The sequence below is a fragment of the Brassica napus genome, chromosome A1 (assembly GCF_020379485.1).
Source record: "Brassica napus cultivar Da-Ae chromosome A1, Da-Ae, whole genome shotgun sequence".
NCBI classification, from domain to species: domain Eukaryota; kingdom Viridiplantae; phylum Streptophyta; class Magnoliopsida; order Brassicales; family Brassicaceae; genus Brassica; species Brassica napus.
In genome coordinates this window covers 24,830,936-25,068,914 of record NC_063434.1, presented here as the reverse complement: position 1 = coordinate 25,068,914, position 237,979 = coordinate 24,830,936, and the positions used below count along the sequence as shown (strand labels likewise).

The 237,979-nt window shown below is 34.8% G+C and overlaps 37 protein-coding genes, 3 long non-coding RNA genes and 1 pseudogene across 55 annotated transcripts; 22 read left to right on the top strand and 19 right to left on the bottom strand.

Moving 5' to 3' along the window:
* The first annotated feature begins 13,375 nt into the window (after positions 1 to 13,375).
* On the top strand, positions 13,376 to 16,161 carry LOC106347387 (probable inactive receptor kinase RLK902). Its single transcript, XM_013786919.3, has 2 exons — positions 13,376 to 14,994; positions 15,320 to 16,161. The coding sequence occupies exons 1-2, from the start codon at positions 13,689 to 13,691 to the stop codon at positions 15,910 to 15,912; spliced, it is 1,899 nt and encodes a 632-aa protein (XP_013642373.2). The 5' UTR covers positions 13,376 to 13,688; the 3' UTR covers positions 15,913 to 16,161.
* Positions 16,162 to 16,746: 585 nt separating this feature from the next.
* Positions 16,747 to 23,067, bottom strand: LOC106347377 (probable serine/threonine protein kinase IREH1). Its single transcript, XM_013786908.3, has 17 exons — positions 22,334 to 23,067; positions 21,805 to 21,866; positions 21,532 to 21,714; positions 20,082 to 21,449; positions 19,818 to 19,990; positions 19,473 to 19,701; positions 19,281 to 19,373; positions 19,066 to 19,206; positions 18,895 to 18,987; positions 18,596 to 18,791; positions 18,285 to 18,370; positions 17,983 to 18,071; positions 17,698 to 17,749; positions 17,561 to 17,617; positions 17,282 to 17,458; positions 17,081 to 17,158; positions 16,747 to 16,983 (listed from the first exon to the last, which is right to left on the bottom strand). Exons 1-17 carry the CDS (start codon positions 22,896 to 22,898, stop codon positions 16,897 to 16,899), a joined length of 3,729 nt encoding a protein of 1,242 aa, XP_013642362.2. The 5' UTR covers positions 22,899 to 23,067; the 3' UTR covers positions 16,747 to 16,896.
* A 1,121-nt stretch (positions 23,068 to 24,188) lies between these two features.
* LOC125578101 (potassium channel KOR1-like) lies at positions 24,189 to 26,759 on the bottom strand. The gene is made up of 11 exons (XM_048740405.1): positions 26,668 to 26,759; positions 26,502 to 26,583; positions 26,021 to 26,333; positions 25,642 to 25,934; positions 25,513 to 25,581; positions 25,313 to 25,393; positions 25,113 to 25,211; positions 24,902 to 25,015; positions 24,478 to 24,666; positions 24,309 to 24,384; positions 24,189 to 24,214 (listed from the first exon to the last, which is right to left on the bottom strand). The coding sequence occupies exons 1-11, from the start codon at positions 26,757 to 26,759 to the stop codon at positions 24,189 to 24,191; spliced, it is 1,434 nt and encodes a 477-aa protein (XP_048596362.1).
* A 4,440-nt stretch (positions 26,760 to 31,199) lies between these two features.
* On the bottom strand, positions 31,200 to 31,642 carry LOC125578075 (uncharacterized protein At4g04775-like). Its single transcript, XM_048740369.1, has 2 exons — positions 31,514 to 31,642; positions 31,200 to 31,424 (listed from the first exon to the last, which is right to left on the bottom strand). The coding sequence occupies exons 1-2, from the start codon at positions 31,640 to 31,642 to the stop codon at positions 31,200 to 31,202; spliced, it is 354 nt and encodes a 117-aa protein (XP_048596326.1).
* Positions 31,643 to 32,235: 593 nt separating this feature from the next.
* On the bottom strand, positions 32,236 to 33,566 carry LOC125578036. The gene is made up of 4 exons (XM_048740324.1): positions 33,543 to 33,566; positions 33,133 to 33,473; positions 32,985 to 33,066; positions 32,236 to 32,919 (listed from the first exon to the last, which is right to left on the bottom strand). Exons 1-4 carry the CDS (start codon positions 33,564 to 33,566, stop codon positions 32,236 to 32,238), a joined length of 1,131 nt encoding a protein of 376 aa, XP_048596281.1.
* Positions 33,512 to 36,204, bottom strand: LOC125577262. 2 transcript variants are annotated; one of them, XM_048738526.1, is made up of 3 exons: positions 35,631 to 36,204; positions 34,506 to 35,356; positions 33,512 to 34,428 (listed from the first exon to the last, which is right to left on the bottom strand). In XM_048738526.1, exons 2-3 carry the CDS (start codon positions 35,352 to 35,354, stop codon positions 33,709 to 33,711), a joined length of 1,569 nt encoding a protein of 522 aa, XP_048594483.1. In that variant the 5' UTR covers positions 35,355 to 35,356; positions 35,631 to 36,204; the 3' UTR covers positions 33,512 to 33,708. The 2 variants fall into 2 exon arrangements, with proteins under 2 accessions (XP_048594483.1, XP_048594477.1); XM_048738520.1 differs by having other exon boundaries at positions 34,506 to 36,204.
* Positions 36,205 to 65,479: 29,275 nt separating this feature from the next.
* On the top strand, positions 65,480 to 68,552 carry LOC106347345 (protein TIFY 6B-like). 2 transcript variants are annotated; one of them, XM_013786878.3, is made up of 7 exons: positions 65,480 to 65,770; positions 66,787 to 66,992; positions 67,196 to 67,407; positions 67,510 to 67,603; positions 67,674 to 67,974; positions 68,086 to 68,146; positions 68,211 to 68,552. In XM_013786878.3, exons 1-7 carry the CDS (start codon positions 65,686 to 65,688, stop codon positions 68,311 to 68,313), a joined length of 1,062 nt encoding a protein of 353 aa, XP_013642332.2. In that variant the 5' UTR covers positions 65,480 to 65,685; the 3' UTR covers positions 68,314 to 68,552. The 2 variants fall into 2 exon arrangements, with proteins under 2 accessions (XP_013642332.2, XP_013642323.2); XM_013786869.3 differs by having other exon boundaries at positions 67,674 to 67,983.
* Positions 68,553 to 70,991: 2,439 nt separating this feature from the next.
* BNAA01G27160D lies at positions 70,992 to 75,131 on the top strand. Its single transcript, XM_013786843.3, has 11 exons — positions 70,992 to 71,226; positions 71,391 to 71,671; positions 71,756 to 71,833; positions 71,910 to 72,385; positions 72,465 to 73,064; positions 73,138 to 73,292; positions 73,362 to 73,552; positions 73,666 to 73,799; positions 73,967 to 74,322; positions 74,410 to 74,513; positions 74,823 to 75,131. Exons 2-11 carry the CDS (start codon positions 71,401 to 71,403, stop codon positions 74,891 to 74,893), a joined length of 2,436 nt encoding a protein of 811 aa, XP_013642297.1. The 5' UTR covers positions 70,992 to 71,226; positions 71,391 to 71,400; the 3' UTR covers positions 74,894 to 75,131.
* Positions 75,132 to 75,180: 49 nt separating this feature from the next.
* LOC106347301 (surfeit locus protein 1-like) lies at positions 75,181 to 77,461 on the top strand. Of its 2 annotated transcripts, none has more exons than XM_022687568.2 (6): positions 75,181 to 75,478; positions 75,553 to 75,659; positions 76,168 to 76,406; positions 76,495 to 76,669; positions 76,775 to 77,058; positions 77,159 to 77,461. In XM_022687568.2, exons 1-6 carry the CDS (start codon positions 75,229 to 75,231, stop codon positions 77,226 to 77,228), a joined length of 1,125 nt encoding a protein of 374 aa, XP_022543289.1. In that variant the 5' UTR covers positions 75,181 to 75,228; the 3' UTR covers positions 77,229 to 77,461. The 2 variants fall into 2 exon arrangements, with proteins under 2 accessions (XP_022543289.1, XP_013642275.1); XM_013786821.3 differs by having other exon boundaries at positions 75,187 to 75,478; positions 75,559 to 75,659.
* LOC106347310 (B3 domain-containing protein At5g25470) lies at positions 77,399 to 79,192 on the bottom strand. 2 transcript variants are annotated; one of them, XM_013786832.3, is made up of 5 exons: positions 79,076 to 79,192; positions 78,852 to 78,968; positions 78,188 to 78,512; positions 77,945 to 78,069; positions 77,399 to 77,849 (listed from the first exon to the last, which is right to left on the bottom strand). In XM_013786832.3, the coding sequence occupies exons 2-5, from the start codon at positions 78,942 to 78,944 to the stop codon at positions 77,598 to 77,600; spliced, it is 795 nt and encodes a 264-aa protein (XP_013642286.1). In that variant the 5' UTR covers positions 78,945 to 78,968; positions 79,076 to 79,192; the 3' UTR covers positions 77,399 to 77,597. The 2 variants fall into 2 exon arrangements, with proteins under 2 accessions (XP_013642286.1, XP_022543302.1); XM_022687581.2 differs by lacking the exon at positions 79,076 to 79,192 and having other exon boundaries at positions 78,852 to 79,020.
* Positions 79,193 to 82,751: 3,559 nt separating this feature from the next.
* On the bottom strand, positions 82,752 to 84,810 carry LOC106347294 (galactose mutarotase-like). Its single transcript, XM_013786813.3, has 5 exons — positions 84,551 to 84,810; positions 84,397 to 84,446; positions 83,914 to 84,040; positions 83,655 to 83,762; positions 82,752 to 83,579 (listed from the first exon to the last, which is right to left on the bottom strand). Exons 1-5 carry the CDS (start codon positions 84,669 to 84,671, stop codon positions 82,957 to 82,959), a joined length of 1,029 nt encoding a protein of 342 aa, XP_013642267.1. The 5' UTR covers positions 84,672 to 84,810; the 3' UTR covers positions 82,752 to 82,956.
* A 2,818-nt stretch (positions 84,811 to 87,628) lies between these two features.
* On the top strand, positions 87,629 to 94,915 carry LOC106347284 (uncharacterized protein At3g17950). Of its 2 annotated transcripts, XM_048738480.1 has the most exons (3): positions 87,719 to 88,226; positions 88,405 to 88,432; positions 94,282 to 94,915. In XM_048738480.1, the coding sequence occupies exons 1-3, from the start codon at positions 88,152 to 88,154 to the stop codon at positions 94,812 to 94,814; spliced, it is 636 nt and encodes a 211-aa protein (XP_048594437.1). In that variant the 5' UTR covers positions 87,719 to 88,151; the 3' UTR covers positions 94,815 to 94,915. The 2 variants fall into 2 exon arrangements, with proteins under 2 accessions (XP_048594439.1, XP_048594437.1); XM_048738482.1 differs by lacking the exon at positions 88,405 to 88,432 and having other exon boundaries at positions 87,629 to 88,226; positions 90,004 to 94,915.
* A 422-nt stretch (positions 94,916 to 95,337) lies between these two features.
* On the top strand, positions 95,338 to 97,348 carry LOC125577253. Of its 2 annotated transcripts, XR_007315610.1 has the most exons (5): positions 95,344 to 95,545; positions 95,631 to 95,815; positions 95,948 to 96,036; positions 96,174 to 96,345; positions 96,797 to 97,348. It is a non-coding gene; the product is annotated as an uncharacterized LOC125577253 (long non-coding RNA). The 2 variants fall into 2 exon arrangements; XR_007315609.1 differs by having other exon boundaries at positions 95,338 to 95,815.
* Positions 97,349 to 99,884: 2,536 nt separating this feature from the next.
* Positions 99,885 to 100,528, bottom strand: LOC125578014 (annotated as a pseudogene).
* Positions 100,529 to 100,605: 77 nt separating this feature from the next.
* Positions 100,606 to 102,854, bottom strand: LOC106389057 (protein SUPPRESSOR OF NIM1 1-like). Its single transcript, XM_048738478.1, has one exon. It carries the CDS (start codon positions 102,821 to 102,823, stop codon positions 101,741 to 101,743), a length of 1,083 nt encoding a protein of 360 aa, XP_048594435.1. The 5' UTR covers positions 102,824 to 102,854; the 3' UTR covers positions 100,606 to 101,740.
* Positions 102,855 to 103,194: 340 nt separating this feature from the next.
* On the top strand, positions 103,195 to 103,939 carry LOC125577252 (phosphoethanolamine N-methyltransferase 1-like). 2 transcript variants are annotated; one of them, XM_048738493.1, is made up of 3 exons: positions 103,195 to 103,387; positions 103,489 to 103,611; positions 103,709 to 103,939. In XM_048738493.1, exons 1-3 carry the CDS (start codon positions 103,240 to 103,242, stop codon positions 103,717 to 103,719), a joined length of 282 nt encoding a protein of 93 aa, XP_048594450.1. In that variant the 5' UTR covers positions 103,195 to 103,239; the 3' UTR covers positions 103,720 to 103,939. The 2 variants fall into 2 exon arrangements, with proteins under 2 accessions (XP_048594450.1, XP_048594448.1); XM_048738491.1 differs by lacking the exon at positions 103,709 to 103,939 and having other exon boundaries at positions 103,489 to 103,694.
* LOC111198652 (phosphopantothenoylcysteine decarboxylase-like) lies at positions 103,801 to 104,749 on the bottom strand. The gene is made up of 2 exons (XM_022687542.2): positions 104,301 to 104,749; positions 103,801 to 104,220 (listed from the first exon to the last, which is right to left on the bottom strand). The coding sequence occupies exons 1-2, from the start codon at positions 104,634 to 104,636 to the stop codon at positions 103,939 to 103,941; spliced, it is 618 nt and encodes a 205-aa protein (XP_022543263.1). The 5' UTR covers positions 104,637 to 104,749; the 3' UTR covers positions 103,801 to 103,938.
* A 555-nt stretch (positions 104,750 to 105,304) lies between these two features.
* Positions 105,305 to 107,851, bottom strand: LOC106389056 (histone H1). The gene is made up of 4 exons (XM_013829240.3): positions 107,440 to 107,851; positions 106,484 to 107,341; positions 105,940 to 106,017; positions 105,305 to 105,855 (listed from the first exon to the last, which is right to left on the bottom strand). The coding sequence occupies exons 1-4, from the start codon at positions 107,638 to 107,640 to the stop codon at positions 105,562 to 105,564; spliced, it is 1,431 nt and encodes a 476-aa protein (XP_013684694.2). The 5' UTR covers positions 107,641 to 107,851; the 3' UTR covers positions 105,305 to 105,561.
* Positions 107,852 to 112,420: 4,569 nt separating this feature from the next.
* On the top strand, positions 112,421 to 116,233 carry LOC106389054 (beta-glucosidase 43). 2 transcript variants are annotated; one of them, XR_002652767.2, is made up of 12 exons: positions 112,421 to 113,828; positions 113,919 to 113,977; positions 114,085 to 114,160; positions 114,234 to 114,305; positions 114,385 to 114,472; positions 114,555 to 114,807; positions 114,878 to 114,993; positions 115,079 to 115,299; positions 115,387 to 115,452; positions 115,538 to 115,640; positions 115,735 to 115,915; positions 116,006 to 116,233. XR_002652767.2 is itself a non-coding variant. In XM_013829239.3 (12 exons), exons 1-12 carry the CDS (start codon positions 113,627 to 113,629, stop codon positions 116,097 to 116,099), a joined length of 1,497 nt encoding a protein of 498 aa, XP_013684693.2. In that variant the 5' UTR covers positions 112,485 to 113,626; the 3' UTR covers positions 116,100 to 116,233. The 2 variants fall into 2 exon arrangements, 1 of the variants encoding a protein (XP_013684693.2); XM_013829239.3 differs by having other exon boundaries at positions 112,485 to 113,828; positions 115,421 to 115,452.
* A 4,057-nt stretch (positions 116,234 to 120,290) lies between these two features.
* On the top strand, positions 120,291 to 123,181 carry LOC106389053 (beta-glucosidase 44). The gene is made up of 12 exons (XM_013829237.3): positions 120,291 to 120,593; positions 120,721 to 120,779; positions 120,886 to 120,961; positions 121,035 to 121,106; positions 121,217 to 121,304; positions 121,411 to 121,663; positions 121,776 to 121,891; positions 122,000 to 122,220; positions 122,307 to 122,338; positions 122,422 to 122,524; positions 122,634 to 122,814; positions 122,912 to 123,181. The coding sequence occupies exons 1-12, from the start codon at positions 120,347 to 120,349 to the stop codon at positions 123,006 to 123,008; spliced, it is 1,545 nt and encodes a 514-aa protein (XP_013684691.2). The 5' UTR covers positions 120,291 to 120,346; the 3' UTR covers positions 123,009 to 123,181.
* A 2,321-nt stretch (positions 123,182 to 125,502) lies between these two features.
* On the bottom strand, positions 125,503 to 126,853 carry LOC106389051 (receptor for activated C kinase 1C). Its single transcript, XM_013829235.3, has 2 exons — positions 125,924 to 126,853; positions 125,503 to 125,766 (listed from the first exon to the last, which is right to left on the bottom strand). Exons 1-2 carry the CDS (start codon positions 126,800 to 126,802, stop codon positions 125,665 to 125,667), a joined length of 981 nt encoding a protein of 326 aa, XP_013684689.1. The 5' UTR covers positions 126,803 to 126,853; the 3' UTR covers positions 125,503 to 125,664.
* Positions 126,854 to 135,828: 8,975 nt separating this feature from the next.
* LOC106389048 (protein NRT1/ PTR FAMILY 2.3-like) lies at positions 135,829 to 138,198 on the top strand. The gene is made up of 4 exons (XM_022687519.2): positions 135,829 to 136,204; positions 136,275 to 136,492; positions 136,569 to 137,107; positions 137,184 to 138,198. The coding sequence occupies exons 1-4, from the start codon at positions 136,111 to 136,113 to the stop codon at positions 138,004 to 138,006; spliced, it is 1,674 nt and encodes a 557-aa protein (XP_022543240.2). The 5' UTR covers positions 135,829 to 136,110; the 3' UTR covers positions 138,007 to 138,198.
* Positions 138,199 to 141,363: 3,165 nt separating this feature from the next.
* Positions 141,364 to 143,961, top strand: LOC106389047 (peroxisome biogenesis protein 3-1-like). Of its 2 annotated transcripts, none has more exons than XM_048738450.1 (7): positions 141,364 to 141,589; positions 141,701 to 141,862; positions 141,951 to 142,123; positions 142,227 to 142,357; positions 142,930 to 143,057; positions 143,180 to 143,386; positions 143,508 to 143,961. In XM_048738450.1, exons 1-7 carry the CDS (start codon positions 141,576 to 141,578, stop codon positions 143,746 to 143,748), a joined length of 1,056 nt encoding a protein of 351 aa, XP_048594407.1. In that variant the 5' UTR covers positions 141,364 to 141,575; the 3' UTR covers positions 143,749 to 143,961. The 2 variants fall into 2 exon arrangements, with proteins under 2 accessions (XP_048594407.1, XP_048594403.1); XM_048738446.1 differs by having other exon boundaries at positions 141,951 to 142,141.
* A 191-nt stretch (positions 143,962 to 144,152) lies between these two features.
* On the top strand, positions 144,153 to 146,109 carry LOC106389046 (pre-mRNA-splicing factor SPF27 homolog). The gene is made up of 6 exons (XM_013829228.3): positions 144,153 to 144,432; positions 144,824 to 145,002; positions 145,093 to 145,176; positions 145,428 to 145,497; positions 145,602 to 145,735; positions 145,824 to 146,109. The coding sequence occupies exons 1-6, from the start codon at positions 144,193 to 144,195 to the stop codon at positions 145,876 to 145,878; spliced, it is 762 nt and encodes a 253-aa protein (XP_013684682.2). The 5' UTR covers positions 144,153 to 144,192; the 3' UTR covers positions 145,879 to 146,109.
* A 661-nt stretch (positions 146,110 to 146,770) lies between these two features.
* Positions 146,771 to 147,889, top strand: LOC111201734 (defensin-like protein 229). Its single transcript, XM_022694025.2, has 2 exons — positions 146,771 to 146,843; positions 146,986 to 147,889. Exons 1-2 carry the CDS (start codon positions 146,774 to 146,776, stop codon positions 147,207 to 147,209), a joined length of 294 nt encoding a protein of 97 aa, XP_022549746.2. The 5' UTR covers positions 146,771 to 146,773; the 3' UTR covers positions 147,210 to 147,889.
* A 1,160-nt stretch (positions 147,890 to 149,049) lies between these two features.
* On the top strand, positions 149,050 to 151,169 carry LOC106385695 (beta-1,2-xylosyltransferase XYXT1-like). Its single transcript, XM_048738420.1, has 3 exons — positions 149,050 to 149,437; positions 149,507 to 149,797; positions 149,894 to 151,169. The coding sequence occupies exons 1-3, from the start codon at positions 149,281 to 149,283 to the stop codon at positions 151,075 to 151,077; spliced, it is 1,632 nt and encodes a 543-aa protein (XP_048594377.1). The 5' UTR covers positions 149,050 to 149,280; the 3' UTR covers positions 151,078 to 151,169.
* A 4,862-nt stretch (positions 151,170 to 156,031) lies between these two features.
* On the top strand, positions 156,032 to 157,585 carry LOC106389043 (F-box protein At1g11270-like). The gene is made up of 2 exons (XM_013829226.3): positions 156,032 to 156,239; positions 156,366 to 157,585. The coding sequence occupies exons 1-2, from the start codon at positions 156,210 to 156,212 to the stop codon at positions 157,470 to 157,472; spliced, it is 1,137 nt and encodes a 378-aa protein (XP_013684680.1). The 5' UTR covers positions 156,032 to 156,209; the 3' UTR covers positions 157,473 to 157,585.
* An 819-nt stretch (positions 157,586 to 158,404) lies between these two features.
* LOC106389044 (non-specific lipid-transfer protein 2-like) lies at positions 158,405 to 159,041 on the bottom strand. Its single transcript, XM_013829227.3, has one exon. The coding sequence runs from the start codon at positions 159,024 to 159,026 to the stop codon at positions 158,646 to 158,648; it is 381 nt and encodes a 126-aa protein (XP_013684681.2). The 5' UTR covers positions 159,027 to 159,041; the 3' UTR covers positions 158,405 to 158,645.
* Positions 159,042 to 170,262: 11,221 nt separating this feature from the next.
* On the top strand, positions 170,263 to 172,195 carry LOC111198646 (T-complex protein 1 subunit delta). Its single transcript, XM_022687498.2, has one exon. The coding sequence runs from the start codon at positions 170,401 to 170,403 to the stop codon at positions 171,994 to 171,996; it is 1,596 nt and encodes a 531-aa protein (XP_022543219.2). The 5' UTR covers positions 170,263 to 170,400; the 3' UTR covers positions 171,997 to 172,195.
* A 218-nt stretch (positions 172,196 to 172,413) lies between these two features.
* On the bottom strand, positions 172,414 to 174,938 carry LOC111198647 (WAT1-related protein At3g18200-like). Its single transcript, XM_022687506.2, has 6 exons — positions 173,938 to 174,938; positions 173,762 to 173,824; positions 173,549 to 173,665; positions 173,081 to 173,474; positions 172,839 to 172,990; positions 172,414 to 172,763 (listed from the first exon to the last, which is right to left on the bottom strand). The coding sequence occupies exons 1-6, from the start codon at positions 174,171 to 174,173 to the stop codon at positions 172,595 to 172,597; spliced, it is 1,131 nt and encodes a 376-aa protein (XP_022543227.2). The 5' UTR covers positions 174,174 to 174,938; the 3' UTR covers positions 172,414 to 172,594.
* Positions 174,939 to 176,241: 1,303 nt separating this feature from the next.
* On the top strand, positions 176,242 to 178,021 carry LOC111198645. Its single transcript, XM_048738432.1, has 2 exons — positions 176,242 to 176,570; positions 177,230 to 178,021. The coding sequence occupies exons 1-2, from the start codon at positions 176,406 to 176,408 to the stop codon at positions 177,797 to 177,799; spliced, it is 735 nt and encodes a 244-aa protein (XP_048594389.1). The 5' UTR covers positions 176,242 to 176,405; the 3' UTR covers positions 177,800 to 178,021.
* An 8,832-nt stretch (positions 178,022 to 186,853) lies between these two features.
* On the top strand, positions 186,854 to 188,715 carry LOC106347129 (polyubiquitin-like). Its single transcript, NM_001319858.1, is given in 3 exon segments — positions 186,854 to 186,868; positions 187,263 to 188,619; positions 188,694 to 188,715. A coding segment is annotated over 1 exon segment (1,146 nt). The 5' UTR covers positions 186,854 to 186,868; the 3' UTR covers positions 188,409 to 188,619; positions 188,694 to 188,715.
* A 712-nt stretch (positions 188,716 to 189,427) lies between these two features.
* LOC125577233 lies at positions 189,428 to 192,652 on the bottom strand. 2 transcript variants are annotated; one of them, XR_007315585.1, is made up of 2 exons: positions 190,979 to 192,652; positions 189,428 to 190,105 (listed from the first exon to the last, which is right to left on the bottom strand). It is a non-coding gene; the product is annotated as an uncharacterized LOC125577233 (long non-coding RNA). The 2 variants fall into 2 exon arrangements; XR_007315584.1 differs by having other exon boundaries at positions 191,348 to 192,652.
* An 11,324-nt stretch (positions 192,653 to 203,976) lies between these two features.
* Positions 203,977 to 205,564, top strand: LOC106353254. Of its 2 annotated transcripts, none has more exons than XR_007315583.1 (4): positions 203,977 to 204,566; positions 204,677 to 204,786; positions 204,869 to 204,959; positions 205,042 to 205,564. It is a non-coding gene; the product is annotated as an uncharacterized LOC106353254 (long non-coding RNA). The 2 variants fall into 2 exon arrangements; XR_007315582.1 differs by having other exon boundaries at positions 204,861 to 204,959.
* A 481-nt stretch (positions 205,565 to 206,045) lies between these two features.
* On the top strand, positions 206,046 to 210,282 carry LOC106347107. The gene is made up of 2 exons (XM_022687473.2): positions 206,046 to 208,847; positions 209,342 to 210,282. Exons 1-2 carry the CDS (start codon positions 207,676 to 207,678, stop codon positions 210,099 to 210,101), a joined length of 1,932 nt encoding a protein of 643 aa, XP_022543194.1. The 5' UTR covers positions 206,046 to 207,675; the 3' UTR covers positions 210,102 to 210,282.
* A 171-nt stretch (positions 210,283 to 210,453) lies between these two features.
* LOC125577230 lies at positions 210,454 to 213,327 on the bottom strand. The gene has a single exon (XM_048738417.1). The coding sequence runs from the start codon at positions 211,588 to 211,590 to the stop codon at positions 211,366 to 211,368; it is 225 nt and encodes a 74-aa protein (XP_048594374.1). The 5' UTR covers positions 211,591 to 213,327; the 3' UTR covers positions 210,454 to 211,365.
* Positions 213,328 to 213,540: 213 nt separating this feature from the next.
* Positions 213,541 to 218,963, bottom strand: LOC106380014 (reticulon-like protein B9). Of its 5 annotated transcripts, XM_048738405.1 has the most exons (7): positions 218,455 to 218,959; positions 218,318 to 218,380; positions 214,692 to 215,319; positions 214,312 to 214,492; positions 214,069 to 214,210; positions 213,919 to 213,988; positions 213,541 to 213,833 (listed from the first exon to the last, which is right to left on the bottom strand). In XM_048738405.1, the coding sequence occupies exons 3-7, from the start codon at positions 214,801 to 214,803 to the stop codon at positions 213,664 to 213,666; spliced, it is 675 nt and encodes a 224-aa protein (XP_048594362.1). In that variant the 5' UTR covers positions 214,804 to 215,319; positions 218,318 to 218,380; positions 218,455 to 218,959; the 3' UTR covers positions 213,541 to 213,663. The 5 variants fall into 5 exon arrangements, with proteins under 5 accessions (XP_048594362.1, XP_048594351.1, XP_048594345.1 ...); XM_048738394.1 differs by having other exon boundaries at positions 214,692 to 214,824; positions 215,057 to 218,963; XM_048738388.1 differs by having other exon boundaries at positions 214,692 to 217,116; positions 217,182 to 218,959.
* A 1,487-nt stretch (positions 218,964 to 220,450) lies between these two features.
* LOC106380003 (non-specific lipid-transfer protein 2-like) lies at positions 220,451 to 221,068 on the top strand. Its single transcript, XM_013819840.3, has one exon. The coding sequence runs from the start codon at positions 220,532 to 220,534 to the stop codon at positions 220,823 to 220,825; it is 294 nt and encodes a 97-aa protein (XP_013675294.1). The 5' UTR covers positions 220,451 to 220,531; the 3' UTR covers positions 220,826 to 221,068.
* Positions 221,069 to 225,364: 4,296 nt separating this feature from the next.
* On the bottom strand, positions 225,365 to 226,978 carry LOC106347096 (F-box protein At1g11270). The gene is made up of 2 exons (XM_013786590.3): positions 226,729 to 226,978; positions 225,365 to 226,588 (listed from the first exon to the last, which is right to left on the bottom strand). Exons 1-2 carry the CDS (start codon positions 226,759 to 226,761, stop codon positions 225,482 to 225,484), a joined length of 1,140 nt encoding a protein of 379 aa, XP_013642044.2. The 5' UTR covers positions 226,762 to 226,978; the 3' UTR covers positions 225,365 to 225,481.
* Positions 226,979 to 227,226: 248 nt separating this feature from the next.
* Positions 227,227 to 227,691, bottom strand: LOC125577969. Its single transcript, XM_048740205.1, has one exon. The coding sequence runs from the start codon at positions 227,689 to 227,691 to the stop codon at positions 227,227 to 227,229; it is 465 nt and encodes a 154-aa protein (XP_048596162.1).
* A 3,303-nt stretch (positions 227,692 to 230,994) lies between these two features.
* Positions 230,995 to 236,891, top strand: BNAA01G26820D (zinc finger protein BRUTUS). The gene is made up of 14 exons (XM_013786581.3): positions 230,995 to 231,494; positions 231,592 to 231,801; positions 231,904 to 232,098; positions 232,185 to 232,549; positions 232,778 to 233,006; positions 233,153 to 233,321; positions 233,422 to 234,651; positions 234,816 to 234,987; positions 235,327 to 235,545; positions 235,640 to 235,777; positions 235,865 to 236,099; positions 236,193 to 236,252; positions 236,330 to 236,401; positions 236,476 to 236,891. Exons 1-14 carry the CDS (start codon positions 231,186 to 231,188, stop codon positions 236,614 to 236,616), a joined length of 3,744 nt encoding a protein of 1,247 aa, XP_013642035.1. The 5' UTR covers positions 230,995 to 231,185; the 3' UTR covers positions 236,617 to 236,891.
* Positions 236,892 to 237,979: the final 1,088 nt, after the last annotated feature.

Below are 237,979 nucleotides of genomic sequence, written 5' to 3'. Positions count from 1 at the left end.
AGAGTGCGACCTGAAATTTCATTTCAAGATTTTCGCACAATGATTCGGCATAATGACTTAACAGATGTAAGATCAGTGGGAAACAGATTCTCATGGGTTGGGCAGAGAGGTCAACATCAAGTTCAATGCTGCTTGGATCGTGTCATGGCTAACTCTGCATGGAACACGCTCTTCCCAGCTTCAGAGAATGAGTATTTGGAGATTGGTGAGTCTGACCATCGACCTATGATAACATACATTGGAGTTGAAAAAGAACAGCCCAGAAGAACATTTCGCTATGATAGTAGAATGAGTATGAAAGAAGGATTCAAAGACTCAGTACAAAGGGGCTGGAATGGTATGGGACAGGCGCAGTTTATACAGTTGCCGTTAGCTCAGAGGATCAGTAGATGTCGGCACCATATTGCAAGATGGAAAAGAAATAACAGAAGCAATGCTCAAGAATGTATCTCGATCCTTCGAGCCAAGCTAGATAAAGCTGTCAGTGATAATAATGCAACCCAACAAGAGAAAACGCATTTAAAGGAGGAATTAGATCAAGCTTACATAGATGAAGAAGTTTTCTGGAAACAAAAAAGCAGAATCCAATGGCTTAGAGCAGGGGATAGAAATACTTCCTTTTTTCATGCCATTACTAAAGGAAAGAGATCCAGAAATACGATCACATCGATCCAAGATGAACATGGAGTAATACATAGAGGCCAACAGAGTATTGGAAGAGTTGCTCAGGATTACTTTACCTCCCTCTTCTCCTCCTCACCAACAGATCCAAGCGTCTATGATAAAGTTTTCTCTGGATTCACAAAGAAGGTTACCGCTGAGATAAATATGGATCTTACATGAGAGGTAACAATAGAAGAAATTCAGGAAGCTATATTTGCTATAGGTCCACATCGTGCTCCTGGTCCAGATGGTTTTTCTGCAGTTTTCTATCACCAGTTTTGGGATGAGCTAAAGATAGATATTATTTAAGAAGTCAAGCAGTTCTTTGATACTGGAGAAATAGACCCAGCATTGAATCACACCAATAACTGTCTTATCCCAAAGGTCTACCCCCCCACTGGAATGGCTGAGTTCCGTCCCATTGCTCTATGTAATGTTGCCTACAAAGTTATATCAAAGATTCTGGTCAACCGCATGAAGAAACACTTGGCTGGTTTAATAACAGAGAACCAACAAGCGTTTATACCAGGGAGAATTATTACAGACAACATCATTGTAGCTCATGAAGTGTTCCACAGTCTCAAAGTAAGGAAGAGGCAAGCTTCATCCTATATGGCAGTTAAAACAGATATAGCAAAAGCTTATGATAGATTGGAGTGGAGATTCCTTGAGGAAACAATGATCAGAATGGGTTTTGATACACGGTGGATCAAGTGGATAATGGCATGTGTGAGTAGTGTCAGCTTCTCTGTTTTGATTAATGGAGCGCCAGAAGGTCATATTGTACCAGAGAGAGGAATCAGGCAGGGTGATCCACTCTCTCCATATATATTTATACTTTGCGCAGAAGTTCTTTCCCACATGATGAACAGAGCTATGGAGGATCGATCTATATTAGGCGTGAAAGTAGCCCTACAAGCACCACCGGTTAATCATCTGTTATTTGCAGATGATTCCTTATTTTTCTCACTGGCTAATCCAAGAGCAGCAACTAAGCTTAAGAAAATTTTATCTGAGTATGAGGCTGCTTCAGGGCAATCAGTTAACCTCAGTAAGTCTTCTATCACGTTTGGCAGTAAAGTATCAGAGATAGTTAAATCTCGCATGAGGAATATTTTGGGGATACATAACGCTGGTGGAATTGGAAAGTATTTAGGAATGCCAGAACAATTTGGAAGAAGTAAAAGTGATATGTTTGCCTACATAGTGGATAGAGTTAAGTCAGTAACTCAGGGGTGGAGTAAAAAATATCTTTCTCATGGTGGCAAGAAAGTGTTACTTAAATCAATAGCATTAGCCATGCCAATCTTCTCGATGAATGTATTCAGATTACCAAAGGAGGTGTGTGAAGAGATCAATGGTGTGCTTGCGAAATTTGGGTGGGGTAATACAGATAAGAAGGGTATGCATTGGTATGCATGGAAACGAGTTAGTGTACCTAAACGAGAAGGAGGACTTGGATTCAGAGATCTACAAAACTTCAACCAAGCATTATTGGGTAAACAGGTCTGGCGTATTTTGCAGCATCCAGACTGTCTTATGGCTCGAGTTATACGAGCTCGTTACTTCGCAGATGGCAATATCCTCGATGCAGTTCAGAAACGGAAAGCTTCTTATGCATGGAAATCAATTTTATATGGGAAAGAGCTTGTAAAGCAGGGGCTAAGATATGTTATAGGAGATGGCACTCTGACTAATCTGTGGACTGATCCATGGCTACCAGTTCACCCTCCAAGGCCACCAAGAGCTAGAGATGGAGTTCCTTTGGTAGGAAAGGTGAAAGACCTGATACGATCTGATGGGAGAGGATGGAATGAACAAAAACTACACGACGTGGTTGTGGAAGAGGATATAGATAAAATACTTGGAGTCAAGATCTTCTCCAAAGCTCAGTGGGATCTACTTGGCTGGCATTATAATGAGGATGGGATCTATTCAGTTAAATCCGGATATTGGCTATCTACTCATCTACCAACAAATGAACTCATACAACCAGTTTATGGTGATGTGAATCTCAAGAAGAAGATTTGGGCAACGAAAATGCCTCCGAAAATACATCATTTTCTTTGGAAAACTTTATCACGAAGCCTGGCAACAGGGAGCAATTTAAAGAGAAGACATGTTACTAATATGGATCAGTGTCTGCGATGCTGCCAAGGTGAAGAATCAGAAAAGCATATATTATTTGATTGTATATATGCTCAATCTATTTGGAGGGCGTCAGGTATTTCTAACTCGATAATAATGGATCCAAATGCTACTCTGGAAGCGAAAATGGAAGCGTGTCTACAGTGTTGTTCTTCCTCTACACTGTCTCATTTACAGAACCTACCTTTGTGGGTCTTGTGGCGTATATGGAAGAGTAGAAATATTCTTCTCTTTCAGCATAAGCATATAAATTGGAGAATTATATTGATGCAAGCCCATAAAGATGCACAGGAATGGATGAACAACCAAGCTACGGTTGATAGTAGAGCAGGAGTAAGCTCGGCCAGAGGGACATACAGAAATAGAAGGAATGAATGGAGAAGACCAGATACAGGATGGATAAAGTGTAATGTTGATGGTTCTTTCACCAATTCAAACATCCCAAGCCGTGCTGGATGGGTGATTAGAGATTCAAGAGGAGTTTATCAAGGGGCGGGACAAGGTATTGGTCAGGTAGTTAGAAATCCGTTGGAAAGCGAACTGCAGGCGATCATTATGGCAATGCAAAATTGCTGGAGTCATGGATATAAGAAGATTATCATAGAAGGGGATTGTCAAAAAGCTATTCACCTCCTTAACAGAATTGGTCTATGCTTTCACTCATATAATTGGATACGAGAAGCATTATGGTGGAAACAGAAATTTGAATCAGTGGAGTTTCAGTGGATAAACCGAGAAGGAAATAGGGTTGCAGACAAACTGGCGAAAAGTGATATATTTAATCATAGTACATTTTGCTTTCATCATTATGTCCCAAACTCAATTACTATGCTTTTGCATAATGACTATGTAATTTCCAATTGAAATAATAAATCAGACGTTATAAAAAAAAAAAAAAAAGAGACATATTTTTTGGTGTTTGTCATTAATTTTATGATTTTCGGTTGAGTATAGAATAAACAGATGAGAAGTATATATACTTGAAAATAAAATCTAGGTTCGAAAAGATGATATTGTTTCTTCAAAGATTAATTAGGAGGTAATGGTGGAAGCCCACTTAGTCCAGCGGTTTGATCAAAAGTTCATTAATACTTCTATATTATAGGTTTGAGGTTCAAACCACATAAAACATAAATTATGCAGATTATAAAATAAAAGGGTTACAACAGATTTTCATCATGGTGTTGGACGTATCATCGGACATGAATCTCATAGGATAGTTCAGAGTGGCACATTCAAACATGCATTCTCGTATAGTGATAGAATTGTCAACTATCAATTGTGTATGTAATATTTCTCATTGATGTAATGCATAATTAATCAGACGTTAAAAATATAATATACCATTTAAAAAAAAATTACAAGTATATATATGATAATCAATCCTATTATTTGCTTACATCTCAAGAGGAGTGAAATATGGTAACTACTTTTAAATTAGTTAAAAAAATTCATAGAAATAATTTGATTTTAAAATATCAATTGGATAGTGTTATTTTAGTTATGATTTTTAATTGATTGGATAACAATTGAGAAATATTTTGTTTAGTTATAAGAGATTATGATGTATCTTAGACATTTAGACTATCTATACTATTATTTGCGAAGTAAATTTTTGGAATCGAGCTCTCACATTAAAAGTTAGAGCGGTTAATATCATTTATACCCTTAATGAATAATTATATAAATTAGTCAAAAATAAATACGAATTTCAAATCAATCTGATTTAAAAAGTGATTAAAATTAATAATAAATCGTTTATACCCTTAATGAATAAATAATAAATTAGTCGAAAATAAAAACAAATTTAAAATATATTTGATTAAATAAGTGATTAAAATTAATAATAATAAGAATTATCTAAAATATAAATAATTAAAAACGAATTTCTATTAATACTATTATATTTATATATTTATATTAGATAATTGACTATAAATAAATATAATAAAATTTTCAAAAATAAAAATATGTTTTAAAACATAAGATAATTCTTAGATATATTCTGTTATTATCTGAAAATAATATTTTATTATAAAATTTATAGTTAGATATAAAAAAATATAATTAAATGCTAATCAAATAAATATATTTCTAAAATATATGTGAATGTTTTTAAAATTTAACACAGCAATAAGCATATATATTTTGATAAAAACTAATGAATATATATTAATAATATTTTATTTATATGTTTTATTTGATAATTAACTATACGTAAATATAATAAAACTCTCATAAATAAATTATATTTTTAAAACATAAGATAATACTTAAATATGTTGTGTTTTTATATGAAATCATATTTTTTACTATAAAATACAAAGTTTAATGTTTGATTATCTTTTTAAAAACATAATTAATAATTTATTATGTTGGTTTTGATTTAATAATTATAAACAGATAAATATCTATAAGAACACTATGCCCGTATATGCGGGCAGAGCACCTAGTGTAACATATATGTAGGGATGCAAGCCTAGAGAATAAGTCTACCGAAATACAGTAATAATATTTACCTTAATAAGCTATTGTCGATTTTAGAGTCTTTTGGTAAGATAATTTATGTTCGTTTATTTTCGAATGATTACCAATAAATTAATTTTCGGAATTGGTAATGGCAACTATATTGGTGGTTCATATTTGAAAAAAAAATCAATTACTAATTAGAACAAACCTAACACGTGATCTTAGCTAAGTAGAGTCTCATAATAGGTTGTAATTAAATTAACTAAACACCTATAATCAAGGAAGCAAAAATCCATTCAAACTCAATGGCAATCTCTTGTAAATATTAAGAAAAATTCAGGGTTAATTACTAAATGTACTTCTATTTTAATAGATTAGATAGATAATAACATGTATGTAGGAATTTACCTCTATAGCTATTAGTAGTTTATTTATAATATTAAGTTACATAAATTTAACTATTAATGGTGTATTGTCCAAGGACAATCATCAGATGGCAAAGAGGTATTTATTTACTAAATAAATTATTTTAATTAACTGATTATATAGTTTAATTGACTAACCGGTATAAATGTTTTAGCTTTATGCAATATGGACATGTTGTTTACATATGCATATATAGGTACTAGGGTCGGCCCGCCCTACGGGCGGGATATTAGTTAATTTGATATTCACTAAATGCTCGAGTTGAAATTTGTTTTAAGATTCAAGAATTTGGTTATCTCTTATGTCTTACTTATTAGTATGCGGTGGTATAGTTGTTTTTCGATTATTCTTGTTTTGGTATTGTATCAAATTAACTAATTGTCCAACTCATAATTATAGATGTACAAATGTGGATTTGTGATAAAGTTTGATGACAATACTGTTTTTTTTTTTAATTTTTATTCATAGTGGAGTGTGCATGTATCAGAAAGAGGCCTATAGCAACTTTTATGTTTTTGTGTATGGATTTTAAATATATATTATTTTGTATAATGCATACTTGCTCTACAACATTTGCTTGTAGACTAAAAAAATTGTTTTCAATATTTTTAAAAGAGAAAATATTTAGTCTAGAATATAACATGGACATATGTATTGACTATATATAGAAGTTGAGTGTTATTTTAAAATGACATATGTATAGAGATTTTTCAACCATTACTTCACTGGCACAAAACATTTATAACTGTAAATACCTTCATTTAAAAGGAAAACTAATAAAAGCGTGTACAACAAATGTATTTTGATATATATTATATGCATCAAGTTATAAAGGTTGAAAACATTGCAAAACTGTTTGAAGCAAAGTTTTTAACTTCACGATCTTCATCTTGACGTCAGTTCAGTGTCGGCCCTGGCCACAAGCAGAAGAAGCATGAGCTTCCAGCTGACACGATAATAAGTATTTTCGCGGCCACATACTTATAAAAAGTGACTTTAGCCTAGTGGTTCTAAGAGAAATTACCAGTGCTAGAGGTGCTGGGTTCAATTACCCTTAACTGCATTTATTTATTTTGGCCCTAAATATAAAATGGGACACATGTCACTCCCAGAACGCACGAATTGATGACGTGGCTTCACGGGAGAGAGGCGAACATTTCTTTATATATATAGATTCCGAGATCAGCTCATGATGCAAAAGTTTTAGCACTAGCAATGGAGGAGTCTCATCAATTTCCAACTGCACCTTTTGGAAAGTATTATTTAGGAGATTCTGGTTATCCTGGATTTTTTATTCCGTATAGAGGGGAAAGATATCATCCTAGCCAATATGATGGAGCTAGTCCGCCCAGTAGTTATAAAGAAATGTTTAACAAACAACATTCTTCGCTACGATCTGTTATTGAAATGACTTTTGGTGTGTGGAAAGGAAAATGGAGGGTATTAAGAGAGAAGCCAAGATACAACATACATGTTCAAAGAAGAGTTGTTGCACTACAATGGCTCTATATAATTTTACCATGCTATCAAATTTAGGAGATGTTGATTTTGATTCAGACTATCCAACTGGTAATGTACCAACTGAAGACTTTGATTAAGATGAAGACGAAGAACATAATAACACTCATGTGCACTATATGGAAGGCATTCGAGATCAAATTTCTGCATCTTTATGGGATTCAAGATAATTTTTATTTTATATTTGAATTTTTTGTTTTAAAATTGTTTTAAAAAATTGTTTTACTATTCATAATATTTAAAATTTATTATTTTTAAAAGCAAAAACCAGAAACTAAAAACCAAAATCAAAAACCACCAATCAAGTTTTTCAAAAAAACTAAAATCTACTGCAGAATCAAAAACTAAAAACTAAAAACCAAAAATCAAAAACCAAAAGCCAAAAACCAAAATCTAGAATCTAACAAAACAATCACCACCTATATATATCTGAGTAATTGAGTCAAGATTTCTAATGTATCTTTTTGATTAAAAATTGTATCTTGTGATTACTTTTCTAAATATTAGATGTTTTAAAGTTTTATTGTTCTTAGTTTGTTAATAAACTATCTCTTAAACTAATTTATATAGTATAGTATCATACTGATAAATGCATATTCATTATTTGTTTACATTCTTTTATGCTATCTCTTAAACTAATTTGTTTTAGGTGTTATTTATATATAATATTAGAAATGTTGACTAACATATAGACATACCTCTTTATATCTTTATTTTATCTATATTATAAATATTCTTCTCTAAATATCTTTATTTTCTATAACTCGTTAACTCATTTGAGATCATTTTAATTTTTTAAATTTCTTAAAATCTATAACTTTATTTGTGAACCATATTAAAAATCTAAGAGAAATCATCATGTAATTTGCTTAAATGACTTTTTGTATATTACACTCATATTATGTTTGTTTTCTTATGCCATATTTGATTATTTTTTATGAAAGTTGTAATGTAACTGACTAAAAGAATTTGTGTCAAAACATAAGATACTAATAGATTAAAATTTTGATTTTTAATATCAAAATAAATTCGTTATTTTTTTGTTTATAAAATAATTTGAAACTCACATATAAACGTTTTTTAATAATAGTATGTGTTTTACACAAGAGGCTTACTCCTCCCTGTCACTTTTTTTTTTTTTTTTGTAAATTCGTGGAAAATCAAAGAATGAGGTGACTCAATAGAAAGAATAAGCCATAAGTAGTAAACAATGACATAAAATATTTTAGATATTTTCATAAAAATATAAGTCATGCAATTGCACTATATTTTAGTAAATTTTAATTTTACTACTAATATTAAACTAAAATTTTAATATAAACTTGCGCGTAGTGTGAAGTAAAAATCTAGTATTATGTGTTTAAAATAGATTCTCAAACCAAGATGTATCTACAAATTGTAAAAACAAAACGGGAATTCAATATCTGGTGTAAGCTAAGATTGCCATTGACAATATGAAAAATTAGTTACTTTAATGAATAGAAGATTGTTGTTTTGATGACTAAAACACCTAAGTTAACAAAAATCAATTGATATATTTACTTACTTAAGAAATTAACAATGTGACTTTCTAACAAATTCTCCAAAACAGGTAAAACTACTTCTACTATAAGAATCATCTTCACCAATCCATATTCTCACAAAATCTCTCGTTTCACACTACAATAAACAGACAAAAAAGAAATAAACAATTCAAATTTTGCGTTGTGATAGTACTTACATTATGGCAGTTCAAACGTCAAAGAAAATTTACCGTGCTTTCATTATTGTAAATTTACTTACAATTCTGTTTTCTGCACAAGTATCTGATTCTATCAAGATGAAAGCATGTATGAAAAATTGTATCATAAATCAATGCATGAGAGGATCAGAAAAAGCGACTCCAGCCAAATGTTACACACCTTGCAAGATAATGTGTGATCCAAAGAAGGATGGGAAGGAAATTGCTGATCCAAACATTTATCATAATCCCGTAGTGAGATTCTGCATAAACTTTGGTTGGATATTCAGTAGTAGTTGCAACAAAGCTTGAAAACAATATTTTTTCACTGCATAAGTTTTCTATCTTTATTTTATATTTTTGGTCAGTTAATATTTATTGTATCTCATTTTCTGTACAAAAAATATTACAGTATAACTCAAGAAAGATATCCCAAATCCATGTGTGTTATAGTTTTTGACATAGTTCTTACATTTTTCAAAGTGTATCCTTTTTATATACAGTAATAAGTATTTTATTCTTTTGCTTTTATATCAATGATAATATTACGATATATATTTAATGTAATATTTTTATTTCTTATATACTAAATTTACTTATTATTTATTTATTTTTATATTTTATATTTACTTATTATAATATTACGATAAATGTTTAATATAATATTTATATTTCTTATATTGTGTAATTGTATATTTACTCATTCTAATTTTTTTGCTTTTATACCAAATGATAATATTATGATAGATTTTTAATGTAATGTTTTTGTTTCTTAGATTGTATATTTACTTATTATTTATTTTTCTTATTGTATATTTACATTTTATTGTTTAATGTAATATTTCTATTTTTATATTTTATATTTACTTATTATTTATTTTTCTTTATATTGTATATTTACTTATTATTTTATTTTTATTTTTAGTAACAATATCACGTGTCATCTATGGGAAGAAGTATTTTTTTTGTTGATATAGACGCTCTATAGAGCCTCAAAATGTCCATTTTATTTGTATAAATTACCCTCGACAACATCTCCTTCCTAAAATAATTAAAAATCAAATATTTCCATGAACTTCTCCTTCCTCAGACAACATAGGTGGATACAAACATCCTTTAAAGTTTAAACATAACCTCTTACTGAAAAAAGTAAAATCACTATGAAATCTTAGATCTATACAGAGAATAATCAATTGAAAGACAATTAAGAGTGAGAGATGAGTGTATAAAGCCATGGAGTGTTACAGAGATGATCACATTGTGAGATCTACGGAGCTTTGATGGGAAATTATACATGAAGGTTTCGCTCTGCCTCGTGCTACGAAACTCCGATGAGCTCTCCACCATCCGGTGATAAATAGAATAACACCGTTATGAGGAATTTACACCTTCGTCATTGTCTCCGGCGTTCATCAATCGTTATCTTTATCGCCAAGAAGGTTAAAGTTAAATCAATTAAATAAGAAAAATTAGGTTATGTAAGCAAAAGACTAAAACAACCTTAATGAGTTATAACTTTAGATTTAACGTTAATTCCGGTGGTACAACTTAGTAAATATTAGGGAAAAGTTAGGATTAATTTAAATTTTTATTTTTGTTTTAATAGATTAGATTTGATATCTATTTAGTATTTATTGAGTGGGCTTATCCACTATGAAAATGTTTTGTCTTCTTTGACGTACATATTAATGGACGTGCTAACTAGAAGAAAAGAACTGTGATCCCTGTAATGAGTGCTCTTATCAGATAACATTATTTTAGAAGGCCTTATGTTCTCATACAATTCTAGTTTCTAGGTTGAAGTTGTTTGTCAGAGAAATGTATGATCTTGTATGTATGTTTTATCTTTAGTACTTTTATATGATGTAAGAATTGTATAAAACAAATGCTGGTACTTGACTGATGGTTGGTTATACATGTTAAACCGGCATAAACCGATGAGCGAACTATATTTCAACTTCACACTGTTTATTTACATGTGCGGTCTTCGAACGAGAAAATAATTATTAAATCTCTGGAAAAATACATCCGTATATGAACATTATACTACTGAAATGATACTCTTTCAGCTATCTTCTAAGTTTTTTATTCATGTGAATCATGATTATATGAAATGAATAACTTCGAGTTAACTATAGAGAAATATTTTTGTTCTCTTTTCTGGCACATAACATGTTATTGTAGGCTTGTAGCCGTTGCTTCCCGAAGTGTAACGCTCAATTACATAAGACTGTGAACCGTGGTGACAAATTTCATATGGGACCCCTTGTGATTGACATTACAGACTGGATCATATCCAAAAAACACATCTGTTTATTGTACAACTGAAATGGTATATTTCTTTTAGATTTTTTCTAAGAATTTTTTATTCATGGGAATCATGAATATATGATACGGATAACTTAACTAATTTTTACCTTTTTATGGCAGATAACATAATGTATTATATTTGATCTTTTATTCTTGTCAGCCTGTAATATCTGATCTTTATAAATGATATATATTCCCGACTAATGCATCTACAAGAGTATAACTATAAAATAATTAGAGCTTCACTTAATGGCGAGAGACTTTGAATTTGGTGTAAGTAAAGGATCCCAGTTTAAGTTTATTGTAGCCGTTGCTTCCCCAGTTGTAACGCTCAGTTACATAACACTGTGACCATCGTGACAAGTTAATGTGGGCCCCTTGTGATTGATATTACAGATTGGTTCATATCGAAAAGAACACATCGATACAGAGAGGAGACAGTTACAAAATAAAAGAGAATGTGTTTTCTTTTTTTTTTTTTTTTTTTTTGGCTCAACATCAACATTCATTTCACCAATTTTGTGGATACAAAGATTTGACCACTAGAAATTTAAACCACTAGTACTTTGAGATGATCTAGTAACACCCTGAATCACTTGATTGGATCCAACGCTACCTAATTTAAATCTCAAAGTACTTTGAACCACAATGAGAAAGAGATCAATCCACGACCCGGACTGATCCTTCTCTTCAACCTCCTAATTCGACCTCATGGTACAACAACGCCTACTAACACAACAGGACTAAGAACTATACCCGAGACCAATTAAAACTAGCTAAAGGACCCTAATAATCGGCATCAAAGTTCATGATCCAATAGCTTCAACACCGTAGATGCGTAGTCGAGATAGCCTCATCTTGTTGGTCTTCAACCGCTGTGACCCTCAGCCTAAAAACGGACACAGTATCCGAATGAAAGTCGGGTTCCAGCTGCACAAAACGCGGGTCGATACACCATATCCGAATTTCAGAGAAGCGGAGCTCGTACCATAAGTTAGAAACCTTCAGAGCTAGGGTATAAGCCACCGCCACGAACCACCGCTAGAGTGTATCTTCTTCTTTGCCCATTAGTCTGCGGGAGCCATTGTTCGTGTGTTCCCGGAGATCCCGGAAGACCAAACTCTGTCTGTTCGCCGTCTACTTTTCCTTCGTTTGTCTCACCGTCACGTATGGACGTAGATCCGAGGTGAAGGAAGTGTATTTCGTAGCCACGCGCCGTCGCCGAGTCGGAGTTGCCGTGAATCTGAAAAGGGGAAAAACCAGATCCAGTAACTCTGAAAACCCTAAAAGCCGACTTTCGTCCTCCCACGTCATCTCGTTAGCCTCGCCGCAGCTCCAGATCGTCAGATCTTGCCACCGTCTGCGTCAAAGAGGAGCATCAAGTGGAGATCCCACCAGAGTAACGAGCATATCGACTAAGGACAAAGGGGAAGAGAAAGCAAAAGGAAAAAGAGGGAGAGGAAAAGAGAGGCGCCTCCGGCACCGGATTAACCAGGCCGGAGCTAGGGTTCCGTTGGGTGTTTAGGAGAGAAACGAGAGCTGTGTTTTTCTGTGTTTTGTGTTTTTCTGTGTTTTGGTTATCTTTGGTTAAAGTGTTTTCTTTTGTTATGTAAAGCTTTAATGCTGTAAATTATTGTTGTTGGCTTTTTTACATGTTATGGTCCTCCTACCAGTCCTTTAACCCACCACCCATGTTCTTCGTTTTTGCCTTTACAACCATGCACCATTGATTACTCTACAGGAAAAATCAAGTTTACATGAGAAAAAATAAAAATAATCAAGTGTATTTACGAATAAAGAACATAGAAGTAAGTGTATAATCTAGAGAAGAGGGCTCCACTTTACTCAAATGCAGAGAATAATTAACATGATCGTAATTCTTAGCACAGTTTTTTTTTTAATTAACCCTCTGGATTCCATTAATCCGATATTAAATTGATATTTAGTCTCCAACTAAACTCATCCACTTGCTAAATTCTTCAATTTTTTTACTTCATCTACAGCATTTTGATACCAGTGGCAAGATCTTAGTCTAATCGATAATTAAGATTATATTGATAAAGAATCTTTAGCAGTTAAAGAGACAAGGCAGGTTAGATTAGATAAGACAATAACAGAGCTAAAGCCTTAAAGGTCCCTCACATTCACAATCACACAGCGATACCAAACCATGATGGCATAACTAAAACATAACCAATCACATTAATTTGTCCGAAGGATAGACAAGATAGATGACGTCACTCTTGTAATAGAAATATCGTTTTTGTCGCATTAAAAAGTTTTTTTATTAAAATTAAATATTCAAAACCCTAAGAAAAAAGAGGAGAGAGATTGACTCTTTAAGTGTTTGACTACTAGCTTCACCTCACTCCTCTCTGTAATAACCACCACACCTTTCTTATTCAGACCTCTCTCTAGGGTTTCGTTCTTCCTCATGACTCCGTCAATGGCGAGTAGTCTCTCCACATTCCTCTCGATTCTCCTCCTCCTCTCTCTCCCTATTCCCTCAACACAAGACCTCGCCGCCGACAAATCCGCCCTCCTCTCCCTCCGCTCCGCCGTCGGAGGCCGCACATTCCTCTGGAACACCGAACAAACCACACCATGCAACTGGACCGGCGTCGCTTGCGACGGCGCCAACCGCGTAACCGCCCTCCGCCTCCCCGGCTTCGCCCTCTCCGGCAACATCCCCGAGGGTATTTTCGGAAACTTAACAAATCTCCGCACCCTCAGCCTCCGCCTCAACGCGCTCACCGGAAGCCTCCCCTTAGATCTCGGCGCCTGCGCCGACCTCCGGCGACTCTACCTCCAAGGAAACAGATTCTCCGGCGAGATTCCACCACTCTTGTTCGGTCTCAGCAACCTCGTGAGGCTGGATCTTGGGGAGAACGAGTTCACGGGAGAGATCTCCTCAGGGTTCAAGAACCTCACGAGGCTTAAGACTCTCTACTTGGAGAACAACAAGCTCTCCGGCTCTCTTCTCGATTTGGGCTTGGGCTTGGGCTTGGGCTTGGGCCTGGATCAGTTCAACGTCTCTAACAACTCCTTGAACGGATCTATACCGAAGAGTCTTCAGAAGTTTGATTCTGATTCTTTTCTCGGGACTTCGCTCTGTGGAAAGCCGCTTGGTGCTTGTAGTGATGAAGGAACTGTGCCGAGTCAGCCTATTTCCGTCGGAAACATTCCCGGGAAGAGAAAGAGCAAACTCTCCGGCGGAGCTATTGCCGGAATAGTGATTGGTTGCGTGGTCGGCTTCCTTCTGATCATTCTTGTTTTGATGGTTCTCTTCCGGAGAAAGGGAGACGAGAGAACAAGAGCCGTCGACGTTGAAACCATCAAGCAGCTTGAGATCGAAGTTCCCGGCGAGAAAACAGCGGTGGAAGCAAACGAGCCATCCACGGCGGCTGTGAACAGCTCAGGGGCGAGGAAGTTAGTCTTCTTTGGGAACGCGACGAAGGTTTTCGAGCTGGAGGATCTGCTGAGAGCTTCTGCGGAGGTTCTTGGGAAGGGGACGTTCGGGACGGCGTACAAGGCGGTGCTTGACGCGGCGACGATGGTGGCGGTGAAGAGGCTGAAGGATGTGACGATGGCGGATAGAGAGTTCAAGGAGAAGATTGAGGTTGTTGGGGCGATGGATCATGAGAACTTGGTGCCGCTGAGAGCTTATTATTGCAGTGGAGACGAGAAGCTGCTTGTGTATGACTTCATGCCTATGGGAAGCTTGTCTGCTCTCTTACACGGTTAGAGACTTTTCTAAATGATCTCTCTCTCTGCTAAATAACTGTGATTAATATTGTTAATATTTTATATAGTTTCTAATTTGGCTTATTTGCGACACATTTAGTATTCAGAGGCTGTAGAACACTATATTGAATAAGTTTTGTAGAATAATAGTTATTTCATGTCTGATTTACTTATAACAAAATACTATATATTATTATACACAGTAAGTGTTTTGTTAATTAATTAGGACAGTAGTTAAGCTTTTTTTTTGTTCTGTTTTTTTTAGTTAAGCTTTTTTTGTGTGTGTGTGTGTTATGATTAATGTAATTGCTAATGTTACAGGAAACAAAGGCGCAGGACGGAGTCCACTAGACTGGGAAGTCCGAGCACGTATCGCTCTTGGAGCAGCTCGTGGACTAGACTATCTACACTCGCAAGATCCATTGAGCTCTCACGGAAACGTCAAGTCTTCCAACATCCTCTTAACAAACTCACACGACGCACGGGTCTCTGATTTCGGCCTGGCTCAGCTCGTCGGCTCATCATCCGCGACTCCAAACCGGGTTACCGGGTACCGTGCCCCGGAAGTAACTGACCCTAGTCGTGTCTCGCAGAAGGCGGATGTGTATAGTTTTGGTGTGGTGCTGTTGGAACTGCTCACGGGGAAGGCGCCGTCTAACTCGGTGATGAATGAGGAAGGGATGGACTTGGCGAGGTGGGTGCACTCGGTGGAGAGGGAAGAGTGGAGGAGTGAGGTTTTTGACTCGGAGCTGATGAGTTTGGAGAGGGTGGACTCGGTGGAAGGAGAGATGGAGGAAATGCTGCAGCTGGGGATTGACTGTACGGAGCAGCACCCTGACAAGAGGCCGGTGATGGTGGAGGTGGTGAGGAGGATCCAGGAGTTGCGCCAGCCGGGTTCGGATCTGGTGGACTAGACCAATGGATAGAGGATTGAGAGTTTCACTAGTTGGAATGATGATATGAAACGCCAACGTTTTTGGCGTTTGATGATGGATGTCTTTGTGGAATCTTTGTTGTTTAAATGTTAGTTTAAGAGTTGAGGTTAGATGTCCTTAATTTTGTTTTTTTTTTCCTTAATTTTAATCTCATGTGTGGGCACTGATGATAATGAGTTCGTTGTGGTTGTAATTATTATTGCTTTTAATCTTAACTTTATTTCAGTATTGTTTCAGCCTTTTGTTTCTTTAAACCAATAGTCTGCTATATGCACTGCAGACTAAATAGAAGAAGAATAAGTACAGTAAGCTGGCAACTATAACTTTATAATATTACCAACTGTAAAATACGTGGAAGTTGTAACACAATAATGTCTTTTATCTTCGTACTTCATAGATGCGACTTACTCTTGCGTGGTTTAATTTTCCTTTCCAAAATCATGTAAAGAATGAAAAGATTGGGTGCAGTGAACGTGTAGCTAACATCGTGGCAGACAAGTTAATAAATATGAAATTATTGAGGTTATGTAGGGTTGCGACCTAAATGGCGTTCTGAAATCAATAAAAGGTGTAATAGGTTGCGACTTGTGAGCTCTTTCTCGTTATCTAATTCATGTTACTAATGGTTTAACGCAAACGCTACCTCACAAACTCTCATGTCCTTGGTGATTTATGAAAACATGGGTGGGGGAGGAAAAATACCAATATATCATTCCCATGATGTTTTAATATCCCTTGTCCCCTCTTTTTTCTTCTCGTCTTTGTAGACGTGATAAATTAAGCACAGATTCAAGTTCACAGCAACAGAAAAAGAATGGTTGCATCTCTTGATTTTTCATCAAAATAATACTGATTTTCAAATGTTTCTGTGATTTAATAATATATATGTACTTTTGCATTCTCATTTTCATTTTCCATGAACATTGGCTTGGCTAAAGAAAAACTTGTAATAAAGTATTAGTATCACTTTTGACGAGAGTTTGGTTGTGGCTCATCTTTCCAGCCTTTAGATAGAAGATCGTAGTTGATTGATGCCAACTGCGATAGGTTCTGCAAACCGTGAAAATAAACAAAGTTAGAGCGCTAAGTAAGCAACCGTATACTTGCACAGAGCTGGCTCTTAACAGGGAAGTCATGTGATCAGTACCTTAAACGAGAAATTACTGAAAGAGTAATCAACAGGTACGCCAGACTCAAACTCTGCTTGTCCGTCGCTTTCTTCAACCTGTGTACCACCATTTTGATCCATTTTAGTGAAATTATTTACCTTTTAAGAACAATAATTAAAGAATTTTTCAACTATTTTTTTAAGGAGTTTGAATTCAAAGAGTGGATCAGCGAATATTACCTCTCCTTCCTCATGCCGATTGCTAGAGCAACCACTGCTGCCACTCAAGCTATCAGCATCACTATAGTCTTCAACCTCACCGGATGGGAAAAATTGCTCATCCGATGTGTTCCACGAGTAGCGACTTCTGAAGTAACTAGTGTCAATTGCACTCTCTGAAGCTGGAACAAATGCAGCCTAAAGAAAAGTAGCGTTAACCTTTATATATGCCATGAGGGTCTGCTTCTGCAAAGCTTATATCTTTGAAAAAATAAAACAAATGAACAGAACAAACCGCACCTTTTGCCTCGCTAACGTATCCCAGTTGATGTCTTTAAAGAAGCTGTGCTGCTTGACCTGCGTCATCGAATTTGTTTCACTGATACTTTACAACAAACTGGAACAACATCAAAGAAAAAAGGACATCCATTTTTTACCTCAGCAGCCCCTCTAGCTCCAAGTCTGAGATGAGGATCTTCTGTTAAAAATCTATAAAAAGAAGATGACAGGATATGTTACATATGATCTGTCTTTTCCTTTATGGACAATAAAACAGAATTTGAAATCGAACGTCCTTGGCATGTTCATAGCAAAACAGATAATTTTACTCAAGAACATGAGCAGAAAAGAGTTGTTCATCAATGTTTTTTATCGCACAACTGATAATTTTGGAAACAACACTAGTGTGGAGCATATGATTATAGAGAGAGAAGATCTCTTACCGGTCTATAATATCATGTGCTTCAGCACTCATTTCTTCAGGGACATGAGGCCATGGTATGTTACGATTGAGAATATTGTCAAATATTTGCTAGAACAAAAACAAATGCAAATCAAATGTTGAAAATCGAAACTAGATGCAAAGTGCAAGTTATAGAAGTTTAAGTAACTATTTCAAATCAAAGCCAACAGAAAACGGCACATAAGATCAGCCCAAGTACGAATTTTAGTTTTTAAAACCTTGAGAAACATATGCTCCTTATCAAAGCATGAACAGGAAAGAACGCAGTGATTAGTCTCTTACCTGAGGATGTTCTGCATTAAAGGGTGGAATTCCCACAATGAGTTCAAACAGAATAATGCCAACAGACCACCAATCCGCAGTTGCACCTGAAAAGTATTGCACCTATATTATAATTTCTCGCAGCTTGGCATGTGATAAACGGAACAGAACTATCTGAAACTCAGTAGTTAAGCGTACTAAGCATATATGCAATATGGAAAAATAGATTTGTAAAGCCTGACTCAATAACCAATCCCAGCCGAATACCGATCACACTCTACTACAAGAACATACTGAACAAAAGATAAGCATACATCAAGATTAGAACGAACCATGTCCTGTCCCTAAAAGGATTTCTGGCGCCAAGTAGTCAGGAGTACCCACAGCAGACCGTTTCTTGCGCCTTTCAAGCTGATGCTCGGACGTCGGTAATCGTGATTCCTCCTCATCAAGCAGAGATGTCCCAGGACCAGATAGATCATCAGTGCTGTTGATTAGACCAACTTTTGACAGTCCAAAATCTGTCAACTGCTCAATAAAACGAAAGAAACCATAAAGTTGCAGTGATCCTCCAATAGCAAGACAACAAAAGAAGGCCAAACAGTTGTAACAATGAAAAAAAAAAGAAAACCTTAATATGACCATCATGCGCAATCAACAAATTATCAGGCTTCACATCACGGTGAACAACACCCTCAGAATGCAAATATTCCAAAGCAAGAACCTGAAAAGTAAATTGGATCATGGAATCACTTTCTAAAGCTTTCATGGCATGACTTTAAAATAAACATGCAGAACTTACAACTTCGGCAATATATACACGGACGATATCTTCCTCTAAGCAACCTAAATTTCTCAACAACGAATACAGATCCCCTCCATTCAAATACTCCATCACCAGATACAGATTGTCACGATCTGTGAAAGAATAGAAGAAACGAACCTGCTCAAAACAAATTTATGTTAAAAGAAGCCAATCTATCCAGATAATATGCTTAAATGGTCAGACGTGCTCACCACAAAGGGATTGCGGACATTAATCAAAATGTCACGTTCGGCAAGTATACTTTCAACAGCATTCTTGCGGATCATATCTGCCTTTTTCAAAACCTGATGAGTATGACAAACATTATAACACAAGATTAGAGAAAATCCCTGCTACATAAAACAAAAAGAACTAAAAAGAGAATAAAGCAAAATATATTTTACCTTGATTGCAAATAGATCTCCTGTCGTTCTCTTTTTAGCCAAAAACACTCTCCCAAAAGCTCCCCGACTTATTGGTTTTATGATCTCAAAATCATCTATGGATGTGCGATCCCGTGGATGCACGTTTCGAGCAACATCATCTTCTAAAGGAGCATCTTCATCAATTACAGTGCTTGATAGGTCAACTTTTTCATCATCCATAAGCTCACAGATCTGCAAATATTTCTCCCTATATAATCAAGAATAAGTATACTTTCAACAGATAATACTTCTGGAAATCATAATGAAGAGTGAGGGAGGGACTCGAGAGAATCTCTCATACAATAATAACACCAAGAAACTTACCGGATCAACTTTTCTATGCGAGTTCCAAACGTTTCTACTGTAAGTGCTTCAAACTTACTGCGGTCTATGACCACCCTCAGATCTTCAAGACAAGAAAGTAAAAAGGGAATTGATTGCTCATCACCAGGAATAGCATCTGCTGCACATTTTGCAATGTCAGCGAGTTCACTCATCTGCGTTAGGTTGTCAAGAGTTTTTTATCAGGGGAATAATTAATAACAAAGACAGGAAAACTTATGAAGATGGAGCACAACCATCACAAACCTGTGGAATGTCATCGTGATCATGGAATGTACCCTTGCCTCCTAGAATCATTTCAATTGGATCAGGTCTGGGGGTTGGAATCGGGGATCTAGGAGTCATGCTGCTGGCAGATGAAGTTGCCATGCCTCCTAGATCAGACTTGGAACCAAAACGGGTTTTACAAGACATTAAGGGTAGACCTCTCATATCATCCATAAAAACTGAATTATCAGTCTCTGGGAGACAGTCAAGCATGTCTTCTGACCCTCTCCGTGACCAATCACTCAACCTTGGCGAGAGAACATTACATTCTTCAGTCAAATTTGAATTGGATACTTTCATGGCATCTGGGCTTTCAGCAGCTGCTAGGCTATCCTTATACCTGAAGGTCTCTGCTATCTTGTCAAGAGTTCCAGCAATTGCCATCAGCCGCTCATCAACACTCAGTCCTTTCTGGTCATATTTATCAGCTAATGTACAAATTCTGGAGTGATCTTCAACATGGGTAGTGGGAACTTCCTCCTCACAGATACGGCACATTATTGAACTTTCCTCCGAGATAAGTGGCTGTTCCCCCCAGTAACCCCAAGAAATATTGTGACGATGCTTGGGCGACTGTTCATGAGAATCTTTTGCTGGCGGGCAGTTTAGAACAGAAACACCAGTATCATCACTAGGTTGTCGATTTCTAACCATATTTGGAGGTTCAAGTTTGATATCATTCTGCTCTTCTGATGCTGGCGCTTCTTTCATAGTTTTCAGTGCTGGAGATGGAAGTTTCTTCCAGGAAGACATTCTATCGATGTTTGCAGGAGATTCAGATTCCTTAAGAACATAATTTTCGGGAAGGGAGATAGGAGGAACTGAGCGTACAACAGCGTCCTCCTTCCACTCCAAACCACGCTGTTCCTGACTAAAAGCTTTCTTGGTGGATGATGGTATCTTTAAGATTTTTGCAGCACTTGAACTCCTTCCCGCTCCAGTAGGAGGTAGTTTTTCTAACGAATGCAAAACTCTCGACTGACGTAGTTGTACAGCTTGTTCCTCTTCTCCCCAACTTTCCTTATGAAACTGAAGCAATCTCGTACATCTGGTAAGTATAAAAAGCATCCGAGTATGAAGCTGCTTGAGAACTCCCGGAGGGAGCTCTTGACGTCTATCATCTAAGTCCTGAACTATACCTTCACACTGAAGCCAGAAATCTCCAGGAGAAGTCATAGCACAACTGCGAGCCAATATTAACAAGTCTTCAAACGTTTCCTCCCATTCAGGATGACTTTCTGCATTTTTCTCAAGAACTCCCACCAGGTCCGCAGCAAATACCGCAAGGTCAGAGTTTACTTCTTCCTTTGCTTTATCAAACTTTGCCCGAATCAGAACCAATATCTCCTGGAAAAGACAGACTATTAAACTCTGTATGCAGCAACACTCACAAGGGATTAAAAGAAACAGGAGAGTCTAGAATACCTACCTCCACATTGTTCGACCTCCGAGGCTTCCACAATGGAAATGGACGTACACCTTTCGAGTTCAGTTCATGAGAAAAGCTTTTAATGTCACCAGGAAACCTCTTCCGCGGAGCACTAGTCATACGAAGTAAGGCTTGATAACGCGGTGATTCTGACTCTTTTGGATTTTCCAATTCATACGAATTCTAAGAAAGAAGTCACAAAAATCACTTAAAACTTATAGCATAACATAACATAAACTACTTCAAAACTATATGTGATAGAGAATGAAGTACCTCCGGGGTGCAGAAGTCTGAATTTCTTAGAGGACCAGAGCGTCCAGACGCCACAGAGCGACCTACGTAGTGCCACCATAAGAAACTTAAGAATCAACAGAACATACACAATATCAAGAAACAGTTCAGAATAAGATGTGCGGTGATTCTTAAAACTAGCATTATTATAATATCTTACAAGCGAATATGCTCATAACAGGTGCATACAAGTTCAATGCATTCTTAGACCATCTCCAATGGTTTACTCTATTTTTTCCTCTAAAATAGAGTAACTCTATAATAGAGTTGGTTGTTTCTCCAATAGTACTCTATTTTAGAGTGAAAAATAAAGTGATGAACAAAAAATAAAAAAGTTACTCTATATATAGAGTAAAAAATAGGTTTAGACTATTATAGAGTAGAAAATATAGTACCATTGAAGCATTTTTACTCTAAACTATATTTTAAAGAGAAAATAGAGTGGAGTTGGAGATGCTCTTAAATCAACGGAATCCCATTTTAAGATGTTGTTAGTAATCTGTGGACATACCAGTTCCGGATGAGGATGCTACATTATGCAATCGAGATCCTGATGCCGGCGGCAACTTAGGGCTGAGGCTCCTCATTGGGCCAGTATCAGGAGACAAGCCATCACGATCCTTGTTCTCCTCAAACCCTAGCTTGGTACTCCCAGCTTCCTTCTTTTTACTGCCGCCACCATCAGTAACCACCTTCGAGAGTTTGCTGGTACTTAACAGAGGCGGAGTTTCTCCATCGTTCCGAAAATTGAAAACACTTTCCCGCGGCAAAGGTCCGGATCTCGTCTTGATCCGGTTCAAGCCCAGAGAGGAAGCCATGATCGGAGAAACGAAAGCAGGTCCTTCGGAGCTAGGAGACAAGTTCGATTTGCCGATAGAGTGGGGAGATGGAAGTTGCTTTCCCTTGCTCTTCTTCGATCCGTCTTTAATCTCTTCGTCGTTGGAGGCGGATTTGGGCTTCTTCTTGTCGGATCGTATGGGAGAGTTGGAGCCGACGGATCTGGGGCTGTTGGAGCTATCGGGGCTCGACGATCCGGATTTCTTCGAGGAGAAGAAGAGCTTGTTCTTGAACACCATTTTCGATTAACCTAATCACGATTACTCCAACTTTTGATCCGATTCAATCTCTCTGCAGATGATAGAGGTTCAGAGTATTCGAGGTGCTGAAGACGAGGAAGAAAAGAAAGCGTGAGTGTAGTAGACACCGTAGATTTAGTCCCAACAAAAAGTCAACAAAAATGTTTGAACTTTGAAGACTTAAGACTAGATTTTGACTTTTGATTAAGATTTTAAACAGATAAAAGCTTTCGTTACCTATCAAATTGTTTTCCAACAGACCTCAATTTCATACTTGCAGTCTTTCACTAATTTTTATTATTATTTTGATCAACGAGTCTTTCACTAATTATACATCTTTGACAACTGAATGCGAAATTATCTATATTGATTTCATTTTACTGGCAAGAAAATCTATCATTTGGGCTGTTATCTAACTTGCATTATTTTTGGTCATCATTGATTTTATGAATTACAAAACCTTGTTCATGGACAATTAATTTCTTGAGTTACGTTTATCATTTTCTTGTGTCGAATTTCAAATATTATTTTAGGGGAAAAAAGAAACAATCCAAACTTATGATGTGTATTCGTTAGTTTATGGTTTCCATAGAAATTGTATACAATAATATAAAACTGGTATTTTGACAAAACGGTTTTGATAATATGTCGATGGTTTAGTTCTCCATGGATCGATCGTTTTCGTGGCCTAACAACGTAAACAAAACTTGTGATAAAAAATATCTTTTTAGGGCATTTCTACTCTATTTTCCTCTATAAAATAGAGTTTAAAGTAAAAATGATTTAATAGTACTTTATTTTTTATTCTATAATAGTGTAAACCTATTTTTTTATTCTATATATAGAATAATTTTTTTAATTTTTTGTTCATCACTCTATTTTTCATTCTATAATAGAATACCATTAGAACAACATCCAACTCTATTATAAAAAAAAAAAATAGAGTAAACCATATGGTCATAGACTTAACCACTTTAATGTTTAAACTTCAGTTTGTTGGCAATGAAAAAGATTACAACATAAAACTCCTCCGAAAAATGTACTAAAACCAAAACCTGAGAAAGTGATAATAGTTGTGCAATTCTCATTAAAGACAACGATCAAGAAATAAAAAAAAAGTTTGTGATAGAAGGGAAGATGCTGAAACTCCAAAAGTAGTAGCTCGATGTGGAAATCCTGTTGAAACATTGTTTGTCAGATTAAGCAATTTACCATGTAGAATTTCTAGAAACATTTGAATTTTTAATGTAGTAATATACCTGATAACATGTCGTATGTTCTTCACATAGCTTAATCAGCATGTTCTTGATCTATCCCTGAAAGCATAAGAATCATATTCTAATTAATGATTTCCATTGATAGCCTCCTGCATGCAAAATGATGAAAACAAAATATAAACTATTGAAGTACCTGTAGTGTTCGTTTCTGCTACTACACTCATGAGGAATTTGATGATCTCTGTATTTCCTGTATTGATTGCAAAATCCTGAAAAAAAAATTTTAAGAACAATAATGTTTCAGTTTTTCTTACGTAGTTAGTGTATGCTTAGACAACATAAATTTATAAAAATAAACTTACCAATGGTTTTATGTTGTTATAATCGACAGAATCCACGCTTACTCCCCAGTGGATCAACTTTTTAACCTTCTCAAGATCATCAAAAAATATTGCATGGTTGAGCAAAGATGCCTTCCTGATCACATCATTTTGCATTTGAATACCAAATACCGACTGCAATAGCCTCTCAACAAAAGCAGGATCTCTCCCCTGAAATACAGTAGAGAAAATTTTCCTAAATATATATATATATATATATATATATATATATATATATATATATATATATATATATATATATATATATTATAAAGCTAAGTTACTGAAATCACTCATGAGAGACTCTTACATTTGATAAATTTCTCATCACACTCGCTCCATCTTCGAGATAGTTGTGAAGACACTCCATGAAATATTTTTTGCTTATGATGAGAAACTTGCTTGCCTTGTAGGTTCGGATAGTATGTGGAAGAGGTTCATTCAAGACAAATGATTCTAATCCGAATACTGTAGTAGGCCTTCTAAGAGGTGGATGTACAGTTTCTCCTTGCAATAGTTCCTGCAGTAAACATAAAGAGTGTAAAACAAAATGATAATATATGTTTACATCATGTCTAGCTTGGCAAAAAAGTCATATGTAGCAGAAAAATCATTACCAAGCCTCCTTTGTATAAGATGTGTAGTTGGCTCACAATATTTCCTTCTTTTAAGACTGTGCATCCTGGGGGATGAAAATCTTGTTGAGCCCCACTAGCCTAATAGGACAGACATAAACCAATTGATGTGAAATTGTATTTAACCATATAAATAGACTGAAGTTGTAAAAAGAAATAAGAAGTCTCTTTTATAAGTTTACCAGATGCTTAAAAAATTCAGGTGAACATCCGTTGAATAGAGAGACACTCCTGATAATGCTTTCATTGAAATTTTTATTTATCTGCAAATAATAAAAATTGAGATACCATTAAGAAGCAATAGTTTCAGAAACTAAATAACTCTTGATGATCAATTCGCAGAAGCACAAGAACCGATGCATAACGGCTGTGTAATAATTACCGTGAAACGTGATGTGTAATGATTACTGTGTACGTGCAAGAATGGGCTAGTAAATGATGAATTATGCGGCTAAATTTAAGTTATCAAAAACAAAAAGAAAACTAGAAACTCAAGTCTCATAAATAGTACCTTGGCTATGAGACAAGCTGGAACATCTTCAAGAATTTTCCTATCGTAATCATCACTGTATTTCATCTGCATATGACCTCTGATGTCTTCAGCTAAATTCTCAGCAATTTTGGCTTCTTTCAGATACTTCTCCAGATTATCCATCTTCTCTCCAACTATTTGCTTCTTCGATCTTCTCCCAAAGAGGTTTGCTAGTTGGACACCTAAGTAGGTCCACACAGTTAAGCTAACGATGATTAGACATGCCAAAGCTACCATCTCAGTCAGATTAGTTGCGTGAATGTCTCCATAGCCTGTCAAAATAATAATACTGCTAATTTAATAATCCACAAAAGAATTTCGACTGTAAAATTTTAAAATATCAAAATTGAATATTTACCAACGGTGGACAGTGTGACAGTGGCAAAATAGGTCGATGCAATGTATTTCTGCACATTCCCGAGTCCTGAGAGATTTTGGTTGCCAATTTGGATATCTGACATCCAAGTTTGATATATTTGAGGAAGACCTTCAAAATCTGTGGCAAGTTGATAAAACATGCATCCAGTTGTGTGTATGCAGTATAACTGGATAGCCATGATCTTTATGAACATGATGAAAGCATAGTTGAAGCTTTCAACTTTTTCAAGTTTCTCTAATAGCTCCTTTCCTCTCATAGCCCGAACAATATTAATCCACCTTAAATACTCCCACTACATAAATATAATGTAAAACATACATTAGTGAGCTAAATTAATACAGTATATTGATCTGAAAAATAAGTTGGTTTTAAGGAATAGATTATGGAATATTAAAGTATTTATTCATATCTGACTCTTGCACATACAAGAATTGAAAAAGGTTTAATTTTCAGAATGTACCTGGATAATATTAGCCAATGGGACAGCAGCCACAGCTACAAGTTCCAACTTCCTAGGATTAAGTAACCAGATCCTGTAACACCTACAAAGAAACATAGATATTTATTATTAACTATATAAAAAATATTGATCAAAATGTAAAAATGCTTCAGCTAAGGAGACATACCAATGGAGAAACCTATCATTAGCGATGGGCTGATTATCATGATAGGCGTATATCCATCCACGTAAAATGTCAACTATGAAAGCAAATTCCATTACTATGGCTCCGAATGGTAACAGCGGGTTGAGCGGGGCGGGACAAGCGGATTAGCTAGTGCGGTGCGGTTTGTGTGCGGTTTGTGTTAGAAAAACGTATATTGCGGGACAAGTGCGGTTCGTCTAAAAGAAGCGGTTTAAAACAAAATGTGAATGGCGACTTGTGTAATGAATAGTGTAACTGCGGGATACATAATATATTTATATTTTATAAACAACAAAATGAGTAATACTAATATAATTTTTAATATATATATATATATATTATTTTTAAAAAATAGTTTATATATCTAAAATATAAATATGTTATTTCTGAGTTTTATAGCCAATAATTTATTGTATTTTAATTTCTTAAGAGAGATTTTTAAGATATAAATTATAAAAAGTTATAAACTAAAACACACATAGAAATATACATCTATAATCCGTAATGAATTATTTTATTCTTAAACATTAAACTGGTGAAGTTGCAAAACACAATCATTTATTAACTTTTTAAATATTGTCTAAAAGGTGAAATAGAAAATAAGAAAGGTTTATTGCATATATTTTCTTTACATTTTTAATTAACTAATAACAATAAACAATAATTTTAATATACTGGTTGACAACAGTATCACAAACCACACGTTATTACTCAAGTTTTGTCTCAACGTGCGGTACAGACATAAAACAATCCCGCTACAGTCACATTTCTTATTTTAATTATTTTTATATGCAACAATTAATATCAAACAAAACAAGGTGAATGGTGACATAATTTTTGACCGTAGGGTGCGTCTTGTTTACCCGCAGTTCTCATTCAAGGCCTATGAGTTGATATGGCAAATACTCTTCGGCGTTGAAGGCACATGTGAGAGGAGCCATAACGGAAGAGTATGTTGCAAATATCCCAAGCAAATAGAACCAGATTAAGTTCCTAGCAAAAAGCATAAAAATATTAATATTATAATCATAATATATAACAAAAATTAAAATATTAAATATTTTAATCATAATACATAACATCATTTAGAATTAGCGTAGATATGTAATATTCTCATTGTTACCTGTTGTTGACATTGGTGTTATCGTTGACTCTATTCTTTTTCTTCTTCTTTTTCTTTCTCCCGTTACCCGTATCTTCTCCGCCTTTTGTGATGTCTTCGTCCCTCTTTTGGGCTTCTTCTTGGATGATTCTCATGATGTCCAGATTTGCATCGCCAGGTGTGTAAGTGCCACCAGCACGAGGTATGTTGTTGTTGCCACCACGACCACCACCAATTGCTCCTCTTGCTGCACGACCACCACGAGTTGCTCCTCCCGCCGCACGACCACCTCCTTGGGTGAAATTTTCGGGATCCGAGTTCTTACGTTGACGTAAACGGGCCATTACATGCAAACCCTGGAGATGTAAAAGTAATGTGTCCGTCAAAACCCAACAAATGTAAAAGTAATTAATCATAAAATCCTAATATACTAAACCTTAAATCTTAACGGCCAAGTATAAAACATTTTGTGATTACCAAAAAGTATAAAACATTTTGTTATTTAATTAAGATCAATTTTTGTTTATACCACAATTCATGGAATCATAAGTAGCAAAAAAATTAAGGGAAAATTGGGAATATAGAACAAGTAAAGTAAAGTATTGTCCCCTTAGAACAAAATCATTTTTTGTCACTTTTGGACATTCACTACCCTTTTTGTATATAAAAATTCATATCAATTTTTTTAGAAAGCAAAAAATTCTGGAAAATTGTATATTTGATGTAGATAAGCAACTGCATAGAAGAAAAATAAATTTGTATTCAAAAAATGTTTGAATAATAATTTCAAAAATGGGGTAAATGGGTTAGAAATGCAGATCTACCATCTACGGAGGTTTAGAATATATAATCTAACAAAGACATAGTGATCTACCTGTCGTAGCATGCGCAATACACCGAAAACATAAATAACTACTAGGGAAGAATATAAATTCCTCGTTTCCTTTATGCTCTACGTAACTGGTAGATTTGATGCACTACAAAAACAAATTAACCTACTAAGGTAGGAAATGCATTATTCGGATTGTATTTTTGTCTACACCGGTGGTATACAATATTCTACCGGGCCTTCTAATTTCTAAGTAGACAGAATGCAAATTCTACCTAATAAAATTACAAAATCCGAAAATCTAGCCAAAAACGGTTAGGAAATATACAGAAAATCTTTTAAATGTTTTTAATTTCCTTTTTTAATTTTTTTTCCTAAAATCTTGTCATCTTCTTCAACATACCACGATTTCTAAAATTCAACGTGGAAGTTTTCTTCATTTTTTAGTTCTTTCAAACTTTTGTCATTCTAAAATATGAAGATTAACGTATATGCTTCATGTGGGTTGTGGAAATCGTCTCTGAACAATGGATGGGGATTTCTTGTCGATGAAGCAAAAGGAGGCAGGTTACTTACTTTGGACACAAGTTCAAGCTTTGAAAACCTAAAGGTTATGGTGTGTGAAGACTTTGGAATTGATATTAACATGGTCAATATCGAGCTGAGTTATTTACCTTCCGATTTGATCAATAGCATCTACTCACCCCCTGTTATCATCACCAGTGAAAGACAAGTTCAAAATTTTCTGACATATGTAAAGAACAAAGCTTCGACGCAGTTGTGTGTGAGTACTCAAGCCTCTAACATAGCGGAAGGAGGTACGGAGTCGCATAATAGAGAGGAAGCGCCAATGGAGTCCGACGATTCAAGTGATATGGATTCAGAAGAAGATGTTGAGGTACCTGACACTGAAGATGACAAAGAGTGTGACAAAGAGAAGATCAATGAAGATGGTGTTCGCTTTTCTTTGGTGGATGTTGTGAAGAAGGGTCAATCTTTTACTTCCAAAACACTTTTGAAGGCAACATTCGAAATATGTGCAATGAAAAATAATTTCGACTACGTGGTTGTCAGATCGGATAAAAAAGTGTGGTATATTCGTTGCTCAGATGATGATTGCACCTGGCGTGTTCGTGCAGAGGGTTTAACAGGCTCATCGTATTTTATCATCAAAAAGTATGTACCTGATCATTCATGTGCTGCATCCAATAGGAAGGGTTCTGTTTGAAGAGCAAATTCAAAGGAGTCTTACTAGTTGCTACTGCATTAGATGGAAACTCGAGTTTATATCCTATTGCCTTTGGAATTGTTGACTCAGAGAATGACCTCGCGTGGAACTGGTTTATGAGACAACTTAATATGGTCATTGCTGACGACCATTCTTTAGCTTTTGTGTCTGATAGGAATTCCTCAATTGCTAAAGCTATTGCGAGAGTGTATCCGCAAGCTCATCATGGAATTTGCATTCACCACTTGCTGAATAATGTTGTAACATATTTCAGCGGAAAAGGTGTGGCTGGTTTGGTTGCAAAGGCTTCTAAAGCTTATCGAGCCGCTGATTTTCGTAAGGTCTTCACTGCTATTTTTGCTATTAGTCCTGAAATTGGTCAGTATCTCATAGATGCCGATGTGAGGAAGTGGGCTCGTTGTCAGTTTCCGGGTTACAGATATGATATGAGGACTACTAACCCTGCGGAGTCGATAAATGCAGCTTTGCGTACGCCTAGAGAGTTTCCAGTGATACCTTTGTTGGACAGCATTAGGGAAATGATGACTCGATGGTTTTTCAAGCGTAGAACTTTAAGTTCTAAGCATTCGAAGCCACTGACCATTGCCGTGGAGAAGAAGATTGACAGAAGGATTGAGAAGGGTAAAACATTTAAGGTGTTTCCAGTTAGCGATCATCGGTTTTTAGTTCAAGGTGACACTTTCGACTGCTCGGTAGACTTGGTCAGACGCACGTGTTCTTGTGGGAAATTCGATCTGATGAAAATCCCATGCAGGCACGCCATAAAAGCAGGTTTCAGTGTTGGAATAAGACCACACACACTCACAGACGACATGTACACTACTGCCTCATGGCGCTCGGCTTATGAAGAAAGCATAAATCCTATTAGCGTCCCTGAAGATACATGGAAAGTTCCATCTCATGTGGAGAAGTCGAAAATGCTTCCTCCAGAGAGTAGACGAGCTGCGGGTAGGAGAAAGAAACGCAGATACGAGACAGCCGAAGACAAGATCCGTTCGTCACAAGGAACTCAACGCTCTACAGTTCGGAAATGCAGTCGATGTGGGATTGAAGGTCACAATAGGAGAACATGTGATAGAGCAATATAGGATTCTCAATTCGTTCAATGCAAGTTATGTTTCAGAGACTGTGTTTTTCCTTTTATCTCGTTTTATGCAAGTTATGTTTCAGTATTTTCATGTTGAATTTTATGTTTAATAGACTATGCGTTTTCTTCTTCAGATGATGATTGGAAGTTGTGTTTCAGTTTGTTCATGTCAAATGATCCAATAGGTTTTGCCATTAGAATTCAATAGAAGTTTTATTTTAAAATGAAACAGAGAACCATTACATTATCAATCACGTTTGGACCAGAGACATAAAATAGTGAGAATGGATCCTAAACAACCTACATCGATCGAATTCTTATGTTTCATAACTTCCTCCTCAACTGTCTTCTTCATGGAACTTCTCAGATCTTCAATTTCCTCGCTAATTCTCGTCTGATGCTCATCCATCCTCTGAATCTCATCTAACAGAGCCTCGTCTACCCACTTAAAAATATGGTTTTCGTTCTTTCTCTGTTCGAAAACACAAAAACAAGTCAATCTCACATCTGTTTATTCTTCGATCATATTGAATAATGATGAATAACTAATTAAAGATTTACCTGTATACCAATCTCGCATCTGAAGAACCGTCTGTATGGGTTCTCTTTGGTTTTTGAAACATATGTGACAATCCCCTTCCCACACCAGCATCTGGAAGGGATTCCTTCACTGTGATTCATGTTCGTCATTCTTTGTTCAGAAGGAACGAGAAGTTTTTTTTTGAGATGTAGGAGAAACAAACGATGGAGTATGTAGGGTTTCAGGCCATTTGATGGTCTTATATAAGATTTTTTTAGGTCAAACGTTCTTACACTCTGGTTTGATTTTAGGGTAAACGTAAAACGTGTTTTGAGTAATAAGATTTCTCGTGATTATTAAGAATTATTTGTGATTTATAAGGTTTGTGTGGATTCATTGGGTTACCTTCGTTTGTCATACTTTAGTAGCATTTAGGGCATAGATAGGGGTTCAAATGGTTTGTGATTCTTTAGTGGCATTTAGGGCATCGATAAGGTTTCAAATAAGATTTGTCTTGATTATTAGATTTTTTTGTGATTTATAAGGTTTGTGTGGATTCATTGGGTTATGCTCGTTTGTCATACTTTAGTAACATTTAGGGCATAGATAGGGGTTCAAATGGTTTGTCACAACAGTTAAATCAAGCAACTAAATATTTCAAATAAAGTAAAAACTAAAGAGTAACTACAAGAATCAAAGTCAAGAGTCAAATAAGAGAGCCAATACCAATCTATTCCTTAACAAGTAATAAACGAAAGCTACTTCAATCAAGTTCCACTAGAGGATTTGTGATCAACTTCGGTGGAATGTATTGTGCCATTCTCAAAATAAGTTCAGGATCATTGGCAGCTTCCCATAGGTCGTAAACAATCTTTTGGCGCGCTTCTCGAATGTTGCTGTCATTCACCAGAGAGAAGTCCAAGCCTAGAAGATGACATTCAATGTGCTTCAAGGCATATACTCCACAATCACTGCTACTCTTGTTTAGTAAGTAGGGCATTGGGGCGTAACTGACAGTATACTGCTTGACCGTGAGTTGCTGCCGACTCTTTGAAGAGTGAACACATTTGACAATTCTAGGGATGAGAATGGCAAATGGCTCTACTTCCTTGTTGTATTTCAATCCCTCACAGTCAAAGACCTCTATCGACCGAGAAACAAAGTTGACACACATAGAGATCCAGTGTTTACCGACATTAAGAGGCACATACATGCGTGTGACGTCAAGATCCCACATCAGTCCTGTTCGTCCGTGTGGTGGAAGTTCACCAATGCCGTACCGGTGAAGCAATTCTGATACTTTGAATTTCTTCTTGTCCTTCCGAAACTCTTCGAAAGAGGTCTTCATTTGATTACTGAACATGCAGCTCATGAATGCTACTTTTGTTGGTTCCCATCGTCGCAAAGTAGTCCTCTCAGTGAATAAGTACATCATAGCATCAATTTCCTGAAAATTTTATAATAGATTGTAAGTCGTGTACTGAAAATATTAAGGAACAAATTTAGACTCACGTGATTCAAAAGCCATTCTGTAGGTCCCATGACGCGTGCTGCTAACACACTTGTTAACATAGAAGGTCCAATTTTCAGTTCCCTGCAATGCAAAAGTCAGTTCAAAATGATACAGTATCTAACGTTTTGAGAAACAATATAAACTTACTTGGAAGTTGAGGACCACTCAATTATTTTGGCCCATGCATCCTCAGGGACAAACACTAGTGAGTGATCAATGTCATGCACCCGGTCCTCAAGTAATTCCTCATCTTTCAGAGTTGGTGGTTTCCAATTCGGAGGCTTAAATGAAGACAGTGGAGTAATCCATTCTGCTGGTTCGTCGTCCTTGATTTTTTGTGAGGGATCAAAGCCTTTAACATGTGATGCTTGAGAAAGGTTTCCCACGGCGTCTTGTAAAGATTCTTGCGTCCCCTTATCTACATAGTTCGATGATTGTGACAAATTCTTCAAAAAATCAAACATGTCATCGTCATCAGTTTTAAATTCCTGTAAATAAAGCCAAGCATAACAACATTAATAGCAAATAGAGTCAACATAGTGACAAAATTACATTACAAAATAGCCAAGCCAACATGTCATAGTTATCAGTTCACTTCATAGCAAACAACAAGATACATTACAAGCCGATATGCAACATAGCACAATACAAGGATATTACAAAATAGTCAAACCACAGAAACACTTACAACCGAAGATGATTCGTCCTACCTAATTCAAAGCTTCATGTTTTGGTTACCTTTCTTACTGGCCGAGGGCTACGACGAAGCGGAGGAGGATCAACACTCACAGATGCCTTGCCTTTGCCTTTTCCCTTTGCTCCTGAAGGACCCGGACTCTGTGATGATTTCTCTTGCTCTTTCCCAAGTGTTGCAGAAGGACAGGGAATCTCAGAGGCTAGGTCTCGTCCCACAAAAACTGAAGGACCCGTAATCTGCGACACTGTTGCCTTCAGTTGAGCCATCTCATTGTCGACCTTGTCAAAACGCTCTTGTATATCCTTCTGCAGCAGCTCCTTAAAAGAATCTAAAGAAGAATTGAACAAACCTTCAATGAAGGTCTTCATATCACCGGAGACAACACTGTTATGTTCAGCCGCCCTTTTACAAAGAAGTTGTTTCTTTCGAGACTCGACACCAGGATCAATAAGCTTACGCTTGCCCCTTTTTGTAACAACACCCGGTTCCTCTTCAACAACAGTCGGTTCCTCCACAGGTGTTTCTGTGACATTTTCAACTTCAACATCCTCTTCTGCGTCAGATAACTCTATATTTGGAGGCAGAGTCGCAACTTCCCAAGTGAATTGCTTCCAGTCTTGTTTGGCACTGATCAGAGCAACAATGCGATTGACTCTTTCGTCATTCTTCTCATCTTCCCTAAAGAACTCAGCATTATCAGTTGCATCCAAGCTCCCAGTAGATGATATAAACGGGAACAACTCTCCCTGGGAATAAAAAACGAAACAGTAAGCTTCAGTTGTTCGATTATTGAACTCAACATTAATATAAGAAATATAACTACCTTATCAAAGTTGGACTCTAGGCTGGTGATATCTTGATATGATACTTTTCCACTTCCTTTCCAATTCCTACATCTCACTTTCGTCACATTGTTTTTGATCTTTTTACCCACCATAGAACCGATGTCTGGGATTGCCTCCATAATCCATATCTGAAACGCATATGAGAATCCATCCAACACATAGCTGTTCTTCAGATGCACATCTTCCCTTGCCTTGAATATTGATGCAAGCAGCTCATCATACGCGCGAAGACCCCAAGGATACATCCTCATTTTCTCAAAATCCATCACCAAACGGATGAACTCGTGAGGGATAAACACTCTCAAATCCTTAGCAATGAGGAATCCATGTATAATACACAGATACACTAGTCGCACCCTGTCCACATACGTCCACTCCTTACAGACTTTAAGGAGCTCATCCCTTATAACCAACAAGTTGATCTTCTTATTTTCCTTCAGCACAGTGCTCCAGAACCCTTTATCACTCTTCCAGTTATTGAAGTCTACGTCGGGTTCTTCTTTGAACTTCAATCCAGTCACAGCATAAAACTCTTGCATAGAAAACCTGAGAGGCCTCTTTGCAAATAGAAACCACAATTCGTGAAGCTTGGAAACCTTGAGCTGCTTGCATATGAAGCTGTGAATAACCTTCCCTGAGTAAATAAGCTTGTTCTCTACTATTGCCAGAATCGGACCAAAGACAGGGTCTTTCAAAACTTCTTGATACTCATCCCTGAGAACCACCTTCAGCGTCCCCAGAATCGTGCGTCTACAGGTGTTGTTAATCTTATCAATCTTGGTCTCAGCTCCTTCTTCAATAATGCGTTTTGGAAACTGGTAATCCATTCCTATAAAACATGAAACAGAAAACATCAACTCATTAGCCTTTTAAGTCCATTACGAATTCAAAACACAAAGCAAAGTCAATACCAAACAAAAAAAGAGTTCAGAATCGTATAAAACAAGAACTACAATGACCTCACAATCAACTCAACCCACAAACGAAAATCAAAACCATAAACGCGAATCGATTTGTATTTTTAAACAATTCAACCTCTTTATACTACATACACGTAAACGAAAACGAAAAAAAAAACAGAAAGGGGATTTCCAAACCCTAACCTTCAATTCCTTGTAATCGATGGTTCAAAAGAGTACAGACGACAGAAGGAGGAGGACGGAGAGATGTGACGACGCGTTCGTCGTCTCCGACGAACTTAAACGGACACAATAGAGAGAGAGAGTCGACGGTGGAATCGCCTCTGAGTTTTAGAAAAGGGGAGTCGGAGACAAAGAAAGTGATGCGTCTTTTTTACTGAATCCAGGGATTTTTAACTTATTACTTTTAACCTATTTTATTAAAAAGGACAAAACAGGTTTTTCATTTTTTTTTGTTCTAAAGGGACAAAGATTGAGTTTTTTATTGTAAGGGGACAAAGATATGCTTCTTTTGTTCTATATCGGCAAAATTCCCAAAAATTAATTAATGGAAGTGAGAAATAAATATTAACTGTTTTGAGAGAGAAAATAAAACAAAATATTTACTTTTCAGTAAATTTGGATTTTCTTATTTAAAATTATATTTAGTCAACTCTCTTCTGTCCAAAGATTACAACTCTCCTCTTCTTGGTCTTATGTCCAAAGGATAAACCAATTCCTCAAATTTAATCGTTTTTTTTAATGTAAGACTTCGATATCCCCCCCCCCCCCCCCCCCCCCTTATATATGTACGTGTCACATGCCACCCAAACGTCTACATATATGGAAGAAAGTACGTACGTTTTTCATGTTCAACGTTCCATTTTATGACTACATATAGACTCACTGTGTGTAAGAAAGTGTCTGGGAATCCCATGCATGTTTAAACGGATGCAAGTTAACTAGATGCTAAACCGAAACTAATGAGAAACTGAAAACCAAACCGACTGTGTTAAATCAAACTGAATCACAAGCTGTTGGATTTGGTCTCAGATTTATAAAAATCAATGATTATATATGTAACTGGTTATAACCAAATACATTTCCTTTCAGATATCAAGGATACATTTTCTAGGGAAAAGCAGGAAACTCTTTCAGACAAGAATAAGTAGTTAGTTAGTTTATCGGGTGATCAAACAAATACTTAATCTCATAAGACATATATCCACAGTTCAAGGAATCACAGAATAACAGAACATATAAACTTTTTCTGCTAGTTTTTTAAAGGAAATCCGACAAAAAGAACCATTCCCAAGTTGCTAATTTTAAACCAAACAATCCACATATTTATCTAGATATTGGAAGAAAAAAAGAAACATCTATGATTATATAACTGTTTATAACGAAATGCCTTTGCTTTCAGATATCAAGGATACCTTTTCTAAAGAGAAGCAGTAAACTCTTTAAGACAAGACTTTAAGTAGGTTATTGAGCTAGCAAACAATTACTTAATCTCATAACACATCCACAATTCAAGGAATCACACAATAACCGAAAATATAAATGATTCTGCTAGTATTTTTATAGGAAATCCAATTACACCTATGATTATATAACTGGTTATCACCAAATACTTTTGCTTTCAGATATCAAGGTTACATTTTCTAAAGAGGAGAAGAAAACTCTTTCAGACAAGACTAAGTAGTTTATTGAGCGAGCAAACAATTACTTAATTTCATAACACATATCCACAGTTCAAGGAATCATACAATAACCGAAAATATAAACTTTTCCTGCTAGTTTTATAAAGGAAACCCGATAAAAAAAAAGCATTCCCGAGTTCCGAATTTTTAAACAAAACAAATCAACATATTTATCTACATATTGGCAGAAAAAAAAAGGAACAACAAAGGCTTTTACTTTGAAATTACTAGCTAAGAAAAGACAGACACACGTCCATGACTACGAAAAACATTTCACCTCTCTTAAACGATGACTTTTTGTAAAACCGGAAGATTCGGTTGAAACCTCACCATCAACAGACTTATCCAATTATATTATCAATCATCTTGTAAACAAAGTTCATTAAATAGATTAAATAATACCCATTCTAACAAGGGGAAAAGGTAAATGCAAGGGAAAAGGATAAACAATTTTTTATAAAAATTGTAGGTAACGTTGAATTTTTTTAGTCGAGATATATCATTCAAACTTTCTTATGTCCATGGTTGCAAAAATGCTAGGGAAAATGATGAAACAATATGAGTGATAAGGAAAGGTCTTACCTTTGCTTAGAGTATGCCTGATTCTTGATTGATCCTAGTGTTCTGAGGAGTATGAAAAAGAGAGGACAAACACAACAAAAGGTCTTAGTTTGAGATTCATAACTATAAGGAACTTGAATAAACAACTAAGATAAATACAAGCTTTTCGATTCATAGCTAAGGAAGAAAAATAAACTGTGTGTGATAAATACTAAGAAAACGTTTTACCTTTGTCTAAGGAAGAGTTTTCCGGAACCTCTCTATCAACGAACGATTACCTTTTATATACTCATGAATGATCTAAAATCCCTAGTTTTCTCAAGGATTGATGGACAGCTGTTATTATCAAATCATTTTGTCGTATCTGTAGGACGAGCAGTACGAGTGTCCCTTTCATGCATAACGTTCTGATTATGCACTGTTGGCTCTGTCCGCTATTTGAACAGGCAGGCTTTGTTTGTAACAACCGGAGCCCATTTGGGCTTTACTTTGATGCCAGACCGAAACGTAATCTGAGACCTGTAGACTATAGTTACATTGAGTTTTTATTAATCAACAAATACTTGGTTTTTATTGAACGTGTAATTCCTAAATTATAACCTGCCAGGAAAATTAATTTAATTGTATCTAAGAGTTTACATAGAGAATGAATGACAAAAGATATTCAACTGGGGATATACTAGTTTTTAAGTAAGATATCATTTCAGGGAAAAATGATCAAAACTTGTAGCCTATTGGTACACTTCAATGTGAGTTAGACTAGCATGGTTTACTTCTCATATCCAATCTTAAACTATTAAAACAAGAGTACAAATAGTAATTAACCCTGAACTTTATTCAATAATTACAAAAGAATGCCATAGATCAAATTTCTTTTTTTCTTTGTTAAAAATTTAAAGTTAGATATTTAGGGATTTTATTGCCTAAAACGAAGGCCCTTAAATATTCTATTTTGTGAAAGCTATAATCTCGGCAATTTATTTTTGTTACTATAGTGTTGGGCTTAATCGAATGAAAGTTGTCAATAGGGCCCAACTGATCTGATTACATGTTCTAATGACACATTTAATTGTCAATATTTTTCAATCAAAGCATTATATATCATTAAATTATTTTGAAAAAGCGTTTTACCATTTAATATATTCTATTAAAACATATATATATATATATATATATATATATTATTGTAAAAAATAAAATATTCCGTTTATAATATATATAACAACAAATTTAATATTTTCATTTAAGGTCACTTTGTGACTTTTTATTACATCACAAATCACTTATTGCTATCCTAAGGTTCTTTTGATTAACTCTTAGTTATGTTTCCCTAACGAAAGGTAACTACAAAAAAATTCTAGTTTCCTTTTCCTTTTGTGTTTGATTATTTTATTTAAAAATATTTGGGAAAACTGTTTTTTTAGAGCAAAAAATGGTAACTATGTCCCTTTAGAATAATTTATATTTTGTGTCATATTTTCCTATAACACCCTTTAATATTTTTGAAAATAAATTTAATAAATAGTTTTACAAACAAAAAAAAATTGGAAAATAGTAACTTTTGATAAAATACCTATATGAACTTAGTGATATTTTTTCCAGTTATAAAAAAGTTAAAATTATAAATTTCATATTATGTTCTAAATAAAGTAGAAATGACATTCTACGAAGTAGAAAACGAAATCCACTTTTTTCATTGAATCTACAATGTTTAGAATACATGATCTACGTAAATAGGAGTATTCTAAAAATATTTAGAATACACATTCCGCGCTTAACCTATCTTTCTAAAATCTTTAGAAATCAAAATCTACACATTAATATAAATCTAAAACACGTAGAAACCGACTTCTACAGATTTACTATAAATCTAAAACATGTAGAAATCAAAATCTAAACATTACTATAATTCTAAAAAACTGTAGAAACCGATTTCTACATATTAGTTGTATTCTATGGATAAGAAATCAGTTCCTAAAAATATGGAAACAAAATATTTGTGAATATTCACTTTTATATTTTGAAAAAAAAATCGATTTTTTTTTAAAAAAATAAAAAAACGAAAAAGGAACAAAAAAATAAAAAAAAACGAAAAAGGAATAAAAAAATCACAATTTTAAGGGCATTACTGCCATTTTGAAAAAAATTAGTCTAATGGGACATAAAGTAGTATAGATTAGTATAAAGGGACATAGTTACCATTTTTTCGCTCTAAAAAAAACAATTTTCCCAAAATATTTTAACTTTTTCCTTTTTTTTTTCATTCACCGTAAATTCCAAGTCTCTTCTACGTCTTGTCTCCTCCACAAACCACAGCTCCGTCAAGCTCCAGCATTGAGTTGCGTCGAGCTCCCACAGCGAGAACTTCCACCATGGGATGTCCTTGTTTCTGCTGCATTTGTGTCGAAATATTACCTCCGCATCACTCCGCGAAATGACCCTAATCAAAGATAAACTCGGGTTTCTCGAATTCTTTTTGTAATTGTTTCGTTCTATCTTAAAAACATGTGTATTTTACTAGGATCTGTAGAAATATGATAGGATTGAGTTATAAAATGATGAAATCGTGTTTAAATGGGTGAAAAATCTTGAAACAAGTGGAGGCGTCGTTGTTACAGAGATTAGGTGAGGAGGAAGATGACTTGCTACAATTACTATTATGCCTCTCGTTAAAATAAAATTAAAAAAAAAGAAGGAAAAACCCAAAAGCACGTGGAGAGAAGGATTGAACCTGAGTAACTTTGGACTGCCTGCGCATAGTTAGTATTTCTTATGTATATACACGCTACGCCTCTAATATTTCTTATATGCATGTTGATGTACGTTGTTGTAATAATATTCACTAGGTGATAATCCGCGCCCTGCGCGGAGCGAGAAAATTATTAATGTATTATAAATTTTAATATGTAGGCATAATTAAAATTATAGGCATAGTAAGAAAAAAATATATGTAAGAAAGTACGGTTTATACCTAGGAATTTTAGTATGTGAATATAATTTTACATTCGATGTTCATGAGCATTAAATTGTATATTTGTTTGCATGCGGGTAAATTATAAATATAATATTAAATGAAAAATCCTCAGTAGTCTAATAAAATATTAAAAGAACAATGTATAAAAAACAAAAGAAAATTAAAAATTCAGACAAAATAACTGCTGCCAAACTGCAACCTTCAGAAGTCTTCGTTTGCAATCCTATTATGAGCAATAGAAAAGAGATCATGTAGAAATTTTAAAAATATTATTTAACAAAATCTGTAAATGCATGTATTACCTCAATCGTAAAGCATCAATTTCTGGAACACCAATGGGGTCGAAAACAATTTTGGAAATCCCATCAATGTTAGTAACCCTCTTACGTCGGCCTTATTAGCAAATTCAGAAAAATATTAGGAAAATATACATATAATATCAGCTCCTATTAACCTATTATATATACAATAAATACAATAGATTACCTTGTCCCCAATTAATTTGCCAAAACTGTAAAACACATAATATTATGTCTGCATCTATAGAATTCCATAAATCATTGAAAACATGAGCAAGTGCTCATATATTACACTTACCTTATTTGGTTAGACGATCACAATATTAATGCTACTCTTTAATCCCATATATTACACTTACCTTATTTGGTTATTGCGTGATTCTAATTGGCGTGAAATATGTACTATCAGATGCGTGTTGGTCAAGCGTAAATAAATCAGGAATATTCTTATTTTGATTAAGGTAATGATTTCGATTATTTGTAATTTTGTTTCCTTTTATATGCATTACATTATTATTGTGTTTCCTTTGAACTTTGACCAATTAAGCGATTTGAAATGTTGCATAGAAATGATCATCAAAAGAAGTAGTTGAAATTTCGAAAGATGTTACATAGAAATGTTCATAATTCCAAGTTTCTTATTAAAAAAGTATGATTATAATACTCATTGATATTAGTTAAAAAATGTTGGATTCAAAAAATGTTCTAAAAAATAGGATAACAATCCGTTTTAAAAAATGTTGAAGAACCACTCTCACCCTTTTAAAATTCATTGGATAGATGTCGAGATATATTTGTTGCCTTTTTCAACCGTAAATAATTCAGATTCTATGCCTGTCATAAAGTCCCGGTTTGTGATTAAAGCGGATTTTAATGCAGCGGTAACAAAACCGATCGAGTTGTAAATAAAGCATATTGTATAATGTATATGTCCAATGGCATTTGGTTGTAAATATTCTAGTTTTCAAAGGGATATTTTAAAAAGCTTGTGAGAGTGGCTTAGGTGATGACACCTAGGAAATGACACTCATGTAATAAACACATGAGGCCAAGGTTTATTTCTAATGATGTTTCTCCTTTAATAAGAAAGAGATATGTAGTCATATTTATAATATCCATGTGTACACTTGTGTGTATGTACAATTTATAATATCTATATGTACACTTGTGTATATGTCAGTGGCGGAGCCATAAATTTTTCCTAGCGGGGTCAAACTTTTTTTACACAATTATAATTTAAATTACATTTTATATTTATTCATATTTAGATATTTTAGCATCAATTTGAATTTAATTTAAGGTTATTTAATGAAATAAATAATATATTTAATTTTTTATTATAGAAATTGAGGCAATATCTAAATAATACAGTGATTTAAATTTCTAACTTTTTTTTTCTCGTAAAGAAAATTCCTAAAAAAAAAAAAATATAGAAAACTTCCAACTAATTTTTTACGTTTTAAACCCTCAACTTTTAAACCGTTAATATCATTAATCCTACATTGATAAAGTCTTATTTTCTTTACGAGACCTGTTAAATTGAAACACCGCGTTTCAGTTTAACGGGTATCTGTTTAGAAAAACGATTTTGTTAACGGAGGGTTAACAACATTAACGGTTTAATAGTTGAGTGTTTAATAACATAAAATTTTAGTTGAAGATTTTCCATCCGATCTAAAAATAATTGAAAGTTTAAATCACTAAAAATCCAAAATTAAACTATAAATATAAACAATAAATTTACCTGTGAATTTACATTATGTTATGTACATTAATATATATATGATCTATATGGATTAAGGTGTATTGAGAACCTTTTTTAGTTTCACTAAAAATGAATAACCCATGTTATGTCTTCAGAATGAGGAGAGGAAGTATGTTAAATATGGTGGCGTACATGTGTATATCAATAAAGACTTTTGCTAGAAGTGGGCCGGTGTTCCCCTGGTATGTACGACTTGGTGGTGTACACTATCTGAGTTGTACATGTGTACACATATGTGAATGAAAAATAATAGTGGCTGTAGATGAGAAATGAAAAACATATGTTATGTTTTCAAAGTGACGGGAAGGGGTATATTAAAGTCTTCGTCAATGATATCAACAAATGGTAGTGTACATGTGTACAATAACCAAAGATTAGTCTACACTAACTTAAAATGAAGCTAACATGAAAACACACACTAATCATTCTTGTTGCATGTAGCAATGGGTAAAGTGCATATTTGAAAGTTTGGAGTCAATTAAAAAATATGTGCATTCCATAATTTGGGGGTCAAATTAAAAACCTAGCTAAACATAAATGACCTAAAGTGCAAATAAAAGAAAGATGATTTGGTGGAGATCAATCATAATCATCTTCTTCTTCTTTCTAACTTAGCAGTCAACATAAGGAGACGAGTAGTCCCGTCTGATCTTGTTTGTTATTCACCACGGCGGCAACAAAGCATCACCACCGGAGTCATCACTCTTACCGGAGGTAGATAAAGTCGGATATCCTTGCCGCACCGGAGTCATCACAAAATCAGGTTATTAGCTGCAGTAATCCGATGGAGATGGAGACATAATCCGATGGAGATGGAGGCAGAAAATGATTAAGTTTATGTTTTTACGTAAAATCAAAAGAAGAAAATAAGTGTGGGAGATGAAGATATCTTATTGTGCTTAAATGAATCTGGGCCATTAAAATGTAAAGCAAAATACAAATCTAAAGGCTGAGAAAGAAAACAAATAAATGTCTTGTCACATATATCAGAGCAAATCTGGACCATCGATTGTAAAAATGGATGAGTGGTGTGGGTTAATTCCCGATAAAACAGTCTTTTTAGTTAGTCAGCTTTTTAGTTGCAAGATAACTAATTAGTTTAGAAAAAGAGAAGTTGTTTGAAGAAAGTGTCCTGATAGTATAAACTGTCATATTATGTAATAATAAACTTAAAACTGTCTTTGGGTGTAATTGTTTCTTTTTTTAAGCTTCTCTTTCTCATCTCTTCTCTCTCATCTCCTAAGCATCTTCTTTGTCACTTCTTTTCTTCATTTTTTTCTTCATTTTTACAGAACAAAGGTGAATAAAAGTTAGAAATTGTCCTTGATTCTCCGAGGTGGGTCATGGTCTCTCTGTCGTCGATTCACTGGAGAGTTCTCTGATTCCGCGACTATCTAGCTATGGCGAGCTTTTTCTCCATCGTTAATGTAACTGAGTCACGATCTCAATCCGCGTTCGTAGCCCTAACCATGGCGCGTCTTTGTCTTTGGTGACTAGCCGTGACACCACCTTCTTTAGTCGTTACCCTCGTCGTCACCGTCAAGCTCTAGTAGCAGAGTGAAAATTCGAGCAACAAGCTTTAGTCCTTTAGTTTTTACATTCCAAAGTCCAAACCATAGTAAAATCATATAATATGATATACATGGGCAGGAATCGTGATAAAACAAGTTGAAAAATTGCAAGAATCGCGAAAAGGTAATGGGGGTGCATATTAGGGTTTTCAGTCGAAAGAAACTGAAGAAGAAGATGAGGATACTTTTGTAATTTCGTATTCATTAATGAAAATAGGAAAACCCAAATAAACATCATTTTGACAGCTCGAACCCTCTACCTTTTGTGATTGATAAGGCACAAACCAATGAACTACCATGTAAGCGCGTGTATAGTGTACAAAACATATTATTATAATATTTATACTATATTTCATCTTTGGTGTTATTGATATTTGGGAAATTGCACCCTATATACATCAAAAAAAACTTAAATACACTAACTAACCAAAATTCCCCCCTCTCTCCTACTTTCTCTTCTTATCTCTCTCTACTCTCTCTCCCAAAATCTAATTTTCATTTTTTTTTGGTTATTTGGCAAATAAGCCCTTGATATTTTGTGCTGGGTTTTATACGTCTCTATTGATACAGTCATGTCACATTTATACATTCTAAACGACTAAACCATATCTATCAAATTGTATTTTAGGTGATATGACACCAACTCTCAAAACACAGTCCCCTAATTAGTATTTTCATAATTTTGCAAATATGTATTTCAACTTTCAAGTGTGTGTAGCAAATGTGTTCACTTTATTCACATGTACATTACGCCACAAAAAATATATGTAATCTTTTTTTTATCGAAAATATGTTATCTCTGTACATATGTACACATAACATATGTAATCTCTGTACATATGTACACATGTATGCATGTACATATTAACATGTATGACCAATAGTAAATTTTGATTATTATATTATAATAATTACTTTTAAAATTATAAAAATAATGTATTACAATTTTTATGATACAATTTGACGGTTTTATTGATATATGTACATATACACAAATGTACACAAGGATATTATAAATTGTACAAACACACGAGTGTACACATGAATATTATAAATATGACTACACACAAGTGTACACATGGATATTATAAATATATGTACATATAGTCATATACACAAGTGTACATATAGATATTATAAATTGTACATACACACAAGTGTACACATGGATATTATAAATATGACTAAATATGAATATTATTACAACAACGTACATCAACATGCATATTAGAAATATTAGAGGCGTAGCGTGTATATACATAAGAAATACTAACTATGCGCAGGTAGTCCAAAGATCTTCTCTAGCTCCGATGGTTATTGCCTCACCAGTCTTGTTAAAGTTACTCAGGTTCAATTCTTCCCTCTACGTGCTTTTGGGTTTTTCCTTCTTCTTTTTTTAATTTTATTTTAACGAGGGGCATAATAGTAATTGTAGCAAGTCATCTTCCTCCTAATCTAATCTCTGTAACAACGACGCCTCCACTTGTTTCAAGATTTTTTCACCCATTTAAACACGATTTCATCATTTTATAACTCAATCCTATCATATTTCTACTGATCCAATTAAAATACACATGTTTTTAAGATAGAACAAAATAATTACAAAAAAAATTCGAGAAATCCGAGTTTATCTCTGATTAGGGTCATTTCGCAGAGTGATGCGGAGGTAATATTTCGACACGAATGCAGCAGAAACAAAGACATCCCGTGGTGGAAGTTCTCGCTGTGGGAGCTCGACGCAACTCAATGCTGGAGCTGACGGAGCTGTGGTTCGTGGAGGAGACAAGACGCAGAAGAGATTTGGAACTTACTATGAATGGAAAAAAAAAAGAAGGAAAAAGTTAAAAATATTTTTAAATAAAATAATTAAACACAAAAGGAAAAGGAAACTAAATTTTTTTGTAGTTACCTTTCGTTAGGGAAACATAACTAAAACTCTTAAAGTTTTTTTTTTCCATCAATAATTTTATTTAGAATATGGGGCAAGCCCAACTATTACAAGGCCCAACCAGAAAAGGGCAACCCTACTCCACACAAACATGGACCCATAAGCCCAAAAAACTCTTAAAGTTAATCAAAAGTAATTTAAGAGCAATATGTGATTTGTGATGTAATAAAAAGTTACAAAGTGATCCTGAATGAAAATAACTCTAAAAATACAGAGGAGAGGAAAAGTTTTACGGTAATGTGATATTGATTGCATCGGTTTAGAGAGTAACGGTTAATCATTAGAGAGGAGACTCAGTTTGACTTTGACCTAATCGGCTCTATATTTAATGGTGAGAGTAAGCGACAGAGTAAGATAAACGTTTGAGATAGACGTAGACGCAGAGGCTACGCTTAGCAGGCCTCTTGTGAAAGATTCTTAAATACACTTCCACTTTCGATAAATAATATGGATAGATTTAGGGGTAGGCGTTCGGGTACCTATTCGGGTTCAGTTCGGATCTAATCGGGTTTTCGGGTTTAAAGATTTCAGTCCCATTCGGATATTTCTAAATTTCGGTTCGGGTTCGGTTCGGATCTCTGCGGGTTCGGTTCGGGTTCTGATAACCCATTTAAATTATTAGGAGTGTTCAATCCGGATATCGGTTCGGTTTAGGTTCGATTTTTTTTGGTTTTTGGTATTTCGGTTAGTAAAATATAACTACCACTCTAAATTTATATTTACTTCGATTCGGTTCGGTTTATATACTGTCGGTTTTCGGTTTATTCGGTTTTATACAAAAAAGCATAATTATTTAATTTGAGATCATATTATATGAATTTTAGAGTCATATTGTCAACAGTCATTTATCTCTATAATATTATATAAGAAGTCAGTTTCCTATGTGTCGCACTCATGTTAACTTTCACAGTGGTTGATTACGATGATACCCTTAATGAATTAAATATATCTAATAATCATTATTAATTTTTTTCCTTTTTTATTTAGTTTTCCTTTTTTCTCAAATAACCTGTGTATTAAAGAAAATTTAGAAATTTAAAAAACGAACATATCTTTTATACATAGTGTAATTCATAAAAATGAAAGTTTACAAAATAATCTTGATTTTAAAGTAAAGAAATAATTTTCCCTCTTAAAAGATAATCTTAAACAACATAATATATATTTTAAGGGTATTAAGCATTTTATTTAAATCAATCTATTTTTCAAATTATTACAATACAATTTAAATAACATAAACTAAGATATCTTTAATGAATAAATTTCTTATTATTTAAGCTTCCTTTTATATTTTCAAATAATATAAATATTTATAAATTTTAAAACGAAAATATTATATATATGATGCGATTTCATAAAAAGGAAAACTTAGAACAATAGATTTGATATTAAAGTAAAGAAATAATCTTTCTTTTTAAAATATATCGGTTATATTTTTATGCAACTGTGTACATATCATCACTTTATTTTTATAATTTTATTATGAAAATTAAAATATACCAAAGTAATGAAAAATTAAAAATATATTTACACATTTATAATGAAAAACCAAACTAATACAATGAATATAGTTAATACTATTTGATTAAATTAGATTAAAAATAGTTATATTATAATTTGACAGAATATATGTAACACAATATACCCACAATATGAGTAACTAGACCAATATAAATTTTATATACAAATACTATATTTTTATACATATATATTATAGAATGACTTAACATATTACTAAATAAATATGAAATTCTCAGCTAATAATATAAATATACTTACCAAATATTGCAATTAAGTATTTTGTATAACTTTTATATATATGCATAAGGTTTAAATACTATCATTGTTATATTTATTTATGTAATATTGAATCGATCAACACTTTAGTTTACATTTACTATTTGATTTTCAAAACAACATATATTAAATTATACATAATTTTAATAAAATACATTTACAAATTTAAGACCAGAATCAAACTACATGAAAATAAAAAAAAAATCAAAATTTAAATATGTATAACTAAAATATTATAGTTGAATCGAAAAAGTAAATGTTATCTAACATATCCAAATAATAACCAAACAGTCAAGATATTTTATATCCAAAATTATACGTCTAATTAAAATAACAGAATGATATTTAAATAAACTATGCATATTAATTACAATATAAATAACATAATAACTAAAATTAAAAACATAATATTAATAAATTATTATAATGTATTTATTTTCTAAATATTATATCCGTGCATGAGCACGGGAAAATCACCTAGTTAAAAATATATTACATGTTCAAATAAATGAACAAAAAAATAAAAATGCTTCTACCATCAAATAAAATAATCAAATCTATAACTAAAATCAAATCTTGAAATTTTGAAAATAAAAATATGAAACAAAACAAAAACATGAAAGAAAAGTTTTTCCACTCTTCCATATTTAGTGTTCATTAAAGTCATGTTTTTTTAATTGAAAAATTTTCATTAATTATTGTCCATCAAATTTATAATCTTCATATTAATTTAGTGAAGACTAAAATAAAGCAAAAAGATCAAAAGAAGACTTAGAAAATAAGATGTCTGAATTGCGATGTACTGTTATTTAATTATAGTTCAAGTGTTTACAAATTAAGATTCTTTAATACTATAAAATTATGGTAATAGTTATTAACACAAATTTAACTTATGTAACATATAGATTTGCATGTATTGTTATAAAATAGATACATATTTACATGTTTCTACTTTTAATCGGTTTTGTTCGGTTTATTCAGTTTAATCGGTTATATACCAAACCATATCCAAATCTTACAGTTTTTATAAAATTATATCCATTCGAGTTTATATGGTATAAACCAAAACCAAACCATAACCAAACCATATTGTCTATTTTGGTTCGGTTCGGTTTTACCATATTGAACAGCCCTATAAATTATTTTTAAAATTTTAATATTCCTTATATGCTTAAAATTTCTCAAAATCTATAAGAAAAGATAATATATTACCTATAAGTTTGTATAATATATGTCAAAATACCTAAAATTAACATATAAATTGGTTTGATTTGAATATCTGGATAGAAAATCAATAGATATTTCAAGCATTTTGGTGTTTTGAATATATTTTAGCTATTTTAAACATTTACTTTTGACTATTTATGATTTTCAAGTATTTTAGACAACTTAAAAGTATATTATATATTTTTTATGTTTTTAATATATATTAAAACTAAAAATAAGTAATATATTTAGGTATATAAATCTATTTCGGTTACATTCGGGTACCCGAGATACTTTGGTTCGGGTCGGGTTCGATTTTGGTTTCTTAGATACCAAAATTTTGAATCCGTTAAGATATTTAATCAATTTCGGTTCGTGAAGAACCCTAAGATAGGGAGGATCATTTTAGTTGAGTGTTGGATATGATCCGAGAAGGCAAACGACACTTCTGGAACTGAGATGGATTGAAAGGATCGTCAAGAGATGCGGAATGACTCTTGACATACCAACAATCTAAAGCTAACCACCAAAGAAAGAATGAATGTGTTGGCTAACCACCAAACAACACACAAAGATGAACTGGCTGACCACCAAATCAACAAGCCGGTTTACACCAATGAATTAGCTAAAGAACTCTCTCTCTCTCTCTCACTCAGAGAAGAAACAAAATAAACAACCAAAACTGAACTAATTTTATTCATCAAAGGGACTACATATTTATAGTATTTTGTAGTCAAAGACAATTAAAGAAAATGTGGGAAAACAATGCATAGAAAATACAAATTTGACTAGATCTAGTCAAGGCACGAAAAATAGAGAAGACTAGATCTGGTCAAGGCACGAAAAATGGAGAAGACTAGTCAAGATGTCCATGTTCATCCGAACCAGATGGATGCACGGGGTAAAGATAAGGACGCTTGCGGGACTGTCCGGATGGTCCGCCAGATGAGAATGCATGTCCGTCTTCTGTTTCTTCACCACCCAAGTCAAGTCTGGCTTGATCTAAGTCAAGTCTGGCATGATCCAAGTCAAGTCTGGAATGATCCTTGTCAAGTCTGGCATGATCCAAGTCAAGTCTGGCTCGACCGTGGGTCTTAGAATGTCGAGTTGGTCAGGAAGACGAGCTTCAGTACGGGGAAATCGGTCGTCTGGTCGTGGTTCCAGCCGAAGCTCCAATCGGGACATACACGGGATTGCTCGGTCAGTGTGTCTGGTACGGTCGAATGAACGAATCTCGGTCAAATTGTTCAGAACGTCTTGATCTCCATGCTGGTTGGCTCCAATGGAGTGATCCACGAACCGGGGCACATCATTCCATTCCTCTTCAAAAAGATTTGTCCTCAAATCTGAAACATTAAAAGGAAAAGGATTGTAAGCAAAAGAACCATAATCAGAACGTTGCTCACCTTGAGTTCGGTCCGGTTGGTGAATGGAAGAAGATCCTTCTTGATGACCATAGTTTTGCTCTCCACCTGACCCTTCGTTCGGTTCATGTGCGTAGTCATTGAAAGTTGGCAAAGGGTTTTCCTTTTCTGGTTCGGTTTCAACTTTCTCCAAAGTCACCAACGATTTCTGTTTTTGGCACTTGTTGGCATAATGACCGACCCTATAGCATTTGAAGCACCTGGTAGAAAGAGCCTTGTTTTTATCAGAAGACAACACATTAGTTTTTAAATCAGAATTTGAAAGAGAAGAAGAATTACTTTGTTGTTTTGGTGCAAAAGAAGTGTTGTTGTTTCTCTTCTTTTTGAGTTGCCGGACAACATGAATCGCCTTATGCAACATCTTTTCCAAGCTGGCATAAGTCTGAAGCTCGTTCTGATCAGGCACATCACGGTTGCTTCTCTTGGCTTTGGTAAAGGGACGATCACCAGTTCTGACCCACTTCTCACCATCGCACCTGTTTTGTCTCTTCTTTTGTTTCTGCACAAAGTCAAACCCATTAGAAGCAAACTGTTTCTTATCAAAAATCAATTGCTCCTTTTCAAAAACAGTTTTAAAAGGAAAGTAGACGTCTTGTTGTGGTTATGATTTCTTGAGAAGTCCAAACATCCTGAAAACACTTAACAAAGTTAGCAAATAAAAATCCTAACACTCTTAAGTGTTTAGCTCACGATTTTTAGATGGTCACTCAGAGTTCTTTCACTGGTTCAAAGGATGATAGGCAGTCAAATATCAGCAGTCAAAACCCAAAACAAACTTTGTGGGAAAAAGAAAAGAGAAAGAACAATGAAGAGATTTTTGTGTGGATCCGTCTTTAACTGTCCTAAGGCTGGGTTTCTCTTCAGCCAGCAGGGTTTCTCTTCCACCACTTCCCCTGGATTTCTCTTCAGAAGTAATTCAAACCAAAACTTTTTTTTAAAATCAAATCGTAGATCTCTTTTTTTTATATAAGTTATCGATTTTTTTTTAAATGGCGGTCACAAGGGAGTAAAGGAACAGCACGGATCCAAAAAGAAATAAGAAAAGAAAATGATGAAGATATGAGAAGATGAAAAGAAGAATGAAAACAAAGCAGCCAAAGTGGCTCTGATATCAACTGAAGAACCCTAAGATAGGGAGGATCACTTTAGTTGGGTGTTGGATATGATCCGAGAAGGCAAACAACACTTCTGGAACTGAGATGGATTGAAAGGATCGTCAAGAGATGCGGAATGACTCTTGATATACTCAAAATCTAAGACTAACCACCAAAGAAAGAATGAATGTGTTGGCTAACCACCAAACAACACACAAAGATGAATTGGCTGACCACCAAATCAATGAGCCGGTTCACACCAATGAACTAGCTAAAGAACTCTCTCTCTCACTCCGAGAAGAAACAAAATAAACAACCAAAACTGAACTAATTTTATTCATCAAAGGGACTACATATTTATATTATTTTGTAGTCAAAGACAATTAAAGAAAGTGTGGGAAAACAATGCATAGAAAATACAAATTTGACTAGATCTAGTCAAGGCACGAAAAATAGAGAAGACTAGATCTTGTCAAGGCACGAAAAATGGAAAGGACTAGTCAAGATGTCCAGGTTCATCTGAACCAGATGGATGCATGGGGTAAAGATAAGGACGCTTGCGAGACTGTCCGGATGGTCCGCCAGATGAGAATGCATGTCCGTCTTCGGTTTCTTCACCACCCAAGTCAAGTCTGGCTTGATCTAAGTCAAGTCTGGCATGATCCAAGTCAAGTCTGGCATGATCCTTGTCAAGTCTGGTATGATCCAAGTCAAGTCTGGCTCGACCGTGGGTCTTAGAATGTCGAGTTGGTCGGAGAAGACGAGCTTCAGTACGGGGAAATCGGTCGTCTGGTCGTGGTTCCAGCCGAAGCTCCAATCGGGACATACGCAGGATGGCTCGGTCAGTGTGTCTTGTACGGTCGAATGAACGAATCTCGGTCAAATTATTCAGAACGTCCTGATCTCCATGCTGGTTGGCTCCAAGAGTGATCCACGAACCGGGGCACATCAGTTCGGGTTTAGTATTACTTTTTTGGATCGGGTTCGGTTCGGTTCTTCGGATCCGGGTTTTTTGTCAGCCCTAAATAGATTTGGTTAAGAAGCTGATTTAACTAAAGTATAAAGTAAACTTTTTAATGGACTATTGAGTTTATTAAAAATGGCCCAATAACAAATACAGAAATGGCTCAACACGCGATTAATAAAGATTATTGTCCGATGATATTGTGAGTTTTATTTTAGTTGTGTGGGTTCTACTTTAATGAGGGAGGTGCCGACGTAGATAGACTGAATGGAGAGAGAACTCCCTCATTATATACATGATTTCTAAAATGCAAATGAAGATGTAGAAATTGGAAAACCAAAAGAGAAGAAGATAGAACTGAAACAAAGTCATGAATCATAACATGCATATATATATAATTAAACTCTCAGGTAGTTGTTACGGCAAGAGAACGGCATATAGGACAACACACATACTTAAAAGGCCATTTATCGATGCAATAGGTGAAATTTGTGCGTGCAATTTCTAAGCTTAGTATAACCAAAACCTATGTTGAGATGCTTTACTTGTCATATGAAGGCGTGATGTTTTTGGGGTTTCTCTCCGAATGTTACTGATATGCAGGTTTTATCCCGAGCAGATCCTCCACATCATGTTCTTATTGGGAGGCTGCTTTCCAACTTTGGGTTTTATAAAGCTTCTTAACGTATGCAGGTCGTTATCCCGTGCAGATCCTTATTACGATAATCATCGTATATTTAGGATTACATTATACTTTGTGATAAATACAACTAGTTAGAGATAATGTTTTTCGGTTTGTTAGGCTGACCTATGTAATGTATATATAATCTTCTTTGTACACGTTAATATATAAATCAAGTCTCAAAATTATTTTTAGTTTTTTAAATACAACGATGTTTAGTTTAAAATTTATTTTTAGTTTTTTTAATATCTCTTAAAAATAAGCAGTAAATAAAATTGTGATTGTATTTGAAAATAATATTATATAAATAAAATATAATTTATCGATATTTTTTGCTGTAACTGAAAGATATTATAGTCCACTAAATATATGAAAAATAAATGAAAAATTTCAATAATATTAATTATAAACAATTTTTAGTCAACTAAACATATACCAGTTTATGTTACTTAATTATTTTATGTAATCATCTAAGAAAATTGATAGATATATAAAAATATTTCTATTACTTTGGATTTTTTCTTATTGTTTAAAATAAATAATATTTATTTTTTCTAATATCAAGATTATCTGTATAAATTGTTTTTAATATAATCACATTATATACACATTTATAGTTTTCATCTAAGAAAATATAGATATAAATAAAGTATTTTATGACTTCAAAATTATATTTTATGCTATTAAAAAATATTTTTTAAATGTAATATTAATATTTTGTGAACTTTCCTTTTCTTATGAAATCATATTATATATACATATATTTTCGTTTTTGATTTCGTTTTTTTACTTTATAAATATTTTCCTTTTTTTATTGTATGTATATGTTTTTTGAAAAATTTTAAAATGGAAACTAAATAAAAAATAGATAATCATATTTTAAATGAAATATTTTTAATTCATTAAGGATCTCTATAATATTATTTGATAAGTCAGTTTACTATGTGTCGCTCTCACGTTAACTCTCACGACGGTTGATTACCCTTAATGAATTAACTTACATTTAAAATATTATTATTTATTATTTTATTTAGTTTTCTTTTTAAAAAATTTCAAAAATGTACACATATAATAAAAAGGAAATTTTTTATTAAGTTAAAAAAAAAAGAAGAATTGAAAACGAAAATATATGTATATATAATATGTTTTCATAAAAAATGAAAAGTTCACAAAATAGTAATATTACATTTAAAAAATATTTTTAAATAACATAAAATATTATTTTGAACTAATAAAATACTTTCTTTATATCTATATTTTCTTAGATGAAAATTATAAATTTCTATATAACATTATTTCATTAAAAACAATTTTCACATATAATCTTGATATTAGAAACAGAAATATTATTTCTTCTAAAACATAATTTAAACAGTACAAAAAGTTAAAATTAATAAAAATATTTTTAGATGATTACATAAAATAATTAAGTAACATAAACTAATATATGTTTAGTTATCTAAAAATATTTTATAATTAGTAATATTGAAAATTTTTATTTATTTTTCATAAATTTAGTTCACTATAATATCTTTCAATTACAGCAAAAAAATATCGGTAAATTATATTTTACTTATATAATATTATTTTAAATACAATCACAATTTTTTTACTGCTTATTTTTAAGAGTTTCATAAATTTAGTTGACTATAATATCTTTCAATTACAGCAAAAAATATCGATAAATTATATTTTACTTATATAATATTAGTTTAAATACAATCACAATATTTTACTGCTTATTTTTAAGAGATATTAAAAAAAACTAAAAAGAAAATTCTAAAATAAACATCGTTTGATCAAATAGTTGCAAAATAGTTTAATGAGGTAGATATATTATATTTTATCATTATTAAAGTTATTTTTTCTTAATATTAAATATGCTTTTAAATTTTATGTTTTTGTATTTGTGGATACCAAAGCAAATCTGAATTCTCATTTTCAAGATTATTCAAATAAATTTTAGTTTCCATTCAATAAATCAAAGGCATAAAGTTATTTAGAATTTTTAAAATATTTTAATTATTGTAAATACTGATATGTGCACATGAGCTTTCAAAAATGTATCAGCTACTTACGCATGTAACTTCATATTGATCATCCTTTATTTTCTAATATATTTTTAGAAAACATCAACATATAATTTGATAAATGCTATGAAAATACATGCACATTTGACTTAATTATAATAAAAAATAACTATACTTCATTTTTAATTTGAAAGAATATATGTAACTCAATATACTCACAACATGAATGATTCGACTAATCCAACTTATATCTAAAATCATAGATTTAACTACGATAAATTATATAATTTTATAAGAATAGTAATTTATTTTATAAATATAACTCAAAAAATATTAAAAATGAAAATAAAATATTAACCAACTGTTACAATTTAGTTCTTTTGTAAAATTTATATATATATAAATGAGACTTCAGAATATTATCGTTTCGTTATATTAATTTATGTAATTTGGAATCATACACTTTAGTTTTTTTTTTTCATTCTAAGCACAATATATCTTAAGTTATACATAATCTTCATAAAATATATTTACATATCTAAGATAACAACCACCTAAATGTAAATAAGAAATTAATCAAAATTTTAATATATAGAATAAAAAATATTACAGTTTAATTCATATATGCAATCTAATTTACCCAAATGATGACTAAATCGACTAAAAAACAACAAAACCGATTAGATATAACATATATAAAAATTAAAGTAATATAATATTATTAATATAAATTATGCATATAATATTATTAATATAAATTATGCATATAAATTATAACTTAATTTAATATTAAATGTAAGTAGTAATCAATTATTATAATATATTTACTTTAAAAATATTTATACCCGTGCATGAGCACGGAAAAATCACCTAGTATCAGTGTAATCAACCATCATGAGAGTTAACGTGAGAGTGACACATAAGAATCTGAGTTCTCAAATAATATTATAGAGATAACGGTTTAGACTAAAATACCGATTTAGACTAACTAATAAAACCTGATTTTTTTAACTTGTTTATGTTATAGTTTATTTGTCCTATAGGTAGCGAAAAAGAGTCAATAAAAGCCATAAAAAAAGAAAAAACTAATATAAAATCAAGTATGAATTAAAGATAAAACAAAACATAAGCAATAGAATAATAAATCCTTCCGGAACACAATATAATTAAAAAAAAGTAAATTAAAATTGAGAAAAACATCTCCGATGAATAATATCTTCAAAACTCCTCATTTGCAATCTTATTATGAGCATTAAAAAAGTTAAAACCTTAAGGCATATTAATCACATGACTTAAGTGAATTGTAAAAGAAATGCATTACCTCATTCTGACAATATCCACCATCACTCTCCACGTGGTCTTAAAGGGCTTCAAGTCGGCAACCGAGTTAAACAATGCCATGATTTTTTGATAGATTGAATGTAGTGGTATAATAGTTTTGAAAATGAGACAATTGTGAGTACATGTAGCTATGATGAACTCCTATTTATATATGCAAACATAATTAATCTACAATTAATGTTAAATTTCAATCACTTTGAAATCGAATTTATGGTGATGGAATTATAATCCTAAATTGCTCTTATAATTCCAATCAGTTTAAAATCGTGAATAAATCATGTAGTCAATTATTAAAAAAATTATGATGATTGGAACTATGATTCAAAACCATAAGCAATTATTAAAAAAATTATGATGATTGGAAATCATGTAGTAAATTCAGTCAATGTAGTAAAATCGAATTATTGCGAAATTTAATTGCATTTATAGCTAGTATGTCAATTATTATAAAATTTATGATGATTGGAATTATTATTCAAAATCGTAAGCAATTATTATAAAATTTATGATGATTGAAAATCATGTAGTAAATTTAGTCAATGTAGTAAAATCGAATTTTAAAAGAAATTTAATTGCATTTATAGCTATTATTGTATTTTATGCTAATATTACCATGCAACGTAAAATCGAAGAAGAAGATACCTAATTTGACAGCGACTTCATGTAAAACATGTTTAAAAGGGTGTAATTTACAAAACCGTAAGCAATTATTGTAGATCTATTTTCGGTCAATTATATGCATCATATCTATGCGACTTAATGTAAACATTTCTCTTTTCATTTTCATGCAATAAACTACTATATGGTCCGAGCTTATGCATTATATTAAGCTAAACATATAAATTTTTATTTATTTATTTTTGATTAACATTGAGGTATTTCAAACATATGCAAAGTTTATCTCCGAATCACAAAATATGCATATAACTTCATATATATATTAGCGTTCCAAGTATATATAATTGACCGAATATGATAGAATGCAACAATAATATCGAACATGAAATATGAAATGCATTAGTATGAAGACATTTTTATAAAATATGCTATCATGGTGCATATAAAGAGTTATCGATGAGTCCATGAGTTATTTATAAAGCTATGATATATATATATATATATATATATATATATATAAAGGTAAAGCTTATAAAATGACCAATGGCACTTGTTGTAAATTGTCTAGTTGATTAAGGATTTTTAAAATTTTGTTGTGAGAGAGCTCGTGAAAATGACACCTAAGAAATGACACTCATGTAAATCACACATGAACTCAAGGTTAATTAATTATAGTACTCCTTAAATAATATATAGGGGATTAGCTATGTATCTATAATCAAACTTACAAGTAGCAGTTACGGCATGCAAGAGAACGACATATAGGACACTGTGAACGCTTAAAGCCTTAAAACCCCATTTATCTTTGTGCATGCAATTTCTAACTTCTAATTAAGCCTAATATAACAAAAAGCCTACGTCGAGATGTTCAAGGCAGATAGGGCAGTCTTCTTCATCTTCACCTTTCCTTGACTCCTCCATCTTTTTCCAAACCCTAGGCGCGCAAAAACACTTTTGCCCATGAATCTTCTCTGCTTCTTTCTTTTACGTTTTGGTAAATCTCTTCCCGACCTCTTACGTTCAAGGATATAAATGTCTACGGCGCAATAACCGAAAAAGAGGCCCAGGGTTAGAGAGAAGAGCCCCCGAAGTAACAGATGTGGAGGATTCTATCACGGAATAACAACTTCCATATAAGAAACATCGCAGAGAAACCCCGAAAACATCCACCCTCATATGACAATCGAAGCATCTTAAACTCTTTCTTTTCTTTCTCTATACGAGAAAGGCGACGAGCCATCCCAGAACGTCGAGCCATCCAAGGATCTGATCAAGCACCAACCTTATAATGTCACATTTTTCAATTTAGGTTTTAAATAGTGTTCATATCTAACATGTTAGATGATGATTCCGTATAATATCCTTTTATTTTCTCTTGACCGGTTCCGAGGATATAAGTTTTGTACAAATATAATAATAAACTTATCAAACCGACTAGTGTACTCCGATGTAAAATGAGTGATTTTTGGATACTGTTTGGGAAAAAATAATCAAAATGAAAACTAAACTTCTGCTTCGTTTTTGTATGGTTTGTTTTTATATATGTAGCTCTGATTTGACTTGTTTTAGTTTTGATTGATTTTAGTTTGTTTCTTAGAAAACTGTAAACGTATGTAAAACCACATTTAATTTAGTAATTCCGAAGTGAAATTAGATAACAACGACCTCTTTGGTTGTTGGTCTTCGGTTTTAAGACACCTAAAAATATTAGTATAAGAAACATTTATATAGATATATGATTATGGACAATATATAGTGCTAACTACTTGAAATATTTAGATGTTTAAAGTAGGTATATGATTATGCTTTACTCTTGAATGTGAATTAGACCCAGCATGGTGTTATTCTCATATCCAATAATTTAAATAAAAAAATATATATCGAACTCAAATATAGTTGTTGTCAACTGCGAAATGATACGAAATCGACCCCTTTAAATCTCAAAATCTCGCTCCCTCATTCTTGTTTATCACTCGTATATTGGTTCAAACATGACAGCGTAAAACTCAAAGAGCATACCAATGTTCTAAAAATCAGTAACTAGGCGCTTTATAGAAGAGTATTGATTAGACGGATTATTCGGGGCCTAGGCGTTAGCAAAGTGTTGATTTATTTTATATATTTATACGTTATATAACATATTTTAGTTTTTCAGTTTAGTTATAAAATTATTGTGATGAATTATCAAAATTAAATACACAAAAAAAATTAGACAAATTTATAGATTTATAATAATATTTTTTTCTTAATTTAACATATTTAGATAAATTTAGATCGATTTAAACCGATTTAGAACATTTTAAACCAATTTAAATCATATAAATCAGAATTTAAAAAAAAAAATCGGATATAAATGAGTTGCCGTCTAGGCCGGGAGGCCCGGCCTAGGCGGCACCTAGACCGATTTTTAGAACCTTGGAAGATACATATATATCATCAACCCAGTTCTACTTGTGGGAGTGATACATAAATCCATAATGGAAACTACCTACAAAGTCATAGTCATATTTGAGTAAAACTGAATAGTAACACATTTAAAGATCCTTTGACATATATATGAACACGGTTGAGATAAATAAAGTTTAATAAATTCTCTGAAATATCTCTCGTACTTAACAAATTCCTAGAATACGAATGAAGATATGGAAATTGGAAAACCAAAAGAGAAGAAGATAAATAAAATAAAACAGTCATTAATCGTAAGCCATAACATTAGCCAACAAGCATATATAAACAAACTCATAGGTAGTTGTTACGGCATGCAAGAGAACGACATAGAGGACAGCGAGCACACTTAAAAAGCCATTTATCGATGCAACGAGAGTGAAATTTGTGCATGCAATTTCTAAGCCTAATATAACCTAAACCTCCGTTGAGATGTTCGAGACAAATAGGGCAGTCTTCTTCATCTTCAGCTTTACCTTTCCTTGAATCCTCCATCCTTTTCCAAATTTCAAAGTGCGCAAAATCACTTTGGCCCATGAGTTTTCTCAGCTTCTTTCGTTTACGTTTTGGTAAATCCCTTCCCCACCTCTTACGTTGAAGGATACAAATGTCTACGGCTGTCTCAACGGTGCAGTAGCCGAAAAAGAGTCCCATGGTTAGCAAGAAAAGCCTCCGAAAGATAACTAAATGTGGAGGATCTGTCACAGTCACTAGATAACAACCCGCATATAAGAAACATCCGCAGAAAAACCCCGAAAACATCACTTCCGCATATGACAATAGAAGCATCTCAAGCTCTTTCTTTTCTTTCCTTATACGAGAAAGGCGACGAGCCATCCTAGAACATCGCGCCATCCAAGGATCGATCTGTTCAAGCACCAACCTCAAAATGTCACATTTTTCAGTTTAGGTTTTAAATATTGTTCATATCTAACATTCGTTAGATGATTCCGTATAATATCCCTTTATTTTCTCTGGACCCGTTCAGAAAATAAAAGTTTTTAAAGAAATATAATAATAGTAATAGACTTATCAAAACGACAAAATAAAACATATTGGCCGTGGTGGACTTTAACCAGTAAACACTTTGGATCTATATATATGGGAAATAAATCGTTTTGTATGGTTTGGTTTATATATCTAGCACTGATTTCACTATTTTGTTTTAGTTTAGATTGATTTTAAGTTGTTTTTCAAAAAAAAACTGTAAACGTGTGGAAAACTAAATTTAGATAACAACGACCTCGTTGGTTGTTGGTCAATTACGTTTTGAGATACCTAAAAATATTAGTCTAAGAAACATTTATATAGACATATGATTCTTGACAATATATAGTACTAACTACTTGAAATATTTACCTCCAATATTTTGATGTTTCAAGTAGGTATATGTTCTAAAAATGGTAGATATTTTGGCGACAAACTAGAACCAGCTATATACTTCTTGAGTTTGGTGCTTGAATGGATCCTTGGATGGCTACATATCGTCGAGCCAAATCCAGTAAGATAATAGTATACATTTCCTACGATTCCATCGATAACTATTTTTTTGTTGTACTTTCACTGAACAAAAATTTATACTTCTCAAGGGTTTTTAGAAGGTTGCCAACCTCCCTCGAAGATCTTAATGTAGGTTAGCTAAGAGACTGCATGCACAATATATTCCAAGGCAATTGTATTGATCAGTGATCACTTGAACACCTTTTTCAATTCTCAGCAATTATATCCGAGTTCGATTATTATGATATAAAGAACTAATGGATATATGCAGGGCCGTCTAACAGCACGCGCAAGTAGAACGGTCAAACAGGGCCCGAAATATAAAAATAAAAAGTTTAATTTAAAAAAAAAATAAATAGATAAATTATGGTAAAAAACTTTAAAATTTTAGATATAATACTAAATTTAGAACTTATAATTAAAAAAAAATTAGACAAAATTATTAAAATTTTAAATTACTTGATAAAATGTACGATTAATAATTTTTTGAACAGGATCTAAAATTAATTTGAGACGGCCCTGGATATATGTTTGAAAGAGTTAGCAATATCTGAGTTTACTAAAATGAAAAGCTCGTAAAGCTAGAAACCTAATGAAATTTACTCTCATGTTAAAAATCAACCATTTCAAACAAAAACAAGCTAAAAACTAGTCCAACAAAAGGAATATTCATGCAATTCAAGATATCGGAAACAACTCTTTATTAGTAATTCCTCTCTATCATTGGACTTGGATGTTCAACGTGGAGCAAACCGTGAAAGATACGTTTGTAGCATCTTTTGATATCATCTTCTCTATGTAGGTCCACTTTTGATCTGATCTTATTATCTATATTATATGGAATGTTGTGTTTTTAAAAAACTGCATCGTGGTTACTTTCATATCGATGAATATTTTATATATCGAGAAAATATATGATTAAAGGCTGGAGAAAATGACGTGTGCTATATTTTCCCCAAGACTCGAAAGAACGATATTATCGTGCTGAGAGATCGGCAAGTTGTGGTGTACTGCTTGACTGCTTTTCAATTTTCTATTTTTTTTTAAAGCTTCTTCCTATATTAAAACATTTCAAAACGTTAACTATTGTATAATTTTACTAACAAAATAACTGGTGTTTTGCAACAATTATTAAAACTGCTCTAAACCGCTTAAAACTGTTTTAAATCTTTTAAATTCAAAAGTTGATTGAAGTTTGTGCGGAAGAGTAATTTTTTTTTTTTTTAAAAACAATAGAAAAACAAAAACAAAAATTAAAATTAAAATTTTTAGATTGAAATAATAGAAATACTAAAATATATCTATTATATTTTAATTTATATTATAAATTTTGAAAATAAAAATATAATATATAAATATAATTTTAGAGTTATTATAATATTATGATGTTTAATATTTTTATAATTATATAAAATATAAATATTATTAATTTATTATTTAACTGTTGTTGTATTTGGTAATTAACTAGTCATAAGTATTCCGCAAACGCACCAATTTTTAACTGCAATATCAATCATGCAAAATTTTTTAAAACAATTTAAAATTGCAACCATTCGCATCTGCTACCGTTGTGCATTGGTTATACGTCCTAAGGCTCTGAATAGTGACTGCGGGTTGAGCGGTGCGGGACAAGCAGTTTAATTGCGGTGATGTTCTAACAGTTATAAAAATGTATAGATATAAGATATATATAAAGATTTTTGTTACTGTTAACTGCGGGTCGAGAAACTGATTACCATTCGGAGCCTAAATCAACATGAACGTGACGCACGAAATGACGCACGAAATGGCGTAATAACCGGGGCTTCTAGCTCTAGTGGTAAAGGGCTTACAGCTGTAAGTACCGCCACCTGGGTTCGAATCCCGGCCACTGGGGAATTAACATTTCGGCATCGCCAGGGACAGAGGACCGACACGTGGTAACACGTGACTAGTCTGGATCACTTCTGTGAGGCCAGAATACCTCTGTATAATTCAAAAAAAAAAAAAGAAATGGCGTAATTTCCTCAACAGGACCACATGCATCAAATATAAAATATTCAACAAAACGATGTCAACGACTCGTTTAAGTAAATTACCTATATTTTAAAAACATTTCGTTTGGTGCCAATAATTTCACTAATACGACTATAGTAGTATAGTTTAAGCAACATATATGTTACTAACTAGTCCAAAAGAATTTATAACTTTTATATTACTGAAGTACATAAACAAAAGTTGTAAGAAAAGTACACTGACAATAATAACAATTTTTAGAGTTATCGAATATTAGAGTAGTGACATAATCACATGGTGTATTAAACTAGAAAAAGTGTCAATTTTGACCCCAACCATTTCAATCATGCCAAATACGACCCGAACAAATGGTCAGTACAAAATACGATCTTAATTCAATTATAATTCAAAAATACTATATGAACTTATTAAAACGTGCCTAAATATACATTGGCTTTACTAGAAGTTAGTCAACCGTTAACAAAATAAAACGACGTCGTTTTGATATACGAGGAAAAATACCAATTTCGACCCCAACAATTTTAGTCGTGTCAAATACGACTCAAACAAATGGTCAATGCCAAATACGACTTCAACTCAATTATAATTAAAAGAAAAATTACCCGAACTTCTTAAAACGTGCCTAAATCTATATTGACTCTAACAAAAATTAGTCAACTGTTGACAAGATAAAACATGTATTATGATACATTTTTAAAGAGACACACTAACAACTAAACTAAAGTAACTTTTTGAAATATTATTGCAGATTTGAAATTATATAAACTACTATTCTCCTTTATCTTATCAAATTTAAAACTTTGGTGATAATTGTTTCTGATTTATATAAATACATTAACATGGTTTTTGCTTATCATATATTTAATAAACTTAACTAAAATATAAATAATAAAATATTTATAATTATATAATATTAAATATACTTAAATCTTTGAAGCTATTTAAGAAAATCTTATATAATTTTTTTCTAACTATTAAACTTAAGTGGATTTTATTTATTTATCAAAGTTAATATTATATATTTGTGATATTTTGTTCAAAAATGTTAAGAGGCATTTTAGCATGGTTGCTAGTGTGCTCCTTTAAAGGGTATCATGGCATGGCTCTGAGTTTCGGAATGAACCTTTTTTTGTTTAAATATATCAAAACGACGTCGTTTTATCTTGTTAAGAGTTGACTAACTTCTGTTAGAGTCAATGTAGATTTATGTACGTTTTAAAAAGTTCATATAGTTTTTTAATTATAACTGAGTTGAGGTCATATTTGGCAGTAACCATTTGTTCGAGTCGTATTTAGCAGTAGCACGACTAAAATTGTTGGGGTCGAAATTGATATTTTTTCTTTTATACCAAAAACGAAGTTGTTTTATCTTGTTAATAGTTGACTAACTTCAGTTAGAATCAATGTAGATTTAAGCATGTTTTAAAAAATTTAGATAATTTTTTGAATTATAGTTGAGTTGATGTCGTATTTAGCATTGACTTTTGGTTCCGGTCGTATTTGGCACGACCGTAATTGACACTTTCCCCCTATTAAACTATTAGTACTATATCCGGTGATTTGAGGATTAAACTATACATTTATAAAATACACAGAATATGTAACTTTTTCTCTTTTTTTTTTGTTTGCAGAAAATGATTAAACGTGCAAATGTTTTTTCTTGGTCAAGACAACGTGCAAGGAAGTAATAATAGTAATTACTAATACTTTTAAAAATTAATGAAAATCAGTAAAACAAACGCATGCGACACACGCGCTCCATTCGCGAGTCAGCCGACAATTTCGCATGTTGTTACGAATAAAGTTAAAAAAGTAAATTAATTAAATTGGCGCTTCGCATCTCGTGATTCATTCACGTTAAAAATTTGACTGGAGCTCGTAAAATAACCCACGTGACTCAACACGTGTCGGACAACTAAAATAAATGCCACACGCATAAATCGCACTTCACGACGACGCACGTGCTTTAAGACCGTCTATATCCAGTGACGGAACCGGACAAACCTGTAGTGGTCTTTTGCGCCAATGGTAAAGGAGAAAAAGGAATCTTTTTCGTTTATTTTTAAATTTTAAAAATTTATATAAATAAATAAAATCGTGGTGTTCACATGCCTCATGCGATGCTTTAAAAGAGAAAACTCGGTGTGTGTGTTTAACTTCATCCCACGTTTTTCATTTTCCTCCGTCATTCTCATTTCTTCCTTTTTTCCGGTGACCCTTTAAGCTTTTTCTTCGTGCCGATATTTGTTTGATTCCGGCGTTTTCTAATCGCTCGAGGTTTGAGATCGAATCATTGTGGTTGCTCCGCGGCTTTGTATAACATGGAGAGAGATTTTCTCGGGCTGGGTTCAAAAAATTCACCGATCACTGTGAAGGAGGAAACCAGTGAAAGCTCCAGAGATTCAGGTTAATTTTAAATCTCTCTGTTGGACTAAATTCTTCAACCTTATTAGTCGATTTGTTGTGGATCCTGGATTAATTATTTGTAAGGAGTTACTACTAGATTGAGAATATGTTTTTTTTTAACCTGACTTTGTTGTTTGGTCGGGGATTGGATTGTCAGTTTGTCTCTTGGAGGAGAACATTGTCCTTAGCTTTCTCGGGAAACGAACTGTGGAATTTTATGAAATTAGTATTACTCCTACTTTGTTTAGGAACCGGTGAAAACACATGTTTTAGGTCGTACATATCTTAAGCTTGTTTTTTTTAGGTCGACACAATCAAAACTCTAGGGAGAAATTTTGTTTTCATGAGTCTGATACTAACCGAGAAAAGTATTAGTTTATTTTAGAAACGAATACGTAAAATGCTGGAAAAGAAAGATTGAGTAGAGACAAAAACATAGAGAACAGAGACGGTTGGTAGTAGATTAGTATACAGATAATTTTCACTTTTTTTTTGAAAAAGTTTTAAGATTATTTATATTCGATGATTAAATATTTGATTGTGTGTTGATTAAGTGAAAGTGGTGTTGGGTATTATAATCAATAATATATAACTGAATGTACAATGAGAATTAATAGTTTTCTCACCACGATGAATAAACAAATTACGTCCACTTTGTTTTCTTATTAGCCAAAACGTGGCATTCCATAAAAGTAGTGCATCGACCATGTGCTGTGTTATGTATAAAGTTGAATCTCTCTTTAATTTTAAATTAAATAAATAGTAATAGTAATAAAATATAATGATTTTGAATAATTGTCTATTTATTTATTTATTTGGGACATGGTTTCTAAAGGTGGTTTTGTTGCCTCGTTGAATTTGTAAACAGTATCGGTTTCTTTATCACATAGTTGGTGACATCTTTATCATAAGAGAAAATTTATTTGTATGATCTCGAGACTTTATGGTTTAACGGTAACCACTTCATGTCTGACTTTTAAACTGATGTAGTTCGTTTGTTTCGTTTCCTTTTGCAGCCCCGAGTAGAGGAATGAAGTGGTCATTCCCAAACAAAGCCTCTGCTACTTCTTCTCCTCAGTTTCTAACTTTCAGGCCATCCCAAGAAAACAGACATAGAAACCTTGGAAACTATCATCTGCCACACTCTGGTTCCTTCATGCCATCATCCGTAGCTGATGTTTATGATTCCTCCTACCGGAGCACTCCTTACAGTTCTGTTCAGGTATTTTCCATATCAATACCTATGTATACCAATTATCAGATTGATTGGAGTTTATAGACCCATGTGGCATTAGGTCAAGTTTGGAACAAGTTTCTTTTGTGATTCCTGATTGATCAACACTTAGTGATTTGTTTGGAGTGTAAGATAAGCTTCAGTCTAAACAGTTTCCTTACAATTATATTATGTTTTTTTTTTGGTTTCAGGGAGTTAGGATGTTCCCTAGTTCCAAACAACATGAAGAAGCTATCTCAGTTTCCATGTCTAGGCCGAGTCTCCAGTCTCATTATGCATCAGGAGGAACAAGCTTCATCAACAATAGCGTAAACTCGCAACCTTTGGTAGGAGTTCCTATCATGGCACCTCCAGTATCAGTCCTTCCTCCTCCAGGTTCCATTGTTGGGACAACTGATATTAGGTACGTACCCACTGCTTCTATCATTTCTTTGTTATTCATCATATCATGAATTGAAGTAACATAATCTATTTCATGGCTGACTCAACTTTCTTCTTTTGTCAGATGTTCTTCCAAGCCATCAGGATCATCACCTGCTCAGTTGACCATCTTTTATGCCGGTTCAGTTTGTGTTTATAATGACATATCTCCTGAAAAGGTAACTCAAATCACTTTCTCCCATATGTGCTTTAATCATTTGCTTTACTAATATCATTCCTCCATCACAGGCCAAGGCGATAATGTTACTTGCTGGAAACGGTTCCCCTATGCCACAAGTCTTTTCACCACCACAAACTCATCAACAAGTGGTCCATCATGCTCGTGCCTCCGTTGATTCTTCAGCTATGCCTCCTAGCTTCATGCCCACAGTCTCTTATCTCAGCCCTGAAGCTGGAAGTAGCTCAAATGGGTTCGGAGCAGCTAAAGCAGCAAGAGACTTTACAACAACATACCTCAGCAACCAAACTAACGCATCCAATATCAACTCTTCAGTGGCAGCTTCTTGTTCTGCCAATGTACCTCAAACAGGTAAAATAGGTAAACCAAAGTCTTTTTTATACCTAATGCTAACTAAACTCGCCTAGCTTTACTGCTATTTGTATGGGATGTAGCTTCATTCTGGTTATGTTTCTTATGCAGTGGCTTTACCTCAGGCTCGGAAAGCATCTATAGCTAGATTCTTAGAGAAACGCAAAGAAAGGTACACACAGCAATTCTTCATAGACGAAACCAATTAACGATCTCTCACACTTTTGGTTTTGCAGGGTCACAAGCCTATCGCCATATTGCTTAGACAAGAAGTCATCAACAGATTGTCGCACACCAATGTCTGAATGCATAAGTTCTTCTCTCAGCTCTGCAACCTAATCTCATATGCAGTGATACTCTGGTGGTTTTTAGGTTATTGTATTTTTTGTTACAGAATTTTCCTTTTTCTCCTTTCCTCTGGTTACGCTGAGTTTATTCTTAGCTTATACATGTGTAACTTTTTTTTCTTATATCGCTACATACACTGAGTTTCTCAATAGTTGTATTACTTCGATCATCTTATTTTGGCCGAATGCAACAACTACTTGGAAAATTTGTAGAAAATGTTGGTTTCTTTATTTTTTGTACATATCATTCTTCGATCAGTTCAGTTGGGTTGTCTCAATATGGAAAAGCCGTTTAGGAATGCGATATTAAATTATTACACCAGTTTTGCTAATTCATAGTATGTCAGAGGTGAACGAGGCCAGACAAAGGAATGGACAGGGCAGCTTCTCAACTATGGACGTCAATGAATCAAATATGATAATATGAAACCATGTCAAGGAAATGGCACCAACATCAGAGGACATGATAAGTTTACGACTGGGTCATTTTTAAAGAAATATCTGCAATAATTAGAACACATAGATTGAATGAGGTTTTCTTCTCTCTAAAAAACCGATTAAACACATATTTTCAGGTATTTATCATAACTAGGTTTCCTTTGTTTCTCTAAAAATAGAGGTGAGGAGGAAGAGGCTAATGTGGGAGCAACAGAGTTCATAAGCCGAGGGAAGACGGCAAACGAAAGCATTAGTGCTCCCGTCTATTTTGGCAGCTAAAAGGACTGAAGCACCACTTTCTCAAGCGCCCAGTGACGTACTGCCTTGTATCAACTCGATAAAATAAAATTCATAGACGCAGAGACTTTTACAGAGACTAACTAAACTAACTATCGATGACACATTCTTGATATGGGCGTGTACTATATATTGACAGCTACATCTTGAAAACCCTAATTGTGCTTCGTGAACCCTGATGCTAATGAGCTTATTTTCCCCTTATTGGGCCTTTCAGATTTTTTTGGCTAGGTAGCTAAACTCATTTGTTTGATCCAGTAGTACTAGATTGGTAGTGGTGATTGCTACTCGTTAACTTCAATGCATTTAATAATGAGAAATTCTTGGGTTCACCCACTAGGGTGAACCTCTAGATTTACCAACCAATAGTGTTTGAGTATTTAATATTTGATATCTTTTAAAAAAGGAAACAAAATTGAATTTCCAAATAAGATTATATTTTTCAAATAAAACAATAAAAATACATAAAAATAGTTACAAAATAAAAATAAATAAATATTGTTAAACCTTTAGCAAAATACTAAATCCTATACCCTAAATCCTAAACTCCAAACCCTAAATTATAAACCTTAAATCTTGGATAAACCGTAAACCATTAGAAAATTTTAAACCCTAAATCATACATTAAAAACTAAATTTTAATTACACTAAACCCTAATCACTAAACCCTAAACCGTTGGATAAACCCTGAACCCTTGGATGAACCCTGAACCCTTGGATAAATCATAAAATCTAAATCAAAAATATTTAAAATTAAACCCTAGAGTTTATGATTTATCCAAGGGTTTAGAGTTTACCCAAGGGTTTAGGGTTTAGTGATTAGGATTTAGGGTTTAATGTTATTAAAATTTAGTTTTTAATGTATGATTTAGGGTTTAAGATTTTTCAACGTTTAGAGTTTATCCAAAGTTTAAGGTTTAACGTTTAGGGTTTAGGGTTTAGGATTTAGAGTATAGAGTTTAAGATTTAGGGTATAAGATTTAGTATTTTGCTGAAAACTTAACAATATTAATTTATTTATTTTTTGTAACTATTTTTATGTATTTTTATTATTTTATTTTAAAAATATAATCTAATTTGGAAATTCAAGTTTGTTTCCTTTTTTAAAAGATATCAAATATCAAATACTCAAACACTATTGGTTGGTGAACCTAGAGGTTCACCCTAGGGGGTGAACCCAAGTATTTCTCTTTAATAATGCCTTTATAATTACAAGTGTCGTTAGCTTAATTATTTTTCTTAATAACCCGGAGTATCATGGCCTCTATCGAAATAAGTCCAGACTAGCGGTGAGTATCCGTATCTAACCATGCTATCGGCCAGAATACGTCTCGGTCACCGGACGCTAAAGGAATCCGGGGCCGAGTGATAAATTTTTGCTCCCAATGACCAACAGGATTCGAACCCGAATCTGTATTAAAGCCGAAACTTCCTTAAAACTACTAAGGCGACCTTCTTTGGTTTAACTTAACTCCTCTTGAAACTACTAGGTTGTCCTCCTTTGGTTTAACTTAACTCCTCTTAATGTATCTATTTTCGTTTACTCATGTGTTTTTCCCATGAGCATGCTTAAATTTTACTAACATTTAGGATTTGTTTGATTCAAAGTCCAAAGATGTTACCTTAGGCTACAAGGTTTGTTTATGGAAACCTGATGACAAACCGTAATACCAGCGATAAAAAAATACTCGGTTTGCCGCCATAAGAGGAGTCTCAAAATCAATCAAATCTTATCTTTAAAAGTGAGTTGGTGTTCATTACTGAATTACATTTACAGACTTGGTTATCTCTAATCCAATCTTCAAAATTTATTTTATTATTTCCATCTCATTAAGTTATTAACTCCTAATCATTACAGTTTTTAGTTAAAGCAAAACACTTGAAATGTTTTTTTTTTCTCTTTTTAAAATGATTTGAGGTGAAATAAAATGCTTTCTTTTTCCTTTCTGTTTAGGGGGTTTTGTCATAAAATAAAACTGACCAGTGGTTCAAGTTTAAGGAATAGAGCTGTGTTTCGCTTAATTAACTCCTTGTGTCGGAGTCGGACACTCTCTCTCGAAGATCTCAGGGGCAAACCACAGATCGAATTGAGGAGGATCTCCATCAGTTATCCTCTCGAAGCTGCATTTTTTTTACCGTTGCTGAAGCTCTCCAATTTCTGAGTCTTCATGTAAGTTTGATCTGGATCGATTTCGTCTATTTACTCTCTCGGATTCAACTTTTTTTTTTTTTTAATTCTCCGTAAAGATTCAAAATTTTGTTTTTTTTTTTGGAATTTTGACGACAAATGAATTTACAAAAAAATTGACTAACTTTGGCTCTTCTGTGATGCAGTTTCTGAGGAATGAATTTCTTGCTCCGATCTGCTTCCTCCGCTACTCATCGTCCCCCGGTGAGCGAACCACCACCACCTACACCGCTTCCTCAACCTCCGCCTGAAGCAACTTTGGAAAGAGCCGAAGAGCCTTTCCCACAGTATCCATCCCTAGAGGATCATTTAGATAGATCTGGAGACGACCATGGAAATGGAGAGTCAAATGCAAACACAGATGTCTCTGGTATCGACAGATTCTCAGATGTATCTGAGGAAGAAGGATGGATCTCAATTCCATATAGTAAGTACAAGTTTTGATTTTTTTAAAAGTAACTGTCTTCTCTACTTGTCCTAATGTGGTGTGGTTGGTGATCTCTTATTACAGAGGAGATCCCTGACAACTGGTCGGAATCAGTTGATATTCAGTCACTACGGTCCCTGGATCGCTCCTTTGTGTTTCCTGGTATGGCACTGTCTCTCAACCCCATCTCATCATTTTAGCTATTTTGTAACTTCAGTGACATTTTTTTCTATTTTAGGGGAACAGATTCAAATCTTTGCATGCTTATCCGACAGTAAAGCAGACACAGAGATCATCACTCCTTTCAAAGTGGCCGAGGTGATGAGCAGAACTGTAAACAGAAAAGCCTCTCACAAACAAAACGGAGATATCTCTGATGGGGAGAGTTACGAGAGTATACCATTAGACGGCCATTTCGCAGCTCAGAATGGGCACAAAGATGGTGAATCGATCTTGAGGATGGAAGATCACAAGAGACGGACGGAAGACTTGCTTTCCAGGTTTCAGGAGTCTCATTTCTTCGTTAGGATTGCTGAGTCTGGCGAGCCTCTTTGGTCAAAGAAAAGCTCTATGGCTGTAGATACGGAGGAGGGAGATGAAAAGAGACCTTGTGTTAGTGCTTTTGTAGATAGAGGGGAGTTTGATCCTGATGTTGCTGGAGGTGTAGCTAGGAGTAGAGCTAAATGCTGCGCCTTACCCAATGGAGACATAGTGGTATGTGATAGTACTTTTTGTTACAGTTGTTGATTAAGTTACTGATTCTCACACAAGACCTTTGTTTGGAAGGGTGCAGGTCTCTTTACAAGTTTACATCGTTGACTGTCCCAAAGAACCAGTCATTGAGATACTGCAGTTTGAGAAGCATCAGGACAGGGACCCACTTTCTGACTCGGATCATGAACACAAGGATCCATATGGGAATCTTCTAAAGTGGTTGATACCGTTGGACAACGTTATTTCTCAGCAACCACGTTCGTTACCACCTCCTATAAGCTCTAGCCCAGGTCTCAGCAACAGTGCACACAAGCCAGCGATCTCTTCCGCCTCAGGCTCTCAGCTCTTCTCGTTCGGCCATTTTAGAAGCTACTCCATGTCTTCTCTGCCGCCAAACACTGCACCGGTTACCGGACCGGTGAAAACACAGAGCTCTAAACCATCGTTTGACATTGAAGATTGGGACAGTTACTCAGCTCAGAAGCGTGGGGCTGAAGAGCTCTTATCTTTCCGGGGTGTTCCCTTGGAGCGTGATAGGTTCTCTGTTCGGTGTGGACTCGAAGGTATATGCGTTCCCGGCAGGAGGTGGAGGAGGAAACTCGAAATCATTCAGCCTATTGAGATCAATTCCTTTACAGCTGACTGTAATACAGATGATCTTCTCTGCGTTCAGATTAAGGTGCGTCTCTGCAACGCGTTAAATTGGTGTTACTGTGGGATGCATCTTAAGTTTGCCTTTTTTTGATTGGCAGAATGTTGCTCCTACACACACTCCAGATATTGTAATATACGTTGACGCAATAACGATTGTTTTTGAAGAGGCGGGGAAAAGTGCTTCTCCTTCTTCAGTACCAATTGCATGCATTGAAGCTGGAAACGAGCATAGTTTGCCGAATTTAACTCTCAGGTTTGTTTAAACGACCAGTAGGTTTCAGAAGTCTTCAGTAATTTAACTCACAGTTTGCTAACGTTTCAGGAAAGGTGAGGAGCACTCATTCATCGTGAGACCTGCCTTTTCTGTTGGGAGTAATGTGAAGCCCTCTGCTGCAAGAAAAGAACTCAAATCATCGAGTTTGTCTCTTCCATCTGTAAATTTTGAGAGAAAAGGGAGCGGTTTAAGTGGTGATCAGTATGCGGTTATGGTGTCGTGTCGATGCAACTACACAGGTAGATCCCCGTTGCTGTGGTTTGTAGCCATGTTTATGTCTTTTTTTTTTGTTTTCAGATCTATTTTTGTTTCTTAAATGCTTTTTTTTTTTAAATTTCTTGGTTGGATTCAGAATCAAGGCTGTTTTTCAAACAGCGGACAAAGTGGAGACCACGAGTTTCGAAGGATCTGATGATCTCTGTTGCTTCTGAAATGTCAGGAGAGCCTTGTGGCCCTCATGGGAGAGCCTCCCAGCTACCTGTTCAGGTCATTCTCTCTCTAACTAACTCTAGAAGTTAAATATAACTAACTACAGTGTAGTTCTAATCTTCATATTAAATCAATTACTCGCCATGTTCAAAGATTACCCAACTTAAACTCCAATGGAGTCTTTTGTATTTGTAGCTCATACTTATATTCTCTACTGCTTTCAGATATTAACTCTTCAGGCATCAAACTTGACACCTGAAGATCTGTCATTAACGGTTCTCGCTCCAGCATCCTTCACATCACCTCCATCTGTGGTGTCCCTAAATTCCACGCCTACCTCTCCTGTAAGCCCATTCCTAGGGTTCTCGGAGTTCACAGAGAGGGTACAAAGCGAGAAACGCAACACAACAGCAAGGCGTAAAGTGCAATCGTTACCAACAATGCCACTGGAGACGACAAGGACAGAGACAACAACAAATGATGAAATGAACTCTGCTTCTTCCAACAACCCTTCAGATGTTGTTCCGAAGAGCGGCTTAGGGTGTACACATCTCTGGCTACAAAGTCGAGTTCCCTTGGGGTAAAAACCTATAATACCAACATGATTTAGTTCAGGTTGTTACCATTGTAAATTGATAACCTTGGTTTTACTTTGTAAATGTGTCAGATGCGTTCCTTCAAAATCTACAGCGACGATCAAGCTAGAGCTTCTCCCTTTGACTGACGGCATAATCACTCTTGACACTCTCCAAGTCCACGTCAAGGAGAAAGGTAAACACAAACACTTCTCCCTTTCCATGAAAACATCCATATCAACAAGTAAAGTTTCGAAAATAAATAATGATCTGCTCATTGTAGATTTTTCAAAATGATTTTTTTATTTGCTGATAAAGAATCTTCAATATGGGTTTGATGTGAGTCCTAATCATAAAGTGTTAGATGCTCCTGTTTAATGACTCAACACCAATTGCTCATTGTAGAATCTTCAAAATGTTTCGTCTTCTTTTTCTTTCTTTGATAAAGAATCTTCAAAACGTTAGATGCTCCTGTTTGAAACACTAAATGGGCTTGTGGTGGCAGGTCGTAGGTACATAACGGATCAGTCACTGAAGATAAACGCAACGTCAAGCATTTCCTCTGGAATGTTTTAGTGTCTTTTTTATTCAAGATAAACCCAATACCACTTTTTATTCAAACACTGAGCAGTGACATTTAACAGGTCCATGTTCATTTCAATAGGGCTTCGATTGTGCGTGTTTAAAACATCCAAAAGATGTTTCAGGTTTGAAAGAAAAGTTATATGATGTAAAACCACTTTTGTCTCCTATTTATTTCAAAATGTATTTGCTAAACACTTCTACATTAATGAAATAAGATAAGTTTATTTTACATCATCATATGGTCACAATCACAGATATTAGGAAAAAATTGGACATGAAATCTAAAAATAGAAAGCATATGGAATGTGGTGAGCACCGGAACTTAGATGCACCCGAAGGCAGAGGATCATAACTCTGCAAATCTAGCAAAAACCCTTAACTCTCTCCGGCGATCAAAAATCTTGGGGGAGACGGCGACGAAGATGGCGACATCGTTGTCTAAACTCCTAACGAAATCGAAAGCTCACAGCCACGTGTGCTCCACCTCCCATTCCCTTCACAGACAATTCCGGCTACGCCACTTCTCCGCCGTCGCCGCGCTTGAAACCCAGACGAGTTCCCCCGCTCCACCGCAAGGTTTGCCATCAGCCATACTATCTCTCCCAATGCTTGAGGTTGGGATATAGCGAATTGAGAGCTTTTTTTTTAAGTTTCAGATAAGAAACGAGGGTCGAATTGGTCACGCTTGCTGTTGTTCTTGCCTGGTGTGATTACCTTCGGCCTCGGATCATGGCAAATCGTTAGAAGGGATGAAAAGGTTGGTCTTTTTTTCTTCTTGAGCTCTTTAGAATCAGTAAAGGTTTCACCTTTGTCCTCTCCTTGGTGTTTTTAGCTTGATTGGAGTTTGTTTTAGCTGGAATTTTTTGTATATTTTTTATACGTGTCGAGCTTCAGACCAATACTTGTGGTTTTTTTGTAATGGGGGGAAACTAGTGAGATCTGTGTTCTGTCATCTGTAATCCTGCTAACACTCTCTTGTGGACATTCTGATTAGACACACACTGATCTATGTATAAGCAAATGTGTTGTGTGCCCCGCCATGTACATTAGTTTCAAGGAGTGGCACTCTTATAGATTGCAAATGCTTGAGCCCTTATAATGCATCTACTGCTCCCATGTCTTGATTGCATTTTTCTTTTCTGTTCTGTTCTGTTTCCTGATGTCTTTCCTATTTGTTATCTTCTGAATTGTTGCTGAAGCTGGTGCATTTGTCATTATTTGGCTGAGTAAAACCTTCAACCTTGATTCGCTCTTTGTTAACGTAGATCAAAACGCTGGAGTACCAACAACAGCGTTTGAAAATGGAGCCTATAAAGCTAAATACAGAACATCCTCCTGATAATAATCTGGATGCCTTGGAGTTTAGACGGGTTAGTTGCAAGGGTGTGTTTGACGAGAAAAAGTCTATCTATCTGGGTCCACGGTCTAGGTCCATATCCGGAGTGACTGAAAATGGATTCTCTGTTATCACGCCTCTGATGCCAATCCCTGGTGACGTGGATAGGTGAGGGTAATGATCCTTTCTCCTTGCTTTTAAGTCTTTCTATAACCATTCGTCCATGTTGTTGAAAAATCAACTTTTTGTCAACTAGCATGCAGTCGCCTATTCTGGTGAATCGCGGATGGGTTCCTCGGAGTTGGAGGGAGAAGTCAACAGAATCTACTGAGGCGGACTTCGTTACAAATGAGTCTACAAAAGCTAAACCACTCTCCCATGAACAAAGTTCCTGGTGGAAGTTTTGGTCTAAGACGCCAGTGATTACTAAGGTTGGTCTTGTTAGTTAACCCTCTTGTTCAGAAACTTCTTTCATTTTGCGTCTTTATCAAATCTTGTTACACACGTTATGACTTGTGAAAACTGAAACCTTGCAGGAGGATGTGCCAACGGTTAAGCCTGTAGAAGTTATTGGTGTGATTAGGGGCGGGGAGAACCCGAGCATATTTGTTCCAGCCAATGATCCAAGCACCGGGCAGTGGTTCTATGTAGACGTTCCCGCAATGGCTCGAGCCATAGGTCTTCCTGAAAACACAATCTACGTTGAGGACGTTCATGAAAACATAGATCGAAGTAGACCGTATCCTGTCCCCAGGGACATGAACACTTTGATCCGCAGTAAAGTCATGCCACAGGACCATCTCAATTACTCAATAACATGGTAACTACATACAGTGATACAGATACATGAATCGTTCTTAAATTGTGCTATGGTTTAACGAAAGAGATATGTGCTTGTGTCCGTGTCTGATGATGAACAGGTACTCGCTCTCGGCGGCTGTCACTTTCATGGCTTACAAGAGGCTCAAGCCAAAGTCTGCCCGCAGATAAGCTTTATCCGGTCAAGTAAAATCTCATTCTTTTCGTCACTTGTCTACTGAAGTAATAATCGCAGTAGATGATGGAGTTTTAGGTTTAAACTTTCATAATCTAAAGTGGCACACTAGAATACAAATGATATTACATTTCTTTCGATTACTATCTTAATATTCCACTGTCAATAGGATCTATGCCGCAATGTCCTCGACTTTTACTTCTTATATTGATATGGTCTGTTTGTTTAACCAACATAAGGATCACATTTTTTAGTGTTACAAATTGGTTAAACCAACATAGAGATTACATCTAACATTACAATAATAAGTTGGGTTAAAACTAATGTTCAGAGACCTGACTAACAAGGAGAGTAGAGTTGACTTGTCATTCATCGAGTAAATGCACTCTAACAGCTACAACCACACGTCCTGAGAGTTCAAGTTCACAAACCACAGTGTCTCCTGTTCTCAAGTTGCACCTTTCACATACAGCTGCCCAGCCAAGGAAACTATGTGAACCGCCGTAATCCTTGGTGTAGCCATCGAGTGTTTCTCCATCGGGAAGAAGGAAGTGCATGTGGGTATTAGGAGGACTAAACTCCAAGTCATACTCCTCAATCACCCACGTATTCACATACTACTTGTTCAAACATTAAAACGGACAAGTCTGAATTAGAAGCAAATAGACATAAGCCAAGTCTGCAAAGAAACTTAACATGCTACAACTATTACCAGAACTGTGTTCGTCTTCGTTAGCGTCTTCTCGAAGTAAGGGTTTCTCGGATTTAAGAGGTATCGCTTAGGGTTTTCGACATGAGCATAACCCTTTCTTGCTCGGCTACTTGTTCCTCCGTTTGCTGAAAATTCAGACGAGAAATACAATTAAAAAAAAAAGAGTCAGTTCTTAGCCGTAAAATGACAATAATAGGTTTGAGTTTGAAGAGCATGAGTATGATTTGTTTCAATGGTCTTTACCAGAGGCAAAGGCAGGGGTTGTCTCCTGGTGAAATGGTTGAGTCTCAGGTTCACCTTCAAGAGGTACTGAAGTGATCTCGCTCCCATCTTTCTTGAAGATTCTCACTTGAAAATAGATTGTGTCTTGGTGTGTGAAAAGCAAGATATCATCTGTATCTAAAAGGTTGTCATCCACAAACTCATCCCAATCTTCTTCGACCATAAACAGACCATTCTTGTCTTGCTGGAGCCAACATTGCCAGGAATTGTTCCAGAGAACACTAAGCACTACCCTGTGTACAAACGCCTCACCAGCGCTTCTCACAAACTCTTCCGGAAAAATCCTCTTAAGAGAGCCACAAATCAGATGTTATTAATACTGATATTAGACGAGAAAACATGAGACTGAAAGCTATAACTTTCCAGTGCAAAGCATAAGCAGCAAAACATGAATTTAAAAGCTTGGTTTGTAGGTCAAGCAATGCAGAGAAAAAGGTATAAAAATAACTAAAATCAACACCAGCAGAAAAATGAGCCAAGAGCTAATGAAACCATCAACTAGAGTCTGATCAAAGTCTAGCTTCTTACATTTTCAGAAACAACATCGAGAGAAAAGAGAAGAATCAACTGGAAAGACGACTTGTTACAAAGCACTTTCGAGCAGAACAGAGAGAGAGAGAGTTACCATGGATTTAGATTTCCAGTTTTGTCCTAGAGACAAAGACTTAATGAAGCTAGGGCTGCTGAGATTTTCTCGGTTCTCACTCTCGGGCAACATTGTCTCTTGAAAGCTAGATCGGTTCTGCAAATTAGGGTTTGTGAGGATAAATTGCATCTGATATAATAAAAAAAAACAAAGCGACAGTACTGGAAACAGATAAACATTTACTTTCGCCTCTTTCTTCTTACCTCTTGTCCGATAGACAAAGCAGAGGACTCTATAATGAAATAGCTTTTATGGATTATTCAAGCCTTGTTCAAAAAAATAAAATGGATTATTTTCAACCCTGTGTGACAGTCAGCGTGCGTACGAAGCTTTTGAGTTAAATTGACCAAAGTACGCCTAAGTCATAGGGTCGTAGTCTCGTGGAGCGGATTTAGCATAGAGCTTTTTTTTCTCTGTGGTAAAATTTAGCATAGAGCTTTGAAAGATCTGGACCATATAAAATTGAAATTAACAATATAAAATCTAATTTATTAATTTAGGGTCATATTTTTATCCACCATTACAAATCATAGTAAGACCACTTAAAAAAATTAGTTAATAAGATATATTTGATTATTTACATTAATAATAAATCAGCTATAAATTTGAATTTTATTTTGTTTTTAATTATAACAAAATCTTTTGAGAAACAGTTTAATAATTTTTATTTAAAATTTTAAATATTTTTATAAAATAACCTATTAATTAATTTTGTAATTGATAATATAATATTATTATAAATCAATGTTAACTAAAATTGTATTATAAAACACGGAAATGAAAATTATATACTATTTTTTTATAAATTCTATATCTATATTTATATTATGTATCATATAAAAATAGAAGTGCTATATAAATTAAATATGGCAAAATTATATTAATTAGGTAAATAAACAAAAAAAATTAAATTGTTTCATTTAATAAAATTATCACTCATCATTAAAATAGGTTTAAATTCATAAAATATATAATATTTTATAACAAAATAAATTTATGAACATATGTTAAACTTTTATATCTATAACTATATATTATATTTTTATTTATTTTGAAACTATCAACAATATATTTTTTAAAATTTTTATATACAAAATTATAATAGTATATGATAACTTTTAGTTCATATATTATTTGAAAAGTATGTTATTAGAAAACTATGAAATTTTAGTAGTTCATTTAAAACATTAATGACAAATCAAATTTTAATTATATTTATAATGAAATCTGTTGAGAAAAATTTAGAAAATCTAATCTATTAATTTAGGGTCCTATTTTTATCTACCATTAACAAGTCATAGTAGAACCATTTAAAGAATTAGTTAATAAGACATATTTAATTAGTTACATTAATAATAAATTAGCTATAAATTTGAATTTTATTTTATTTTTTAATTATAAAAAATCTGTTGATAAAAAATTAAGCAGAAACTTACTTAAAATTTTAAATATTTTTATAAAATAACATATTAATTAATTTCATAATTAGTAATATAATATTGTTATAAATCAATGTTGACTAAACTTTTATTATAAAACACGAAATAAAAATTATATACTATTTTTTATAAATTATATATTTATATTATGTATTATATAAACATATAAGTGCAATATGAATTAAATATGACAAAATTATATTAAATAGGTAAATAAACAAAAAAAAACTGTTTCATTTAATAATATTATTTTCTTAAATTATATAATATTTTTATACAAAATAAATTTATTTACATATGTTAAACTTTTATATCTTCAAGTATATATTATCTTTTTTTTTTTTTGAAACTATCAGCAATATATCGTTTAAAATGTTTATATAAAAATATATAAAAATATAAAAATATATAATAACTTTTAGTTCATATATTATTTAAAAAGTATGTTATTAGAAAACTATGAAATTTTAGTAGTTCATTTAAAATATTAATGACAAATCAAATTTTAATTATAATTTTTTTTAATTGTAACAAAATCTGTTGAAAATTTTTAGAAAATATCATCCAAAATTCAAATATTTTTAATAAAATAAATTTATTATAAAATAAATTTATTAATGTAGTAACAAAAACAAAATTCAAAATTCATGCCGAATAAAAAATATATTAAACAAATTACTATATATTAGTAACAAAGTAAAATGTATTAAACAAATCACTATATATTAATAATTTCGAATAAAAAATATAAACAAAAAATATATATATAAACAATAATATTAGACAGTTACATAATACAAAATACTAAAATAGAAATTATATATTTAAAACATTTTTAATAATATCAAATACATTAATAAAATGAAAAAATATATGCACGAACGTGCGAGTTAAAATCTAGTTTCAATTAAACTTCAAACGTATCCACGAGAATATTGAGTAAACTAGGATAAAGACATGCGCTTTGCGCATGGTGAGTATTTGTATATTTTTACGATAATTTTTTTATATATTTGATCATTTTATTTATACATATACAATGTTTTTATTGTTATTATATAATTTCTTTCCAATGGACCGGATCAATTTTTATTAAAAATTGTGGAACTAAACTATAATTATTATATCACGGATTTATCGGATTGAACAATAAACACATGACACAACATCTTTATTTTTTTTCACCGAACATATTCTTGAAAAAAAGTGAACAGTACTGTTTCCACGGTTGAATTATTTTGACATTTATCTTTCATATGATTTTGAAAAGTTTTAGATCAACCATCGAATTGGTTCATGTAATTTTATCTTAGTCATATGTTTAAGGAAAATTTACATTTTTGTAATTTAAAGTCGTTTAAAAAAATTAAAAATATAACATATAAAAAATCTAACATATAAGAAAAATATAACATATAAGATTTCTTCATTCTTGTAATTTAAAGTCATTTAAAATTTTTTAAAATATAACATATAAGAAAAAATCAAATTTTTTATTATATGGTTAATGTGATTGTTTAATTTTTTTTATAATATAAAATTAAACAAAAATGAAGAAAGATTCAAATATTGTTATCAAATCTTTATTATTCATAGTCACTAATTTCCATATATATGTTAATCATATTACATAATTTCGTAGCTTTTATTTATGGAAGGAATAGACACTTCTTATATTTTGAGTTAATATAATGTTTTATAATAATTGAATTTGGACCAGAATTTTTTCAATTGATTTTTAAATTGTCACGTAAGCTAAATTGACATCCTAATTAAGTGACACCTAAACATAATCTCTTTTTAATTAGTACATACTTAAGTTACAACTTTTTAAATAATCCTCAATTGATATATATGGGATTAGATTATCCAAAAACAATAAAATCTACACAAACACTAGCTATGGACAAAATATTGGACCTCTGACGAAGTAAACCAAAACCCAAAAAAATAGTATTGAATTCGAAATTGAATGGATCCAAAAAATTAATATTTGAGGAACTGTAATAAAACCAACTCATTCTAGAATATTCAGACTATTTAAAAATACTGAATCATAATTATATACTTGAATATTAATTATCCTAAAATATTTATAATATCAAGATATTTAGAATTATCCAAAATAGCTGAAAACATTAAAAATAGTCGAAATACATATATGAAAATAATAAAACTACTCAAAATTTCTAAAAGATACATATTGGTTCTCTATTCAATTATCTAAAGCGAATTAATTTTCATATTAATTTTTATTTGTTATATACTACTTCAATTTTTGTTGTTTATTTTTTGTTTTAAAAAGTTAAGATATATTCAAAATTTTCAGCTTTGCATATAATTTATAAATGGATTCACGAACCCAAATCCTGCAAAACTTCGAATTTGAACCAAAATTTATGAGTATCTGAATGAATGAGGTTTAATCGTTAACCGCAAAAATCTGAAAATGCCCACCCCTAATTCAAAGCCAGAGTACTTTTTGTAAGACATTTGGTTTAGTTTGGTTTACTGTTACTTGCCCACAACCAGAACAAGATAAAATTAAAATCACCCTTTCCGGTTCTACGGACCAATCAAACCGGCCCTTTATTCCAATCATCTATAACACCTGAAACATCCAATCTAAACCCCACCAGTTTCACTCAAACTGAAAACTCAAACAGCATCGTGTGCTTGTACTTCTCACCAGCCTTAACCACAACAGACGGGAAATTCAGCTGGTTAATCGCGTTCGGGAAGCCTTGCGTCTCAAGGCAAACACCTGCATGCTTCCCATAAACCGCATTCCCTTTCCCAACCACTCCATTCACATAGTTCCCCGTATAAAACTGCATTCCCGGAGCATTGGTCCACAAGTCAAGTATCCTCGAGCTCGCACCGTCTCTCAGCTTCGCCGCGTGTTTCAGCCCGTCCTTCTCTTGATCAGGACAGTCCAACACGTAGTTGTGGTCGTATCCTAAACCCACCTCTCCAATAGACTCGCCTATACGTTTCTCCTCGGTGAAATCGAAAGGAGTTCCCTTAACCGGTAAAATCTCCCCTGTAGGAACTGTGAACTGATCCACAGGAGTGACATGAGACCCCCAAATCTGGATCCTGTGGTCAAGAATGTTTCCTGAGTCGTGACCCGCTAAGTTCCAGTATGTATGCTGAGCTAAGCTGATGGGAGTGTCTTTGTTCTCAGGAACAGCCTCCATGTCAAGTCTCATGGTCGTTGCTGACGTGAGAGTGTATGTCGCCGTGACAGCAACCGCACCGGGGTAACCTGTGAAAGGGGTCAATACACATTGATTATATATTTAGCTTATGGAATCGCATAGATATAACAATGAGATGTAACCTTCTTCTCCATCGGCGCTGTAATATTTGAAAATGATGAAAGGTTTATCACCGTCTTTCTTGTGTCCAGCAACGTCCCATATCTTCTTATCGAAACCTTTGCTACCACCTACATATAGAGAGAGTAGCATTTACGTTTTTTTTTTTTTTTTTTGAACTGAGGCTTTCTATTAAAAAGTAGCATTTATGTTGCACACATCTGATTAACTTTGAGAAAATGCTATAGAAGCGTACAGAAGAAGAGAGAATGGTTTCTATACCGTGGAGGCTGTTGGGAGGCTTGTTGATGGGAAGAGTGTAGTCGACTCCATTGAGACTAAACTTGCCCTCTTTGATCCGATTGGCTACACGACCAACTATGCAACCAAAGTAGGGTGCAAGCCCTTTCTGTAACAATCATATAATACACATTACCATTGTCATAGCATCCAGATATTTTTATCATAAACAAAAATATTCACTACAAAACCTGAACATATATATATATATTTCTTAACAAAATGATTCAGACACTATGCATGCTAAGAATTCCAGACACATCTGTTGTTGTTCCTGATAAATTCTTCTTCTTCTTTTTTTTTGTAACACTTCCTTATAAATACTTTATTCACAAATTCAGACCATAGAAATCACATGGGTGGAGTTTGAAACCAGATACATCCAAAGCCATTAATAAGAACTCCTTTGTTTATTAGATCCACTGAAACCTTGTCAAGATCAATAAAAGAGTTAGGTGAATTTACCACGTACGGATCCACGGAGTCGAATCCGAGAACTACATCAGCCGATTTCCCTTTTCAATTGTTCAAAAAATCAAACTCGACCATCAGATGATTGATTCGGATGTGGAGAAAAGGAAAACATATAAAACGGATGAATATAGAGATGAGAACGAACCGTTCTTGTCCGGGACAAACAAGGAGGTGATGGTGGCACCATAATTTGAGATCTTGACATGCATTGATCCATTGTTGAGCTCGAAGATCTCAGGAGTGTTGTTCTTGCTCTGATCTGCCATTACCGATAGTTTCAAAGGTCAAATTAGGGTTGAGGATTAGAAGGAGGAGATGCCAAGTGATTAGGTTCTGTTGGTATGCAAAGAGAGAAACGAGGGGGAAGTGATCAGTTTTGTTATCTTAATGTATCAGTGCTGACGTCATCTTAGTCCCAAACTCCTCTGTTGTTTTCTTTGATTTGGCCCTTTTCTGTAGATTTTTTTACCATACTATGATGCAAAAATCAGACTTTTTACCTTACTACAAGATTTTTATTAGCGTTTTGAAAGCGCGAGATTAATTTTTTGACAATAACCTTTCTTATTTATCTAAATTTTTAATTTTATATATAACTAATGTTTACATGAACTATTTTTTAGTTGGTATATTAGATGATTACAATTTTAGGCGAGAATTTTTACCCGCACAAAACATAATATTATTTTAATTTAAATAGAATTATCATTTTCAGTTTTATTTCTCGTTTTAACATTTTTTTAATTTTTATATCTATTAATAGAAGGCGAGAATATATTTTATGTTATCAAATATAATCAAAGTTTAATCCGATTATATATAATTTTCAATACTCATAACATTTAGTTTTTGATCTGTTAATTTCACATGTACAGTTATTTTAAATTTAATATGATATATTTTTTTACTAAATAACCTATGTTCTTTTAAATAAATCTGAAATCTTTAAGAAGGATCAAAAATATCGTATTACTATATTTATATCGAAGTAGGATAATACATTTATTTAAGTCATCTCGCCTAATTTTATTTTTATGTTTAAAGTTATAAAATTTAAATAAGATAGTTTTGTTTTATTTGCTCTTATTATTAGTAAAAACTTTAGCCAAAACTGAAATAGGATCATTTTTATTGAAAATATATCTACCATTAGTTTTTGTTAGGTATTAAATTACAATATCAAAACTGACATTTATATGAATTCCGATTTATCAAAGGTTGATAGTTAGTAACAAATTGGGTGGTTAGTTATTAAGTTTTTGAACTATGAAAACAAACAATTTTTTTGGTTAAATAAAAAATTATGAATATTTCTATGAATTGGTTGATTTAATTTATAACAAAACCCACCTTTTGATGCATATATGATTTTTCTTATACACGAAAAATATATATTTTAGAAATGTTCTATGTATGTGTCACAAAAAAAGAAAAGAAATGTTCTATGTATATAAATATGAGAAAAGACCAAAATAGCACTAAATCAAGTTTTTGTTCCCAAACTAGCACTCAATGCCAAAAGTCACAAAAATAGCACTCAAGGGGTGGGGTTTAGGGTTTAGAGTTTAGGGTTTAGGGTTTAGAGTTTAGGTTTTAGGGTTTAGAGTTGAGAAGTGGGGTTTTGGGGATAAGATTTCAAATTTTGAAAAATAAAAAAATTTAAATTTTTCAAAAGATAAAATGCTATTTTGGTCATTTTAGTTTTTGAGTGCTATTTTTGTGTGATATAAACTTAGAAATGTGCTATTTTGGAGATTTGCCCTATAAATATTACTCAGTTTGAAATTATTATATAATACTTAAATTATATTATGTTTTTATGTTTAGAATATATTCTATTAAAATATCAAATATATTTGATTAGATATTATTTGGAGTAATGTAAATGAAACAAATATATTGAAAAAAAAAATTTAAGATTAATATTTGATGTATTAGGCATACTTGATTTTTTATATTAGTTTAATATGGTAAAAGAATTTGTTTCTATATTTGTTTATATATCCAAATTTATTTATTTGTTGTATTGAATATTTCAGATTGTAATTTTAGAACTTAAAATATTAATCAAAACCCGTTCGAATGACTTTTGTTATTTAGACCACATTTTCAAAAGTCTCACAAAACCAACAGTTAGTCTGTATATAAAAATTTGAAGACGATATACTTATGGGTAATAGGAGGTAGACCTTATATTATAACATTTCAGTTCTAATAATAATCTATGAAAATTTAAGCCCTCTGTAAAAAAAAAACAAAATACCAAAACCTCTCAAGTGTTCACAATGTCTGGTATAGTTTGCTTTTAAACAGTTTCTGGTATAGGGTTAGTGAGTTACAGTTATATTATTTTCTTAAAAGTAATATGTATGTCCACTTATATAAAGATATGGCTTCTTAAATAAAAGAAATAAATAATTGAACACAACATTTATCAATGTTCCTATTTTAATAGAATAGAAGATCCAAAAATCAAATCGGACCGAGCGGTCAAACCGGTCCGACCATAACTTATTGAAAAAGCCGAGCTAGATTTGGTTTAGAATCGGAGTTTAAAAAAAACCTAGTAAAACCAACTTAAAATCGGTAGAACCAGTTATTCGGATCAAATTTAAAATCCGACTGCGAAAAATCAACATATAATAAATATATTTTCAGTTGTTATAAAATTTATATTTCATAATCAATGTTTGATTATCACAATTTAATTGTTTTTCTAATTAATTCTATTTTCTTAAGAAAGAATGTAAAAAAAAAACTTTTTTATCTTTCATATACTATTCTTATTTTACCATATTGATTGAGACTTTAATTGTATAAATAAATAAATATAGCAATTTGAACGGTCAATCATTTAGTTTTATATATTTTGAATTTACATTGTATTCACTTGTTTTTTGTGTATATAGTTATATTTATACTTATATTTTATTTTCTAATTAATTGAAAAAAAAATAAAGAACGTGTTATACGTGGAGATACTTTTTAGGTCTACTAGTGTTAATATATGATTATATATATTTAAACTTTGAAAAATGATTCGACTTGTTGAACCAGTATCCTGTCCGGTTTTCAAAACATTGTCTCAAACTATAAAATAAAATAAAAACAGATAATTTCCTATTTTTACAGAAAATATAAATATTTAATCACCCTGCAATATAAATTTAGACTAATATCCATATACTTTCTGTAAAAAGATGGAATTTGTATTAGTTTGATTATATTGTGAGAAAGTGAATGAAAAAGATATTTATCCGTGTTTTGGAAAATAAAAAGAAGGAACAACAATAATAATAGTATGTACGATCAGAGCTGCTTCTTCGCGTGAAATTAGATCTAGCGGTAAGCTTTTTCAATTTTCAGGTATCCTATGAATAAAACGACACAAACTATAAAAGTTCATCTAATTTTTTTGCAATTTCTTTGTTTTCGTAAAATTTGAATTTATTCTCACCAAACAAATAACAGCAGCTTTCATGCAAAGTTTACCAAAACAAAATGTTCCCATATAGCATTGGTTTTCCCACAAAAAATATAAAGATATCAAAAGCTCAAGCATAGAGAGAAATAGAGTAAAGAAGAACAATCATTTCAAAAGCAAAGCATTTGTCACTTTCTCCTGCTTCCTCACCTATCATCCAAACCAAAAGCAAACACTACTTTCCTTTCCCCCGATCCGACGTCGTTTAATATCTCAGTGAGACATATCTCCAAACATCATCGACCAGCGATTACACAGGAAAATGCAAGATCCGCGCAACCAGGTTCCACCTTCTCCCACAATCTCCTCCGTCTCTTCCTCCGATCTTGATACAGAGGTCAGTTTTCTATAAATCTTAAATCAAATAATTAAGCTTTATTTCCATAAATCCCTTGAAAATATCATATTTTTTATTACAAAACTAAATTAACTTGTGTTTTTTTAATACATACTGAATTTAACTTTGATTAATTCGAAGTCTTGATTGAGTTTTGTATTGGCGATGTTGATATTAGTCGACAGGATCCTTCTTCCATGACAGAAGTGTAACGGCCCGGTTCATGGCCCAAAAATTCTCATAAAAGATTGGGCTTCTCTACGGCCCATTTGACAAAAACCTAGGGTTCCCTTCACCCTTTCCTATAAAAAGAGATGCAGCCCCTTCTTTTCTCTCATTTCTGAAACTTGAGCGAAGCTCTGCAGAGATTTAGAGAGACTAGGAAACCCTAGCCGTCAAGCTTCTCTTTTCCTTTTCTCTCTTCTTCTCTCACGCCTCTCTTTCTCTCTCTCTCTCCGTGATCTCTCTTCTCTCTCCTTGCCGCGAGCCCCCCCAAGAGCAAGCCGAGCCGCCAGTGGTGGTGGTGGTGGTGGACGTCCAAGGGGTGGTGGGGTGATCGTCCGAGTGTGGTGATGGTGGTGGCTGTGTGGTGTTGTGGTGGTGACCAGATCTCGTCTCTCTCTTGTTTACTTGTTCCAGATCTGTTCAGATCTCCTCTCCCTTGTCTCTTGTCTCCAGATCCAGATCCGGATCTAGGCTAAGGTGGAGTGTTTCGAACCCAACCTTCTTTCATGGTTCTGTATACTCCTATATGTTGGGGTTAGGTTTGATTAGACCCTGTTTGGGAGTTAGGTTGATAGTACATGGTATTGCTAGGATGATAGATGAATGGATCATGATGCATAAGAACCCTCATATTGATAAATGGGACTTGATGAACTGAATTGAATTGTTGTGGTAATGGCTGTTTGGTAGTTGATACTTGTATGTTTGGTTGTGTTGTCCCATGTGTGGTTGTGATTGAAGTTAGGATGCTAGAGAGAAATAAATGCTAGGATTATAGATGAGTAATGATTGTTAATGTTATTGAAGTAGAACTTGAATGCGATGTGTATTGTGTGACACCGAAAACGGGTGGCGTCTAGTGATTGAGTCCAAGTACAAGTAGGAATGAAAAGGGAAGTAATTGGGAATGGGAAGGGTTAGGTGAAAACGATAAGGAAGTGAAAGGATAAGTAAAAGGATGAAAGAATGTTGTTAAGGTTAAGCATGGGTGGGAAAGCATATAGAGAGTCTAAGGAAAGTAGGTGGGGTAAGTGGTCCACGCTAGGTATCCATAGGAGATGTGGCGAATCCACATGAATATGGAAGCACCCATAGGAGATGTGGCCAATCCACATGAATATGGGGTAGAAGCCTAGTGGGGGGCTACCCACTGAGGAAAAGAGGAAAAGAGGAAAAGAGGAAAAGATGAAAAGATGAAAAGGATATGCATTGTAGGGTTTTAGCTCATGGTCGGGTACAGGAAGTTAAAGAAGTCATAGGATCGAGTCGGACTGGTAAGATGAGTCGGTTAAGTCTAGGGATGGCGTGTGTGGCAATGAGTGAGATCATTGTATTGATTGATTACTAGGTTGTTAGAAATGAATGGAAGTGTGTGTGGAAATTACAGATGGTGATAGGAAATGATAAAATGCATTAACTGATTGTAGTGGCTAGTCAGTCCTAGTTCCCGCATAGAGTAGTATAGAGTGTCATGCGGGCAGGCTGGTCTAGAGTCACTTCACTGAGTAACTTGTTGCTCACCCCCTCCATTTCCATTTTTCCCTGTGCGCAGGACTGTAAGTAGAAGTATATGGATGTGGGTGTGACGATATTTCAAAGAAGGTTATGCGCTCGTCTCTCGGGACCAGTAACGGGACACGTAGGGTTGTCTAAATGAGTAGACACGTGTCCATAACGCCCCTTCGATAACCCCGGTCGGACGCCGGGGGATCGGGCTGTTACAATTGGTATCAGAGCGGGTTAAGATCCCTTAGTTCCGTCCTAAGGGATCAGCATTTCCGACGTTTAAAAAAAAAAAAAAAAAAAACTTGTTTTCATTAAAAAGAAAAGAGTTTGTGAAAGTTTTGATTCTCCTAAAAGATCTGAAAACGATTTCAAAACCACCCACTATATTTATACTTCTAGTATGGTTCTGATCGGATGTCTACTTGAAAGATGTCTTCGACAATCAGTAACGACCAGAGAGACATGAATGTAAGAGAATACAATAAGGATGTAATCCCCCGAGGAGATTTGTCGGGCACCCTCTAAGGGAGAGAGAACTGATTCACCGCTTCCTGAAGGAAATGAAAACCGATTTGAAGAATAGTTGTGACGTGCAAGATTACTGGGATCATGAGCTAATCAAGATTACGTGCAGAGTTATAGTTTTGGTTGTAAGAAGATCATAGGCTAACCAAGCATCACATACTCAGAGCCCAAGGGGAACTTGCGACATCGCCATTACCACAAGGCGGTTTCGTTGTGACAAGAACGGAAGTGCGAGAAGAACCACACTAGGATATAATGGATGGGAGCATACTACTAGTACAACCAGTAGGACTATGATAGGAGGTTCGTTCATCAAGGAAAACATGGTCAGACCGAAGGACTCAAGGATGAGGATATGTTCGGTGCGGAGTAGCTAAACACCAAGTCAGGACCTGCTGCGGTTGGAGTTTGGAATGATATGAAGTGACAGAATTTTGGGATGCGTATTTAGAGGTGTACCAGTGTTCGGGGATGTTGCAGTATGTTAGGGATAGCATCGGGGCTTAGCGAGAATCTATACGGAGGTCAAAGATTAATGAATAGGAAGAGAGCTAGGAAAGCAGACCGTGACCAAGCACATGGAGTTAATGTATTGTATTGGCATGTACTCATAATCCTCGATAGGAGAGGAGAGTAGTCCGTAATGGAATAAAGATTAGGATATGGATATAAGCTATCTTGATGTTGTAAGCTTAAGAGTTAAGTGTAAAGGAGAATGATTTGTATTTGGAAGTGAAAGCTCTAAGTATTGGATACCATTGCTGCAGTCGCCGGGTATGCAAACGCTTTTGAGCATTTTTTTAAGGACCCATGGAACTGAAATAGTGCATACACCATAGAGCGGAAATACAGAACATTGTCTAGTCAAAGGAACCATATCGGTTAGCACCATATAGTTCGTTGAGTTGTTGGAACCTACAGCAAGTAGCTTTGGAGTTCACTAAGAGCGATTTGACATTACGGTATTGCCAGATTCTGATATCAAAGAAAAACATCCAGGAGACAACATTATGAGTTGGTAATGGACATTACCAGTTGTAGAAGTGTGTCTTTAGATCAACTGATGCGCAACATGTTCATGTGAAGTGGATGTACGATGCCGCAAGCGTATTAAGATAAGCACGCGATAGTGATGATCGAAGATACAATATTCTATTCCACCGAAGAGTGTGACGGTATTTGGGAGTAGCTTGTTAAGTTTCATGAGATGAAGTGCTCGCTAAGTTAATCAACGGAGATGTGGTTGGGTACCACGCAACGGTGAAGGAAGAGACCATGGGACAAGTTATTGGTCGCAATGGGCATTATAGTGGGCAGCAGACATATTTATCAGAATTCGAAGAGGAACTGCCATGGGTAAAGATAAAGAGGGTTTTAATGGAGCTTTGCAGTTGAGATTTGTTAGTTGAGAACAGTGGGGTGTAAGGCCGTATATGATTGATGCAAGAGTTGTATGTGTCAAATGGAAATGGAACATGATAACAATATATTTTTGTTGTTGGGTCGCCAAGGATATCGCAATCAACCTATGTGGTGTACATGTGTGTTGAGCTTAGAGAGGAAGTAGGTTAATGGAGCTGATATTAGTTGAATCCATGCAAGACATTAGCTACGAGTCGAGCAAATGGATATCCCCTATGAGAATTGTATTAACAACCATGTTGAATCCCTTATGTCGGACCAAAGTGGGGGAGATCTGAATCTCGAGCCTGAGATGATCCAGGAAACCGCTTAGCAGATATAATTGTTGATGATGAGCTGCTTTATGAAAGGATAGAAGAGGTACATGACCATTAGAGAATTACGTCGACAAGAGTGGTGGTGATATGGAAATGCATATGAGATGAAAGCAATCTAGGGATGAGAACGCGGTTGGAGAATCGATGGGGATTTAAGAAGACGTTGGATCTCCGTGAGGAATATGGAACCTGGCCTGTTGCATGAACCATTAGATTTCAAAGGACGAGTTGTTTACCCATTTGGGTTCGGGATGCTAAGTTGGATTACCGACACACAGAATTCGGGGACGAATTCCATTCAAGTGGGGGAGAATTGTAACGGCCCGGTTCATGGCCCAAAAATTCTCATAAAAGATTGGGCTTCTCTACGGCCCATTTGACAAAAACCTAGGGTTCCCTTCACCCTTTCCTATAAAAAGAGATGCAGCCCCTTCTTTTCTCTCATTTCTGAAACTTGAGCGAAGCTCTGCAGAGATTTAGAGAGACTAGGAAACCCTAGCCGTCAAGCTTCTCTTTTCCTTTTCTCTCTTCTTCTCTCACGCCTCTCTTTCTCTCTCTCCCTCCGTGATCTCTCTTCTCTCTCCTTGCCGCGAGCCCCCCCCAAGAGCAAGCCGAGCCGCCAGTGGTGGTGGTGGTGGTGGACGTCCAAGGGGTGGTGGGGTGATCGTCCGAGTGTGGTGATGGTGGTGGCTGTGTGGTGTTGTGGTGGTGACCAGATCTCGTCTCTCTCTTGTTTACTTGTTCCAGATCTGTTCAGATCTCCTCTCCCTTGTCTCTTGTCTCCAGATCCAGATCCGGATCTAGGCTAAGGTGGAGTGTTTCGAACCCAACCTTCTTTCATGGTTCTGTATACTCCTATATGTTGGGGTTAGGTTTGATTAGACCCTGTTTGGGAGTTAGGTTGATAGTACATGGTATTGCTAGGATGATAGATGAATGGATCATGATGCATAAGAACCCTCATATTGATAAATGGGACTTGATGAACTGAATTGAATTGTTGTGGTAATGGCTGTTTGGTAGTTGATACTTGTATGTTTGGTTGTGTTGTCCCATGTGTGGTTGTGATTGAAGTTAGGATGCTAGAGAGAAATAAATGCTAGGATTATAGATGAGTAATGATTGTTAATGTTATTGAAGTAGAACTTGAATGCGATGTGTATTGTGTGACACCGAAAACGGGTGGCGTCTAGTGATTGAGTCCAAGTACAAGTAGGAATGAAAAGGGAAGTAATTGGGAATGGGAAGGGTTAGGTGAAAACGATAAGGAAGTGAAAGGATAAGTAAAAGGATGAAAGAATGTTGTTAAGGTTAAGCATGGGTGGGAAAGCATATAGAGAGTCTAAGGAAAGTAGGTGGGGTAAGTGGTCCACGCTAGGTATCCATAGGAGATGTGGCGAATCCACATGAATATGGAAGCACCCATAGGAGATGTGGCCAATCCACATGAATATGGGGTAGAAGCCTAGTGGGGGGCTACCCACTGAGGAAAAGAGGAAAAGAGGAAAAGAGGAAAAGATGAAAAGATGAAAAGGATATGCATTGTAGGGTTTTAGCTCATGGTCGGGTACAGGAAGTTAAAGAAGTCATAGGATCGAGTCGGACTGGTAAGATGAGTCGGTTAAGTCTAGGGATGGCGTGTGTGGCAATGAGTGAGATCATTGTATTGATTGATTACTAGGTTGTTAGAAATGAATGGAAGTGTGTGTGGAAATTACAGATGGTGATAGGAAATGATAAAATGCATTAACTGATTGTAGTGGCTAGTCAGTCCTAGTTCCCGCATAGAGTAGTATAGAGTGTCATGCGGGCAGGCTGGTCTAGAGTCACTTCACTGAGTAACTTGTTGCTCACCCCCTCCATTTCCATTTTTCCCTGTGCGCAGGACTGTAAGTAGAAGTATATGGATGTGGGTGTGACGATATTTCAAAGAAGGTTATGCGCTCGTCTCTCGGGACCAGTAACGGGACACGTAGGGTTGTCTAAATGAGTAGACACGTGTCCATAACGCCCCTTCGATAACCCCGGTCGGACGCCGGGGGATCGGGCTGTTACAAGAAGCATCACACTCGGAACACTCATGGGGTTTAGTTTCACAGCAACCATGCCGATGATGCCATTCAGAGCTTCTTCTCAACGCCACGTGTCTCCCTCCATCTCAATCTCACGTGCCTCCAGCTCCAACCCTACAAGACGCAACCAGAGGAAGCGTCCTCCTCCGAACTCGTCTGAGCGGCATCGCCGTCGCAAGTGGTGGCGCTTTTGCCGAGACGACGACGACAACGCCGGAAACGGGATGCACCGTGGGTCCGGAGAATGCAGACGGTCATCGCTCGGAGAGTATTTGGAGGTGGAACGGAGGTCTGGAGACGAAGCTGTATTTGGCTCAGCCGAGGCGGAGCTAGAGGGTGCGGTGGCGCGTTATAAGGAACAGCAGCCGGCGGCGGTGGCGGAAAGAGCGTTGTTTGCTGACGGGAGGGTTCTTCCTCCGGCTTCAGCTGAGGTTGTTAGCGGAGAAGGTACGGAGGCGGTTACGGCACTTTGTAGATTCCCGGTTTCCTTAACCGGTATATGCAGCGGAGGCGGAGGATAGATCCGTCGGTTGTATTTTAATATTTGTGTGTTCAATATTCAATATTTTTTAGAATGTGTAATCATAGTCTGTGGAAAAAAATGGGACGCAGTTCAATAACAGCAACAAAGAGCCGAATGATTATTCAGAAATAATGATTGATAAGGGAGAAAATTAAAGTAATTTGTGGTAAACTGAGATTGTGTAGTTGATGAAAATTGGAGGCGAGACAATGTTACCGGCGAAGCCGACCCTTGTTCTTTTAATGTGTGTGAAATTTGTCCTTTATCCACTTCTTCCATCTTGTTGCAACAAGACTTTTGTTGCATGATGTTTGTATCAACTTGAGACGTAAACATTCAAATCACTCTAAGTTAAACTAAAATAAAAAAAACATTCAGAATCAGTTCAAAATCTTTATATATAAAAGAGGGTTGTATCCCTCCTCCTTGTGCCACATGGGATGCCACATAGATAACTCGTGAGCTCTCGCGACGACACGTGGCAACGCAGCGTTTCATTAAACTTGAAATCTGGGCTTAATTCATTCGTCGTGTATTGGGCTATAGGTTTGTTGTTCCCGGCCCGATAGACGTTGCCAGCCTCGGTGACTTCTGATCTTCTTCACGTCTTCTGGAACGGAATGTGTTATGGCTTTTTTCCGTGATAAATCTCATTAATTCAGATGCCCACTACAAGTTCTTCAATGTGTTATTGCGTCGGCGAGGCTGTGGGATTTCGGGTATAAATATGTCAGTATTTCTCTTCTGGAAATCATCCTCTCTTCATCTCCCTTCTACTCATCTCTCTTATATAGTGTTCTTCTCCGATTTGAAGTCCCGCAAGTGTTCATCCGTTGAATAGCCAGAGAGAAGATTAAAAGTGAAGAGAGTAATAAGGATTCTGCTCTGATCGATGATAAGCCTCCTACTGCAGCCTCTGTGAACGTTTTTCTCAGACAGGCATTGCATGCTGATGTTCGGTCTCTTCTGCTTGATTGATTGTACAACCGAGATGAACAGGTTCCGAAAATAGCCTTCTACCTGTGTTTCTGTTTACGTTTTGTTTAATGGCTTATTCATCGATTTTTCTTACTGATTTGAAGGCTGGCAGCTATTCTCTCTCTTTCTCTTATGGGTTTTTGTTGTTCGCAGGAATCCAGATCGTAGCTCTATAGGTTCACATGATCCATCAAGACCCAAAATGTTCATATTCATCTGTACATCCAATTGTTCCCATAAAGGTTGGGTCTATCTAATTCTCTCCATCAGATTTCTGGAACAGATGATTCTGTTTTTTCTATTAATATAGATGATTTTTTCAGTCTGATTGAGATGTTAACTAGATGTATATATACTCTGGGAACAATTGCTTTTGCAGGAATATAATGAAATCATCTAAGCTGTTCGTCGGTCAGACTATCTTGGAAGACCACTGAATATCGAGAGTAGTTTCCACTGGCTGTGCTCATGGCTTTGGTTTCTTTTTCTTTGCTGGTCCCAGTGTTGGTGTGATAGCCATATTGCTCATTCACATCACTGATGTTAAAACTGTAAGTTTTCATCACATCCCTTTTGAGCGATTACTTCATTGCTTCAGTACAATCAATCTACTTCCTACAATATTTAGTTGTTTGGAACAGAGGTTACTACTACTGCTCTTCCAAGTAAAGCTATTCTTTTTATTCATTCTTTTTTTCCCCATGTCTTCTATATTGTCGCAAAAAGCATAAGCGATAGTCTCTTGAAAAATATTTCTCTTGATCTTGGTCAAAAGTTTTTGTCTTCCGGACAGAAATAATAAAGAGAATATTATAAGTTTTTGTCTTACTCTAACTCAGCTGCTTTCTTGAATTCATTGGTCTGATTTTATTCACAAGTATGACTATGCCTTTATCATACTCAAATAAATTGGTTGACATGATAACAAAATTCCAAACATATGAAACATCTGGAGTTTATTATGTATTAACAAAATACACTTTGGCCAATGATATTGTGCAGATAGTTTTACTCGCTAAAAAGTTAAATGTGGAATGGTTTGTCGACCAGTGACATGGAGACGATGGATCTGGGACTATTCTAAGGATCACCGCTATTCTATTTAACTAGAGCATGTGTCATTCAAGTTCATGGAACCTTGGTAACATTCGGAGTTGGTCATGTGCTCAAACTCTGGTATCCAAAAACAAAGTAGCGATGGACATTGCAGGTAGTGTGACGTGAGAGCACAGATTCCAATCTTATATTGCAAGGTTTGGCCCAAGTTGGATACAATAACATCTGCTAACTGAAGCTCTTGACTAGCATGGTCTGAAGGGATTAAGGGTGAATTTCCATTTTCATGTCCCTTATGCCATTGCCTAATTCGTTTTTTCTTTATATTTTTTTTGTATGGAAACAGTTGAATTTATCAAAAGGAATCATTCAGTGTAAAAAAAAGAGCATGCGTCATTGGTATCAACAAATTTCAGGATTTGATTTTCGTATTTTTTATCATAGTTGTAAGAATATTTGTATCCGTTTGAGATTTAAGATTTCACATTTTGGTTTCAACCTTAAAAATCTCTGACCACAAACTCATACCAAAACATGGAGGACTTTTTTTACCAAATGACACTCTTTTTTTCCTACAAAAATATGCTTTGTTTTCTATACGTGCAGTGACTACAATTTCATTTTTGAGGTGTTTTACCTTTGTATTGGTTTGTTGATACTCCATTGATGGTAAACAGAATGCTCCGGAACGGAAAAGTAAATCTATACTAATACCAAAATATTTTGCGCACTAATATATTTTTGTTTACGATGGAATAATATTATAAGAAATAAGAGAATAAGTCATGAGAATAACAACATAAAAAGTATACACTAAACTAGGGATTAGAAAAATATCCAAAATCCCACCTAAAAATATCTACCAAACTCGAACGAAAATGGTAAAATATTGGAATGGTTTCGGAATTTTTATTCGAAGAACTGAAACTGAATCTCACACGAATCAAAATATTTTAGGTACCCAATTTTTTAAAATTATAATTATATATTTAAATATAATAATTAATTTAAAATATTATATCCAAAATATTTAAAATACTCAAAAATACTCGGAGATGTATAAACATTTTAAAATGTTTAAAATGTTTGACGCAGTAAAAAAAATCAAAACACTAAAATATTTAATGGTTTCCCACTCAATTACTCTAACGAACCATTTTTCATGATAGTTTTATGCATTTAGTTATACATAATTATAATATATATATATATATATATATTACTTTTATTGTGTAATTTGAATATCTTAAAATATATTTGGGTTTCAATAAAATAAACATAATTTAAATGGGTAGCCAAGCCCGTTGAACCGAACCCGAACCAAAACTAATAAATATCAAAATAAATTTTAAATCTCTAGATCCTAAAACCTATAATCTGAAAAGACATGATCGGATACCTGAGTATCTACCCATGCATAAAATTAAATTTTAAAAATATCAGAACAATAATTACATTGTTTAACTGCACTTAAAAATAAATCAACAACATATCATTCTTATAGTCACAACCATTAAGATATCTCAAACAATATTATAATTTTTTTTTAAAAAATAAGAATTTAATAGTAAAAATTATGAAAACAATGGCGTTTCACGTCACTAATTCGAGTCTTAAGAAGCCGGCACGTATCCGCATCTAAAACATGGCGTTTCATTAACTTGGAGTTGGAGTTGGAGATTGTGTGGGCTTTTGGTGTAACTCATAAACATGCGGGAATATTGTTGTGTGGGTCTTAGATCAAATTAAAAATAATACTTTTAACATTATACTTTTATATTTTAGTAAACAAATAATGTCGTGTTCTTCGTTTTATGAATACGCCATAAAAAAGCTCTCATGTGATTGTTGATATTCAATCCGATCATACCGGTATGACAAATTAATGTAAATCAACAGAACCGAGTACGATGATTTTAATTGGATTTACATGTGTCGAAAATACAATAAAATTTTTTTATTTATTTGAATGTGTAAAATAGCCTGTAAAAACCAAAAAAAAAAAAACTAAATGAACTAATAGGTTTATAGTATATTAGTGAAAGTACATATAAAATGTATAATTTTATGTAGTGAATGCAAAATTGAATTTACTAATTTGATATACATATACTGAGCATTTAACATATGAATAATGTTTTAGCAAAATAAAAACATAGGAATAATTATTTGCTTTATCCATTTACATCAATTTATTTTTTAAGGTCCATGATTTCACGATAAATAGTGTTCCTAACTTCTTCTTTTTTCATACAATAGCGCAAACATATTATTATATATTACTCCTACTTAGCTATTTGAATAAACGAACACTCTGATATTTGAAAATTTTGAACGATTACTTTTGTACGGTAAACGGTTTTATTTCAAAGTATTAATACACCAATGCAAAAATATATTTTGCAAATAATTACACGCATCTGCAGCATAAGCTCTTTATTACATACGAGCATAGATTCTATAAAAATACGTATATGCAATATTATCATTTAATTTAAATATATTGTTAATTTATAACGCAAGTTTCCACAGTATTAATAACTTCTTAATTAATAGTAAAACATCTCTAATAAATTCTAAACTTATTTAATAACGATAGACCGTATTCAATTTAAAGAGTGGCAGAGAAGTTGAAGTATGACTTTCATTAATAGAAAACTATCACATTTTAATTAAAACATGCACAGACCAAGGTACTCACAGTAACAAAAGGTTGTTTTGGCTTAGATAATATAATATTTTCCTTAACATATTTCTGGCATGATCATTGCATAACGGTATGTGGACATTATTGATTTTATTTTATTAGTTCTTTCTTCATAGAATAATGAAAGTTACTATCATTTTAATTTAGTCTAAAAATATTTATTAAAAATAACAACATGATATCCAAATTCTATTTTTTATTGTTTATAATATCATTTTCAATCTACAATTTTTTTAAAAAAAATGCTTTATAAAATTAATGTAAATTCATATAAAATAGTTTTTTTTCTAACTTCCCGCCCGTAGGGCGGGCCGACCCTAGTTTCAAATAAAACAAAAGACATAAAAGAAAAACTGATACTACTAGACTTGCAACAATTTACTCAAATCTGAAATTCTAAAGGAACCGAGGTCAAATTAGGAACATACGCACAGTGAAGGAGACAAACCGACCTTGCCAAGTTGCCATACCCTATCTGAATCTTATTGCACATGTCTCCCTTCACTATATAGATGCAAGGATGCCCATATTCATCGTCGCCACAACACATGAATAGGGTTTTATCATAGACGAAGTAACTAACGCCATACATCTTGGGAAACAACTTATGGCAAGTTAGTTGCTGTCGAGGTCATCAAGTTTATCCACGCCATTTCTTCTTTATCATCAATCTTATTTTCCATTACCCAAATTTCAATCTTCCTTGATAAATAGCATTGCTTTAACAACGAAAACCGATTTCCTTTACAAACCGCAAGTAGAAGTTCATCTAAACAAGGATTTTCTTGTAAGGGAAGGAGACAAACGGTTTTGAAAACCTCCCTAGTGAAATCAAAGCTTTGGATGAAATTCTCAGGAGTCTGGGGACTGTAAGCAATCCAATATAAATTTCCATACAAGGACACATATGACCGTATAACTATTTCAGGTATGTGTACCTCGTCAGGTGTATTCTTTGGAAGTGTAACATGACAGTTTTAACTTGTACTGATTTTATTTGAATCTTGTTGTATTCTGATGACTATTTGTCCAATTAGGATGATTAATGAAATGCGAGAAAACATGACAAAACAGGTGAACTATAATTGTCTCTAATACAACATGTCAGGATGATGACAAGAACTCAAGCATTAATGTGTCCACTGACCGTGTTAAGAGTGAAGCGTCTTAGATAGCTGTAAGCGTATTTGATGTTATGTGAACTTTTGAATGTTGTTTCGTTTACCTTCAGTGTTTCGGTTAGATAGATAAATAAAGATTTGCTTCGATCAATCTTTGGTTTTAAATTTGTTGAATAATCTGAAATGTTTCCATACTGTATTTGGCGTTTTTTAAGTTTAGATTTCGGTTGCATTGTAGTGTTTCAAAAGATATAAACTTCATGTCTTAGTCAGCTTGCCGTTTAATTTCATGATAACTGATGGAAAGTAAAGCTGCTTAGTTATCTGAGAATTGGTTAAGTTATATATAAACGCTATGACATGAGACTCAAAGACTGAGGAGAACACCAAAAAGCTAGGCAATAAACTTAAATATTCCCACACCAACATGAGTAGAGACAATGAAACTGGTCCTCTAGAGACATCAAATCGAGACAGCTACTTAAGAGTACGAAGAAAAGCATTATATGATCTATGATAGTGAAAACAGAACCAACCAATGCAAACTGGAAGCTACGTTTTCAACTTGTTCCAGCACTTAGCTGATGAGCCTGCGACTCCCAAAAGAGTCTAACAGTGGAATAAATCAAAGAAGGTTCAGCCATTGCACCATTACCATAGTCACCACAAGCCAATCTCTTCTTAATGTGAGGAATGAGTGTGATCTCAAAGCTCATCAAGCGAACAAAGATGCCTTTCAGCGAAAGGATTGTTCCACATCAAAGTATTTGTGGTAAATTGAGATTGTGTAGTTGATGAAAATTGGAGGCGAGAAAATGTTACTGGCGAAGCGAAGTTTGTTCTTAATTTGTGTGTGAAATTTGTCCTTTATCCACTTCTTCCATCTGGTTGCAACAACACTTTTGTTGCATGTTTGTATCAACTTCAAACATAAACATTCAAATAACTCAAGTAAAAAATGAAAAAAAAAAAATCAATCACGTTAAAATTTCAAAAAAAAAACAAAAGAGATGCAACAACTTAAAAAGAAAAACTGATAATAATAGACTTGCAACAATTCACTCAAATCTGAAATTTTAAAGGAACCGAGATCAAATTTGGAACATAGGCACAGTGAGAAAACCAGCTGACCTGGCCATACCCTATCTGAATCTTATTGCACACATCTCCCTTCACAATATAGATGCAAGGATGACTAGCTTCATCGTCGCCACAACACATGAATAGGGTCTTGTCATAGATGAAGTAACTAACACCACACTTCTTGTGAAACAAATTTGGCAAGTTAGTTGTTGTCAAGGTCATAAAGTTTATCCACACCACTTCCTCTTTATCATCAATCTTATTCTTAGTTACCCAAATTTCAATCTTCCTTCTTAAAAATTTTTGCTTTAACAACGAAAACCGATCTCCTTTCCAAACCGCAAGGCGAAGTTCATTGAGACAATGGTTATCTTGTAAGGGAAGGAGACAAAAGGGTTTGAAAATCTCCCTAGTGAAATCAAAGCTTTGGATGAAATACTCACCAGTCTGGAGATTGTAATCAATCCAATACAAATTTCCATACAAAGACACATGTGACCGTCTATCTATTTCAGGCATGCGTACCTCGTAAGGTGCATTAATGTACCTCAACACGTGAGAAGCACACTCGTAGATCGCAGCTACCTGGGGTGGGTGGTACAGTAAAAGCTTGTGAACCTTTTGGGGTCCACTGTTGTCGTATCCTAAGCCGAAAGCATTGAACTCTTTGCCCACGGAATACAACTTTATCAAGTTAGCCTGTCTCAAACATGGAGACCAGAGCGCTGTCTCCATCTTCGAATGGAATGGAGGATATTTACAGAACAAGAGTTCATCGCAAGTAGTGATTCTGCTGTATTGCAAATTTGAATCCCTACAAGAAGAGTGTAGCTCACGCAAAGTTACCCTTTGATCGATGATGTCTATTGAATAAATCTTTGATTTGGTTAGGAAGATGAAGTGGGGACGGGAGAGAGACAAGTGCTTGTTGATGAAACTCTTGTTGTTTAAGAGAGAGTTCCATCTCTTAGACACGGCTCTGAACCGAACAAGAGACTGAGGTGGAAGACGAGAGAGTATTTCTTCCTCCAGTTCCCACGGAAGGCTAACATGCAGATCCATTAGGTTTTCTGTTTACGATTAACTCTGATAATAATATAGGATATCTTTTTCTTTTTTTATTTAAGAAAGGTTACGATAGGATAATCCTTTTTGTTGGAGATAATATATTTAGATGTGTGCAAAATATATTCTAACAAACCTGTCCAATTAAATTAATAAAGTACCAAAGTTCACTCACATAGAAAGTTATGACGTATTCATAAGTCTGCTGATGGTTAAAAAATGCAGGTGTTTCAAAAACGTCAGACACGCGATGCTGCCGGGAACACATTTGAGCTCTCTCCATGATCAGGCAAAAGGAGCTTATGTGAAGAACAAGAAGAATCAGAATCAGGCAAACCAAATCTCTATCTATCAAGAGTGTCTAGCTTCGCTTCCGATTACTTAACCTTAGATAACATTCTTTGCTGTGTGGGATGCAGATTTGCTGGATATGGCAGAAAGTGAGCTCAGTAAATGAGAGAGGCTTCCAACGTTTCTTGGACAATGTTCAATACAAATCCAATGGGATCTTATGCTATGAGCGTGTCTTTGGACAAGGCTTTGTGAGCACTGGTGGAATCGGTTCAATCATAATTTCCTCTTGCTTGTGTTGTATGCGAGATGTTTTGTGTCTTAACCTATCAGTACTATAATGTATGTTTGTGTTATGTTTCTTGTGACAGAGACAACCAACGAGTTTGTGGAGAAGATGAATCTGAAACCAGGACAGAGGGTGTTAGATGTTGGTTGGGGCATTGGTGGAGGTGACTTCTATATGTCTCAGAAGTATGATGTTCATGTCGTTGGTATCCATCTCTCAATTTCGTTTGGTTGCATTGTCGTGTTTCAAAAGCAACAAACTTCATGTCTATGTCATCTCGCCTTTTGATTTCATGATTACAGATAGAAAGTAAAGCAGCTAGGTGATCTGAGAACTGGTTAACTTATAAACCAACGCTGCTATGTGTGAGACGACTAAAAGCGTGAGGAGAAAGAACACCAAACAGCGAGACAATAAACTTAAATATTCCTACAGTAGTAACACGAGTGAAGCCAGTGAAAATGGTCCTCTAAAGATGTACAAAGACAAGCATTAAAACAGAACCAACCAATGCAAAGTGGAAACCACGGTTTCAACTTTGCTGACGAACCTGCGACTCCCAGAAGAGCCTAACAGTGGAATAAATCAAAGAAGGCTCAGCCATTGCGCCATTACCATAATCACCACACGCCAATCTCTTCTTAATCGGAGGAATGAGCGTGATCCCAAGCTCATCAAGCGAACAAAGATGCCTCTCCGTGAAAGGATTGTTCCACATCAAAGTATTCATCGCAGGCGCAACGAAGACCGGTTTGCTATAATCCCAAGCTCGTACGATACAAGTCAGAAGATTATCACACAGCCCACCAGCAATCTAATTTAAATAAAGGACAAAAAGTGAGAGCAAAGTAAAAGTCTTCTAACGGAATTTAGATTTTTATTTATTTATTAAACCTTGGCTAATGTGTTAGCAGACAAAGGAGCGATGACCATGACGTCAGCCCAGCGTCTGAGCTCGATGTGAAGTACTGGATCGCCGATCTTGTTCCAGCTCGACCACTCGTCTTCGTCGGTGTAGAGAGTGACTTCCCGCGGGAGGGAGAGCCTGTCGAGGAAGTGGAGAGACGATTTCGAGACGACGGCTCTCACTTCGGCCCATTCTGCGAAGCAGTGGCAGAGGTTGCCGAATTTGATGGCGGCGACGCTTCCGCTCGCGGCGAGGAGGACGCGTGGCTTCCGTGGTGCGGTCTGCACTTCCATGTCGTCTCTGTCTCGTTTGCCGTTCTCCATTGGCTCTTTGGGAACCGTTACAGATCTAGGGATTCGGCGAGGGAACCCTAACCGAAGAAGATTGATCTGCTCGAGAAAAATATCAAATTGTTTTAGAGGGAAGAGAAAGGACGGACACTCTCATTCTAGCTGGTCAAATGGGCCGTTGACTCCCTCTTTTAAGGCCTTCAATCTCTTGTATGGGCCTATTATACTTTTGTATGGGCTTTTTAGTTCTTAGTAAAGGGTCTCTAAGGGATTCAAATAACTCATCTCTTATCATTTCTTCAACTTGCTTTGGGATTTCTGTGAATTTAAAAACTAATTGTAACCATTTTTAAGATCATGATCATGGACGATGATAGTAAGAATTTGTCTTTGATTATATATATTATTATAAATAATCATCAATTTACTAAATGTTGCTATGATATACAAATCTATAGTTATTATATGTTAATGTGTTGCATAATACATACACAAATTATAAATAATTATCTTCTCTACATCCATTCCCTTTTTTTGTGGCTAATTAGTAGATCAACCTAATCTTAAACATGTCTTCTGATTTGCACATTACATGGTTTGATTAGGAAGATACTAGCAACGCAATTTTTAATATGAAATTGTTCGTCCTCTTAAAACAACTAATATCAGGAAAATGAAAGCAGAATAAAAAGGAACAAAGATTCATAAGAGGGAAAAACATTCAACACTGGAAATAACTCCTGATTTACATCAACCTTCTTAATGTTTTAGTTAGTGACACACTGACACAAACACCATCAAAAGAGTCTTTGTTTTTTTTTCTTCCAAAAGACTAAAATTCCTTATAGGTTTTTAATTAAAGATAGGAGGATCCAACACCTAAATACTAAAAAGAACACTCCTAAACCACAAACACCAAGGCTAATGTCTAGGCTGTTTTTTGAGAGATCATTATTCTTCAGAACAGAGCTTCTTGCATTGCCTCTGCATCTGTCTGCACCTGGGTCTGGTCTGTCGGGGCTTGATCTTCTTCTCCTTCTCTTTCTTGTCCATGTCCCTCTGCTTCTTGTGGTTCTTCAGCTTCGGTCTGTGGCGCTGCCTCCTCTGGCTGCGCTTCTTCCACGGCTTGTGGCTCAACCGTCATCATTGATATTAGTCCTTCCAGCTTTTGTGCTGCTTCCACCGCTGCTTGATTATCGTTGTTTGTAATACCAGTGTTCAACACATTCAGGATTTCTTTTGCTTTCTCATTCTAAATCATTCAAAGACAAAAAAACCAAAACATAAATATCAAATAAAAGAAAAGACTGTTTATTTATTAATAGACTTAACTTACACAGAGGTCAAGCTTTGCCTTGAGTTCTCCATAGGCAGACTCTAGTGCACCAGTAGCTACCGTGACGGGCCATGGGTTCTAGGTTCATAAAAAGGAATAAACGTTAGACATAGGTTCAGCAACTTCAAGACAGACAATAATGTTTGAATAAAGACAACACTTTAAGTAACACGTTTCTACTTAAAAGAAGACAAGGAACTAAGACTTGTCACTATGTAAAGCATTAACCAGATTAATTATCAAACTAAAGCAAAACACCACCTACCACTAAAGTCTTAATTATCCAAATGAAAAATCAAATATAAGGATAACCCCAAAGGCGAGGGACACGATTATAAAATATAAACACATCTGAAAACTAGACAGGTTTAGATTCTTTCTTACACGCTCAAAAGCAGGAAAGTGACACCGACATAATTCACAAATCATTGTCATAAAGTATGAACCTTTTCAATTCCTAAATTGACGGCGGAGCAGTGAACAACTATGCACACAATACTAACATAGGATACTAGATCACATGTGGACATGAGAAAGGCATTACCTTTCTGGGTCTACCAACGGGACGTCCTCGTCCACGCTTAGGCTTCGTGATGAGCCTATTCTTAACACCACCGATCTTAGGTGGTCTTCCTCGTCCACGCTTTATCCCTGGCGCAGCCGCTACAGCTTCTCCACCAGCTGGAGCAGCAACGGGGACGCCACCAGAGTCAACTCTCCTTGGCCTTCCACGGCGTCTAGCGCCGTTAGCGACGTAAGGAAACACAGAGGCGGTGGAGGAGACTGACAAGGGCTTCCTCTGTCTCCCGGCAGCTCTACGACCCGGTGGCCTGCCTCTTCGCTTCATGATCACAGACATGCCCGCAGGTCGAGGGATCGGAGCAGATCCGTCCTTTCTCGGACGACCAGGCCCTCTCTTTGCAGACTCAGTACCCGTCTGCGTCGGACTGGCGACAGGAAACTGAGGTTGCTCCCAGCTTGGCTGCCCGTTAAGCTGGACAGCGTTGGGTTGAGCAATGATGAGTTGTTGTTGCTGCTGCTGTGGTGAAGCTTCAGGCTTAGGCTTCGGAGGTCGTCCACGTCCTCGCTTCTGCGGCTGAGAAGCAGAGAGAGGCGCCGGATCAAGAGGAGATTCAGATCTGGGAGGAGGAGGAGCCAGACCTGCAGCGGCGGCGGCGGCCGCGACAGCGACGCTCTCGGGAGCAGAGGAAGAAGCGGCGAGCTTGTAAGACTTCTTGACCATAGAAAGAACGCCACAGTTCTTCAAGGTCTTGAGATGGTGAGCGAGCAAAGCTTGGTGATCGGTGGGTAAAACAGGGTTAGATCTCTCGATGTACCTCGATATCGCCATCTTGCTCGAACCCTCAGGCTCGTTCAAATGCGCAATCGCCTCCACAATCAACTACACATACAGAGAGAGGAAAAGGTAAGCACTTTATTAAAAGGGTCATCTCAATTTAGTCGAAAGGTGAAGACTTTTTAATAAAGATCAGAGCTTACTTCGGAGTAAGGAGGAGGCGTCTGCGTTTGCGTTTGCGTTTGCGGCTGCGGTGGGGAGACATGGGTGTTGAACGGAGTTTGGTTAACACCGTAAAAGGGGAGATTCGGAGCGGAGACGAAAGGGCTGTTGGAGGGTGGGTATTGAGGGAAAGGAGAGTACTGTTGAGGACGGTGAGGATCACTGGAAAGAGATGGATCCATTGGATTTGGAGACAGGAACAGTGAAACCAAAGGAAGGAAAAAAAAAAGAAAAAAAAAGACAGCGGCAGGTGAGATTTAGTTTTTAGGTTTTTTTTCTTTCTTTCTTTCTTTCTTTTCTGCCTCTTTTGATAAATTGTTTTGGTTTTGTGAAAAATATATAAATGTGGGGGAAGAAATATAAGAGATAGAGTTAGGTTTGAGAGAGAGGTGGAGGATTGAGATATGCGAGAGAAGATGATAGGGTTGAAATGCTATTACCTTCATCTCACCGTTGGATGCTTTTTTATCATTGGCTTTTGGCGAGGATCGATGACGTGTCGACTTGTTTTTGTATTTATATTTTGAGATTTGTGTTTCTTTAGTTTTTATTTTATTTATTTGGGCTTTTACCATATGGCTACATTTTCGATCCAAATGTACTCAAATTAAAAAATGGACCGCCAATTTTTTCTAAAAGACCCGCCTCATTTTCAGTGTAAATGATTTTGTAAACAAGGACTGATAGTATATTATTTCTTTTTCAAAAATCAAGAATTGTCAACTTGTTTCTCGTACATAAAGCAAGGAAGCGTAGCAAGCATTGTTGCATTTATAAAGGGTGACTCGCGTTTGTAATAAACTCCGATGTTTTGTAGCTGGCTGTAATAAAACTCCATTAAAGAGTGTATGATACTTATGAAGGATGGCTCGCATAATTGCGTCGGTTGACTGAGAATCTGAGATAATATGGGCGAATTTAGAGAGAAAATGCTGGGAACATTAACTGAAGAAAGTTAATTATTGGATGCACTGAACTTCTAACATTTTTCTGTAAACTTACCCTGAGAAAAGGAATTGGGTGTATGTATATGCATCCAATCCTTACTCTCTACATTAGTTTACCATCTAGATTTTATTTTTAAATACACTAATATAAATTATTTAATTTGGATCTATAAGCTTTTCTATGTAAAACAACTATGACCCTGTTAACATTGGAGTCAACCATATTTGTTCCTACTTTTAAAGAAATCCAAAGTTGAACTTCTAAAATTGAAAATCAAATTTCAAACTAACCAAGCAGATAAATCATTGATAAATACGTTTAAAATACAAAATATTGTCTTCTTACGAATTTCCCACTACAAAGCTGAATGTTTCTTTAACTGTCAACTCGATTGAACAAACAATTTTAAATATATTAGTATATGAAACTTACGTGTGGATAACTATCATCTTACTAACATATATGATTGCTAAATAACACGTATATTACTGCACACAAAATTATCAACAGATTAAAAGGAAGGGTGTACTGGATGTTAATAAAACGAATAAGTAGAATTTAAAAAGATGATAATTAGTGGAATCTAATACTAGAATGAAATTAGTATTCCATTTGTTTCAGAACAATTTTTAAGCGGAATGATTTTTCAAAAGAATGTTGATTTTTTTGGAACGAAAAAGAACAATATAAAATGAGATAGAATGCTCTTTTTTTTTTTAATTGCTACTGTGAACATTTCGTGGAATGGAAGGAATTAAACATTCAGAAGGTTTATATTCAAAAAATGCATTCCAGTTGCATCCGAAATCTAAAATACCAAGTTACCAGTAGAGGGAGAAGAAAAAGAATTCTAACGTCCCATTATATTTTGACAGAATCTAACCATAACGATTTCCTTAAAGTCTTTCCAATGTTTTCTTTGCTGGCCGCTTAAAGCCTACCAATCTAATACACACCAATTATAATACATTTATCACATTCACCACAGTGGATATATATAGCGGATAATGGTGACCATTCAAGCTCCAAACCTTAACCTCATAGCCAAGTCGCTTTCAATGCAACGTCTATCTACGTTTGTCTTTATATGTGCGTGTGTTGTGTGCGTGCGTGAGCTCAAATCATATTTAAGCAAAGTCAAATACAGAAACAAACAAATATGCGGCAAATAAAAGACGAGAGAGAGACCGGACGACAACCAAATAGTCAAGGAGCAAAATGAATAAATACGAATCACGCTACCATGTCTTGACAATACTATTCTTACCAACATCTATAGTCTATAGAATATCATATTATCCACACGTTTACATACTTTGTAATGGAAACGTTACATTTTCTATAGTTTTGGTGGAAACGTGTTTGCTTTTTTGCTTTGTCAAAAAACTCAAAGCTTGGCTCTAGTCAGTAACAAATAGCAAGTGTAACACACAACCAATATAAAAAAGAAAAACTGCATAAATAGTTGAATATGGTTAAAATAGAAACTATGTTTGACAAAAAGAGGGATAAAAAGAGGATCGAACAATTGTAGGCTAAATCAAATCAAAATAGTTAATCATTTGATCAAACTAAGATTCTGTGTAATGGGACTCTAGAATTTGTATATATTTTGCGACTTTAAGCAAATGATTTACGTGACTTATAGCAAAGATGTGTCTGGCTCTAGCGAGGGAAATGTTTGATCTATAGACTATACCACACGTGTAGTTCAAATAAATATATGATAAAATATACATATTTTTGGGTCGCAAACACATTTTATTCAATGATCAAACAAATACATTGGATGCATAATGTAATAAAAAGGGAGAAAAAAAAACTGCAAATGAAAGAAAAGAAAAAATGTATGCTGCACCAAATCCATGTTGCTATTATTCTCTCTAGGTTGGTAAATGAGGAAGGTCTCAGTCTCATATAGTACGTTCACTGAGATTTTGGCAACATCAGTATTAAGAGCATGTCCATCAATAAGAACCTCTTATGGGTTCTAATCAATAAATTAGTAATAAATATAGTGATTTGAAAGGTTTAGAACCTTTGTTAATCTAATTTTATTTTTCCTCGTCCAATGGTAGAACCTCATTGAGGTTCTTAAAAAAAATTTTAAGTTTTTTTTTTATTTTAAAGTTGAATGATTGGATACATAGAAGGAAAAAAATCAGCTCAAAGAACCCTTTTTTTAGTTTTGAACCTATAGAAAATGAAACTAAATATGAAAAAAACAAGACCTGCATCAATGTGAAGGAAGGCAGGTGTACATAAGATGCAGAGGCGATCCATGAAGTAGTAGAAAACAAAGATGTGTAGTTGCAGTCAACCAAAGGCTAATAAAAATCCAAATTTTCTTTTTCAATTCTGAAATCTGAATGATTGCAAAGGCACTGCTTTCTGACAATAGGAGTTCAGACATGGAAAGGCATGAAGAAGAGAAACAAAACAACGGATGATGATGATGGTGACATGGAAGATATGTATCTCCAGACTCAACTAAGATTTTAGGCACAAAGATGAGATGATAAAGGTAGGCATGAAAACGTAGGAATGTAATTTGCAGGGAAGAGGTTGGAAACTCAATGGCTTCTATGGAGAAAGTCTCCTGCCACCAAACAAACACTTAACAAGCTACAACTTTTTCATCACTTTTTTCTTATACTACTGGTTCCTTTGATTTCTCCTAATACTGAATCCATGTTACTCAAAGTTACTCAAAATCAAGCATCCTATGTATCAAAGTGAACATCAAATAGATTGGCGAGTACTTGCTGAACAACCGTTCCAGCTCCGATTGGCGAGTCTCATACTTCCCCACGAACACCGGCCTCATACTTACAGATGAAGATCGAATCGCTGCAACACCAATAGAATAATCAACTGTTCCTCCACCCTCGAGAAACTTCCGGACCATCAGAGAACACAGAATCCGCCGGCGAATCACTCCGGCAAGTGGAGGAGAACTTCGACAAATCAAGATCATCTCCAAACATCATCTCCGTTGGAGATCTCCACAGAACCGACGACGAAGAGATAGACCATTCCACAGCACCGACGACAAACAGATAGACCATCCGACGACGAAGAAACCGATCAATCTTCATCTCCGTGGGAGATTTACAGAGAATCAATTATTTCGCTGAGAGCGACCAAGGGAGGAGAGAGACTTCGACAATATCGAAGAGAGAGAAACGAAAAAAAAAAAAAAAAAAAGTTTTCGCTATAGTGATGAACCAGGTTCACTAGAAAGAGGAGGTAGAGAGAGACAAGTTCATCACTATTCCTTATTTTAATACTTTTTTTTTTGGAATCTGTGTGAACCTTCACTAATGGAGATGCTCTTAGAGCACCCCCATTAGTGAACTTATGGGGGGTTCACACACATTCCCAAAAAAAAAAATATTAAAATAAGGAATAGTGATGAATCTGTCTCTCTCCACCCCTTCCCAGTGAACCTGGTTCATCACTGTAGCGCGGGCCCCACGGCACGTGGCGGTCCGCGACTGGTCCGAAATTTTTTTTTTTTTTTTTTTTTTTTTTTTTTTAAACAAAAATCAATTAAAAAAAAAAAATAATAAAAAAATGTTTTGTGAACCCCTTTCATGGGGTTCACTAATGGGGATGCTCTTAAACTCCTTTATTTGGCACCGGTTCTGAGATAATTAAGCATTTTTTATTTAAATTTATCTGCTTTTTGCTTTAGAACCTCCATTTAAACCTCCCAATGGAGGTGGTCTTCAACATCAATCAAACCATTTTTCCACATGTTAATGGGCCCGAGTTGCCAGCCTATCAACACAAGGCTTACTTCTATAATGGGCCTCAACATGAGATGGACATATCTACGTGCAGTAGCTCTTGCCCTCGTTAGAGGTTTTGATCTCTTTGGTTTGAAGTGCATCAGAGTTCCAAGAAGGAACTATATTCAAATGGATCTTCATAAATAGGTTTGTACTTTTTGTTAGAATTCTTATGGGTCTGTTGTTTCGTTTATCTGTTTGTTTTCTTCATATTCAGAATTGAAACTTAGGGTCTAGACATCTTCGGTTTTGTTTCTGTTAATGTCTCCAACTAGGAACTGTTGCAAATCATCGTTGTATCAACTGATTTAAGCGACAATTTGGGTTTATTACACAATGTTCCTGGTGTTTGGCTGCTTAGAAAATGGTGGATCAATGCAAGCTTACCATTGATGTATGTATAGTTGTTACCAGTTGATTAATGGAATTGTCAAATATTTGGATCAGTACTCTCTGATGTCAATACTTGTACGCTGTGAAAAAACTGCATTGTGGATTTTGTTGCTTCTTGAGTTTGGCCTGAGCTCTGAATTAGCTTTTGGCTGATCTAAATCTAGTTTATTGCATATGTTGAGAAGAGGTCTCATGAGTTTGAAAATAGTAGAAATGCTATATTGTGGATTTGGTTTCTTGTTTATGTTTCCTCTGTTCTCATCCAGAATCTAGGGTACTTTATGTGCATAAATGCTCAGAATCCAATGTTTCCTGGGAAGAATGTGGGGGCACCAATTGAATATTATTACTGATTTGCTTGGATTTGGTTTCTTGTTTATGTTTCCTCTGTTCTCATCCAGAATCTAGGGTACTTTATGTGCATAAATGCTCAGAATCCAATGTTTCCTGGGAAGAATGTGGGGGCACCAATTGAATATTATTACTGATTTGCTTGGATTTGTTTACTTGTACTTTGTAGCCATGGTTTAATGGCAAGTACTTTAGGCCTAGCTCGGGTTAGATTTATGTTAATTGGTACGAAACCTTAAGTCGTAGGTATGTGGTCCACATCTGAGAATATTAGTGCTGTAACATTAACAGACCACGGTTGGATCAGTTTTTGCTATTATCAGTAATGATGATCGATGTCTTGTTTTGTTCTGTTTTCTTTGCGGTTCACTAATCAAGTTTTAACTTAGTGGACAATACAATAATGAGGTGGTGAGATTTTATATTTTCCAGTTTCTGTATATTTTGTGTCGGTGTGCTCGAATCTTTTTGTCTGCATATCTTTGTCAAATATTATACTTTTCTTGTGAAAATAAGATTCATTTAGATAGTTATCTGATTAAAAATTTAATTAATCAACCAACCTTATTAATAAACTAACAATCCTAATCAATCTCCATCATTACTATTATAAGTGTGAATACCAACATTGATCCTCTCCAGATCTCAGTCACATCGTGTCTCTTAGTTACCTCTCTCTCTCATGTTTCTTTTTCTCCTCCTCCTCTCTGCTTCTCGCTCCGGTGAATCTTCGCCGTCCGGAGACGCCACCGGTGATCTTAACAGAAAAAGTTTTCCGGAGAGGTTCGTGTTCGGAACCGCCACGTCAGCATATCAGGTTGAAGGCGAGACGTACCAAGATGGGCGTGGTCCAAGCATCTGGGATGCATTCGTCAAGATTCCTGGTTAATCATCATTACCAAATTTTAATTACCATTTAACCTGAGTAATATTAACCGTTTCGTTTTTTTTGGCCACTGGTAAAAAATAAACAGGCAATATTGCTAACAATGCCACGGCTGAGTTAACAGTGGACCAGTATCACCTTTACAAGGTAGGTACCACTAATCTTTAACCTTATAGATTTTTATCTGATCATAATGTTTTAGTTTTATAAGTGTGTTCAATGTTCATGATAATTAAATGTTAATCCAATATCAGGAAGATGTAGATTTGATGCAGACACTGAACTTTGATGCCTACAGATTTTCCATTTCATGGTCCAGAATATTCCCTGGTATTATTAGTGTCATATTGTTTATATTAGAGATTAAGATTGATATATTATAACTTCAGGCTTCTGAACACAGATGGAACCGGTAAAATCAACTGGAATGGAGTTGCTTATTACAACAGATTGATAGATTACTTGGTCCAAAAAGGTATAGCACATTCATAGACAGTTGATATGATTATATGATTTTTTTTTTTTTTGTCTTTTGAGTATACATTAATGCTTAGGGATTACACCGTATGCGAATCTGTACCACTACGATCTTCCTCTGGCTTTGGAAAAGAAGTATAAAGGCTTGCTTGGTAGACAAGTTGTGTAAGCTCCAGTCTCTTCGTTCTCTAGTCTCTTATGCTAAACCTTCAAACAACGATCTATTTATCTGTGAGGCAATCTACAGGGAAGATTTTGCGGATTACGCAGAGTTTTGTTTCAAGACATTTGGTGATAGAGTGAAAAACTGGATGACATTCAACGAGCCACGAGTAGTAGCTGCTTTAGGTTATGATAACGGTATATTCGCACCGGCTAGATGCTCTAAAGCCTTTGGAAACTGCACTGAAGGAAACTCTGCCACTGAACCTTACATTGTTGCGCATCACCTTATCGTGGCACATGCATCAGCCGTCCAGAGATACCGCCAACACTATCAGGTACATAATAACTCTACAGGGTCCTTCATATATATATGATGGTTTATTGATGGAACCGATAAATTTTCAGGAGAAACAAAAGGGAAGGATTGGTATTCTTCTTGATTTCGTTTGGTTCGAGCCTCTTACAAGTAGTGAAGCAGACAATGACGCTGCTCAAAGAGCAAGAGACTTCCATCTCGGATGGTAGTGGTTCAAACTCTTGACGTGTTTAACACTCATTGTACCGTTTTGATGAGCTTATATCCTTTTAATGGGTGTTTTTGCAAAGGTTCATTCACCCAATAGTATATGGAGAGTATCCGAAGACGATGCAGGACATCGTGAAGGAGAGGCTTCCAAACTTCACGGAGGAGGAAGTGAAGATGGTGAAAGGTTCCATAGATTTTGTGGGAATAAACCAATACACGACTTATTACATGTCCGCTCCACATCCCACCGCCAAACCTAAGGATTTAGGTTATCAACAAGATTGGAATGTCGTTTTTAACTGTAAGTTCTTGTTCATATGTATACGTTCGTTCGTTGGCAGGTGATAAGTTCTTGTTCATAGATTGCATTGTGACAATTAATATGTAGCATTACTGAGAAACCTCAATCTCTACACATGCAGTTGCAAAGGATGGGAAACCAATTGGTCCAAGGGTGAGTAATGATTTTTCATTTGAATTTTCTTAAGTCTCCTTTATTACTCAGTATTTTCCTTATGAATTAATCTAATTTTATTTAGGCACATTCGGAATGGTTATACAACGTACCATGGGGAATGTACAAGGCCATGATGTACGTTAAGGACCATTATGGCAACCCTACTATGATTCTCTCAGAAAATGGTATTAAAAAAAAAATCTTCAAGATCTTTCTTTGTTATATATATCCAAGATTGATAGGAATGTGAAGTGTTACATTTGAGTATTATCTTTATAGGTATGGATGATGCGGGCAACATTACTCAAGCTCAAGGAGTAAATGATACATCAAGAATCACGTATTATAGAGACTACTTAACGCAGCTTAAAAAGGCAGTAGAAGATGGAGCCAATGTAACTGGATATTTCGCATGGTCTTTGCTGGATAATTTTGAATGGTTATCTGGATATACGTCAAGGTGCAGAATCTAACTGATCAATATATATTGTGTATGTGATTATTTTCTGATAATATGCTAGTCTAAGCTAATGCTTTTATTTTTGTTTAGGTTTGGAATTGTGTACGTTGACTACAAGGACTTGAAACGATACCCCAAGATGTCTGCTTTATGGTTTAGACGTATTTTGGAACGGGACCAGTGATGAGATCAATGGGTCCATGATTGGATATTTGTGGTCTTTATTTGACTTTCCAACGCTAATAAAAATTTCAGCAGCAAGAAGTTTTGTTCTTGTATATACGTTGTAACTTTCAATAATGTGTATGGCGTTTTACATTGAAGTTTCTCATCATCACCATCATCCTCAAGATTACATCTAATATGGTGTTAAGAAATAACAAAAACTTATTCTAAAATGTGTGATTATCAATACAATTCTTGTTTGGTTCTTTACTTCTTTATCATGTTTGTTGTAGATACCATAAAGGAATCTTCATAGACTTAGACTATCCACGTTATAGAACTAGGTAGATGCTACATTGCTTTTTAGACTCAGTAATGCGATGTAATCATATTCCCCTGCGACTAAAGAAAACTACAGCAGGACGATTTGCATCACATTTTCTTTGGTTTATATTTTCACATTTTCAACCTTAAATAACGTTCTTTGAAATTTGGGCGTTTGCATTTACGTATAGGATCAAAGATAGATGTAGTTTTATTGTATTTAACATGTTGTCGTTATTCTTATCTCACTCGCAGTTTAGTGTTTTGGAGAGTTGTAGGAAGAGGACGTTTTCACGTGAAGATTGTGGGGGCATGGTCCAGTCCTGCCTGCCTATGGATCCACGAGGACTGAACTTATTGTATTGCGATGTGACTTCTTTCCCCTTGTCGGCTTCTGTGCGTCCACGTTTTTGGTTCTGGCCCTTTACGATTCGCGTGATGACTTTTCTCAAAATGTGGGCCGGACACGATAACTCAATTCTTTTTTTATTCTTTTAAAGTTCACATATATTCAAAATTGATTTATAACTTCTAAACCTTACTGAATATATTATTATACTAGGATGAGATCATATAAAAACCATATATTCAAAGTAGGATTATTCAATCCGGATTTTGGTCTGGTCTCGGCTTAGTTTTTTGATATTTTGTTTATAAAAATTAGATACCATATTAAAATCATATTTGTTTTAGTTTGGTACCAATTTTTTGTTTATTAAATTTTGGTCTGGTCTCAGTTTGGTTTTTTGATATTTTGGTTACCAAAATTAAATACCATATTAAAATCATATTTATCTTGGTTTGATTCGGTTTATATACTGTCGGTTTTTAATTTATTCAATTTTATACTAAACAAACTTAGACTATATTTATCTTTTATAACATCTTATCGATTTAATTTGGTATGATTAAGAATCAAATTTATTAAGTACTACTCTAATTTTTAAATAGAATGTTTTTTCTATTATATTTAACTATTAAAAACAATTGTTAAATAAATTGGTTTTTATAAATTCATAAGATGAACATTAAAAAGATTAACAATATACTAAATCATAATAGTGATACAATCGTTTATAAATATTTTAAAATTAGGTTATGGTCGTTTATATCTCCTATTAACTACTACGAATTGCACTTATTATAAGTTCCATTAATTTCCAAATAAATATTATTAATTTTTGCATTTTAAATAGAGATACCTTCCTTAGTTACATATTACCGAATTGTGTATCAAGGCAATTATATTTGACATTTAATCATAAATTTTTTAAATTAATGATCTTTAATTACTTTTTTAATAATGAAAACATAACAAACCCAAGAGTAAGACAATCTTCCGGCCACATTTTTGTTTCAATTTCGTTCAATTAAAAAAATAATTTCCACATCAAACCAACATCAATAATACACAAACCGGGCCACCTTCTTATGTTTTCGAAAACAAAATATACGGCTTCCGATGATTTTGTTGCAACTTTAGTATATAATTAAGTCTAAACATATGCAATGAACAAACATTATGCAATAAACAATATTGCCACAACGTCCGTGTTACATAAACAAACAACTTCTCACAACGTGATCATATACAATCCTATAGAGTTCTTAACACATGATTGTCCCTTACACAAAAATTTATACTTTGAAATTTTTTTCTTGTTATCTTCAGAAATCTAAACAAATGGAAGAAGACGTGTTATTATATACGGTTAGAAGTATATTTTAGATAACAATAACAGTAATCCATATCGAGTATACAATCTTCTTCTGCTCGTGTTTAGTTAATCAAACATAAACCATATCGAGTATATAATCTTCTTATGCTCGTGTTATTATATACAGTTTTTATAGGTAGAGTTTATTTATATAATGTTCTTTGTGAATCCATATTCGATTTTGGACAAAAAAATTTTCAATTGATTGTAAAACTGTCACAGAAGGTAAATTGATATTATAATTAAGTGACAAACTAACAACTCAACAAAGCCTTTTTGTAATTATTATAAACTTAAGATTATAATTTTTTTAAAATATTTCTCTATTAATATATAAGGGATACACTGATCATTGACATAAAGTCCGTAGAGGTGATATGCACATAGCAAAGTGAGACACTGATCTTGAATCTCCACATTTTTAAAAACCAGTGTAATATATATATATTGTTGTCTTGACTTGATGACCTCCAAAATTTAAGAATCATTATATACATAGCTCGGACATTAGACACACACGCTCATTTGAAACTATAGTGAAAACTCTATAAATTAATAATGTTGGGACTACACCAAAACTATAATTTTTTTATTAATTTATAGAGATATTAGTTTATCGACATACTAATTGAACCAAAAATTCAATTTGGAATTATAAAATTATATTATTTTATAGAGATTTTTAGTGTATATTAATTTGTAGAGTATTAATTTAAAGATGTTATACTGTATGTATAAACTTAGCGGATCATAATTTACAAGATCCAGTAATATTTTTGTGGGAAAACAAAAGACAAGAAGAATCCCTGTAATATTACTCCCATTGATTCGCAGCACGATAAAAACAAACAATGTCTGGACTGGAATCCTACGTACTACTATTCTTTAGTGTTGTTTTTTTTTTTTCGTTACATACTTATTTAATGAGATACGTACTTTGAAAATGTTATTATACGTTACATTAAAATGGATAATCACGTAAAACGTGTCAATAATTTTACCTTCCTCTGGCTTTTCCGCCTACTTGCTCTGTTTTTGATTGTATTGCTCTCTTTTTTTAATTGTGTGGCTCTGTTTCTGGTTTTATTTATAAGTTTATAACAAGCCGGATTTGAGTTTTGTTATATATTTAATTCATGTTTTCGTAAATTTTTTTCTTTCTGGATGAATAAATTTTAATTTTACAAAAAAACTTCTGATTTAACATTTTACCAGAATTTGACAAAAAAGGTACTGAGTTTTGTATTTTAAACTTACTTATTTATGTAAAGATATTTTACCAAATTTTCCGTTGACCAAGAATCTTTACCAAATTTTGGAGATTTGTTGACGAAATTGTATATATTTTTTAGTCTAAAAATCTGAAACTGGTGGAACATCCACATTTTTTTTTCATTTTATTCATCTTACAAATCAATTTTACTGTTTGTACAACAGTAAAAACCTTATAAATTAATATTTGATAAAATAATAGATATGATAAATAACTATATTTTTTTTCTGGTCTCTTGTTAAACCGATGTGAAATATAACATGATTCGTTAAAATAACAAAATAATAGTATTTAGAAACGGTTTAGATAAACATATAATCTCGTTAAAATCATAAATCAATAATTACTGTATATAATATTTTATATAAACATACATAAAACATTTTGTTGTTTATTTTCTTCTAAATAAATTTTATCTTTGATTTCTATTTCATTTTGTTAAACATCATATAAAAGTGTATTAATATAGTCAATATACATAAAATATATCAAATACTTTAATCAAAAAAAATGAAATTTAAATTTATAAACTTCTATCAATATATAATATCGTGAATGAAATATTTTTCATTTTTCTAAATAATAACACTCTTAAAATGTAATTTCACAGAATAATTTTTTTAAATAAATTAATAAACTATAAAGTAATAAATTATCATAGTGCAAGTATTATTAATTTATAGGGTTTTAACTGTACTAGATTTTTCATAATATCCAACCTCCAAAAATATTACATAATCATAAACCATTAATATTTTAAAACCATAATTTAAATCAAACTATAATCTTATCCAAATGGTAAAGAATCACTCAATTACATCCTCACATATCTGTCAATCATTGTATTATTATTATTTTGAAAATAAAATCTTAAAAAGAGCCTATAAATAACCTTTAAAGACACACGAGTTGTATCATCCTCAAACAAACAGTCAGAACTCACTCACCACCATGAGACACCTCATTGCACCTCCGTGGCTTCTCTTTCTTCTTGCCCTCATCCTCCTCTGTTTTCTCAGTTCCGGCGAATCCTCACCGTTCGGAGAGAAGATTAAACTGGACACCGGCGGTCTAAGTAGACAGAGTTTTCCAAAGGACTTCTTGTTCGGAACAGCCACGTCAGCTTATCAAGTCGAAGGCGAAACTCATCAAGATGGTCGTGGCCCAAGCATTTGGGACGCCTTCGTCAAGATTCCTGGTAAACTACATTTCAAACATATTTTTCTTGTTTGCTTACATAATCATAATATCTTTTGTTTTTGAATGAAACAAATCATAATACCAATGATTGGTTAGTTAATAATGATATAAACAAAATTAAACAGGGACTATCGCCAAGAATGCCACGGCTGAGCTAACAGTGGATCAATATCATCGTTACAAGGTACTAAAGCGGCTGAGGTTAAGGATTCAAATACTTTTTTTGTAAGTGAATCATTATAAGTATGTATTTTATATTTACATGTGTGTTCATGATAATCACATTTCAGGAAGATGTGGATTTGATGAAGAAACTTAATTTCGATGCTTATAGATTTTCTATTTCATGGTCCAGAATATTCCCTGGTATATTAGTAATCATTTATGATTTATATTTTAGATCAAGATTCATGTATAACTTCAAGCTTTATGAATACAGAGGGAACCGGTAAAATCAACTGGAAAGGAGTTGATTATTACAACCGATTGATCGATTATTTGATCCAAAAAGGTATAAAATTATAACACATTCATATAAAACTGATTTTGATTAGAAAAAAATAATATAACGATTTTTTTTTTGAACACTATAATATAACGAATATATAATTGAATACCTAGGGATTACACCGTATGCAAATCTGTACCATTATGATCTTCCATTGGCTTTGGAAAAGAAGTATAAAGGCTTGCTTGGTAGACAAGTTGTGTAAGCACCAAGTTCTAACTACATATATACGCATACTCTTCTTGATCTCAAATGCAAATCAATAACCGGATTAAAGTTGTAATCTTTGATTGATGCAAATTTTCAGGAATGATTTTGCGGATTACGCAGAGTTTTGCTTCAATATATTTGGAGACAGAGTGAAAAACTGGATGACGTTTAATGAACCGCGTGTGGTAGCTGCCTTAGGTTATGATAATGGTATATTCGCACCGGGTAGATGCTCTAAATCATATGGAAACTGCACACAGGGGAACTCAGGTACTGAGCCATACATTGTTTCCCATCACCTTATCTTGGCCCATGCAGCAGCCGCCCAAAGATACCGCAAATATTACCAAGTAAACAACAACTTATAAGTGGATTTTTATTGGTGTGATGAAACATATATGACTCTTTTGTCGAACTAATTAGTAATTACTGAGTACTCGTTTTTTGTGTGAAAATTTTCAGGCGAAACAAAAAGGAAGAATTGGGATTCTTCTAGATTTCGTTTGGTATGAGCCGCTTACTAGAAGTAAAGCAGATTATCTTGCAGCTCAAAGGGCAAGAGACTTCCATATCGGATGGTAAATGTTTAAAGCGCTAAAACATCTAAATTACTCATGTTTTTCAATTACTCTTTTTTCTTTTCTTTTGGAGGCTTACAAGAATACACTTTTTAATAATGTTGGAAGGTTTATTCACCCAATAGTATACGGAGAGTATCCACAGACAATGCAGTATATCGTGAAAGATAGGCTTCCGAAATTTACAGAGGAGGAAGTGAAAATGGTGAAAGGTTCCATAGATTTCGTGGGAATAAACCAATACACAACTTATTTCATGTCAGATACTCATAACGCCACCATACCTAAGGAGCTGGGTTACCAACAAGATTGGAATGCTACTTTCGGGTGTAAGTTCTTGGAACATTCCATATGACTATTATCTGTAGATTTTGAGTTTTTATTTGCAATTCTTTTTTCGTTAATATACTTACAGATGCAAAGCTGGGGAAGCCAATCGGTCCAAGGGTGAGCTTTACATGACCTTTGCTGATGTTCTTTTAACTCTAATTAGTTAGTGAGTAAATTAAATTTAAATCCGTTTACCATAGGCGTACTCGTATTGGTTATACAACGTACCATGGGGAATGTACAAAGCCTTGATGTACATGAAGGAACATTACGGCAACCCAACTATGATTCTCTCCGAAAATGGTATAAAAGACACACAAATCTCTTACTATAGTTTTCTTTATTTTGTACTATTTTTCTAAAAAAAACTATAGAAGTATTGACGTCTAATAAATGTTATATACATTTATAGGTATGGATGATCCAGGCAACGTTACTCTAGCTCAAGGACTACACGACACAACGAGAATCAAGTACTATAAAGATTACTTAACTCAACTTAAGAAAGCTGTGGATGATGGAGCCAATGTGAAGGGATATTTCGCTTGGTCATTGCTTGATAATTTCGAATGGCTGTCAGGATATACTTCAAGGTATACGCTAGTTAAGTTAAATCAATGATTATGTGCGATATTTCTGAGGACATGGAAGCATTGTTGTTTATGTATTTTTTTTTTCTTTATTGTAAAGGTTCGGGATCGTCTATGTTGATTACAAGACCCTGAAGAGGTACCCTAAGATGTCTGCACAATGGTTTATGCAACTTCTGAATCGAAACAAGAAATGATCTCGCATGCGTTCATGGATGCATTTAGATTGTAAGGTTCGGAGTTGATCGTTTGAAGAGTTTATGGTCGTTTTGGTCAGTTTGTTGTCTATTATAAGGAATGAATTGTACCTTGAACTATATCCTTCTTTGACGTTTCAACGCAAATAATAAAAGGTTCAATTAGCAAAAAATTTGCATTTTGCCACTCTTACAACTTTCAAAAAATTGAAGCTCATATATGGAGTATATTTCAATATGTTATATTTTGTTTCATTTCTTTTGAATTTCTTTTTACAAGTTTTAAAGTAGATGTTATATATTTATTTGAAAATTTATGCCTTATTTTCGTATTATGCAACACGAGTTTTATTTGGTTGACTAAAAAAATGTAAGGAAATGATAGGCTGTTAAGCTATTCGTCAAATTCACATATTTTTTTCCGGCAATCCACATATATTACCCTTTTTTTTCTGGAACTAAGGCAATCTCCAACCACGACACCAAATATGATGTAAAAATTACATCAAATTTGGTGTTTTGGTGTCATATTTTTTGTGTCATCTCCAACTATGACACCAAATATTACACCAAAAGTAATATTATATATTATTAATGTTTTTCAGTTTTAATAATTTTATTTTTATTTATAATTGATAGATAATTATTTATCACACATAGATATTATATTTGTTAAAATTTTGTAATTTTACGTTTATATAATTTATTTATATTTATATTTCGGTTTAACAATATTATACTTTTATGTATTTAATGTATATATATATATTAAAAATTACAAACTATTATTTATGAAAGTTTAATTAATATGCATTTTCGGTTTAACAATATTATACAAAATAATATATGTATTTAATGTATATATATATTAAAATATGAATTTTCGGTTTAACAATATTATACAAAATAATATATTTATTTTATGTTTTGAGTTTATTATTTCAAATTTAATATGCATTTTAATCTTATCCAGCCTATAGTATTAAAAATAAAGTATAAAGTTCAATGATATTTTATTTTAATAATATAAAATATTACCATTTAGTGATTTCTTACTTAAAAATAAAATAAAAAAATTTAATTTATAAAACTAATTAAAAAGTACAAATAATACAATATTTATGTTTAGTTACAAATTTGAAGTAATTAAAAATAATAATTGAGCTATATTATTAAATGTAAAAAATAAAATATGTATATTAAATATTTAGTGTGATGAATAGTATTACACCAAATTTACTTTACACCAAATTTAGTGGGATGGTGTAATTTTTAGTGTCCCATTAGAGATGAACTTACACCAAATTTAGTGTTTTACTGACCCATCGGAGTCGGTCTAACAGAGTAACACACAAAAGCGACATATAGGTAACCATTTTCTTTACCAGGCTGTGATTCTGCTATGAAATTTCCCGAGATTATGATTTCAGTTTATGTCGTTGTAGAGAACGTTTCGTCATTGACTGCACCATCGATCGAAACATGCATATTTGTAATTCATGATATTAAACGATATCGTTTTCGGGTTTTGTTTAGGTTTCGTTACAGTGTGTTGAAGCCTTGAAGGTATGACGGAGATGGACATTGACGAGATAGAGGCTGCTACGGAGATCGATCTATACGATATATATAGGAGAGCCTTTTCTCCAAAGGTTTTGTAGGAAAGCTGCTACGTCGTTCTTTGAAGAGTATGGACTCATAAGTCATCAGCTCAACTCCTACAACTTCTTCGTTCAACACGGGCGTCAGATCGTGTTTGAGTCTTTCGGTGAGTTGCTTGTGGAGTCGTCGTTTGACCCAACGCAGAACAAGGACCATGAGTGGAGATACGCGACTGTGAAGTTCAGAGAAGCCCACTTTCGATACAGATGGTGGCAAGGTGCTTGAGTTACTTCCATCGCATGCGTTCACTCATATTCATAGGCCCAACTTTCTACCAGCACTTAACCACATGGCAGAGGACAAAGTCAAGTTTAGGAATACTGGACCAGTACACCCGCTCACTCGCCAGCCAGTTACAGACAGAAACAGGTTTGGTGGAATCAAGTTTGGAGAAATCGAGCGAGACTGCCTAATTGCTCACGGTGCTTCAGCTAACATGCACGAGCGTCTCTTCAGTCTTAAGTGATTCTTCACAGATGTACATATGCAGGAACCGTAATGTGATAGAGAGGGCGGCAAGCAGTGGAAGAAGGATCAGAGGACCATACTGTAGGCTATGCGAATCTTCAGACTATGTGGTGATGGTGAATGTGCCTTATGGAGCTAAGCTTTTGTATCAGGAACTATTCAGTATGGGTATTAATTATTCTCAACTTCGATACCATGCTCTGCTGATTGTCCCAGTCTCTTATGTTTATAAATTATAGGCTAATAATAAGTATGTATGGCGTAGAGACATAGACCATGTCTTGAGAACTTTGATTTGCTAGTAAGAATGGTATTCTTAAAATATGCTGTCTACAACAGCTTGCTGTTTTACTGGCGGTGGAAATGAAGAATGGAGAGGAGTCACATTCTTATGGAAGGAATTAAACAAAAATTGCCAAAATATAAAGGTCTGGGAGGGGTTTATAAATAAGACAACTTCAAAACAATCGAGCCTAGAAAAACTGGAGAAAACAAAGACAGCCAAAGTTCTCTGACACTCATGTCTCTAGTAACGACCAATACCCCAGACCCTGACAACTCCATCAGTGTAACCACTGAACAATGTGCTTCCATCTGCACTCCAGTTCAAGCTTGTGCAGTAGTTCACCTGCATTTTTTTCCCATTATACCAATTTTAGTTAATAAAAGTCTCAGACATAACTAAAGAGTTATGTTGGAAAATGGTTCCTCTAATCTACGTAAGCCACTCCTAACCAAAATTTCAACTTTGGTGCAATCCCAATTAAATGAACAACGACACGTACCTTCTTCTGGTTACCAGTTCCGACACCACCATCACACTTCTCAGCCTCAGCCTTAAGATCAACCTTCAACTCATCAACAACACTCTTACTCTCAAGATCCCAAATCTTAATACTACTCTCCGTCGCAGCACACAGCCAGTACCTATTCGGACTGAAACAAAGCGAGTGAATAATCGATCCACCCTCAAGAGAATACAACTTCTTCCCCTCAGCCAAATCCCACAACAATATCACACCGTCTTTCCCGCCACTCGCACACAAAGAACCATCAGGCGAAACCGCCACAGTGTTGAGGTAACCAGAGTGCCCCGCGAGAGAGCTCTTCAGCTTACAGTTCTGCAAATTCCACACCTTCACGGTCTTATCCCACGACGCTGAGACAATGGTGGGGACAAGCGTGTTGGGGCTAAACCTCACACAGCTAATCCAATCCTTATGACCATCAGCTTCCGAGATCGTGTACTTACACTCACCGAGCGTGTTCCAGAGCTTGATCGTACGGTCACGAGAGGCGGAGACGATCTGACGGTTGTCAACGGAGAAGGCCACGGAGAGGACGTCTTTCGTGTGTCCGACGAATCTGCGAGTGGAGACGCCGGTGGCTAGGTCCCAGAGACGGAGCTCGCCGTCCCAGCTTCCGGAGAGGGCGAACTGGCCGTCGGAGGAGAGGACCACGTCTTCGACGAAGTGAGAGTGGCCTGTGAGGCGGCGCTGCGCGACGCCGTAGGATTTTTCGTCCTTGGTGAGTTTCCAGAGGATGATGGATTTGTCGCGGGATGACGTGACGATGATGTCGGAGTTGTCGATCGGTGTGGCGATGGCGGTGACCATGTCGGTGTGGGCGCGCATTGTGCCCTTGAGTACGAGTCCCTCGGCCATTGTTAGGGTTTTTTTTTTCTTCTTCTGATGAAAATCTGAAAATGGCGTGAGGGAGGAGGATGAGTGTAGTGAAGATATTTATACTTAGGGTTTGGTGCGGTTTCAGCGAGGAGGCTATACTTAAATGGGCCTAAGTTGGATTACATGGGCCTTTAATGAACTAGTCCCTTAAAGGCATCACCATTTTATTCTACAGTTTTAATTGTGTGCAAGACAGAAATCTCTCCATCCTTTGACTTGATTTTCCTGGATAACTTGAGAGGCTTTTGGCTATCTTCTATGTCGACCAATTAATATCCTTCCCTCTGTTATGTCAACAGTTTGCACCATTTTTTTTTTTGAAACTAGTGTTTGCACCATTTTTTTCATTTTATTTCCGATGCTCTTTAGATTGTTGTCAGTCCATAGATGAAGTGGTAGGCCGGTTAGTTGGATCCAGAAAGAGATTTTCCATGAATAGTCCTCATCAACAATAGGTCCCCACTTCCCAACGAACCAAATCTATTATATTTCGTTTATGTAAGACATGCAAAAATGAATAAGATTAGCGTTTTCTTTATGAACTTTTAGAGATTTTTGTTTTTGTATTTGGAAGTTCAATAATAATATTAGTATTTAGGTGTTGATAACTCATCAAATCTTTTTTCTTAGAGAAGTTCTTTGTTCCTCTGCCATAGAAACCAGAGGCCACTTGTTTATTACTTGTCAGTATAGTTTCAGTGTGTGGCTGGAGGTGTTTAGGCGTTGTCGTTCTTCCGCGAGACGTTTTACAAATTGGGCTGAACTTCTGTCTTGGATCCGATCATCCTCTTCAAAAAAGGTGACTCTACTTCGCAAGCTAGCAAGTTAATCGGTGGTGTTTCACCTGTGGAAGCAAAGGAATAACGTCGTCCACAGCAAAATCCGGCTTCCGGCTCCAATGATGTTCCAAGCTATCGATAAAGAGATGCGGAACATTATTTCTGCTAGAAGATCTGGCAAAAGATTCAGGTCCTTAATGCAAGTGTGGTTGAGATGATAGTGTAACATGTTTTGCTTATTGTTCCAACTTGTTTTTATTTCTTTTTGCCAGGTTGGAACAGATCTTAGATTATTATTTTGTAGAATCTTCAATTATTTATGATATTTACAGTTTAGCAAAAAAGAAGTTCGTTGGGTATTAAACGAACAAACTTTTGAGGGTCAACATAATTAATAGTATAGATTGTTATCAAAAGAATTAGGTTACATGGATTGGTATTGCTAATGTATCATTAATCATGTTTATCTTTGCTATTTTCCGCTGTAAAAATACCATTAGTTTCTCATTATTATTGTTTTGTCATATTCTTCTATAATGTACTGTAATTTAATAAAACTGTGTTAAACAAAAGAGTGGATTCGCGTTAATTATCATTTCCCTCCCGTTCATATTGGTAAGAATCATAGTACTCCTCTAAGAGGCACCAACCAAATGTTTGAAAACGACAACAGAGCATAAATGTGAAAGAGTGGGTTAGGTATTATTTGGATGACAGCTGAGAACGTTTCAATGGAAAAAAATTATTCTGAATTTCCTTATATATAGTTTTTAAGAATTATCTATTTTTTTGTCGTCAAAAAGAAAAGAATTATCTATTTATCATACACGTTTCACGTTTGTTCTGCTTTCTCAGTGCTCTGCAATGGCAACTTTTTTTTTTGTAACTTTCTGCAATGGCATCTTGAAACACTATATGTGGCTGTGAGCCCTGTGTCTTCGTAAGTATATTGATTAAATTATATAAAAGATATCTTATATATTAAAAGAGTTTAAGGCTTCAATTGGTGACTATGGAATAAATGAAATGAATGAAAAAAAGTCTGAACAAATTTTCATTTAATGAATTGAATTGGAAAAGAAAAGTTGAACAAAGAGGAAAAATATAACGAAGAGAATTGAATGAATATTAAACATGAATGGTAGATAAAAAGATGAACTTATGTTTTCATATTTTAATAGATATAATAAGCATTAAAGTACACGCACAATGAGACCATGAAGTTTTAAACTTCTTATACAATTTAACTTTCTAACCTAAGTATGTCAAAACACCACACAAATGATTTATATTTAACAAGTGTCCTAGAAAAGTCAATAAATCAATTTAACAAGTGTCCTAGAAAACTCATCTAAACTATTAAAACTGAAGTACATATAAATCTTAATCCTTAGTTTTCCACAAATATTACATACCTATGCCACTACCTTATAAATAGCAACTTCCATAAAAATTGTTAAGAAATTGCCTAATATTTAGCTACCTAATAAATTTAGAAGATATGCAATCATTCATTTATTAAAAAATCAAAAAGTTAATTTTGCAATTCATAAAAAACTATAAAATAGTCAGATTAATTTATTGGTTTATTAAAAATTAAATTGATCAATATGATTTAAAATTTTCAGAATAATAAAACTAACTCAGTTATATTTAATTAATTAGCATCTTCTGATTTAATTAGTACAATAATGTATGTATTTAATTTTTAAACATTTACAAAAATTAAAAATAAATACCCGTGCGGAGGCACGGGTCAAGATCTAGTACGAATATTAAAAACAGTAACGAGATTGTTATGGGTACATGGTGGAGTTAAATTGATATTGGGCATGTTGCGCCTGTTTAAGAATTATCTTCATTTTTTATTTTATTTTTTATGTTTTTAAAACATTTCCACTTGTTCCTCATCAAATTTAGAGGAGGAAATATTTCTTCATGAGTTCCCAAATATATGAGGAAAATAAAGAAAAATAGTGGGACCCATGTATTAACAGTTTGACAAAAATTTCAACTGAATTGGTAACATTTTTAAGGAACAACCAATTCATCATATTTTTTTTCTAAAGAATGGGTTACCAATTGAAGCCTAAGAGTAGTCACGGCCTTAACTCGTGTGCAATTTTTTTTTTAAAAATGGACCAATTACTAGAAAATCATATTACATTTAATTTCTAATCTTATCATTATCATAGATTTAAATAACTCACTTTCTAGATTATAGGAACTAAATAATATGTCTACTAGATTATAGAAACTAAATAATTATCAACCTTTCAAGAAAAAACCGTGATTTCGAAACAACCAATTCAATATAAAAAAATATACGATAAAATTATTATGTTTTAAAAAATGATAGACACACCTCATATATTATACTAATATATACCAATGTAGAATTGAAAACAAAATGTTTATATAAAAATAAATGAAAATAAACTCTCGCGCAGTTGCGTAGATCGAGATCTAGTCTTATATATTAAAATAAAAGTTACAGTGGATACCCTAAAAGCGTTTTGTTGGAAAGTGCGATGTTTCCCGAAGATAAAGCATTTCTTATGGCAACTTCTCTCAGGATGTATAGCGGCTATGAAAATCTAAAGTCGAGAGGGATACAAGGGGATATATGTTGTGCTCGTTGCGGCGACCCGGAGGAATCAATAAACCATGTGTTCTTTGAATGCCCTCCAACACGTCAAGTGTGGGCATTATTCAAGATACCATCGCCTCCCAATATTTTTCCTATTAGCTCCTTTTTCGCTAATATGGATCATCTTTTTTGGCGGGTTAACCTAAGATGGAGGATCATCAATTTGCCTGGATATTATGGTATATATGGAAGAGAAGGAATAATAAAGTTTTCAGTAATTGGGATATAGATCCAAGGAAACACTTCAAAAAACAAAATTAGAATCATCGCTATGGGCTGAGGCGCAGGTAGCACGTGATCCAACGAGGGGGCACCAGGTACAACCTAGTTCCACTTTAGTAACCCAAGGAACATGGTGTTTCATAGATGGATCATGGAAGGATAAGGAGGTTTTTTCCGGCCAAGGCTGGTATAGTACTTTGCCGGGTTTTGATGGTTTATTAGGGGCAAAAAATGTCAGAGCAAGTCTTTCACCCCTGCATTCGGAGGTGGAAGCATTAATTTGGGCAATGGAATGTATAAAGAACTTAAGACAGTTTCAAGTAACATTTGCAACGGATTGTTCTCAGCTGGTGAAGATGGTTTCGGAACCAGAGGAATGGCCAGCATTTGAAAGCTACTTAGAAGATATTAAGGTTTTAAGAGGAAGTTTTCTAAACTCAGACATCGTTCATGTTCTCCGAACGGAGAATAAACGGGCTGATAGCTTAGCACGCAGTGGTAGGAAACAAACGTTCTTCGTCGTTCACATGGATGCGGAGTTACCAATTTGGTTTACAGAGTCAACATGAGTCTGCTGTCAAAAAAAAAAGAAGTCATGACTTCTTTCATGTGTAATTTTTTTTTTAATTTGGACCATCACTTAGAAATCTTATTAAATGTATTTTATTAAGACTAATAATACATAGAATCTTTAAAATACTTTAATCATAATATCTTTTGATATCTTTTCATTTTAAATATAAATATATTTACTTTAAAATTCTAACAAATCTATACTATTAAAGCAGAATCCCTCCTAGGATTCTGCCCCTGTCTTTTCAACTTATTTACCACCAAATGCCATTCCTTTTAATTTTTTTTTTACAAATCGTCAATTACTTAAGGCCCATGCCGAATGCATACTATAAAGGCCCAAACCGTATGCATACCTGAATAATCCTTATTTTTTAAAACATCATCAATGCCCTATAACATGAAACCATCTTCATCTTTTTTCAAACCCTATACCCTAAAATGAAAAGGCTTAAAAGATGAAAAAAAACTTACAAACAACGCACGTGTGCAAATAAAAATAAAAATATGACTTATTTATACTAATAATATTTTTCAAACCTTATACCCTAACGTATTCATACGCATTCTCATGTTTTTTACAGATAAAGATTTCTAAAACATAACCTAATGGTTAGTTTATTCAATTATTTTAAAAATTAACCAATCCCATATCTAATAGATACGGTTTATTTTAAAATAACTGATTGTTTTTTTCCTAATATAGAGTTTCGATACCATATCTATTGTAACTATAATTTTAACAACATAATATTCCCTATAAGATTTTCCGATTAAAAGGTGGAAGGTATGTAGCGCCTACAATCACGGTGCAAATAAATGTACAACCAAATTTAGAAAATGAAGATACACAGAGGCTACATTCAAAGTTCAGAAATATCTTCCTATAATCTAGATTGCGTGTAACTTACTCACAGAATATATTTTAAACATTTCTGGTAACTGCATTTAGTACTATTAACGATAAAGATCTCGCAAATATTTAGAGTAGCCTACAAGTTTTCAAATAACCTAATCTACTCTTCCTATAACCTCTTCCTATTATAAATACCCACGCCTCATCCTAAAACACTCATACCGCAAAACCAAAAGAATGGCTTCTAAAGCGCTCAACAACACAGCAAATGATTCTACTGAACAAATCACCGCCATCAGCGACTTGAAGCCAAAGCACACTACTAAGATGGTTCATGTCAAGGTTCTACATTCCTGGTCACAAAACATCAATCACGGGGGGGGGGGGGGGGGGGGGGGGAAACCATGGAATTCGTATTGGCTGATGAGAATGTAAGCAATCCAAACTTTTTCAATAGAATAGTGTTTTTTTAAAAAAAATTGTGTAACTTGAGCATTGATATTAAGTGATGTTAATATTTCTAATTTATTTAATTGTAACATGTACAAGGGGCATAAAATCCATGCAAGCTGCAAAAAGACTTACTTTAAGAGTAAAGGAAGACTTCTTCTGGTTGGAGTATGGCGCAACATCAGAAACTTCCAAGTCAGGCCTGCTGGAGGAGCATATCGCACAACAAACCATATCTGCAAGATTTCATTTAATCAAGCAACAGTCGTTAGTCGGTCCAATTTCATGAATGATGACTTATATCTTAATTTGGTCGATTTTCAAAGCGTTCTATCTGGAACTCTTGATGAAAAATACCTAATAGGTAAATACGTAATGGATAGTTTCTGCAATTAAATTGTGTACTTGCTACATTTAATAACTTTTCAATGTTTTATAAACAGATGTGCTGGGCCAAGTTTTGGATTGTGGTATGCTGTCGAAACTATTCAATGTGCTGGTGGAAACCAGCGTAAAAAACTAGAGTTCACCCTAAGAGACATCAAGTAATTTTTTCTGTCATCTAAATTCAATCCAATCAATTATTTTCGAGTGACATAATCACAACTAACCTCGCTTTTTTTACTTGTGAGGTAGTGATTCAAGAATACCATGCTGTATTTGGGGCAAGTTAACCGACACTCTCCATTCTGCCTGCAATCAAGACGATGGTTTGGTTACTTTGCTTCTGAGGTTTGCAAAAATTGGAAAGTTTAGAGGTACATATTTGAACTCCTATAGATTTCGTTAAAAAAATAACAATTATTATATACATAAGCCTGTCTAATATCTAATCTACTAAATCGTATCCACAACAGGAGAAGTACAAATCTCTAACTCCTTTGATGCTTCTCAAATAATCATCAACCCTGCAATACCAGACGCAGAAGCATTTAAAGATATGTAAGGGGATGATCTTTTGTTTATTTTACAGTAGTTATTTGTCTATCATACTAACTTTGAGAGTATATTTTTGTAAGGGATACTGGGGATGACAAAACTCTAATGCCGTATGAAAGTAATGAGGACAGTCAAGAGTACATCAAGAAGTAAAATATGTCTGATAATATTAAAAAAACCCACTTAATATTTGAACTCTTTCAAAACCTCTCAACTATTAATACATATATATATATATGTATACATCTATACTATTATATTAGCATCAAGATTATATATTTTTATATTTATATATAGTTACTTATCATCCTAATTATATAAAACCACTACTAAAAATATCACATAAAACACTGATTAAAAAATATACATGTTATACATGTTATAAATAAAATATATTTCAAAATAAGATAATCCCGCGCTTTGAAAGCGCGGGTCAAAATCTAGTCTATATTATTAAAGTTGAAGTACACATTGAGATTGTTTGGTAATATATATATTAGTTAAAAAAATAATATTGTTTGGAGAGCAGTAAATTAGAAAAAAAATAATGGGCTTATGCTACTAAAAAAATAATGGGTTTATGCTAATAAAAAAAATTGGAAGTCAATTATATTATATTAAAAAGTAATGGGTCTATGTTACTTGATATATATATATATTCAAATCAAAATAATAATTTAAAATTGATTTATATCAAAAAATTATTCAAAAATATAAATAGATTCAAAATTTGATTTTTACTAACATATTTTTCAATAACTATTATAAAAATGTTTTCAATATATATAAGAAAAATACAACACAAAGCCCAATTTCAAACACCAACTTAAATTATGGTTTTTATATTTCACATTAAATTTTAAAATATAATATATGTGATTATTTATATGATTGTACGTATACAATATTATTAATTATAAGAAAACTTATTTGATGGTACATATAAAATACGATTAATTATATGATAACACATATTTTGTAACCTATGATGACACATATAGGATATATATATATATATATAATAGTGATTAGGGGTTTTCGGATCTTTTTGGGATTTCGTGTTCAGTTCAGATATTTTCGGATTTGGTTCGGATTTGGATAACCAATTTAAATAGGTTTGGTTTAAATACTTGGATAGAGAATTAATAATTATTTAAGTATTTTTGGAGTTTTGAGTATTTTTTAACTATTTAAGATATTTACATTTGATTATTTGTATATATTTTCAAGAGTTTATGTGAACTTAAAAGTATCATATATATTATGGATGTTTTAATATATATTAAATCTAAAAATAATTAATATATATAAGTATATAAATCTATTTTGGATACCCAAAATACTTCGGTTCGGATCGGATTAGGTTTCAGTTCTTCAAATACCAAAATTTTGAATAATTCGGATATTTAATCAATTCCGGTTCGGATTTAGTACTACTTATTCGGATTGGAATCGGTTTGATTCTTCGAATTCGAGTTTTTTGTCCAACCCTAAATAGTGACATAAAAATCAAATAGCATCATATTTTTTTTAAAAATACACCCGCACGTCCGTGCGGGTCAAAATCTAGTTTGTTTTAAAAGATTTCTACAAGATCTTCATTTTCAAAATTATATTTAAATATTTTCACTATGTTCGAAATTAGTTTGAAATATTATTATACATAAATAAATTCAGTAATCGTTTATAAAATGAAAAATTCTATAATATTTATATATTATATAATCATAATTGAGCTAAATATAATAAAATTGTATTAAATTTATAAATTTTATATATATTATTTTTGTAAGTATAAAATATTTATGTTCAAAAATAAAATCTAATACATTGGTAAGATGGGTTAACATTAGCAAACTATATAATACATGTATAAATACAATTATTGTCATGATCATGTTAAAATACAATTATTATACTTAAATAAATATGATAAATGTATATTCAATTGATAAATTTATAAATTTTATTTTCATAAATATAAATTATTTATTTTAAAAATATAATATGATGATAAAACAGCTTAAAATGAGCAAACCATATAATACATGTCAAAAAATAAACATATCTTGGACTTTTGTATATACAATAATATATTATTTAAAATGAATAAGCATAAAATATTAGTAAAAGGAAATACAACTTTGAAACACGGGCCAGAATTTAGTATAAATTAAATACAAATAATTTTCAAATATATTTTCTCATGAATATATTATTAATTTGCTTAATAACTAAATGCAAATGCAATAAGATAAATATATAATAAAAACGAAAATACATACGGTTTTAAACAATTGATTAATTATAACATGTAAATTATAAAATTATTGTATTTGAAATATTTATATAAACATTTAAATATATAATTAACATTAAAAATATATACCACTGATGTTTAAAAACAATAATTTATGTATAGAAAATTGAAAACAAACATCTGCATGGTTTCGCGGATCAAAATCTAGTTGGAACTAAGACAAACGGACTTGAACACTATATGTCGTGAGTCTCGTGTCTTTGTAATTATATTGGTTAGTTTATACAAAGACTATTCGAAGTGGATTCTGATGACCATTAAAGATCAGACAAATCCTTTTTGGGCTGGTTCACAGATCTGATTTCAGAATAGAACATAAGTAGGTGGAATGTCAGAACATGATTTAGGTAGTTTAGGGACTAAAGAATATCATTACTAAATCATTGCACCAACATAATTATTATGCATTTGCTTATAAATATACAGATTTTTTATCTGCAACATCACACGCACACAAATATCAAAGATACTTTCTGATTCCTCCTCTTGTTCTCTTCCATGGCTGGTCCAGTTTCGGATGATACAGAAGCGCAGTACGCTGGAGATACAAGCAGCAAGCGCGGTGGCTGGATAACTTTACCGTTCATGATGGGTTTGTGTGTTTTTTGTTTTTGTTTTTTTGAAGGCAAGACAGCAACTTATGTTAAATGTATGTGGTGCAGCTACATTGTTAGGTATGTCCATAACTTCTTTCGGATGGGTACTGAACTTGATCGTCTTCTTGATCGAGGAATTCAACATCAAGAACATCGCTGCTGCTCAGATTTCAAACATTGTCAATGGATGCCTCAGCATGTTGCCACTTGTAGCAGCCATTTTAGCTGATTCTTTCTTTGGAAACATTGTCGTCATCTCGGCTTCTACTTTTATCTCGCTGACTGTTAGTCCAAAACTCTTCTATGTTGTTAATTTCTTATACATAAAGTTTAAAGGAGTTTTAAACATTTTTTAATTAGGGCATTCTTCTCCTGACGCTGATCGCATATTTGGACGTATTGAAACCTAGACCGTGTGAAACCGGATCAAATCTATGTCAGTCTCCATCGGAACTCCAGCTTGGGATCTTGTATACAGCCTTAGTTCTAGTAACCACTGGAGCAGGTGGGACACGGTTCACCTTGGCATCCGCGGGTGCAAACCAATACGAGAAACCTAAGGATCAAGGAAGCTTCTTCAACTGGTACTTCCTCACGCTTTATGCTGGGGCTATTACCGGGGCAACAGCGATTGTATACACACAGGACAATGCTAGCTGGAAACTTGGGTTTGGCCTCTGCGCTGCTGCAAATTTGGTAAGTTTCATTGTTTTCGTGTGCGGGAAGAGATTCTACAAGCATGAGAAACCCATGGGAAGTCCTTTCAAAAGCCTGATCAGTGTTGTAGTCGCTGCTACACTGAAAAGAAAGGCTGTCATTTCATCCAACGAAGAAGACTATCACCGTGGCCTTGGAGAAAAAGACAAGACTTCTCCTGCACTGCCCTCCAAGAGCTATAGGTGAAAACAATTTTTTTTTTTTTTTTTGGATACCAGGAGGTTCGGGAAACTGAAAGAGGTTTACTTACATGTGCAGGTTCTTGAATCGTGCAGCCTTGAAAACCGAAGAAGATTTAAATCATAAAGACGGCTCAGCTAACAACATCTGGAGGCTATGCACTGTTCAGGAAGTAGAAGATTTCAAAGCCATTCTCCGACTTGTTCCTCTGTGGGTATCCATAATATTTGTTGGTACTCCAATAGCGATGCAAACAAGCTTAATAGTACTCCAAGCTCTAGTCATGGACCGTGGGCTTGGTCCTCACTTCAAAGTCCCGGCTGGCTCCCTCCAAGTCGTAATAATGATCTCTGCATCCACCTTTATCATAATGAACAACTGGCTTGTCTATCCCATGTACCAGAAGATTACCAAGAAGCGGCTAACACCGCTTCAAAAAGTCGGGATAGGCCAGGTGCTCACCATCCTAAGCATGGTAGTCTCTGCGGTTGTGGAAGCAAAGAGGCTGAAATCAGTTGAAAACAACGGACATCCCATGTCAGTGCTATGGCTGTTTCCTCCTCTAGTTATAGTGGGAATAGGCGAGGCCTTCCATTTTCCGGGAAATACTGAATTGTTCTATGGAGATTTCCCAGAGTCTCTGAGGAACACCGCAACTTCATTGACCTCACTGGTGATTGGAATCTCTTTTTATCTGAGCACAGCTCTGATAGATCTGATCCAAAGGACCACCAAGTGGTTACCAAATGACATTAACAGCGGAAGAGTTGACAATGTTTACTGGGTTCTAGTCGTTGCCGGAGTCTTGAATTTCGGATATTTTCTCGTCTGCTCTTGGTTCTACAAATACAGAAATCTCGGAGGTGACAATGAACTAGATCCTAAAGATGTTTCAACCTAAGACAGACAACATGTAGCATGCTCTTGTTTAACTTATGTGTCTGTTATTTGCAAGTGTGTTTTTGTTTAATCAAACTGATGTCTTCAGTTTTATCTAATTTGTTGCATGCTCCTTTTTCCCGTGTTTACTATCCCTGATGTTTTGTATATTTTTAGCTAAGATGTATAAAAATATTTCAATTAGAAGTCGAAACCTAGTAAACATAATGAACAGACATTGCCACCACAAGAGGACACAACATAATTATTTAAAATCCTAAAGATCCAAATCATCTAGGCAACTTAACTTTTATTTAAGGATTTTTCTGTGAACACACACAAAGTAAACATAACTCCTACGTACCCTGTTCTCTGGCATGACACAAAAGTGCATCACTCTTGCGATCCAAGCAACAACAACGGCAATTGGATATCATTACCGTTCATAGCAGGATATCATTTCCGTTCATAGCAGGTTACGATGTTCCATATTTTGCTAATCGTATGGACAATGTGAGACTCACTATTACATAATCCAAACTAACATATTCTAAACCTTTAAATGTTGGTTATGTTTGCAAGTGTACGTATATTGTAGCTACTTTTTTTTTTTTTAGATCGTTTTTATCATTGCTATATCAAGAATAAGCCATGGTCATTCGGTTTAATTATTTTGGTTCTAGAAGTTTAGGATCCGTTCAAATATAGAAAATTTAGTTCAGTTTGGGTTATTTTGGTTTCCGGTTCTGTTCAGATAACAAAGTTGGAAACCGTCTAATATCAGAAGTAATTTTGGATCCTATTCAATTCCGATTCTTTGTTTAATTCTGGTTGAAAAGTCAAAAATTTAGATTTCTCGAATTAAATATTACATTTTTGGGGTTTTCGAATAAATATTTGAATATTCTAGAAAATTTCAAATATTTCAGACATAAAGTATGAGAGGTAGGCATTCGGATACCAGATTTGATTCAGGTCTATTCGGATTTTCAAGGTTAAAAATTTTGATCACATTTGGGTATTTATGAATTTCGGTTCGTGTTCAGTTCTGATCTTTACGGGTATTGGGAGAGACCCTAAGTGTCTATTATGTTCTCTCTATTTCATTTTAGTTGTCGTTTTAAACTTGTGCACACAAATTAAAATGTATATTTAATTTTGTATATTTACTAAATAAAAATATCATTACCAATACACCTAACTACATTTCAACTAATAGAAAAATAAATTAGGATATAAAATCAATAAATGTAGCATTAAAATTATAAAACGACACTTATTTTGAAACAAAAATTATACTCTATAATGACAATTAAAAAGAAACGGAGGAAATATAATCTATTCAATAATACTAAGTGTGTTTTTATGGGGCCAACCAAATTAGTTGGTAAGATATATCAAAAAAATTATAAGAAAAATAAATGAACACATTTTTATTGAGCATAAAGAATCTATACAATTGCTTACAAAAAATCATAGTTGGACCATTACATTATTTATCTTCCTATTATTTCTCATAAAGTTAACTTAATTACTATTAACGTTTACACGTCTAGATATTGCTTACGCTGTTCACCAAATATGGCTCTATATGCATGACCCAAGAGTTCCACATCTACATGCTCTCAAGCGAATCATTTGCTATCTTCAAGGAACCAAGACTCTCGGCCAACAACTCACAAAAAGCTCTATTACCGACTTGGTTGCTTACTCAGACGCTGATTGGAGCGGCTGTCCAGGCAATCGACACTCGACCTCAGGTTACTGCATGTACATTGGCTCCAACTTAAGTCTCATGGTCATCCAAAAGACAACCTACTGTATCCAGATCAAGTGCTGAAGCAGAATATAAAGGTGTTGCGAATGCGGTTGTTGAACTCACATGGATCCATAATCTCTTCCTTGAGCTCGGACATCCGATCGCCAAAGCTTCCATTGTATATTGTGATAACATCAGCTCGTCACCAGCGCACAAAGCACATAGAAATTGACATACATTTCGCCAGGGAGAAGGTAGCTGTCGGTGAGGTCAAAGTCATGTTCATGCCGTCATCGTTACAGTTTGCTGATGTCTTTACAAAGGGGTTCCCCGCCAGTTTGTTCATTGAATTCATAACCATCCTAACCGTGCGTTAATCCCACGATTCGACTGTGGGAGGATAATAGAATATGGAATATTCTTCGCAAACAAACTAATTTTGTTTAGACAAGATCTTTGTATATCTTGTAAATCCTGATATTGTGTAACAACTTTGGGTATATTCACGTATCCCTCAAGGGAGTTAATCCAACTTTCAAAATGGTCACCTTCGATTGGTTACTTGTGTACTTTACGTGCTTCAAAATTTTAATGGGGGCGACGAACACTTTCAATTGATTTTTTTTTTTTTTTTTTTTTGACATCTAAGATTTATTAAAGGATCAGAGCCTAAAATGGGACAAAGTCCAGAACTGGAAAGAAAAAAACTAAAGGCCTAAACAAACGGGCCAACATTAACATAAGTTCCTTGGGCCGCAAGCCCAAAAGAGGTAAACCGTTGAGGAGGAAATCTTGACTTTTCACCCACCACGTGGACGATTGCCCGGCAATCAATGAAACACGCGTCAAGGCGAGGAGCCACTTCATCCCCCGGAAGCCAGAGAGGTGATACGGCAGAGCTCTGCCGCCGACGAAGCCGAAACCAAGGAAAACCGATCGAAACCGTACAGTTCTCAACCTAGTTCAGCCTACAGCCTAATCTGACGGAACATCGTTTCTGAAAATTGCAATCGACATCAATCCTGTCAAAACCTCCGAGATTCCTACATGCAAACCGAACATCTTTTATGATAAGGATAAGCCCGAAGATGACTCAACCTTTAACAAAGGTAAGGAACAATCAATCGGAGGTTGAAGAGGAGAATCGATCGAGCAGAGAACCACAAGAAACAATGATCAAACGGAACCAGGAGAACCCTGGTGGTAGCCGGCGAAGACGATGTGACGGAATCATCCCTTCCCGGAGACAAAAGCCGGCGAAGAAGTATTGTGAGAACCACCCCTTCCCGGAGTCAAAAGCCCGAACCTTCGGGAGACTTAATCGGAATAATCCGGTGATAGAAACAAGTCGGCGAGAACTCCCCTTCTGAAAGGTTGATTTTGATAAGAAGAAGAGAAATCGAGAGAAACTCTCTCTCTCTAGAAAGAGAGAAGCCGACACTACACGCACGAAGCACTAGCTTCGTCCACTTTCAATTGATTCATTTTGCCAACACCATATTCAAATTTATTTTGATTTTTCTAAACCGGTCAATTTAATTACTTTGATTCGGTCTAGTTCGGTTAAATAAATAAAATGGATATTCTGGTTTGGAGATTCCAGTTTCCAAATTAGGGGAATCTCGGTGTGGCTCTCAAGTGATAACATTCATTATTCACAGAGAGGGAGAGAGATCGGAACTAAGCGTCACCTCTCGCCGGAGATTCTTATCACTTTATCTTCCCTTCAAAACCACGACGATAGACAATAGAACCATATAACCTCCTTCATCTCCTCTCTTCCGTCGACGCTTTTTTCGTTTTTTTTCTTCATAAATTTAAAACTTGTCGCCATGGATTTATTCAGGTTTGTTCTCATCTGTTTTGTTCCTCTCTCTCTCGCTATTGATTTCGGTTCCGTAAGGTTTTAAGTTAGTGTTTTGCAATTGATAAACTAGTGTTTGTGATCAAAACTTAGGGATTTCTGGAGGAAACATAGAAAGAAGATATTGGTGACGACGACTTGTTTGGGAAGTGGGCTATTGATTTACAAGCTATACAATGCTCACACTCGTAACCTCGCCGACTTGGAACGTGAGCTTGCCAACGAGCGTCACAATGACGAGCTCATCAAAGCCCAGTTACGTTCTTGCACATACCATTTTTTTTTTTTTGCTTTTTGCGAGTTTCTCAATATCTTGTTTTATCTGGCTGTGTAACTCTGCTAGAATGAAGGCTCATTTCGAGACCATTCAGATGATTGCTGACACAACTACATTGCCTCACGCACTGCATCACTTGAGCAGCCGCATTGTTGAGGAGATCAATGTCTCTAGTGTGATGGAGAAGCTAAGCAGAGGGAAAGGAACCTTGGTTCCTTCTGAGAAGCTTCATCTTTGGAGTGAGCTCAAAATTTTGAGTTAGTAGTGCTCTCAGCTTTCTGTAGATATATATATACATGTGGGTTCGTTTGATCTTCTTGTTAAACGCTTTTGTTTTTCCAGGTTTCACGAGGATGGTTGTGACTCTCTGGTCAGTCACTATGCTTAGTTTGTACATTAGGGTTCAAGTCAACATTTTGGGCAGACACTTATACATCGACACTGCTAGAGGTCTTGCCAGCTCCCATTTACTTGTAAGCCATTTTACTAACCTCTTTTTTTTTGTCTGCACTAAGCTCTTTTGTTATCTTTAAAGAATCTTTTTTTTTTTTATGAATGACATGTGACTTGTAACCTGCTCCCTTCTGGTTGTAAGATTCAGTGTGCTAAATCGAATCGTATGATTTCGTTTTAAACAATCCACTTCTTGCAGATTGACCATTTTGATAAAACTTTCGTTTGTTTCAAACTTGCATTGTATCTCTTTTGAGAATCTGACACTAAATATCAGTTTTCGAACTGAGCTACAAGTGCATGTTCATTGCAGGTCTCTTAGGTTGGGGTTCTTAGCGTTATATAAGATACGGTCTCTTAACTTTTAACTAAAAACACTAAGAATATTTTATATTACGCTAAGAACCCAACCTAAGAGACTTGCAATAAACATGCTCTAAAGGTGATATGGATTACTATTGTGTTTATTCGACATCCCTTATATTATTTTCCTTAATGTATTCATTGGTCTTACATCTAATTCTTGTTGCGTTGATTGGATTACCACAATCTCTACCAACTTATTTGCTTATCTGCTTTTTTTTTCTCACAGGAAGAGTTAGATCTCATAGACAGAGAGGACGAACAAAAGTTTTTGACAAGTGCTGATTATCTTGCAACCAATAGCATGCCCAGTTTGATTTCCCATGTGAAGAGTGCAGTGAAAGAAGTGCTTAAAGGGTATATTTCATTATCCCTTGTTTTTTTGTCATCCGCGAATGTTGATTCATTGGTTCTGCAAATGCCAATAAGGTCTGTAAACTATGTAAAGATGAAATCTATTGATGCGTGATTGATTGCAGAAAGCAGTTAAAGGATGTGTTAACCACAAGAACTCTTGAAGAAACTGTGATCCGGATTCTTGGTCTGTTTATGAGCACTGGAAGTCCACATCACTGGATTGATTATTTAATGATGCCCCAAGACACCACCACTGATGTTTCCTCTTCAGATGCAACTGTCACCAAGTTTCATCTACTCATTACCGAGACACGGGAAGTACTCACAAGGTAAAAGACAAACAGTTTCACTTCTTTACACTCTTGTCCTCATTTATCTGGTTAATACTCAAAGCAAGAAAAAAAAAGGGATGTTTCTTCGTTGCAATCATGTCTCTTTTCCTTGTTGCAGCAATGAGTTTACAGATGTAGTAGAGATCGCACTCAAGTCTTGTACCGTAGCGTTAGTAGAGGAGATGGAAACACAGCCCGGTTTGGCCACAGGGATACAACTGGCGAAGCTCTTACCACAGATTGAGAAGACTGTGCCGGAGATTTCAGCTGTACCGGACAAGAACCGGTTCTTGCAACTCATCCGAGATTTGCCTCAAGTTCATCTCTTTTTTACACTTCTATACTCAAAGCCTCTATAATCTCACAAACTGCCAAATTGGTTGTTTGTTTAGTTTCCTTATCAAAAGTGATTTCAACTTAGTAAAATAAAATAGAACATTCTTAGAATAATTGCTCAATATGTATCAGAACATTGAATTATTGGCATAAGTATATGATTTATTATAGTTCTTCAGATTTTTGTAAAGAAAGGCATTAACATTGGCATAAAAGAATATGATTTATTAATGATATTATAGTTTTGCAGATTTTTTGAGAAAAATATTGGCATAAAGTATATGATTTGTTGATGATGCAGAAAAAAACATAATTAATGGCAAAAAAATAAACATATATCTTTTAAATTTGAAGGGCCCTAAAAAGCCCAAGGCCCAATAAGATCGGGTCGGGTCCACGGAGCCGGTAAACTACTACAATTTGCTTTTCTTCACTTGGGTCTTCTCTCTTCTGGAGTGGAGGCGGTAATGGCGACGAACAATGGAGACGTCTTGATGCTAGAGGCGGCGCCGGAAGCTTCAAAGCCGTGGGCGAGCGCGGCGAACGCAGAAGTCATCGACGCGCTTCCTTATATCGACGACGACTATGGCAATCCACTGATTAAGGCGGAGGTCGATCGCCTTGTTGAGGAAGAGATGCGTCGGAGCTCAAGGAAGCCTGCTGACTTTCTCAAGGAGTTGCCTCCTCTTCCAAAGTTCGATTTCGAGGTGAATTTGACTGTAAATCGTCTTAATCGATTTGTTTGTTCGGTTTTTGTAGCTAGGGTTACGGAACTTTGCTGGATTAGGGTTTAGAGTTGATTGGGTGAAGTTTTCGTGAGATCCAATCGTTGGAGTTTACAGTAATGAGTGTCAATCTCTGCTTTGTTATGTTAGGGTTCTTGCTATTAGATTAGAGAAGGTGGTTGATGAGAGTTTAGGTGAGTTATTATCTAAGTTTGAACCAACTAGAATCTTGAGATTTGATGGAAGCTTATGAGCAGAGTATCTGTAGCTAGTTCAGTGTTTAGGTAAATGGGTGAACTTGTTGATTCAGTATCTCATGTTATTGATTGTTTTTTTCTTTTGTCTGTTTTGGTTGGTGGAAAACGAATATCAGAACTGCCCCGTTCTTGGCAAAGAGTATGAGCGTGTTCGAGCTGGGAAGCCTCCAGTGCGGATAGATTTTGAGTCCCGGTACAAGGTTGAACTGCCGCCTGCGAGTAAGAAAAACGATGATGCTGCCTGGAAGCAGTATCTTCAGAAGAATCAACGGTCATTGCAACAGAAGATGATCGAGTGAGTAGAGTTTATTAATGTTTCTAATGAATGATTCTCTTCTGACAATACTGTGTTACTCTCTTAACTCGGTGATTTGTTAATTCACAGGCTTGAGAATTTGGAAATGATGTCTAAGCAAGGCCCCGAGCTTTGGAGGCAGAACAACCATCGGCTTGAAGTATTCTTGACCAGGTTTGTTTTCAAGTATATATATGTAAAGCTGCATTGATTGAATTGTCAGTCTCGTCGTTACGTTGTAACTTGTGGTTATATGAGTTCATGCTTCTTTAGCTTTTGCACACTTAAGACTTGCTTTGTGTTTTTCTTCATGTGCTTTCTGTGTGTGAGAGCTTCTTTGTTCTTATGAAACATCATTACTGGCTTTTGGAACATACACACCGGAAAGATTTATCTCGTCACTCTACTTGTTCTCTCATTTCCAGAATGCAAAAACTAGCTCAGGAGCAGAACGAAGAAATTGAAAAAGTAAATCGTGAAAGGAAGTATCATCAGGTGATAATACTTTTGAAGTATCTTTTTACACATTGTTTTTTCTTGCAGTCTTCTCTTTAATTTTATGGGGGGTAATCTGAAACTTTGTTTTGTTGCCACGTCAGCAAACCACTGCGTACGAGCTCAATGCTCTATCTCAAGAATGGAGGCAGCTCTGTGTGAAGAATATGGAGATTCAATCTGCTTGTGTCGTGCTAGAGACAAAAATCGATGCGTTCAAAAAGGAAGCTGCTGAAAGGTGAAGAAAGTTTTGTCTTACCTCTTTGTATCGCTCAAGAGTTGTATTTTTAAGCGCAAAACTGAAACTTACTGTGTTTGTGTTTCAGAGGATGGAACTTAGAAGAGAAACTAGAGAGTGTCAAGCCGCTTCAACCGCAGTGAGGCAACCGGAGCTGGGGTTGTTGGCCCCCGCTCTTTGCTTGCGTTTACTGATATGTTTAAGCATATCGTTTACGATTTGTTAGTGAAAATGATGTTTTAACCTTCTATCGATCTACTATCATTTATCGGCTATAGTTTGAATGTTTGTTTAACATATATTTTTCTTTATAGTATAAGATTATGATTTGATAAGAAACATTTTTAGGTTAATGAGTGTTTCTGTTTATGCAATGCCATCAGTTTACAAATTATGAGAGAATTGGTTTGTTAGGTTTTGATTAAACATCTTAGAACACCTCTCTAATGGAAGGTTCTCATCATGTGTTTTCACCAATAAACAAATCAAAATAATGAAAAGTGAACAGAAAGACTAGAATAGAGTTCTCGAAAAAGATGAAAACCTCTTGAGAATTCCAAATAACACTTATTACTTTAATACTCCTTAATTGATTTAATTTTTGTGAACTAAATTCTTAAGAGCAGCATTAACCAGGTATGTAAAAAGGTTTTTAGGAGAGAGGGGGCCCACAAAAATGAGGAAACCGAGGAAGAAGGGAGTCAAATGTAGCCAAATAAGAAACGTATGCAGTTGGGTTTTTTTACTGTGCAGGGACCCCATTGACATGTGGCGGCCTGCGATTGATTCTTTTTTAATTTTTTTTTTTTTTTTAAAAATCGGCCAAAAGGAAAAAAAAGAAAAATTAGAAACCCGGGTTAATCATGCTCTAAGTTAAGTTAGATTAAAAACCTCTTGTGAAGATAGTCATTTTATTAGCTTTTCCAGACCTGACTTTGGAGAGTTGAAATTCACCTCCAACATTTTTCTCCTCCTAATTTAATTTATATATCTATTTTAATAACGAGAAGCCTGCATCTGCATCATCTTTGTAGAATCATGAAGAAGTTTTCTACTTTGTTCATGGTTTATTGTGTTCTCTCTTTCTTCCTTCTCGTCTACGTGAAAGGTAATGGACATACTAGTATTTATTCTCAACATAACAAACGTTTCTACAATTTTATTTAAGCTCAGAACTGTTGCATGATCAACTGTTTATTACACAAAAATCTAAAGAGTTGTTTGTTTCTGTGGTTGATACTAAATAACAGAGGTGAAAACTCTGGAGATAAAGGCGAAAGTGTGCACAAAGGCACACGTTTTCGAACAGAATTGTGGGTGGGATGGAAACAAGACTTGCATAAAAGGATTCAATAAAATTCTTGAGTACCCTTTTCATTGCGAGTGTGACATTTATGATGCAGCCGAAAGCAGACGTATTTGCACATGTAAATTTCCAAGTACCTTGCTAATATTCATCGATTTTATAACCTAAATCTCTTTACTAGTATTAAAGAAAATACCTATGTAAGAACTAAGAACGTTGTGTTAGCATCGTGTATAATACAAACGAAAATCATATGTAAGCATTACTTGTGTTAGCATGGCAGATAAATTATATCGTGCCTGTTTAAATGTATTTTCAAATATACTCACGCTTCATATACCTGTAAAGATCATTAAACTAATAAGTCTGCATAGAACTATAGACCCATACATTGTATATTGTAAACTATTCTTCTGCATTTGCAAATTTTCAAAACACTATATTGTATTATTATTAATTTCTATTACCGATAGCACAACCAATACTTTAAATATATACATTTATATACATATCATATATGTATTTACATAGTTTTCAATTTAATTTTACAATAATAAAAAACGTATACTGGAAGGTGCACACGTACATCGTCATGCGACCCACCAAATAGACTATAAGACACATAACTTGTTAGAATGTCTTTTTCCTACTTAACAACTCCCTTATAATTGCTATTATTATGATGCTTCTTATCAAATGATTATCACCTAACTAATGCAAAGAAGAAAAAAATCCATATTTGCTTAAACATATTACGATTGGGCGTTGAGTTAATCATCCCACGTTTGGATTATTAAATATATATTCTGAAAATAAAAATAAAAGGAGATTTAGTCCTCCAAATTCCAGTAGTAAGATTTAAGTTACTGCCATATTAACAGAAGTAATCACTACTGAAACTTTTCTTGCACCAATGAGTTTATTTAGAACCAGTTAAACTAAAAGGTTTTGGTTGATGATGATACAATTTCAGAGTTTGACCAATCACAACGACATACGACATGAAAAAGTCAGAATCCACTTTTTGTTATTTTCATCCTTTAATATTAAATAAGTATTCACTTATTAGATGGGGATATTTTTACAAATTAGTACAATTTAATTAGATGGAGGTATTTTTAAAATTTTAAATGTATCACCATCTAATTGAAAGCTTGATAATTTTTCAATTGAGTCTGTCTAATTAGATGGAGATACTTTACAACTTAATAAGACTATATGCATGAATTATTATATTCATTTATATGAAAAATATAATAAGAGATTGTTGGAGAAAGTCTAATTAAGGACAATCTAACAACCATGCTTAACAAAAATCTAGAAAAATTTCACCAACTGTTAGTTGATTCATAGCTTTCAGGCCAAATTTGATTCTGCCTCCTTCGTTAATTGGTCTCAATGAAACAAAGACTAAACAATGAACAATCAATCAATCATTTAGATTTTGGTTGTGTCATAACAGTCAACTACAAACTTCTTTTCATTTCTATTTTTAATTATTTTTGAACATTTCTAACGAAACATCATGATTATTTGGATGATCTCGTCGTTTAAAGACTTGACAAACATTTTACTAGCCGACTGAAGCATGTTCACCTTATACGAACGCACGAGGATGTGATTCCTAACCTAAGTGTTTAGGGTTACGATTTACCACCTATTTTAGAACACATAGGATATCGTTTTATAAGAAAAAAGAAATCCATTTCATCCACAATTTCAAGTCTTTTCACAAAGTAAAATGTATTAAATTTCCATTATTATTTTAATAAAATGAAAGAGTTCGAGAATCTTTGGTTTGTAAGTCGTAGTTTAGATAATTTTATTTGGTGTTTATTTATTTGTTAAATATTAATTAACTTAAAACGAAGCTAAAAAGAAGAATCGTGGGGAGCATTTGCTTACCAAGACTTCGTCTAACAACTGCATGCCCTCCAAATCCTTCCTCCAGTGCCGACAATCCCCATACTTATTAATAATACACTTATATCACTTTTAAAATGTTTGATTTTTAACACGTAAAACTTCTCTTCGTGATCCTGTCTTAAGATCCCGACATTTACAGAAACAATCATTGAACACGAGTAGCATTGTCGTAAAAAAAGCTCCTCTTATATACTTCATACAATTTCCTCTCTCACAATCATTCATATCTCTCTCCAATAGCGGGTAATATCTGCTTCTAGAGTTTACTTGCAGCAGAAGAAAGTAATAAAGGTTTGTCTAACTCGAGAGACAGATGACAGAGAAGGATCTTCTTTATGATACAATACTTGCTCGTAGCTTTAGCAAAAACGAGCAGAAGAGACTTGGCTATGGAGCTTTCGTTGCCTCTCTTCTCTTCGTCTTCACTCTTTGCACCGTCTTTAAACCTTATCTAAGCCCTTTGCCAACCGGTTAGTCCCTTACTAACTTTTCTCAACGCAAGAAAGCACAGAAACTAACCTCTTTCTTTCTTTCTTTAGTGGAATTGCAATTACCAGTGAATGCTGGTCTTAGGATGCTGAGAATAACTGAAACGCAGAAACCTCAAGCGTCAAGGAGCAGCAGCAATGCAACATATGGAGATTCCGCGAATCTAACTATCCCTACGGATCAAATTAACATTACATCAAATGCAACCACTCCTCACAAACTAATCAGTTCTGAAAATCATGAGCTTAGTGTCTTCAAGAACACAAGCTTGCCCAAGAATCATCTTGATTCGTTTAACTCTACTACTAACACTACAATCTCCAAAGAACAAGTTGTTACAGGTTCACATTCTTGACACTTGTCTTTAGTTAGTTATGTTCTTAATTATTATCTTTCTACTTGTTAATCTGACAACAAAAAAATCTGTGAATTTTCAGAAGGAAATAAATTGGAGAAAACAATGAAACCTATTTGTAAGAAGCTAGCAAGAACGAAGATATGCGAAATAAACGGCGACGTAAGAGTCCACGGTAAATCCGCGACGATTCACGCAGCGATCACGTTTGCGTTTTCGGGGAATTCCACGTGGCATATTAAACCTTACGCGAGAAAAGGTGACGTGGCGGCGATGGAACGCGTGAGAGAATGGACGGTGAAACTGGAACAAAACGCTAATTTATCGCGTTGCGTTAGGAATCACAGCGTTCCGGCGATACTTTTCTCTCTCGGAGGCTACTCGATGAACAACTTCCACGATTTCACCGACATCGTGATTCCTCTGTACACGACGGCGCGTAGATTCAACGGCGAAGTTCAGTTCCTCGTGACGAACAAGAATCAACCGTGGATCAACAAATTCAAAGGGATACTGAAGAATCTCTCGAACTACGAGCTCATTTACATCGACGAAGAAGATGAAACGCACTGTTTCAGTAGCGTCACCGCCGGTCTCAACCGCCACCGTGAGTATTACAAAGAGCTAACGATCGATCCTTCGGATTCCGAGTATTCGATGTCCGATTTCAGAAAATTCCTTAGAGACTCGTACTCGTTGCGCAACGCCGCCGCGAGGCCCGTGACTACGAGGAGGAATCAGCGGCGGAGGCCGCGGATGCTGATTTTGGCGAGGGGGAGATCGCGAGCGTTCACGAACGCCGGCGCGATCGCCAGAGCGGCGAAGCAAATCGGATTCAAAGTCGTGGTGGCGGAAGCGAACGCAGACGTGGCGAGTTTCGCCCAAACCGTTAATTCGTGCGACGTTATGCTCGGCGTTCACGGCGCGGGGCTCACGAACATGGTGTTCTTGCCGGAGAACGCCGTCGTGGTTCAGATTCTTCCGATCGGGGGATTCGAGTGGCTCGCGAAGACGGATTTCGAGGAGCCTTCGAAGGGGATGAATCTGAGGTATTTGGAGTACAAGATCGCGGCGGAGGAGAGCACGCTTTTGCGGCGGTACGGACGCGATCACGAGGTCGTGAGAGATCCATCGGCGGTTGGGAAACGCGGGTGGGAAATGTTCCAGTCGGTTTATTTGGTACAGCAGAACGTGAGTGTAGATATTAACCGGTTCAGACCGGTTCTTGTCAAGGCTTTTGAGCTAGTGCAGATGCAGTCCGTGTAAAAATCAATATTTACTGCATTTCTGCATACTGTAAATTCTTGTAGTCGGATCAGAATATTTATCATCAGACGCCAATTTTTATTGATCTCAAATTCACTTTATGAAAAAAAAAAATCAGAATTGGTCAAATAAAAGCATAGCCATGGTCAGAGCCGGTCAGGTTTCGGGAACCCTATTCAAAAAAAAAATATTTTAAAAATTAATAATATTTTCATTAATTTTTATTTTAGCAAAACTTAGTTTGAATTATGTATTGTATTGTTTATCAAAAAAATTTATTCAGAAACATTATAAGATAATAAGAATATTATATTATATTTATTTATTTTTATTTATTTTAAATTATAATAAAAAAAGACCTGTTACTTTCAGTTAAATTATGCATAATATAAATGTATTTTTGTTTATTTTTAATTCAATATTCACGTTTAAATATAAATATATATGAATATATACGTATAAATATTTTTTTTTTGTAAAATGGGGGCCCCACAAAAATGGGGGCCCCATTCAAATGTTTCGTGGGTGTATGCTCAAGCCCGGCTCTGGCCATGGTGTTTCTATACACAAACATGTTCGTGTTATATTGAACTATACTACTGAGAAGATTACATTGTATATTGACCTTATAAATAATCAGGATATTATACTAGCTATACGTATTCTGGTAATCTGTACGATCATTCAAATTCAAATATTTTTAGCACAAGGAAATGAAATTCAACCTTTTCATTAGTTTGATATTACCTAATACCTACTATCAATTAAAGTCAAAGGTTTGTTTTACAATTACATCATAGACATGGATCAGGATCACACTTATATAAGCTCCAAGATTCATGTATAAAAAAAAAAACACAACACAAAGACTCTTTATGTAAACGGGACGTCTACGTACGTATCTATAATTGTCACCTTGCAGACTATATAAGTGTCAGTTTTGAGGATTGCGCAAGCATGTGAATGAAGAAACCTTCTATTTTCACTATAAAACAATGAATTGAGAAAAAAAAAACACATTTTGATTAATCAAATAGTTGTGGTAGTTTTCAACATTTTTGTTATATTTCAATAAATCAAAGTGATGGGTTCATTCACGTTAAATACATAAACCATCATTTCTAGGATAAAATCATCAAGTCAAGGATTTATTTCTCCATTCTAACACATGGACCATGTGACATGGTCACTTCAACATGTATAATGGAACACAGCTACAACCAAAAATCTTTCCCTTTCAGGTGAAATGGAAAAAGACCGGTTTAAAAGCTGGTTAACAAGATTTCACTTCGGATTGGTTTGATGTTTTTCCATATTTATTGACACGATACATAAGACTTATCATCATCATTGGTGAATGTATAAAAGAGTCTCTCACCAGTGCCGTGCAAAGAGTTTTACGGGCCCAAGACAAGTTTTAAAAATAAACTTATTTACAACTGTAATGAAAATAATTTTTTAATATGATATATTATTTTTACCAAATACACAAATCTAATTCTATAAAAGAATAAGTTTATAACGTAAATATGTTATATTATATCATATAGAAAAAAATACATGAATTCAGAAAGTGAGTTAATTAATTTTCGTAAAAATGTTTTTTCTTAAATAAGTCTAAACTACTAGACTAGAAATTATTTTAAATTTTGGGGCCTTAAAAACAGTCATATTAATCGGAGGCCTGAGGCAAATGCCTTTTTCAATACACTGTAGGCACGTCTCTGCTCTCACCAAGTCACCGATTGAAAAGATGTAGAAAACGTGAGAAAAACTAAAGAAAGAAAATAGAGTAGGTTTTGCATTTGAAAAACTCGTATAAGTTTTCTTTATAGAATCTATGGGTGAGAAATCATCACTACTATATAAAAGGAATTAAATTGAAAGTTCCTAAGCTATGCCACCTAGGATAAAATATTCCTACCCAATCATTTTGACATGTCAACACCTTTATTCAATATTGGGCCAAAATATGAATAGTATTTGCTTGATCATTTAATTAATTTTTTTCCTTTATGAGCCCATTTTAAATCCAATTGTAACTACTCACCTTCTTTTCCCATTTTAGTCAACTTCAACCCTTCTTTTCGACAAGTTTACGCCGTTTCGAATCTCCGGCTTAACACCAGCCATCTCCTCCTCTACTTAAATTGATCTTCTTCAATACTAAACTACGTGATCCATCAATATTTTCTTCGACTTTTCAACCATGACAATTACCCCTTCAATTTTCCTCCTCAGTCTATATAATTTCATTATGCTTCGCAACCTATTTCATAGACCAGGAAAACTAAACCACCGCATCTATGGCGTCAAACTCTTCAAAATCAACGGGCGTGGGTCAAGCAGCTGTTTTATTCGATTTTGGATAAGACGAAGCAACTCTACCAATGAGCTTACTTGGGTTACAGGCTTTCCAGATCAGCTTCGTCTCATCATTTGAACAAATATTGATGGATCACGTAGTTTTACATGTCATTCTCTGCCTATTAGTGTGGCTTTAAACCTACAGGTCGAGATTATTTTAAAATTACAGGCCGTTTTTTTCAAAAAAAAAAGTTTGTATTTATTTTCAAAATACCGATGTCTTTGTGTTTTTAGATTACAGATCATGTTTCCTCTGCTTATTAGTGCTGGTTTTGAAATTACAGGTCATGTTTGCATTTAAATTACAAATAGTACTTGGTCTGCATATTAGTATTTGTTTTAAAATTAAACATTAGGTCGTCCATCTTGGTTTACCAAAAAAATTTCTGTTTACCAATTATTGTACGTGTTGTTTCAAATATCTGATATTTTTATTTTTAGATTACATGTCGTGTTAGCTCTGTCTATTAGCGTATGTTTATAAATGAAAACATTATGACGTGTGTTTTAAAATTTTAGGTATCGAGTAGAAATATAGCTCTACAGCAATGTTGACAGTTGACACGGCTACTGTTGTCGTGCTTGGTGTCACGGGTAAAGAGCTGACGGGAAGACAAGCTTCCGAATTAATGGATGCCTACTTGGAAGGATCCTATTCTCCCACAGCGTTCACCTCCCTAACCATTTAAACTCACTCACATTATGTTTTATATTCCTAGGCTAATGGATACATGGGTGATGAGCATGAGGTCCCAGTCCCACAATGTATGGTGGATACAATTGGCCAGACACACAAATTCAGGATCTGACTAGCTACAACTTCATTGCAAAAGACAGACCATCAGTCACTAAGGTTGTATACGCTGCAGACCTTCCGTCTTCCAAATCAGTAATTGACAATCCAATAAACGAAGGGGATGGATACAACAGCTTTGCAACTATATAAGTCGTGAGCTCCAAATGAGGTAGAAAAGAGGTCTGCTGAGACAAGTACACTTACCAAAGACACTAACGAAGAGAAGGAAGCCAATTGTTCCAAGCGTATCACCTAATTGCTCCAACTCTCCACCTACACATTCCATGTCTGCCTAAGACCACCATTTCACCATCAGTTCTTTATGGCTTTTAAAGTTGTCTACTGTCCTCCGCTCTTTTTTTTAATGTTTATTTTCCCTCTTCTGTTGTGCTCCAAATCTTCATTACACAAACATTATAGTTAAATTAAGTTGTTAAAATTAGTCTTCCAATAAATTCTTGAACGTTGTTTTATGGTCCACATAATATACAATATACAAGAGAACTAATTGGTTAAATATAAAATCATAGTTGGTTTCTATTTTAGTTGTATTTTTGAAATCTTAATTTATATTATTAAGTATTAAATATAAATATTTAATTTCAACGGAGTTAGGCATAGACAACATAAAGACAACATAAATATTCTAAGCAAATAGTAAAACGTAGCAAGGCAAAAGGAAAAGAAGTTGTAACTAAGTTACATTCAACATAACCAAAATTAACAAACTACAAAAAAAGTAGCACTCGCTTCAAATACCATCAGTAAAATTTTACTTCAATAAAATTAGGGTTAATTTGTGGAATAACCAAAAAAATTAGTTTTCTAGAGAGAGAGTAGAGAGAGATAGGAAGAGAGAGGAAAAGAAGGGGAGAGTGATACAATTAGTTAGTGAAAATAATTTTTTTTTGGTTATTGAATATAATTTCTGATAAAATTATTCAAAACCTTAGAGTGAAATTAGGAAAAAGAAAAATAGAATATAAAAATATTAGAGTCTATTTGTTAAATAACAAAAAAATGAAAATTAAATTTTTTAAAAAATGGTAGAGAGAAATAGAAAGAGAAAATACGTAGGAGAGAAGAGTCGATTTAGATGGTTAATGATTTTTTTTTTTATCATGCTTAATTTTTCAAAATATTACACTGTCATACAAACTCAGAAATAAACTATATTCTTTGATCTTTATTGTGTTAGTTACTACTCATTTTATGTAATGAAAATTATAAACTTATTATATAATAAAACAGAAATAAAATATAACAAAATATTTTCTATCTTTAAAGCAAAAAATAAATAGGAAATTATCTAAAGAAATATTTAATCAAAACTGATTAAAAATAATATAACTACTAAATACTTTAGAATATTAATAAGTAAAAAGCACAGAAAAAAGTTTGTACTACTAACTTCCTAAAATTTGAGTATATAATGCTTATTTATTACAAAAACAAAATGAGTGTTCTATTTATTGTCAATGAAAAAAAAATATATTTTAAAATTGAAAACTCTGAAGTTAAAATTAAAAACAAAATTTACCATAAAAAATACAATATGTATCGCCATCTTTTTACATCATAATTTATAGTTTTATGGGCTTTTGTGAAACAAATTCATATTTTCAATATATTTTTTATAAAATATATACAATCATATAATCCGCGCGTAGCGCGGACACGAACCTAGTATGCTCTAATAGGAGTAAACGTAAACTTTTGGAGAATCGGAGATCCATAATGGGCTTTTGGGCTAAATACGATTTACTTACAAAACCCGAAGAGGCCCATTTTAAAGAGGATAGATTGGTTCGTGAAACCAAACGCCAGCGTAAACCCTACTGAAATTTTCAAATCTCCTTTCCTCTCTTTCGTTTCCAGAACTCTCTCGTTGGCTCCCTCTAGCCTTTCCTTTTTCTCCGTCGTAACACTGATCTGATCTCAATCTCATATCAGACGGATCTGGAAAAGCATGAAGAAGAGGAAGCAATCATTGGCCGAGGTACTATTTTATTATTATTATTTAATTAGTTTTGATATATAATACATCCTGGGATCTGATTTTGATGCGATGAAATTGGATTATTCACATTTACAAAACTGACACGACGAGAGTCTTCCTTTGTAGAACCTAGACACAAGCTTGTGGAAATTGCTACCCCACGATGTGGTAGAGGTGATCCTGGAGTGTGTGCCCGTGAAGCCTCTGTTGAGATTCAGATCTGTATCGAAGAAGTGGATATTGACAATCGATTCCCCAGGTTTCAAGGAACGACAATTGATCCATCGCAGGCAATTACGTGGTCCCGATGTCCTCATCATGCGTCTCTCCTATGATCGACCTGTGGGACGCAAAGGTCGTGGTCGAAAAGTTGTGTTGAGTGCAGCATCAGCATCAAGAAGAAGAATAGGTTGGAACGTGAGTTACACGTGCGGCATGTTCTGCGCTGGTAGTTGTGACGGTCTAGTATGCGTCTACTGTCTCTACGTAGACAGTATCGTGGGCAATCCTGCCACTGGATGGCATCGGAGTTTTCCTCTTTCCAACTATCAAGGCCTCCTCATTCAGAGGTTCAAGAGAGAGGGTTCTGACTTCCCATGGCCTAGCCTTGGATTCGGTAGAGATAAGTTAAGTGGCACTTTCAAGCCTGTTTGGTTGTATAATTCATCCGGGTTTGTACTTGGAGGAGCAGACAAGGCTGTTGTTACCTATTGTGAAGTTTTCGATTTTAGCACCAACGCTTGGAGGTACGTTGTCCCCGCTTCTCCTTATCCCATCAATGCTTACCATAAACCCGTCCATTTAGATGGCTCGCTTTATTGGTTAACCGAGTCTGAACCACCCTTGCTACTATCTTTTGATCTTCACACCGAGACTTTCCAAGTCATCTGTAAAGCCCCTTTTGCCGACCCTCGCCACATCACCATGTGCGTCCTCCATAACCGCTTGTGCTTGTCTGAGCAAAAAGACCTCACCCAAGTAATATGGTCGTTCGATTCTTCCGACAAGACATGGAACACATTGTGTTCCTTTGATCTCAACCCAACTGGCGACTTCGCCGCCCCCCTGTTACCAATTGCAATTCTGGACAAAGGTCAGTTATTGCTTCAAGGTCGTGCTTCCATGGACCCACTGGTCATACATGATCTCCATTACAGATCTTATGATTTACTCTGCACACCTAAATCACCCTCTGGTTCTGTTTATTATTTCGAGAGTTTATTCTCTGCTTAATTTCTCTTTAATTTAAACTCATCTCTCATCTTGTTGTATTTTTCTATTATATACCTCTCTCTTGTAAGAAGTTACCCAAACATTTAAATATGAAACACACTATTGCAGTTTCACTTACATTTTTATGGCTTTCATATAATAATGTTGTACCGTTGTTAATATGAAACACACTATTGCAGTTTCACTCACATTTTTATGGCTTTTATATAATGCTGTAAAATTGTTATACACATCAATCAAACAATTCAGGGACTTGTTAACGAAAGAATCAACCACACCCTAGAAACTCTACACACCTTAGACAACCTGCAAACTGATATCTTTTATATAACTGCTTTCTATCCAGCTCACATCAGCTATGATTTGTTACATTCAGTCCTAGACTAGTTAGTTATATACTGGACCCACCTACAACCACATCTCCTGTCTTGCCTTCTTAGACTAATGACAGAAGCTTTTGGTTTACAAATTCACATTAATGGAAGCAAGCGAGAGACATGTATTACTATTACTACCAAATAAAATATGGCAATTCTCCTAAATAGACAATTTTCAAGTTTTGATCGTAAAAATAAACTATAAGGAGGAAAATGACCAAAATGTTTCATTTAATAGGTAAAAAGACTATAATACTCTAGATATATATATATATATATATATATATATAAAATAATAGGGATCAATTCCATTTCATTATAGATAAGAGTATGAGATAGTGCTAAAGAATTGTTTACTCGATTTATCTTTACGACTTACGAGCCATTGGTGCAAAAGGATATTTATTATAAACTCCCTCAGAACAAAGCTTTTCATGGAAGCATTCGCTCCACTTGAAAGATGTATCGCACATTCCAAGGTTTTGGTGGACAAGTTCGGTCTCTTTAGACCCGAACTCATGTTGGTAGAAGCGCTTCCAAACAGTGATTCTTCTGTGTTTATGAAATATATATTTTATATCATAGTCTCAGTTATTACATCATCATACTTATAACACCTCTACACTGATCAAAAACCAGAATAAGACAGCAAACAAAAGTTGAAATAAGATGCATACAAGCATCATCAGTTCATCACACATTATTATTCTCAAGGATAACACTGCTTAATGATCATAATTAACATCCTTAAACACAAAGCAAAAGTAGGATTCAAACACACACATATATATAGTTTTCAACACCTTGGGATGGGAAGCTTGCAGCGGTTAGAGACTTTACGAGCGTTGGGAGAGCTGACAAAGCGACGGAGGCTACGGTTTCTCATGTACCCACAGAGGCATGGCTTCTGCTCCTTCAGCTTCGCGCAGCACAACGCTGAAGGTTGAGAAGACGACGTTATTGCCGATGCACATGGGCTTAGCTGCATTGGCGAGCACGTCACCGCTTCTGCCGCCGGTACTAGGATCACTACTAGGAAAATAGCCGCGAGGGCGACAATGGAAACCCATTTGGCCTTGATCATTTCCATGTTTCTTCTTCTTCTTCTTCTTATGTTTGGTTTCAGCGAGAGTTTATGGAAGTGTGTTCTGGTGTTTGTGGTTTTTGATTTGTGCATCTCTTTTCTTATAGCGAGGGAAAGTGAATTAAAGCTTTTTTTTGTTACACTGTTCTATTTTATTATAGTACTAGGATAAGACCCGCGCCTTGCGCGGGATTAAGTTATTATTTTTATTATATTTTGGAGAATGAAACAATAGTTTGGCTTCATTTGGATTACGGGTGTTCAATCCGAATATCAGATTGGGTTCGGTTCGGTTCGGTTTTTTCGGTATTTGGTTAGTAAAATATAACTACTATTCTAAATCCATATGTACTTTGATTTTAGTCTTTCACATACTTTTGAAAGATTTCAACTGGACGACTAAATTGATCAGCCAATCTTGTTGCTTTAAATCATTAGTGTTTATATATATATATATTATTTAGTTTGAATATTTATTAAATAAAAATTCATATGCGTTATATTTTATGATCATTTGTAACTTATTATAACAAAAAAATAATTTATTGATCACAAAATTTTCAGAGTGGGAATATTCAAATTTCTAATAATATATAGACGTTTTGAAAAATTCAAATATAACATATAAGAAAAAAATATAAATGTTTTTATTATATATTTAATGTGATTTTTTAATATCTTTCAATAATATAAAATTTAAAAAAAAGAACTAAGATACCAAAATTGTTATCAAATATTTATTATTCATAATAATTAATTTTCATATATACGTTAATCATATTAGGTAATTTCGTAGATTCTAATTAAGGAAAGTGCAAAAAAAAATTTGGTAGATTATTTATCAATTCGATAGTTAGTTTAATAAAAAATATAATGTAAGTCAAGATGGACCAACCTATTTTTCTAAGAATAGTATATTTTATATAGTCATTTATTAAATGAGAATTTATAATCATACAGTTCTATGATTATTCATATCATTTTATAACTGAATATTTAAATCATCGATAACAAAATTTTCAATGTGAAATCTTTAATAAGTTTATAATTTATAAATGTTTTTGAAAATTCATTGAAAGTTTTAATATTAAAATATTTATGTAATCTTATGGTATATGGTATAATCTATATATATATATAAATATATATGTTTTATTATTAAATGATATTTTTTACTCATATGGTTTTAAAATAATGTGTATCTTCTTATAATATTAAATAAAAGTTCATATTAATACAATTTTATGATCATTTGTAACTTATTATGACAAAAAAAAAATCTATTGATCACAAAATTTTCAGAGTGGAGATCTTCAAATTTTTAATAATTTATAGACGTTTTGAAAAATTCAAAATATAACATATAAGAAAAATTATAAATGTTTTTATTATATATTTAATGTGATTTTTAAATATATTTTAATAATATAAAATTAAAAAAAGAACTAAGATACAAAAATTGTTATCAAATATTTATTATTCATTATAATTAATTTTCACATATACGTTAATCATATTAGGTAATTTCGTAGCTTTTATTTAAGGAAAGTGCAAAACATTTTTTGGTACGTTATTTATCAATTCGATAGTTAGTTTAATAAAAAGTGTAATATAAGTTAAGATAGACCAACCTATTTTTCTAGGAATAGTATATTTTGTATAGTTATTTATTAAATAAGAATTTATAATCATACGGTTCTATGATCGTTCATATCGTTTTATAACAAAATATTTAAATCATCGATAACAAAATTTTTAATCTGAAATCTTTAATAAGTTTATAATTTATAAATGTTCTTGAAAATTCATTGAAAGTTTTAATATTAAAATATTTATGTAATCTTATGGTATATAGTGTTTAATATATATATATATATTTATTTTATTATTAAATGATATTTTTTACTCATATGGTTTTAAAATCATGTGTATCTTCTTATAATAAAAATGTTAAACCATTGATCATTAATTTTTAACATAATAATTTTAATAGTTTTAGTCATTTATTATCGTTTTTAAAAATTCAAAATATAACATATACGAAAAAATCTAAATTTTCTTTTTATAGCTAATTTGATTGTTTAATTTATTTTAATAATATAAAATTAAACAAAAAATGATGGAGGAGATATACATTGTTATCAAATCTTTATTTATTAAACTCATTAATTGTCATATATATATTAGTCATTTATGGTAATTCCGTAGGTTTTATTTAAGGAAAGAAAATATCATATCATATCATTATATCATATAGTTTGACCAACTTATATATCTAACAACATATAAAAATCGAATGTGGACCTACTTATTTTTCAATTGAAAGTAATTGACTACCTAATTAAGTGACACCTATGCATTGGGGCCTCTTTTAATTAATACAAAATTGAGGTTATATCTTTTCAAATGTTTCTCAATTAATATATAAGGGATTTTCTAATTTGAAATTAAATAATATGGATTAATGAACATAATTTTCAAACATATTAGTCTATTAGTGCACTTGCATATAGTGCGGCGTCTTATCATTTTAGTTAATTAGCATTGGAATAACATAATTTATAGCCTAATATATAGTTTCTAGTGTCAAATGGTTGATCAAAAACTTCAATCTTTTGTGTATTAAGAACTCTCGCCAGTCATTCGACTTAAGAAACCCATTAAAGAATAAAGAGTGATGGCTAAAAATGGGGAAACGTATTCAAATATTGCGATACTATGATCTTTTTTGTTGTCTGTGTTTTAGACATTTATTCGTTGTATTAGTGCCTGACTTATCTATCCGTTCTTTTCATTTATAAGTGGAAACGTAGCACTGATGTCAAAAGAAAAAGTGGAAACCTAGCACTACAAAGTGGGAAAATGCATTTAGAAACTTATAAATCATAAAATCAAACACATATAAAATTTTGATCCACTGGTCATACATGATCTCCATTACAGATCTTATGATTTACTCTGCACACCTAAAACACCCTCTGGTTCTGTTTATTATTTCCAGAGTTTATTCTCTGCTTAATTTCTCACTCTTCGAATCTCTCATCTTGTTGTATTTTCTTATTATATATCTCTCTTGTAAGAAGTTACCCAAACATTTAAATATGAAACACACTATTGCAGTTTCACTCACATTTTTTTATGGCTTTTGTCTAATGCTGTACACATCAATCAACAATTCAGGAGAGGGACTTGTTAATGAAAGAATCAACCACACCCTAGAAACTCTACACACCTTAGACAACCTGCTAAGTCATATCTTTTATATAACTGCTTTCTATCCAGCTCACATCAACTATGATTTGTTACATTCAGTCCTAGACTAGTTATATAGTGGACCCACCTACAACCACATCTCCTGTCTTGCCTTCTTAGACTAATGACAGAAGCTTTTGGTTTTACAAATTCACAATGGAAGCAAGTGAGAGACACAAGGCGAATACTTGCTATTTTGTGTGTACTTGCGACTTGACTTACCTTGTCCGAGTAATAAAATTTTTGACTTGTACTTGCCTTGTTAAAAACGAGTACTTGTTATTTCAAATACTTGATCAAAAATGAATTACTTGTAAGTTACTTGCCCCGCTTTTTTACTTACTATTTACGAGTACTTGTGAACTATTTACGAGTACTTATGAACTATTTAAGATTTTTTCTGAGTACTTAAGAAATACTTACTAAATAATAACATATCAGAATGTGAAATTTAGGATTCTAATAAATATATAAATAAATACTTAAAAAATATATTAAAAAACTGAAAAATAGTTTCAAACATAATTTTTTATTTTTCAAAAAGAAATTTATAAAGAAATTTATAAAGAAATTTGAAAAAAAAATTAAAAAAAAAATTTCAAAAAAAAATTTATAAAAAATTTCGAATTTGGAAAATTATAATTCGAAAACATAAACATTTTTTTTTTTTTTTTATTTTTTTTATTTTTTTTATTTTTTATTTTTATTTTTATTTTATTTTTTATTTAAATAATGATTTATTATATATATAAATAACAAGGGTATTAGAATCTTTTGCCACTTAGTGAAGAAGGTATTTTTGAAAATATCTTCTTAGTGGTGGTAAAAATGAAAAGTGATACTATGAAAGTGGTAAACATGTAATTTCCCCTATATATATATAGTTGTATTCTTATTTCTTTTTAATAGACTTTTCCATTTATAACAGCTTTTTTTTTTTGCTAAAAGGTAAATATCATATAAATGAAAAAAGATTTACAAGAAATGTAGATCTAAGTTTTGTTACACCTTGGCAAAAAAGTAAAAAAAGACAAGGATGTAACAAAGTTGAATATGAGATAAACGTAGTTCATCGCATCCATTTGACCATAAGATTGATGAAGTGCTTCCTCTCCCTTCTTGCTGTAATTGTGTTGCGCATCTCCTTATCAACGATCCTGAATATGGTGGTAGGTGGTAGAACAGTGTGGTTGTGCAGCACATTGTTTCGTTGCTTCCAAAGGTGGTAAATGATACATTGGGCAGCTAGCTTCCGCAGGTGGTAGAACAGTGTGGTTGTGCAGCACATTTATAACAGCTTTGAATCAACAAACAATACAAAATGATAGTTATAGTCGCAAAAATAAAAATAAAGAGGATGAACAACTCTGTTTTCGTCAAGAAAGGCTTTTCTTTATCTCTTTTTTCAAAGAGACAAATGAATTAATATGACCTAATACAATGAGTATATCTACACCTAATATTATCATAACCCATCTACCGCTGTGTGTGTCACCGAGACCGCACGTGATCGTGCTAGTAACAACTAACAAGTTTGGGTAAAGTTAACCTAATTTTGGTTTGTAGGGGTAAGCTTGACGCGTTGAACAGTTTCCGTGGCAACAATGACCAACTGGTCTGTTTTCATAATATTACTTAACTTGGATTTGTCTAATTAATGACTTATTATGTAATGCTTCAACCAACTTATTTACTTTTTTTCTTCATAAAGTATGTTGTTATATGCTTAACAAAATCATATTACGAATACCATAACATTCATTATATATTTTTTCTCCCTCGTACTCAATCTCAACCATTTACAATTAAATTGATTTACCCCCTCTCAAATTCGATCTTAACCGTAAATTTATTTTTAAAAAAACTTCAGATGCCGGTCATTTCACAAAATGACAAAATCATATGAACTGCATTCACCATTCATCATTTTCTGTTTGCAAAAGCAGTTCAAGCAGGAAATCTGCATGCAGTTCAATTTTTTCTGTCTTTTTGTGGAAAAACCAGGAGATCTGCATGGAGATCTCATCCACCAACATATGGTGGTGTTGATCTGCTTTTTTTTTTGGGTCAATAAATAACTTTGTTACAACACATAACTTTAAAAATATATTTATCTAGTTTTATGAATACAATATTTTTATTTTATTTTATATACAACTTTAACAATACAAAATTATCATTCTCTACTTATTATTTTTTGTCATATAATTTTTAATTTTTATAAATAAGAAAATAAAAGAAGTATAAGTATCTTAAAAAATATTTACAGGCATTTCGGCCGATCATATAACATCTAAGATATTTGTTTAGATATCTAAGTGTCATTTTTATTGTTTTAATATCTTATCTATAGTTTTGAACTGATCTTATCATTTATAAGTTATACTAAATTATTTGATCTGGTTCTCTCCTGCATGATCCGCTTGATCTGCACTTGTCTTACTTGATCTGCACTTGTCCTGCTTGATCTGTATGATCTGCTTGATCTGTCCTGTTTGAACTGTTTTTACCATTCGAAGCCTAAGACTTTGGAGCAGTTGGAGTTGGATACACTGTCTCTCATAATCATTGTCGTATGTATTAGAATCCGTACAACCCTTGATTTGTGCAAAAGTCGCCATGTTGGAAATCATCAAATGATTATTCAAATCATGTAACACGGTTTCCAATGCAACTAAAGAGTTAAAAAAATCAAATAATTGTCTATATTTTTGAGAGAATGTGTGGAATATACTAAATTAAGGTCTAAATTAGCTGAATGTCCATAATTATGGATAACCTAAAAATGAGTAATTTTTTGATACTGTGCAGACGAAAATACTCTCATGCTTTATCGAAAACAATTAACTCTAGATTTATCAGTTAAATATTTACATAACAGGTAACAATCTACATACTAACTAACATATCAACTAATAATTTCAGTATCGTCTAACAATCTATGTATCAAACAAATGTATCGACTAACAAATCATATATCAGTTAATGAAACTATTAACAATAAATTAGTTATCTATCAAATAGCCTCAAATCTATTTGTAACAACTAACACTTCATGTATCGATTAAGAATCCATTAATCCATTAAAATCTAAATAATAGCAGGTAAATAATAAAATACCTACTAACACATATATTATCTAAAAGTTGATTGTGAGTCAAAATTAGAAACATTGAAATTGGGGTGAAATAATAAGATTAGCATTATGAGTGTCAAAAGAATCAGAATAAAAAAATAAAGATTTGTGTTGAATTAGAAGATGATTTGAAGAATCTATACGAAAGATAAAGAGATTAGAACATATAAAAGAAAAAAGGGAAAAAGATAGATATAAGAGTATTATAGTCATAAAAAGTATTAAAAAGAAACAAGGGTATATGACAAATTATATGGGCTTTTGAATGCATTCTTACCAATTTCTCTTCATCCAAAGCACCACAGAAAGAAAGAAACAATGTCAATCTTCCTCTACTTTCTCTATCTCTTACCTATTTTCGTAGTTTCCTTTTTCATCATATCAAAAAAGCTCAAATGCTAAAAATGGAAACTTCCTCCATGCCCCAAGACGCTTCCCATCATCGGAAACTTACACAACCTCAAAGGCTTGCCACACGCATGTTTTTCAAACCGCTCCCAAACGTACGGTCCATTGATGCTTCTCCGTTTTGGATACGTCCCCGTGGTCGTGATCTCATCTAAAGAAGGAGCAGAGGAAGCTCTCAAGTCTCAAGACCCAAGATCTTGAATGTTGCAGCCAACCAGAGACGGTTGCGACCATAATGATCTCTTACAACTTCAAAGACATAGGGTTCGCTCCTTACGGTGAGGAAAGCTCGTGGTTGTGGAGCTTTTGAACATGAAAAAAAATTCAGTCTTTTAGTTTCATAAGAGAGGAAGAGAATTACTTGCTTGTCAAGAAACTAATGGAATCGGCTCGGAGCCTCGGACGCAATCCCCTGTGAATCTTAAGAAGACCCTTTTCACTCTTGTTGCTAGTATCGTGTGTAGGCTCGCGTTCGGGATAGATATTCACAAGTGTGAGTTTGTCGACGAGGAAACCGTTGTGAAAACCTAAGACAAGATCTGAAAGACTGAACTTTATCTTTCTTATTCGGGTTAACGACCTATTTCCACACCAGAACTATCGTATAGTAACAGATCTACACAAAATTTACACCTAGTCCCAATTCCACACAATTTAAGTATGTAAACCTATTTCTCCCCAAACCGAAAGTTCGAAACCCAAGTCCCCTGAAATTTGAAGAACGAACTAATACCAACAAATCCCGGTTTAAAATAGGTTTAGTATTTTTTTGTTTTAAAACTAAACCAATAACTAACCTAATTAAACCCAACATGACCCGATTATGATCTGATTAGAGAATTAAACCGAATTAACTCAAAATAAAAATCCCAAGCCCTAAATCCCCAAATCAGAAAATCTGTCTCTCTGTCTCACAAAAAGATAATAGTCGATGAAGAGTGTATGGAGAACAATGACATGTAATTTTGAAAATCTCTCTCTCTCTGTCTCTCTCTCTGTCGTTGTTGATTGTGTCTATTTTCTTTTCAGAAATCAAACATGGATGCTTCATGGACCCATGTTAACGTGGAATGAGGTTCCTGACTCATTACTCATAGTCTCAGGGTGTGTGGGAAAGGGAAATGGATGAGAAGGTTTTTGATTTTTCAATTTAGGGTTCTTAAGAAAATTGAAATTGATTTGGGGTTTTTTTAACATGTAGTAGATGTCGGGTCGGGTACGTAGTTGGATAGGAGAGTTGGGTCAGGTTTAAAAATTGGTTTTCCATCCTCTGTTTACATGTGGTTTAGGTTCTAAACCGTTAAAACCAACTCAAATATCGTCTGGGGGGAATCGGGTTTCAAACTTTAGTTTTGGGAAGAAATAAGTTTACATACTTAAATTGTGCGGAACTGGGACTAGGTATAAAGTTTGTGTGAATCTGTTACTATACGATAGTTTTGGTGTGGAAATAGGTCGTTAACCCTTCTTATTCCGTACCTTCAACGATTACAAGAAGAGGACTTATATAGTCACAAAGACAATCTAACACCCTAGTGACCATACTCAATCTAGTTACAAGTGGAACGCTCTCAACCCTTAGATGCAGGTTAGAAGAGGAGCATTAGGATTCCGCAGGACCACTTCTCCAGGTCGCTCCATCTTCATCTTCTCCGTACTCTTTTGTCTACAACCTTGACCTTCTGAACTCAAACGTCTCTTTACCGCCTTCCACTCTGGGCCTTTGCCTTTTCTATCATTCAAGCCCATCTGATTATCATTCTCAAGGTCCACATCCTCTAACTCTGTTTCTCCTTGATCCTCTGTTATGTTGTTACTACTTACAACCGTTGCAATTCTTGTTCACAAGTTTGAGTTGGTAATCGATGGTATTGCTTTCTCTGATTTTTTTCCCTTGAGTGGGTTGGCTTATCGACATAGTTACCAGACAGAACAAGACATTGAACACTGTTTTCTCGGAGCTAGACCCGTTTTTCCAGAGCATTCTCGATGATCATCTTAAGCCTCGAGAACCGTATCAGAGAACCCTGACGTTGTGGACGTGATGGTTGATCTTATGAAGAAGCAAGATAAAGATGAAGACTCTTTCAAGCTCACCACATATCATTTCAAAGGAATCGTTTCGGTAAGTCTTCTTGGTCTTTAACTCTTGCCAGCCTAATCAACCTTAAAACTCTAAACCATATTCATAAGGTTTGAAACAATAAATAAATGATTAGTACATATAGGGGTGTCAAAATGGGTCATGATCCATAGGTTGACCCAATCCAAATTGACCCATTAACCCAGATGAACTGTTTATTTTTGATCCAATGGGTTAATGTATTAATAGGTTAATGGGTTAATGGGTTAACAAGTTAATGGATTAACAAGTTAAATAAGTTTATTGGGTTGAGTCAAATCTGACCCATTTAGTTTTTAATTAAGAAAACCCATTTTAATGAAAACAGAAAACTTGTGTTACAAAAAAAAAAAATTAAAACAGAAGACGTCATCGTCTCTTCCAAACCCACCCACGATTCAATTTCACTAAAGATCGGTGATTTGGCTATTGGGTTGTTCGTCTATTGGGTTGTTCGATCTCGATTCAACTCTGAAGCTCTGAAGCTCGGATCCGGTTTTGATAAACACTGGAAGATATACAACCACCTTTGCTCTGAAGCTCTGAAGCTACAGCGTCAATTTCTAAAGGTTTGAAGTGGCATCACCTTTGCTCTTGATTCAATTCAATAGATCGTTCTCTGATTTGTTTTTTTTTTTTTGGGTTTCTGATATATCAGAGCAGTGGCATTACCTTTGCTTTTCATCTCCTCACTTCCTCCTCGTTTCCGGGAATCTTCTCGTCACTCTGTTTCTTTGAAGGTGAAGGCATTTACTCTTCTTGTGACTCTGTTACTTGAAGGCTATTCTCCTCGCTTCCTCCACCTTTTGATTGAATCGATCATTTGTTTTGTTCCTTTTGTAGTCATCTGTATGATCTTGATGGAGTTTCAATTTGATTGTTTAGTTAATACAGCTTTGAGTTTGAGAAGAAGCGTGAGCTGTTGTCTATTCTCTCGCTCCGACCACCAGTTGTCTGTTCCTCCGGTTCTTCTTCTCCAGTGGGTCAAGTACTCAAGTGTCTCAAGTGGGTCAAGTCGTTGGCGATTTGAGGTATGAATGTTGATGGGTTAGTACAGCTTTGTTGATACAATCTCAATAGAAGAATCTGAAAGGTTTTATAGTTCAGTGTAATTAGTTGTTCTTGTTATACAATCTAATGATCGAAGTTTCTTTATCTTCAGGAGCCTCTTTGTTGTTTCTTGAAGAGAGACAGTGCACCGAGAAGCTGAGTATATGCCTTGTAAGTTTTGAAACTTGTTTGATTTAAACTACTTTTTCGTTAGTATATGCTGCATCTTTTGCTGATCCCTAATGTTTCTTGTGCGCAGGAGTCTTGATCATCACAAGTTAAAGGGACCTTATTTAAATTTTATTGCTGATTAGAGTATCCTTCTCCTGCACAACGTTTCTGTATTCCCTTGCTATCGCAAAGTGCTTCATAACAACGCTTTATATGGCTCAATACCTTTTTTTTTTCAAAACTAAAGCTTGATATTGATGAATAATGAAACCTTTTGATCGTTATAAGCTGTGGATTCATTTTTTTTTCTCCTGTTTAAGTGTTTATGTTTTGATCACAGCGAGTGTTAACATTGCTTCTTTGTTTCTTAAAATTTATTATAAAAATGTTGGGTTGATGGGTCAACCATTAACCCATCTGACCCATTTCATTTAATGGATCATGGGTCAACCCAACCCATTTATTGACCAATGATCCATTAACAGTCAACCCATTTGGGTTATGGGTTGGGTTGACCCATTTGACCCATTTTGACATTCCTAAATGTACGTATATTTTCTTGATCAATTTAAGAATCAAGAAAATATATATTTTAGAAAATAAGCTCCTTTACAAAAACAAAAAAAATTAAGAATCAAATGATTTATACTCTCTATATGTTTCAAGAAAAAAAAAATATATATATATATATATTTTAGAGTTTTATAGATAATTAAGAAGATATATTAAATAAATACATTATTTTGTAACACAGCTGGAACACAGCTGCAACAAAAAATCTTTCCCTTTCAGGTGAAATGGAAAAAGACCGGTTTAAAAGCTGGTTAACAAGATTTCACTTCGGATTGGTTTGATGTTTTTCCATATTTATTGACACGATACATAAGACTATCATCATCATCGGTGAATTTATAAAAGAGTCTCTCACCAAGTCACCAATTGAAAAGATGTAGAAAACGTGAGAAAAACTAAAGAAAGAAAATAGAGTAGGTTTTGCATTTGAAAAACTCGTATAATTTTTCTTTATAGAATCTATGGGTGAGAAAATCATATGCTCTAATAGGAGTAAACGTAAACTTTTGGAAACTCGGAGATCCATAATGGGCTTTTGGGCTAAATACGATTTACTTACAAAATCCGAAGAGGCCCATTTTAAAGAGGATAGATTGGTTCGTGAAACCAAACGCCAGCGTAAACCCTACTGAAATTTTCAAATCTCCTTTCCTCTCTTTCGTTTCCAGAACTCTCTCGTTGGCTCCCTCTAGCCTTTCCTTTTCCTCCGTCGTAACACTGATCTCACTCTCTTATCAGATCTATACCTCTCAAAAATGGCGGCCGCATCGAGACCCCGCGCATCCAAGGCGGAGTCCTTCGTCGACAACAAACGCAAGGAAGACATCCGATCCGCGAACATCAACGCCGGCCGCGCCGTCGCCGACGCCGTCCGCACGAGCCTCGGCCCCAAGGGGATGGACAAGATGATCTCCACCGCGAGCGGCGAGGTCATCATCACCAACGACGGAGCCACGATCCTCAACAAAATGGACGTCTTACAGCCGGCGGCGAAGATGATGGTGGAGCTTTCCAAATCTCAAGATTCCGCCGCCGGAGACGGGACCACCACCGTCGTCGTACTCGCCGGAGCCTTGCTGAGAGTGTGCCAATCGCTCTTAGCTTCCGGGATCCACCCTACCGTGATCTCAGATGCGCTTCACAAGTCTTGCTATAAATCCGTTGATATCTTAACCGCCATGGCCGTACCTGTGGAGCTCACTGATAAAGACTCTCTCGTGAAATCGGCGAGCACGTCGCTGAACAGTAAGGTTGTTAGCCAGTACTCTACATTGCTCGCTCCTTTAGCTGTAGATGCGGTTCTCTCCGTGATTGATCCGGAGAAGCCGGAGATTGTTGATTTGCGTGATATCAAGATTGTTAAGAAGCTTGGTGGGACTGTTGACGATACACACACGGTGAATGGTTTGGTCTTTGACAAGAAGGTTAGCCACGCTGCTGGTGGACCTACGAGGATGGAGAATGCTAATATTGCTGTGATTCAGTTCCAGATCTCGCCTCCCAAGACTGATATCGAGCAGAGTATTGTTGTCTCTGATTACACTCAGATGGATAGGATCTTGAAAGAAGAGAGGAACTACATCTTGGGGATGATTAAGAAGATTAAAGCGACTGGTTGCAATGTGTTGCTGATTCAGAAGAGTATTTTGAGAGACGCTGTGACTGATCTGTCTCTTCACTATTTGGCTAAAGCTAAGATTATGGTGATTAAGGATGTGGAGAGGGATGAGATTGAGTTTGTTACCAAGACGTTGAACTGTTTGCCGATTGCTAATATTGAGCATTTCAGAGCTGAGAAGCTTGGCCATGCTGATCTTGTTGAAGAAGCCTCGCTTGGAGATGGGAAGATTTTGAAGATCACTGGGATTAAAGATATGGGGAGGACCACCTCTGTTCTTGTCCGTGGCTCCAACCAGCTTGTTCTAGATGAAGCCGAGAGGAGTCTACACGATGCTTTGTGTGTGGTCAGGTGTTTGGTGAGCAAGAGGTTTTTGATTGCAGGAGGTGGTGCGCCTGAGATTGAGCTCTCGAGGCAGCTAGGTGCTTGGGCTAAGGTGCTCCATGGGATGGAAGGTTACTGTGTGAAGTCTTTCGCGGAAGCCCTCGAGGTTATTCCTTACACGCTGGCTGAGAATGCGGGTTTGAATCCTATTGCCATTGTGACTGAGCTTAGGAACAAGCATGCTCAAGGGGAAATCAACGCTGGGATCAATGTGAGAAAAGGGCAGATCACTAACATCTTGGAGGAGAATGTTGTGCAGCCTCTGCTTGTGAGCACCAGCGCTATCACTCTGGCCACTGAATGCGTAAGGATGATTTTGAAGATCGATGACATTGTTACTGTGAGGTAGTGTGGTAGTTTCATTCAAAACGGTTCTCTTATTGCTCTATCTAAGCTTTGTTTCTATTTCGTGTTTTGGTGTTTTTTCGTAATGGTTGTTGAACTTAGACCCTCTTTTCTTTCACCTAAGTGGTTTTCTTTGTGGTTTAGTGCTAAGTTTATTTGTTTTCTTTCTATTGACTTGATATCAAGATTTCTCGTTTTGCTTATTATGGTGATTGGTGATTATGATTTGGTCATATTTTCAAAATAGAAGTAGAATCAGTTCAATGTCTGGGACACAGACTTGGTCACAAATGTTACAGATTCGTTGTATAGAAGCTTAATTGTACATAGTTGCATGAACATGAGTTTCTTCAGCACATTGGTCTGTCAACAACCAGACAAAATCATGACTTAAACGACAACTTGGTTCTCCATTGTCGACTTGATTCAATTATATATTTTTCATTTATTCATAGATTTATTGCGCAACCCAGTTTTTGATTGCAACTAAAAAATAAACAACTAGAATATGCATTGTATGAGAGACCCACTAGAGGAGCCTGTGTGTTTTGGTCAAGTTCATGTGTGTATGTACAGAGAAATATTGCAAAGTGTAAAAACTTTTACACTTCAGATTCAGCATTAGTCTTCTTGTCTTGTGCCTCAAGAAGATGTTTGGTCAGAGACTCTGGATCTTGCGGAGTAGTCTCTTCAAGCACTTGTCTTCTTTCTTCGTTTTTGCCCCAGAGAACCAAGTACAGTCCCAACATTATGAACACTGCACCAACAATCCTGTAAAAGAAAGATTGAATTAGAACTAGCACGCGAAATGAACAAAACTCCACAATGTCGCTTTCAATGTGTTACCTTCCAGAGTACAACTGATCACCAAGAACAAGAAACGCCATTGCAGCGACAAGAAGTGTCTGGAGAGGCTGAAAGACTGCGACAAAGACAGGACCGCCTTTGTAGATACACCATGTTTGAAGATAGACCACCAACCCTGACGCTATTATGCCCTGTAATGACGATCAACGGATGCTTCATTTAGCTAATTTCATCGGTTCAGATCAAGGAAAAGAAAGAGAGAGAGGAGAGAGAGCGCTTACCGCATATAGGATGGTGAAGAGCTCTTCCCAAGACACGATGATCCAGTTATTGAGATCAGTTTCCACAAACAGAGCAATGACTAGGAACTGAACCAGACCGAAGAAACAAGTGAACGATGTTAACGTAAGCTTTGCTGGGTACTTCTTTAGAACAGGAGCTTGAAGAACCATCCAACCAGCCCATGACAGACAATGCCCCATTAGGTATAACCATCCGAGTGACCAGTTGTACGATGAGTTAGTTTCCACCCTCTCCTCCTCGTGCATGTTATGGCTCTTGTGAAAGATCGGAAATCCTCTGTACAGTGTGATCACTGTAGCTCCACCGATGCTGACTAGGGTTCCCAATACTTTGGCCACACCGTGTTTTCTTACCAGGTCTATGTTCTCTAACCTTGATACACAGAGGAAGATCAATGTTAATACTCACTTGAGAACGATATTTTCATGAAAGAGCTTGTTAGGTACCTTAGGGAACAAGCCATGATAAAAGTGATGGCAGGAACAGAGTTCTGCATTGCGGAAGCAAACGTTGGAGTTGCATAGTACAGTCCCAATAGATAGAATCCTTGGTTTGCTGTGATTCTGATGTTACCACACACACAGAGTTTCAGAATCGTAAGAAAACATTTTATTGGTGATCAGAAGAAGAAAGCTATGGTCTTGTTTTGTTATGCTTACCCAATGAGTGCCAAGAGGAAAAACTGAACTAGTAAAGAGATAGTGAGTGGAGGCCTTTCCTTTCTGTTGAAACATTGCATTGTTAAGAATATTGAAAATTAAAGATTTATACTTTAGATATTATCCAACAACTATTCTAGCAAACCCTAGAAACTCTGAGAGAAGAAAGGACTTACTTTTCGAGGAAGTAAGCGAAGGGACCAATAAGGAGAAGGGCAAGAAGGTTCCTGTAAACAGGGTACACAACTTTGCTGACACCAATGTTAAGAGCAACTCTTGAGACAATGTGGAAGCCTGCAAAACAGAACTGAAGTGTGATCAATGCCACCACAAGCTTCATCTTCTCTGACACTACTTTCCCCATTTTTCTTCTTCTTCTTTTTGGGCTCTTCTTTTTTATGTTTGATAGCATACTAAAGGTTGCCTTTTATATGAATGAGTGTCGTGGTAGACCTGAGATTTACAAAAGAAAAGAATTATTACTGATTATAATAAACAATTTGGAGGGGTATTGAGTTTAGGGGGTAACACAGGATGGTACATCATTACTTCAAGTGGGTCACTTAATTTATTTGTAATCAATGATTATGAGTAATGATGATTTAAGTGATTGTTGGACTATAATAATACGATTTGGAGGTTGAATGTTTATGTGACTTAGATACGTAGGGATACATGTATGTATGTTGATAGTAGTTCACCCATATTTAATGTACAATTCCCTCATACACTAAATTTGGACTATAACACGACCGTGACAATGATACAACTCTCCTTAACTATGAGTTACGATAAGGCATGCGCATTCATGTATCATTTTAAACATTTCGGGTCCCAAAAAAATGAAATAGTGAAGAGAATCTTGTTTTCTTACGCATTCATGTGTACATGCATTTCTGTTATAGTTGATTATCTTTTGTAATAATACCTTTATGAAATCAAATTAGCATGTGACTAACCTCACAATTAGGCATCTTGTCTTCAATGTGGAAAACCATCAATAATCAATCCCATTTGATATTAATAATTGGATTAATAAGTTCATCAATAAATAAATATTCAAGGAGCAACCACCGTTTATTCAGTTAACTTGCTCATTGTTCATGTCATTAGATTCTAAAAACGGCTACAGGCAAATGTACCATTAATCAGCTTCAATATAAAAACTATTATCACTTCACATTGTTCCCGATATATATGTTGAATATAGCTTTCACTAATTTTCAATGTGACAACTGACAAGGAAACTATTCTGTTATATTTTTATATAAAAATAATTGAAGTAAACTTGTACTCTGTACTTCTTTTCTCTTAGTGGGACACATGCAAGATTCTCTCCATATTTCAGCTCACGATATGAAAAACCTATTGATACATATAAACAAAAATAATCATCAGATCACAAAGATCATCGACAAACGGGCAAACACAGAGATATCAAATCCTTCCTTTTCTTTCGTTTAAGAATAATCAATGAGATCACGTAGAATCAAGTATTGAATGAAGATGACTTGTGTGTTCATCTAGAAACAGGATAGAAAGATCAACCGAATCAGTATATGATCATACAAACACGACAACCAGGTTTGGTGAGCAAATGAGTGTCATTAATTACAAATTCACAAGGATACAATGAAACAGCCTAAAGTCAACTAACTGAGTTGGTGGTACCGTTTCACAGCCAATTCGATTTGTTTTGCCATGAAATAAGCAGACAGAAGCAAAACACATTCAAATCTTTCTCTCTCTCTTCCATTATTTAGTGCAACATGCAAACTAACTTTCTGGCTCAAATAAGAAGAGCAGAGTCCATTGTGGGCTCTAGCCATCAGCATGGGCTCAAATTTTAAGTCACTTTGTAACAGGGGAAACTCTTACAAGGCTTGATCCCTAGTTTTAAAAGCATGATTAATAGGAGTTCTTATATTCCGCTAAGAATCCCACCATAAGAATCCTCCATTAATCATGTTCTAAAATCACTCAATACAAGTTACTGCTTATCATCTCATTAGTTGTTTCTTCAAGCCTGGGTTGCCCCCACTGCTTTAATAGCAATAAAGAGCATATGAATATTGAACCAAAACTAAAGACAACTAGTAGCATGTTTCTCTCACCTTGGTCAACATCCCCCTATCTTCATCATATTCAACAACAAACCAACCCATGGTGAGAGAGTCCAGAGTTGCTGCACCTACATAACTGAAGAATACTAGATAACAAATTAAAGATGGTAAGTAGCTTATTAGCCAACACAGTAATACATTCCGGTTCCTTGGTTTAAACTGAAATCACTGGTATTATTTCGGTTCAGACAAGGCTACAACTTCCTATTAGAAAACCAAATAAGGCCCAACTGAAAGTCCAATAAAGTTAAATTTGGGCCCAAAGCGTTTAAAAACTTAAAAAATGCTCGGACCAAACCATTGTGTTTGATTAAGACGGGTAACAATAGAGACAGAGATGAAGATCCCAAAAGACTTTGAGCTTGTTTGTTAGTGTGATAATACTGTTTAACACGTGTGAACACTGTCCCTTTCCATCTTCGTACGCTGCGCTGGCTTCATTTCAAGACATCGATCCTTGTCTTTTTCTCCTCCGATCACGGAACCATACGAATTTAGAGTATCTCTGCGGCGGAGTATTCATGTGGAAACAGGAATGGTTGGATGCAGTACTTGTCCCGGCGGGTCTCGCCGTGATGGTCGCCTACCACGTCTGGCTCGGCTACGCTATAATCCACCGTCCCAAGCTCACTGTAATCTCCCTCAACGCTGAGTCTCGACGGCAATGGGTCTTCTCTATGATGACCGTACGTTTCTCTCTTCTCATTTTTCCTCTTTCGGTATAATACTCCTCGGTGGAGTTTCCATATTAGGGTTTATGCTGTTTCATTAGTGGATCCAGAACTTTGTAATTGAGATTCTTGAAAGCTTTTCTTTAGGGAAGAGAACCAAGTTATGAGCTTTGAAATTGAATCTCTCCACTATGCTTCATGATTCTGAGGTTCTTCAAGGTCAACTGAGAACTGATGAACCCTAATTTGCATCAGCTACAACATCATGGATCAAAATTGATTAGGGTTTAGAGTAAACATGATCGAGAAAATAAAGATCTTTAGCTGTTTCCAGTTTAGGGGTCCTAGAAATTTGGAATTAGTACTCCGGTTGGGGTCTGGATACCTGGATTGGTTCGAGTTTATAATTAAAATACTTAAAATATTTTAGTTTTCCGGTACAATACTTAAAATATTTTAGTTTTCCGGTACAGGGGTTACCGAAATATTCAAATACCAGAAAATACTTGGAATTTTACCCGAAACCCAAACCAAAAACCTGAAAAATAGTTGAAATTTTACCCGAATACCCAGAATATATATTTCTAGAAGTCTGAAATTTTACCCAAAATCCGGAACTGTATTGGATGATTTGTTAGTCAATAATCAATTTTTCTCATTGTTATTGTGTGCAGGAGCCGCTGAAAAACGGTACACTGGCAGTACAGACAATAAGGAACAACATAATGGCATCAACACTTTTAGCCACAACAGCAATCACTCTCTGTTCCATCATCGGCGTCTTCGTAAGCAACACCTCTGCTTCCAAATCCACAGCCTCGCCTATCATATTCGGAAACAAAAGCCCTCTCCTTGCAACCATCAAGAACTTCGCGATCCTCGTATGTTTCCTCATGGCCTTTCTCTGCAACGTCCAGTCCATCAGGTACTACGCTCACGTGAGTTTCCTGATCACGGTTCCTGTCTCTAGAGGGAAGAGAGAGCATTGTGAGTACGTGTCTAGAAACCTGAACAGAGCTAGCTACTTCTGGTCTCTTGGACTGCGAGCTTTCTACTTCTCCTTCCCGCTCTTCTTGTGGAACTTCGGTCCTATCCCCATGTTTGTGTGTTGCTGTATGATGTCGTCGATTCTTTATTTCTTGGACACGACCACTAGCTTCACTAGGCATCTCCATAGCGAGTCGTTCAGAGAGATTGCTGAGTCTATGGACGGTGAAATCGAATCAGCCGTTCATTCTCTGTAGAATCTTCTCTGTTTTTATTCTTCTTGTGTTGATGTTCGTTCAGTTTCAAGAGTTGTAATACTAGCGGAGTGTGTTTGTTGTAATGTGATGAGAGCAACCTTAGCTGAGTTTGCGTTTCCATATATGAAACAACCTTGTCTGCGTCTGAGAACGCAAACGCTTATGTAAACGCAAATAAACTGTCCAAATAACATGTTCTGTAGAATGTAGACTACGTAATCTCTTGGACATTGTTGGTTAACTCATTGCCTTGATGAATTACAATGTTCTGAACCGAAATTACATACACTACCAAATTGAACTGTATATGCTTAGAAGACCTGATTAAGAAAAGCATGTTCAACAGCGTCATCTTGATTTGTGGTTTCCATGTCAATAAAACTTCTTCAAATCCCTGCCAAATTAATCAAAGAAAGTTTAAGAAAAAGTTGGCAGTAAGAAATTTGACAAAGCGATTTTTTTTTTTGCCAAATATGTTTCAATGAAACGGGAGAGAAATACAAGAGTCCTGTATATAAAGCTGTTAAAAGCAAATTCTTATTTAAGTGTCTCCAAAAGGCAAATCTCTTATACACCCTAAAATAAGTTTTTATGATCAAAATAACCCACACCAAAAAGAATGACCAGAAATAAAATTGGTTTAAGAGCCACAAAAATTAAATTATCTTTAACGAATTATACATTTAATTTAAATTAATATTTAAAAATATCTATTAAATTTTTTTATCATTTTAAATTATATATATTAAATCTTAATATCTAGATTCTAAACCCTAATCCTCAAATCATATATATTTCATCCCAAAATATTAAACCATAATTTTAGACTAATTAACCAAACATGCATATGTTCTTTTCTTCTATGCAAGAGAAGATCACTTTGGAGGATTTTTTTTGTTAAAGCAAAACATTATTTATTAATCTAGAGTATTTAGGCTCCATATACATATACCAACATTAGCTAACTATCCTAAGACTATTTTAGATACTATTGACATTTTCATAATACAATATTACCACTGCCCAAACTATCACCTTCTTTCTTTTTCTCTTCACTGTCTTCATAAATTCCTCTGTCCAAATAATTTTCTTCTTTCTGTCATCTTTTTTCTTTCTCTTCAGTGTTTTCATAAATTCCTCTTTTGTATCTACTCAAAATCTCTAAATATAGTTTATACTTTTTCAATGCTAAATAAATTCTTCTTGTTTTTTGAAAAAAACTTCCATCGGTGTAAATGAGTTTACAGTTATGTATGTTTCATTTAACACAGAGCATGGATCTAACGATAACTATCAACTCATGAGTTAGTCTACCACACCTTCTTCGTTGTTTCATTCGATCTCAACCGCCATTGCGCGTATTGGATTGTTCATGTTCTAGTAAAGTACACAGACGTATGGATGGGTAGTATAGTGAGAAAGAATGAAATATCTCTGACATAGTTGAAAACGACATGAATCTAAAATTTCTTCTTTTTTTTTCCGTCAAGTTATTTTAATATTAATAAAAGGGGTTAAAAACCCAACAAATGCCCAAGGTCCAAACCGACCAAACAAACAAACACAAAAGCCCAACCCGTATGGGCCACAAATCAACGTTTACAGGCCCGCCCGATTTCGGTGAGGCCGCGCGTCAAGGAGCCGGACGCGTGGAAGGATAAGCTCCCATCAGTGCGACACGCGTCACTTACGCTTCGACTTGACCACCACCCTCTCGAAACCGTCGCCGGAGCTGCACCACCGCAAAATCCAAGATCCAAAGTAAACCACCCGGCTTGGCTACGCATGCATCGAGGAGCCCTGAGAAGACGCGTGCGGAGATCTTCACCGTCAGTACACCACGCATCACTCTGCCTCAACCCGACCATCTCCGTCTCACCAAACCGCCGTGCCAGACCACCGAAACCCTCGTTTCGCCGGAGCCCATAATACCTTCGAGCCTCCGCCGTAACCAACTTCCTTCTTCACCTTCCTGAACCGTTGTCGGAGAGCTTCATCTCTCTATTGAGATCTCCTCCAGCGGCAAAGCGTCAACCCCTTTAATATCTATGGCCGAGAAACTCTCCCGAGCCAAGAACGTAGCCACAATCTAACTAACATAAAACACCAAAAAAAAAAAAACCTAGAGCCGGCGACGTAAGACTGAAGGAGCCTTCACCTCCCGGAAGCTTGAGCCAAAGACGGCGAAGTTGAAGGAACTTCCACCTCTCAGCGACTAAGGCCGGCGTCGGTGGAGCTGTCGTAGCCTCCACCTCCCGGAAACGAGACTAAACCACTGCGATCTACTTCACCATACTCTCAAACCGGCGACCGCGTCTTCCCTCCACGAGACAGAGACTCCACAGTTGGAGGCTATCTAGAGCTCAGACAAGGCGAAGACCGGAAGAAAAGGTGAAGAGATCCACACACGATAGCTTGCATGAAAAAACAGGGGGCTCCGGCGTCGGCACGCGCGCTCACGCGCCGGCCGCTCGCCGGACCCGAGATCTCCTTTCTCTCTCTTCTCTCTCTTCTCTCTCTTCTCTCTAGTGACAATTCTGAATAAATGAGTTTATAAGTATTGTGAGCTGATAAATGTTTGATTAGCTGTTGCAAAAGATAAATAAATAACTGACGTTAGCTGATACACAGTCTCTTAGATGGTACAAAATTGGTTACCGGTCCAACTGGTCATATAACATAGTACAAACTAATGGTTACATTTTTATATAATATGTTGTCATTAGCCGGTACATGTTCGGTTAGCTGTTAGAAAACATGTTATCGATTTTTAAATTGATTGATAAGATGTTAAAAATATCGATTATTAGCTGCTATGCATTTTGTTAGATGATACATATTAGATTATCGGGTTAATTTAATCATTGTCTATTCAACTGATATATTCTTAACGGTTAACAATTAATGTATTATGTATAAATAAATAAATAATATCTAATATTATGGTATATAAGGTAAATAACATATTAAATTTGATTTCATTATTTTTGTTACTTGATAAGTATGTTTTCTATTAAACAAGTTATCTACTAACATTATCTCTAACATTTTATGTAACATCTTAGCGCTAAATTTTCATTGTTATCGTATTGTGTTTACTATCTCCTCTAAAATAGTTTCCAAATATTGAATCGGTAAAATCATGTAACCAATTGTAATCTATTTAGAAGGTTTGGTTTTTTTTGAGTCCATGATTCACTGATATATGGCGCATCCAACATCACTTAAGTGATGTGATGAAAACAAGTGTTGGAGTAAAGTTAATATAGATTTGGTGATAGAAATGGAATATGCAACGATTAAAAGTGATGATGAGATTGATTACAAATTTAAAGAATATATTTTTATTTTAATGAAAGTTGAGAGTGAGAGGAAAAAATTACAAGAAGAAAAAGAACCAGATGAAAGAGATGATAGAACGAGAGAGAGAGGGGGAACGAGAGAGAGAGAGATGAGTGGAAAGATTGGGGCATGGGCAAGGGCTGGGCAGGGGCACAATAATCATTTTGTGTGTACTTTGCTACATGGATTTTTATTTTACATACCCAAAACTATCTAATATTGATCATTATTAGGTATATACAGCAAATTACTCTTTAATCTATCTAGGATTTCAGTTTGGTTTGTTCTGTACTTTTTTTCAATAGCTTGTTTGGAGGATATTAGTTTTTAAATAGGCAACAAAAATTAGTCTATGTATTTTTAAAAAATAATTCAAAAATTAGTTCATGTATTAAACAGAAATCCAAAATAATTCGTATATTTGATTGGCAAATAAAAATCAATATGTATATTAAGAAATTTTCCCCTTTATATCTACATCCGGAGTAGTTTCTACTAGTTAAATTTTTCTTGTCACTTGTCAAAAATGCTAGTTCAAGTAGAGATCAAAATTTTATCGTAGATGGGCCGCGTTTAATAAATTTTAAACGAGGTAAACAAATGGGCCTCAAAATTAACAATGTTAAGTATGAACCAAGTGTAAAACGAGTTCCATTTAATAATTAAGTAGATTTTGAGTTGCGCGGGTGTTTGTTTCCATATATTTTAATATAAAATTTTGTTTACAATTCTAAATTGGTATATTATATACTATATATAAGATGTGTCTATCATTTTTTAAAACATAATAATTTTATCATATATGTCTTTTTTATTGTTTCAAAATTTTACGTATATTTATATATTTTATTTAATTTTTTAGAATGTTATTTCATTTTATAACTCGTAATTATATATAAAGATTGGTAAATATTGTTTAATTGTTATTTCATTATTTAACTCATAATTATATATAAAGATTTTTTTTTTGTTTGTTGGATTAGTATTTCATTTTTGAATAAAAAAATAGAAATAGAATTTGGAAAATATTAAAATATTATTATTTCCAAAGAAAATATTAAAATATTATTATTGCATAACTTAAAATATTTTACAAAAGGTTCCACTATAAGTTTCTAAAACGATAAGCTATAATTTTTCAAAGCTATATATATATATATTTTTTTTTTGTTCAAATATATATATATATATATATATATTTTTTTTTAATAGTACAGCCCTTTTTAAAATTAACCTTGTTTATTGCCACTTATCCAACTCCAAGTGGGGTTATGCACTGTTCTTCTTCTTTGCTGTTGTCACAAATAGACCTGGTTTAAGTTAAACGGATACATACAATACAAATTGGGTGTGCAGGCCCCTGAATCCATCAAACAGTAAAGACATACAGACGGCCTGAACTCCTGACAAGCTATGGCAAAAAAAGGCAATTACCTTATCAATTAATTCCAAATTCCATAATTATCTGATCCATCCCATGCCGTTTTATAGGCTAATGTTTATTTTTTGACAAATTTATAATGTCAAGAGGGGTCAGAAGGATTCGAACCCTGGAAATTTGGAGGTTCATTGTGTGAAAAACCAACCATTTATAGGCTAATGTTGCCTTTGAAATGATGGTCTTGATTTATTCGGAACATCCATGGTCTGATAAAGCAAGAACTAAGGCCCTCTCCGTAACTTTATTCTATTATACTTTTGACGTGCAGATGAGGATAAGAGTCTAGAAATATTTATTTCAAAATTCAATTTCGAAACGTTAGACACAAGAAAAGGTGCAAACGTAAGACACAAGTTTGAGGTTCCATGTTTTGGTAATTAGACTAGAAATTTAGTAGTATAATTTAAAATATATAGCATATACACTAAACACCAAAATCTGGTATTAGGCTTCCAAATTAAGGTTTTGATATAATGTCAAAGAAGAGACAATAACATTATTAGTTAGTATGGTCAGTGAGTAACCGAGTATGATAAATTCAGACCTAGCTAACTAAGATCGGGTTTGGTATGTAGCTTAGAACTAGAAGGTAATCTTGTAAAACTGCAGCTTAGTTTGCAACATTGACCAACATATATATGCCAAGGACATAAGAATTGTGGACGCCAATATAACTCAGCTCGCGACTGTGATTTTTAAAAGTAAGTATGATGAGAAGACGATAGTTTTTATTTTACGCATTTTAATACAAGAGAAACCACCTACTTCTCAAAATAACAACAACAATATTCCGGTGGTTGAGGCTTCGCAGCCTCCTTAGGAAGACAATCACCGGTTGCGTACCCCATTTGTATGCAGTGGGTGGAGCATTGTTGTGTTGTATATGTCATCGTACATGTAATCGCAAGGCATTTCTTGCCGACCGAGCGTTCTTTCGGTTTTATCTCTACAAAATACACAAACTCCACTTATATAATTATATATCTTTGCATACAATGCAAAAAATTATTTTCTGAAACCCATATTCTTTTATCACTTCTCAGAATTCTTCATGTTATCGATTTCTTCAAAAATATATGATAAAACTAATCAATTGAAAATACCTAGTGACATACCTGCTAACCTGCAGATACCATACTGTTTTGTGTAAACAACGAAACAGCCAATAAAACTACAAGAAAGAAACTCACAGTTTTTTTTGTGAAACCCATCTAACCGAATTTGGTTTCACAAATTTCCAGACCTCGAAAACTCTATTTATAGAACTCTTGGTCTTGAAAGCGTATATAAATTCTCTAATTAAATCGTATAGAATATATGACTTTCAAAACAATATATACATTCATTGAGATCTTTTAATTTCTCACCATTAATGATTTTCATATCTTTGAAGTATATATATTTGACTAAGTATTACAACACTTATATATTTTCCATTCTTTCCATTTAGTATGATACTATTCTATAATGGAATGCCAAATATGTAGTCAAATTAATTGTGTTCACATATTATAGTCAAACTAAGTTTCAATGGATATTATATCATACCTTTTTCGTTTTTAAAATATCAATGCTTTAAAAAAAATTATATCAAACTTTAGCTTTATTTATTTTTAAATCACTAAATTTTACCAATCATGTTGTAACTTTACTTTTAAAAATTAAAGTCTAGATCAAATTTTTATTTAGTTTTACCAATCATGTTTTAGCTTTATTTTTAAAGCTACAGCAAAACAAATAAAGCAAAACTTTTTCTTATGTATTTTAGACAAAAACTCTACATCTTCTTTTTATAAGCTGTAGAATCTGTAAATGAAAAACAAATATCTATAATATCAAATAATTTATATAATCATAATAAAAACTTTTAAAAATATTTTAATTTTTAATTTGAGTGTTTTTAAATTATTAAGATACTGTGTTAAGATCCGCGCCTTGCGCGGGATGAACATTATATATATAAATTATTTTATATATTATATGTTTATAACATATTATGAAATAATAAATATATATTTAATAATTAAAAAGTCATTATCTATTACTTATATAATTAAATTGGTTCGAACATATAAATAAATTTTATAAATCGAAAAAATATTTTTTCTATTTGATATGATATATAATTAAATTTAAATGATATAACATATATATGGTATATTTTAATATTAATATTTATTAGATGATGCTTTTTGATCATATTTGTTTTTAACATTTGTATCTGTTATAGCAAAAATTCTAAATTAGTGATAACAAAATTTCACTGTGGGATTAATGGTTTAAGTAATTTATAATATTTTAAAAAATTAAGCTGTCAATATTTTTTCAAATCTTTTATAAAAAAAATGTTCAAAGTAAATTTCAAAACTAAGATATTTATGTATTTCTATATAGCATATAGTTTAATTTAAAATGATACATATATTTATATATCTTTTATTTTTGATACTTATTAAATGAGACTTTCAACTTATATTATTTTTTAATTATTTGTATCATGTCATAACAAAAGTTTTAAATCATAGATCACAAAATTTGAATGTGAAACTTTTAAATGTTTTAGTAATTTATACTCGTTTTTAAAAATTCAAAATATAATATATAAATATTTTTTTTTAATTTTTATTATATGGTTACTATGATTGTTTAATTTATTTTAATAGCTTAAAATTAAACAAATATAATTATAATACACACTTATTTTTATCAAATCTTTAATATTCAAAATCATTAATTGTCATATATACTTTAGCCACATTAGGCAATTCTGTAATTTTATTTAAGGAAATAATGAAGCACATTAATAATGTATTTATTGTAGTTTAATAAAAAGTGTATTATATATTTAGATGGACCAACCTATTTCTTTTAGGATTCTAAAAATCATTCTAGTGATGACACGTGGCTACAAAAAAATGTTGCAATGCTTCTCAAATAATATATAGGGGATTTAAATAATATAAATATTATTTACATATCACATTTTAAATTACAATTTTGATAATTTATTAAAAAATATTAATATAAATTATTTTAATTGATATAAAATAATAATTTTATATATACAACATATATTTCATATATTTTATTTTAAAATATCTACAGCCTACAGTTTACAGTTACAACAAATTTAACTACACCAAAAGTCTCTGCAGAAAAAATCTACAATAACAACTTTAGAGCTACAACCGATTTATCTACAGCTAAACATCTACATCTAAATTTTTAAAGCTACAGCCGAACCAATCATCACCTATGTTTTGAAGTTCTATATATACAATAATAGTGATGAATTATTAATTTAAGTTAAAAAACAAACGTATTGATTTATTATTGATTTCAAGTTATTTAATATTATTAATTACAAATAGTAGATTTGTTATCAAATTTCAATTCATTTGCTTATGTGTATAGAAAAGACACAAAATATTTATTAACTTTTTAAAAGAAACTTTTCTGTGGTTGATTGTTTAGATCTTTCTTTATTTTTGAAAAATTCACAAACCATAATTTACTAACTATTTGTAATATTTAATTTATAATTCATAATTTTTTTGCAATATTTAAAAGACAGTGACGTAAGAGTATAAATTTGATACGTGAATCAAAATAAATTGAATATTTAATATAATATAATATTTATTAATGTAATGAAAAATAACAAAGCTTTTGTAGTGAAGAAATGTTTCACTTCATAACTGTGAACTCAGTTTTGTATTCCATTGCTTTCATAGAACTGATTTTTCGACTTTCATTTAAAGTTATTTATTTTTCCATTATTATAACATGCGGTGTGATAATTATGTCGGCATATACTGTGTGATAATAACAAGAAATTTAATACGTCGAAATATGCGGTATGATAATTACTGTCTAAGATGCAGAGAACAAGATGTAACCAGATGTAAAACGAGTTCCATTTAATAATTAATAATAATAATAGTAAACTAATTTACCGATCCAACCATCGCCTTTCGACCCGCTTACCAACTTGGTGCAAGAAACATTATCCGATGCAAATATCAAATTCTACTAAAAAACAAAAACGTTACTTTACTTTCCGAAAAATGTAAATACAAAATTAAAAGCCAACTTGCATAAAAGAAAATAAAAGGAAGGACCGAAATAATAAAATCGAATTTCTAGAAAAGACGCGATGACCTAGTCGGCTTCATCCTTCTGTATAAATCGAGCCCTTGAGACCTCTCCTCTCCTTCACAAATTAGGTTTCGAATTCGATAAATTAAAAAAAAATCAACCATCTCAAGTCGCAAGCTACGATCAAGGTGAGTCTCGTGTTCTCTTCTTCGATTAATTGTTTATTTCGATCGCTAGTTGTTCTCTGTTCTTTGAATTTGAATTTGATCCGTCGTCGTATTTGTTCGTCACGATCTGTTGTTTCTTGGTAGGATGTGATTAGTGTTTGAGCGATCTGATTAGTTATTCTTAATAGTCGTGGATCTCTGTTGATAAGTGTCGATCCGTGATTGATTGCTATCCACAGTTTGATCTGAATGGTTCATTGATGATTTGATTCGACTGTAGAATTCGATTTAAATAGTTGAGTTATTATGTGATCATATGTCTTGTTGGTTGGATCTGGTTAATTTTGGTACGATCTGATTAGTGAAATTGATTTGAGTTTTTGATTACTGATTTCAGTTTTTTTTTAAATTACAGATGCAGATCTTTGTGAAAACTCTCACAGGAAAGACGATCACTTTGGAGGTTGAAAGCTCCGATACCATCGACAACGTTAAGGCCAAGATCCAGGATAAGGAGGGAATCCCACCGGACCAGCAGAGGCTCATCTTTGCCGGCAAGCAGTTGGAGGATGGAAGAACTCTTGCCGACTACAACATCCAGAAGGAGTCGACTCTTCATCTCGTCCTCAGGCTCCGTGGTGGTATGCAAATATTCGTTAAGACGTTGACGGGAAAGACTATCACTTTGGAGGTTGAAAGCTCCGACACTATTGACAATGTCAAAGCCAAGATCCAAGACAAAGAGGGTATCCCACCGGACCAGCAGAGGTTGATCTTTGCTGGAAAGCAGCTCGAGGATGGTCGCACCTTGGCAGATTACAACATCCAGAAGGAGTCTACGCTTCACTTGGTCTTGCGTCTTCGTGGAGGCATGCAAATCTTCGTCAAGACTTTGACAGGAAAGACGATCACGCTAGAGGTGGAGAGTTCCGACACCATTGACAACGTGAAAGCCAAAATCCAGGACAAGGAGGGTATTCCTCCCGACCAGCAGAGGCTTATCTTTGCTGGGAAGCAATTGGAAGATGGCAGGACCTTGGCCGATTACAACATTCAGAAGGAGTCTACGCTTCACTTGGTCCTCAGGCTCCGTGGTGGCATGCAGATTTTTGTGAAGACCCTTACCGGCAAGACTATCACATTGGAGGTTGAGAGCTCAGACACCGTTGACAACGTCAAGGCTAAGATCCAGGACAAGGAAGGCATTCCTCCGGACCAGCAGCGTCTCATCTTTGCTGGAAAGCAGCTTGAGGATGGTCGCACTCTTGCGGACTACAACATCCAGAAGGAGTCGACACTTCACTTGGTGCTCAGGCTTCGTGGTGGTATGCAGATTTTTGTGAAGACCTTGACCGGCAAGACCATCACACTGGAGGTGGAGAGCTCCGACACCATTGACAACGTCAAGGCCAAGATCCAAGACAAGGAAGGTATCCCTCCGGACCAGCAGCGTCTCATCTTCGCTGGAAAGCAGCTCGAGGATGGTCGCACCTTAGCAGACTACAACATCCAGAAGGAGTCGACACTTCACTTGGTCCTCCGTCTCCGTGGTGGTATCTAAAACTCTCCGCCTGTTACGGGTTAAAAGTTAGAATCTGGTTTTCTTTTATAAAGTACTTATGGTTTGTGTTTTGGGGTTTTATAAAGCCTCTGATGAATAATTGATGAACTCTTGCGTCCTTGTTTTCTCTTTCCTTGTGAGCCAAATCGGATTTCTCTATTGTGAAATATAATAGCCGTTGCTTTTTACTTTTCCCTATTGTGCTTTGTATGTTGTGCTGTTTGCAAGCTAGTGTAGTACAGTCGATTGAGAATTTTCAGCTGAGAGAGGTTGCTGTTTAATAATGTTGTGCCGTTTGCTTAACTCCTGTTTACTTGGCTTATACCTCTGAAATCTTAAGCCTGAATGAGGCTGATGTATGAAAGTGGTTTAGGGCTATTCTCACTCTGCTTTAGTATGCTTGAGGAAGCTCGAGTATGGTTCAGGGTTCTTGGTTTAGTTTAGGGAACTTACAGTTTCATCTCTTTGTTACTGTCTTTTACTTTACTAGCTCAATCTCTTTATCAGCAACAGGTGGTCTGATTGTGTTAGTTTCTCAAACAGATGGTTAATAGAATGGTCTCTCAAACAGGTGGTTGATAGTGTTTTTTTTCTGAACGATAGTGTAGCTTCTAAAACAGGTGGTTGACAATGTAATTGCATAACTCGTCTCAAGTGGTTCTTATTGTTTATCTGTGCCACGGATTGGAGGTGAAAAGAAGGTTTATAGTAAAATCTAAAACTGTTCCACTGGCCATTGAGGCTTCATTCTCTTTGGTCATGTGTTCTCTTTGAAACTATAGCTTCAACTCTCATTATGCCTTAGCAACAGATGGTTAATAGTGGTTCTTACGTTTGGTAATTCACTCTCTTTGTTATCGTCTTTTGCTTACATTCATGTGCTTTTGAAATTAGCTTCAAGTCTCATTATGCCTTTGATAGCACCAGACATTTCTCAAACAGATGGTTGATAGTACAGTTTCTCAAATCTCCTCTCAAGTGGTTCTTACGCACCTAGCTGCCTATAATGCTTAAGTTGCTTAAGAGAAAGATGATTCCTGTAGATTAGCTTTCTCTGGTAATGAGAAAGCTCTGTAATGTGTAAACTCAAAAGACAGAATATTACACAAACAAAACGATTCTTGTTTGAAAGAAATGACTCTTATCAGAGACGCAAACAAATCAAAGGGGATTAATCAGAACATGCTGTATGATGTCGTCGATTCTTTGTTTCGTGGACACGACTACTAGTTTCACTAGGCATCTCCATAGCGAGTCGTTCAGAGAAATAGCTGAGTCTATGGACGGTGAAATCGAATCAGCGGTTCATTCTCTGTAGAATGTTCTCTAGGTTTTCTTGTGTGTGTTCGTCGAGTTTCAAGAGTTGTAATACTAACGGAGTGTGTTTGTTGTAATGTGATGAGAACAACCTTAGCTGAGCTTGCGTTTCCATATATGAAACAACCTTGGCTGCGTCTGAGAACGCAAACGCTTATGTAAACGCAAATAAACTGTCCAAATAACATGTTCTGTAGAATGTACACTAAGTAATCTCTTGCACATTGTTGTCATTGTTGGTTAACTCATTGCCTTGATGAATTACAATGTTCTGAACCGAAACTGAACTATGCTTGGAAGACCTGATTAAGAAAAACAGGTTGAACAGCGTCATCTTGATTTGTGGTTTCCGTGTCAATCAATAAAACTTCTTCAAATCCCTGCCAGATTAATCAAAGAAAGTTTAAGAAGGATTAATCAAAGAAAGTTTAAGAAAAAGTTGGCAGTAAGAAATTTGACAAAGCTATTTTTTGTTTGCCAAATATGTTTCTATGAAATGGCAGAGAAATACAAGAGATCCTGTATATAAAGCTGTTAAAAGCAAATTCTTATTTAAGTGTCTCCAAAAGGCAAATCTCTTAGACACCCTAAAATAAGTTTTTATGATCAAAATAACCACGAAAAAGAATGACCAGAAATAAAATTTGTTTAAGAGCCACACAAATTAAATTGTCTCTAACGAATAATACATTTAATTTAAATAAATATTTAAAAATATTTATTTAAAAATTTATCATTTTAAATTATATATATTAAATCTCAAATTCTAGACTTCGAAACCCTAATCCTCAAGTCATATATATCTCATTCCAAAATATTAAACCTTAATTCTAGATTAATTAATCCGACATTATACATGTTGTTTTAAAACTTTTAAAAAGGTTATTTTAGTTATTTTTCCATCGTGAACTATTTATTTTGTGAGAAAAAAATCGGGATGTTATAAAGTACTAGATGAAGGATCACACCTTGTGCATGCTAATATATATCAAATAATTCTAACATTAACATAATATTTTTCAGTTTAAATTATTTTACTATTTTGAAATGTTAAATTAATCATAAAATGTAATTTAATGTTTTTATTACAATGCAACTTAGATAATGACTTAGTACTTGCAAATTTTGTATTTATTCTATAGACAAACCACATATATATGTAAAAAGAATCATCATCATAACAATCTAACAAAGTTTTATTAATACATTAAAATAACATAAGAGATAAATCAACAAAATTAAACCATAATTACCAATCATCAATGAAGCCTATGAAAGCAAATCTCTCTTCATCAAATAATAGTATAGATAATTGGATATTTTTTTTTCCGAGGATTCCTACAAAAATTAGATTAATTGCATTATATATGAATTTTCTCTTCATCAGAGTTTATAATGACACCTATTAACAAAATATACGATAACTAAAAAAATATTTCTATTTAACTCAAACCTTATAAACTAAAATGAATCAATTATATATGTCAGTGTTTAAAAAATCAATTATATATATGTTTAGTAAAAACTTCAAAATAACGAGAATATGACAAGTAAGAAAAACCAGTTCACAAATAATAATATAGATTTATCTGAAAAAAAATTGGATGCTTAATTAGGCTTACCCGAAAATAACATAATTAAACTAAAGCTATAAACCGGCGATCAAGAAGTAAGCTTTTAGACTCCATTAGACAAAAGAAACTAAACTGCAACCTGCAAAAAGTTGATAAGTCAATGCGAGTTGATATATTTATATACTCAATTAAAGTATCAAATTTTATAAGCACACTGGATATACTATCAAGTATTGGATGTTAAACATTCGTCTATATGTACATAATAAGATATGATAGGAAAAAAATTATAACGAAACAAAAACAAACTTTTAACTGAGATGTAGTGGCAAGATATTAGTGTTTACTGATGAAAAAGAAAACACCTAAGTATATGTGAGATGCATGCATCCATGTAGTGTTAGTATTATGCATATATGTGATGTATTATGTATATGTGTAATATGTGCACGTATATAGGTAAGAGAGAGAGGAATAAATAATGGTATTGACAGAAGTATAGAGAGCACAAAAGAGTAGAGATGCAGGCTCTTTTTTCCTCTCTTTCTTGAATTTCCTTATATCCACTTGCGGTGTGATGATATATATGTATGTACTTGCATGTCATCCTTAGTGCTCTCTATCTTCTGTCAACAACCTGCATCACTCCCAAACCTATGTGTGTGAATGTATATATGCAGAATCATAATGTATAAGTCTATATGCATGAACATGTGTAAGCATATGGAGTGTGTGAAGTGAGTGACGAAGGGGGTGGAGACTGGTGTGTGTATATATAGGACTACAGGAGAAAGCTGAGAGAGCTCCTCTGCCACATAATACACCAAACGTTGACTCTTTCTACATCTACGTTAATCCCCTTGGACCCTCCACACATAAATATAAACAAAGACCCGACCCGATACACAGCATAAATCAGAAGAGAAGTCATTCCGATTAAAGATTTTAAAATGATATTTCGTAAAGAAACAAAATAATCTTTCTTATGCATGTACTGGGTATATATAACTGGATCCATTAATTATAGTTTATGATTTAGGGTTATGTATTAGATTACAATTCTTTACAATATTTGGCATCCACCGAATAGAAACGATTTTTTTTTGTATCCGCGCCTCTTACGAAGCAAAAATCGTGCTAGAAACACGAGCCAATCAATGTGGTAATCACTAATCATGTGACATGTGAGATGTGGAGATATTTTTGACTTCACAGTTTGGCTATGGCTGGCAAAAAAACCTACCCACCAACCAACCGTACGTCCTCAATGTGAGAGGTGGATAGGGTCGCAATACTAATTTAACTAGTCCAACAAACTCTAGGACAACAAAGATCAACCGACAAAACCAAAAATAGTAACTTTTTGAAATAGTTATATCGTGACTATACTGGCTAACATTCATACATATTAATGATCGTAAATCTCTGAACAGTTTTTAGATGTTCATAAATGTTTTTAATTATCTTTAAGTAGAAGAAAACCGTAGATGAGATTTTAAATCCTAAATATATATATATATATATATATATATATTAATAAGATTTGGGCTTAAATCTATAATTTCATCGGGTCATGGGCAAGAACAAGTTGTTAGATCTCCTTTCCGTAGCTGGTGAGACTCGAAGATGGTATCTATACCTTCAGGATAGAAAGCTTTATCAGTAGAATATAAGGTATGATATAAACTTCTACATAGCGTTTTTTTTTTTGGGAAGGAGGGGGGGGGGGGGGGGGGGGGGGGGTGTGTGGGAGGGTGGGGGATTGGGTGTCAAATTGCATTATTGCATAGCGTTTTGTTAGCTACCAAAATTCGACTTCTGTTTTGTTTTTGTAATATTTAATATTTTAACCACTTAGACTATAAAACTTGTGACATATCCATACATCGTAAATTAAACCATCATTTTCATGCATACCATTGAACTTGAAAAAAAATCTTGTAACACTGGCCCTGCAATCGAAAGAGTTATAAGTAATTAACGTTATTTGACTAAATATATATTTAAATGTAAATCGTCTTAGTATATTTTAAAATCTTGTGGTCATTTTACAAGACATATATTTGATGGGGATAAAGATTATTTTTATTTTAGCAAATGCCCCTATATAAACACCTTTTCTTAAAGAATTGTCTTCTAATTGGACTCCAAATCCAGTATTGGCTCATGATTAAAGACACATTGTCTTTGATTATGACATTGTCTCAAAGACTAGTTCAGATGTCAAAACATTTCAATGAATGTTTCTTAATCACCATTAAAACTAAAGTAATGGCAAACAAACTACCAATCTAGAGAACCGGAATGATTGGAGAATGTAAACCGGAGTTCTATCGAGAAAATTGAAAGGCGACAATGACAGATCACCAAAGTAGGGACTATGGCATTAAGAAGGGAATCAAATCTTAATGGTTGGCTAGTGATCGGTCTGTCCTTTTTCTATTGTAATATACACTTCTCTTGTCTTCTTCAGCTACTCTTACTTTTTAGGGGTTAAAAATGTGAAACTGCCATTCATATCAGATCACGGAATATGTCTTATCCAATAATGGACTTGGATAAACAGTGAGTGTGTGAAATTTTTGGAACTAAGTATGTTAGTTTGCCTATTGGAGAAAAAGAAGAGGTCAAAGAAAGGAACTATAACAACGTAATGTTGAAGGACTTTAAAGAGAGACAAGAGAAATAAATGAGTGGGGAAGAGTACTATGGAGATGAGATAATCATTAATTGAATATGGAATTTTCATTGCAGAGCGGCACATGTGATAATAATAGATTGGAATTGACAGATGAGTACCACTCTTGATTTGAAGCTGCAACTTGTGTGCCCCATTTTCTTCATTAGAAAACTCATTTGTGTCTTATTGTAGTGTAGAGCGTTCTTCGTCGAGAAATTGATCACTCAATCGCTGGCGCTATTCCAATGGGAATAGTGACTAGTGTTATATGTCGCTGACACTCACTAAAACGAACTCTATAGGCTGGTCTCGAACGGCGGCTCTGTCCAACTTGGAAGTATCCATACCATGGAAATAAAAAAGAATGTTATCTTATTGCAGTTATAACCATTTACATGCAACATAATCTTATAAAATAAATTTATAGTAGCTAGTCTTTCCAAATATCCAATGAAACTTTTTTTTACTTCCTATTGATTAGTACGTTTCTTAGGCTGCATCTATAACTCTCTTAGCACCGTAAACCTGGTTGAACCATATTGATCCCAGATCCAAAAAATTTCCAGTTTAGTTACCGATCCGATTTTGAACCATCTCTAACTCTCTTAGCACCGTAAACCTGGTTGAACCATATTGATCCCAGATCCAAAAAATTTCCAGTTTAGTTACCGATCCGATTTTGAACCATCTCTAACTCTCTTAGCACCGTAAACCTGGTTGAACCATATTGATCCAAGATCCAAAAAAATTCCAGTTTAGTTACCGATCCGATGAAAACATTGGTTATTTTGGTTCTAAAAGCGATACCAATGGTTAAAGCGGTAGGAACCGGCTTAAAAAATTCAAGTAACATAACTGTTTTGGAAAAGAACTAATTTTGCGATAAATATGTATTTTCTCAGCCCTTCCCAAATTCATCTTCTCATTCACCGTTTCAAAAGTTATTGCTCAGATTCGTTTGTAAATTGCAATTAACTGTAACCGTTATAATAGATTAATTAGGGTTCTTAATCCTCTTTCGGCGATCGAGTGATCTTAAGTTTCATCAGGTATCCTATTTTTATTGCATCAACTCTTGTGTAATTATTGTTTATTCATGTATATGCATATGATGAATTCAGATTTTTCCTTTATGCCATTGTTTCATCCTTGATAAAGCCCTAAACAAATGATTTATTATTCAATAAATGGTTCCTCCATTGCGTTTATTTGTGATATAAACAAAACAAATAAACAAGGAGACATATTTTGTATGCGGATGTTACAATGAAACTTTTTGTTTAGGTTAATTAATTAGCCTGAGAGATGGCTAAGATAACACTTGGATCTCACACGGTGAAGAGCTACGGATGGAAAATGGCCCGAGAACATCTACGTGACTGGTTCATCCTTGTCCTACTCTGTCTGATCGATATTGTTCTCAACAGTATCGAGCCTTTTCACCGTTACATCGGACCAGACATGTTGCCGATCTCACTTTCCTTTTTCTAAAGACACAGACTTGACCCAAATAGGATGAAACATCACTACAAGAAAACGTAAGCTTAACGAGGAAATTTAACGAGGAAAAACAATCCTCGTAAAAGTACGTTGATTTTACGAGGAAAGTACGTGGAAAAAGAAAAGCATCGTTATTTCGTCGTAAGGTCACGACAAAACATATTCGTCGTAAAGACGATGTAAATTGACGTGGCTTTTACGAGGAAAAACTATTTCCTCGTAAAAGCCACGTAAATTTCGCGAGTTCTTTACGACGAAATATTTTACGTGTACTTAACGAGGAAATTTTGAATCCACCAACTTGGTAGGTGGCTCACGTTTTTTTTTGGCCATCCAATTAATTTTCGTCGTAATTTCATAGTAAAATTACAACTACCAGATTCGAAATTTCCTATAAATATGGATGTTTGAACATCATTTTAAACACACCAACAACAAAAAACGTGAAAGAAAAAAAAATGGTTGGCTCTGGGACTATTTACGAGTTGCGGAATTGGATTTATATGCATAAAGATGCTAACGGGAGAGTGACGAAAGAATACCTTGCGGGGCTGGAGACATTTATGCACCAAGCAGATTCAACACCGCTCGCCCAAGAAAGTGGTAAGATGTTCTGTCCTTGTCGGAAATGCAACAATTCGAAATTGGCAAACCGTGAAAATGTTTGGAAGCATTTAATAAATAGAGGTTTCACGCCAAATTACTATATCTGATTTCAACATGGGAAAGGTTTTAATTATGATCAGAATGAAGCTAGTAGTAGTAATAGCAATTTTCAGGAAGAACCGGTTAATCATCATTTGCATAATGAACATAGTAACCATCAGGAGGAGATGGTAGATTATGATAGGGTTCATGATATGGTAGCTGATGCATTCGTAGCTCATGATGAAGATGAAGAACCTAATATAGATGCAAAAAAGTTTTACGGAATGTTAAACGCGGCGAATCAACCACTTTACAGTGGTTGTAGAGAAGGTGTCTCTAAATTGTCGTTGGCTGCTAGAATGATGAATATTAAAACTGATCACAATCTACCTGAAAGTTGCATGAACAAATGGGCGGACTTGTTTAAAGAGTATTTGCCGGAAGACAATGTGTCTGCTGATTCTTATTATGAGATTCATAAATTAGTTTATAGTCTTGGGTTGCCTTCGGAGATGATAGATGTCTGCATCGACAACTGCATGATCTATTGGGGAGATGATGAGAAGCTAGAAGAATGTCGATTCTGCAAGAAGCCACGATTCAAGCCGCAAGGACGGGGACGTAATAGGGTACCGTACCAAAGGATGTGGTACCTACCAATTACAGACAGATTGAAAAGATTGTATCAATCAGAGCAGACTGCTGCAAAGATGAGATGGCATGCCGAGCATACTCAGACGGATGGTGAGATGACTCATCCATCAGATGCAAGAGCCTGGAAACATTTCAACAAAGTACATCCGGATTTTGCTAGCAATAGCCGGAATGTGTATCTCGGATTATGCACAGATGGATTTAGTCCGTTCGGAATGTCAGGGAGACAATATTCATTGTGGCCAGTCTTTCTTACGCCATACAACCTGCCACCGGAGATGTGCATGCAACGGGAGTTGCTATTCTTGACGATATTGATACCTGGTCCGAACCATCCAAAAAGGTCCCTGGATGTTTTCCTACAACCACTGATAAAAGAGTTGAAGGATTTGTGGTCAACAGGGGTGAGGACGTATGACTGTTCAACGAAGACGAATTTTACGATGCGAGCTATGCTTTTGTGGACCATAAGTGACTTTCCTGCATATGGGATGTTGTCTGGATGGACTACACATGGGAGATTAGCTTGTCCATATTGTAATGGAACGACAGATGCGTTTCAACTGAAGAATGGTGGGAAGACAAGTTGGTTTGATTGTCATCGTCGATTTCTTCCCATTGACCATCCTTACCGAAGGAACAAGAATTTGTTTAGGCACAAAAGGGTTGTGAGAGACACTTCTCCACCATATCTAACTGGAGAACAAATTGAAGCACAAATCGACTACTACGGAGCTAACGAAACAGTTCGTTGGGGTGGTAATTGGCATGTCCCTCGTAATATGCCTGATTCTTACGGTGTTCATCACAACTGGCACAAGAAGAGTATATTTTGGGAGTTGCCGTATTGGAAGGATCTTCTTCTGCGCCACAACCTCGATGTAATGCATATAGAGAAGAATTTCTTTGAGAACATCATGAATACAATATTGAATGTCCCAGGGAAGACAAAAGACAACATAAAATCGAGGTTGGACTTGCCGGATATTTGCTCAAGAAGCGAGTTACATAATAAAAGCAATGGACAAATTCCCGTTCCGATATTCAGACTGTCTTTAGAAAAAAAGTCGGTGTTGTTCAATTGGGTGGCATCAGAAGTGAAGTTCCCCGATGGGTATGTTTCAAATCTCTCTAGATGTGTTGAAAAGGATCAAAAGTTCTCTGGGATGAAGAGTTATGATTGTCATGTCTTTATGCAACGACTACTGCCCTTTGCATTTGCGGAGCTACTTCCAACAAACGTACATGAAGCACTTGCAGGTTCGTAGTGTTTTATATCACAATAATTTTATAACGGTCTAGTTTGCAAAATAATATATGACTAACAATGTGTTTTATTGTTTTTGGAATATAAAAGGCATTGGAGTATTTTTCAGGGATCTGAGCACACGCACTCTTAAAGAACAAGTTGTGGAACAGCTTCAGGAGAACATTTCTATCTTATTGTGCAACTTGAAGAAGATATTTCCTCCTGGATTTTTTGACGTCATGGAGCATCTAGCTGTCCACCTCCCATATGAAGCATTGCTTCGTGGACCTGTACATTACGGATGGATGTATCAGTATGAGCGAGCCATGAAATATTTGAAGGGAAAAGCAAAGAACCTCGCCAAAGTTGAAGGTTCTATAATTGCTGGAAGTTTGACGGAAGAAGTTTCTCACTTCACATCGTACTACTTTGCGTCAAAAGTACGTACCCGGAAAAGAGCTCCAAGAAGATATGATGATGGTGGGGTTGCGCCAACATATGCAGTTGCTGGTGTTCCAGACATCTTTAGCCAGATTGGACGACTCGGTGGGAAGTCTAAAGAGGTTTGGTGGTCGAGTGAACAAGACGCTCATAGTGCACACACCTATATTCTACTCAATTGCGAGGATCCATTGATGCGTTATTTTGAAAGGTAACATATATGGACACTTCAAAACACATATAATTAATTATATAATTGCAAGAGATTCATTCCTATGAAATGTGATTAATTTTACAGCCTATTTGTTTCTCAAGTCGAAGAAACATTTCCTGGTATATCCACAAGTGACGTAGACAAAAGGAAAGATCGACACTTCATTAAGTGGTTGCGGAATCATGTATTATAACTCAAACTATTTTTTCATACATGATTTGTATTTTAATGGTCTCTTTATTTTTGCAGGTTGATTATGACGACGATGCAGATTATCCTAAGTGGTTACACGAAGTAATTCAATCTCCACTTGTAAAGGTCACCACATCACAGATGTATTTCACACGAGGCTACACTTTTCACACATATGAGTATGGTAGACAGCGGGCGACCAGTAACTATGGAATATGTGTGAAAGGGGAAACAGATTTCTACAGGATCTTGACGGAGATTATTGAAGTCGAATTTCCAGGGATACTAGGGCTGTTCAATATAGTAAAACCGAACCGTACCGAACCGAACCGAACCGAACCGAAATAGACAATATGGTTTGGTTTTGGTATATACCATATAAACCGAATGGATATAATTTTATAAAAACCGTAGGATTTGGATATGGTTTGGTATATAACCGATTAAACCGAATAAACCGAACAAAACCGATTAAAAGTAGAAACATGTAAATATGTATCTATTTTATAACAATACATGAAAATCTATTTGTTACATAAGTTAAATTTGTGTTAATAACTATTACCATAATTTTATAGTAATAAAAAACCTTAATTTGTAGAACACTTGAACTATAACTAAATATTAAATAACAATACATTGCAATTAAGACATCTTATTTTCTAATTCTTTTTTTTTATATCTTTTTGCTTTATTTTAGTCTTCACTAAATTAATATGAAGATTATAAATTTGATGGACAATAATTAATGGAAAATTTTCAATTGAAAAAGCATGACATGAACACTAAATATGGAAGAGTGGAAAAACTTTTCTTTTTTGTTTTTGTTTTGTTTCATAATTTTATTTTTCAAAATTTCAAGCTTTGATTTTAGTTCTAGATTTGATTATTTTATTTGATGGTAGAAGCATTTTTATTTTTTTGTTCATTTATTTGAACATATAATATATTTTTAATAAATGACGGTGTTCACAATATGACTCTAAAATTCATATAATATGATCTCAAACAAAATAATTATGTTTTTTGGTATAAGACCGAATAAACCGAGAACCTACGGTATATAAACCGAACCGAACCGAAGTAAATATGGATTTAGAATGGTAGTTATATTTTACTAACCGAAATACCGAAAACCGAAAATAACCGAACCAAAACCGAACCGATATCCGGATTGAACACCCCTAAGGGATACTGAAGCTGAAATGCGTCATCTTCAAATGTGAATGGTTCGACCCTGTCGTCAACAGAGGTGTTCGGTCTAACAAATTTGGTGTAGTTGATGTCAACGGTGGACGACGGTACAACAAATTCGAGCCTTTCATCTTAGCTTCACAAGCAGACCAAGTTAGCTTCCGTCCATACCCTCGGATGAGAGATTCGATTATAAATTGGTTAGCAGTGATCAAAGTTACACCTCGAAGACGAATCATCAGTGGAGAAGAACCACCATTGCAAGAAGAACAGATAAATGAAGTCGAGGAACCTGAACAAGAAATTGATGACATCCTTCTCATTGATCCGCATAATCACGAATACGAAGATCTTACCGATGATGCCACAGACGAAGCTGTAGAAGACGAGTTTAATGAAAATGATGATATTTCTAGTGATGACGAGAATGTCGATGTATCCGATTGATGTATTTGATTTTATGTAGTTTGTTTTATGAATAAGATAATGTGGGAGTTTATTTTTATTATGAATAAGGACTTGTGGTTTGGGGTTTGGAATATATTATAAATAAGGTTTGAGGTGAAAGAATAGATTGAGGTTCAAGGGTAGATGGGTTTGGGGTTTGGAATATATGAAGTAGAAGATAAGGAAGATGGGGTTTGGGGTTTCAGATTTTAGGGATTTAAACATAGTACTCGTTAATTCCTCGTAACATAGCGTGGAACTTACGACGAAAAGTAAAATAAATAACGCGGGGCACGCTAATTCCACGTAAGCCAAAATCGTCGTAAGGTTGTCGTAAGGTCACGAGGAGTTTACGACGAAATTTAAAAAATAAATAAATAAAGCGGGGCACGCTAATTACACGTAAGCCAAAATCGTCGTAAGGTTGTCGTAAGGCCACAAGGAGTTTACGACGAAATTAAAAAAATATAGAAAGCGGGGCACGCTAATTCCACGTAAGCCAAAATCGTCGTAAACGAATCGTAAACTAACGACGATATTACGACGAAAATATTATAAATACTAAAAAAAAGAAGAGAAGAAAGATACTTGAATCACATTTGGCGAGACTTACGTAAGTCTCGACCACATGAGTTCCAATATCTTCTTCTCCTCTTTTTTTTCCAAATTTTCTAAATTGGTGAAAAGCGGGACTTGCTACTTCCTCATAGTATAAAAACTAGTAAAAAAAGAAAAAAAGAAAGATACTGGAATTATATGTGGCGAGACTTAAGTCTTACCCACATAAATTCTAATATCTTCTTTTCTTCTTTTTTTTCAAATATTTCTAATTTGAAAAGCATTTTTGTGAGGTGTGTGATTTGAGATAGGGTGTGTTTTGTGAGTTTGTGTGTGGTTTGAGAAGGAAAGTTGTGGGTATTTATAGAAAATATAAGCTCGCTAATTCCTCGTAACAAGTTAACCCGTTAATTCCACGTAACGTAAATCGTCGTAAAAACGTCGTTAACGAAAACGCGGGCCTTTGTATTTCGTCGCTATTTCCTCGTAAATGAAAACGCCCTCTCTAGTTTGATTAGTTTAGGATAGATTAGGTGGTTAGTATAGGGAATTTAGATAGGTTTACGGATCTTATGTTATTTAGTGTTGATTAGGTGGATAATGTTGGGAAGTATTTTATGAAAATTTAAAAAATTAATGTTTTTTCTCAGGTTCGAAAAGGTAGACTTACTGCCCATTACAGAGAGATGTTCGGTGAGCCGGGTAGTCGTTTAGACCCGTCGTCTTCTTCAGCTCCCGGTTCTTCGGGTCAGGAGACTGTCCCCGAGACTCAGTACACTCAGAGAGTCTTTGGATCTCCTTCTTCTAGTGCACCATCGGTTCCTCACGCGCCTCCCCCGATGGCTCCTCCTCCTGTGGCTTCTCCGATGGCACCTCCGATGCCCGCCGAGATTCATCCCGATTTGATGGTGCCTCCGAGTGCTCCTTACTCGCAGTACACCGTAGAGGACATTCTCCGTCTGCCAGGCAGAGAAGGTTTACCAGTCATCGATCCCGACCGACCGGACGGAACTTTGTGGTATGTTTCATTATTTTTTTATTCATTTTAAATTCTTTTATAACTTTAAAAAATAATTTATATTTTAAATTTGTATTTTCCAGGTTTTGGATTGACGGATGTCTTGCATCGGACGTATCCGACACGATAAAAGGTTACTTCTCCATGGCACATCCGAACTGGAAAAAGACGCCTCACTACGTCAGAAAGACGTGGTTCAAAATTTACGCTGTAAGTTCTATTAATTAATTATATATCTTTAAATTTTTTTCATTATTTATATATATATTTTTTCTGAAAAACTAATTATAAATTATTTTTTCCAACAGCAAAAATATAATTGGGCCTTGGGGATCACTGAGAGGGTGAGGAAGAAGTTTGTCGCGAAGGCGAAAGTTCGCTTGTTGGACACGGTCTCCAACTGGAAGGGTGACTGGATCGTGAAGGGGTATGAGCGTGGCAAACCCGCTGAGCTCACCACGGATGTCTGGGATGGCCTCATCCGATATTGGCGTCTTCCTGATTCCATTAGAATCGCCCAGTCTTGCTCTAACTCCCGTAACACAGTCGATGAGCACGGAAACGGGCCGATGCTTCACACTACGGGCCAAAAACCCCACGCCGGTGTCCGTTTGGAAATGGTAATTAAAATTTTAATTACATTAAATTTTTAGTATATTTTTATATATATTCTAACAACTTTCTTAAATGTTTTTTAGGCCAAAGAGACGGGAGAATTTCCGTCTCTTATGCAACTTTACGAGAGGACCCACAAGAACAAGGCGGGCCGATTTATAGATAGCAAGTCCGAGCAAATCTACAACGATTTGGCTGCTCGGGTTGAAGAACGCCAGACTCAGCTGACCCAGCAGTCCACCGATGGATTACCCGTCGTCTTATCCACACCTGAAGTGGATAAGCTTTACGAGGAGGTAAATTTTCTAAAATTTTATTTTTCTTAAATATTCATTTAATTTAACTTTAAATTTTTACTAACAAAATTTATTTTTTGTTTTTAAGGTTGTCCCTAAAAAAAAGGGACGGACGTTGGGGATTGGTTCCGTCAACGATGTTCCGAGAGCGACATCGTCTTATGTTCAGCGACGGGATGATGAAGTCTCTCAGCTGCGTAGGGAGTCCGAAGAGCTGCGTAGAGAGTCTACTCAGCTGCGTCACGAGTTGAGCTCGACGCACTCTGCGTTCACAGCTCGTATGGGTGGACTCGAGGGCTTCTTGGACGTTGTAGCAGCTACAAATCCGGAATGGGAGACTTTGTTGAGGACCATGCGACAACGAAATCCTATCCCAGGCCAGTCACCAACCGACGACTCACATGCCGAGGCGGATGTAATGGCGAGGAGTGATGAATTCTACCAGGCGATTAACGACCACCACCCTTAGTTCTTTTTAATTTTGGTTCTTGTATTATGAATTCAAAACTTATTTATATATAAAATATTTTGGTTTTTAATTTTTAAGAATTTTAATTTTATTCATAATTTAAATAATTTAAATTATTTTTTTAATTATAATATTTTATATTTCTATAAAATAAAGAAACGAAGTAAATTCGTAGCTAATTTTGCGGATTTTTTACGTGGAAGCTTAACGTGGTTTTTACGAGGAATAATTTACAAGGAAATAACGTGGAAATCTATCAAGGTATTTACGTTTACTTTACGAGGAAAGCTTTCAAGGTATTTACGTTTATTTTACGAGTATTTATTTACGTGGGTTTTACGAGGAAAGTTTTTTCGTGGTATTTACGAGGAAACATAGCGACGTCCTTACGTGGAATCTTTACGTGGTCTTTACGACGAAATATTCTCCTTCGCTTTTACGACGAAATAATTTCCTCGCTACGTTACGACGAATTAGCGAGGATATATGCGTTACGACAAACGTATAACAACGAAACGGGTTCCTCGCTAATTCCTCGTAACACTGCTTTTACGACGAAGTGACGAGGAAAACTGCCCTCGTAAAACTTTTGTTTTCTTGTAGTGCATTGGAATGGGGGGTCTCCACTTCATGGAGCCCCAATTTGAAAAAAAAAACTTATATACATATAAATTTATACTATATAAAACATAAAAATGTTAAAGATATTAAGTAAAAATTATATTATTAGATAAAATTTATGATTATTCATTTTAAAAATAACCATTTACAAAATAAAATATATAATTTTTTTTTTATTTTTACTAAAAATTTGATAAAATTTCAATTTTGTATAGGACCTCCATAACGTTAGGTCCGGCTCCCCGGCTCTGCTGTCCAGGTAAGTAGACCTTTTTTTTTACACAAGAAAGTTATAATTTAACTGTGCCTTCCATCACAAGAAAGCATTGCATATTGTTGCTGATTGATGACTATATTTATGGTGTAAGTGTGTGTAGATTATTTGTATATTGGTTCCTATATGCACCTTCACTGTGTACTAGTATTAATACTTTCGAAGAGATGTTTATGATCTTCATCACGCCATTCTCGGTGAGTTCATTTCTACTACTAATCATAACTTCATCTATTGAATTTCAAACCGAAATACATACAATATTTATCATTGATCCGTGTGATTACTAATATTTGTTAATTACAAGGTATCGCATTCTCATGTCTTGTGACTGGAGTCACCACGGACTCCATCAAAGATGCAGTCGATTGGCCACGACCTAACTTCTTTTACCGATGTTTTCCCGACGGTAAACCGGTATGAAACATATCTATCAATCTATTTAATCAGTTTATCATGATTTTTTATACTTTTTCTTATAAATCTGAAAGGAATGCAGAAATTTGACCCGGAAACTAGGATGTTGTACCATGGAGTTAAAAAGATAATCAAAGAAGGTTACAAGAGTTTCCCTAGTGGTCACACTTCATGTTAGTTTTATAAATCATTACTAACTAGGTTGCAGCGAACTGTTTCCGGTCTAACTAAGATGGTTAAGCACGTTATATGCAGGGTCATTTGCTGGTTTAACATTCTTGGCGTGTTACTTATCGGGTAAAATCAAAGTCTTTGACAGAAGGGGACATGTGGCGAAGCTATGCCTTGTGTTCTTACCGATACTCGTCGCAGTTCTTATCGGAATATCACGTGTCGACGACTATTGGCACCATTGGACCGACGTCTTCGCCGGAACGATCATCGGAACATTTGTCGCTTCTTTCTCTTATCTCCACTTTTTTTCCTTACCCATTCGACGAAAATGGTAGTAAACATTATTTATACCGTGATGTCACTGCTTTCTTGAATCGAGATCTTCAAGATTATGAATTTTATTTTACCAAAAGAAAAAGATTATGAATTTTAACAGAGTGGGCCCCACATGCATATTTTAGAATGTTGGCTGAGAAGAGTGGTCTAGCCACGACAATGACACACGGAGCGGTTCTCGAGTGATGTTGGACGAAGACGTCGAGCCTGGTTCCACCTACTTTCCGCACGATTGTAATCGAGAAAGCACTATTCTGAATTTTAAATATTCCCTGCGCATTTATTAATAGATTCATCTATGTAATTTTAACTATATAGTATGCCCCCCCCCCCCCCCCCCCCCCCCCCCAAAGTGTAGTACATAACTGTTGTTTATGTTTGGTTAACATTGGTTTAGTGGTTCCCTAATTTCTTATCTTGGGTTCAGATTTCAACACTGGATCCGTAATAATTAATCAAAGTGAATCTTCGTTCAATTTGTATATTATTTTATAGTACTAGTTTTTAAACCGATTGTCAGTGGTTTTCTAAAACCGGACTAAAAGCTGAACCGGATAATTTTTGGATCATAGTTCAATATGGTTCGACTGGATCAAACCTGATTCAATAGTTTGGTTTAATATATTTTAGTGTATAAATTTAAAAATAATGTTAGTAAATGTGATATGTAATTAAAATATAAATGAATTTAAACATAAACATTATAAATTAGTTTTATGTTTATATAGATAGTTTATAGATTTTTGATGGTTTTAATAGTTTTTATAAGTTTAATAACTTTGAGATTCCAATTTGGTTACGTGACCAGTTCATTCTCGAACCATTTATTAAACCTAACTCAGCTATGTAATCGGTTCATTGTCGAACGCAGCTCAACCATCGAGCCGGTCCGGTTTTAAAAATAATGCCGATTGTATGGGGTCAATCAGAGGTTATGTGTCCTTAGAATACGATTGGCCAATGAAAACAAAGTTGAAATACATTTCTATAAAATATTTGAAATGAACTAATTATGGAAAAGGCAAATAAACCTTACGAAGAGTCATAACGTTGTTCAATGTTCATGATGGTGGCAACTGGCAACTGAAACGTCCGGTTGAAGTAAACCGGACACAGTCACCGAAGGTTATCCACATGGGTTCGGTTTTTCATTTTTCCATTAGTGCAGATTCATCCACCTTCTTCGAGGTCTATTTCCTCTGAACATTTTTTCTCTTCATCTTTCTGTAACAATGAACAAATTTTAAATTCCATTTTTTTATAAATTAACAAGCATAAAATTAAGATATGGATCGTTACAATTTATTTTTCAACGAATAGTTTGTAAATAGTCAAGAATTATTGACATGAATTTGTTATTCTTTTCACATCAACTTTCCGCAAACAAATTGCAGCCAACTGTAATGTTGGAACTTGTAGAGAATTTAACCATGTCAAAGGGTACAAATTAATCATTTTATATTAATCATTCTATACCAAATTAAATAGTACTACACAGCTTTCTAAAAAACACAAATATCGACACTACATTTTGATAATTAATGCCTATAAAGAAAAGTTTCATTATAAGTTTCTCTAACTTGTTACATTTTATTTATTTTGTGATAAATTTCATATAAAACATATAATATCCTAAAATATATACATTTTACTTCTTTTCCAGATGCAAGACGAATATAATTGAATTGTATATAAGACAAACTATAAATTATATATGTCGGTGCTGTAAGCAAATTGTATTCTCTTACTAGATCTTGAAAATCTTTTTTATTTACCAATTGCCGACAAAACTTAGAGATCTTCATATATTAAAACAGAGACTAATCTTAAAGTTTCAGAAAAACTTTAATTTAGATTCGAGCAACCAGCTTTGGAGGTACTTTTTGTTGCCATTACGTTAATAAAATATGACGCTGGTACCAAAGTTATACACATGGGCTGTGATCGATCTAATATAAAAAGATGGAGAAAGAGGCAGAGAGATTGAAGAAGGTTGAGAGAAGCGTGAAAGAAAGGGAATTATTTTCCACTACTCTTTTTTTTCAAGAGGGAGATAAATATTTTTCAAAAAAACTTAATTTTTCTTTATATAATTACATTATTTTATTTTCTAAAATCCTACATATCTGATTTTGTCTTTGTCAACCTGGCTTATATTTGTTTCTTATTATTTGCATCTAGGATTAAATCTTAAATCTTCTATTCTACCTTTTTAGATTATACATATTTGGTTTTGTTTTCATCAATCTGTATATTTGGTTATTATATTATTTACATGTATAGTTAAACGTTTGCTTACTAAAATGAACTATTAATTCGAATTTGAATAGATTTATCAATATATAAAGGGATCCGTTTTAACTAACCTATCCGTTGAAAATGGAGACGCCACTCCCACCTATGTCGCATCTAGCTTCAAATCTTACGTCAACCACAGTTGTCTCAACTACCATCGATGGATCCCCACGCGCCGTTGCCATTGATACCGGAGGAAACATGGAGCCCCTGGCGGCCGTTCCCGACGCAAAGCTACGCCTCATGTGCAGCTTCGGTGGCCACATCATGCCTCGTCCCCATGACAAGGCCCTAACGTACTCTAGTGGCGAGACGCGTCTTGTGGTTATTGATCGACGCGCTTCACTGGCCTCGCTAAGATCTCGTCTCTCTAGTATGCTCCTCAACGGCCGGTCTTTCACGCTCAAGTACCAGCTCCCTAGCGAAGATCTTGACTCACTCGTCACCATCACTACCGATGAAGATCTTGAGAACATGATTGAGGAGTATGATCGTGCGACGTCGTCAGCTACGGCGGCTGCCACGCAACGGATCAGGCTGTTTCTTTTCGCGAACAAGCTTGAGACGGCTGCTACCATGGGGTCTCTTCTTGATAGTGCGAAGTCGGAGACATGGTTTGTTAATGCTTTGAACCAATCCGGTTTGCTTCCTCGTGGCTTGTCGGACTCAGCCGCGGTGAACAACAACTTGGTGAATCTTGACGAGGTAGGTGAAGGTGAAGCTGAAGTTCAAAAAATAGGAGCGGATGAGGGTTGCGTGAACAACAAGCAAGGAGGTTATGTGACAAACGGTGTGATCTCTCATCAGGAGATGCATATGAGTTCGATGCCTGACTCGCCTATGATGGAACCTGCCGGTGGTTCTTCGATAGGATCGTCCTCTTCCTCTCCTTCCACAGCCAACTTGCCACCGATCCGCGTTAGAGTCAGTGAAGACCAGAGGATGGAACAACAGTTTGCTCAAATGAGCTTCACAAACGTGGACGGTCAGAGGAATATGGAAGATGGCGCTGGCTTGGTGGCAAATAGGCCAATGATGACCGATTCTGCGATGGTGCATAACAACAACACACCTATTGATGGTGCTACTGTTGCTGCTGCCGCTATGAGCAATGGCCAGGTTTCACCACATGACGATCGATCCGATCCAGGTATGATGGCTGGATATAGGAAGCCACCTTTGCCGATGCAGCCAGTGGCGATCCCACAGCGAGGTGCGGGTGGGTATGGCTTGACATCTCCTGATTCTGTTGCAAGGTACTTTCATCTTCTACTGCCATTCTTCATTTACTCAAATATATTTTTCATTGTGATGTCCTGTTTTACTGATTGAAAAATGTTTTATGAAATGAGCTTATCTTGTTGTATTAAATAGATAAATGATCTAGGTTTTTCAGATATGGAGTAAAGATGAGTCTCTATTTTTTTATCTTTACATGTGGACATTAGGCTTAGTAGCTAAAGAGATAGATCAGTGTTTTTGAAACTATGCTTATATCAAACGATTATTGAGAATTTCTTTTTGGTTGTTAAATGCATAAGAATCTCATTTTATCTTTATCTAGATGTGTTCTATTTGTACCATACATTAGATTTTTTTTTAACAGATTAGTACAGTTGTTATTGAGTTTGCTTATGTAAAAGTTAGAGCAAACTTGTCATATTGAAGGAACCCTATTGCATTATCAGAGATTTTTTAGATTTGTTCTTTCAGTCAGATGCGGATTATATGTGTTTTTTCGTGGATACAGTGATACTAGCATATCTTCTGCTACTTCATTTTCGAAGCCGGTGTACTACCAAGACCAAGCTCCAACTATGCTAAGAGCCCCGGTAACACAGCCTGAAATTACTCCGGTCCAAACTAGCCACGGCATACCTCAGCATGAACCCACTTCAGCCCAAACCACATCGCACGTCCTATCTCAGCCAAGTACATACACAACTTTGGACCAACAACACCAACCTCCGGTTCAACAACCTTTCTTACACCAAGGTGTTCAATACATTCCTCATCCATCACAATACATCCCGGTTTACCCTCATCAGCAGCAAAACTACCCAGTTTACGTGATGTCTGTCCCGCAATCTCAGCAATATGTTCCAGCTGGAACTCCTCCGCTCTATCCAAACTCAGCACCTGCCACAAACCCAAGACCTGAAGTAGCTCAAAACGTTTACCGGTCCCCTATATCACAGAATCCTCAGGTTCAGCAGCAACAACAACAGACTCAACATCATTACATGGGTTACGCAGGAGGTTCTCAACACAACACAAACGCAAATCCTAACTACAGTACTGGAGCGTACGAGTACACACATCCGCCAAACGAGACAATGTATTACCATGCACAACGTCTCCCCACCAACAATGCTATTCCGTTAGCTTCTCCGTATCAAAGCATGACACCAGCCGCAGCCGCAGCTGCTTTAGCTGATATGTCTAAGCAGATGAGTCTTGCTAGTGACAAAGAGCAACAACAACATATGGCTTCGTCTCAACCGCTCTAAGCATTGACCAGTTAGACAATGGATTATGTTTTTTTTTCTTTACTTAATACGTATAACGTCGAGTTCCTTCTCATGAGATATAAATATAGACTTTTTATTATATCGTTTTGTAAAGTATTTTAGTTATTGTTATAATTAATGTCTATTTCTGTTTTTTTTTTAAATAAAATTTGTTGGATGATTTCTCTAAGTATTGGTATATGAAAGATTGTTAGTTTAGATTAAATATTAGTTTCAAATTGTCTAGATACGAATCTCTTAACTAAAATCAAGGAATGCAATACCAACCAGTTTATTAATGCATATACACACTATCTAGATCAAGAACCAATATAATTGTTCGTCAATCTAATGCTACTCAAACACGAGTTCCACATAACTTCATACCTTCACATAAACCTTTTTTAATCTACAAAACATATTTACTTACAACATAGATAGATGTAAAGTACTGTTTTTTATTATTATCCACCGATTCAAGATTTGGAATTTCAGTTAATTATTTGATGAAATGAGTCAAGATATTGGTGGTTTCAGAGCTTAAAGTACGTATAGAGAAGTACTTCAACGAAGGAAATGAAGACACTTTGCACGGAGTTGTTGAGGCACTTCTACAGAGAAGACTTGTTGACAAACACGGTGATACAGATGATAAAGTGATGGATTCACTCCAAAGCAACCTTTCAAAGAGTGAAAGATGAAGACTTTGAATCTGATTTCGAGGAAGCACACTCTACAAAGACTTTGAATGTGAAACAAAGACTCCAAGCCAATCCAGATTTTATGCAGAAACTACAAGCCAAGATCATTAGGTCTAAAGAATCTAATCACATCAACGCATGAAGAAACTTTTCTGGATGAGGGATCCTAAGATTTGATGGTAATTTCATATTTGTTTTGTTTTTTTGTGGATTATGAATCTCTTCTCCCCTGAAATTAAGGCTTCGAAATAGGATTTGGATCTGGCTTAGAAATAAAGCAACTCATGAAAAAAACAAAGATAGTACCAGTTTTGTTTGTGTTCTTAATTAGATGCAATGTTTAGCAACAAATTAATATCATTATGTATTTTAACTTCAAATCGAAATTCAAGAAATAGTATTTTATGCTTTAATAATACGATTTATTTATACGGTCTATTCTTATATTATGAGAAAAGCAACGAAAGAGCTGTATAACAATAAAACGTAAGCTGACTACACAAACCATAATATGAAAAATAATCGATTATTATTCTGTTTCCACGATGAAGATGAAGGAACTCTTAACCTCCACAACCACCGCCGCAACCGGCTCCGCCACAACCTCCGGCAGCGGGTGTGTTACCAGAAGTGGCTCTGTCGTCGGAAGCTCCATCGGCGCAAGAGAGTAATACGGCCGAGAGGACACAGCAGCCTAATAGAGCCAAGAACACAACATGAACAAGGTAACTAACATGGAACTGTGTTGTTGTCGCCATGCTCATTACATCTTCTAAGTGTCTAGCCATCTCTCTCTAGCTAAGATATGTTTTAAGTGTGGATGAGATTGAGTTGTTTAACGTGAATAGGTTTCCTACTTATAGTTGATAAATTCGTACGTAAGACCATTGACTTTTTCATAAGTAATTCGGTTTGACTATAAGGTTCTATGAAGAATATGTGTTCTTTATGAAAATTAAAAGAGAAGACTTCTACAAAGTCATGCATGGTCAAACACGATTAACTGTGGAATTTTGATGTGATTCGGTGTTTAAGTGTTGGCATAATCAGACGGACTTTGTTATAATTTATGATAACAAATTTTATATTCTTTGGAATAATTTAAAACTTAAAGTTCAAGGTTAGCCAGGGGTTTATTAAAATTTTATAGGTCAAGAAAGAATACTGTCTTTAAGAAATTTCTGGCTATCCCTTTAAGAAATACTGTCTTTAAGAAATTTAAATAACTTGCATACATACTTCAACTTTAGATTTTTCGAGGAAATTTACCTGTTTTATGTTGACCATACTAAATTCTGATTAGAATAGTCAAACCCCTAATATTACTAAAATGAACAGCTTGATTTGCTTTGTAGGTTCTTAAAAAGTTTTTTTATAGCTTAAGATTTTACTGGTCGTTCAATTAAACTTGTTAAATCCAAAATTATGTTAAAATAATCTGCAGTGTTTAATTCTCATTTATCATTGTTCATGTAGGTGGGCTGGGCAAAATATCCGTAAATTTTATTTGATTCGTCATCCGTTTTGATTCGAACCAAAATATCTAGACATCCGTAACTTTTCAAACCAAAGTAAATATTAATATGCAATATCCGTAAAAAAACGAAGCAAATCACAAATACTAATACTTTTAGGAACATTTATCCGATTCGATCTGTTACATGCATATATATATATATATATTTAAAGATATATATATATGTAATTTTAATAACTTTTTATTATTGTAATAAAATATTAATATTTTATTTTTTAGATTATTTATTTAGATTTGATATTTTATTTATTTTACGGATCGAATCAAAAAATTTTTGGATATATGGAACACCTAATATCTGGGTGGCTACGGATTAAATCAGATCGGATGCCCATCCATGTAGGGAGTTTATTTAAACAATATACAAAAGAAAAAAAAACGAACAAATGACGGGTTAGGCATGAAAAGCTATAACTCTTCGCTTTTCTATTTCACGTGGACTAAGTGTGTTCCTTGTTTGTAAAAATTTGGCTATATATACAAATTAAAAATCAAATCAAATGTTCTTTGACGAAAGCCTAATGTTTGTTCTTCTCCTTTTTCATTTGGAATCTTCTTCTTCTATCATTAAACATATTTATATATAAACGTTTATATATATATATACTGATCTAAATTTCAAAAGGTTTCTTTCATTTTTCTTCGGATCACACGCACTAGTAGGTTCCAAAGTTAGATGCATTACCTTAACACAATCACAATGCTTAGCGCATACACATCTAATACATCACATTATTAGAGGTTAAGACCACGACAGATATCTAACAATAACAAAATGTATGGTTTGATTTAAGCATGGTTTATGCCACTTTCTCTAGCAAAAAAATGAAGAGAAGAAGTTAAATGTGTGCTAATGGCAAAGGTTTAACGAAATGTTACTACATTTCTTCAAAGCTGGAGAAGCTTCCAACTTTGAGAAATCCATTTTCACCAAGGATTGTTCATTGCTGTTTTCAAGGGAGAAGTTTTGATCCGTCGTTCACGGTTTAACATTAGATATGACTACTGGACTCGAGGAATTTTAACTTGTGGGAGGTTGAAACATGCAAGACCATAAATTATAATAACTCAATTATTGGACCAAAACTAATTAGAATTCATACATCATAGATAAACTATTAATCAAGTGGGTATCCTAATTTCCTCCCCAAGGGTTATTGATTCACGTCATTTGATTTCATTTTGTAAGAAAACACACACAGAAACCAAAATAATTCTATTTATTTGAACTACGAATTAAAACTTGTTTTACGGTAACTATATAAAGAATTGTCTCTCTATGCATATAAATTATATTTTACATCAGTGAGTAACCAATGAAAAATTAAGCATGTTTCTTGCTTTTGACAGTTCCTCTTGGGATCTTGCTGAGAACATTTGAGTCCACTTTCCTGTACAACTTTCTCATCTTTCTCATTAACATACTCGCCACTCTATCCACGTCATCCTCGTACATCTCGTACATAATCGGCAATGTTTGCATGCTTACAAACCCTGAACGGCATGACGTCCATCAATTAATCCACTGTTAATTCATCAATAGTTAAAGTTACATAGTCTAATAAAATATACTTCTTACCTATGAACAGAAGATTCATAAAGTTGATACATGTCCCGATGACGGATAGGATGTAAAGTGAGATTGTTGTCTGACAAAAAAATGGAAAATAATAGTAACTAAAGTTGACATATAACCGAAAGTATAATGAAATGACTATCAATATCTTACGAGGAAAAAGAGTGGAGGATCTCTTCCACAAGCAAGGTCAAGAAGCTTGGAGAGGATTTGGTTGAATCTATCATGAAAGCTTGTTGCTAATTCCTTGAAAGACGATTCGTCGAGCACCACTACTGGTATGATTGGCCTTTCCCTGCATGTATTATTGATTAGTTAAAAAATAAACTCCGAAACTATATATTTCTGTGACTGAAACAAGAAATAGAAAATATTAATCAAAGATTTATACATTACCAATTGAGAAAATCGGAAGCAGTGGACCAAATGAAGAAAAGAAGCATAGAGGTCATGGAAGCATGACAAACTAGGGTTATGAAATTGTATTCCACTACTTCCAGTAAGAACCATAAGAGACTAACTCCTATCACCAATGTTGCAGCTATTTTCGGCTCTCTCCATAACAAAATATCCGCAACTGTAAATCAAAAATATCAAATATCAAATTTCGTGTTTGACTACAATATCACTTGTAGAAAACCATGAAGACATATTCTTCTGATATATATATATTGATAATTGATATAGATATAAAACATGTATTTATTTTCACGTATACATAAATACTCATAACGATTTGGCCGATATAAAGTCAAGGAAATGAGAGACATATATACCTTTGCCTCCTCCGAATATTGAGTGAATTGATCGTTGGCGATTGAAGAGCTTAGTTTGTTGATGCATCGTTCTTTCTTCTTCAGAATCAGAAGATCCCCCAAAGATCGGCATGATGTTGGATTATGATGAATTCTTACGAATTAATGGAAAGAGTAGTTAACTTTAACGTGATGGTTATGTAAATTTGTTGGAAATATAAGAAGAGGTGGACAGACTAGAGAGGTTCTAGGCTTGGGAACAAAGTTAACACATTTTTATGAAGCAAGGAATAAGTAATGGTTTTGTCCTTAATCCTTCTCCTATTTTTTTTCTTCATATACACGTTTGCATAAACAATTCAAACTCCTAAATAAGAATTACGTACAAGTGATAATTTCAATGGCAAAGAGTATAAGGTAAGATGTTTTGGATGGTATATTTTCTCCTTCCGCCTCAAGCTAATTCAGCTTCCACAACTGCCTGTGAATATAAAGATTCATGAACTTTGGTCACTCCACTTCTTATGGCTGGTGATCCCGTTGAAGGTGGCTACAAATGTACTACTCTCTGTTTTCTTCGTCTTGCATGATCTTGTCCTGACTTATGGTAGGTGTGGTGAGGCGTGAAAATCTCAATATTTGTATATTTCTGGTAAAAGTACAATTATAAACTTAGATGCTTTTTTTTATCTGAGAAACTGTTAGCAATCGATCTTTAATCTTGTATTGGTAAAATCTAATTTTGTATTTTCTAAAAACTAACCAAGATAACCTAAAATAAAAATAAACTATTCTTCGAAAAACAAATAATTCTTCTAGGATAATTGGATTTTACAAGTTATTTTTACTTGTAGGAGGCAGGCCGTCTCAGTTGTAGGTGAGGCCTTGTGCTGAAAAAAAAAATTTAAGGCCTTTTTAAGAAGAAGAAAAAAAATCTGGGGCCCTTTTTTTTAAGAAAAAAAATAATTTAAAACATTTTCGGGCCTTGTTCTGGGCTAAAAATTTTCAAAATTGTAATGGGCCCTGCGCAAATGTGCTCCCAGCACATGCACAGGGCCGGGCCTAGGAGGAGCAATAATAACAACTCAAATTGTTACACTACTCACTAGGCGTGAGAATCATAAAGTTCATATCACGATTGATGCTTTGTACCCACTTTCAATTAATTCATTCTCTCTTTTTAATACCACTGTTTTATCCTTGTTTGCTCTATCATAAAAAAATTGATAGACATAAACTCCATCTCCATTTTAAAGGGTTTGAATGAATAAGCATAAATATATGGTCCGGGTTGGCTGGAGCCTGGAACAGATGACAATCTCGGAAGTTGTCTACGGACGCGATGGTTAACGTATTTATTGAACAAGAACCAATGTATTCATCAACATCTGGTGCCAGTGTATCGTTTCAACTCTCTTGCATAATCTATGAAGCTTCTTCGATTTCGTTTTAGCAGCTATTGTGGTATTCTTTTGTTTACAAGTTTTCTAATCCTAAACTTTTTGCCTATCAAGGCTCAATGAATTTTTTCAGCATTAAAAGAAATATATATATATATATATATATATATATATATATATATATGCAGACAAAGCATCCGGGCCGGACGGTTTTTCGGCCGGGTTCTACCATGCTAATTGGGACACGATTGGACCAGACATCACCAGTGAAGTCCAGAGTTTCTTTGTCTCCAGCACTTTGCCGCCAAGGATAAATGAAACAAACGTGAGACTCATCCCAAAGATAAAGAATCCTCAAGCTGTTGCAGATTACCGGCCCATCGCGTTATGCAACGTGTACTATAAGATCATCTCCAAGATTCTAACCAAAAGACTGCAGCCGCTCCTCTCCTCTATCATCTCGGAGAACCAATCCGCCTTTGTCCCCGGGCGAGCAATCTCAGATAACGTACTGATAACACACGAGGTTCTCCACTTCTTAAAAAATTCAGATGCTGAGAAGAGATGTTCTATGGCAGTCAAGACGGACATGAGCAAAGCGTACGATAGGCTCGAATGAAAATTTATCGAGCTGGTACTGAAGCGGCTAGGATTCCATGACACATGGACCAACTGGATATTGGAATGTGTATCCACTGTTACATACTCCTTCCTCATCAACGGCTCGCCTAGGGGAAGGGTACAACCGAGCAGAGGAATCCGCCAAGGAGACCCTCTCTCACCATACATCTTTATCTTGTGTGGTGAAGTCCTCTCGGGACTATGTAACAGGGCAAGCGAAGAGGGTTCTTTAAAAGGAATCAGTGTAACAAGGGCAAGCCCCCAAGTCAACCACTTACTCTTCGCCGATGACACTATGTTTTTCACTCGTGCAAACAAGAAAAGCAGCCAATGTCTGAACTCCATCCTCCAGCGCTATAGAGAAGCTTCTGGACAGACAATTAACAGCGAAAAATCGTCCATCTCCTTCTCGAGACGAACTCCGACTGCATTAAGAAACATTGTCAAAGAAGAGTTAGGCATCCAAAAAGAAGGTGGAGTAGGCAAGTACCTCGGCCTGCCATAACACTTCGGAAGAAAAAAGAGGGATCTCTTTACTTCCATTATGGAAAGAATTAAACAGAAAGGGAGCAGCTGGACAAATCGATTCCTATCGAAAGCTGGAAAACTGACCATGATCAAGAGTGTCCTATCCCCGATCCCATCATACTCGATGACGTGCTTTAAACTTCCCGTCTCCCTATGCAAAAGAATCCAAGCGGCTGTCACAAGATTCTGGTGGGACGATATAGTGTGGGCCAACAGAAGATGGCATGGACTTCTTGGGAGAAAATGACAAAACCTAAAGCCATTGGAGGGCTAGGATTCAGAGATTTCCAAGCATGGAATGATGCCTTCTTGGGCAAATTAGCGTGGAGACTGCACAACAATCCAGACCTACTGCTATCCAAAGTATTATTTGGGAAATATTGCCACTCGGAAAGCTTTATGGAGGTCACGCAGAAGTCAGCCAGTTCCCATGGTTGGCGCGGAGTACTTATAGGCAGGGATCTTCTGAAAGAGAACATGGGATGGGTGGTTGGAAACGGCTCCTCCATTCGAATTTGGGATGATGCTTGGCTCAGCCTCACGTCCAAGTTAAGACCAACAGGACCATCAACTGAGGCGTCCATAAATATCACAGTGGCAGACCTGTTCCAAGACAACTCTAGAGACTGGGACGATGGCAAAATTAGAAGCTTGCTACCGCAATGGGAGGTTGTCATCAAGAGTATCAAACCGAGCCGGTCGGGCGCTGCGGATAAACAGATATGGCTGAGCACACCAAATGGTGAGTACACGACCAAGTCAGGCTACCATACTGCAATTAACATGAGAACAGAGGACCTTGAAGTAAATGAAGAAGAACCAGCCCTGAACTGGTTCAAGGGTGTTTGGAATTTACACATCTCACCGAAAATCAAAATGTTTCTGTGGAAGCTTTTCCAAAAAGCGATACCGGTGGGAGAGATACTGGTTGAAAGGCATATTACCACTGATGGTAGATGCAAGAGGTGTGGCACACTGGAATCTATAGATCATCTTTTCTTGCAATGTCCATTTGCAAGGAAAATCTGGAGAGCAGCTCCATTTGTTTCGACATTTGAGAATAGCGGATTGATAGATTTAAAGAGTGTGTGGTCAAACCTCTGCGAAAAGAACTGTGTCCCCCCTACAGGACTTGTCTCCGGCCAGTTAGCTCCTTGGATCCTGTGGCATATCTGGTGCGCTAGAAACCAACTGATCTTTGAAGGTAAAACGATTACTGAGGAAGAAGCTCTTACCAAAGCTATTACAGCGGCAAAAGAATGGACAAGCAACCAAGAGCAGAGACCCCCACCTCCACGTAAGATCCCGCCACGACCCCAAACAATGACGAACTGCGACGTCCTCAACTCTGATGCGGCGTGGAGAGCATCTAACCTCACGGCCGGACTCGGCTGGATGATTAAAACTCAGGAAGGATCTTCTGACTTCACTCTTCCAACTCCCTTAGTTGGCTCTGCCTTGATTGCAGAGGGTCTAGCGTTGAGAGAAGGAATGACAAGCTGCAGAGATATGAGACTCAGGAAGATGCGATGTGAATCAGACTCAGCCCAACTGATTAAGACGATCAACTCAGGAACGTTTCACCCGGAACTTTACGGAATTATTTCTGATATTTGTAACTTATCTTGTTTTTTTGATGAAATCTCTTTCTCTTGGATCTCAAGGGAAAAAAACAAAGCAGCTGATAAGCTTGCAAAACTCTGTCTGGTTGGGGAGGAGGCTTTTATGGCTGACACCTAACTTTTGATTTGCATTAATATAAGTATGTGTTTCAAAAAAAAAATATATATATATATATATATATGTGGGATTTTGACGTCAACAAATAATAAGCATAAATAATGAAAAATAACAACATCAAACTTCAAAGTAGAAGACACATGTTTGCATGAGCTACAACTTCAACAACCAGTGTGTGAACACATTTTACTGACCATCTACACACCAAACATTCCTTTTCCTTCCAGAAGTGTTTCTGGATTATGATATATGAGCTCTTTTTATCTATATTCTATTAAAAAAACTTAGTAACAGTACTAAGCAAACCGATCAACCGTTTGATAAACACATTCCAATCTTTGCTTCTTCTTTTTTTTTTTTCATGCTACATTAAAAAGAAGTTCCAACGAATGTTAAACTTTTAAGTCTACAAAATCTACTTACCAAAGAATATGAAACAACTAATTTTTCCATTTATAGTGCTACACTAAAAAGAACAGGGCATGTTCATTAATTTACTACACTTGCGCCAAAAGACGAATTGTTCAATGAGTGATTGTGGCAAAGATTATTCACACGTATCCCCAAACGCACGCTTCTTCTCAATTCATCATTTTCACATGGACAAATTAATTGATTGTTGTTGTTGTTAATATATTGAATTGGTTATATACATATACGAATGCATTTTTCCATCATATATTGTTACTATCACAGTGTACGTGAGATTAATAGAAGTAATAATGACGTTAAAGGAGACGACGTCAAATATTGGGACGACGAGTACTATCACCGAAATTCTTTTTCGCCTCCCGTCTTTCTTCACATTTCGATCCCACCTTTTTGTATTTACTATAAGTTTTGATTGTGAAAATACTGATATATTTAGTCTTATCAGTCACTTGTTCTTCCTTTGGTCGACAATCAATATATAGAGATAAAGTAAGAGATGTATAGTTCAAAATTTTATATGTGTTTGATTTTATGATTTATAAGTTTCTAAATGCATTTTCCCACTTTGTAGTGCTAGGTTTCCACTTTTTCTTTTGACATCAGTGCTACGTTTCCACTTATAAATGAAAAGAACGGATAGATAAGTCAGGCACTAATACAACGAATAAATGTCTAAAACACAGACAACAAAAAAGATCATAGTATCGCAATATTTGAATACGTTTCCCCATTTTTAGCCATCACTCTTTATTCTTTAATGGGTTTCTTAAGTCGAATGACTGGCGAGAGTTCTTAATACACAAAAGATTGAAGTTTTTGATCAACCATTTGACACTAGAAACTATATATTAGGCTATAAATTATGTTATTCCAATGCTAATTAACTAAAATGATAAGACGCCGCACTATATGCAAGTGCACTAATAGACTAATATGTTTGAAAATTATGTTCATTAATCCATATTATTTAATTTCAAATTAGAAAATACTATAATAAAATAGAACAGTGTAACAAAAAAAAGCTTTAATTCACTTTCCCTCGCTATAAGAAAAGAGATGCACAAATAAAAAACCACAAACACCAGAACACACTTCCATAAACTCTCGCTGAAACCAAACATAAGAAGAAGAAGAAGAAACATGGAAATGATCAAGGCCAAATGGGTTTCCATTGTCGCCCTCGCGGCTATTTTCCTAGTAGTGATCCTAGTACCGGCGGCAGAAGCGGTGACGTGCTCGCCAATGCAGCTAAGCCCATGTGCATCGGCAATAACGTCGTCTTCTCAACCTTCAGCGTTGTGCTGCGCGAAGCTGAAGGAGCAGAAGCCATGCCTCTGTGGGTACATGAGAAACCGTAGCCTCCGTCGCTTTGTCAGCTCTCCCAACGCTCGTAAAGTCTCTAACCGCTGCAAGCTTCCCATCCCAAGGTGTTGAAAACTATATATATGTGTGTGTGTTTGAATCCTACTTTTGCTTTGTGTTTAAGGATGTTAATTATGATCATTAAGCAGTGTTATCCTTGAGAATAATAATGTGTGATGAACTGATGATGCTTGTATGCATCTTATTTCAACTTTTGTTTGCTGTCTTATTCTGGTTTTTGATCAGTGTAGAGGTGTTATAAGTATGATGATGTAATAACTGAGACTATGATATAAAATATATATTTCATAAACACAGAAGAATCACTGTTTGGAAGCGCTTCTACCAACATGAGTTCGGGTCTAAAGAGACCGAACTTGTCCACCAAAACCTTGGAATGTGCGATACATCTTTCAAGTGGAGCGAATGCTTCCATGAAAAGCTTTGTTCTGAGGGAGTTTATAATAAATATCCTTTTGCACCAATGGCTCGTAAGTCGTAAAGATAAATCGAGTAAACAATTCTTTAGCACTATCTCATACTCTTATCTATAATGAAATGGAATTGATCCCTATTATTATTTATATATATATATATATATATCTAGAGTATTATAGTCTTTTTACCTATTAAATGAAACATTTTGGTCATTTTCCTCCTTATAGTTTATTTTTACGATCAAAACTTGAAAATTGTCTATTTAGGAGAATTGCCATATTTTATTTGGTAGTAATAGTAATACATGTCTCTCGCTTGCTTCCATTAATGTGAACTAGTGGCTTTCCGGCGCTACGCGCCGGATTCTATGTTTTATTTTTAAATGAATTTATAATTTATTTTATAGTTTTAATAAAGAAAATATGTTAAAAATATGAAGATAAAAATATGTCAAAAATAGAATGGTATTTTTTTTCCAATCTTTTTGATAGTGGTTATAGTGACCGTAGTGTAGTAGTACTTTGTTTTGAAGTTGTTTAGGTCAAAGTGGAATAACATAAGTGCATTCCTAAAATTTTATAAAGTGAAATAACATAAGTGTATTCCTAAATTTAAAACTTTTTTCATGGTATTTTAGCATAAAATATTTATTGAAGATATTTAGTATGGTTATATGGTATTTAGCGTAAGATATTTAAAACTGCCGGTGTTTTGATACATCATGAATACCTGATTTAAAGCTCGAGTTGATAACATATTATAAATATATGGAAACTTGATCGTCTAAATATTTAGATATTATTTCAAACGGTATAAATATTTAGGGGAAGTTTTGTTTTAAATGTTCAGTAAATTACTAAATATTCTTGTGGCCAAAAATTAAATATTTTATGGATACACCTTTTTAAATATAATAAATCGACATAATTTCTTTAAATATTCTTGAATCTTGTTAGTATTATTGTTAGGAAGTATTATTGTAACTAACATAAATAACATTAACTAAAAGAATTTTGTGGAGTTGTTTTAGGGAATCTTGTTGGTTAATTTAAATAATAAGCAATATAACTTACTAAAATGCAGTAGAATAGTTGTAAATACTTGCAAAAACAAAGAAGACTTAAAAATCTCATTTTTAATAAAATAAATAAGACTATTTTATAAATTTGCACTATTACTTTTCGTATATCCAACCATTTCTTTTTCCGAAGGGCCAAGACAATCTATCTAGAATCCAACTCAAGATAAATATAAATATAATAAAATTAAAGAAAGATAAATATATATTCATTTTTTTTAAAAAGATTTTCATATAGTCATTGTACTTATGTCGGTGCATCCTTGATTATTGGAAATTTTATAAAAAACATCACATACCTGATTTCAGCTATGGTGAAGATGGAAGCTTTATTTGTCATACTTGCTAACTTACAAAGAAGGAATCACGATAAACTAAACATCACATTACAATTATGCAAGTAAACTCCTGTTCAACAAAATCAAATAATCAGCACCATCAAATAATTAATCATAGAATACTCGTCTCACAGTTTCTACAAATTTTACCAAAGAGTAAAGGAGAAGCCAATATCTCGCATGATGACTAAAACAACAAAACTTTGGTGCTAACTATTTCTCATCTATGGAAGAATCATCAATAAGCATAAATGAGTGCGTGAGTACTCTAGGAGTTCTGGCATATCGAAAGGGGTTCAAAGAAACATTTCTCATTCAAAAGAAATTGCAGGAGGCCAGCAGTGAAAGCTTGGGAAACGTTAACAGGCTTAATGTTGCTGTTTCCAGTGAGTGATATAGTCATCGGAGAGCGGTACAATGTAAATAAGACACCACCAAGATGATCGACCGTCGGTAGGATGAGGAGGGGTCGACGGCTTTTCCTTGCAAGCAGATTTATGACTGAGTAATGATGGAGAAACACAGGCGATACCAATCTCTTGTTGGTTGTGTTCAACAAATGCAAACCTGTTTAGAAGAAAAACAAATTGATAGGAGAGTATGCGATAGAAATAATACTTACATAACGTTAGGAAAAACTTTGGTAGATTTGAGCGATAAGAGTATATGCTTCTCCACATCGAAAGAACAAAAGTATTGTATCTACAAAGAACAGAGTCAAAGAGCTAATATAATGCAACATAAAACAAAACTTTCATGTTCCAACAATAGGTTTTCACAGTAATTAGAGCAATTCAACTCTTACCAGTCCAACGAACAAATACATGAAATCAGAAAAGCATATCTTCATGAAATATCCAGTGGGAATCTGAAATGGAGCATTAAGAACAGAAGGGCATACACAAACATCATCGCATCGTTTACGGTATGGTGTAGAGAGACTGAAAAACCAAATAGAACGCACCAGAATTACAAATTTAATGTCCCCACCAAAGGTTCTTACAGTGATTACCAATCCAAAAACAAATATATGAAATCAAGCACGTATAAGGATCATTGAGAACTGAAAGAGAAAATCAAGAACATATGGACGTACACACACATCATTGCATCATTTTTAATCACACAGCAGAGTATTTACATAATCCAAAAAAAAAATTCAGATCCAACTTTCTGAGCTAAAACACAGTAATGAAAAACTGATCTGAGAATTTAAATCCAGCTTTAGTATCAGCAAGTGGAATACACACAAAAGAAAAGAAATAACTAACCCCATTGACGGATCTGAATAGTAAGCTCGATGAAGAGCTCGTACATCTGAAAAATATCAGCAGCATTTCCATGTGAATATAGAAGTGTTGTGACGGCCATAGGGTACCTGATGTACATAGAGACGTTGGTGCCTCAACGCTTGAGCAAAAGCTCCGTTGCAGATTATCTTATAAGTGAATATATTCGACGGAAGAGCGCAAACTTCGCCGCCTCGAAGAAGTCACGCCTCACATCTCTATCTTAGCAGACTCCACTCTCTGAACTATCTCTCTATCTGCCTGTATATGGGAATCGAATTGGTAAGAGTGCAAAGTGGTTGCTGGAATTTCAAGAAGAAGACGAACCTGGTGACGATTATTGCGAGGAAGGCAAATTAAATAGCTAATAGTGTAGACTGAGAGAAGAAAAAAAAATATTCATAAATCGTACGCAAAAAAAATGTAATTGCTTAGAGAGTTAGTATTAGACAATGGATCTTACGTTTTCATCGATGAGCAACATGTCAACACTCATCAGTTCTCCGCCTTTGTTGATGTTTCTCGCCTCCCAAACCCTCAACAGATGGACCTTGGCAGTGTTAGAGCATCGCCCTACTCTCAGATCGGCAAGGAGCGTGTACGAAGTTGTCATCGAAATCGCTTGGTATGAAAATAATTGCTTTTGGAAATAGTTTGAGTTGTACTCAACATCGAAGAAAGGAGAAACATTTATAGGTGAAGATTCAACCAGTTACTGGAGAAAACGAAGAGGTATACTGATTGATTCATGTGGACGGAGTGGATTAATTAAGAAAACTCAGAGTAAAGAAAAGATTTAAGGATGGGGAAACGTTTCAGAGTTTGGAATCGACGTTTTCAGATGGTGAATCACATCTTCGCGGCCGCTTGTGAAAGAGGAAGACGACGACCAACCTAATTCCTAAATTTGATTGGGTCTCTAAACATACTAAAATATGGGCCTAACATATTCATTAAAATTAAAGCCCAGCTCTCAAACAATCATTTACGGAACTGAAAAAAAATCGTAAGCCTGCCTGCCTGACGTGGCAAAAAGAAATGTTTTGGTTGGATGATTATTTTAAGTGACGTGGCAGCATAGATTTTCAGCATATGCTGCTTTTAGTATTGTATTGATTTGTAAACCAAAAGCTTCTGTCATTAGTCTAAGAAGGCAAGACAGGAGATGTGGTTGTAGGTGGGTCCAGTATATAACTAACTAGTCTAGGACTGAATGTAACAAATCATAGCTGATGTGAGCTGGATAGAAAGCAGTTATATAAAAGATATCAGTTTGCAGGTTGTCTAAGGTGTGTAGAGTTTCTAGGGTGTGGTTGATTCTTTCATTAACAAGTCCCTGAATTGTTTGATTGATGTGTATAACAATTTTACAGCATTATATAAAAGCCATAAAAATGTGAGTGAAACTGCAATAGTGTGTTTCATATTAACAACGGTACAACATTATTATATGAAAGCCATAAAAATGTAAGTGAAACTGCAATAGTGTGTTTCATATTTAAATGTTTGGGTAACTTCTTACAAGAGAGAGGTATATAATAGAAAAATACAACAAGATGAGAGATGAGTTTAAATTAAAGAGAAATTAAGCAGAGAATAAACTTTCGAAATAATAAACAGAACCAGAGGGTGATTTAGGTGTGCAGAGTAAATCATAAGATCTGTAATGGAGATCATGTATGACCAGTGGGTCCATGGAAGCACGACCTTGAAGCAATAACTGACCCTTGTCCAGAATTGCAATTGGTAACAGGGGGGCGGCGAAGTCGCCAGTTGGGTTGAGATCAAAGGAACACAATGTGTTCCATGTCTTGTCGGAAGAATCGAACGACCATATTACTTGGGTGAGGTCTTTTTGCTCAGACAAGCACAAGCGGTTATGGAGGACGCACATGGTGATGTGGCGAGGGTCGGCAAAAGGGGCTTTACAGATGACTTGGAAAGTCTCGGTGTGAAGATCAAAAGATAGTAGCAAGGGTGGTTCAGACTCGGTTAACCAATAAAGCGAGCCATCTAAATGGACGGGTTTATGGTAAGCATTGATGGGATAAGGAGAAGCGGGGACAACGTACCTCCAAGCGTTGGTGCTAAAATCGAAAACTTCACAATAGGTAACAACAGCCTTGTCTGCTCCTCCAAGTACAAACCCGGATGAATTATACAACCAAACAGGCTTGAAAGTGCCACTTAACTTATCTCTACCGAATCCAAGGCTAGGCCATGGGAAGTCAGAACCCTCTCTCTTGAACCTCTGAATGAGGAGGCCTTGATAGTTGGAAAGAGGAAAACTCCGATGCCATCCAGTGGCAGGATTGCCCACGATACTGTCTACGTAGAGACAGTAGACGCATACTAGACCGTCACAACTACCAGCGCAGAACATGCCGCACGTGTAACTCACGTTCCAACCTATTCTTCTTCTTGATGCTGATGCTGCACTCAACACAACTTTTCGACCACGACCTTCGCGTCCCACAGGTCGATCATAGGAGAGACGCATGATGAGGACATCGGGACCACGTAATTGCCTGCGACGGATCAATTGTCGTTCCTTGAAACCTGGGGAATCGATTGTCAATTTCCACTTCTTCGATACAGATCTTAATCTCAACAGAGGCTTCACGGGCACACACTCCAGGATCACCTCTACCACATCGTGGGGTAGCAATTTCCACAAGCTTGTGTCTAGGTTCTAGTTTGATCAAACCCAAAAAAAAAAAACTCGTCGTGTCAGTTTTGTAACTGTGAATAATCCAATTTCATCGCATCAAAATCAGATCCCAGGATATATTATTATCAAAAACTAATTAAATAATAATAATAAAATAGTACCTCGGCCAATGATTGCTTCCTACTCCTCTTCATGCTATCTGTCCGAATCGGTGGTGGCTCTTTTCCAAACAATGTTTGTATCGATATGGCTGCTGTCCGGAGAGATACAGAGATCCCAATCTGAGTTTTTTTTTTTTAACTTCTAGCCACCTCTTAGGTATTTATTCTCTGTCTCTCTTCTCTCCTTTTGGATTTTGTACGGGCTTTGAGTCCATCTTATCTTAATTTTGCTTTGTCATTTTTCTATTTATTAAAAAAAAAAACATAAAATCACAATATATGGAGTATTTGCATTTTATTTTCAATTTTTTTTGTCTACTCATCTTTATTCATTTAAAAAAAAATTGTTTATTTCTAGTCGTACATTGATAATCAAATTTTTTTTTTTGAATAAATGTTAAATTTATTCAAAAAAAACTTATTACATCAAGTGCATACTTCTTTACAATGTATCTTGCATTCTACATCTCAAAAAATAAATAAAATGCTAATTAAATTCTAGATAGAAACCAGAATTGCATGCTCCTCCATACCTCTAACTCCACTTCTACACACCAAATTGATTCTATTATGAATCCTTTTCTCTGCAACTCTTTTGAGAACTGGCAAAGGCATCATCTTATCACCATGCTTTAGCTTATTTCTTTCTCTCCACAAAGCATACAAGACAGCTTGAAATGCGTACCTGATACATAAAAGACTCTTCTTCTCCCTTGTCTTATCTGATATAATGGGAATGATCTCAGACAAGGTAGTGGTAAACAAATTGCACAGTAAGCCTTTAGCAATGAATTCCCACAGTTGAGCAGAGAATTTGCATTCAAAGAACAAATGACTTCTCGATTCCGGAGCATTGTTACAGAGAACACAAACATCATTACTCCCCGGATTCACTTCACCACTCTGTCCATAGTCGACATTCACACCATAAAAGCAAATTCCGGAGTCACTTGTGAAAACCATATACCTTGAGCCCAACTGCATAAAGTCTTTTTATCTCTCAGCTGATTCCAAGTTTCCTGAGTAGAGAACTCCTGCTTAAACTCGAATTTCTTCTCCACAAGCTTTTATCATTATTCCCTGAGTTCAGATTCCTCTTGATGATACTTAACTCCTTTTCAATCTCATTTAGAGCACCTAAATGATGCCTTCTTCTCCTTCGTACACTTAACACAGCCTCCTCTACTGTTGCATTCTTTTTTACCCCCATATCAATGATACCTCTAGCACCCAACAAGTCAAAGAGAACTCCTTTATCAGACCAATTATCGAACCATAATGAGGTGTGCCTCCCATTGCCTACTTCAATCTTATAAAAGAACTTTGCTACGCTTCTCAGCTTCAACATCTTATGCCACATCCAAGAACCCATTTGCATCTTAGAGTTAACTTCCCAGAAGCTTCTCCCATTTGATAATCGATTTTGTGCTGCGTAAGAGACAAAAGATAACCGATAATAAAAACTAAAAACCACATTGAATGAGAACCAAACGAAAACCAAAAATACAATCTGGAGTCGAACCAAAGCCAAACGTTCATGTCTAACATATTAATATTAATGAACAAATATATTAAAAGGTGAACAAATATATATATATATATATATATATATATATGTTAATAAATTTGTTAACAAAAAATAATTTCAAACTTTCAAAGCGAGGATACTAACATAATAGTAAGGTAATGATTCATACGATTGAATCACTGATTAGCAAACATAATGATTTCCAAGATAAAAATACGAATGAAATATTGAATTTGACTAAATTTCTGAAATATTGAATTTTCTTATTAAACATTTATAGTTTATCAAACAAGATTTGAAGTTACAAAAACTAGTTAAGAATTGGCTTTGAATATACAGAGTATTACAAGTTCAATTTTTTTGGTTTAATAAAATTTCAATTTTCTCTGCTATTTATCAAATTTACACACAAACCAGAAAAACGAGTTGTCTGTAAGCGAGACCGGTACTTAGGAGAGCCTTACGTAAGGTAAATAACTTTAACACTAACTTAAGACACGCGAAATTGCGTGGGATAAATGTTATATATAAAACTAATTTTTGTATATTATTATTTATTTGTATTCATTTACGTATTATATATATAATTAAATTAGAGTAAATACATAAATCAAATCAATACATCTTGTTTATTTACAATATTGTTTTGGTAAATAAATCAAAACAATCATTTTATTTATTTTATATGGTATATAACTAAATTTCAAAGACATAGACATAGATATATATTAAATTTTAATATAAATATTTATTATTGAGAAATCATACTCATATGATAAACACAAAATTTCTAATGTGTGATTTTTTGAATGAAAATCTCAAAATTAAAATATTAAAGTTTCATTACTTTTTCAATACAAATTTAGAAATTATATCATATTTAAGTATTTTTCTATGTTATATAGTGTAATTTTAAACTATATTAATATATAATATGAATGTCTAGTAAATGAGACTTCATATTGATACAATTTATGATCATTTGTATCTTCTTAACCATAAAAAAATTAAACCATTAATCACAAATTTTAGTGTGAGACATTTAACATTTTTAGTAATTTATTGTCATTTAAAAAATTCAAAATATAACATATAAGAAAAAATAATTCTTTTATTATATGATTAATGTGGTTGTTTAATATCTTTTAATAATCCCTTATATATTAAAAGAAACGCATTGTAATAAATGTATTCACACTATAATAGACACGTGGCAGCCTCACAATGATTTGATAATAAGTATGCTAACGCGTTCACACTATATTCATAAATATGTTCACACTATGTATTTTGCGTTTTTTTAATATAAAACTCACATACATGATTCCAATAAAACTCTGGATTTTTCCGTTCAAATAAAAATAGATAACGAATCAAAAGTCAAACTATATATATTATTTTTATTGTTTACGGATAAAGTTTAGCAAAATATTAATAAATTTTGATTCGATTCGTTATTCGTTTTGATTTGAATCAAACAAAATCTAGATATCCGTAACTCTACGAAACAAATAAAAAATATGGATATCCGTAACTCTACGAAACACATCAAATACTAAAATACAATAAAAAAAAACAAATCACAAATACCAATATTTTTAGGAACATATATCTAATTCGATCTGTTATATGCGTATATATACATATATGTAAAGAATTATATATAGACGTTATATATATTATACTTTATATCAATTTTGCAATATTTTTATGAATTAAATTTATTATATTAGGTACTAGAATTTAAAATTTAAATAATATTTTATTTTTGTAATAAAATGCTATTATTAAATGTTTCAATTATTTTTAAATTTTTATTTTATTTACGGATCAAATAGGATATTCTTCAAAATTCTAAAACATTTTGGAAATCCGAGTCACCAAATATCTAGGTGGCTAAAGATCGAATCGACGCGAATGCTTCCAAATATTCAGATATTCGATATCTGCACACCCCTATTTACGGATACAATTTTATTTTTTTTATATGAAAAATGACTAATGTCAAGGCCTTTTTTATTTAAAATTAATTTTAATTTTATCTTTCATGTATTATTTTGAACAAAAATATCATTTAATATTAATTAACAATATCTTTATATATTTGTCAACTATTTTTATATACTTTTTACATACACATACATGTGCACCTTGATATGAACATCTTGTAACTAAGTATTCACCACAACTGAAATATCTAATTTTTTTGAAAGTTGAAATATTTTTTCTTAATACTTCTTTCACTATCGACCAAATTCTAGTGTAATGATTTATCTTAATGATTTGATTGCGTTTTTTTTTCGTTTCTGTTTTTTTGGTGTTGTCGATTAGTTTACTTTCTGTACTTCTGCTTCTCGTCTCCATTGTAATTGTGCCACAAACTGAAAATGGTAAATATACTTAACATTTTTTACCAAAAAAAAAGGCCGAACATTATCAATCTATTCTGAGCAAATGCCTAGTCAAAATCGACATAAGCACCTCCTCATCATAACATAAAAGTCCCTTATTCTGGCGGACGAGGCCCGTTATCGTAGGTACGCTCACACGCGTCGAGACGTAATCGGTCACGTGCCAACTTGGACTGGTCTCGTCAGCATCCGACGTGGCGATAGTAACGGCCACGTGCAACAAAACCTTGTATAGAGAACACCCACCCAATCCCCAAGCACTTTTTATTCAATTTTTAAACCGTATCCTTGTATAAATACTTCAACGATCGTATAAACTTACAGTTAAAAATATTTATCAGATTATTAACGATAATAAAACAAAAAAGAAAAATCGTCTCGACCTTTCCTTCTCATCGTCTCCGTTGAACCAGATAATTAATTCTATGGCGAAACCATCCCAGATTTGAAAAATCGACGATCGTTGAAGGAGACTTGAGTGGTGGAGATTCGTCGACGAACACCAGAGAGAGAGAGAAATGGCGACGCCTTTACCGGATTTTGAGGCGACGAGAGCTTCTTCGTCGTCATCAACCACGGTCATCTCGAGCTCCGTACCTTCTTCCTCTCGTCCCCCTGCGGCGAATTCGTTCTCGGAGGACGCGGAAGAGATTTCTCCGATCCTGTTTTTCCTCTTCTTCCACAAAGCCGTCTGCAGCGAGCTCGAATCGCTTCATAGGTTGGCGTTGGAGTTCGCCACGGGGCACCACGTCGATCTCCGGCTGCTTCGTGAACGGTACCGGTTCTTGAGATCGATCTATAAGCATCACTGCAATGCTGAGGATGAGGTAATGCGATAAGATTGCCTCTTAGCAAATGATTGAATGTATTGACTAATTGCTGTTTTGTGACTTTCTTGATTCTATGAGTGCAACGTATGTGTAGGTGATCTTTTCAGCTCTTGACATACGCGTGAAGAACGTAGCGCAGACGTATTCTCTTGAACACAAGGGTGAGAGCACTCTTTTTGATCATCTCTTTGAGCTGCTGAATCCTTCCACGGAGATTGATGAAAGTTATCGAAGGGAGTTGGCGAGCAGTACTGGAGCGCTTCAGACTTCTGTTAGCCAGCATTTAGCGAAAGAACAGAAGCAGGTAACATTTTTGTTTGATGCTCTATGTTAACGTAGAGCATATATTTAGGATAAAGCATTGGCCTTTGTTGAAATTAGTGTTTCTCTTTTTGCTTGTCGACAGGTGTTCCCGTTGCTTATTGAGAAGTTTAAGCATGAGGAGCAAGCTTACATAGTCTGGCGGTTTCTCTGCAGCATTCCTGTGAATATGCTTGCCGTGTTTCTTCCATGGCTCGCTTCCTCCATTTCAGTTGATGAAAGCAAGGAGATGCAGACGTGCCTAAGCAAGATAGTTCCAGACGAGAAGCTTCTTCAGCAGGTAAGTTTTTGAATTAAAGATCGGAATTTAAAAGATGAAAGAGTTTTGGAGTTGTGGTTTGATGTTTTTTTTTCCAATTCTTGAAGGTTATTTTCACCTGGTTGGGAAGGAAAAGCGATACTGCGGCTTCATGTCGCATAGAAGATTCTCTGTTCCAGTGCTGTATAGATTCTTCTAGCAGCATGCTTCCTTGCGAAACTAGTAGAGCACAGTGCGCATGTGAGGGAACCAAGGTCGGGAAGAGAAAGTACCAAGAGCTTACCAGTCATGATTCTTTTGATACCCAGATGCACCCAATTGATGAGATAAAGCTTTGGCACAAGGCAATGAACAAGGAGATGAAAGAAATAGCCGATGAGGCTAGGAATATTCAGCTGTCTGGAGATTTTTCGGATTTATCTGCATTTGATGAACGCTTGCAGTATATTGCTGAAGTATGCATCTTCCACAGGTATTTGTTGCATCCTTTTATATACAATAAAAACTGAATAACTTCAGCTTTCCATGTGGATGTTGTTCATCTTTCCCCTTCTCATGTTTGAGCAAGTTTGTGCATGAGATTGTTATATCATTATCTGTGTTGTCTCAGATTTTCATATCGATATAATTTTCCATTTTCTGGCAGAGATTTGAATGTCATGGGTCTATTTCTGGGACGATAAATATTTTGTTGTTGCAGTCTTGCAGAGGACAAGATCATATTTCCAGCAGTAGATGGGGAGTTTTCATTCTCCGAGGAGCACGATGAAGAAGAAAACCAGTTTAACGAGTTTCGATGCTTAATTGAAAATATCAAGAGTGCTGGAGCCTCGTCTACTTCCGCTGCTGAATTTTACACCAAGCTGTGCGCACATGCTGATCAAATTATGGAAACTATTGAAAGACACTTTCACAACGAGGAAATTCAGGTGAAAATTAGCTTTTAAGTGTTGAGACCTATGATTTTGTAAACAAGTAAAAATATGAAAGTTCGGCATAGGATCAGTTGATACCATAGGGTATGAAGATCCAAGATGCCAGTTAAGGATGTCAGCTAACTTCATAATGTTTGCAGGTGCTACCCCTTGCACGAAAGAACTTCACCTTTAAACGTCAACAAGAACTTCTCTACCAAAGCCTGTGTATAATGCCCTTGAGATTAATTGAACGTGTTTTGCCATGGCTGGCGGCATCTTTAACAGAAGATGAAGCTAAGAATTTCCTGAAGAACTTGCAAGCTGGAGGTACAATCTGTTGTTTTCATTTTGGATGAAACTTAACCTTTTTAGAAAATTATTAGCTACTCACAGTTTTGCATGATACATGGTTTGGTTGTGGCCGCAGCACCTAAATCGGATGCTGCTCTCGTTACTCTTTTCTCTGGGTGGGCATGCAAAGGACGCAAGGCCGGGGAATGCTTGTCTCCTAACGGGAATGGTTTATGCCCTGTTAAAACATTAAGCAACAGTGAGGTCTACCTTCAGTCATGTAATGCTTCTGTGTCGATGCCATGCTCGAGTAGGAGTATAGAATCGTGTTGCCAGCAGCAGGACAAAAGGCCAGCCAAGCGAACTGTTGTATCGTCTAGTGAAAACAATGCCACCCCTCACTCGTCAGAAGGCGCAAATGGGTCCAATCTATCTGGAAATGGTAGGTCATGCTGTGTTCCGGATCTCGGAGTTAACAGTGATTGTCTGGGACTTGGTTCTCTTCCAGCAGCTAAAGCTATGAGATCTTCTTCGCTAAACTCTGCTGCACCCGCTCTTGACTCCAGCCTCTTTGGTTGTGAAATAGATAGTAACAGCTTTGGTACTGGAAATGCGGAGCGGCCGGTTGCTACAATATTCGCGTTTCACAAGGCCATAAGCAAAGATCTGGAGTTTCTTGATGTTGAATCTGGAAAGCTCATTGATTGCGATGAAACGTTCATTCGTCAATTTATGGGTCGGTTTCACCTACTCTGGGGTTATTACAAAGCTCATAGTAGTGCCGAAGATGATATCCTATTCCCAGCTTTGGAGTCGAAGGAGGCGCTTCACAATGTCAGTCACTCTTACACGCTCGACCATAAACAGGAGGAGAAGCTGTTTGAAGATATTTACAGTGTTCTTACGGAACTTTCTATGCTTCATGAGAAGTTACAAAGTGATTCTATGATGGGGGCCGTAACTCAGACTGAAACTGTTCATACTGATATTGATAGCGGTGACTGCAAGAAGAAGTACAACGAACTGGCTACAAAGCTACAAGGGATGTGCAAATCCATTAAGATCACGTTGGATCAGCATATTTTCTTGGAGGAATTGGAGCTCTGGCCTCTATTTGACGAACATTTCTCCATTCAAGAGCAAGACAAGATTGTGGGTCGTATAATCGGGACAACGGGTGCTGAAGTTCTTCAATCTATGTTACCATGGGTGACGTCCGCCCTTTCTGAAGATGAACAAAATAGAATGATGGATACCTGGAAGCAGGCGACCAAGAACACAATGTTCGATGAATGGCTCAATGAATGCTGGAAAGGATCACCCGACTCATCCTCAGGGGAAGCATCCAAACATAGTCCACAGAGAGGTAAAAGCAATTGCCTAAATAGTTTCACCAACTTAACATCTAGCTTGTTTAATGTAGACCTTGGATGTTTTTGCATTGGACTTCATAACTCATACTTTGGCTGGTTACTGTAGTTTCTCTCTGGTAAGTTTGTTTTGCTTATGTCAAATTTATTTTTCATATAGATAATGATCATCAAGAAATCGTGGACCAAACTGGTCAACTTTTTAAGCCGGGGTGGAAAGATATTTTCCGCATGAATCAGAACGAACTAGAGGCTGAAATCAGGAAGGTTTATCAGGATACAACACTTGATCCAAGGAGAAAAGATTACCTAGTACAAAATTGGAGAACCAGGTCAGATTCCTTTCACTTATTCCCTGCATGGATCCTTTATCCCACATTTTCATGCGTACCTGAATCTTAGATCCCCAAATCGTTAATTTTCCCCTGTGTATTAGTTGAAAAAAAAACTTACAAAACCGAAGAGTATACGAGGGTGCTCCTCTCCTTTTCAATTTTCCAATTCGAAACGACCCGTGTATTTATTGATATATATGTGTGTGTGTCGTGTCTCCTTGATTGAACAATAGAAAATTTATAATCTCATTTACATCTCCCTCATACCTGGATGGCTGGATCCTTTTCTATAGAAGAACATTCATTTTGAATATTGATTGTTGGTGCTTTTATCAGTCGATGGATAGCGGCTCAGCAAAAGTTGCCTAAAGAAACGGAAACTGCATTGAATGGTGATGTTGCGCTTGGATGTTCCCCCTCTTTTCGAGATCCCGAGAAACAGATATATGGATGCGAGCATTACAAGCGTAACTGCAAGCTTCGGGCCGTATGTTGTGATCAGCTGTTCACTTGTAGGTTTTGCCATGACAAAGTAAGCGACCACTCCATGGACAGGTAAAATCTTATGCCGATCTCCCCTGCTTAAGTTGAAACTCTCTCTTAGTTTTTCTTTCTCATTGATATGATTTATATTTGGAACACATTTCAGAAAATTGGTGACGGAAATGCTTTGCATGCGGTGCCTCAAGGTTCAACCTGTTGGCCCCATTTGCACAACGCCTTCATGCGATGGATTCCAAATGGCAAAGCACTATTGCAGTATTTGCAAACTTTTCGATGATGAAAGGTAAGCTTAACCCAACAGATTGATGCATATAATAATTTATTGCAACATTCGGGTTTGTCAGCAATTCGAACAATTATCTACCTTCAGGGCTGTTTACCACTGTCCATTCTGCAACCTTTGCCGTGTCGGTGAGGGACTGGGAATAGATTATTTCCATTGCATGACATGTAACTGTTGCCTGGGGATGAAGTTAGTAAACCACAAGTGCCTCGAGAAAAGCCTTGAGACAAATTGCCCCATTTGCTGCGAGTTTCTTTTCACATCAAGTGAAACAGTCAGAGCTTTACCATGTGGTCACTACATGCACTCAGCTTGCTTCCAGGTTTGGCCATCTCTCTCTCTGTTTTCTGACTAAACTTGAGTTTACCTCTTTCATCGCCTTAAATCAAAACACTGTTTCTGTGATATCTTTCAGGCTTACACTTGCAGCCACTACACATGTCCAATCTGTGGAAAAACATTAGGAGATATGGGGGTAAGATAATCCCCGTCCCTCAGACTAATTTGCAAATAACATCATTCACTTAACTATTTATTTCATGAACTCCACAGGTTTACTTCGGTATGCTTGATGCATTGTTAGCTGCAGAAGAACTTCCAGAAGAATACAAAGATCGCTGTCAGGTGAGAAACACTAATTCTTTTGACACTGGTCTTATTCATTTGATGACACACTCTCACACACACACATGTCTCAGGACATTCTATGTAATGACTGTCAACGAAAAGGAACGACACAGTTCCATTGGTTGTACCATAAATGCGGAAGCTGCGGTTCTTACAACACCCGTGTGATCAGATCAGAAACAGCCGCCCCAGACTGCCCAACCTCATCTTGAAAACAATGTGAGAGGTTCTTCACTCTCGTTTCACTTTTGTTTGTTCTATTGGTTTTCACTTTCTGTTCTGCACAACACTGTGAAGAGGTTTATCCGTTGATAGAATTTTTATTTGTATAGTCTCTGAGATATTAAAGATTTTGAAGAGTCTAATGTTAGGTTACCACCATACATTTTGTCTTTTCTTTCTTGCATATGCTGAGACTTTCTTTGTAGAGTGTAAATAGTTACAATTTTTGATGTAAAAACTTATCCAATACTTACTAGTTCTTAAACTTCCACGGGGTAAAATTTCTGAGAGCTTGTAAAAAGAGATGTTGGGGAGAATACGTTATATCCTTCGACCATTCATATTTCTAAGCGTCTACTACTAAAGTCTAAAACCCACAAATTAAAACATCTACTTTGTCTAATAACTCTCTCAGACCCATCTGACAAAATGGCACACCTAGATTACAAAAGTTGGATCACATTCTTAGACCGTATCCTGAAATGAATGTATCACATAAACCAAAGATTTTCAGACCGTGTCGCTTGTAGGGTTATTGACAGAGTTGATGATGCAAGGAAACATAGATTTTTAACTCATGGGTTTGCAAACCAGCAACCCCATTGAACAAAGCTTGATAATACGAACAGCAACCATTGGTGCATATCCCATCACTTGCATGGCAATAAAAAGCCGTATATAGCTTAAGATACACTGCTTATAATTAAAACCCCTTGATAACACTGATTTATCGTCCCTACGACCTGTAAACTAGAAAAAGTCATACTATAACATTGTTTCTTATTTCATAATGATAATTTTGTAATAGATAAAAAAAGGGAAATTGGGGGCTATAGCTATGAAAAAAAGAGTAATTCACACACTAACGCTTTTACCTAACGGATGTATAGACGGCGTCATATATACATAATAATACTATGATACCCTTTCCAATTAACCGGGTAACCTGCTACAAGATAAAAAAAAATTTATTGCCCAAAGTGAATCGTGTCTTCTCCTTCTCCCTTTCTTCGTCGGTTGTTTCAAGAATTCCAAAGGACCCTGGTGCTTATCTCCTCATACAGCTCCTCTCTCACAGCAATCAACCTTTCATCTTTGTCGTCTTCCCTTCTAATCGACTTCGGCTTTATGGACGTCCGTGGTTCGGTTTTGCGCAACAGTTTCGGCGGAGAGGACTAACACCGCCGGCATCTCCAACTTCACAGAGTATCTGCTTTCTCAGATTTTTCACAACGCCGTAAGTTCTTTGGCTTTCGGCTTGGTCTCTGTTTCCCTGATTTTATTTTCGATCTTGCCAAAATTAGAGTTTTTAATTGTTAAGTCTGTATCATTGTGCTATAGATTCTATTATTT

Bases quoted from the DNA above. Each gene is read 5' to 3' on its own strand.
- LOC106347387 (XM_013786919.3), top strand. From the start codon at position 13,689: ATGACTCCGTCAATGGCGAGTAGTCTCTCCACATTCCTCTCGATTCTC. The intron at 14,995-15,319 runs GTTAGAGACTTT...CTAATGTTACAG, and splicing joins CTTGTCTGCTCTCTTACACG to GAAACAAAGGCGCAGGACGG.
- LOC106347377 (XM_013786908.3), bottom strand. From the start codon at position 22,898: ATGGTGTTCAAGAACAAGCTCTTCTTCTCCTCGAAGAAATCCGGATCG. The intron at 17,750-17,982 runs GTAAGAGATCTT...TTCTTTTTATAG, and splicing joins GCACATGATATTATAGACCG to ATTTTTAACAGAAGATCCTC. The intron at 16,984-17,080 runs GTACTGATCACA...CACGGTTTGCAG, and splicing joins TCAGTAATTTCTCGTTTAAG to AACCTATCGCAGTTGGCATC.
- LOC125578101 (XM_048740405.1), bottom strand. From the start codon at position 26,759: ATGGAATTTGCTTTCATAGTTGACATTTTACGTGGATGGATATACGCC. The intron at 25,212-25,312 runs GTAAACTTATAA...CTGTCCTATTAG, and splicing joins CTGAATTTTTTAAGCATCTG to GCTAGTGGGGCTCAACAAGA. The intron at 24,215-24,308 runs GTACTTCAATAG...TTATGCTTTCAG, and splicing joins AGCAGAAACGAACACTACAG to GGATAGATCAAGAACATGCT.
- LOC125578075 (XM_048740369.1), bottom strand. From the start codon at position 31,642: ATGACGAACATGAATCACAGTGAAGGAATCCCTTCCAGATGCTGGTGT. The intron at 31,425-31,513 runs GTAAATCTTTAA...GTTTTCGAACAG, and splicing joins GATGCGAGATTGGTATACAG to AGAAAGAACGAAAACCATAT.
- LOC125578036 (XM_048740324.1), bottom strand. From the start codon at position 33,566: ATGACATGTTGGCTTGGCTATTTT. The intron at 33,474-33,542 runs GTAATGTAATTT...CTTTATTTACAG, and splicing joins CATGTTGGCTTGGCTATTTT to GAATTTAAAACTGATGACGA. The intron at 32,920-32,984 runs GTGAGTCTAAAT...TAAAATTTTCAG, and splicing joins CAGAATGGCTTTTGAATCAC to GAAATTGATGCTATGATGTA.
- LOC125577262 (XM_048738520.1), bottom strand. From the start codon at position 35,381: ATGTTTTCTGTTTCATGTTTTATAGGAATGGATTACCAGTTTCCAAAA. The intron at 34,429-34,505 runs GTAGTTATATTT...TTTTATTCCCAG, and splicing joins TAGAGTCCAACTTTGATAAG to GGAGAGTTGTTCCCGTTTAT.
- LOC106347345 (XM_013786869.3), top strand. From the start codon at position 65,686: ATGGAGAGAGATTTTCTCGGGCTGGGTTCAAAAAATTCACCGATCACT. The intron at 66,993-67,195 runs GTATTTTCCATA...TTTTGGTTTCAG, and splicing joins CTCCTTACAGTTCTGTTCAG to GGAGTTAGGATGTTCCCTAG. The intron at 68,147-68,210 runs GTACACACAGCA...TTGGTTTTGCAG, and splicing joins TTAGAGAAACGCAAAGAAAG to GGTCACAAGCCTATCGCCAT.
- BNAA01G27160D (XM_013786843.3), top strand. From the start codon at position 71,401: ATGAATTTCTTGCTCCGATCTGCTTCCTCCGCTACTCATCGTCCCCCG. The intron at 72,386-72,464 runs GTATGTGATAGT...GGAAGGGTGCAG, and splicing joins TACCCAATGGAGACATAGTG to GTCTCTTTACAAGTTTACAT. The intron at 73,293-73,361 runs GTTTGTTTAAAC...CTAACGTTTCAG, and splicing joins TTGCCGAATTTAACTCTCAG to GAAAGGTGAGGAGCACTCAT.
- LOC106347301 (XM_022687568.2), top strand. From the start codon at position 75,229: ATGCACCCGAAGGCAGAGGATCATAACTCTGCAAATCTAGCAAAAACC. The intron at 76,407-76,494 runs GTGAGGGTAATG...TTTGTCAACTAG, and splicing joins ATCCCTGGTGACGTGGATAG to CATGCAGTCGCCTATTCTGG. The intron at 77,059-77,158 runs GTAACTACATAC...GATGATGAACAG, and splicing joins CTCAATTACTCAATAACATG to GTACTCGCTCTCGGCGGCTG.
- LOC106347310 (XM_022687581.2), bottom strand. From the start codon at position 79,001: ATGCAATTTATCCTCACAAACCCTAATTTGCAGAACCGATCTAGCTTT. The intron at 78,070-78,187 runs GTAAAGACCATT...CTGAATTTTCAG, and splicing joins AACCCCTGCCTTTGCCTCTG to CAAACGGAGGAACAAGTAGC. The intron at 77,850-77,944 runs GTAATAGTTGTA...TTGAACAAGTAG, and splicing joins CGAAGACGAACACAGTTCTG to TATGTGAATACGTGGGTGAT.
- LOC106347294 (XM_013786813.3), bottom strand. From the start codon at position 84,671: ATGGCAGATCAGAGCAAGAACAACACTCCTGAGATCTTCGAGCTCAAC. The intron at 84,447-84,550 runs GTTCGTTCTCAT...ACAATTGAAAAG, and splicing joins GTTTGTCCCGGACAAGAACG to GGAAATCGGCTGATGTAGTT. The intron at 83,763-83,913 runs GTATAGAAACCA...CTCTATATGTAG, and splicing joins GCCTCCCAACAGCCTCCACG to GTGGTAGCAAAGGTTTCGAT.
- LOC106347284 (XM_048738480.1), top strand. From the start codon at position 88,152: ATGCAAGATCCGCGCAACCAGGTTCCACCTTCTCCCACAATCTCCTCC. The intron at 88,227-88,404 runs GTCAGTTTTCTA...TGTTGATATTAG, and splicing joins CCTCCGATCTTGATACAGAG to TCGACAGGATCCTTCTTCCA. The intron at 88,433-94,281 runs GTGTAACGGCCC...CTGTTACAAGAA, and splicing joins ATCCTTCTTCCATGACAGAA to GCATCACACTCGGAACACTC.
- LOC106389057 (XM_048738478.1), bottom strand. From the start codon at position 102,823: ATGGATCTGCATGTTAGCCTTCCGTGGGAACTGGAGGAAGAAATACTC.
- LOC125577252 (XM_048738491.1), top strand. From the start codon at position 103,240: ATGCAGATTTGCTGGATATGGCAGAAAGTGAGCTCAGTAAATGAGAGA. The intron at 103,388-103,488 runs GTTCAATCATAA...TTCTTGTGACAG, and splicing joins TGTGAGCACTGGTGGAATCG to AGACAACCAACGAGTTTGTG.
- LOC111198652 (XM_022687542.2), bottom strand. From the start codon at position 104,636: ATGGAGAACGGCAAACGAGACAGAGACGACATGGAAGTGCAGACCGCA. The intron at 104,221-104,300 runs GTTTAATAAATA...TATTTAAATTAG, and splicing joins CTGCTAACACATTAGCCAAG to ATTGCTGGTGGGCTGTGTGA.
- LOC106389056 (XM_013829240.3), bottom strand. From the start codon at position 107,640: ATGGATCCATCTCTTTCCAGTGATCCTCACCGTCCTCAACAGTACTCT. The intron at 107,342-107,439 runs GTAAGCTCTGAT...CTGTATGTGTAG, and splicing joins CGCCTCCTCCTTACTCCGAA to TTGATTGTGGAGGCGATTGC. The intron at 105,856-105,939 runs GTAAGTTAAGTC...TGAATGATTTAG, and splicing joins AGGCAAAGCTTGACCTCTGT to AATGAGAAAGCAAAAGAAAT.
- LOC106389054 (XM_013829239.3), top strand. From the start codon at position 113,627: ATGTTTCTTTTTCTCCTCCTCCTCTCTGCTTCTCGCTCCGGTGAATCT. The intron at 114,161-114,233 runs GTATTATTAGTG...TTCTGAACACAG, and splicing joins ATGGTCCAGAATATTCCCTG to ATGGAACCGGTAAAATCAAC. The intron at 114,306-114,384 runs GTATAGCACATT...ATTAATGCTTAG, and splicing joins AGATTACTTGGTCCAAAAAG to GGATTACACCGTATGCGAAT.
- LOC106389053 (XM_013829237.3), top strand. From the start codon at position 120,347: ATGAGACACCTCATTGCACCTCCGTGGCTTCTCTTTCTTCTTGCCCTC. The intron at 120,780-120,885 runs GTACTAAAGCGG...ATCACATTTCAG, and splicing joins ATCAATATCATCGTTACAAG to GAAGATGTGGATTTGATGAA. The intron at 122,525-122,633 runs GTATAAAAGACA...ATACATTTATAG, and splicing joins TATGATTCTCTCCGAAAATG to GTATGGATGATCCAGGCAAC.
- LOC106389051 (XM_013829235.3), bottom strand. From the start codon at position 126,802: ATGGCCGAGGGACTCGTACTCAAGGGCACAATGCGCGCCCACACCGAC. The intron at 125,767-125,923 runs GTACGTGTCGTT...AAAAAAATGCAG, and splicing joins GAACTGGTAACCAGAAGAAG to GTGAACTACTGCACAAGCTT.
- LOC106389048 (XM_022687519.2), top strand. From the start codon at position 136,111: ATGGCTGGTCCAGTTTCGGATGATACAGAAGCGCAGTACGCTGGAGAT. The intron at 136,205-136,274 runs GTTTGTGTGTTT...TATGTGGTGCAG, and splicing joins AACTTTACCGTTCATGATGG to CTACATTGTTAGGTATGTCC. The intron at 137,108-137,183 runs GTGAAAACAATT...TTACATGTGCAG, and splicing joins CTGCCCTCCAAGAGCTATAG to GTTCTTGAATCGTGCAGCCT.
- LOC106389047 (XM_048738446.1), top strand. The intron at 141,863-141,950 runs GTTACGTTCTTG...TAACTCTGCTAG, and splicing joins GACGAGCTCATCAAAGCCCA to AATGAAGGCTCATTTCGAGA. The intron at 143,387-143,507 runs GTAAAAGACAAA...TCCTTGTTGCAG, and splicing joins ACACGGGAAGTACTCACAAG to CAATGAGTTTACAGATGTAG.
- LOC106389046 (XM_013829228.3), top strand. From the start codon at position 144,193: ATGGCGACGAACAATGGAGACGTCTTGATGCTAGAGGCGGCGCCGGAA. The intron at 145,498-145,601 runs GTGATAATACTT...TTGCCACGTCAG, and splicing joins GTGAAAGGAAGTATCATCAG to CAAACCACTGCGTACGAGCT. The intron at 145,736-145,823 runs GTGAAGAAAGTT...TTTGTGTTTCAG, and splicing joins AAAAAGGAAGCTGCTGAAAG to AGGATGGAACTTAGAAGAGA.
- LOC111201734 (XM_022694025.2), top strand. From the start codon at position 146,774: ATGAAGAAGTTTTCTACTTTGTTCATGGTTTATTGTGTTCTCTCTTTC. The intron at 146,844-146,985 runs GTAATGGACATA...ACTAAATAACAG, and splicing joins CCTTCTCGTCTACGTGAAAG to AGGTGAAAACTCTGGAGATA.
- LOC106385695 (XM_048738420.1), top strand. From the start codon at position 149,281: ATGACAGAGAAGGATCTTCTTTATGATACAATACTTGCTCGTAGCTTT. The intron at 149,438-149,506 runs GTTAGTCCCTTA...TTCTTTCTTTAG, and splicing joins TCTAAGCCCTTTGCCAACCG to TGGAATTGCAATTACCAGTG. The intron at 149,798-149,893 runs GTTCACATTCTT...GTGAATTTTCAG, and splicing joins CAAAGAACAAGTTGTTACAG to AAGGAAATAAATTGGAGAAA.
- LOC106389043 (XM_013829226.3), top strand. From the start codon at position 156,210: ATGAAGAAGAGGAAGCAATCATTGGCCGAG. The intron at 156,240-156,365 runs GTACTATTTTAT...CTTCCTTTGTAG, and splicing joins GGAAGCAATCATTGGCCGAG to AACCTAGACACAAGCTTGTG.
- LOC106389044 (XM_013829227.3), bottom strand. From the start codon at position 159,026: ATGCACAAATCAAAAACCACAAACACCAGAACACACTTCCATAAACTC.
- LOC111198646 (XM_022687498.2), top strand. From the start codon at position 170,401: ATGGCGGCCGCATCGAGACCCCGCGCATCCAAGGCGGAGTCCTTCGTC.
- LOC111198647 (XM_022687506.2), bottom strand. From the start codon at position 174,173: ATGCTATCAAACATAAAAAAGAAGAGCCCAAAAAGAAGAAGAAGAAAA. The intron at 173,825-173,937 runs GTAAGTCCTTTC...ATGTTTCAACAG, and splicing joins TTCGCTTACTTCCTCGAAAA to AAAGGAAAGGCCTCCACTCA. The intron at 172,764-172,838 runs GTAACACATTGA...TTTCTTTTACAG, and splicing joins GATCAGTTGTACTCTGGAAG to GATTGTTGGTGCAGTGTTCA.
- LOC111198645 (XM_048738432.1), top strand. From the start codon at position 176,406: ATGTGGAAACAGGAATGGTTGGATGCAGTACTTGTCCCGGCGGGTCTC. The intron at 176,571-177,229 runs GTACGTTTCTCT...TATTGTGTGCAG, and splicing joins GGGTCTTCTCTATGATGACC to GAGCCGCTGAAAAACGGTAC.
- LOC106347107 (XM_022687473.2), top strand. From the start codon at position 207,676: ATGGAGACGCCACTCCCACCTATGTCGCATCTAGCTTCAAATCTTACG. The intron at 208,848-209,341 runs GTACTTTCATCT...TCGTGGATACAG, and splicing joins TCTCCTGATTCTGTTGCAAG to TGATACTAGCATATCTTCTG.
- LOC125577230 (XM_048738417.1), bottom strand. From the start codon at position 211,590: ATGGCTAGACACTTAGAAGATGTAATGAGCATGGCGACAACAACACAG.
- LOC106380014 (XM_048738394.1), bottom strand. From the start codon at position 214,803: ATGCCGATCTTTGGGGGATCTTCTGATTCTGAAGAAGAAAGAACGATG. The intron at 214,493-214,691 runs GTATATATGTCT...TTTGATTTACAG, and splicing joins AATATTCGGAGGAGGCAAAG to TTGCGGATATTTTGTTATGG. The intron at 214,211-214,311 runs GTAATGTATAAA...TAATACATGCAG, and splicing joins GCTTCCGATTTTCTCAATTG to GGAAAGGCCAATCATACCAG.
- LOC106380003 (XM_013819840.3), top strand. From the start codon at position 220,532: ATGGAAATGATCAAGGCCAAATGGGTTTCCATTGTCGCCCTCGCGGCT.
- LOC106347096 (XM_013786590.3), bottom strand. From the start codon at position 226,761: ATGAAGAGGAGTAGGAAGCAATCATTGGCCGAG. The intron at 226,589-226,728 runs GTACTATTTTAT...TGATCAAACTAG, and splicing joins GGAAGCAATCATTGGCCGAG to AACCTAGACACAAGCTTGTG.
- LOC125577969 (XM_048740205.1), bottom strand. From the start codon at position 227,691: ATGGTTTTCACAAGTGACTCCGGAATTTGCTTTTATGGTGTGAATGTC.
- BNAA01G26820D (XM_013786581.3), top strand. From the start codon at position 231,186: ATGGCGACGCCTTTACCGGATTTTGAGGCGACGAGAGCTTCTTCGTCG. The intron at 231,495-231,591 runs GTAATGCGATAA...ACGTATGTGTAG, and splicing joins ACTGCAATGCTGAGGATGAG to GTGATCTTTTCAGCTCTTGA. The intron at 231,802-231,903 runs GTAACATTTTTG...GCTTGTCGACAG, and splicing joins TAGCGAAAGAACAGAAGCAG to GTGTTCCCGTTGCTTATTGA.